Source organism: Hemiscyllium ocellatum, chromosome 13, assembly GCF_020745735.1.
Source record: "Hemiscyllium ocellatum isolate sHemOce1 chromosome 13, sHemOce1.pat.X.cur, whole genome shotgun sequence".
NCBI lineage: Eukaryota > Metazoa > Chordata > Chondrichthyes > Orectolobiformes > Hemiscylliidae > Hemiscyllium > Hemiscyllium ocellatum.
This window is the reverse complement of record NC_083413.1, coordinates 23287357-23533036: the sequence shown is the minus strand read 5'-3', so window position 1 is coordinate 23533036 and position 245680 is coordinate 23287357. Positions and strand designations below refer to the sequence as shown.

General features: G+C 43.3%; 2 protein-coding genes across 6 annotated transcripts; one reads left to right on the top strand and one right to left on the bottom strand.

The window, feature by feature from the left end:
- The first annotated feature begins 52879 nt into the window (after positions 1–52879).
- Positions 52880–79437, top strand: LOC132821706 (uncharacterized). Its single transcript, XM_060834413.1, has 8 exons — positions 52880–53004; positions 54052–54123; positions 60067–60148; positions 62919–63133; positions 71661–71811; positions 73993–74048; positions 78100–78396; positions 79275–79437. Exons 1-8 carry the CDS (start codon positions 52880–52882, stop codon positions 79435–79437), a joined length of 1161 nt encoding a protein of 386 aa, XP_060690396.1.
- A 6817-nt stretch (positions 79438–86254) lies between these two features.
- On the bottom strand, positions 86255–244291 carry LOC132821808 (phospholipase D1-like). Of its 5 annotated transcripts, none has more exons than XM_060834619.1 (27): positions 244131–244291; positions 165674–165865; positions 163872–164005; positions 161900–162045; positions 159320–159428; positions 157030–157095; positions 154932–154990; positions 151602–151694; positions 150313–150465; positions 147703–147852; positions 147242–147325; positions 146244–146325; positions 145574–145684; positions 144612–144818; positions 142868–143087; positions 139322–139432; positions 129911–130039; positions 126462–126580; positions 123452–123565; positions 115462–115572; positions 112794–112882; positions 100514–100627; positions 99036–99085; positions 97701–97835; positions 95646–95799; positions 94508–94625; positions 86255–91186 (listed from the first exon to the last, which is right to left on the bottom strand). In XM_060834619.1, the coding sequence occupies exons 2-27, from the start codon at positions 165828–165830 to the stop codon at positions 90962–90964; spliced, it is 3240 nt and encodes a 1079-aa protein (XP_060690602.1). In that variant the 5' UTR covers positions 165831–165865; positions 244131–244291; the 3' UTR covers positions 86255–90961. The 5 variants fall into 5 exon arrangements, with proteins under 5 accessions (XP_060690602.1, XP_060690603.1, XP_060690605.1 ...); XM_060834620.1 differs by lacking the exon at positions 244131–244291 and adding an exon at positions 212376–212549; XM_060834622.1 differs by lacking the exon at positions 244131–244291 and adding an exon at positions 209599–209620.
- Between the last annotated feature and the right edge of the window lie 1389 nt (positions 244292–245680).

The following is a 245680-nucleotide window of genomic DNA, read 5'->3' as shown; positions in this document are numbered from 1 at the left end:
ATTCACTGGCAGCATTAGAGTTGGAGAGAAGGGGCCCGGTGCTGATCCTGATTCCTATGTTCAGTCCCCGGACTTTGCATTTTGATACAAATGAGTGCCCATTTCAGAGGGCAATTATTGGTATTAGTCTGGAGTCACATGTAGGCCAGACCTGGTAAGGGTGGCAGATTTCCTTCTCTAAGGAACTCTAATGAGCCAGATGGGTTTTTTTATGACATTGACCACTGCCATGACATCATTACTGGGACGAGTGTTGTGTCCAGTTTTGTTAATTAAACTTAACTTTCACTCGCTACCATGAGATGTAAACCTGTGTCCTCAGTAGCTTGGCCTTTGCAAGTTGCATATGCTATCTGACTTGGAACAATATCCCTGTTCCCTGGGAGTCACAGGGTCAAGAACCCAGGACTTAGTTCCCAAATGCATTCTGGCAGTCATCACACCAAATGGACTGCAAGAAGGCAGCTCAATACCACCTTCCCAACTGAGTAACAAATGCTGGTGCAGCCAGCTGGCCTCACATTTCTTTTATATATAAAAGGCGGAACTAGATGAAATGTTTTAAGATGATAAAAAATTAGAATAAACCTAGAATTTGGCTTCCCACATCCTAATTCACACCAAGTACCTATTTTCAGAATTACATTGCTCAATTTATATTCAATTACAAATGTTTATTCTTGTGCTAAATCCATCCATTGCCTCAACCCACCATATCCTTATTTCTTCTTTACTTGCATGGTCTCTGCACTCCTCCAATCCTGGTCTCTCCTACAGCCCCAATCATTCTTGTTCTGCCATTGATAGCTGTCTTTTCAGTTGTCCAGGAGAGGGCAGGAAATGACCTAATAGCATTATTGCTGGACTGTTAATCCCGTGACTCAGGTAATGTTCTGGGGACCTGAGTTCAAATGTCACCATGGCAAATGGTGGAATTTGAATTCAATTTAAAAAATTCTGGAATTAAGAGTTGAAAGATGACCATGACTACATGTGACTCCAGACCACCAGGCAATATGATTGACTCTTAACTGCCCTCTTGGATGGGCAATAAATGCTATCCTAACCAGCCACACCCTCATCCCTTGAATGAATTATTAAAAGCTATAACTTCTGCAATTCTCTCCTAGACTTCTCTATCTCTTTCCCTCTCCTCCTTGGAGTAACTCCTTAAAATCTAACCTTTCGATCCTTAGAAATCCTTATGCAGCATTCTTGTGAAGCAACTTGGGCTATTCAACCAAATTAAAAATGCTATATAAATGCAAGCATTTTTGCACATTTTAATTAATGAACAGTCCGATGAAGTTGTTGGATCAGGTGCAATACGAGCCTGTGGTATGTCACATCAAAGGTCAATTGTACTCAATCCCTTTTTTTAACAATACCATTTGAAATTTATTTGCCTGCATTGATGTTGGAGATTGCCTCTGTAAATGGATCAGACGGCACTTTGACTCAGCTGTCAGTGTTGATACTGGTGTGTCTCCGCATCTGGCGTGGGGAAGTGAAAGTGTAATCATAAAATGAAGATTTGGCATAATTGGGACCATTATGATTGTGATTGTAAGAATTTGGAATGGAAATGTTGACATGAAGGGTGCACAGACAGAAGAGTTTTAATAAACAGAAATAAGAAAAAAGCTGCATTTCTAATATAGCTTTCATGACCTTAGGATGTCCCAAAGTGCCTAAAGAATCCTCGAAATTGAGTCACTGTTGTAATGTGAGAAAAGCACACGGCTAGATCCCACATTCAGCAAAGTTATATTAACATAATAATCTCCTTTCAATGGGGCCAACTGAAAGAGTAAAATTGCCCTGGCAGATTGGAGAGAAAGTCTCCACTCACTTTCAAAATAATAGGATTGAATTTTTTCATCCATCTGAAAGGTTAGGTGAAGCCTCAGTTTAACCTCTATAACTATATATCTACAAGTTTCCTTTTAATCTAAATACCTCGTGATTACAGAATCCAGTTCGTGAAAGACTGTTACAAATAAATCTCTAAAATTTAATCCTGTAAATGTTTCACCTGACAATATTTGAATAAAATTATTTTTCTCAGTACAGTATAGAGTCATAAAGTCATACTACACGGAGACAACACCCTTCGGTTTAACTATTCCATGTTGACCAGATACCCAGCACTTGGCCCATATCGTTCTAAACCCTTTCTATTCATGTAGCCATCCAGGTGCCTTTTAAATGTTGTAATCATACCGGTCTCCACCATTTTATCTGGCAGCCCATTCTATACAAGCATCACACTCTGTGTGAAAAAGTTGTCCTTAGGTCTCTTTCAATACTTCCCCTCTCACCTTAAACCTGTACCCTCTAGTTTTGGACGCCCCCTCCTTTGGGTATTCATTCTATACATGCCACCCATGATTTTATAAACCTTTATAAGGTCACCTCTCAGCCCCTGCTGCCCCAGGGAAAACAGTCTCAGCCTTTTCAGCCTCTCCCTGTAGCTCAAACCCTCCAACCCAGGCAACATTTTTGTAAATCTTTTCTGAACGCTTTCAAGTTCAACAACATCTTTCCTGTAGTGGGAAGACTAGAATTGAATGCAGTATTCCAAAAGTTGCCTAACCAATGTCCTGTGCAGGTGCAATATGACCTCCCAACTCCTATATTGAATGTCCTGATCAATTAAGGCAAGTGTATCCAATGACGTCATCACTATCCTATCTACCTGTGACTCCACTTTCAAAGAACTATAAACCTGCACCCTAAGGTCTCTTTTTTTCAGCAACATTCCACAAGCCCCTATTATTAAGTGTATAAGTCCTGCTCTGATTTGCCTTATCAAAATGCAACACCTCACATTTATCTAAATGCCGCTCCTCAGCCCATCAGCCCATCTGGTCAAAATCCTGTTGTCCCCTGAGATAACCTTCTTGTCTATTTATTACGCCATCAATTTTAGTGTCATCTGCAAACTTACTAACCATACCTCCTGTATTTATATCTGAATCATTTATATAAATGACAAAAAGCAGCGGAACCAGCACTGATCCTTGTGTCACACAGCTGGTCACAGACCTCCAGTCCTCCTCCCTCTGTCTCCTACCTTCAAACAATCTTGTATCCAAATGGTTAGCTCCCCTTGGATCCCAGATGATCTAACCTTACTAACCAGTCAACTATGCCAAAACCTGTCAAGCACATTTCTGAAGCCCATATAGACAACATCCATTGCTCTGCCTTCTTCAATCGTTTCTTCAAAAAACTCAATTAATGAGACACAATTTCCCACACACAAAGTCATGTTGACCAACTCTGATCAGTCCTTGCCTTTCCAAATAAGTGTAAATTCTGACTTTCAGAATTCCTTCCAACAACTTACCTACCATTGATGTCAGGCTTACCGGTCTATAGTTCCCTGGCATTTCCTTACTACTTTTCTTAAACAGTGGCACAATGTTAGCTGACCTCCAGTCTTCCGGCATCTCACCCACAGCTGATACAATGTTTTACAAGAGGCACAGAACTCACTTCCAACACTTCCCACAAGGTTCTTGAATAGCCATAATCAGATCCCAGAGATTTATCCAACTTTCTGTGCCTCCTCAACTGTAACATGGACACTTTTCAAAATATCACTATTTATTTCTCTGAATTCTCCAGCTTCCATATTCTTCTCCACAGTAAAACCTGATGTGAAATAGTCATCTATTATCTCACCCGTCTCCTGCAGTTCCATTCATAGATGGCCTCGTTAATCTTCAAGAGACCCTATTCTCTCCCTTGTTACTCTTTTTTCCATGATGTATTTTTAGAATGTCTTTGGATTTTCCTTAACCCTATCTGTCAGAACTAAGTCATGTCCCAATTTTAACCTCCTGATTTCCCTTTGAGTATACTCCTACTGCCTTTATATTCCTCTAGGGATTCACTTGATCTCAGCTGTCTGTACCTAGATATGCCTCCTGCTTTTTCTTGACCAGGGAAGGTCTCAAATTCACAAGTCATCCAACATTGCCTACACCTACCAGACCTGACCTTCACCCTAACAGGGACATGTTGACTCTGGACCTGCTTTGTCTCATTTTTGAAGGCCTCCCCAGTCTATTCAAGAAGAATAAGAAACTAAGTAAATGTGGAGATCAATCAAAGATAGCATTTGTATGACAGTTGGAGATGGCCTTCGTTCAGGAGATCAAAAAACAGAATCAATTTGGATAGACATGAGGATTTTGGGGGGGGTGGGGGGGGAGGTGAGGGGGAGAAGTAGTTAGCAAATATGATCTGTAGGCTCTGTAACATTCTCTACAATGTGAGACAGAGTATACATAAAGAAATATTGAGTGATCAAGGGATATAAGAACCATGGGTAATTTTAATCTAAACATAAAGTGGAAAAATCAGCTGTGTTGTCGAAGCCTAAATAAGGAGTTAAGAGAATGCTTCTGCGTTTCTCAGAGCAGCCTCTTTGAAACTGACTGGACAGCAGGTTATATTAGACTTGATACTGTATAATGGAACAGAACTAATTAATAATCTCACATAAAGGCACCCCAAGCTAGCAGTGACCAAAATGTGATTGAATTTTGCATCATGTTTGAAGGAAAGACAATAAGATCTAAGGTTAGTATTTTAAAATTAAATAAGGGCACCATGTGCACCTAAAAGCTGAGCTAGCTGCAGCGAACTCGCATTCTAGAGTCATAGAGTCATACAGCATGGAAACAGGCCTTTCGGTCCATCTTGCCCATTCAAACTAGTTTCCCAAAGTAAACGAGTCCCATTTGCCTGCCATTTGGCTCATAATCTCCTAAACCATTCCGATTCATGTACCAAATGTCTTTTAAATGTTACGACTGTGCCGAGAACTACCTCTGGCAGTTCATTCCACGAAGGAACCACCCTTTGAAAAAGTTGCCCCTCAGGACACTTTAAATGCTTTTGCTCTCATCTTAAAAATATGCCCTTTAGTTTTCAATTCCCCTATCCCTAAGGAAAAGACCTTACATATTCAACTAATATGTGCCCCTCATGATTTTATAAACCTCTATAAGCTCTCTTCTCGACCTCATTCAGCAGGTAACATTAGATCTACAACAGTATTAATATCGGAGTTTTTGCCCCACTCAGTGGACATTCACCATTGGACTGGGTTTGTGAGACTGGGACCATGGACTTTCATCATTGGATTGTGGGACCATGGATTCTGAGATAGAGCCAACCCCAGTGCCAGCCATTATCAGTCCCCAGATTGAAGACAAGGCAGTGAGACTCGTTAGTTTGCAAATACATAAAGTGGCTTAAGTAATAGATTCACTCATTCTCTTGTACATACACGAAGTAGATTAAGCTAATAAATTTGCTATGTTGAAGCGCAGTGTCTTCCTGTATTCACTTTGATCAGACCTTAAAGAACCCAGTAGGTACTTTTAGCCTACCAATATAGGACCCAGCTTTTGGCAATTTACATCAATGACTTAACTACTGCAAGCTGGCCCTCTTGTGGCACAGTGGTAATGTTTCTACCCCTGCATTGAGAGACCAAGGTTCAAATTGTGTCTGTTCTAGAAGTATGTAATAATGTTGCTGAATAAGTTGGGTAGGAAAAGTGGGTTAAATTTAACTTCTAAAAATTAAATGCAAGGGAGCTCAGGCATGGAAGCTAAATTCACAATTGACACCAAGAAGATATAAGGAAGTGCAGAAAAATGTCAAAAACTTGAGTAAGTGGGGAACTATCTGACAAATGTGGGAAATTGTGAAGCTGTTCACTTTGGAAGAAAGAATAAGAAGTGTATCTATAATGCTTAAACAGAGAATGACTGCAGAATTCTGAGGTGTGATGGTACATGAGCCATAAAAAGTTAGAATGCAGCTACTCCATGTAATTCAGAAAACAAATGGGATGATATCCTTAAATACAAGTGGAATTGAACATAGCAGTAACAATATTATGATTCCATTATATGGAGAATTAGCAAGGTAACATCTTGAATACCATGGCAGTTTTGGTCTTCATATTTCAGTAACAATGTACAGGTGTTGGAGGCAGTTCAGTGCAGTTTTACTCAATTGATTTCTGGAATGAGTGGGTTGTGTTTTGAGCATACTTTGGGCAGATTCTATTTGATTTCACTGGAGCTTAGAAAGGTGAGGGCCAAGTTGATTGAAATGCTTAACATTTTGAATGATCTTAACAGGATGGATGTGGAAAGAATAAATGACTCCTTGTGGGTCAGAGAGAACTAAGGTCACTTTTAAAATTAGGAACATTTTCTAGGACAGAGGAGAAGTTCTTATATGAGACTTTGGGATTCTTTGCTTCAGAAGGTAGTGGAGTTGGTATCATTGAATTTTTTTTAAAGATGGAAGTGGGTAGATTCTTGAAAGGCAGAAGAATTAAAGGTTTTTTGGAAGTAGATGTAGGACAGAAATAGCTATTCGGCCCATTTAGTCTGCCCTGCTATTTAATGAGGTCGTTGCTGATCTGATAATCATCAAGTCCACTTTCCAGCCTTTTCTCAATTAACTTTGCTTCCCTATCAGATCCCTGGCAACCCTCAAGGAATTTTTATTGATCCACTACACTTTGAAAGAAGGGGTCCCTCCTTACCTCTGTTACAACTGGATAAACCTCTAGCTCTGAGATTATACCCTCTTGTAATAAATTTTTGGAAAGTACAATATAAGAAAACAGCAACGAGTGCATCATATGGCTGGACAGCTAGTTTGAGTTGCAGAGTGACACCAAGAGTGCAGGTTCAATTCCTGTACCTACAATTCCTGTATCACCTGCCTTCTCACCTCTACCCTTTGCCTGAAGCATGGTGCCCCTTATGTTAAACCCACAATGAGTTGTCTTTTCTGATGAAAAAGCAGCTCTCTGAGACTCAGGTAAATTTACCTTAATGTTTGCGTGATTTCACAAGGAAATTGCCCCTTCACTGGCATGAGCATTTATTATATTAATGGTCAACTTGGAAATTTGAAGGCTGTTTAATACATTCTGGAAGAAGAAATTGGTGTCTGTAAACATAATCATGAAGCTATTGAGTTTTCAGGGCACTTTGCTATCTTTCAGGGAAAAAGTGCTGAGCACCAATCCAGTCTGGGTTTTTGTATGTCTTGAGATCTACACCAATTGGATTCATTCTTAACTGTCCTCTGATGTAGCGCTGCACTCAGTCATGTCACACCTCGGGCAATTAAGGTTGAGAGCCAATGACAGCCTTGTCAGTTTTGCCCATACCCTTGTAAGCCAGGTATTTTAAAAACAAACTATTCTAGGACAGAATGATGGCATTCATTCAACATACTTAATTTGTATTTCTTTTGGTAGTAGCTTTATGACTGTGTTAATGGTCATATGGTGTACACAGTAACCTTTTATGGATCTCTCTTATTTAAGCTAACAATAGGCTTTGGATTTGTCATGTTATGAAAAGATAAAAGCAAATTTCTTTTTGTTCTTTGCTTGTTGATGCTGGCTCCTTGCTGGAGAAAAAGCTTATGAAAGTTGGTAACAGACACCAGCAAAAACCTGTACGATGAGAGTGGCCATTTTCTTCATCTAGAAATAAGCCGGCTGTATTTGAGAATCCCTGGCTTTCAGGATATTAATTTCCACTGGTCTGATCAGGGTCCAAACCCCATACTGATTTTTTAATGATAAACTTATGGGACGTGGACGTCACTGGTTGGGCCAGCATTAATTAGTCTTTCTTACCTGCCCTGGAGAAGATGGTGGTGAGTTCATCATAGAATCCCTACAGTGTGGAAACAGGCTATTTGGCCTAACAAGTCTATACTGACCCTCTGAAGGGTAACCCACTCAGACCCATTTCCCTACCTTATTACTTTACATTTCCCCTGACTAATCCACCACACCTACACCTCCCTGAACACTATGGGCAATTTTTAGCATGGCCAATCCACCTGACCTGCGCATCTCTGGACTGTGGGATGAAACTGGAGAACCCGAAGGAAACCCATGAAGACACGAAGAGAATGTGCAAACTTCACACAGACAGATGCCTGAGCTTTGAATCGAACCCAGGTCCTTGGTGCTGTGAGGCAGCAGTGCTAATGACTGAACTAACAAGTTACCTTCTTCAACTGCTGCAGACTGTTTGCTGTAGGTAGACTCGCAATGCCATTAGGGAGGCAGTTCCAGGATTTTGACCCAACAACACTGAAGGAACGGTGATATATTTCCAAGTCAGGATGGTGGGTGGCTTGGAGAGGAACTTGCAGGTGGAGGCAGAGATATCCTGATGTTGCAGATGCCCTGTCCTTATAGATAGTAGTGATCTTCATTTGGAAGGAGCTGTCTGAGGAGCAGTGGTGATGTTTTGTGATGCATCTTGCACAAAGTGCACACTGCTGAGACACAACGTCAGTGGTGGAGGGAGTGTCTGTATATGGATTAAATGCCAATGAAGAGGATTGCTTTGACATGGGTGATGTCAAGCTTGTTGTGTATTCTTGGAGCTGCACCATCACTCTCCGGACTAGTGCCTTGTTGGTGGTGGACAAGCTCTGGGGAGCTGGAAGGTGAATTAATAGCTACAATATTCTTAGTCTCTGTGGCTTTGTAGCCACAATTTCTACATGGGTAGTCCAGTTCAATGTCTGGGCAATGGTTACCTCAAGAATGTTATTGGTGGGGCATCCAAAAATGGTAATGACTTTGAATAGAAGGTTAGACACTCTTTTTTGTCAGAGATTAATGAAGTATCTGTATGGTGCAAATATTATTTGCAACTTGTTGGTCCAAATACGAATATTGCCCAGGTTATGCTGCATTTGGAAATGCACTGCTTCAGTATCTGAGGAGTCACAAATGCTGCCCTTGAATCAGATGTCTCAGAATCATACTCCAATACAATCTGCAACATTGTTCAACCAGCGATGAACTTCTCTGCTTCTGACCTTATGGTGCAAAGAAAGTCATTGATGAAGCAGGCTGAAGATACTACCCTGAGGAACTAGGGCCTTGTGGAGCAGTGGTAATGTTTCTCTTTTGGTTCACTTGTTCTGGAAGGTGTGTAATAACATCTAAACAGATGAATTAGAAAATATGAACCTGCCTGTTAAAATGTTAGAGCCTTTATAATGCTGTGCTAGTGTCCCTGCCTCTGAGCCAGGAATATTGTAGCCATACTGGAATATTTGGTTAGGGCATTGCAAGTTCTGGAGCACGTCTTCAGGATTATATCTGGAATTTTGAAAGGGCCCATAGCCTTTGCAGTACAGGGCCTCCAATTGTTTCTTGATATAATTTTGAGTAAATTGATTTAGCTGAAGACTAACATCTATGAGGCCTGGAATCACAGGAGGAAGCTGAAATGGATCATCAGCACTTTGGGTTTCAGCCTGTCTTTCTCACTGATGTTCTGCACTCCCCTATTGTTAAGGAGTGTGGATCCTCCTTCTCCAGTAAGTTGCTGATTATTTACAACCAGTCGTGACTGGATGTGTGAGGACTGCAAAGCTTAGATCTGATCTATTAGTTGTGAAACTGCCCAGCTCTGTCTATCACTTGCTGTTTATGCTGTTGGCACATAAGTAGCCCTGTTTTGTAGCATCACCAGGTTGCCACCTCATTTTTAGAAATGCCTGGTGCTCCTTCTGGTATGCCTACTGACACTTTTCTTGACACTATGTTGATCCAATAGCTTGATGATACTAGTTGGGGAGGGTATGTGGTCATACCAGGAGACAGTGAGATCTGCAGTTGCTGGAGATCAGAGTTGAGACTGTGAGGCTGGAAAAATACCAGGCCATGAGGCTGCAGATTTTATTGGAGTATGATTCTGAGACATTTGATGTCCCACAGTACGTCATCAATCCCCAACTTTGAGTTGCCAGGTCTGTTTGAAGTCTATCCCATTTAGCACGTGATAGTGCCACACAACACGATGGAGGGTATTCTCAGTGTGAAGAGAGACTGTCTTTCCACAAACATTGTGTGGTGGTCACTGCTAATCATTCTGTCGTGGATAGATACATCTGCAGTAGGCGGCTTGGTGAGGATGAGGTCAACCACGTTTTTATCTAGTGTGGGTTCCCCCACTACTTGCCTCTGACCCAGTCTGGCGCTCGGACAATACTGATACTGCTCAGCCACTCTTGATGATGGACAAGAAAGTCCACACCCTCAGTAGTTTCTGTGTTCTTGCCACTGTCAGGGCTTTCTTCAAAAGGTGGTCAATATGAAGGAGCACTAATTCTTCAACCGAGGGGGAATGGTAATTTTCTGGACGGTCGTAATTTTAACAGAGTAATTAACCAGGTCATGGATCAATTGTGTTTTTTAATTTCAATTTCCACTTGTCCATTTTACATTATTTCTAGGTCCCTTTTCTCTATGGCAGAACATCCACATTCCCATTCATCCTTCGATCCTTTAGCCTTTCCCATCACCGAAATTAGGATTCTGGCTTTATTACCCATTTCATTCGCGTCGATAGAAGCAAAACACTGTGGATGCTGGAACTCTGAAAATAATCATGAGAAGTGAACCCACCTATAGAGAGAGAAGCAGAGTTCAATTTCGAGTTCAATGTGAAGTTTCTTTGGAATTGAGGAAGAGTCAAAGTGTAACTGAGCTTGGAAAGACAGAGGGTGAGAAACAAGGTGTGGAATAAAGTAGAGGGCAGAAAAGATTAAATGACAAAAATATCATGGAACAAAGGGAACAGGAGATTATAATGTTTGTAGGAGAGATAGATTGAATTTTAATGTCAGAATAATGAACAGCTCTGTCTGAAAGCAAAAAACATGAGAAACACAATTCATACTGCACAAAATAAACAAAACTGGGAGATAAAATTGTTAGACTGAAATTATTGAGCTGAATGTTGAGTCCAGAAGGTTACATGTCGAGGTTAGAAAATAAGGTGGTATTCCTTCAATTTGTGGCAGCATCTGTGGAGAGAAATCAGAGTTTACATTTTGGGTCAAGTGACCCTTCCTCAGAACCGATGGTAGCTCAGAAAATATCAGCTATAAGCAGAAGATCAGGGTGGGGGACTCAGGTAAGGAGTATACAATAGGTAGGGAAAGAGAGAGAAAATCAATTGGACGGACAAAGGAATGGATAACAATCTGTCTCGGAGGGTGAATAGCTATTAATGGCCCTCTGCCCGGTCCATTCCTGTTGAAGGGCTTATGCATGAAATGTCGACTCTCCTGCTCCTCGGTTGCTGCCTGACCTGCTGTGCTTTTCCTGCACTACATTTTTTGAATCAGAGCTGAAAATGTGTTGCTGGTTAAAGCTCAGCAGGTCAGGCAGCATCCAAGGAACAGGAAATTGGACGTTTCGGGCACAAGCCCTTATGAAGGAACGAAACGTCAAATTTCCTGTTCCTTGGATGCTGCCTGACCTGCTGCGCTTTAACCAGCAACACATTTTCAGCTCTGATCTCCAGCATCTGCAGACCCCACTTTTTACTCGAATTTTTTGAAACCGCCACGTTCAATCTATCTCCTGCACCTTGGCCCTGACTCTTCTCTTCACTCCCACAACAGCAATAGGGTCACCTACCATCCCACCAGCATCCACATCCAGAGGACCATTAGCCACCATCTCCATCATCTCCAGCAAAATGCCACCACCAGACACATAGAGTCATATAGCACAGGAACAGACCCTTTGGTCCAACCAGTCCACGCTGAACAAATCCTGATCTAAACTAGTCCCACCTGCCTACTCCTGGCTCATATTCCTCCAAACCTTTCCTATTCATGTATCCATCAAACTATCTTCTAAACATTGTAACTATACCTGCATCCACCACTTCCTCAGGAAGTTCATTTCACACATGAACCATATTCCCTTCCCCTCCCTTGTCAGCATTCCACAGGGATTGCTCCCTCTGGGACACCCTGGTCCACTCTTCCTTCACTCACAATACCACCACCACCACCACCACCACTCCCAACAATTTCACAGCAGCTTCTGTCGTAACTGCAGAAAGTGTAACATCTATCTATTTACTTCCTCCCTCCTCAGTCACCAAGGGACTATATCTACCTTCCAGGTGAAGCAACACTTAACCTGTACTCCACACAATCTAGTCTACTGCATTCGCTGCTCACATTGTGGTCTCCTCTACACTGGGGAAACAAAATGTAGACTGGGTGACAGCTTTGCAGAATACTTGCAGGTTGCTTGTAAAAAAGACCCTGAGCTTCCAGTTGCCTGCAACTTCAACACAGCACCCTGTTTCCTGACCAGCATCTATGGCTAAGTCTTGGTTCAGTACTCTTTCAAAGCTGAGTGCAAGCTGAAAGAACAGCCCCTTATTCTCCGCTTGGGAACCTTGCAGCCCTCTGGACTCAATGTCGAGTTCAATAACTTTATGACTTGAGCTCCACAATGTTCCAGCCCCCTACCCTATCCCAGGTCTTGTTATCACATAGTCTGCTATTACACTCAACCCACTGTTAGCCACTAACAGTCTCCATTAACAGCTATTCACCCTCCTAGCCAGATCATTATTCACCCCTTTATCTGTCCAGCTATTCTCTCTCTTTATTGATTACTCCTTTCTCCCTTCCCCCACCCTATCTTCTGCTGAAACATTGACATTTTCATACCTACATCAGTTCTGAGAAAGGGTCACTGGACCCGGAATGTTAACTCTGATTTCTCTCCACAGATGCTGTCAGACCCGTTGAGCTCTTCCAACAATTTCTACTTTGTTTCTGTTGACAGCATTCCCAGTTCTTTTGGTTTTTCCTTCCATTTGTGTTGGGGCTTCACTGTAACACTGTTGCTGGCCAAGAGAAGAAATGTAAACCAAAGGCCAAGGTGACGAACTAAAGCAACTGATGGAAATACTAAGGTCATGCCTGCAGATTGAGTGAAGGTGTTCCACAAAGCCATCACCCAGATTTTATCTCATGTTCTCACTATGGAGGAGTCTGCAGTGTGAGCAGTGAATACATTGGTCTAGATTGAAAGCAATACATGTAAATTGGTCTTACAGATCAGAGGGTTGACCTCGACTGGGTGTTGCAAATTGACATATTCCAAGGTCCATGACTACGTGCTGAGGGATGCACTAAAGCTTGGGGCTACTGCCACGAAGGCACAGTGGGGAGAGACCACTGAAGTTAAAATGGGGTCCATTCAGTTATTGGAGCCTCCTGGTGCCTTAAATGCATGTAAATACAGCCTGGATCAAGTAAGAGATACTTTGGTTTGTTTGGATAGAGGCAAACTCTAATGTTTCTGTCCTTGATATGCCACTGTACAGAACTGAACTGTGTTTGTGACTATAAAAATATAGATATTTTTATAAATAAAGTATATTTTGAAATTAAAAAACCTGGAAGGAGCTTGGAGCCTTGGTGAATAAATAAGGAAGAAAGAGGTTAAAGGGCAGATGTTATGTCTCCTGTGTGCATGAGGAAGGGTCGAAAAGCAGTGACTAAACTCTGAATTAGGATGTTGTGAAGGACATGGTCTCTCGGAATACTGACAGGGAAGGGCAGGATGTGTTTGATGGTGTGTCCTGTTGAATGTGGCAACAATGATGGAGGACAATTTTTGTAATACACGGATTAGCGGAATACAAAGTGAGGAATACGGAGAATTCTACTGCAGAGGGAAGAGAAGGAATGAGTGTGGAGGTCAGGGAAATGGGATAGCACAAAGAAAGGTTCTGTGGACAGGGGGAATCCTTGTTTGAAGAAAAGGAAGATGTTAAAGGCATTATCATCAGAACAAATGCAATTGAAAATGGGGAACTGGAAGGATAGAATGGAGTTCCTGTTGGGGACAAATGCAAGGAGTAGATTTGGGAATCAGTGGGTTTATAATAAATATCAGAGAAAGCCAATCCCCATAAATGGTGACATAGAAGTTGAGGAAAGGAGGGACCATGTGAATGAAAGAGTTGGACCATGTGAATGAAAGGCTAAAATCAGAAACAAAGCTGATGAATGTTTCTGTCTGAAGGTGCGAGCAGGAAGAGGCACCGATGCAGTTATCAATGAACCAGAAAAAGAGGTGGTAGTGAGGGAGGGCCTGAGTGGGACTGGAACAAGAACATTCATCTCCTTTTGAAGTCAGTGAGCCCAAGGATTAGATTTTCAATTTAATGTCTAAGTGTAAAATTGGTGTAGTGGTTCACAATCATCTCTTAGAAAGTGCATAATTGTAATTTTTATTGATTTCAGAGATTTTCCACTTGCTATACTTTTTGATCATTATTTTAATGGAGGGAAAATAGTGAGTCATACATGCCAGCTGCGGTTCAGTGGGTAGCACTCTCAACTCTGAGTCAGAAAACTGGAGATTGCAATCCCACTACACAGATTTGAATACACAATTTAGAAGGAGTGTTGCACTGTTAGAGATACGATCTTTCAGACAAGAACTAATGCCATTTGCTGTCTTTTGGGTGAATGATCAGAGGTGCTGTGTAACCTTAGTTCAGAGAAGCAGGACAGTTCTCTGCCTATTGTAGATGATTGCTATTTTTCGACTGACATCACTAGGAATGAGTATGTGGTCATTTATTGCATGGTTGCTTGTGGGATTTTACTGTGCACAAATAGTCCACTGCATTTTCTACATTAAAACCGTAATTGCACATCAAGAGCAAACAGTTCATTGTCTAAAGGAGTTTAGGTTGTTCTGAGGTCGTGAAAAGTGCAAAAGAAACTAAAATTGTTCATCTGTCAAATGTTAGAAGCTGAGTGTTAGAACACAGAACATAGAACATAGAACATAGAACAGTACAGCACAGAACAGGCCCTTCAGCCCACGATGTTGTGCCGACCATTGATCCTCATGTATGCACCCTCAAATTTCTGTGACCATATGCATGTCCAGCAGTCTCTTAAATGTCCCTAGTGACCTTGCTTCCACAACTGCTACTTGCAACGCATTCCATGCTCTCACAACTCTCTGTGTAAAGAACCTGCCTCTGACATCCCCTCTATACATTCCTCCAACCAGCTTAAAGCTATGACCTCTTGTGTTAGCCATTTCTGCCCTGGGAAATAGTTTCTGGCTATCGACTCTATCTATGTCTCTCATTATCTTGTATACCTCAATTAGGTCCCTCCTCCTCCTCCTTTTCTCCAATGAAAAAAGTCCGAGCTCGGTCAACCTCTCTTCATAAGATAAGCCTCCAGTCCAGGCAGCATCTTGGTAAACCTCCTCTGAACCCTCTCCAAAGCCTCTGCATCTTTCCTATAGTAGGGTGACCAGAACTGGATGCAGTATTCCAAGTGTGGTCTAACCAAAGTTTTATAGAGCTGCAACAAGATCTCACGGCTCTTAAACTCAATCACCCTGTTAATGAAAGCCAAAACATCATATACTTTCTTAACAACCCTGTCCACTTGGGTGCCCATTTTAAGGGATCTATGCATCTTCACACCAAGATCCCTCTGTTCCTCCACACTGCCAAGAATCCTATCCTTAATCCTGTAATCAGCTTTCAAATTTGACCTTCCAAAATGCATCACCTTGCATTTATCCAGGTTGAACTCTATCTGCCGCCTCTCAGCCCATCTCTGCATCCTATCAATGTCTCGCTGCAGCCTACAACAGCCCTCTATACTGTCAATGGCACCTCCAACCTTTGTGTCATCTGCAAACTTGCTGACCCATCCTTCAAACGTCTTATCCAAGTCATTAATAAAAATTACAAACAGTAGAGGCCCAAGGACAGAGCCCTGTGGAACACACTCACCACTGACGTCCAGGCAGAATATTTTCCTTCTACTCCACTCATTGTCTTCTGTTGGCCAGCCAATTCTGTATCCAGACAGCTAATTTCCCCTGCATCCCATTCCTCCTGACCTTCTGAATGAGCCTACCATGGGGAACCTTATCAAATGCCTTGCTGAAGTCCACATACACCACATCCACAGCTCGACCCTCATCAACTTTTCTAGTCACATCCTCAAAGAACTTGATAAGGTTTGTGAGGCATGACCTGCCCCTCACAAAGCCATGTTGACTGCATTTAATCAAGCCATGCTCTTCCAGATGGTCATAAATCCTATCCCTCAGAATCCTTTCTAACACCTTGCAGACGACAGACGTGAGACTTACTGGTCTGTAATTGCCGGGGATTTCCCTATTTCCTTTCTTGAAGAGAGGAATTACATTTGCCTCTCTCCAGTCCTCAGGTACAACTCCAGTGGAGAGTGAGGGTGCAAAGATCTTGGCAAGTGGCGAAGCAATTGCATTTCTCGTTTCCCAAAGCAGCCGAGGACAAATCTGGTCTGGGCCTGACGACTTATTAATCTTAATGATTGACAAAATTGTCAGCACATCAGCTTCCTCTATCTCTATCCATTCCAGCATGCACACCTGCTCTTCAAAGGTTTCATTCGCTACAAAGTTCATTTCTTTCGTAAAGACAGAAGCAAAAACTCATTTAGGGCTTCCCCATCTCCTCAGACTCTACACACAAGTTCCCTATGCTATCCCTGATCGGGTCAGGCAGCATCCAAGGAGCAGGAGAATCGACGTTTCAGGCATGAGCCCTTCTTCTGATCCCTGAAGAAGGGCTCATGCCTGAAACATCGATTCCCCTGCTCCTTGGATGCTGCCTGACTTGCTGCGCTTTTCCAGCAACACATTTTCAGCTCTGATCTCCAGCATCTGCAGTCCTCACTTTCTCCTGTCCCTGATCAGCCCTGCTCTTTCTTTGACTATTCTCTTACTCCTCACATAAGTGTAAAATGCCTTTGTGTTCTCCCTAATCCGTTCTGCCAAGCCTTTCTCGTGCCCCCTCCTGGCTCTCCTCAGACCATTTTTGAACTCCTTCCTTGCCTGCCTGCTGAGCTTGACCCTAGCTTCCTCCACCTTATGTAAGCTACTTTCTCCCTTTTGAAGAGAAGCTCCACCGCTCTCGTCATCCAAGGTTCCTTTATCTTACCATTTCTTGCCTGTCTCAGAGGGACATATTTATTCATCACTCGCAACAACTGTTCCTTAAACAGTCTCCACATGTCTATAGTGCCTTTACCATGGAAACATTGCTCCCAGTCCATGCTTCCTAACTCATGTCTAATCGCATCATAGTTTCCTCTTCCCCAATTAAATAACCTCCCATTTTGCCTAATCCTCTCCTTCTCCATAGCTATGTAGAATGTGAGGCAGTTGTGGTCACTATCACCAAAATGCTCTCCCACCACAAGATCTGATACCTGCCCCGGCTTGTTTCTGAGCACCAAGTCTGGAATGGCCTCTCCCCTCGTCGGCCTGTCAACGTACTGAGTTAGGAAACCCTCCTGAACACACCTTACAAAAACAGCTCCATTCAAATCTTCTGCTCGAAGGAGGTTTCAGTCAATATTAGGAAAGTTAAAGTCACCCATTACAACAACCCTACTACGTTCACATTTTTCCAAAATCTGCCGACCTATGCTTTCTTCCATCTCCCTGCTGCTATTGCAGGGCCTATAGTAAACCCCTAAAGAGGCGACTGCTCCCTTGCTGTTCCTAATTTCCACCCATACTGACTCAGTAGGCAGATCTTCCTTGACAATGGAAGCTTCTGTAGCTGTGATACCCTCTCTGATTAGTAGTGCTACACCCCCTCCTCTTTTTCCCCCTCCCTATTCTTTTTAAATGCTCTAAACCATGGAACATCCAGCAACCATTCCTGCCCCTGAGAAACCCATGTCTCTGTTATGGCCACAACATTATTCCCAAACTTCTATGTTCTGTGGCTCTGTGTACTGTAAGAATGTACTCTCATCGTGCTGACACTCCTCCAGCCCTACAATTGTGCCTCTAAACTAAAGGATGCATGTTCCTTTCATGTAGGCCTGTACATTCTCTCTCTCTCTAATCCAGGGCTGTATTTAAAACATTGCATACTTAGTATACGGAGCTTGACTACCAAAGCAACAGTTAAAAGAGAGGGTGTGAAGAGGAACAACCCGGAGATAGACTCTGGGGGCATTCACTGTCTGTATCTTGCAATATCTGTTCATTGAATTATCTGTACCTTGCATTGAATATATCTTGCACTGCGTATATATTGCACAATATACAGTACAGCACAGGGACAGGCCATTGCACTCAGTGATCTCTGTATGTATCTTGTAGTGTTTGTATGTTACATTATATATCTTGCACTATTTGTATCTTAAACTTTCTGTATCTTGCCGTGTCTGTAACTTGCTCTATTTATATATTGCACTATCCTGCACTCTGTAACCTACACTTTCCGTATCTCACACTCTCTGCACCTTGCACTAACCGTTGTGCAGTAATTGTATCTTGCACTCAGGATCACAATGCAAAGCAGGCAGCTATGTAGATGCTAATTAATTGGAACAAATTGTGTTGAGGAACAGCTAACCAAGGAAGCCGTCAAGGAGTTGCATGATGCAAAAGTGGAGTAGAGCGCTGACAGGTGACAGTTCAATAAAATAACTTATTTGAAAGAGAAAGGAACAGCCTTGGTGTCAGACATCATTCCTCCCATACGATTGGGCCACATAAGGCAATGACTCCATTTTATTCTGTCTGGAATGTTTTCTTAATCGTTCATCTTTAAAGTTAACATTTAACTAAGGCCCCATCATCCCCCTTAGGAGGACATGAACGATCCTTTGAGCACTATTTTCCTGCAAGCAACATGGTAACTAAAAGAATTTGAATAGAGGAGCAAATAATTTCTTGTTACAACTGCAAAGAACACAAGTGAGACTGCACCTGAGTTTGTATGTAGTTTCTGGTCTGCTTGCCTTACTTTCTATAGAGGGAATAGAGAGAAGGTTCATCAGACTGATTCCTGATGGTGGGACTATCTTATGACGTTATATATAGAAGACTTGGCCTGGATTCTCTAATGTTTAGAAGTGATGAGAGGTGATTTCATAAAAACACACAAATTTCCTACAGGAATAGATACTGCAAGGATGTTTTCCCTAGTTGGAGAGTCTAGGCCCAGAGGATACAATTTGAAGAATATGAGGTTGGTCATGTGGGACTGAGATGAGGAGGAATCTCTTCATTTAAAGGATGCTATTCGGAATCTGCTACTTCAGACAGTTGTGGAAGCTCAATCATTATGTTCCAAACTGATATTAATAAATTTCGAGCTATGAACAACATCAAGGGATAGTTCAGGAAAATGGCATAGAATATACAACAGTATAGCACAGTACAGGCCCTTCAGTCCATAATGTTGTGCCAAGCATTTATCTTAATCTAAGATCAAGCTAACCTACACACTCCTCAATTTACTGCCATCCATATGTTTGCCCAGCAGTTGCATATATGTCCCTAATGTCTCTAACTCTACTATCACTGCTGGCAGTGCATTCCACGCACCCACCACTCTCTGCGTAAGGAATCTACCTCTGACATCTCCCCTATACCTTCCTCCAATCACTTTGAAATTATGACCCCTTGTGGCAACAATTTCAGCCCTGGGGAAAAGTCTCTGGCTATCTCCTCTATCTTTGCCTCTCATTCCTTTGTACACCTCTATCAAGTCACCTTTTTGCCTTCTTCTCTCCAGTGTGAAAAGCCCTCGCTTACTCAACCTTTCTTCATAAGACATGCCCTCCAAACCAGGCAGCATCCTGGTAAATCTCCTCTGCACCCTCTCTAAAGCATCGGCATCCTTCCTATAATGAGGTGACCAGAACTGGACAAAATATTCCAAGTGTGGTCTAACCAGGGCTCTATAGAGCTGCAGCAAAACCTTGTGCTTCATAAACTCAACCTCCCTTGTTAATGAAAGCCAAAAAACCATACACCTTTTTAACAATCCTATCAGCTTGGGTGGCAACTTTGAGGGATCTATGTACAGGGACCCCAAGATCCCACTATTCCTCCAAACTGCCAAGAACCCTGTCTTTAACCCTGTAGTCAGCATTCAAAGTTGACCTTCCAAAATGAATTACTTCACATTTATCCAGGTTGAACTCCATCTGTCACTTCTCAGCCCAGCTCTGCATCCTGTCAATGTCTTGTTGTAGCCTGCAACAGCCCTCGACACTATCTACAACACCACTGACCTTTGTGTCATTAGCAAACTTAATAACCCACCCTTCCACTTCTTCATCCAAGTCATTTATAAAAACTACAAAAAGCAGAGGCCCAAGAACAGGTCGCTGTGGGACACAACTGGTCACCAACCAGCATAGAGTCATAGAGATGTACAGCATGGAAACAGACCCTTCGGTCCAACCCGTCCATGCCGACCAGATATCCCAACCCAAACTAGCCCCACCTGCCAACACCCGGCCCATATCCCTCCAAACCCTTCCTATTCATATACCCATCCAAATGCCTCTTAAATGTTGCAATTGTTCCAGCCTCCACCACTTCCTCTGGCAGCTCATTCCATAGATATACCACCCTCTGTGTGAAAAAGTTGCCCCGTAGAGTACACCCAATCAGGTACTAGGGATTTATCCACTTTTACACATTTCAAGACATCCAGCACTTCCTCCTCTGAAACACGGACATTTTGCAAGATGTCACCATTTATTTCCCTACAGTCTATATCTTCCATATCCTTTTCCATAGTAAATACTGATGCAAAGTATTCATTTAGTAGCTCCTCCATTTTCTGCGGCTCCACTCAAAGACCACCTTGCTGATCTTTGAGGGGCCCTATTCTCTCCCTAGTTATCCTTTTGTCCATATTTGTAAAAACTCTTTGGATTCTCCTTAATTCTATTTGCCAAAGCTTTCTCATGTCCCCTTTTTGCCCTCCTGATTTCCCTCTTAAGTATTCTCCTACTTCCTTTATACTCTTCTAAGGATTCACTTGATCTATCCTGTCTATACTGATATATGCTTCCTTCTTTTTCTTAACCAAACCCTCAATTTCTTTAGTCATCCAGCATTCCCTATACCTACCAAGCCTTCCCTTTCACCCTAACAGGAATATATTTTCTCTGGATTCTCGTTACCTCATTTCTGAAGGCTTCCCATTTTCCAGCCGCCCTTTTACCTGCGAATGTCTGCCTCCAATCAGCTTTTGAAAATTCTTGCCTAATACCATTAAAATTGGCCTTTCTCCAATTTAGAACTTCAACTTTTAGATCTGGTCTATCCTTTTCCATCACTATTTTAAATCTAATAGAATTGTGGTTGCTGGCCCCAAAGTGCTCCCCCACTGACGCCTCAGTCATCTGCCCTGCCTTATTTCCCATGATTAGGTCAAGTTTTGCACCTTCTCTACTAGAAGGTGCAAATACTGAATCAGAACATTGTTTTGTACACACTTAACAAATTCCTCTCCATCTAAACCTTTAACACTATGGCAGTCACAGTCTATGTTTGGAAAGTTAAAATCCCCTACCATAACCACCCTATTTTTCTTACAGGTAGCTGAGATCTCCCTACAAGTTTGTTTCTTAATTTCCCCCTGACTATTAGGGGGTCTATAATACAATCCCAATAAGGTGATCATCCCTTTCTTATTTCTCAGTTCCACCCAAATAACTTCCCTGGATGTATTTCCGGGAATATCCTCCCTCAGCACAGCTATAATGCTATCCCTTATCAAAAACTCTACTCCCCCTCCTCTCTTGCCTCCCTTTCTATCCTTACTGTAGCATTTGTAACCTGGAACATTAAGCTGCCAATCCTGCCCATCCCTGAGCCATGTTTCTGTAATTGCTATGATATCTCAGTCCCATGTTCCTAACTATGCCCTGAGTTCATCTGCCTTCCCTGTTAGGCCTCTTGCATTGAAATAAGTGCAGTTTAATTGATTAGTCCCTGCCCGTCCTGACTGTTTGACTCGCTTCTGTTCTCAACTGTATCAGTCTCAGATTGATCTTTTTCCTCACTATCTCCCTGGGTCCCACCTCCTGCCCCCACCTTACTAGTTTAAATCCTGCCAAGCAGCTCGAGCAAATTTCCCTCCAGGCGGAATACTTTCCATCCACTACCACTCGCTGTCTTCTTTCGGCCAGACAATTCTGTATGCAGACAGCCAAATTTCCCTGTATCCCATATCTCCTAATTTTCTGAATGAGGCTACCATGGGAAACCTTATGAAATGCCTTACTGAAATCCATATAGACCACATTCACTGCTCCACCTTCATCAACTTGTCTCATCACATGCTCAAAGAATTCAAGAAGGCTTGTGAGGCATGACCTGCCTGTCACAAAGCCACGCTGAATATCTTTAATCAAACTATGTTTTTCAAAATAGTCATAAGTCATATCTCTCAGAATTCTTTTCAGTACCTTGCTTATCAAGACTAACTGGTGTGTATTGTGGCAGATCTTTGCATGTGATCAAGAAGGTAGATTGAATGTTAAATCAAACTGTCAAATCTCAAAAGAAAGTGACTGTATATTGAAGTATACAGTGTTCTGAGCAATGTTCAATAATACAACAACAACAACAACAACTTTAATTTAGGTAGCTTCCAAGACATTGCACACAACTTATGTCAAATAAAACCTGACATCATGCCATGAAGAGAGATATTGGTACAAAAGTCAGAAGCTTAACAAACAGTTACATTATAAGGAGCATGTTAAAGGATGAGAGAGGGGTAGAGAAGCAGAGAGACCTGGGGAGGGTATTCCAGCTTTTAGGACCCAGACAACTGAAACACATAGCTGCGAGTGATGAAGTATGGAAATTAGTGATGCAAGGAGGTCCCTGTTAGAAGACTGCCAAGTAAAAAGGAAAAGAAATGAGCTCAACCATGTTACACATAGGACCACCTTGGGGAGAGCTTAATCCTTAATGAATGCAAAAAAGAGTTTTGATGGTTATCATTCAGTTTTGGCTCTGTGATTAAGAGACGATAAAAGCAGGAGAGGGTGTGGGCACTGTTAATGATGGCACCATCTTTCTGCAAAGAATGGAGGGATGAGGACTAAGGGAAGGCAGAAGGGATCAGTTTAATTTGGATTCATGTCCAACACACCATTGTGGGTCGAAGGGCCTGTTCCTATGCTGTACAGTTCTATGTTGTCTCTCATTCCCGGTAATCATGAGATATCTTGATTCGACTGAGCTGTTAACTTTAAAGCCAAACATTTCGGGTGTTGGTCTCAAGTCATGCACAGGTCTAGGTGAGGTCATGAGTAAAACAGCTGGATTTTTATGAGAATTTCGTCATCACTATTACTGAGACTGGACAGTTTTATTTCAATTCCCCAATTTCACTAAAGTTTGTGAGCAGCTGTGCTGAGATTTGAACCCACTGCAGACGAGTCCAGAGTTTGATCACACATCAGAGGGACGGTCGGTGCAGCTTTGCTTTAATGCACCACGTTATTTTTTTTTGAGCAGCACGTGCTACTAATGGAATAAACGAGAGGGACAGACAGTGGACAACTGGATCGCACCTGCCTGAAATTGAATCAGTGTTGCATGTAGCAAGCGAAGGCTAATTACACAGGGAGGGATAGGAATTTGCCAGCAGCTTGTGAAAGTGCCAACTATCACATTCCTGCAGCCAGCGTCCACAGTGAGATTGATTACCAGCTCCCAGACAAATAACAACCAGCGAAAATAAATAAAGTCTTAGCTCTGTGTTGCATTAGTTATCAAGGATCCCATGACATTTTTAAAATGTATTCATGGAATGTGGGCATTGCACGTCCATCCTTTCAGAAAGTGTTGTGGAGGCATCTTCTTGAACCACTTCAGTCAATCTGATGAAGGTACACCAACAGTACTGCTATGTCAGGAGCAGAGCCAGCCTTAAGAAAGCCTGGGGAAATTTGCATGCTGCCTAAACTTTTGATACTTTTAATACAAAGAAACCTCACTTACAAGTGTCTAATCCCTCTTGTAAATCAGTCATCTATCACTGGCTTTGTATTTGGCAGGCAAATCTCACCTACAATGAACAGTAATCAGAATGACTCATTTGCAATTTTTACATATTTAAATATTTTTAGAAAACCCTTCATCTTGAGCAAAGCTGTCAGCATTGACCACAGTAGTCATGATTTGGAGATATCAGTGTTGGACTGGGGTGTGCAAAGTTAAAAATCACACAACACCAGGTTATAGTCCAACAGGTTTAATTGGAAGCATGAGCTTTCAGAGCGCCCACTCTGAAAGCTAGTGCTTCCAATTAAACCTGTTGAAATATAATCTGCTGTTGTGTGATTTTTAGCTTTGACCACAGTCCTTCGTTTGTTGATTTTATGGATTTAATTGGTTTCTTCCAAAGCTGGGTTGACCCTACCTAAGGCCCATCACCAGCCTTGGTAACTGTGGGTCAAGCCCATTTTAGCGCCACACTCAGTGCTCCTCCATGCAGCCTTCCTCTTGGTGAGACAGCTAACGCAGTTAACACTGTACATGCATCGATCATATGCTACTCCTATCTCTCAATTCATACCGATTGAAGTTCTGAAGGAGAGTCACACTGGACTCAAAATGTTAACTCTCTTTCTCTCCCCACAGATGCTGCTAGACCTGCTGGATTGCTTCAGTATTTTCTGTGTCTGTGCCCAAAATAGTAGTCTGGATCTCTCAGTTACGAATTTGTTGACATGACTAGATTAGCATCTCTCAATACTTTTTGCTAAGTAACTCATTGCTTGAAATGCCATAAGGAGTCTACGCAAAACAAAATCGCAGAAGCGGTCTCTTCTTCACCATCATCACAAGGTTCCATATCATGTCATCTTTAACCAGTGAAACGTGGCACCCTGGTTAATTGCCCATGTTACTTACTTTAAGGTCATGCCTGGTGGAATTTTGAGCTGAAAATGTGTTTCTGGAAAAGCGCAGCAGGTCAGGCAGCATCCAAGGAGCAGGAGAATCGACGTTTCGGGCATGAGCCCTTCTTCAGGAGTGAGGAAAGTGTGCCAAGCAGGCTAAGATAAAAGGTAGGGAGGAGGGGCTTGGGGGACGGGCGTTGGAAATGCGATAGGTGGAAGGAGGTTAAGGTGAGGGTGATAAGGTGAGGGTGATAGGCCGGAGTAAGGGTGGGGGCGGAGAGGTCAGGAAGAAGATTACAGGTTAGGAAGGTGGTGCTGAGTTCGAGGGTTGGGACTGAGTCAAGGTGGGGGGAGGGGAAATGAGGAAACTGGAGAAATCTGAGTTCATTCCTTGTGGTTGGAGGGTTCCTAGGGGGAAGATGAGGCGCTCTTCCTCCAGCTGTTGTGTTGCAATTGTCTGGCGATGGAGGAGTCCAAGGACCTGCATGTCCTTGGTGGGGTGGGAGGGGGAGTTGAAGTGTTGAGCCATGGGGTGGTTGGGTTGGTTGGTCTGGGTGTCCCAGAGGTTTTCTCTGAAATGTTCCCTCCCCTCCCCTATCAGCGTTCCAAAAAGACCACTCTCTCCGTGACTCCCTTGTCAGGTCCACACTCCCCACCAACCCAACCTCCACTCCCGGCACCTTCCCCTGCAACCGCAAGAAGTGCAAAACTTGCGCCCACACCTCCTCCCTTACTTCTCTCCAAGGTCCCAAGGGATCCTTCCATATCCGCCACAAATTCACCTGCACCTCCACACACATCATTTACTGAATCCGCTGCACCCGAGGTGGCCTCCTCGATATTGGGGAGACAGGCCGCCTACTTGCGGAACATTTCAGAGAATACCTCTGGGACACCCGGACCAACCAACCCAACCACCCCATGGCTCAACACTTCAACTCCCCCTCCCACTCCACCAAGGACATGCAGGTCCTTGGACTCCTCCATCGCCAGACCATAGCAACACGACGGCTGGAGAAAGAGCGCCTTATCTTCCACCTAGGAACCCTCCAACCACAAGGAATGAACTCAGATTTCTCCAGTTTCCACATTTCCCCTCCCCCCACCTTGTCTCAGTCCCAAACCTCGAACTCAGCACCACCTTCCTAACCTGCAATCTTCTTCCTGACCTCTCTGCCCCCACCCATACTCTGGCCTATCACTCTCACCTTATCACCCTCACCTTAACCTCCTTCCACCTATCGCATTTCCAACGCCCCTCCCCCAAGTCCCTCCTCCCTACCTTTTATCTTAGCCTGCTTGGCACACTTTCCTCATTCCTGAAGAAGGCCTCATGCCCGAAGCATCGACTCTCCTGCTCCTTGGATGCTGCCTGACCTGCTGCGCTTTTCCAGCAACACGTTTTCAGCTCTGATCTCTAGCATCTGCAGTACTCACTTTCTCCTGGTGGGATACTGACTCAATGATACTGAAGGAAGAGTGATATATTTCCAAATCAGGAGTGTCTTGGAGGAGAACTTGTAGATGATGATGTTCCCATGTGCTATCTGCTACCTTTGTCCTTCCAGATGGGAACAGTAATTGGTTTGGAAGGTGCTGTCAATTGAACCTTGTTGAATGTTTGCAGTGCATTTTGTTAGTGATACTCGCTGTATGCTAGTTGTAGTGGACATGAGTGTTAAGGAGGTGAGTGGGGTGCCGATCAAGTTGAGTGCTTGCATCTCAATGGTGTCAAGCTTTTTGGGTGTTGTTGGAGCAGAAATTAAGGCAGGCAAATCAGGAGTATTCTCTCACCACTTCTGACTTGTGCCTTGTTAATGATAGATAGGCTTTGGGATTGAGGAGGTGGGTTAACTGTTGCAGGATTCCCACCGTCTTACCTAAAACCATAAGTCCATAAGATATAGGAGCAAAAATTAGGCCTTTCAACCCATCAAGTCTGCTCCACCATTCAATTATGGCTGATATGTTCCTCAACTCCATTCTCCCACTTTCTCCCCATAACCCTTGATCCCCTTGACAATCAAGAACCCGGCTACTTCAGTCTTAAATATACTCAATGACCTGGCCTCCAAAGCCTTCTGTGGCAATGAATTCCATAGGTTTAAGACTCTTTGGCAGAAGAAGTTACCTGTTCTTTATATGGTAGGAGTCATATTTATACGGCTCATACAGCTCAGTTTCTGGGCAATGGTAACTGCCATAATGATGTTGACGGTGGGAAATTCAACAATGTCAATGTTATTGAATATCAATGGGTGAAGGTTAGATTCTCTCTTTTTGAATAGGATCATTACTTTATACTTTGTGGTGCAAGTGTTAACTCAAATGAAATGTTGACCAGGTCTTACTGCATATGGAAAAGGATTACTTTAGCATCTGAGGTGTTGCAAATGAAGCTGAACATGAACTGAACTGCTGAATTAGAAAGCGCGTGGTGATTGGCATCAAGAGAGGTGGATTCCCAGCTCCTTAACCTCTATCTGATAATGCTGGCTGCAATTGAGGTCAGGATTAGATTCGATGGTGATATTATAGAATAACCTGCTCACATTCCAGGCAGGAGTCATAGCTAGCTGAAGGTCACAGTGGCATAATTGCTGGTGTTACTGCATTTCAATTCAAGGGGACTGGATTAAAATTCAGGAGTACAAATCCCACCATTGCCCAGGGGGAGTTAAACTTCAAATAATTAAATACATCCGAGAATTGCGATTAAAAAAATATTTGGTTCGCTGATGTCCTTTTGGGAAAGAAATCCGCGGTCCTTACCCAGTTTGAGTTTCCACGTGACTCCAGACCTTCAACAATAAGGTTGACACTGAACAACTCTCTGACGGTAACTCATCACCACCTTCTCAAGGGCAAGTAGGGATGGGTAATAAATGCCAGAGGTTGACAAACTTAGATGTGAATAAAATTTCAACTCACCCAAAATCAGTCATGTCAATGCAAAAGATTGAGGCATTTTAAGGGCAGAGCACATCCAGTGCACATCAAATGTGCAGAATTGTTTGCATTTTAAAATATATCAGACTAGATGCCAGTCCTGGACCTACCATCCTGGACATACAAATTAATCATCATGGCATCAAAGATACTCTTTAAATTTTTAGGCTCAGGAACACTAATTTGCCTTTTTCTAAAACTAGATTACCAACAAATGTGGTTCTGCATAGTGTTGAAACAGCATTTTCAGTGATTTAAACTGATTACTTACAGACTATGGATGAAATGCTCTGATTGCAAATGCTGTTTTTTTTTCATGATGGTCCCATTTTCTGATTTGTTTATACAATTTCACCAGATTACCAATCAAAATATGTCAAGGAATGTTTTTAAGTGTAATTGATTTTAAAATTGATGATGTTCTAAAATGCTGCCCTTTTGCTTGGCTTTATGATGGATGTTATGTTTGGTGACTCATAACGGGGTTTGAACAACACTTGAGTAAATAAAATATTCTGAAAACCAATGCAGTTATGGAAGCAATTTTGACTGATACATCCCAAGCAGGAATAGACCTTTTTGTTTCAACTGTGCTTCATTACCATGGAAGTCTAATCCACTGAGGAGAGGTTACAGAGTTGTAAAGTGTGAATATTGCTGAAAAAGACACATTCTGTCAAAGTTAAAAATCACACAACACCAGATTATAGCCCAACAGGTTTATTTGGAAGCAGCTGAAAATGTGTTGCTGGAAAAGCGCAGCAGGTCAGGCAGCATCCAAGGAACAGGAAATTCGACGTTACGGGCATAAGCCCTTCATCAGGAAATACACTATTTGGAAGCACACTAGCTTTCGGAGTGCTGCTCCTTCATCAGGTGGTTATCCGAAAGCTAGTGTGCTTCCAATTAAACCTATTGGACTATGACCTGGTGTTGTGTGATTTTTAACTTTGTATACCCCAGTCCAACACCAGCATCTCCAAATCACGACATTCTGTCAATGCACTCACCAGGACAATTCACAAGAAATGCCAACACAAACAGAGACAACATTTATACTGTACAGGAGGAGAGTGCTGATTGGTTGGCAAGTGGATTGGTGGAAAACTAAAAGTGGATGCTGGAAATCTGAAACAAAAACAAATTGCTGGAGAAACTCAGCAGGTCTGTGAAGAGAGAAACAGAGTTAATATTTTGGAGAAGGAAAAGGGTCATAGGGCTGAAAACAGTAACTCTGTTTCTCTCTCCATAGATTGTGCTAGACCTACTAGATTTCCTCAGCAATTTCAGGTTTAGTTTAATTGATTGACACATTGTCATGGAGATTGCATCAGTTAATGATGGCTGATAGCTAACTGCCAAGTTTGATTAGATTTTAATCCAAACTGGCAATGCCCTGGGAAATGAACCAGAGCATGACTGTCACCTATTTTCTTAACTTGAGATAAGTACAGTGCCTGTATATGTACCTTTCTGTCTGTAAAGAATAGGGTCCTGTGTATTAATATATGGAGCTTCAGTACATACAGGCACACCACACTGTGAGCATAATTCTCTGTCCAATCATAGATTCACATATAACGTTGGGCACTAAGGTGGGTCCTTTGCAAGTGTAGATATGTTCCAGTAGTCAAAGCACATAACTCTGTTCTTTGTTTTCTCCTTACATTATGCTGTTAAGTGTAAGTGAATTGTCCTGATAAAGTGCAAGTTGAAAAGTTTTGACAAAATTTGCATTTTCTCAGCAATACTCAAGTTCTGTAATAGTGAATGTCTAGTTGTACAGTTCTTTGATTTTGATGTCAATTCACTATGCAAGATAGTCTGTGCCATTAAATGCCAATATGATAATTTGACCAAAAAAAACTCTCTCTTATCAGTTTTTGTATTGTTGTACCTGTTCTGAACACAATTATTCATGCCAGGCTACATTTCCACAGCCCAGGCAATGTTAACCCTTCCAGTTGACTGCAGAAATTAAGCCTTATCTTCACTGATACTTCACTTTGGGGAGGGAGCAAGAACAGGAAGCCTGATTATCTCAATCAGACCAATTATAGAACTAGTATTGTTGTCTCTCTTGTCATTTATTTCTATTGGGCCCTTACATATCTTTAGGTAAAAACAAAGTTCATTAAAAAAAAAGCAGAATGCATTAAGACTGGGGGCTGCCTGTTTTGACAATCACCTGGTGATTGACTATGTGACGATGATATGGCTTTAAGAGGTGTGGTTTGTCCAGATTTTCCTTTAAATAGAGATTGCGGGATAGGTGTCAGGCAATATATGAGGGGTAAACAACTTATGAGACCTTGAGGTTTTTCTTAAGTTAGAACAATAGAAGCAGCCTGAGTAGGCATGGCTAAGCTCCCACAGCTCCAGGATTTTACTTCGTTTTCAGCAGTTGTTGCTGGGGTCTCAGCAGGGTTGGAGGGCAGTGGATCTCTCCCAGCAGCTACACACTTTCTCTGTCTTTTGATGTTCTTTCCACCTGGATTATAGAATCACATGTGAGGCTATCTGTTTTCCTAAATTTGCCTTTTTGCAAAGGATGTGTTTATGGGATGTTACTATAATGGAACAGGTAATCAATAATAGTTACTGTATCTATTATTCTGTTAAGTTTTCCAATAGAATTAAGTTATACCAAGTTCATCTTTCTTCTGTTGTATTTTACTTATAGTGTTTGAACAAATAATGTTTTGCTTAACATTGGGTAGTTTGATCAATCAAATTGCATCTGGAACACAGCACCTGACATTTACCTTTAAAATAAGGAAAGGTTAGGGTCCAGCTGACCTTCTTAACATATATTAAGGGAACTGGTCTAGTGTATAACAAATTCTTCATGGACAATAAATACTTTCATTCCTCATATCAGGCAATGCGGATAATTTAGTGTGATTTTCTGTGATGTTTCTATCGACATATGTCCTGATTGAGGATTGAGCTACAAAGGTTCAATACCCATCCAATCTGAATCAGACTTGAGAGAAGGATGAAATAATTGGTCTCAATGTCTGAAGCAAGTCTGAATGGATAATGGCTCTCAAAATAGACTTCTTAGATAGATATAAAAACAGAGAAGCAAAACAAATGGTAAAAAAACTGAGCAGATTGGATAGAACTTGATGAAAGTTTGTTGACCTGATAAGTTAACTCTGTTTGCCTGTCTACAGGCACTGCCTGACCTGCTGAGGATATCCAGAATTTTCCCTCTTTATTGTTGTTATAAATAGTAAGTTATGGATCAATTACAATTGCGCATTATGGATCGAGAAGGCCACATGGATTGCGAAAAATGTGGATCAATAGATTGGTGAACAGATGAATAAAGAGCATCGTATGAATTAATGAGTGGCCCATCAGAGCTAACAACAGAGATAAATAGATAGAGAGAAACAGATCTGGACTAAAGCCGAATTATATTGAAGGAAAAGCAGGAAAACAGGTAGCTTTTTATCACATAATGGCATTCATGTGTATTTATAAATTATGGTTAGTGTTGTCAGGGTTACAGGCAGCACAATCTGTGGTCCGCCTCACAAATGCAAAACTGGCTGGTGAAACACACTCCAGAAGCTCAGAGGCAAGGCTGCCGAGGAGTGACACATTGAACCTTTCACCAGCTGCTACAGACTTGGACAATCACCAACAATTCAATCCTTCAGCAGCTTTGTGTGACTGCCTGCCAGCAGCAAATGGACTTCAGAAAATAAATAAAGCTCTGGCTGCATGGTCACACCTGCTAGGATGAGAACGGACTGTGGGAATGATGGAAACACAGACACCATCTGCAGAGATGTTGCCTACTTGAGGCTGAATGGAAGTTCCCAAATGGTTAGCTTGGGCACCCCACCAACAGTAGAAATCAGAATGATCCCAAATTCAATTTGAGACACAAAGATAATATCTGTGATTGAATGTACACCGGTTGTGATTTGATGAGTCACCATCATTATAAAATAGTCATCAAGAATTGTTGTAACCCAGAAAGTGGTAACCCTTGTTCCCACAGGGAGTGGTTGAAGTAAGTAGTACAGGTGCATTTAAGGGGAAGCTAGACAAGTGCGTAAGGGAAGGTGAGAGGAGAAAGACTTGAAGGGGACTTGGGGGCAACCTTTTCACACTGAGGATGGTTCGCATGTCGAATGGACTGCCGGAAGAAGTGCAAGCACATTTGCAACATTTAAAAGACATTTGGATAGATACATGAAAAGGAAAGGGAGGAGAGATTTGAGCCAAATGCAGGCAAATGGTACCAGTTTAGTTTAGCTTGGGAAGCTTGATACAGCACAGTCAGAAGAGTCTGTTTCAGTGCTGTATGACTTCATGACTCTGTTAGGCCAGAAAGAACTTGAAGAGGTTTGAATGAAAATGAACACTGTTGTGAACTAGTTGGATCAAGTGACCTGCTATTCTGTTATATACTGTATGTTAGCGTTCACTAGAAATTGCTTCCTGTCATTTTTGGTGAGTTTCTTTGAAGGTTTCTTTCTGTGAGGCCGAGTAAATTCTCCCACACGATCTTGCCAAACTCAACATTTTAACCATCTACTGCATCCTTCAGATGTCCTACTCAAAGTATTCTCCCGCTCACCACATGGTGGGGGTGGGGGGGTGGGGGGGATACTTACAACAGCTGGAATATCCCAGGATCTTGGCATAAACATCATGTTTAAAGAACAGCTGTGACTAGTTCAAAGTCGACACTCCAAAGCTGCCCTTCACTGAACACATAATGGGACAGCAATCGCAATCTGACGCTACTCATGGCACAAGGGTGGTACAGCAGGCATTTCATTGCTGATGCAAGTACATTGTCTCACATTTATTACTTGTTAGGACCAAGCCATACAGCTTACTCTGCCCTCATCCCATCTAATAACTCTGTCCACGTCAGCTCTACTCTTACCTTAATACTCAGTATAACCCAGCATCGTCTCATTGTTCAATGGGGGACCATCACACATTGATGTAGCAACAGCGAAAGCAACAGTAAACAAGCTAGCTGAGACCCTATTTGTTTCTAGGAACAAACAGGGTTGCTTACCTTTTGCGCACTAACAAATGTAGTCAATGGATGATCATTCACATAACTCTCATCTAGTAGAACTGGGTGTCAATTAAGTCCTGTCTGGCATGTATTGCCTGCTGCTGCAGCACTCCATCATGCTGAAAGTGGTGTTCCTTTTGCTAAATTTCCTCATCTTCTTCCTCAGAAGTTTACTGCCACTCTCCCAGCTCTTCAGCATCTATCCTGACCCCACTTTGCCAGCTCCATCTGTGCAGAGCACAACTTGTTCGGATTTTTTGGCGCACTCTGTCTGGAGTGTACTGCAAGGCACCCTCAGATTGATCCAAGCATCACTCACAAAGGACAGTTTAGAATAGTCCTCCACACAGTGGGACTCAGCCAAGGAGGGTCATGGAATTCCTCTGCATGGACCTTTGACATAGGACATTTTTCTGGGATTGCAGCATGAATCATGTTGGTGGGAAATTCTGTATGTGTACCAACACCACCTCCTCCCAGTATCACATCGCCATGACTGCATATCAGTGCATACCGGTGAATACTTACAATTCATGGTGAAAGGGAATCAGTCCCGTGCCCCTGTGCAGCCTATGAGAGATTACAATATCATGGTGCTTTGTGGTCTGTAGGTGTTACTTTGAGGAATTCCTGTGATGACTTCTGTTTCTTAGGGACTACTGTCTTCATTCTGTAATTTTTGATAACACGAACATTTCTAAAGGAGGTTCACTGGACTCAAAACATTAACTCTGCATTTTCTCCACAGGCGGTCCCAGATCTGCTGAATTTTCCCAGCATTATCTGTTCTTTTTCCTGATTTCCAACATCTGCAGTTCTTAATTTTTCTTTAATGACATTGCCAATATTGTTTGTGACTAGCAGTTTGGACACAACTGGATACTGCAAGCTTACAAATGCACAATTTTTAAAAAAATTAATTGTTCTGACAAGTTACGACACACCTTCAGTGAAGGTGAAACTAGAACCTCGGCCTTTTAGTCTAGAGGTAGGGATTGGATCACTGTGTCACAAGAGGAACCTTCAAGTATGCAAAGCTATAATAATTTGAACTTGCACTAGTTAAAAGTTACAAGTCGCAAGAATATTGAAGTCAATGCCAATCACACTTGGCATCATGAGTCATAGGCTCATATCCACATTGTGCCACTCACTACTTGGAATATGTCTTCATTTCTTGTCATTACCCGCTGAGTCCTGACCCCACAGTTCAGTCCTGCCTACCATCATTCTGCTCAGTTCCCTGTTGAGGCTATGGTAGTGGTATCTCATGTCCGTCAATGCTGTATTGTCTCTGCACCTCTTTGCAGGTTGCATTTCCCTTTCACAATGCTTGTCCCTTCTGAACGTTTTATTTCTCTATTTTTTAATTTATTCCTACAATCTATAATGCTTGACTTTGCATTGTTTTTATTTTCTAATTTATTTTTTCTAAGAATATGTTCTGAAGAACTGTATCGAGTTACCTTTGTATCCAAGATGGCGCCATAATTGTCGGCTTGTAAACTTTTTACTGTATTTATCTGAGTACATGCGTGATAATACTATGGCTTGAAGGGGTTTGTTACATCGTAGTTTCTTTTTGAGAGAGATTGGGGCACAGGTGTTGAGCAGCCCAAGAGAAGCTAAACAATTTGTGAAACCTTGTTTTTTTTTATGATTTGGAACAATAGAAGCAGCCTAAGTGGGTGTGGTCAAGCTGCTACAGATCCATGATTTTAGTTAGCAGTTTAGATTAGATTACTTACTGTGTGGAAACAGGCCCTTCGGCCCAACAAGTCCACACTGACCCGCCGAAGCGCAACCCACCCATACTCCTTACCTAACACTAGGGGCAATTTAGCATGGCCAATTCACCTGACCCGCACTGCTTTGGACTGTGGGAGGAAACCGGAGCACCCGGAGGAAACCCACGCAGACACAGGGAGAACGTACAAACTCCACACAGTCAGTCGCCTGAGGCTGGAATTGAACCCGTGTCTCTGGCGCTGTGAGGCAATAGTGCTAACCACTGTGCCACCATGCTGCCCACTAATATTGATGGGATCTCAACCCATCTCAGCAGGGTTGGAAGGCGGTAATTTTCTCCAAGGCTGCTACACACTCTCTCTCTCTCTCAGAATCATCTTTTGATGTTCTTTCCTTCTGGATTGGAGAACTGCATGTGAGGCAACCTAGCTTTTGAATTCGCATTTTGCCAAGTGTGTGTTTATGGCATGTTACTGTATTGGAACACTTAATTAGCAATAGTTAATATCTATTATTATGCCACGTTTTCCAATAGATTTAGGTTATTCCAACTTCTTCCTTCTTTTGTTGCATTTTAACTACAATGTTTGAATAAACTGCGTTTTGCTTAACGTCGAGTAGTTTGATCAATCGAATTGCATCTGGAGCACAGCACCACATGTTTACCTTTAAAATAAGAAAAGGTTACAGGCCTAGGTTACCTTCTTGATATATTTTAAGGGGGTTTGATCCAGTCCATAACACGTGTAACAACGAAGCTAATTCAATTCAATTCAATATTAGCATGCTCCTCCAATTCCCGGCATGGATTTTCAAACTTTGCTAACACAGTAAGTTGTCTTCTTAATCTGCCTTGATATTCGTCAAGCAGATCTCCAAGACTGAGGCTGGCCCACCAACCTCCACCAACTTGGACAGACAGCCCTGACTGACAGGTGGTGTCGCATATATCTGTTGCCTATGGCCTTCTAGATGAAAGTTGTGCATTTGGAAGGTGCTGTCAAATCAGCCTAGTGATGTAGATCCATAGACAATGCCTGCCCAAGCAGACCATTGATCACGTCCAAGATCCTGAACTGAAATCGAATGATCATCTTCAATTATTACTCCATGGCTAATGGCAGACCTGTCCTTTTACTCCCGTTAGACTTTGCAACATGGCCACTTATTTGAAGCATAAACAATGTGATTCTCGCATTTGCCGATAGCACATGATGCAGATGTGAGATTGACAGAGCATGGTGTCCACAGTTGATGACTGATGAGTACTGACAACTATAACAAGTTGCCTGATTTTGTGTCTGCATTAAGCAGCAAGGCAACGCTTATCTGGTGTCCAAGACAGTGGCATACAGGGAGCTGGATTCACCAGATAACTGCACTGATGTTCATGTCAAGAATTCTCAGGGGCTAATTCCTACCCAATAGTTGGTAGAATGGGACTATATTTATTAATTAGGTTGATTAGATAATAGTGAGATGTAAATACATGCTACTAGGTGCAGTCCTACTCACTAGCAAGAATCTTATTTTGCCATTCAACAGGTGGTTAAAAAACGGTGCTTTTTGCTCTTGATGTTGAGAAGGTCCTCATTGACCATCTCACAATTCTCCCAACTTTCTCACTGATTTTTAAAAATATTCATTCACAGGATGAGGGCATCTCTGGCTAATCCAGCATTCACTGCCCAGAATGCAATCAAGAGTCAACTGCATTGCTGTGGGTCTGGAGTCACATGTAGGCCAGACCAAGGAAGGATGGCAGTTTCTTTCCTTTCAGGTCATAATGAACCAGATGGGTTTTTCCCGACAATAGATTCTTGGTCATCATTGACTCTTAATTCCAGGCATTTATTGAATTTAAATTCCACCACCTGCCATGGTGGGATTCGAATCTGGCCCCCAAAATGTTACCTGGGTTTCAGAATTAAGAGTCCAGTGATAATACCACTAAGTCATCGCCTCCCTTGTTGATGTTAACATCATTCAGGGGCTGGGAAGATTCTGCCAAGGAACAACAATTTCCAAAGGGAACAATGATTTTTTTGGCATGAGAAAACATTAGCAATGAGTTTGGTTAGTGATGGTGGTCAAGGTGTTGCAATGGTGAATGTTAAGGGGAACTGTTGTCATCCAGGTTTTTGCTTAGTTTGAAAAATGTCCAAAGTCTGGTCATGTTGCTTCTCCCCGCAGGACCCTTGCATATGAATACATGCTATTTCTAGGAAATATAAGTGAACTTAACTGATAATTTTAGATTGGTGAGTCGCGTAATTCTTAACATAATTGGGATCGTTCAGCAAATGTTGTCCAATTGCGAAATCACATTATAATGTCAGGCTTTTTGCAAGGATTAGCTGGCTGAGTGTGGCCTGTTGTGAACAGCCAAAGCAATGTGCTGCCTGATCTGCTTTGCCAGTCGTTGGGATGGACATCTGGCATTGGACAGCCACTGAAATTCATATATCACATTATTCATTTGTAAGGTAGACGTGTGGTTTGATGGCAGCATTCAGTAAGTGGGGAATACTGCTCATGTTGTTCCTGCATGATAACTGAATTAAATGGCTAGCTTCATTCATGTTGAGGTAATTTGAGGTAGCTTGGGCATCTTCTTAGTTCTGACAGGTTTCTCATGTAGTATAAAATTGTTGCTCCCTTTCAAATCTGGTATTATTGCATGCATTCTACTGAGGCTAAGACAAACACAACCCTTGGCAAAATATCTCTGAGTTCAGTTAGACGCTAATTCTATGTATTTGGTTGAAGTGTGCATGGAGCAAGGAACAATGCATAGCTTTAAATCTAATTTATACTTTGCATTTTTGTGTTGTGAATGTGGAAACATTTAGGTTGAACTGTTAGAGCTTTGTTTGAGCTTGATAACATGAGATCTGAAGGTCTGTACATATACATGTATTTTAAAAAAGGTTTTATATCCCTGGGAATATAGAGCTGGAATAACAGGAAAGGTTTTAGTAGTTTAATGCAGTGAAACAAAATGTAGGAAAAGGCTATGCCGTTGCCTAGTGACAGGGGTCCACAAACACAAAGAGACAGAAAAACCCCAGAAACTTGTTGAGAATGCCAGAAAGTGGAGACAGGAGTATTGACATTACTATAAGAAATCCTGCAAAACCACTAAAAAGTGAGCTTAGGAAGCTTATGGGTTGCTCTGTAGTTCAAGTAATAGTGAATCAGGCTTGTAGTTTGTTTTAAGGTGTCTCGGAGAGAGATAGCAGCTGAATAAAAGCATTGAGTGGATAAGCAGAAATTCACTGAAAATAAACTGATTGAGGTTAGACCCTGCCTGAGCGAGAATCCTTAGTGAGGCGATATTGATGAATCTTCTCTGGGGTTCTGTGGTATGGGGATATTGTTTGGACAAAAGGAATAATGTGAGCTTGAATCCTTTCTCGGTGTTTGTACTGAAATCTTCCTTAGCTTTTTTGTCCACTTCAATATTGCTTATATTTTTCTCTGTTAAAAACACCTCGTTCATTGTGTTGAAAGTACATCAGCTGCCTCTTGTAAATATGTTCATAAAATTGGCCTCCACAGTAAAAAACAAAACAGGACCAGGGTCTCAAGGCAGGTTTTACTCTGGGATCTGAATTGTCTGATATTAATAGCAGCTGTAATTATCACAACAGGCGTTGGAAAATGAGTGAATGTGGAGAGTGCAAATTGACTAGAGTATGCCTGGGGTGTGAGAGGGGCAGGAGTAAACATAAGAACGTAAGAACTAGGAGCAGGAGTAGGCCATCTGGCTCATTGAGCCTACTCCACCATTCAATAAGATCATGGCTGATCTTTTCGTGGTCTCAGCTCAACTTTCCCGCCCCTTCACTGTAACTCAAAATAAACCTATTTTAACGCTAAAAAACATTTACTGAATTAGCGTCAGCCACTTCACTGGGCAGGGAGTTCCATAAATGTCCACGTGGAGTTAAGAACACAATCACCATCACCCGTCATCCGAAAGAATGATAGAACTGGCTCGTCAGGCTGAGTGACTCATCCTGCTCCTTTTTCTTATGAACTTATAACCTTAGGATGTTATGAGGGTATGCTACATTAGCTCAGTTTGCAAAATATGGACGATTTTTCTAATGTTTTCATGAGATGTGGGCATTGCGTGCCAAACCAACATTTATTACCCACCCCTAATTATACTACAGAAGGCGGCATAAATGGTGAGTTGCCTTCTTAAAGTGCTGCTGTCCTTGGGGTGAACGGACATTCACAAAGCCATTAGGGAGGGAGTTCAAAGATTTTGACACAAGGAAACTGAAGGAATGGCGAACGGTTGGAGGATGGTGTTCCCACATACCCGCTGTCCTTGTCCTTGTCAGTGGTTGAGGTCCTTGATTTGGAAGGTTCTGTCGAAGGAGCCTGGGTGAGTTACGGCAGTGCGTCTTGCAGATGGTACTCACTGCTGCCATAGTACATCAGAGGTCAAAACAAAGAAGATTTAAGGCAGCGTGTGCCTTCGTCTTGTCCCGTTCCTGATTCTGCAAGATTCATTGGAGAAAAGGTCTGTACTTTTAAACAATTTTCTGGTTTTAATTTCAGATATAGGTTCCAGGTTCTCTGAGCACTGTTTAGGATTCACCTCCATCTACTGGAAGATAGTGAGAACTACACCTTCTCCTAATTCTTGCGGCATAATGTTTTCATTGAACTGAATCCTTTAGCATGACTCTGGGGGCACTCACTTACCGCTTTCAGAGATTTTTTGAAGTGGGGACCAAATGCCAGTCCCCAACTGACCGCTGACTCCTGGCCACAGATTTGCCAATATTTGCCAGCAGCAGCTAAGAAAGCAGCCTCCTTGCCAGAGTGCACAGTCCAAATAAGGATGGCAGGCAGAAGGACAGTGTGTTCCTGGTTGCACCAACGAGGTGGGGGCACGTCTTCCATGGAGTTATCCTGATGGCAGTCCCACTAAGAGTGGTGGGTGTTTACAAGACAGGCATGAGATAAATCTCAGGTCATCTCAATGCAGTAGCACACTTGGAAGGATTTATGATATGACTTAAGATTGTTTGTGGGCAGGCTCTCGGAGCAGAAAGGGACCTTGAAGACAGGATGGTCTGCAGCTATACTCAAACCCTATAGAGGCCTAGGCTGAGGGATAAATAATCTTCATTGTTCCTTCCAGGCCCGCCATCCTCAGTCCCTCAAGCCTGATGCTAAGAGGCTGCCTCCAGGCATCTTCTCCGTGATGACGTCAGTGTGCTGTTGGTAAGATCCTGGCAACTTTCCCAGTCTGCCCTCAGAAGATGCCAGGTAGTTACTGATAATAAACTACATGCTACTGCTGCTGCCCTGGTAGCTGCTGCCAATGCTCATTCATCTCCAGAAATCTTGCTTTGGTTCAACTCATGCATGCCAACCAGATATCCTAAACTGAATCCAACCCATTTCTCAGCACTTGGCCGTATCCCGTAAACCCTTTCTCTTCATGTACTCATCCAGATGGCTTTTAAATGTTGAAATTGTACCCAGCCTGCACCACTTCCTCTGGTAACTCATTCGAGACACACACTAGCCTCTGTGTGAAAAAGTTGCCCCTCAGGTCCCTTTCAAATCTTTCCCCTCTCACCTTAAACCTATGACCTCTCGTTTTGGACTCCCCTATCCTGGGAAAAAAAGCCTTGGCGACTCACCCTATCAATGACCCTCATGATTTGGGGTGCTGGTGTTGGACTGGGGTGAACAAAGTTAAAAGTCACACAACACCAGGTTATAGTCCTGTAGGTTTATTTGGAAGCACTAGCCTTTGGAGGACTGCTCCTTCATCAGGTGGTTGTGCACAATTAAACCTGTTGGAATATAACCTGGTGTTGTGTGATTTTTAACTTTGTACATGCCTCTCATAAATTCTTAAACCATTCTGGTCCCATCTCCAGTTTCACCTCAATGTCATTAAATAATGTGTTAAGTCTCACTGGAAAACCTGAAGCACAGAAACATCAGTGGCTTGGATTTTCCATTGGCCTGACAGTCATTATTCCAGAGTAGACAATGGTAGTGCGTGGGGATGGTGTGGAATCTGTAACGTAGCAGACTTCAGAAGAGTTGTCCAGGTCATTGAATTCTCTTTTGGTCAATTCCTCTACTCCTGGAATTCTATGAAAGCCTCTACTTAACTTGGAGACTTCAAATGATGCTGACGAAATTAAGAGATCAAAAAAAGTATTTGTTTTTGAGTATCTCTTAATCTCTTGAGTATCTATTATATACAACATCTAACTCCTGATTAACTATTAAACTGACCCCACACTTACATCACATGTACCCAACTACATCTTCCCTAGAACACTCACGCATCCCCAAACTGACCTGGGGACATGACCATCGATTGCAACCCCCACCTCCCAGCATCAGACCCAACAACCACTCAGGGGATTCAACTCTTCTTTCTTCGCTGTTGGATTTGATCGTCCCCTCTCCTGCCACTGGACCCAAACCCCCAGAACTGACAACCATCTTCCACCAGATATGATTTTTCCCATTCACCCTGACCTACCTAAACATTGTACCACTTAGAAGCACTCTGGCCCTTTCCCACTTGGCAAATTCCCAGCTGTCACTCTGTTTATCGGGCACCTTAGCCTCCCAGCATCCTAATGTCACTCACCTTATGGTCCTTAACCTTGGACAGCAATTGTCAATGTGGTTATGTTGACTTTTACATTTCAGAATATGGCAGTGGGCCTAATGGCCTCCTTCTGCATGTATATGCTGTCAGACTGTAGGATTTCATAAATTAAACCATATGCAATTCAAACCTTGTGCTGAATGATCATATAATTTGCTGCAACTAAGATACATCTTTAGACAACTACTGATAGCGATATCTTGGAAAGTCATGGTTGTGTGCCTGAACCACATTGGGTAGATTCACGGCCACCAATCCTTCTGATTAATCCCAGTCTAACTTGCTTATAAAAAGAGGGGAGAAGGATGCCCTTTACAAGGTCTTCAGCAGTAGATAGACTCAATCTTGATAAAGAGTAAAAGCTTTTTGCATAGGATTTCACAGCTAGTTACATTACATCAAGGGCACATGATTGCCTCCTGTGAGACATTGGCTTAATTTAAGACCATAAGACCAGAAGACATAGGAGCAGAAATGAGGCCATTCAGCCCATCAAGTCTGCTCCACCATTCAATCATGGCTGATACATTTCTCAACCCCATTCTCCACCTTTCTCTCCATAACCCTTAATCCCCTTGATACTCAAGAGCCTATCTATCTCAGTCTTAAATATACTCAAGTGACCTGGCCTCCACAGCCTTCTGTGGCAATGAATTCCATAGATTCCCCACTCTCTGGCTGAAGAAGCTTTTCCTCATCTTCGTTCTAAAAGGTCTTCCCTTTACTCTTAAGATATGCCCTCAGGTCCTAGTCTCTTCTACCAATGGAAACATCTTCTAAACATCCACTGTGTTCAGGCCATTCAGTATTCAGTATGTTTCAATTAGATCCCCACTCATCCTTCTAAACTCCATCGAGTATAAACCCAGAATCCTCAAACATTCCTCATATGCTAAGTTTTTCAGCTTTTAAGCTTTTAAGAGTGAGTACACATTTCTGTTAGCCATTGGCATGTTCTGGTACACACCTGACTATCTCATTTACTTCCTTTCAGGAACAGTGCTAACAATTCTAAAGTGCAGGGTTCACCCTGTGATTTTAGTTCATCCGAACTGCCACATATAAATAACACCTCACTGAAGTGTCCGGTTAATGATTCATTCAGCTGTCAGCTTCAGTAACTCCTCTCACCTATGAGGAGGTTACTCACGCTCAGCGTTTAAGCAATTATATCATCTAGCTTAAGTGATATACGAGCTCAATTGTCTCTGTGTCAAGTGGTCATAACTTCAAATCCCATCTGACAGACTTGAGCATTTTGTCCAGGCTGACAATCCCTGTTCGATACTACAGGAGTGTCACATTGTTGGACGAGCCATCTTTCAGATGAGATATGACACAGAAGCCCGGTCTACCAACTGACATATTCATTGCAGAATGATTATTGCTCTAGCACTCTCAGGAAATCTCCCAAACATGCTGCAATATTTTTAATTGTGTCAGCAGGTCCTCTGACAGTGCAGCATTCCCACAATCGACTAGCATTATACACTTAGATCTCTGGATTGGCATTCAAGTCCATGATTTTCAGTCTCAGAAGTGAGAACTGTACTGACTGAGCCCAGATCCCACTCTCCATCCTCCATTTTAGAGTAACATTTCTTCTTTCTGGTTGCTTCCTGTGACACATCACATTGTGCAAAAACTGCTGCCTGTACTTGCATACATATCAAAGGCTTCCCTGCACTACAAAGGGCTGTGGGATGTAGTTGAGAGATGGGAGGCAGCAGGCTGTAAATTGTGATGGCTTGATATGATCAAGGTTTCCAGTGGTGATATGCCTGAGTGGTGTCGTATTAATAATTAGCCAATGCCCGAAAAGGCACTCGCACAGATTGAGCCAGGCTCACACACACAGAGTGCCATCAGACAGGAACAGGAAGAAACAACCATATCAGGACAAGACTGTGAGGAGAGAGAGAGAAAGACAAACAGGTAGGGGAAGGAGACCGAAAGAAATGCCACGATCGACAGCATCGAAAGAAGCAAGGGTTGGCAATGCTAACAGGATGGTAAGTTTTACATGGTGCCTTTAATGCCCTCAAAAAATTTCCCAAGATGCTTAGCAAAAATGTTATCAAACAAAGATCTTACATGCACAGCATAAAGAGATATAAAGACAGGAGATTAAAGGTTTTGTTGAAGTGGTAAATTTAAAGGATTGACCTAAAAGAGGGAAGAGAGAGGCAAAGGGATTGAGAAGGAAATTCCAGAGGTTAAGGCCCAGGCAACTGAATGCTCAACCACCGACAGGAAAGCAATGGAAATTGGGGTGCATCAGAGGTGAGAATTAGAGAAGCGAAAGAGAGTTGAAATCTGGTGTAGGTAATAGCGGTACGGAGCAGTGAGGCCATGAGGAGGTGAGAGCATATTTCTTGTTTCAGAAAGCTGGAGATTAAGAATTAAATGAAAGCTAAACAGTGAGATGACCACGAGGAAATGAAGTCACGAGAAAGCACCAGGCAGTGAAAGGCAGAAAGAAGGTAAAAGTAGAGACAGTGAAAATCCTGTGTGAGGGAGAAATTGTTGGCTGATTCAGAATCCTTGGAATTTGTGTATTATGTGAATGAATCAACTGATGAATTAACTGTTTAATCAATGTGACAAATATAAAGTTACTGACTATGCGAGTATTACAATCTTTCATTATAGGCTGTTTTCAGTTTCTCTGCTGCTTGACACTCATTTACAACGAATGCTACAGCAAGTAGCGCTTCTAAATTTGTTCCATGGTCGTTTGAATCAGCAATGTCACTCGAATGTAAGTTAGAGGTTTTATTCATCACACTCGAAGCAGAGAATAATCATATCAGGTATACAGTGCAGAAACAGGCCAAGGTATCTATCCTGTCACTTATGGCTGTGTGGTTGAGGTAGATGATAAAATGAGACCCCATCTACCTGCTTAGCTAGATGCAGAGAGGTCCAGGTAGCTGCATGAAGAAGAGCAGAGCATGTGCACAAATTGCACTTAACCCTAAATCGTCATCAGGGCGATAAACAACAGGGCGGTTCATTTATCACTGTGTTCTTGGTTGGATTTTGCCTGCATAAACTGGCTGTTGAAACAGTAATTTTACATAGCGATTGAGATGACACTGTGGCTGAGTGGCTAGCACTGCTGCCTCACAGCAATAGGGACCCAAGTTCAACTGTTTGTGTGGAGTTTGCAAATTCTCCTTGTGTCTGTGTGGGTTTCCCCCAGGTGCTTCAGTTCCCTCTCACTGTCCAAAGATGTGCAGCTTAAGTGGATTGGCCATGCAGAATTGCCCATTGTATAATTGGCTTAGCCAGGTGAAATGCGGGGTGACAGGAACAGGGTAGATGGGTGGTTTTGAGTGGAATGCTCTTTGGAGGGTCAGGGTGGACTCGATAGGCTGAATGGCCTGCTTTCACACTCTAGGGATTGTAAGAAATGTCCTTTATTGATTGTGAAGGGTGTTGGGACATTTTGAGGATGCAAATAGTGCTATAGAAATGCTAGTTCTTTGGTAAACACCTCCTTCAAACTGGACCGACTCTGAATTCATGCTGAAAATTCTAAAAACAGATTTAGCATGGTCTAACCAGTACTTGGTGTACTTTGAGCAAGACTTCCCCATTTTTGTACTTCATTCCCTTTGAAACAAAAACCCCAATGTCCGATTTTCCTTCTCTATTACCTAAGTAAATTGAATGCTAGCTTTTTGTGATTCATGCAAATCACCCAGATCCCTTGGTGTTGGTGACTTTCTGCAGTCTTTCCACATTTATATGATGTTGGGCACTTCTATTCTTCCTTCTCAAGAACATAACCTGACATTTTCCCACATTATATTCCATCTTCCAAGTTTTTGTCCATTCACGTGACTTGTCTATTGTCCTTCGCAATCTCATTGTATGACCCTCCCAGTTGCCCTCCAGCTATTTTTGTATCATCCACAAACTTTACAATGGAACATTTACTTTCCTTATCCAAGTTATTAATATATCTTCTAAGTAATTGTAACCCTCCCACCACATTGTCCCAAAGGGCTCTGGATTATTAGTGATATTACCACTATTCACCATTTCCCTTTTAACTCAACTCACTGTCTTCTAACAGTTAGTCAATATCTATCCATGCTAACTGACTACCCATAACACCACAGGTTCTTAGCTTGTTAAGTAGCCTGATATATGATAATGTATCAAATACTATTTAGAAATCCAATTATATTATATCCATTGGTTCCCCTTTATCTATCCTGTTTATTCCCTCCTCAAATATTCTAATAAGTTTGTCAGGCATAATTTCCCCTTCATGAAGTCATGCCTACTCTGCTTAATTATATTCTGTGTTTCCAAATATTCTGCTATTATACTTTTTATAATAGTTTCGAACATTTTCCCAATGATGTTAAACTAACTGGCTTATTATGACCAAACTACCTTGCTTCCTTTTTGAATACGGATGTTATATTCCCATCTTCTGGGACTTTTCCATAATAAAACCAAGGGGCATAAATTTAAGGTAAGGTGGGGGGGGGGAATCTGGAGGGGCTATATGAAAGTACCTTTATACCAGAGGATAGTGGGTGTCTGGAACTTATTGACTGAAAGGTAGGAACAATTGCATCATTTGAGAAATATTTAGACAACCACTTCAAACTACAGGCTAAATGTTGGAAATGGAACTAGAAAGGATATGGCTGTGATCACTAATATGGACACAATATGCCAAAAGGTTTCTGTAGGTGCCTGACTCTGTGACTTTTTAACCTGATAAACTTCTGTTTTATTGTTAAAACTAAATCTGCAGCATTGCATACTTGTGTTTCAGTGAAAGACCACCACTTTAAAAACAAAGATTTGCCAAGCCAGATTTCAGTCTGGGATCTGACGTTTTCAACAGGAGCATCAGCTGGGATAATAACACAAACGAGATAGCTCAACTCCTGGCATTCCAGATACTCGGTTCTTGCAACACCGCAAATGAATTCCCGATCCGAATCTCCAGGTTTAGCAGGATTGCGGAAGGCTGTAGGGGATTTCCTTGATTCATTGGATGAAACGCTAATCACTGATTCCCAGCAGCTGTCCAACAAAGCTCCACAGCTCATTCAGAGGATGAACTATTTGGTGAGTACAAAAAGTCTAATGTATCTGGGAGAAGCAGACCAGGGAGATTACAGGTCAGTGCCTCAATGTGTAGAGTTGACCTCAGGCTGGGAAATGGTTGGTTGGGATGGCACATAGTAACAGGAAGAGACCATTCAAGCATCTAAAGTCTGTCCAACTGCTCAATGAGATCAGGAGTAATCTCAGAAAGGACAGTGACTGCCCTTGACATTTAGGCTGCATTTGATCAGTAAGTTATCAAGGAGCCATGGTAAAACTAGAGTCAACGGGAATTGAGGGAAAACCTTCCCCTAATTTGAGATATACCTGGCTTAAAGGAAGTTGGAATTGAATGATCTCAGTTCCAATCTGTCTCTGCAGGAACTCTTCAGGATTGTGTCCCAGGCCCAACCATCTTCAGCTGCTTCAGCAATGATCTTCCCTCCATCATAAGGTCAGAAGTCGGGATGTTCACTGATGATTGCACAATATTTGGCATCATTTGTGACACATAACAGCAATGTCAAGGGACAATGGATAGATTTTTCTTTGTTAGAGATAGTCATTGCCTGACACTGTGTGGTACTTGCCACTTGTCAGCCCAATCTGGATGTTGCCCAGGTCTTGCTGTGTCTGAATAGAGCTGCTTCAGGATCAGAGATATCATGACTAGCATTGGATGCTGTGCAACCATCAAACATAATAACTCAAGATTTGACCATCGTATATATACACAAACTAGAAACAGAGTTGACCAGTCAGCTTCTCAAGCCTACTCTGCCATCCAAAAAAATTAGATCTGATCTGTTTCAGTTTCAAATTTTACATTCTGATTTACTTCCTGTTTACTTTGATTCTCCTGTTAAACAAGAATCTGTCCGAAAAAAATTAAAGATCCCATCACAACTGACTTCTTAGCCAGAGCTTCAAAGTCGAACAACCCTGAAAGAGAAAAATTTCACCTCATCACCATCTTAAAAGAGTGACTCTAATTTTAATTTTTAATTTCTCTTACCTAGGATAGAAGTTGTAAAGCATTGTTGCTGGTAAAGACGTATGTGGGGCTTGATTCTTCACACCCTTCCAATTAGAATTGACACATTCTTTGTTTTGGCCAAGCAGCTAATCTTCTAACAAGCAGATATATTACCCCTTTATCATGAACTTTTATTGTCTGCAAAACATCTGATATGGCATCTTATCAAATGCCTTCTAGAAATCTACATATAATAGTCTACAGGCACCATTTTATTCACAGTATCTGTCACTTTTTCAAAGCACTCCAAGAAATTGGTTGAACATGAATTCACTTTAATGATACCTTGTTGACTCTTCCTGGTTAACTAAATATGCAGATATAATCTCTTTAATGATTGATTGAGTCATTTGGCAGTGGGAGGACCTGTGGAATGCCACATTGCCATGGCCATCATGATACCAGGCCTTGCCACAACCACAGAAGGTATAACAGTCGTAAAGGTGGTGTTGGTCGTGAGTGTGGTGCTGGAAAAGCACAGCAGATCAGGCAGCAACTGAGGAGCAGGAGAATTGATGTTTCGGGCATAAGCCCTTCATCAGAAATGTGGTGTTGACTGGCTTATGTCTCCAGAACCATTAATGCCCTTGGGTGATTAGCTTACGGACATTACAACAACACCTCAGGGTTGGAATCAATGGCTAAGAGACATACGACAAATATTCAGCCTCAGAGCTCACACAATGCAGGTTGGTGATGAAGAAGAGAGAGCTATCTCTGGTGTGGGGACGTGCCCAGTTTTATGCCCCACATTTCTCCAGCAGTCTCCACTGTCCTGTCCACCTCAGTCTCCAATGTACCTCCTCTCCATGGGGCCTGCTCCTCCATCATACCTCATTTAACTTCATATTAACTTAACAGCATCTTATGTGAGATAGTTTACAGTCCTAGCAGTGGCCCAGCAGCTACAAGTGGTGCTCTTGACACCAGGAAGCTGCTGGTTGTTTGGTGAGCCCCGCATATGTCAGAGGTACAATGCCCTCCTCAGATGGGAGTGGAAGGTTTGACTCCTGACAATTAACAGCTTGTTGGCTGTGAATTGTTATAGGGTCGCCCTACAGGTTGAGGGCAGGCTTGCTATTGATACATTGACAGATGAGTTGGGGCATGGCAGGGACACTCACCATGACAGAAGGTCCAACCCCTCGAAGGGGGTCTGGTTTGTGGTGATGAATATCACAGAGAAAAATGAGCCTGCTACTCCTAACTCCTTTACATGATGCTAGCAATCACAAGTTGGGTTTTGTTTAATAAGCACAGAAAAAGATGTGTGACAAATGTGATAATTAGAGTTAATGATCTCACTGACTAGTAAATCAGGTGTGAATGGTTGAAAGACCTCTTCCTGTTTCTATGTTCTGACAGCAAAGCAGAAAGATCTGTGATGGATAATTTGGCAAATGTTTCTGATCCATAGAGGTTGAGAACATGAAGGTCCTATGGCTGGAACCACTGTATCTTCTCTGCAGTGGGATTTAGGATATCGAAGACCAAAATGCTTCCTGTCCTGATGGAATAGCTAACTAGCATCAGGTAACAGTAAAGGCCCATATATATCATCTGTCCAACAATGCTCTCCTCCACCAACTTTCTGAGAAGATTCAATTATGGGAGACAGCAGAGGGTTGCAGGGGACGAGTATGCTATGATCTAGTCTGCCCATGCCAGAGGGTAAGTTGCAGTACTGCGATGATGTTTTGTGTGTTCTTACAGCACTTTCAGCCAATGCCAGGTAACTCATCACTTCTTGAGCAGTTGATCAAGAAACTGGAGGAATGTAAAAGGGAAGTCTGCAAACATCTTGAAGTAAGTTTATCAAAAATAAATCATCGATATAAGAAACATAGAAGTAAAAAAAAAATCTGGTGTCCTGGATAATAATTGAAGAGGTGTACCTGTCCTGGAAGCGGTTGATGGGGACAGATTAGATGAAGCTTAATTCTATGTCTAATCCCACACTGCAGCTGTCCTGGGATGTTTGATGAGGACAGTGTCAAGGAAACTTTATTCTGTATCTAACCCCATACTGTGCCTGTCCTGGGAGAGTTTGGTGGGGCCGTGTAGTTTCAGTATAAAAGAGTAGAGGGAACTTTACTCTGTATCTAACCCTGTGCTGTACCTGTCATGGACAGTTTGATGGGGACAGTGTAGAAGTAGCTATACTTCTGGTATGGAAGAATAGAGGGAACTTTACTTTGTATTTAACCATATGCTGTACCTATCCTGGTGGTTTTGATGAGGATAGTTTTATTCTGTTTCTAACACTGTGTGCTATAACTGTTCTCGGACTGTTTGATGGGCATAATGAAGAAGGAGCTTTACCCTATAGTGAACATGTACTGTGACCGTAAACAATCACACTATGACTGAGATGGTATGAATGCATTATCTATCTGGAAAGCCCCTACTCCATGGGTCACAACAAATTTTAATTGCTTTACCCAATTCCCAATATTGCAAGTCATATGCTTTCTCAATGTTAGATTTAGAATTAAAATATCAGTCAACCAGATTTCTTTATTACAAAGTAAATGATTGTTTTATTGTAAAATAAAATGTATCCACAAAGGTGCAAACCTTGCTAACACATAAAGTTTGTAATAGTTTAATAATAATGCAACCTTTAAATAATCCAAAGTGCATGCACACACATCAAAGTAGAAAATGACCGATTTCTTTCTGCAGTGATTGACTTGTGAACAAAGGCCTGTATTGGCTATACTTGAAGCAAAATATGCACATAGTGTGAAATGATAAGTGGCTGTTGATCTGGCATTCTGACAAACATAGAAAGTCAGTACTCATGTGTAGAAGGGGTCTCGATTAGATTCCTTGCAGTATCGAAACAGGCCCTTCAGCCCAGCAAGTCCACACCAACCCTCCGAAGAGTAACCCACCCATGTAGTTATCTATGGGGTTTTGGTCAACATTGCTTGTTCAGAAAACATATCATTGAGGAGACTTCCAGATACTTTTCAAGAGAACAATCAAGTTTCCTACTGGATTCACATCAAGTGTGTTTCAAATGAGCTCTGCAGCCTTTTCTTCAGCAGATATTTCCCCAACTGACACCCCAAACAATATCCAAACTATATCCTGGAACTGCATTGTCCAAGTTGAAACTAGCTGTCTCCTGGTCCCAGCCATTTGTTTCCCCAGAAGTTAATTCAATATGTTGATGAAACTATGGTGTATTCTAAGCTATTCCTAATATTACCAAAGTAACCATTCAGTGTCCCTTTTTAAAGAAACAAGTTCAGATATTTCCATGGAACTTTTAAAATGTAAGTCTCAAAAAAGTAATTATGAACCCTTCATGACAGTCACCAGTTTATTTAAATAGGGTATCTGTGAACTACAGCATAAAGAGCTATTGATTGAAACTACAGCACAGTGTCTCAGTAAAAGCAGGATGGTTTTTCCAAGAAAATCAAAAACAGTAATTGCTGGGAAAACTCTGGCATCTTCTGTGAAGAGAAAGCAGAGTTGACGTTTGGGTCCAGTGACCCTTCTTCAGAATTTGTGAGTGTCAGATGGTTATGCTTTACAAATTATGCGCAAATTATCAATCCCAGTCAGTCAACATGGGGACAAATCGGGCACGGTGGCTCAGGGGTTAGCACTGCTGCCTCACAGCGCCAGGGGCCTGGGTTTGACTCCAGCCTTGGGTGACTGCCTGTGTTCAGTTTGCATATTCTCTCTGTGCCTGCATGGGTTTGCTCTGGTTTCACTCATGATCTAAAGATTTGTAGGTTAGGTGAATTGGCCACGCTAAATCGCCCATTGTGCTCAGGGATAAATACAGGTGACCGAGTGGGAGAATGGGTCTTGGTGGGTTACTCGTCGGAGAGCCAGTGTGGACTTGTTGGGCCGAAAGGCCTGTTTCCACACTGTAGGGATTCTAATTCTAAAATCAGAAATTACTTGAAAAGCTCATGTGTGAAGAGAAATCAGAGTCACTGGACCCAAAACGTTAACTCTGATTTCTCTTCACAGATGCTGCCAAACTGCTGAGTTTTTCCAGCAATTTCTGTTTTTTGCTTTTGATTAACAGCATCTGCAGTTCTGTTGATTTTTATACAGCCATGATAGGAGAATGGTTTCCATTTTGGTGGATCTTTGCTATCACGGTGTGCAATTGTGGGATAAACAATGCTGATAACCCCATCTCTGAATCCTACAACATTGAACAATAGAGTAACAATACAGGCCAATGGTAATAAAAATTAACAACTAGTCTGTTCTCCCTCATTCAGGATACAAAGTTGAAGGGACCCAGCAGAACCTTGCACATGCCGAAAGTACTTGGTAAGTTTGAAAGTCCCATTTTCAATCAGAAAAGTAAAAATATTCGGGGGCAGAGGTCGCAAAATTTGGTTTTGGAGTGGTGGCAATTATGATACTATTGGACAGTTATTGGAGTAAGATTAGGATTGATTGAAACATATAAACTCCTGAGGGAACTCTTGTGGGTCTGTGGTAGAGTCCCTACCTCTGGGCTAGAAGATCCTGGCACAAGTCCCACTTCCCTAGAGATGTGTAGTGATACTCCCAAACAGGGTGGTTGAAAATAATTAAAATTCTGAAGGGCTTTGACGAACTGATGTTTCTCCTGATGGAAGAATCTAAAACTGGGGGTCACCATTTGAAAATTGGGAGCTGCCAATTTAAGACCGAGATCAGGAGAAATTGTCTCGGAAGGTCATGAATCTTTGGATCCTGCTTCTTCAATGTAGAAGCTTTGAAGATTTTTGAGGCAAACGTGGTTGACTCTTGAGAAGCAAAGGGGTAAAAGATGATTGAGATATGCAGGATCATGCAAAGGAGGGTAAAATCTGATCAGCGATAAGTGTATTTAATGGTGGAGCAGGCCTGAGAGGTCACATGACCTAATGCAGCTGGGCGAGACATCTTTTGTGCGTCTAATGCCAGACTCCTGAAGCAATTGTTCCACTTAGAACTCAATTGTGGGATGAGGCCTCCAAAAGGCAACAGAAACACTTCATTAAACATTTCATTATTGTACACCTTTGGTTGCAGGAGCTCAGAGAGTCAGTAAGGTCCAATGGAGTGACAATATGACTGATCTTGCCACTTCAAGGGCTCTGAGCACAGCACCAGTACACACGGGATGAAAGTTACAAAAGCCTTTGGAGTACAGCATCAGACTGACATTAAGCTGAGCAACTAAGAACTGAAATAAGAGAGGACAGAAGGCAGATCCAGGGGGATAAGGGGGAATGATCAGATAGGTGTCAGATACAGGTTATTGCAGATGTTTATGATGGAATGTATTTTGAGAGCAAACAAGGAGAAAAACACTTGTTTAATGGTGTTATGTTTCACAACATAGATCCACCAGTATGATACCAGAAAGGGGAAGTGATGGCAGTAAGATGTGAGTGAATAGCACTATCCCCACCAGAACCAGTATCATGAAATTAAGAAAAATATTGATGAATGTGAACATGGAGAGTGTATTTCCTGCAGATAGGGTTCACGATCCATTCAGACACATCAATGGAGGAAGGTGTTGAAAGGTGTCAGAGAATGATTTGCTGGGGTTCAGATCAATGAAAATTGGAACAAACTGATAGCTGTTTGGTATTTTACGTTTTCTCAAAGTTCTTTGCATCATCATAGATTCCTGAGTGAGTAGATGGGCTGTGGATCAAATAGTTCCATTTTTAAAGCTGAACTACTTTTTCCAGAGATGATCTGGGAGGAGAAGAGGTCCTTGATGAAGATGAAGGCTGAATGTAAAGACCTGTCTGTGATGCGAGCTGTCCTGGGGACAATGCAGCTTCAGATGAAAGAGAAAAATGAAGAGATTGCCCGGTGAGTCACAGACACAGACACTCACACACACCAGCACTCTGCCCCATACATTGGCTCCATACAATAAACCACGCCACAATTGTCCTCTTCTTGGGCAGTCCCTCAGAAGTGGTGATTTGCTCTGTCTCCCATTCAATGCAATCTGAGATGGCTGGCAATCCAGGACAGATCTGCAGACTATACACTAGCGTAAGGTATGTGGTGCTTAAAGAGTCATGTTGATGGGTTGTTTGGAGGTTTATCTACCCTCTCGGTGCTTCAACCTTACCTCAGTATGTTCTGGAAGAAGTCTCTAGCTGTGTTCATTGTCTTTCTAAATGAACATTTCTATATTTTGCCCAGTTACTGCAGGAGCTCTCATGATCCATGGCTATATTTGATCTCAATAACATTTAACACAAAGAAAGAGGCCAATTGACCCATCGTGTTTGTGCTGGCCACCTCAGATCTGATGACACTGAAAAACATTTTCCAGATTTTAACCCATAGCCCTGGAGGATACAGCGATGCAAGTGAATATCTGAACACTGCTTAACCATTATGAGTGTTTCTGACTCAACCATCCTTTCAGGCAGTGAGCTCCCAGCTCCCACCATCCTCTGGGGGAGAAAATATCTCTGGATATATCTGCCCTATCCATGCTCCTTATAATCTTATACACATCCTCAGAGTGTGACCATTGCTCTGCCATGAGTATCCTTCCCTGACTGAGTTCCAACTGCACAAGATGCTTTAGGAGTCTGGCATCAAGTACAGGAAAGACATTCCTTCTAGTGGGACTATTTTTGAGGGATTAATGGCTCAATATTGGTGAGTCAGGCCAGGAAAGGGTGGCACAGTTGGACCACCTTTCCCACACTAGATTTGGAATATCTTGCCAATTCTCCAGTGCTTTAAGCTGCCAACTCTATCTGTTTAAAGCTTAGAGCATTGCTGAGAAGTTATAGAACGATACTGACTGCATTGTCTGGACATTTTCCAGTTTTGATTTCTGAGTTCCTCAGTAATTTTCTCTCCTTTTGTTCTGAATACCCTTACTCATGACAGGCTGAGGAGACTAAGCGTTGTCCAGCTGTGGGAACGGGAGAAAAAAAAAGTCATGTCTGAAGCTTTGGAAAGGTAAGGGGCACAGCCACCAGTGTCAGCTCCCGTGCTTGTCTGCCCAAGTTCCCTTTAACCCACCCACTCTGTCTCCCCTAGCACTGCCAACTCCTTCTGATATCCTCAGCCATCTCCCATATTCCTTCACCTCCACTCCCCAAGAATCCACAATGCCAACCAGTGCCCTTCTGTTATTCATTTATTTCCCTCTTCCCCTAATGGCTTTGTGAGGGGCAGGTCATGCCTCACAAATCTTATTAAGTTCTTCGAGGAGGTGTCAAGACAAGTTGACGACAGGTTGAGCAGTGGATGTGGTGTATATGGGCTTCAGCAAGACATTTGATAGGGTTCCCCATGGTAGGCTCATTCATAAAGTCAGGAACTGTGGGATACAGGGAGATTCAGCTATCTGGATTCAGAATTGGCTGGCTGACAGAAGGCAGAGAGTGGTTGTAGATGGAAAGTATTCCACCTGGAGGTCAGTGTTGAGTGGGGTCCCACAGGGATCTGCTCTTGGGCCTGTGCTCTTTGTTGTTTTTATGACGAGGTTATGGGGTGACTTAGTAAATTTTCAGATGACACAAAGGTTGGAGGTGCCTTTGATAGCATTGAGGGCTTTTGCAGGCTGCAGCGTGACATGCAGAGGATGCAGAGCTGGGCTGAGAAATGGCAGATGGAGTTCAACTTGGATAAATACGAGGCGATGCATTTTGGAAAGTCGAACTCAAATGCTGAATATAGGATTAAAGATAGGATTCTTGGCAGCGTAGAGGAACAGAGGGACCTGGGTGTGCAAGTACATAGATCCCTCAAAGTTGCCACCCACGTGGATACGTTTGTTAAGAAAGCATATGGTGTTTTGGCTTTCATTAACAGGGGGTTCGAGTTTAAGAGCCACGAGGTTTTGCTGCAGCTCCACAAGTCCCTGCTGAGACCACACTTGGAATATTTTGTCCAGTTCTGGTCGCCCTACTATAGGAAAGATACAGAGACTTTGGAGAGGGTGCATAGAAGGTTTACCAGGATACTGCCTGGACTGGAGGGCTTGCCTTATGAAGAAAGGTTGAATAAGCACGGACTTTTCTCTCTGGAGAGAAGGAGGAAGAGAGGAGACCTGATCGAGGTGTACAAAATAATGAGAGGAATAGATAGAGTCAATAGCCAGAGACTTTTCCCCAGGGCAGGATTGACTGGCATGAGAAGTCATAGTTTGAAGATATTAGGAGGAAAGTATAAAGGAGACATCAGAGGTAGGTTCTTTATGCAGAGAGTTGTGAATGCATGGAATGCTTTGCCAGCTATGGTGGCGGAAGCAGAGTCATTGGGGATATTTAAGCAACTGCTGGCCATGCACGTGGGCCAAAGGGCCTGTTCTGTGCTGTACCTTTCTATGTTCTATGTAACATGGTGTCAAATGCTTCATGGAAAATCCATGTTTAGCCCATGGACCCCTTCACAGACAGCTCCCTCTAACCTACTGTGTACCACCACCAGCCAATAACCTCCCTTCCTCACCTCCAAACTGAACTCCGTGCTTTATGGTAATTGGAACTGCTTCCCCATCTGAGTTTCCTTCTGCATGGAGGGACTAGAGGGTAGGAGTTTGGAAATCATGTTAAAATCATAGGAAGCTCTGATTAGATGCATTTAAAGTCATTGCATTCAGTACTGGGCACCAAACCTTTGGGAAGGAAATACTCGCCTTGGGTGCAGAGAAGATTCACTAAAATAATACCTGGGGTGAAATTATGAGGAATGGTTTCCCACATTAGGCTAATATTTCTTTAATGGGGGGATGGTGGCTCAGTGGTGCCTCACAGCATCAAGGACCTGGGCACAATTCTCATCCTGAGTGATTATATGGAGTTTGCACACTCTCCCAGTGTCTGTGTGACTTTCCCCTGCATGTTCTGGTTTCCATCAACAGTCCAAAGTTGAGCATGTTAGGTGGATTGGCCATGCTAAACTGTCTAATAGTGTCCAGGGGTTTGTAGGTCAGGTTAGTCCTATTTGCCTGATAAGTTTGCTATACCAGGTCAGCATGGACGAGTTGGACCAAAGGATCTGCTACTGTGCCGTATGACTTGATCTATGACACTATAATGCCCTTTAAGGAAGAAATTCTGCATCCTTAGCTGTGCTGGCCTACCTGTGACACCAGACCTACAGCAATGTGGTTACCTCTTAACAGTTCCTATTAAAAAGTCTAGCAAGCCACTCAGTTCCAAGGCAATCAGAGATGGCCAATAAATGCTGGCTGTGTCTGTAATGTTCACATCTCCTTTTATAAAAAATGCACCATTAGTAGGTTCCACCATGGGCAGCACTGTTGCTGCACAGCGCCAGGGACCTGGGTTTGATTCCAGCCTCAGGTGACTGTGTGTGTGGAGTTTGCACATTCGCTCCGTATCTGCGTGGGTTTCCTCCCGGTGTTCCAGTTTCCTCCCACAATCCAAAGATTAGATTAGATTAAATTCCCTACAATATGGAAACAGCCCTTTCGGGGGATCAGAGCATTGAGCACAGGAATTGGGAGGTCATGTTATGGCTGTATAGGACATTGGTTAGGCCACTGTTGGAATATTGTGTGCAGTTCTGGTCTCCTTCCTATCGGAAAGATGTTGTGAAACTTGAAAAGATTCAGAAAAGATTAACAAGAATGTTGCCAGGGTTGGAGGATTTGAGCTATAGGAAGAGGTGGAATAAGCTGGGGCTGTTTTCCCTGGAGTGTTGGAGACTGAGGGGTGACCGTACAGAGGCTTATAAGATCATGAGGGGCATGAATAGAGTAAATAGATAAAGTCTTTCCCATGGGGTGGGGGAGTCCAGAACTAGAGAGCACAGGTTTACGATGAGAGGGGAAAGGATATAAAAGGGACCTAAGGTGCAACTGTTTCTCGCAAAAGGTTGTGCGTGTGTGAAATGAGCTGCCAGAGGAAGTGGTGGAAGCTAGTACAATTGCAACTTTTAAAAGGCATCTGGATTGCTATATGAATAGGAAGGCTTTAGAGGGAAATGGGCCAGGTGCTGGCAAATGGGATAGATTGGGTTGGGATATCTGGTTGGCGTGGACAAGTTGGACTGAAGGGTCTGTTTCCGTGCTGCTCATCTCTATGACTCAGTTCGCATCAACGCTCCGAAGAGCAACCCACCCAGACTCATTCCCCTACCTATATTTACCCCAGACTAATACACCTAACATTATAGGCAATTCACCTGACCTGCACATCATTTGGATTGTGGGAGGAAACCAGTGCAGCTGGAGTAAACCCATGCAGATATGGGGCAAATGTGCAACCTCCAGACAGACGGTCACCCAAAGCAGGAATCAAACCCAGGTCCCTGGTACTGTGAGACAGCAGTTCTAACCACTGAGCCAATATGCCACCCTTCAGATGTGTAGGTTAGGTGAATTTCCCAAGGTAAAATTGCCCACAGTGTTCAGGGTTTGCATAGATTAGATGTATTAGCCAGGGGTAAATGTAGGGTAGTAGGATAAGGGAATGGGTTTAGTGGGTTACCCTTCAGATGGTCAGTGTGGCCTTCCAGAGCTGAAGGGCCTGTTTCCATACTGTAGGGATGATATGAACTTTGGGTGTGGAGGATAGGTAATCAGGTATTAGCCAAGACTTGTATAATAAACTGCAATTGTGACCAAAAATTATAAGATCTACCCTCTGACAGTATGGTTCATTTGGAAAATGGAACTGACACTTAGTCTCTCAGCCTCATCTTCACCATGGACATCCAGTCCCTCTACACCTCCATCCGCCATGACCAGGGCCTCCAAGCCCTCCATTTCTTCCTCTCCCGATGTCCCCACCAGTCCCCTTCCACTGACACTCTCATTCGTTTGGCTGAACTGATCCTCACCCTCAATAACTTCCCCTTCGAATCCTCCCATTTCTTCCAGAGAAAACGGGTAGTCATGGGCACCTGCATGGGCCCCAGCAATGCCTGTTTCTTTGTTGTCTACGTGAAACAGTCTATCTTCTATAGTTACACTGACACCACTCCTCACCTTTTCCTCCGCTACATTGATGACTGCATCGGCGCCATCTCGTGCTCCCGCGAGGAGGTTGAACAGTTCATCAAATTTACCAACACATTCCACCCAGACCTTAAATTCATCCGAACCATCTCTGACACCTCTCTCTCCTTCCTGGACCTCTCCATCTCCATCAACAGTGACCGACTTAACACTGACATCTTCTACAAACACACCGACTCCCACAGCTACCTGGATTACACCTCCTCCTACCCTGCCTCCTGCAGAAGTACTATCCCTTATTCCCAATTCCTCCGCCTACTCCGTATCTGCTCCCAGAAGGACCAGTTCCACCACAGAACACACCAGATGGCCTCCTTCTTCAAAGACTGCAATTTCCCCTCCCACGTTGATGATGCCCTCCAACACATCTCATCCACTCCCCGCACCTCCTCTCTCAAACCCTACCCCCTCCAACCACAACAAGGACAGACCCCCTGTGGTCCTCACCTTCCACCCCACCAACCTCCGGTTACATCACATCATCCTCCGCCATTTCTGCCACCTACAATCAGATCCCACCACCAAGGATATATTTCCTTCCCCACCCCTATCCAATTTTCGTAAAGACTGTTCCCTCTGCGACTACCTCGTCAGGTCCATGCCCCCCCAATAACCCACCCTCCCCTCCCGGCACCTTCCCATGCCATCACAGGAATTGCAAAACCTGCACCCACATCTCCCCCCTCACCTCCATCCGAGGCTCCAAAGGAGCCTTCCTCATTCATCAGTTTTACCTGTACTTCCACATATGCCATTTACTATATGCGTTGCTCCCGATGTGGTCTTCTCTACACTGGGGAGACAGGATGCCTACTCGCAGAACGCTTCAGAAAACATCTCTAGGACACTTGCACCAACCAACCCCACCACCCCATGGCCAAATACTTTAACTGCCGAGGACATGCAGATCCTGGGCCTCCTCCATCGTTGTTTTCTTACCACCCGACGCCTGGAGGAAGAATGCCTCATCTTCCGCCTTGGAACACTTCAACCCCAGGGCATCAATGTGGACTTCACCAGTTTCCTCATTTCCCCTCCCTCCACCTTATCCCAGTTCCAACCTTCCAGCTTAGCACCGACCTCAGACCTGTCCCCCATTTGTTCCATCTTCCTTCCCACCTATCCATTCCACCCTCCTCCCTAACCTATCAGCTTAACTCCCACCTCATCTACCCAATGCACTCTCAGTTACCTTCTCCTCAGCCCCACCCCTCTCCCATTTATCTCTCCACCCCCGAGGGTCCCAGCGTCATTCTTGATGAAGGGCTTTTGCCCGAAACGTTGATCTTCCTACTCCTTGGATGCTGCCTGATCTGCTGTGCTTTTTCAGCATCATACTCTCGACTCTAATCTGCAGGACTCACTTTCACCTTGTTCTCCTTCCAGCAAAGCACCAAGTTTAGCAGAGTTGGTCAAAATGTCCTTGTTGGCTATGATTTGTCTGTACTGCTCACAAAACAAAACTTTTCACTGTACTTAGATACATGTGACAACAATAAATCAAATCAAAATCAAAATCAAAATCAAATCAGGAGATGGTTTTGATGTGGGAAAGTAAGGAGAAACCATTTCCACTGGCAAGAGTGTTGGTAAACAGATGACACAGATTTAAGGTTTGATTGACACAGGGATCAGATGGGAGGTGAGTTGAATGTTTTTCCAATTATATGCTGTTATGGTCTGGACTGCAGCAGATCCGATAATAACTTTCAAAAGGGTTTTAATTGAATAAATATTTGCAAGAGATAAAATGTGAAGAAGTTTAGTGAGAGAGGTTGGGGGATTGGGATAAGTTGTGTCAGTCTCTCAAAAAGGAACAATGGGCCGAATGGTCATTTCCTGTGCTGTTATATCTCTGATGCTATGGAAATGTCTCAGTAAATATTCCTGATTTATTCACTTTGTAACAGGGAGCGGGTGTTGAAAGAAGAGACTGCGGATCAAAAGGTTCAATGGATGGAACTTAAAGAGAAGCTGATCAAGAAGCTGAAGGTCAGTAGATTTTTGGAGTAACAGGTTGGGTTGGCATTGATGGTACCATCATGGCTCTGACCCATGCACTGCATGAGGATTCTGGCTTACTCACTTTGCCTGTGCGGACTGAGCTGATTTCACCTGTGGAGTGGAGAGGTGTGAACGTTTTAGCGCTCAACTGATTTATTCAGTCTATACTCATAAATCACCCATGATAACTGTATGACCCAAACTACAAGCTTCCCTCATTTTCTGATTAAAGCCAAGTCCCACACAAGCACTACTATTTTGTGACCTATAAATAACTCTAACCAATGCCTGCTGTCCCTTGCTGTCTCTTAGCTTGACTCAAACAGGTTCCACATGTTATTCTTTTGATCTGAGACCCTCCCTTCCTAATGTACCAATCCAATCCCTTCTTGTCAGTGTAACTTCACCTCCTTTTTCTTTTTGTCTGTTCTTCCTAAACGTCAAATATTCTTGAATATTTAGTTCCCTGTCCTGGTCACTGTGCAGCCATGTTTCTGTAATGGAAATTTGATCAAACTCATGTTTGTGCCTGTCGATCATCTACTTATTGTGAATGTTGTGTGCCTTAAGGTAGAGTGCCCTTAACTCTGTCTTTTCGACATTATTCCACTTTCGAAGCAAACTTGATGCTTGTCTTTGGTTCTTCTGTCTTCTAGTTTTCTTAGCAGCTTTTCAATTTTCTATTACCATTTTAATTCCTTCCAATTTGGGTTAGCCCCTCAGCTTCCCATTGCCCTGACAAGCTAGTTTGAATGTTCATCCGAATGTTATGTGCATTCAGATAAAAAGTCTTCAATTATGTAATTTATGCAAGCTATCATTTCATTGGAGCTGTTCAGAGAAGGTTCACTCAGATGATCTGTAGTATGGAGGGATTGTCTTATGTGCAAGGATTAAACTGGTTGGAAATCTACTCACTGGGTTTTAGAAGAATGAGAGGTGATCTCATTGAAACATATAGGATTCTTAAGGAGCTTGACAAGGTAAATACTGAGAGGATGTTGCCCCTCATGGGACAGTCTAGGACCATAGTATCAGAATAAAGGGGCATCCCTTGTCAGGTCCACACTCCCCACCAACCCAACCTCCACTCCCGGCACCTTCCCCTGCAACCGCAGGAAATGCAAAACTTGCGCCCACACCTCCTCCCTTACTTCTCTCCAAGGCCCCAAGGGATCCTTCCATATCCGCCACAAATTCACCTGCACCTCCACACACATCATCTATTGCATCCGCTGCACCCAACGTGGCCTCCTCTATATTGGGGAGACGGGCCGCCTACTTGCAGAACGCTTCAGGGAACAGCTCTGGGACGCCCGGACCAACCAACCCAACCACCCCATGGCTCAACACTTTAACTCTCCCTCCCACTCCACCGAAGACATGCAGGTCCTTGGACTCCTCCATCGCCAGAACATAACAACACAACGGTTGGAGGAAGAGCGCCTCATCTTCCGCCTGGGAGCCCTCCAACCACAAGGGATGAACTCAGATTTCTCCAGTTTCCTCATTTCCCCTCCCCCCACCTTGTCTCAGTCGATTCCCTTGAACTCAGCACCGCCCACCTAACCTGCAATCCTCTTCCTGACCTCTCCGTACCCATCCCACTCCAGTCTATCACCCTCACCTTGACCTCCTTCCACCTATCACATCTCCATCGCCCCTCCCCCAAGTCCCTCCTCCCTACCTTTTATCTTAGCCTGCCTGGCACCCTCTCCTCATTCTTGATGAAGGGCTCTGGCCCGAAACGTCAAATTTCCTATTCCTTGGATGCTGCCTGACCTGCTGCGCTTTAACCAGCAACACATTTTCAGCTCTGATCTCCAGCATCTGCAGACCTCACTTTTTACTAAAGGGGCATCAATTCAAGAATGAGATGAAGAGGATTTTTTTCTGTCAGAAGTTTGTGAGAGAGTTATGGGGGAAGAGTTCTGTGTATTTCAGGCTGAGAAGCGTAGACCCTTGATGAGTAGGGGAATCAAGGGTTATGGGAAAGGGCAGGAAAGTGGACGCGAGGAATGTTAGATCATCCATGGTGCTGTTGAATAGCAGAGCAGTATTGAGGGACCAAATGGCCAGTTTTCTAAAGGTGTTACAGCCTTATGTCTTTTTACTATTTGTTTTTAATCTGAGCCTGTTTGATGATGTGCTGTTACATTTGTATGCTTTGTCTTTTCCTTTCACACCTTGGTGAATCTTTCTCAAAATTAATTGAGTAAACTGTGTATTGACTTGTTCTTTCTGTTTAACTTTATAAAGTTCCCTTTGCTCAGACCCTCCCTCTCCATTTATATTTTCCTCGCAGGAGTATTTCTTTCCATCCCTACAGTGTTGGCCTGCATTTTTGCTTTTTTATTTGATACTTAAAAATAAATTTATTGAAAAGATGGCCCAGTCATTTCCCCTTTATTGCAGTATGCTACTGTTTTCAGACTGGGAAGACTCTTATTGGCCCTCAAGCTTTGAAAGCTACCTACCACTCTTCATTTGGCAAGGAATTTCCCCCATTATAATCAAGCAGGTGTCCCAGCCAAAACTCCAGGTCAGTGGCTGTATAACTCCCAGGATGCTTACATGATCTAAAAATAGGGAGAAGCTGAAATTTGGGCTTTACCTAAATCCCCATGATATCGAATCCTAAAAAAAGTCAACATCTGAGGGAGGAATGAAAGAAGAGAGTGGAAGAGGAAAAAGCAGGGGAACTAAATTACAGGAGTAGTCTTAACTTTGAGTCCAACAGAATTTGTTTTATCGACAGGTACAAGAGGAGGAGATTAAAAAGCTGCGTTTGAAAGAGAAGGTTTTTGCAAAGTCTCTTTCTCATCTGGAAACCCAGGACCTGAAGGAAGAGTTGAGGTCTCTAAAGCAACAATTACTCCAAACAGAGAAAGATTTACACAAGTCCCAGTGTGAAATTCTGAGGCAGCAACAACTCACCACAATGTTCCTCACAAGTTTGAAAACTGAATTACAGTAAGAAGCAAAGACTGAAAATATTCTGCATACATTGTTTCATATAGATGATGGCAGTACTAAGCCAAGAGACTGTTTTCCCTGCCTGGAGAGTTGAGGTGACAGGGCCACAGTCTCAGGATAGGGTGAAGGACTAAGATGAGAAGACATTTCTTTACTCAGACACAAACCAATTTCTTTTCAAGGGCATTTGCTAAGATTTTCTGAAGGGCTTTTGTTTTACTTTCTTAAGGTTTTGTTTCAGTCATTCTCAACAATTCACTTAATAGGTGATCCAGCCACATAGTGACCTGACCTTCTGATTTTGTGTTGACATATGTGGTATTTAGACACAGAAAGAATCAGAACCAGGTGAATTAATCAATATCTTCAATAGCTATCAACTCTACATTAAACCTAAAGCTGCAAGCACTCAAATAGAACTATTGTTTTCTTAGACACTGTAGTATTTAAATTGACAATACGATAGGCAATTGTTTTTTCAATGTAACTGACTCACTTCTACACACAAAAATCCAATACCGTCCCACAGAATGGTGTGGTTATGGAATAAGAGTCACAGGAACTGGAGTAGGCCATTCAGTCTGTTGAGTTCTCCTCATATTCTACATTTCTGAGAGAGGGAAGTGGAGCAAGAGGAAGTTATTGTTCAGGGATTGGATGGAGATGAATTTGTTAAGTGTGTACAAGAAAATTTTCTTATTCAGTAAGTGGATGTACCTACTGGAGAATAAGCAAAACCTGACCTACTCTGGGGAAATAAGTCAGAGCAGGTGACTGAGATGATAATGGGGAGCACTTTTGGGTAGGTGATCATTATTCTATTAGTTTTAAAATAGTTATGAAAAAGAATGTACCTGATCTAAAAATCAGAGTTCTAAATTGGAGGAAGACCAATTTTGACGGTATACAGCAAGAACTTTATAAATGTTTCTGGGGGTGGATATTTGCAGGTAAGGGGACAGCGGAAAAGTGGGAAGCCTTCAAAAATGATATAAGAGTCCTGAGACAATATGTACAGTGAGGATGAAGACTGGTAGGCATAGGAAATGCTAGATGATTAAGAAATTGAGGCTCTCATCAAGAAAAAAAGGAATCATATGTCAGGCATAGACGGCAAGGACCGAGTGAATCCCTAGAAGAGTATAAAAGGAGTATACTTAAGAGGGAAATCAGAAGGGCAAAAACAGGACCTGAGGTAGGTTTGGCAAATAGGGTTAACGAGAATCCAAATAGCTTCTACAAATACATTTTGGGCAAAAGAGTAACAAGGGAGAGAATAGGACCCCTTAAAGATCAGCAAGGCAGCCTGTGATGGGACTGCAGGAGATGGGTGAGATACTAAACAAGTATTTTGCATCAGTGTTTACTGTGGAGAAGGACATAAAAGTTAGAGAGCTTGGGAAAATATATAGTGTTACCTTAAAAAGGGGGGAGGTGCTGGATATCTTAAAATGCATAAAGCTGAATAAATTCCTAGGGTCAGATCAGGTGTACCCTAAAACATTGTGGGAAGCTAGGGAAGTGATTGCTGGGCTCCTTGCTGAGATATTGTGTCATCGGTAGCCATGGATGAGGTGTCAGAAGCTTGGATGTTGACTAACATGGTGCCACTATTTGAGAAAGGTGGTAAAGAAAAGCCAGGGAACTATAGACTGAAGAGTCTGACATCAGTAGTGGGCAAGCTGAAGGGAATCCTGAGGGACAGGATTTACATGTATTTGGAAAGGCAAGGCCTTATTAGGGAGAGTCAACATGGCTTTGTGCACTGGAAATCATGTCTCATTAACTTGATTGAGGTTTTTGAAGAAGTGACAAAGAATTTTGATGGAGGCAGAGCAGTGGACGTTGTCTAAATAGAGTTCAGTAAGACATTCAACAAGGTTCCACATGGTATACTGGCTAACAAGGTTAGAGCACATGGAATCCAGGGAGTGCTAGCCATTTTGATACAAAATTGGCGAGAAGGTAGAGACAGAAGGTGGGTGCGTTTTGGACTGAAGGCCTACGTTCTTATGTTGTCTGACCAATGCTGTGCTACAGGGTTTGATGCTGAGTCCACTGGCTTTTTGTCATCTATATGAATGTTTTGGATGTGAATATAGGAGGTATGGTTAGTAAATTTACAGATGACACCAAAACTGGAGGACAACTAAGAAGGGTACAGTACCTCAGGGTGCAACTGGACCTTGATCAGTTGGGTCAATGGGTCGAGGAATGGCAGATGGAATTTTATCTAGAGAAATGTGAGGTGCTTTCTTTTGGCAGGCAAATCAAGATACGATTAATACAGTTATTGGAAAGGTCCTGGGGAGTTTTGCCGAAAAAGAGGCCTTGGAGTGTGGGTTCATTGTTCCTTGAAAGTGGAGTCACAGGTAAATGGGGTCATGAAGAAGGTGCTTGCTACGCTTGCCAGTATTAGTCAGGAGTATAGGAGTTAGGAGGTCAGGTTGTGGCTGTACAGGACATTGGTTCGGTCACTTTTGGAAAACTGCACTAAATTCTGGGTTCCTTGCTAAAGGAAAGATGGAGTTAAACTTGAAAGAATTCAGAAAAGATTTACAAGGATGTTGCCAGGGTTAGAGGGTTTGAGCTATAGGGAGATGCCGAATAGGCTGGGGCCATTTTCTCTGGAAAATTGGAGGCTGAGGGGTGACTTTATAGAGGTTTATAAAATCATGAGGGGAATGGATATGATAAATAATCAAAGTCTTTTTCTGGGGGCTGGGGGAGTCCAAAACTAAAGGGGAAAAGTTTAGGGTGAGAGCGGCAAGATTTAAAAGGGATCTAAGGAGTACCTTTTTCACATGGAAGGTAATGTATGTGTGAAATGATTTACCAGAGGAAGTGGAAAATCACTACTTAAAAGACATCTGGATGGGTATGTGAATAGGAATGGTTTAGAGGGGAAAGGGCCAAATGCTGGTAAATGAGACTAGATTAGTTTAGGATACCTGGTTGGCATGGATGAGTTGGACTGAAGGGTCTGGTTCCATGCTGCACAGCTCTATGACTATAAATTGCAGAGCCAAAATTTTCCATGTCTCTCTGAACACAGGATTGTTTCTGGCAGAATGGAGAATTGCAAAAGTTGTTAGGATGTAAATGGGCTGCCTGGGAGAGTAGTGGAGGCAGATTCCATTTGAGGTTTCAAGTGAGAAGTGGTTATATGGTTCAAAGTGATGAATGCTGAGGGCTATGGAGATCGAGTTGGAAATGGAACTAGCTGGGTAGCTTTTTCAAGAGCCGGTGCAGACATGATGGGTTGAATGGCCTCCTTCTCTACACCAAAATTCTAAGATTATATCATGGTTAATCACCTCCTCAGCACCACTTTTCTGCATTTTTCCAGTATTGATTGGTGTCATTTGTCTCCAGACACTTAGTAATACTCAATTATTGATGAAAATCTTCAAAGATTCTCATCACCATCTGATTGAAGAAATGTCTTCTCATCTCAAACTTGAATGGCCGTCCCTTATCCTGAGGTTGTGTTCTCTGGTTCTAGAATCACCAATCAGAGAAACCATCTTATCTGTATCCACCTTGTCATGGCCTGTAGGACATTTGTAAGAATCAGTGAAATCACTTCTCATTCATTTAAACTTCCACAAAGATAGAGCCAATTTCCTCAATCTCACCTCATAAAATAATCCTGCCATCCCAGGGCTTAGATTGCTTAGCCTCGATTGCTAATGTGCTGGCTCTGGAGAGAGTTCAGATGATGTTCACAAAAATGATGCCAGGAATGTAAGGCTTTAGATATGAGGAGTACTTGAGGACTCTGAGTCTGCACTTGATGGAGTTGAGGTGGGGAGACATCATTGAAACTTACAGGATACTGAGATAGTCATTAGGAAGATAGTTCCAACAGTAAAAGAGACTAGGAGCCAAGTGCACAGCCTCAGACAGAAGGGATGACCCTTTAGGACTGAAATGAGGCGGAATTTCTCCAGCCGGAGGGTAGTAAATCTGTGGAACTCATTGCAACAGAGAGCTGTGGAGGCCAAGGTATTGAGTGGATTTAAGACAGATAGGTTATTGATGAGCAAGGGGATCAAGGATTATGGGAAAAAGAATAGGGCTGAAAAACATATCAGCCATGGTTGAGTAGTGGAGCACCCTCAATGAGCCAAATGGCCTAATTCTGTTCCCATATTTAAATGATCTTATGGTTTCCTTCTATGGCAAGTTTATCCCTCCTCAGATAAAGAAAACAAACTTACATTATCTTTCAGGTGAGTTTTCATAGTTCTGTACAACTGCAGTAAGCCATCCTTACTTCTGTACACTAATCGTCTTGAAGTGAATGCCAACACATCGGTTGTTTTTTCAATTGCTTGCTGCACCTACAGGCCAGCTTTTAGTGCGATTGAGGTAAAAACAATGACTGCAGATGCTGGAAACCAGATTCTGGATCAGTGGTGCTGGAAGAGCACAGCAGTTCAGGCAGCATCCAAAGTGCATTGAACTGCTGTGCTCTTCCAGCACCACTGATCTAGAATTTTAGTGTGATTGGTCATGGATAATGTGTTTATATTTTATACACAAAGCTGGAACCAGGTAGTTGTTATACTTTTTACTGCAATTCACATCTCAACCTCAAGCTTAAATTTAACAAATGACACAGTGTTCATTTTCCTCATATAGCATCTCCTAAACATGTGCAGCCTTCAGCAAGAAATTGCATATTCATTTGCAGGAATTCATTACCTCAATAATTTCATTTTATCCTGTCCCGAGTTAGCTGAGTGTTCCGACATTAATCAGTTTAAAAGTTTTGCATCTCGTTTTCATCATCCTCCCCCTTCCCACTTGTAGATTCCTTTCCAGCCCCTGTAACATACCACTTCCCTTACCACCTTACTCTCAGATACACCCCTCCCCTTAACAGCTCACTCTCAGATAACCCCTTCCTTGCCACTCACTCTCGGTTACAGCCTTCCCCCTACCACCTCACTCTCAAATACCCCCTTCTCTGTCACCTCACTCTCAGGTACCCCCTTCCCCGCCACCTCACTCTTGGTTACCCCCTTCCCCTGCCACCTCGCTCACAGATACTCCCTTCCCACACCACCTCACTCTCCAATACCCCTTTCCCTGCCATTCACTCTCAGTTACCCCCTTCCCCCTACCACCTCACTCTCAGATACCCCCTTTCCTCCACCACTTCACGCTCAGATACCCCCTCCCCCACCACCTTACTCTCAGAAACCCCCTTCCCCCATTACCTCACTCTCAGATACTCCCTCCCTCGCCACCTCACTTTCAGATACCCCCTTCCCTACCACTCACTCTTGGTTACCCCCTTTCCTACCACCTCACTCTCAGATACCCACTTATCCTACCACCTCTCTCTCAAATACCCCACACCACCTCACTCTCAGATACCCCCTCCTGCTCCACCTCACTCTCAGATATCTCCTTCCCCACCACCTCACTCTCAGTTACCCCTTCCCCACCATCTCACTCTCAGTTACCCTCTTCCCCCACCACCTCACTCTCAGATACCCCCTTCCCTTACCACTTCACTCAGATACACCCCTCTCCATACCACCTCATTCTCAATTACCCCCATACCCCGTCACCTCACTCAAATATCCCCCACCGCCTCACTCTCAGATATTCCTTTCCCCACCACCTCACTCTCGGTTATCCCCTTCCCCACCACCTCACTCTTGGTTATTCCCTTCCCCCTACCACTATACTCTCATATACCCTCTCTCCTGTCACCTTACTCTCAGATACCACCTTCCCTGCCACATCACTATCAGTTACCCCCTACCCCCAACCACCTCACTCTCAGATACCACTTTCCCCCACCACCTCACTCTCAGATAACCCCTTCCCCCTCCACCTCACTCTCAGATACCCCAGTCTCTGTTCACCCCAGCCATGGCTTTGCTCACAGCTCATTCATTTTTCTGCCCTTTTCTTCTTTCCTACCCTGCTCATTGCTCCCCCAATCACAGGCACGTTCTCTCCTGGACCAGCGTTTTGTGCCAGGACCAACTCCAGAATACTCCCCAGATGGTCAGAGTACTCCCCACTAAAGCCACACCTGTGGTACTGGGAAAAACCTGGGTCACTGAGTGGAAAGCCTCAAGCCTCAGTTTAGTTCAGATGTCAATTTCCAGACTGGGAGTTCAACTCAACTTTGTTTTTCAGAAGACAATTCCTCTCTCTCTCTCTCTCTCTCTCTCCTCCACACCAGTCATCTACTGCCCACCCTGGTTCCCTGGGTAACTAACAACCTGTCGCCTAGCATCTGCCCATGACACTCTGAGTCGGTTGCTAGGAAACATGTAACAGCTGGTTGAGAATGTTTCTCCTGATTGTTCCCACCCTCTCTCACCCCCAACTGTGAGGCTCGGCCTGTCTCCTCACTCAATAGTCTCCAATAGCACTGTCCCTGACATCTAGCCCACAGTTGGCAGTAGTACTGGGTTAGTAATCTGCAGAATGTGAGTTCAAAGAACACACAAGATGCCATCTGAATTTAGATTTTTTTTTCAAACAAATTGGAAAGAAGGAAATGTGATCAGTAAAAATGACAATCGAGCTGTCAGATTATGATGAAAGGCTAAGTTAGTTCACTAATATGCATGAACCCATGATGATCTACAACACCAGGTTGATCTTTTCTGTTAATGCACATCATCTTTACTCTGCTCACTGACCCACATTGGTTCTCAGTCTGACAAGGCTGCAAGCTTATCTTTCTCATCTTGGTGCTGAAATCTCTTCATTATGCCACCTTGATCCCTGTAATGTCTTCTAGCCCCACAACCCTCGATGATATCTGCACTCCTGTTATTCTGGCCTCTTGCTCAATCCTCAATTTCCATCATTACATTGGGAATGCAGACTCTGAAATATCCTCTCTCCATCTTTCTCTCTTTCTCCTATGGCAAGTCATTGGTGCCACTATTTAAGAAAGGTGATAAGGACAAGCTAGGGAACTATAGATCAGTGGGCCTGACATCGGTGGTAGGCAAGTTGTTGGAAGGAAATCTGAGGGACAGGATGTACATGTACTTGGAAAGGCAAGGATTGACGGGGATAGTCGACATAGCTTTGTACGTAGAAACTCATGTCTCACGAATTTGATTTGAATTTTTTGAAGAAGTAACAAAGGGCAGAGCGGTAGACTTGATCTATATGGACATCAGAAAGGCATTCGACTAGGTTCCTCATGGGAGGCTGGTCAGCAAGGTTAGATCTCATGGAATACAGGGAGAACTACCCATTTGGATACAGAACTGGCTTAAAGGTTGAAGACATAGGGTGGTGGTGGAGGGTTGCTTTTCAGACTGGAGGCCTGTGGCCAGTGGTATGCCCCAAGGATCGGTGCTGAGTCCACTACTTTTCATCATTTATACAAATGATTAGGATATGAACATTGTAGGTAAAGTTAGTAAGTTTACAGATGACACCAAAATTGGAGGTGTAGTGGACAACAAAAAAGGTTCGTTCAGAGTACAATGGGATCTTGATCAGTTGGACCAATGGGCTGTGAAGTGGTAGATGGAGTTTAATTTAGATAAATGTGAGGTGCTGCATTTTGGAAAGCAAATCTCAGCAGGACTTATACATTAATGGTAAGGTCCTAGGGAGTGTAGCTGAACAAAGAAACCTTGGTTCATAGTTCCTTGAAAGTAGATTCGCAGGTAGATAGGATAGTGAAGAAGGCATTGGTATTCTTTCCTTTTTTGGTCAGAGCATTGAGTACAGGAGTTGAGAGTTTATGTTGTGGCTGTACAGGACATTGGTTAGGCCACTTTTGGAATATTGTGTGCAATTCTGGTCTCCTTCCTATTGGAAGGATGTTGTGAAACTTGAAAGGGTTCAGAAAAGATTTACAAGGATGTTGCCAGAGTTGGAGGATTTGAGTTGTAGGGTGAGGCTGAATAGTCTGGGACGTTTTGGAGGCTGAGGAGTGACCTTACAGAGTTTGATAAAATCATGAGGAGCATAGATAAGTTAAAAAGATAAAGTCTTTTTCCTGGGGGTGGGGGAGTCGAGAACTGAAGGGCACAGGTTAAGGTCGAGACGGGAAAGATATAAAAGAGACCTAAGGGACCACCTTTTCATGCAGAGCTGCCAGAGAAGTGGTGGTAGTTGGGCAATTACAGCATTTAAAAGGCATCTGGATGGGTGTATGAATAGGAAGGATTTGGAGGGATATGGGCCAAGTGCTGGTAAATGTGACTAGATTAGTTCAGGAAATCTGGTCGGCATGGACGAGTTGGACCAAAAAGCCTGTTTCCATGCTGTACATCTCGATGACTCTATGACTCTGTAACCTAATTAGATGTCCAAGCTCTTAGTCATTCATATCACAGAGGCTCGGTGTCAGAAATACACCTGTGGCCCACCTTTTGATATATTATTATGTGATGACACTATATAAATACAAGTTGTGGATGACTCTTTTATGTCATTAAGCAAATGCACATCCCAGCTCCTTGTATAGTTCTTAAATTACCAAGAGATTTAATCCTTTTCCAAATCTCTTTTATTTCAGGAATGTAGCTATCCAGCAGAATGTTGGATATTATGTGCCATCTGCTGACTTTTACCACATCTGCAGTCAACTGGATATCATTGTCCAAGCTGCGCGTGACGGATCTCTGAGCACACTGCCTGCAGACTCAGCTATTCGCAGATTCCCTCAGGTAATATTCTATACCTGAACAGGATGTCAAAAATTTCCAGATATCCAAAACTGCGGATGAGGAAATACTCAGCTGTGTCACTTTCACCCAATTTATCATTGTGTCATGGCTTAAAGTTGAACAAAATAGTTGGAAATGGGAGCAATGCAGGTGGAGGTTGAATCTGGGAGAAAGTGAGGACTGCAGATGCTGGAGATCAGAGCTGAAAATGTGTTGCTGGAAAAGCGCGGCAGGTCAGGCAGCATCCAAGGAGCAGGAGAATCGATGTTTCGGGCAAGCTGCCTGTATATTGTCTGTGACATGAATGTTTCTTTATGTAGGAATTCTTTATGATACAGAAACCAGCCTTCTGTAAGAATATAGCATCCAGGACACACTCAGTTCCATGGGGTTGTTATTAGTTGGCTGTTCGAAAATATTAGTTACTTGCAATTCTACTGAGAAGTAGGGGTGGGCAGTTTGCAAGGTTTTCAATAGGTCATTCAAGGAAGTTGAAGATCACTGAAGAGGAATTCAAAGATGACATGGAATCATAGAATTTTAGAATCCCTACAGTGTGGAAGCAGGTCATTTAGTCCATGAAGTTCACACTGACTCTTCAAAAAGCATCCCACTCAGACCCACTCTGTCCTGTATCCTGTATTTCCCATAGCTAATTCACCCAGCCTGCACATCCCTTGACATGATGGACAATTTAGCATGGCCAATCAACCTAACCGACATAACCTTAGACTGTGGGAGGAAACTGGAGCACCCAGAGGACACCTATGAAGACACAGGGAGAATGTGCCACTCCACACAGTCACCTGAGGGTGGAGTCTAACCTGGGTTCCTAGTGCTGTGAGGTTGTGTTACAAAAATAAGTGAGTATGAGACAGAGAGAAGTAATCCAGGTGGCTCTTCATTGTTTCAGCTTAGCAGGTGGCTCAGTGCTTAGCACTGCTGTCTCACAGCTCCAGGGACCCAGGTTTGACTCCAGCCTTGGGTGACTGTCTGTGTGGAGTTTGCATATTCTCCATGTGTCTGCGTGGGTTTCCTCCCACAATCCCAAGATGTGTAAGCCAGGTGAATTGGCCATGCTAAATTGCCTGTAGTGTTAGGTGCATTAGTCAGAGGTATATATATAAGGAAGGGGAATGTGTCTGGGTGGGTTACTCCTCGGAGGGTCGAGTTGGGCCAAAGGGCCTGTTTCTATACTGTAGAGTATCTAATCGTGTAAGGCAGTGCTGCTTTAAACTGTACTGCTGGGTGGATCATTCAACAACACACATTTTGCAAAAAAGACTCAGTGAAAAGTCAAGATAAATTGGATAAATTTGTGGTGTCTAAACTTAGATAGAAATTATAGGAATTAAAAGCTATTCTAATGCTGACCACAAGACAATTGTAGTAAAAATACATCTGGTTCACTAATGTCCTTTATCATTAAAATCAACTGTTCTTACCAGCATGGCCTACATGAGACTCCTGAACCACACCAGTATGGCTGGTTTTTAATTGCTCTCTGAAATGGCCAAACAAGCCACTCAATTCAAAGGTAATTAGAAATAGGCAGCAAATACTAGCCTAGCCATCAGTGCTCACACCCCATTAAAAAAAAGGTACAGCAAGGAGTCAGATAAAGGACCATCTTTACAGCAATTATAGCACAAGGTTAGGTACAGAGAGAATCTCCAACACTATACCATCAAACACTCCCAGGATAGCTACATCACAGGATTATATACAGAGTAAAGCTCCTGCTGCACTGTCAGAAGAACAGCACTGCCCCTCCTTAGTTATTCTAACAACCAAGTGACTTGCTAGTTAAGCATTGATTATACTGGTGAGGGATTGGTCAAGTTACAAGTAAACCCAGCTGGGTTTTGATGCCACATTTCCTTATTAATGATGATTTTTACTGACAACGGTGGTTTTTAAATTGTGCCCAAATTCTCAAACACCCATTTTGGAAATAAATTCCTCCTTTGTTATGTTGTGTATCCCACCCTTTAGATTGACAATCCCTGCAGGAACCATCAGACATCTCACTGCAGACTCACATCATGAAGGGTTCTTACTGCGAGATTTTCAATTTTCACAGATTCTGGACTTGATAGCTAATTTCCTGACCTGGTTCCAAAATATTCCGTTCTGACGTTTGTGGAATCTGACTGCTTTAACTTCTCTGTGTTCCCACAGGATGTTCCTGTTTTGTTCACGGAATCTGCACCCTCTCCATGCCATGAACAAGTGCTGTGAGTCTATTATGTTGTAATAGTACAGTTGTATTTCAGTGAGAGACAGAGCCACAATTTGCTTCACTGTCAGCTTACCTCAGGTCCCATCTTGGTTAGCGTTCACTGATCAACCTCCAACCTTCTCCATTTACCAGACATGTCACAGGCTGGTTCTGTCAAATGTCATGACCTATCCACAGAGCAGAACACAGTCTCAGTCAACGACTCATCATGACCTGGATAGGTGACCTTTGACCCTTGGTATATGTGACCCCACTCTTAGTGGGTATAATATGAGAAAGCACATGGCCATGTGGTCTTTGCCATCAATTTCCAAGGTTAGCCATCTTCAGGCACACCCCTGCTCATAGTCACAGTCTGTCACTGTGTCTTATTATAGGCCATCGCCTCTCTAAACCTTTGACCTTGCTCTGTTTGCCCAACGAACTGGTATCCAGCAGATTCAGCACTAGCATTTGGCCAGTTCACTAGTGGGATTTAAGTGCTGCAGATTTTTATTGAAACAGTTTGGTGGTCAATGACAAGTCATTGGGATAGTAATTCACAGCCTTAGACTCTGGAGTTCAAATCCCATCAGGACAGATTGTCATATTTGAAATTTGGAAAAGGGTAATGACCCTGCAACCATTGTCAATTGTTGTAAAAATCACGTGAATCCCTCAGTCCTTTAGGAAAGGGAACTGCCATCCTTACCTGGTCTGGCTTACATGTGACTCCAGACCCACAATGATCTGTTTGATTCTTAAATGTCCTTACAAATGGGTTAGAGAGACTCTCAATTCAAAGGCACTTAGAGATGAGTAATAAATATCAACCTTGGTAGGTTCATCATATCCCATTTTTAAAACAAATGCTACTGATCCATCTCTGAACCCTGGATCTCACAAATCTATTCTGGGTCCTCGTTTTTTAGAATTGAACGCAGTCCCATTGGCAATTGCTGAGGAGATGAATGTATGCTTCAAGCCACGTCACTAAACTGTAGACAGTCACGTGGTCATGGGTTTGACCCCAAACCAGAGGATGGAATACATAATGTCGGCTAAATTCCCAATGTCAGTGCTGAGGGAAGGCATGCAGGTCCAGAGCTGCTTTCTTTCAAAGAAGATATTAAGCCAAAGTTTCATCGACCCTTTTGTGTAAACATAACATATCACATGTCGACAATTGGAACATTACAGAGTATTTGTCCCCGGTGCCTTGGGACCAGCATTGATTTTTTAACTAGCTTTGCTGAAAGATCATCGATGCAGTTATTATGTTGCCTTTTTGAGATGTTTAGAATGTCTTGCCCCTACTCTACCCTTTACAGTCAGGCGATTCCAGTCTATCTTTACAGTTGCTGAAACCCCTACTGTCAATATTCTAAGACTTACCATTGACTATGAACTGAATTGTACTTGTCATATAAGTAATGTGACTGCAGGAGTAGGTCAGAGGCTAGGAATCCTGCAGTGAGTAATTCACCACTTGATTCTCCACTGTCTAAAAGGCAGGCGTGTGACAATACTCCCCACTTGCCTGGATGAGTATAGCTCCAACAACACTGAAGAAACTTGACACCATCCATGACAAAGCAGCCCATTTGATTCACACCACATCCACAAACATCCATTCCCTCCACCATCAATGCTCAGCATCAGCAGTTTGTACCATCTGTAAGATGAACTGTAGAAAGACACAAAGGTTCCTTAGACAGCACGTTCCTAACTCAAGACCATGACCATCTAGAAGGACAACAGAAAAAGGTACATGGAAGCATCACCAACTGTAACTTTACTCCATTTAGCATCCTGATTTGGAAATATATTGCCATTACTTCAGGATCACTGGGTCAAAAGCCAGGAACTCCCTCCTTAACACCATTGTGGGTTTATCAACACCAAAAAAAATTGCAGCAGTTCAAGAAGGCAGCTCACCACCACCTTCTCAAGGGCAACAAGAGGTGAGCAATAAATGCTGGCTCAGCCAGCGATACCCACATCCCATGAATGAATGAAAATTAAATAAAATTAAAGGTCCCCATAATTTTAATTCTTGCACCTCTCTATATTTTCCTTGCAAATGTTTTTCTGTATCTTCCCCAGGAACTATAAGACCATAAGACAAAGGAGCAGAAATTAAGCCATTCAACCCATCGAGTCTGTTCCGCTATTCAATCATGGCTGATAAGTTTCTCAACCCCATTCTCCCGCTTTCTCCCCATAACCCATCTTAAACATCCTCAATGATGTGGTCTCCACAGCCTTCTGTTGCAGTGAATTCCATTGATTTACCACCCTCTGGCTGAAGAACTTTCTCTTTATCTCCCTAAAACGTCTTCCCTTTACTCTAAGGCTGTGCCCTTTGATCCTAGTATCTCCTACCAATGGAAACATCTTCCCAGCATCCACTCTGTCCAGGCCACTCAGTATTCTGAAGGTTTCAATTCGATCCCTGCCCCCCCTCCTCCTCCCCCCCATCCTTCTAAACTCCATCAAATATAGATTTAGAGTCCTCAAATGTTCCTCATATATTAAGCTGTTCATTTCTAGAAGCATTCTCATGAATCTCCTCTGAACACGCTCCAGGGCCAGTACATCCCTCCTGAGATATGGGGCCCAAACTGTGTACTATACTCTAAATGTGGGCTGACTAGAGCCTTATTGAGCCACAGAAGTACATCCCTGCCTATATATTCATGTCTCCTCGAAATAAATGCCATCATTGGATTTGCCTTCCTAACTACTGACTGAACCTGCAAGTTTACCTTGAGAGAACCCTAGACTAAAACTCCCAAGTTTCTTTGCACTTCAGATTTCTGAACTTCCTCCCCATTTAGAAAATAGTCCTAACATCTATACTTCCTACCAAGGTGCATGACTTCACACTTTCCCATGTTGCACTCCATCCGCCACTTCTTTGCTACTCTCCTAACCCGTCCAAATTCTTCTGCAGCTTCCCCACCTCCTCAAAGCTACCTGAAGATGGCCTGAAAATTACACCCAGTGGTTTTCTTGATTGTTCCTTATCTTTAATCAAATAGATTCTGTCCTTGACATCTTCAGGACATTTTCTCTTGAGCACTGTGATATTTTCCATCATTAATTATATCCTCCATTCTTTCCTTCCCTATTTTTCTTGAATACCTTGTGTCAAGGAATACATTCTTGCCCTTCCTTGAGCCAGTAGCCTATTAAAGCCACAATATCAGATTTCCATATGGCTATCCACACCTTCTGATGTGCCACATTACACACACACATACATGCACAGTAACCCTGCTTTACACCTGATCACATCTACTACTCTGACTCTACCTTATACCTCATCAGTACGATCGATCTCTTCTTATTTTGTGTTCCTTATTTTCCTTTCTAATCTTATCTCTGGTTCCCATCTCAGGTTGGATGAAACTTTCCCCGATTACAATTACAAAGCACACTGCATATCCATTGAGGATGATCGAGGAATGAACTGAGGTGCCACAGAGAGGGTAGTCCCTCTGGAATGATCACAGGGCAGGGAGGTGTGGGGAAGATGTGTTTGCAGGTGGCATCATGGTGAACATGATGGAAATTGGGGAAGATGTTTGAATAAACAGGCTGGTGGAAACATGGGCTACAAAGGGAACTGTGTGATGACTTTGAATGGAGGAAGGAAGGGGTGAGGAAGAGGCATGAAATAGAATGGAACAGAAGTAGACTGTTCAGGCTGCTCAAGCCTCCTCTACCATTCAGTAGGACTATGGCTGGTCCAATGATCCTCACAACTTTCCTGTATTTTCCCCATAGCCCTTGGTTCCCCTACTGATCAAGCATTCCTCTATCCCTGCCTTAAAAAATATACAAGAAGACAGTTAACTAGGGGAGGAGGAAATCCTGTTTTGAGAATAAGAGGAATACATAATTGACACTTATATCATCTGAACAGACAGGACAGCAACAGAGAAGCTGGGAGATCAGGGGTCACTGTTAGTGCCAGATCTGCTGAGGATTTTCAGCTTTCTCTTTTTTTATTCCTGATTTCTTGCATCATAGCCTTTTGTTTCTTTATTTTCACTCCATAGAAATGACCAAGAGGAAACAGAAAAACTCAAAGGAATGCCCAATGTCTCTGTAAACCAAACAGCTTCAGCTACTGGGAAGAAGGCCAAGAAAGGAAGGAGAAGGTTAAAGGCCAGATTAATCCATAAGTCTGTTAACCAAACAGATTTAATAGAACTTCGTACCAAATCTATGACCCCACCACATGATGGTCTACCATTTTCCTCATCCTCATCAGACCAGGGAAAACTGACCACTGGGGACGAAAACCAATCAACCTCTAAAGGAAAGGGTCAACTGAGTCCTCCTCATGATGTAAGGCATGTGGTTTGAAATGTAAGCCTAAATCTAAGTATCAGCTGATATTCCTTTACATAATAACTATTGACGTACAGTAACTGTGCCTAGTTCTGTCCTCCATTCCCAACATTTCCGTGCCACATTTATGATCCCACCTCTCTACTTCTCACCCTATCAATCTATCTTTCCAGCCTGTACTCCCTCCAGATTCTTCTTAATGTGCTTTGTGTTATTAACTTCAACCACTCTCTGAGGCAATGAAGTCCACTTTCTCACCATCCTTTGAAAGGAGCCACTTCTCCTGAATCTCCAACTGCTCTGTATATTATGCTGCAGCTCTGTAGAACCCTGGTTGGACCACACTTGGAATATTGCGTTCAGTTCTGGTTGTCTCATTATAGGAAAGATGTGGAAGGAAGCTTTAGAGAGGTTGCAGAGGAGATTTAGTACGATGCAGCCTGGACTGGAGGGCATCTCTTATGAAGAAAAGTTGAGGGACCTCAGGCTTTTCTCATTGGAGTGAGGAAGGATGACATGTGACTTGAGAGAGGTATACAAGATGTTGAGAGGCATAGATAGGGTGGATTTTCCCCATGGCAGAAATGTCTGTCACAAGGGGGCATAATTTTAAGGTGATTGGAGGAAGGTTTAGGAGAAATGTCAGAGGTCAGTTCCTTACGCTGAGAGTGATAAGTGCGAGGAATGCACTGCCAGCACTGATAGTAGAGTCAAATACATTAGGGACATTTAAGCAACATTTGGATAGGCACATGGAAGTTAGTACAATGATGGGTATGTAGTTTAGTCTGATCTTAGAGTAGGATAAAAGGCTGGCACAACGGCCGAGGGGCCTGTACTGTGCTGTATTGTTCCTTGTTCTATGTTCTTTGCTCAACAGGTTTATATACCTGGGCCCTGGTTCTGACCTTGCCTACAGATATAAACCTCTTCTTCATGTCCACTCGAGCAAACTTTCTGGGATTGCCAAGTCTTTACAATGTGACGTCTCGGGACTCAAAAGTCAAAATGACAAAGAGAACTTGGGTGTCTCTGCTGTTTAGAAATGTCAAGTGACTTTGTGGAGAATGCAAACAAAAGATTTTAAGAGAGATTAAAAGAATGGATTTTATTATCTGGGTTGAGGTGATATGTGTTTTTTTTTAACACATACCTAGATGTGACTGACCTGGAGAGGTTTGCAAAGGAAGAATTCTCTCTCTCTCTCTCTCTCTCTCTCTCTCGATTAAGTATTTGTGAATACTGAAGATTTCAATAGTCAGGATTGCCAACTGGTTCGCATCTGAATCTGGAATCTGGTCTGAAAATCTTCTATCACTCTGCAATCAAGTGAAATCAGATCTCATCAACAGGAAGTCAAAGAAACTATGATAGATCAAACCATACTGGAACTTTTGACCTGCAAGGCACCTTTCTTTCTCTTGAACATTTTTCCACCCATCATACACCTGCAGAGCTGTGTGATCTCGCCTGGTCTGTGCCCGAGTGTGTGTTTGAGATAAAGTGGAATGTAGTTTAATCCCAAGTTTAGTTGATGACGAGTTTTGCTACTTGGTCTGAGAATACGATTTGTCTTTACTAATCATGTTAATTTTGAGTTAATTGAAAAAAAACTGGGTGAAAGATTCTCTTGTCTCGGTTTACAGTACTAAAGAGAATTTTTGTGATTAAACAAGACATTTACACTTTTTCACCAGCTTTCGAGTAGTGGGGCTTGATTTCTAGCACAATCCCCCTGTCGGACTCGTAATTAGTGTGAGAGGAAAACCACTAATATTTTCGTGAGAAGAGACCCTCATCTTAAACGTGGTTTAGTTTATTGTATGATTACATTCTGGTGCCAGTGCGTTAAAAGGTTGGATGGGGCCCTCTAGTGGTGCAGTGGTATTGACGCTACTCCCATCCTCTCGACCAGGTGGCCCAGGTACAAGTCCTACCTGTTCCAGAGATGTGTAATAACATCTCTGAACAGTTGATTAATAAAAAAAAAAGTTAGACATCCCTACTAAGGCTACTGGAAAACACATGGAATTATGTCTTCACCCAACAAGACCTGAAAATATTCTCAATTTCCCCACTTGAGCCCTTAAGACATTGGGGGGTCTTAAGATGATCTCGAACATTAACCCTTTCAGAACCATTTGTTTTTATTCATTCACAGGAGGAGGGCATCTCTGTCCAGGCAGCATTTATTGCATATCCCTAATTGCCAAGGGGGCAGTTAAAAGTCATCGCTATGGGCCTGGAGTCACATGTAGGCCAGATCAAGTGAAGATGGCAGTTTCCTTCCCTAAAAGACATTAGTGAAACAGATGGGTTTTCCAACAATAGACAATGGGTTCAAAGCAAGGACTGCAGATACTGGAGATCAGAGTCAAGATTAGAGTGGTGCTGGAAAAAACACAGCAGGTCAGGCAGCATCCGAGGAGCAGGAAAATTGACATTTCGGACAAAAGCCCTTCAGCAGGAATGATTCCTGGTGAAGGGCTTTTGCCCGAAATGTCGATTTTCCTGCTCCTCGGATGCTGCCTGACCTGTTGTGCTTTTCCAGCACCATTCTGATCTTGACTCATGGCCATCTTTAGACACTTAATTCGGGATATTTATTGAATGCATTTTCCACTATCAGCCCTGGCAGGGTTCAACCATTAACTCATTAACTGCCACAAAGCTCACTTTGAATTTTTCAAATGTGTTATGTTCAGTTCAGCAGGAATCCCACCTCAGGGCCTTAACAAGCAGAATCTCAGAGATGATGAGGTAAGGCATGTTTCAGCTCTCAACCTTGTCTAGGTTCATGAGCGAGTGAAGGAAAGCATAAGGTCAAAAGAGAGCAGCATGCCATTAGGTTGGGGAGATCCTAAATTTGTTCAGGCGCGATACTAATATCTCAGAATATTTATTTATTTATTGTCCTCATTGAAATAAGAGCTGCTAGACTTGAAAGCTGAATTTGATGAACCTTAAGGACTCAGTGTCTTCACTAGGGGACAGCATGGGGTTAGGCACAGCGTGAAGTTCCCTTTACACCATCTGCAACAAATACTTCCAGGTCAGGTACAACAAAGCATTAGATATAGAGTAAAGCCGCCTCTATACAGTCTCCATCAAAGCTCCCAGGATAGGTACAGCACAGCATTAGATACAGAGTAAAGCCTCCTTTACATTGTCTCCATTAAACTTTTCCTGGACAGGTATAATACAGAGTTAGATACTGAGTAAAGTGTCCTTCAAATGGTCCCCATCAAAAACTCCCAAAACAGGCAGGCTTTGGGGGGAAGCTGCCTCTGCTCTTTCTCCATCAAAAACTCCCAGAACAGGTGCAACACAGGGCGAGATACAGTGTCAAGCTCTCTCTACACTGTCCTCATCAAACACTCCCAGCTTAGGGTTAGACAAGCTGTACAGCTCCATCTACACTTTACTTTCACCTAATTGCTCCCAACACATAACTGGCAGTGTTCATGTTTAGCTATTGCAGTTTAGACTCTGCATGGGGAGATGAGGAGTACTTGGTGGAGAGAGGGATGATAGTTTGCTGAGGCAGATAGTGGAGGTGGGGCAGCTAGGAAGATATACAAAAGGATGAGCTAAAAGCTGCTTAAGGGACAACTGAGTGACGGAGAGGAGGAGGTGGGGAAAGAAGATCGAGTAGTTTTGTGGCGAACCCCAAATAAGTTAGGAAAAGAGGAGGAGGGGGAGAGGGGGCAAAGCAATTATTGTTGCTGTGAGACATTCAGAAAAAGCACGCTGCTCTTCTTCAAACTAATGTCAGTGTAATCATTCACGTTCACATAACGTGGTAGCCAAAGCCTCAGTTTAATCTCTGAGGTATGGTGCACCATCAGCACTGCAGCATCTCCTCAGTATAGCACAGAGAGAGCCAGGAGCCTGGACTGTCCCTTTACATCTCAGGAATAGGACTTGAACCCAATGCTCAGACTGAGAGGCAGAAACATAACCCAGAGAGCCTCTTCTAATCCATACTTTCTAATAACAGCTAACCTTTTCAACGTTAGAATCAGAGTGAAAATTCTACTTTAACTGACTTGCATTTATTGGTTTGGTCACAGAGACATGATTTCTGGCCTTGAATGTCACAAAACACTTGTTAGTCCCCCTTGATAATGATTATGCTTGAACTTGTGAAAAGATTGTTAATAATTCATGTTTTCTTAATGAATTCATTTCAGGTGAATCAGCACCACAAGATGCTCAGTGAAATCTGTGAGGATTAGTTGAACTCCTGAGGAATTTGAAGACATTGAAAACATTTTGAAATTCAGAAGAAGCTTTTTACACTGGAATCAATGTGAAATTTTACCTTTAAGAACTGGAACATCATCTGAAAGGGAAAATGGATCAAGGTTTGAGAAGAGTGTAAAAACTGCAGGAGAGCAGAGGTTGGAATTTGAGAACACAGCCTTCTTTGCAGATCTCAAAGTACAGTCTACAGCTACAGAAACTTTCATGATTGTTGCACACAAAACCACTTCAAGCCAATAAAATGCTTTTTGAAATGCAATCATTGCTGGATACATGGCTGCTAAATTGTGCACAATTGGGTTGGGCTGAATGGCCTTCTCTGTGACATCTGGACTCTGTGGTAATGATTAGACTGTTTTTCTGATATCTGTTGAAGGGTCATTGCAGGGCCAATGCATCAGGAAGAATGCTCCCTCTCCTCTTCCATTCAGTTCTGCAAAACCATTTACATTCAGGTCAGGGTCTCAGTTTAAGATATCACCAAAAAAAGACAGTACTTCTGACGTGGCAGCACTTCTTCAATGATGCCACGTCTGTGCTGCACTACAAGTGTCAAGAGGCAGGACTTAAAGATGACTTTGTATTTCAGAGGTGAAACACAGAGTCATAGGTAACACCCAACTCCAATCAAGGACCCACTGACAGATATATCAATGCTTGTAAAATTAAATATGTCACATTTGTTTTTATTCTGTTATTTGCAAGCTCTCATTCTGATTGGCTTCATTTAATGATCGTATTTGTTTAATTAAAGTTGCCATTTTCCCTTACAATCAATACTGACTCCTCAAAATAGTGCTTTTGGACACATACCTGCAGTTGCAATGACATGACCTCTTACCTTTGACCCCAGCCTACATGTCTACATTGGTCACCTGATATGTCTATCTCATAATCCTCCGCCTTCCCTTTTGATGATTCCCTTCTAATTGGATGATTCTTGTCTGTGTTTATCCCCTTCCCATGTCAGGCCTGTTTCTAACGAATACACTAAAATGTTTAGATATAATGAGCAAAAAAGGTACTTTTTTAAAAATGCTGATCATTTTTCTCCTGGGATTTGCTCTGAGTGCCCTGGAGAGTTAGTCATAGAGTCATACAGCATAGAAACAAGACCTAAACCACACTAATCCCATTTACTTGCATTTGGTTGAGAGTCCACACTGGAAAAACACAGCAGATCAGGCAGCATCCGAGGAGCAGGAGAATCAATGTTTCGTGATGAAGCTGCCTGACCTGCTGTTCTTTTCCAGTGCCACACATTTTGACTCTGATCTCCAGCATCTGCAGTCCTCATTTTCTCCTGATAGCCTTACAGTACCCTGTCATTATAAATGCTCATCCAGAACATTCTTAAATGCTACGAAAGTATTTGCCTTCACCACACTCTCTATTCCATATTTCACCCCTATTTTCTTAGACCTCCACTAAACCACTTAATCTTCATCTTAAACTCATGCCATCCGGTATTAGACACATCCGCTATGGGGAATAGATTCTCATCCTGTCATAATTTTGTCTACCTCCATCAGATCCCATCTCAACCTCCTCCACTCCAGAGAAAACAAACTCAGCCTATCCAATCTCTCCTCATAACTGATACTCCTCATCCTGGTGAATTTCCTCTGTACTCTCTTTTGTGTAATCACGTCCTTCTGATAGTGTAGTGACCAGAACTGCACACTTTATTCTACTTGTGGCCTAAACAATGTTGTATAATGTTGTAACAAGACTTCTTTACCCCTATAATCTATGCCCCACCGAATGAAGGCAAGAATCCCATATGCCCTCTTCACCACCCTGATTACCTGTCCTGACACTTCAGGGATCTATGGACTTACACACTAAAGTCCCTTTGTTCCTCAGTACTCCCTAGGAACCTACCATTCATCATGGATATCCTTCCCTCCCAAAATGATTTGGAGATGCCGGTGTTGAACTGGGGTGTACAAAGTTAAAAATCACTCAACATCAGGTTATAGTCCAACAGGTTTAATTGGAAGCACACTAGCTTTCGGAGCGACGCTCCTTCATCAGGTGATTGTCTGATGAAGGAGGGTCGCTCCGAAAGCTAGTGTGCTTCCAATTAAACCTGTTGGACTATAACCTGGTGTTGTATGATTTTTAACTTTGTCCTCCCAAAATGCATCAACTCATATTTATTGGGTTAAATTGCTCTGACTACTTTACCAGCTGACCAACATCAGACTGTATCCTGACAGCATCCACCTCACTATTAACAATACCATGAATTTTCATGCTGTACACTTACTAACCATACCTTCTACATTCACATCCAAGTTGTACAGACAAACAATAAGAGTCCCAGCATCCCTTTGGTGCACTGCTGGCCAAAGGCATCCAATCACAAAAATAACCCTCCATCATTACTGTTTGCCTCCTATTTGTGTGCCAATTTTGGATCCAGTTTGTCAACTTGCCTTGGATCGTATGTGCTCTTATCTTTTGGACCAGCCTTCCACATGGGATCTTGTCAAACTCCTTACTGAAACCAGGTAAACCACATTAACTGCATTACTTTCATTAATATATTTAGTCAGCTGTTCAAAAACTCAATTAAATTAGTCAGGGATGAATCTCCCTCCAACAAATCTGTGCGGATTGTCCGTGATCAATCTTTGCCTTTCCAAGTACTGATTAATCCTGTCCCTGAGACCTTTTTTCCAATAATTTCCCTGACATCAGACTAACTGGTCTGTAATCTCTGCTGTCCTTCTTCAACAACTTCCAAGTTGGAAACTTCCAATTTAATCTTCCACTGCTTCCAAGGAAACAAATTCAACTTCCTTAACTTGGAAATTCCTGAGATCTGGAGTGACTTTTTCCAACTCTTCCTCCGGCATTGGTAGTAAGCAATGAGCTCACAGATGAGTTATCTAAGAATGTGAATGACTCATTTTTGTTGTAATTTTTATTTGTTATTAGAATCTGGGTGTCACTGGCTTAGCTAAAATGTATTGTCCATCCATAATTGCTCTGGACCTTCTTGAACTGCTGCAGTCCTTAGGCTGTAGTGACACCCACAAAGTGGGTGGGAGTTCCAGGATTTGACCCAGTGTCACTTAAGAATCAGTAATACATTTCCAGGTCAGGGTGATGAGTGGCTTGTAGGGGTACTTGCAAGTGGTGATGTTCCCATGCATCTGCTGTCCTTGTACTTCTCGATGACAGAAGCCATGGTTTAGAAGCTTCAGATGGAAGACCCTTAGTGAGTTGCTGCATTGCACCTTCTAGATGGAACACAGCACTGCCATTGTGCGTCAGTGGTAAAGAGAGTGAACGTTCAAGGTGGACTGCTGACAGTCCAAAGGGCTGCTTTGTCCTGGACAGTGTCAGGATTCTTGAAAGAAGTTAGAGGTGAACTAATCCAAACAAGTAGAGAGTGTTCTGTCACACTCCTGATAATGCATTTTAGATAGTAGACAGGCTTTGGGGAATGAGGAATTGAGCAAAAAAAGTGGAGAAAGGAATTGAGATACATATCAGCGATGATGTACCAGAAAAGCAGAGCAGACTTGAGGGGCTGAATGATCTCATCCTGTTCCAATAATAAGAAGAAAGTGACTCGACAGATAATAATGATAGATCATTTATTTTAGAAAACAAATTATGAATAACCAGTTTGTTTTAATGGATTAATGATAGTTACATGACTCTTGTTTCTGGGGTGTATATCTCTGATGGTTGGGTATCAGGAAACAGCCTTCACTGTGGTACAGAATCTCAGTGTAGTATTTACAAGGTTAAAGTTTACAGCCTGTATGGGACACCGACTTATGCAGGGTGCACATCTGACCTAAGCGTCTGGCCGTTAGAGTCCTTTATTGACTGGAAAACAAGACCTTTGCCATAGTCACAGTGGGTTCACTTTTTCAGTTACACTATCCATACCCACACACGGGCACCAGTACTGGCAAGAAATAGCCACCGATATCATCCAATGTCTTAAGTATTATCTCACTACGATCGTCTCATTACAAAAATTACACAAAGCAGCTAATGGTTTGGTTTACATTGTCAAAATGGAAAAGCACTTAATAAAACATCAATGATTTTGGAAGCACATTTGTGCATACATATATATAAGGGACCATTTGACTTCTCAAGTCTTTTCTGCCATTTAAATAAGATAATAGCTGATCTAATTGTGACCTCTACTTTACATTCCCACATACCTCTGATAACTTTTCACCCCTCTTGCTTATCGAGAATGTATCTGTCTTTGCTTTAAAATAGCCAAAGGTTCTGTTTCCCCCCACCTTGACAGGAAGAACATTTCAAAGAGTCACAACACTCTCCATGTCTCTGTCTGAAACAGGAGGTCCCCTATTTTTAAACAGAACCTCTAGTTCTGGAGTGTGAGGGCTGACCAAGCAAAGGACCAACCTTGAAATCTTTCTAGTCTGAGAGTTTTACTTTGTTTCGCTGGCGTTTATATCCCAGCTCAGTTCAGAAAGCCACTGGCAGATCCAGTAATATTGAAAGTTTGTGCACAGGATGAATTAACAAGCTGCTCACCAACAGTGAGATCAACCGTGCTCAGCAAATTATTTTGTAATGTGTGGAAGGTAGGGGCGGGACTGAGCAAAGTCAATTCTAGCCTCTTATACGTCCCCAGTTACTGATGGGCGTGTCTTCAGTTGCTGAGACCGCAGGGTTTAGTGATTTCCTTCCTAAGCCTCTCCACGCCTGCATCTTTCTTTAGAATTCTCCTGAACACCCATCTGAGCTTTGCCACTATTTCCTCATGTAGCTCAGTGCCTCATTTTCTTTGGTAGCACAGCTGTTTCAAACATTTTGCTACATGTAAAATGTTAAACATATGCAGTTATTGTTGGTAAAACCACAGCACTGGATGACAGTACTCCATCCAATCCTTCCGAAGAGACTTAGCTTCTGCATTGCTTCAACCAACCTTGGTGTGGTTTTGACCCTGAAATCCAATTCCCCTGCATCAGCAGAACTGCCATTACCACACTTGCCTTGACTGAAACCCTCATCCTTGTCACTTTGTCGCTTCAGGACTGGAATATCCCCAGTGCTCCCTCACCACTCTCCCACCTTTAAGCAGACATAAACACAGCTGAAACCTGTAACTCGCAGTGAGTCCTGTCGATATCATCAGCAAACCCCTGTGCACAGGGGTTGACCCACACTGGGTTCCCAACTGGTAACACCTCATTTTAAATGCCCTTCCTGATTTTCAAGTCCCTCCATGGCCTGGCCCTCTACATCTCAGTTGTCTCCCCCCAGCCCTCTGAGATCTCAGCACTCCTCCAATTCCAGCCTCTTGAGATTCTCATTCTGAACTGCTCCTTCACAGGTTCCTGTGCCTTCAGCTCCCTGATCCTGCTGCTCTAGAATTCCCTCACTATTACTCTCTGGCTGCCCTCCTTTCAGAGTCTCTCATGGATCATGTTTCTGGTCCCCTGTTGTAATGTCTCATGTGGTTGAATAAAATAGAATAGAATCTCTACATTGTGGAAACAGGCCATTTGGCCTAACAAATCCACACTGACCTTCCAAAGAGTAACCCACCCAGATCCATTCCCCTGCATTTAACCCTTGGCTAATGTAGCTAATCTACAAATCCCTGGACACTATGGATAATTTAGCATGGCCAACTCACTTAACCTGCCCATCTTTGGATTGTGGGAGGAAACTGGACTATCTGGGGGGAAACCCACGCACACACAGGGAGAATATGTAAACTCCACACAGTCACTTGAGATTGAAATCAAACCCGAGCCCTGGTGCAGTGAGGCAGCAGTGCTAACCATTGAGCCACCGTGCCACCCTTCATGAGTGTTAACATTCACTAATGATCAATCCTGAGAGGCTGCTTGTGATGTTTTACCAGATTAAGGGCACCTAAAAGGGAAATAACTTCAGACTAATTGGCACGTGGGTTCAAACATGATCCAGGCAGTTGATGATGAAAGTCTGTCTCTGGGTCAGTTATAAGTTCAGAGAGGTATAAATCTACTACACCACAACAGTATCATTTTTCTTCATCTAACATGGAATGAAGGTGTGGTAGCTCAGTGGTTAGCACTGCTACCTCACAACAGTGGGGACATAGGTTCAATTCCACCCTTGGGAGACTGTCTGGGTGGAGTTTGCATATTTCCCGCATTTGTCTGTGTGGGTTTCCCTCAGGTGCTCTGGTTTCCTCCCACAGTCCAATGCTGTGCTGGTTTGGTGGATATACCATGCTAACTTATCCTGTAGTGCACAGGGATGCATTAGTCATGACAAATACAGGGATTGGGTGGGATGCTCTTTAAGGTTCAGGGTTGATTTGATGGGCTAAATGGCCTATTTCTGCCCTGTAGGGATTCTATGAAGGAACACAAGGGTGAAAAATGCTTTGGAATGTTGTGCGATTTGCTCTGCATCCTACTCTATACTTGACCCAGGAACAATAAGGCACTGCCAACAGCAGTGAGCTAAACAGCACACTCTTGTGTTTTCAATGAGTCTTCCGTTTATTGCCATGGAACCTCTAAAGGCTCATCTGATAGGCCTTGAATTTAATGTCTCATCTGAAAGCCAGCACCACTGACCATACAGCACTCCCTAAGTAATGGCCAACCTGGATTGTACCATTCACTCTGTGGCTAACCCATGCTGTACCTGACTGGGGTGGGTAAAGATGGGTGCTTTACTCTGCTTCGAACATGGAGCTAGGAACATTTTTACATTGGCATTTATTTCCACTGCAAGCCACTAGACTGAGAAACATCACCGTGTGACAGGCAGCATTTTAAGAATAATAAGAGAAAGAAAAACCAGAGAGGACTGTATTGTCACCTGCTGGGTAAGAGCAGACACGCAACCCAGAGATGAATCCTTTTTCTGACCAAATTAATTATTTCCCACAAAATTAAAATATTATTGATAAAAGACAAATTCTGTTGAAGTTCTCACCTTGCACTCAACAAGGCAATTCATAAGAAATATTAAAGAAAATGGGAAGAACACATTCCTACTGTATGAGACAACAAAGTTGGCAAATGGACTCTGATTGATAGAGGCGCTGGCATGGAGAATTCATAGTTGCATGATGACCAACAGTTAACTATCAATGAAAGCAAAACATTATCTATTATATTATACATTAATAAAATAAGATCTGCACATAGTGGATGCTGGAGATTTGAAATTTAAACATTAAGTCTTGGAGAAACTCAGCCTCTGTGGAGGGAAGATTGGATTTACATTTGAACTCAAATAGGTCTCTTCGGAACTGGAAATTATTTTTCTGTTGGTCAAACATGACAATAACAGAAAACAGTATGATATCGCTCCCTGGTGAGAGAGGTGGCCATTTTGTTTTGGAAACAGCTGAGAATGTAGAGTTCATTACCAGAGGGAGGTGAAGAGTACAAATTGATTTAAGGGGAAACAGGATAAACAATTGAGGGAGAAAGGGATAGAGGGATATGGTGAAGAAATGTGAGAGCAGGTGCGTGTGGTGCTCCAGCAGGGAGCAGATAAAGCTGAGTCTTGTGTGTAAATACTGTGTGACAAAACTGCCCTAACTTGGACCTGATTGTGTAGAGTTCAGTAGGTCGGGGCTCGGATGATGCGGAAGTGAGAAAGTGAACTATTTCCCCTGATAGGAAGGGTTTCTGACCTTACACTGACCCGCTGGAGATATTCCCAAGGCCCCCAAGGCGACCAAAAAGAAAAAGGCCGTAGGTGGGATCAGTTGGGAAAATGGAGACCTGGCAGGGAGGTCCAGACTGTGGAGCAATTCTGAGGCAGAGTTACTGGAGCTCTAAGCTAAGACTGACCATTCTTTAGTTGAACTAGGCAAGTGTCAGAGAGTGTTGGAGACATCATTAAGTTCCACTCCCCAGCATTGACCCACATGTGCACCACGAGGAAATAACAATTCACATCAAGAGAAAGGTTAAAACAATCTTCAATCAAGTCCGATAGAGACAGATGTTCAAAAGTTTGAATTCCTCCATATTTAGTGTCTGCTTTGTGTGATAACAAGGATTTAAAAAATTCATAAGTTCTACTTCATTGTCCCTGGGTTGAACTTTGAATGGATGGATCCTATTTGTCTTTTAGCACCACTGCCAAGGTTAAATTATCCTGAGTGATGAAACCATTGATCTAACTCCTCAATTCTTCACCATAATATTGGTCTCCAATAGATACCTTCACCACTATTGGACATAATAGGAAGACAACCAGGTTGCTGCGTCCCTTCTCTTTGTGGACAAGGAACCTCCCGCACTCTCTCTGTCATTGTCTCTTGTTCCCTCATGTCCACACCTCCATTGGGACCATCCGCTCTTTCGTACTCAATGCTGGAAGGAGGTTCTCCTCAGACAAGAAGCAGAATGGGAATTGCACCAAGAATCCCCGGATTTTCTTCAGTTCTTCCACCGCTTTTTCTGGATCTTCTTCGTGCAGGCCCGCTTTGGCACTGAACTCTGCCAGCTCAATGTTGTTCCTCACGAGATCTGATGGGAGACACCGGAAGACCTGAATTGGGAGAAGAAAGTGTTCTTTAGGTTCATTAAACAATCCAAAAGATTTCTCCATTCACTTATAGCTTTCTCTGCTCCCCCACACACTAACCATGTGAATGTGTAGAGCAGCTTTCAACCAGCAGGCATGTTTGAAGTCGCAAATCGGTCACAGATTTATATCAGGTCACATAACAAGGTGTTGGAGCAAGCGACTAAGATTTTGTAGAGCAGCTTCAAGGGGTTTGAAAGAGCCAGAGTGACTTATGGAGGGAGCCCATGGGTTGAGGAAGCCAAAGGTGTAACTGCCAATGATTGTGTGATTAATATCAAGGACAGTCAAGAGACTGGTATTGGAGGAGTTCTGGGATTCGAGAAGAGGAATTTATAGAAATAGAGCAATGAAGTTACATAGAGTTTTGAAAACAATAATAATAGAGATATTGCAGGACTGTGACTCAATTGTGAGTTGGGGAGCTCAAGATTGGGTCCTGATGAAAGTTTCCTTTTGCCTTTTTTATCATGGGAGGTGGGTGTCACTGACAAGGTCATCACTTATTGCTCACCCTTAGTAGTATTGAGCAGGCTTCTCAGTCATTTCAGAGTTCATTAAGAACCATGCACATTGCTGTGGGTCTGCAGTCATATGTAAGCCAGACTGGGTAAGGCTGGCAAATTTCATTTCCTGAAGGACATCAGTGAATCAGGTTGATATCATTTGACGTGATTCATAGTCAGGAATACTGGGCCTACCTTGAGCATACAGATCTGATTAATAGAGTGTAAATGCCACCAGTCTGGCCCTTTGGATTACTAGCCCAGTGACATTATCATTATGCCACCACCAGTGAGCAGAGTTGTAGCTGAGCTGAAGGGTGCAGATGATGGAAGATTGAGGTCCAAGGGGAGACCTTGGAATCATTAAGTCTGGAAATGACAAAGGCTGACTCGAGGCAAATCAAAAGTTTTATTAAAACATGGACACTTATTCATCAGGAAATGTCGAACAGATTGGGATTTCTTTCTAAGGAACAGAGAAATTTGAAGAGTGGAGGTCTTTAAAAAATACGAGGATGAGTATCAGGAAAATATTTTCACTTGAGAAGCAGACTAATATGGTCTGTATAAATATGCTGCTACAAGTCCAAGTAACACCAAAACATTGTAAGTGCAAATAGTGTTTAGAGGAATTTGAGCATCTGGGATGTTTTGCAGAAGTAAGCCTATCCTGAAATCCGGGTATGCTTCCCAGCGTGGATTAATCACCAAAGCAAGGTCCAAAATATTAAACTGGAATCCTTTGGAGCAAGAACTCCATTATAGTTAGATTTTAAATAACTAAATACTGAATCCCAATTTAAGACAAAAAATGGTGCAAGATTATTTTCCATTATTTAATATTATTATGTAATGTTTAATTTGAGGACATAAGTTGACATTATATATCATAGTAAACCTATTGTCAGATGCTTTCATTAAACTCCACCCAAGTTGCCACTCTCAAACATGTTGTCCCACGCAGTTCAGGAATGTTATATTGTGAACTTACATCGATGAAAGCTATTCAGATTGTTAATCGTTAAATCATAAATCATTAAATTTCTGGCTGTTGCAGTACAGAGAGTATAGTGTCCCCAGTAAATACCTAATTAAGTGTGAACTTTGGTGATGGTATCTCACAGTCATCTGTGGAATCCCTACATTGATTGTTTAAAGATGCGCCAACACCTCAAGACTACCAAGTTTTCAGACTGCCCAGTCTAAAGGAAAGATCAAAACTCAACAGCAATTTTCAACTTCCCATTATATCTTGTAAACTTCCCTTATTCAGACTAGATTGTGTGAATCCAGCACACATCTGATTGAAACCAGTTTCAGGAACTGGACCTTTATCACCCCAAGACCCAGTAGATCTATTAGAATCCATCAGTCTGACTCTGGCATCAGGAGCGAATATTAAACAGCCAAAGTATTTAAGATGCTCCAGTTCCAATGATCATCTGATAGCCAATCTCCCAGACATTTGACTAGACAAAACCTCACAATCTGAATCATATGCTTCAGAAAGATCCTTACTCCTGATTTTAAATCACCAGATCCCCTTAAGGAACTATAGATCTGCCACATGGGAGACTGGAGATTATAAATCAGAGAATAAATTAACTGCAATTTATAAAAGTGAACCATCTTTATATCTAATTTGTGTGTGTGTGTATGTTTGTACATGAATATGCATGAGACCAAGGTGTGGCCATGCAATCGGTCAGGATAGATTTGTGAAAATAAATAAGCTTTATTTAAAACTCATGGAACCTTCTATTGAATTACTTAATTGAAGTACATGCTCCAAATGTAAAAAAGACACACCTCTTTCCATACAATACTCACAGTAACCACCGACATTCTGTGACAATATCAATGTTTGATAAAGTAAAATATATCTATGTCAAATTTTACACTCTGAAAAGTTGCTTTAACATTCTAAGGGGTTCATGGCAGATTTTACACTTTGATAATTCGAAACAGACTGATTCTGGTTGCAATATACAATAAACTGCAGTTAGGCCCAAATGGAAATTCCACCTTAAGTTAGCCACTCATATCTGGAACAGAGAATTGAGGAAATACTTTTTTTTAACCCAGACCATGGGGAGAATTCAGTAGAACTTTCTGTCACAGAGAGTGTTTGAGGTGAATATGATTGTTTCATTTAGGGGGAAGTTGAATAAATACATGACAGAGACAAGAAAGAAGGATTACTCTTACCGGCCTACTCCTGCTACTGATTCACATACTCTGCTTCTCCACTACAATTACAATATGACTCCATGGGCCTTGCAGAGGGTGCAGAGGGAGAGTGAATGAAATCTTTTCAAGGATGAGGGACTTCAGTAATGTGGAGACTGGAGATGCTGAGACTGTTCTCCAGAGAGCAGAGAAGGTTGGGGGGAGATTTCATGAAACTGTTCACAATCTTTCAGAGTATATTATGGGAGAAAGAGTTTCCATTGGCTTGAAGGTCAATAAGCAGAGCACAGAGATTAACACCAAATAGCCTACTTTTCTTTTGAACAGTCCCATGATCCTTTGTGTTGTTGTGACATGCTACATGGAATGTTAGTTGGAGCAGATTCAATAATAAGGGAGTTGGGTCAATACTTAGAAAGGGAAGATTTGCAGGGCAATGAGAAAGAGCAGAAGTGAGAAAAATTGTTCTTGTAAACAGGACAGACATAGTGGACTGAATTGCCTTGTTACATATTGAATGATTCCATGAAGTTGCTGTGCCTGACATACAGTCAGCTTAGCATAAGGAGGGTGAAGGAAATGATTGTACCTTTTCATATATTGTAGCATTCCGTGCACTGGTTGGAATCCAGACTTCTTTGAAGAACTTCTCACTGATGGGGTCTTGCACTTCGATGGTTGGATCATTTAGACCCCCCAGAATAAGCCTGTGGGAATCAATACGCAAAGATCACAGCCTGGGAATGGCCTCCCACAGCACAGGGGAACATGGTACACTTTAGACACTCCGCAGGATTGTCCTGTGGGAAAATCTTTGCTTGGTTTTCAGAGAACAGAGCCCTCTTTTTAAAAATTATTCTGACATGTTTGCATTGATTGCTGGATCAGGATTTGCTCTCCATGCCTAGCTGTCCTTGTGCAGGTTTGGTGAGCTGTCTTCATGAACCACTGCAATCCACGTGGTGCAGGGCACCCACAGTGCTGTTGGGGAGAGAGCTCCTGCAATATCAACCCAGTGACAGTGAAGGAACAGCAATGTATTTCCAAGTCAGAATGATAAGTGGCTTGGAGGGGAACCTGGTGTTCCCATGTAACTGCTGTCTTCATCCTTTAGAGGTCAAAGGTTTGATAGGTACAGTCAAGGGAGCCTTGGTGAGTTACTGCAGCGTATCGTGCAGATGGTACACGCTGCAGCCACTATCACATGCTGCTCCCACTGATCCAGCATCGTAGCTCCCTTTTCTGTTTTGTCGTGTTTGGCTGGGAGTGGCACCAATCCACAATTTTGGGATCTTCATCATTTCCTACCAGGAGCTGCTTTAATTATCTCAGTCCCTCAATCCTCACAGTAAAGTCATAAACCAGAAGAGTTTTCACGCAGAGGGTGATACGTGTATGGAATGAGCTGCCAGAGGATGTGGTGAAGGCTGGTACAATTGCAACATTTCAGAGGCATCTGGATGGGTATACGAATAGGAAAGGTTTGGAGGGATATGGGCCGAGTGCTGGCAGATGGGACTAAATTGGGTTGGGATATCTGGTCGCATGGATGGGTTGGACCGAAGGGTCTGTTTCCATGCTGTACATCTCTAACAAAAAAAGTTACTTAACTGGACCAGTAACCTGGAGGCTATGGAATATGATCGTTATAGTGAAGTGGTCACTGAAAGAGTGCAAACCCCAAGATCTCTTTCTGTATCTGTCTCTGGACCTACGTGGGGACTCACTTGAAGCAGTGTAGTCGGAGGTGCAGAGCATATTTCCCAGCCTGGTACTCTGCCCCGTCCATCACCGACGGCACAAACTCTGTATCCTCCACAATCACCGCGACCTCACTGTCTCTCTTTCCCAGCATACTTCGATCATTGATGTTTGCTGAACCTGAGTTCACAGGAAGACACAAACACAAAAGTCATTACAACCTCACCTGTGTTCAAATATGACCCCCTGCAAGCACCCCGCCATAAATGGATTGACCCTGTCAGCCCATCTCCTCAAAGTGCGGGTGGTCTGTACTGCAGTCGAAGCTGAAATGGTTCCCCAACAAGTCTCCATGCACTTACATTTGATCACATCCTTCACGATCTCAGGGTATCCAAAAAGCTGGTCTTTTTTTTATGCGTAGTTACTGTCGTGATGTCAGACTGGACACAGCAAGCTCCTGTAGTCACCATTCTATTAATGATCAATTAATCTCTTTGATGTTGGTGGAGGGATAACCATTTGCCAAGACACTGGAAATAATTCCCCTATTCCTCTTTGAAATAATGAGTATTTATGGTATTTATGGTTATATGAGTGACAAGACATAAAAACAGTGCTATTGTGGTAATGTGGTTAGTAATCCAGAGACCCAAATTAATGCTTTGGGAACATGGGTTCAAATCCCACCAGGACTTCCCACTCAATAAAAACTGGACTAATTGAAATTACTGTTAATTATTACAAACGTCAATTTGGTTTGCTAAAGTATTTTAGAGAAGGAAATCTGCTGTTTTTATCCAGTCTAATGTGACTCCAGACTGATGGCAATGTGGTTGATTCTTAACTGCTCTCTGATATGGCCCAAGACAGTCAATCATTTCCATGTCAGTTAGGAATGGCTGTCCTATCAATCACTCCCAAAGCAGGCATAGCACGGGGTTAGATATAGAGTAAAGCCCTCTCTACTATTTTAAACTGAAAGTAAAACTCCATTTACCCTGTCTCCATTGAACACTTCCAGAACAGATACAGTCTAGCAGTCCAGGCTTAGATATAAAGTAAAGTTCCCTCTGTACCACTCCTTCTACTCTTTAAATTGGACGTTATGCTTTCTGACACTTTTAAAGTAAAGGTAAAGTTTCCTCAACACTGTCTCCAACAAAACACTCTCAGGTCAGCGGCAGCACGCTCCCTTAACATAGCACCCATTAAACACTCCCAGGAGAAATGGACCATGTGATTAGATGCAAAGCAAAGCTCCCGCTACTCTTTGAAAATAAACTTCCCATGATACCGTCACCATTAAACACTCCCAAGACAGGGACAGCATGGAGTTAGACACAGGGTAAAGCCTTCTCTGCTGAACAAATCAAACACTCTCTGGGCAAATATAGCCCAAAGTTACATACAGAGGAAAGCTCCTTCTCCTCTTTTAAACACAATGTGAATTGAAAGTAAATGTATCTTTTTTTTGAACTGAAGGCAAAGTTTCCTCTACTCTTTTAAACCATAAATGAAGATCCCTCTACACTGTCCCCATAAAACACTCCCTGGAGAGAGACAGCATTGGGCTAGATACAGAATAAAGCACTCTACACAATGTACTCACCAACACCCAGAGACAGTGATTAGCTACAGTGTAAAGCCCCTTAATTATTGTCCTCTTTGGGTTCAAATACCTAACAATGTGCTTACATGATTGAACTCGTCATACTGAGAACAGGAGCTCGAATCTCACAACTGGCCATGTTTAGGATCCAGGTTTAAAATTCTATCAGTTGGAAATAAAAGTAGGAAAAGCTTTGGAATGGCAGGTTTTTGCAATGTGTAACACAATGCCTGAAAGGGCAATGGAAGCAGATTTAATTGGAAACTTTAGAAGGAAATTGAATAACTGGTTGAGATGTCGAGATTGCAAAAGTAAAGTATGTTAACAAAGAAGAGTTGGATTGGATAACTCTTTCAGTTGGCTCACACACACACACAACTGGCTGAGTGGTCTCTGTTGGTCCTGTAAGCCTCAGCTCTGTCGGATGCCATCCCACCATTCCTTCATCTCATCCTTGAAGATCACTCACCGATAATGACTGTGTTGTCATCTGCAATCAGCATTTTGCTGTGGACATAGATGAGTTCAGTGACCAACCGTCCGTTCAATTCCACGTGGGTCCGGAGACCACATACGGAGAAATAATTGATCCACAGATCATCCACTGGGAGGACAGAGAGAGGAGGGAGTGGAGGGTGAGTTAATGAACCACTAATCTGCAGGAAGACATTAGCACATTATTGAAAACAAACCCCATGCAGAGAAGCAAGGAAATTCTCACTCCCTTGATCAGTGACAGCAGTGTGTACTATCCACAAGATACCCTGCAGCAACTCACCAAGGCTCCTGAGAAAAGCACCTTTCAAACCCGTAAACACTACCATCTAGAAGGACAAGGGCAACAGATACATGGGAACACTATCACCTGTAGATTCCCCTCAAGCCACTCACTATCCTGACTTGGAAATATATCACTGTTCCTTCAGTGCCACTGGGTCAAAGTCCTGGAATGCCCTCCTTGACGGCATTGTGAGTCTACCTATAGCACATGGTCTGCAGTGGTTCAAGGAGGTAGTTTACCAACACCTTCTCAAGAGTAACTAGGGATGGGCAATAAATGCTCACATCCCAATGAATAAAAAATACTCTGATGATTATTGTTTGACTGAAATCAAAATGAATCCAATTAATTTATGAGCCTTTTGATTCATTTTTCAATTGGTCTACTGGGATGTGTGGTACTGTGAGGATCAATTAATAGTGGGAACTCAGAGGAATACTATCAATGAAATGTTAAACAGCTGGATGGCACGGTCGCTCGGTGATTGACACAGGAGCCTCACAACACCAGGGACCCAGGCTTGATTCAAACCTCTGTCTGCATGGGTTTCCTCCAGGTGCTTCAGTTTCCTCCCACACAATAAAGATATACAAGTTAGATGGATTGGCTGTGCTGTGTTTTCCATAGTGTCGTGGTGGATTAGCTATGGAAAATTCAGGGTTATGGGGGGGTGGGGGGTGGTGGGGGGGGGGGGAGGGGGGGAGGTGGGGGTGGTGGTGGTGGTGGTGGTGGTGTGGGTGGGATGCTCTTTGGAGCGTCAGTGTGACTCAATGGGCTGAATGGCCTGCTTCCACACTGTTGGGATTCTATGAACTGTTGCCAGGAGATAAGGGAAGAAACTGGAGAGTGAGGGAGGGGCAAGTCAAACCAACGTGCAGTAGCAAATAGGTTATTCCCAGGAAATATCAATCTCTCCCTCCATCTCCCCTTCAGTGATATGATCAAGAGTGGAGATCTTGGCCTGATGCTAACCCAACCCTTAGTCCTGATTCAGATCAATTGCCCACTGTAGATAAGCCTTACTTTCTTTCTTCAGTTGTTCAATAATTGAGTTTTCTCCTCTGCTGATGGTCCTGTAATGGAGGAAGGTGAAATTAGATTTCTGAACCATACACATCACACAGACTGACACAGTCCCAGGCTCAGCAGACACAGGATCAGTGGAAATATAAGGTCTTTGAGCTTCAATATATCTGGGACTGGTTGGAGAGAAGACTGAGTTCAATATTACAGTCCAATCTCCAACCTGGAAAAGAGAGGAGGAGGTGAAATTTAGTACCTGGGGAAATGGAGAGTGGATGACTGGGGCAGTGGTGAGTGAGAGAATTATATTTAAATAACTTGTTTTATCATTTTGGCATTTTCCAAGGTGTTTACAGCCAAATAAATGTTATTTAAACCACAGTCACCATTACTTTATGGAAAATGCAGCATGAAATCAGCATACAGCAAGTTCCCACAAGCAGCAATCTGATCATTGTGGGATCGTCTGGTTTAGTGATACGTTAGATGTTAATGTTGTTCAGAAAGCAGAAGACAGCTCCTCTGCTCATCATCAAAATTGGGATCCTTTACACCTGCTTCAAAGAAATCTAATCTGAATGATGAAGACATAAACAACGAGGAACACCATCAGTACAACCTCCCAGGTCAATATTTCTGTAAGCTGGGTGGCTGTGAGTGTGCACAGCCACTCTAAGATTCATGGACACTGGCAGGGCACATTGATCACCTCATCCAACACCCTCGGAGACCCGCAGAGACAGAAAGAAAGGTAAAAGGTAAGCAGCCCGCTATTTGGTGTAGTATTTCCTGAGTACTGACCCTCTGACAGTGCAGTGTTCCCTCAGTTCTGACCCTCTGACAGTGCAGCACTCCCTCAGTACTAACCCTCTGATAGTGCAGCACTGACCCTCTGACAGTGCAGTGTTCCCTCAGTTCTGACCCTCTGACAGTGCAGCACTCCCTCAGTACTAACCCTCTGATAGTGCAGCACTGACCCTCTGACAGTGCAGTGTTCCCTCAGTTCTGACCCTCTGACAGTGCAGCACTCCCTCAGTACTAACCCTCTGATAGTGCAGCACTCCTCAGTACTGACCCTCTGACAGTGCAGCACTCCCTCAGTACTAACCCTCTGATAGTGCAGCACTCCCTCAGTACTGACCCTCTGACAGTGCGGCATTCCCTCAGTACTGACCCTCTGACAGTGCAGCACTCCCTCAGTACTGACCATCTGACAGTGCAGCACCCCTTCAGTATTGAACCTCTGAGAGTGCGGTGTTCCCTCAGTACTAGCGCGCGAGTGTCAGCCTCGATTATCACCTGAAGCATTTAGAATGGAGATGGATGTAGCCAATGGAGAATGATTAAAATCAGAAATGAGCATAAGATCCAGATTGGAAGAACTCGGGGATCTGGGTGGGCTGGAGGAGATTTTAGGGATAATTTGGGTGGCCATGACACGTGTAAAAGAAGGTAATGTCTCTGGATTGAGGGTCTACCTGTAGTTGAAGTGCATGACAGCCTGGATTGCAGTCCCTCCCCCTGTCGAGATGTCTCCTTCGAAACCTGGCATCAGGGGCGTCACTACATAGACACGAAACCTCTGCTTCGCCCTGCACAAATAAACAAAATCACAGTGAAACCAAGCTGACCACACTACAAGTGGGTCAAGCAGAAAGATTGGAGTCTGTATGTCCATAAATAGTTGTAGAAGGCACAACGAGTTGAGATGGTTGAAGTCCGGGTCATACCTGGATCAATATGTGGAGGCCTACATTGACTAAATTGATCAAAACTCACAACTCACTGGATAGCCCCCAACTGGAGGACTGTGTCCAAGTCTTGGAACCAAATTCAGGAAGAGTGGCAAGGTCTTGAGGAGATAAGGGGGCAAGAGACAATTTACAAGATGACTCCAGAGACAATGAGTTGGGTTACGTGTACAGAGACCTGGATCAATCTCCTGAGAACTGAGAAGTAGTTGTCAGGAATTTTAACTTGATGCTCCAAACAATGCAAGGTTTTGATGCAATAGATCATTTCCAATGGCAGGAGGAATAGGAAATGCAGGGATGCAGATTTAGGTTAATTCCTGAAACATTTCATGAGGATGGTAGGATTTTTTTTCAGGTCATGAGTTAGTCTGATCTGGAATGCTTCACCTAACAGGGTGGAGGAACCAGATCAAATCGTCACTTTCTAAAGGAAGTGAATAAATATTGCAAAAGGAGAATTTTCAGGATTAGGGCAATTGCAGGCTTGGTGGATTAATAGCTTTTTCAAAGGGTCAGCAGATAATATGATGGGCTGAATGGACTCTACGTACATTGACTCATTCCAAGTTTTTCAACACATTTCCTCAACAAATTATTCGATGCTGTAGCATCACCTCCCCATGGTGAAGCAAAACTACAGTTGACTACAATGCAGACAATATTTAGACAAGCATTTCATCTTTAACCTCTCTCCTACACCCAACTCGAAGTTGCTCTGCTCTCCATCCACCAGCAGATGTCAACACTGAGCCTTTCAGGAGAAAGCAGTGACACCTCCTGGGTCCAAATGCATACCGGCTGATTATTGGTAAGTTGTATGGACTCAGCTTGTCTCAAACCAGACACTGAACTTGAAGGGAAGCAATGATACTGTGGTAGGGTTCAGGTTAGATGCTGTTGATCCTTTTGCATACATCTTCTTTCCATTAGCCAAATGGTCATTCACTTATTCTCTTAACATCTGTCCCTTAGCCAATTCTTTACTGTTATTTTGATAACACCATGTGCTATTTTCCAACTGTGTTAAGTCAGTCTTTATTACATGTCTTGTGCAATCCGTATAAATAACATATATTGCGAATGTATGTTTGCTCACTGGTTCGTTTGTATTGAAACGTTGGAAGAGACGAACCTTACAACTCAGCAAGCTATCCTACATCCAGAACCTCAACCTGATCTACTAATCTTGCTAACATATATTGCACCACCATCATCAAACCTCTGTTTTGGATTCAAAAAATTTAATCAGCTTAATTAGGCACACTTTTTAAATTCATTTTTGAGCTGTAAGCAACTGGAAATGACACTTCTCAAATTTTTTTAAAATTATCCAACCCTGAATACCCTTGAATAGGTTGTGGTAAAGTACTACATTTGAGTTGGCTACTTCAGCTATTTCAGAGCGCATTAAGAGTCAACCACATTAACTGTATCTGGAATCACATGTAGGCCATACATAGTAAAGATAGCAAATTTCCTTTCCAACAATCTGATGGATCAGTAATAAGTTTAGCTTTTTATTCTCGATTTATGAACTAGTTGAAGGTGAATACAAGGATTTAGAGGCACTCTAGAGCGAACAATTTGAATGTTACCAGAACTGGGAGTTTATATCTATCAGGAAACATTGAACAGGTCAGAGCTCTTCTGTTTAGAAAACGAAGAGAGATTGGAGAAGCTGGAATGTTGCTCTCAGAGAATTTTTTTTCTTTTATTCTTGTCTAATTGCATAACTCTTTCACAGGGCAGGATCGCCTCGTCTGTGTTGAATCACAATGATTTGAAACTAATTCCCTTTTACAGAAAACCACAAGTTTCCAAATAAAAATATTTGATGCTGCCATCTCCTCGACATGATGAAGCCAGTCTAGACTGAGTGAGTGACTGATTGAGGTCTTTAAAATTAAGGAAGTGCTTGATCGGATATTCAAAGTTTATGAGAAGATTTATAGCTTGGATGCTCGTTGTTGTGGTTCTGTTCGCTGAGCTGGGAATTTGTGTTGCAGACGTTTCGTCCCCTGTCTAGGCGACATCCTCAGTGCTTGGGAGCCTCCTGTGAAGCGCTTCTGTGATCTTTCCTCCGGCATTTATAGTGGTTTGAATCTGCCGCTTCCGGTTGTCAGTTCCAGCTGTCCGTTACAGTGGTCGGTATATTGGGTCCAGGTCGATGTGCTTATTGATTGAATCTGTGGATGAGTGCCATGCCTCCAGGAATTCCCTGGCTGTTCTCTGTTTGGATTGTCCTATAATAGTAGTGTTGTCCCAGTCGAATTCATGTTGCTTGTCATCTGCGTGTGTGGCTACTAAGGATAGCTGGTCGTGTCGTTTCGTGGCTAGTTGGTGTTCATGGATGCGGATCGTTAGCTGTCTTCCTGTTTGTCCTATGTAGTGTTTTGTAGCCACACACGCAGATGACAAGCAACATGAATTCGACTGGGACAACACTACTATTATAGGACAAGCCAAACAGAGAACAGCCAGGAAATTCCTAGAGGCATGGCACTCATCCACAGATTCAATCAATAAGCACATCGACCTGGACCCAATATACCAACCGACTGCAACGGACAGCTAGAACTGACAACCGGAAGTGACAGATTCAAACCACTACAAATGCTGGAGGAAAGATCACAGAAGCGCTTCACAGGAGGCTCCCAAGCACTGAGGATGTCACCTTGATAGGGTATATGCAGAGAAGATTTATCACGATTTGTAAGCCAGAACTGGGAGTCATCAATCTAAGATAGTGATTAATCAATCCAATCAGGAATTCAGGAGATGTATCCAGAGAGGTAACTCACTCCCATAGGGAGTAATCAGGATAGATAGCCTTGATGTGACACATTGGATGAAAGCTTACATTGAAGAATCATTAGTCTGTCTCGCAGGATAACCAGTTAGGTGACAGCACCACCAGGCTGCTGTTGCCTGTTTTGTCTGGCAGAGTCTCTGGCTCAAATTACTTCTCAACCAATGAAACACTTTCTCCACAGCTTGGTGACTGCATTAATGTGGCATCCATAGCAAGCAAACAGTGTACAGTGATATCCAATTAAGAGGAATGGAAGAAAGTAGCAGCTAACATGATTTAGTGGTGCTTGCTTGAACTCAGTCAGTAATGACACTATGGAGGTCTGGGGGCTTCAAATCTCAAGCCAGACATTTGGTCACGTGATCTTGGTTAAAATGTCTAGCGCTTCACTATCTAGCTTCATCACATGAAACAATAAAATGAAGACCTTGCACTTTTATACTGTCTTTCACCACCTCACAATGGCTCAAAGAGCTAAGCAACCAACAACTTATTTTTTTAAAGTGTAGTCACTGTTATAATGGAGGTCATTATGGCAGCTGATTTTGACACAGCAAGCTCCAACAAACAACAATGTGATTAACCTCCAGAAAATTTGTTTCAGTGTTTGCCATTGGCATTTCTGGTGTCGAGATGGATGTGGATGGTTTATCCAGTTTTATTTCTTTGTTAAGACTTTACAGCAGTTTGAAAAAGTGACTGGTTTACTCAGCCATTTCATTGTTGTGGATCTGCAATCAGACAAGGAGGGCAAATTCCCTTTCTGAAAGGACATTAGTGAATCAGATGGATTATTATGAGAAGAGTAGATTAGATTCCCTATAGTGTGGAAACAGGCCCTTGGATCCTCTGAAAAGTAACTCACCCAGACCCAATTCCCTCTAACTAATGTACTTAACACTGTGGGCAATTTAGCACAGCCAACTCACCTGACCTGCACGTCTTTGGACCGGGAGGAAATCCACACAGACACAGGGTGAATGTGCACACTCCACACAGACAGTCACCTGAGGCAGGAATTGAACCTGGGACCCTAGTGCTGTAAGGCAACAGTGCTCACCACTGAGCCAACATGCCACCCCAAGTAGTATTATCACCATTACATTAGTTTTTAATTCCTGATTTTGTTGTGTTTTATGGGAGAATGGTGAGATTTTTAAGAGGATGCAGTGATATATTGATAATGTCACTGGTTGAGCAATCCAGAATCCCAAGCTAATGTTCCAGGGACATGGGTTCAAATCCAGTGTTCAAAGATGGTGAAATTTATATTCATTAAAATCTGGAATAAAGAGCTAGCCCAATGGTAACAGCATCAACTGGTCTCCATGTGAATCCAGGTCCACTGAAATGTGGTTGACTCTGAACTGCCTTCTGGACAATCAAGGATAGGCTGTAAAGGCTGGACTAGGAAGTGACACCCATGTCCCATGAATTAATGACAAAAACTGCATCCGTCTTGCCCAAAACATGAGCCTGTGGTTCAAGGTTACTCACCCAGTGAAATTACCACAACATCACTGTAGCTGGTTAAAAAAAACTAAATTACGTCCACAATACTGGGGAGAATTCCCATGCTCATTTTTAAAATACCAGCCACAGAATCTGTATTGTCTCCCTTGGAGAACAGATAACTCCTTTGAAAGGTAGCACCTGCAATATTGCAGTAACCTCTGCACCGGGAGAACCAGTCTCAGTTTTATGGTCATGATTCTGAAGTGGGACTTGAACCTATAACTTTGTGACCCTCCTCCTAGGTGAAAATGGCATCTTGTGGAGTCACAGCAGAAGCCAAGTGAGAAAAAAAAGCACTTATAGGATGAGTAAAATAGACCGCGTAAGCAAGTCAAACACTGGCCAATAGGATTCAGATCAGAAAAAATAAAATGCAGTACTTCAGAAGTAAAACATGTTGAATGGAAATACTCTCCACATACAACACTGTATTCACTTTCAAAATATCTTTCCTGATTGCATATTAATGATCTAGACCTAGGGGTACAGGACAGAGTTTCAAAATCCGCACATGATACTAAATTTGGAAGCATTGTAAAATGTGAAAAAAACTGTGCCAAACAGTGGGCAGACCACTGGCAGATGAGGTTCAAAGTAGGAAAGTATAATGTGATAATGTTTTGGTTACAAGAACATGGGACAGACAAAAAGTAAATAAATAATATTACTCTGGTGGTAGTGAAGCAGAGGAACGTTGGTGTATATGTACATAAGCCATTAAGATGGCATGACAGCCTGAGGAACTGATTAATAAAGAGTACAGCATCCTAGGGTTTATCAATGAAAGCACAGAGTACAGGGGCAAGGAGGTTATGCTGTATGTATGTAAGAGACTAGTTAGACTTTAGCTGGAGTGCTATGTACGATTTTGGACACTGCATTTTAGGAAGGATGTGAAAGCGTACGAGACAATGGTGAAGAGGTTTATGAGAGTGGTTGCAATGATGAGAAACTTTAGTTGTGATAAGAGGCTCTAGAAGTTAGAATTGTTTTCTTGGACTTGAGAAGGCTGAGAGGAGAATTGAGAGTTTTTCAAAATCACAGAAACGTGGATAGATGAGGGACAGGAAAGGTTGTTGGAGGTTCCTGGTTACAGATGTTTCAGTAAGATTAGGGAGGGTGGTAAAAAAGGAGGGGGGGGTGGCATTGCTAATTAGAAATGGTATAACGGCTGCAGAAAGGAAGTTTGAGGGGGATCTGCCTTTGGAGATAGTATGGGCTGAAGTCAGAAATAGGAGAGGTGCAGTCACCTTGTTGGGTGTTTACTATAGGCCCCTCAATAGCAGCAGAGATATGGAGAAACAGATTGGGAAACAGATTTTGGAAAGGTGCAGAAGCCACAGGGTCGTAGCCATGGGCGACTTCAACTTCCCAAATATTGACTGGAAGCTCTTTAGATCAAGTAGATTGGATGGGGTGGTGTTTGTGCAGTGTGTCCAGGAAGCTTTTCTAACTCAGTATGTAGATTGTCCAACCAGAGGGGAGGCCATATTGGATTTGGTACTCGGTAATGAACCGGGACAAGTGATGGGCTTGTTAGTGGGTGAACATTTTGGTGATGGTGACCATAATTCTGTGACTTTCACCTTAGTTATGGAGAGAGATAGGTGCGCACAACAGGGTAGATTTTACAATTGGGGGAAGGGAAATTACGATGCTGTAAGACAGGATTTGAGGAGCATAAGTTGGGAGCATAGGCTGTCAGGGAAGGATGTGGTGGAAATGTGGAACTTTTTCAAGGAGCAGATACGACGTGTCCTTGATATGTATGTACCTATCAGGCAGGAAAGAAATGGTCATGTGAGGGAACCTTGGTTGACGAGGGAGGTTGAATGTCTAGTAAAGAGGAAGAAGGAGGCTTACATAAGGTTGAGGAAACAGGGTTCAGACAGAGCAATGGAGGGATACAGGATAGCCAGAAGGGACCTGAAGAAAGGGATTTGGAGAGCTAAGAGAGGGCTTGAAAAATTCTTGGCGGATAGGATCAAGGATAACCCCAAGGCATTTTATGCGTATGTGAGAAACATGAGAATGATGAGAAAGAGGGTAGGTCCGATCAAGGACAGTAGTAGGAGACTGTGTATTGAGTCGGAAGAGATAGGAGAGGTCTTGAATGAGTACTTTTCTTCAGTATTTACGAACGAGAGGGACCGTATTATTGAAGAGGAGAGTGTGAAACGGACTGGTAAGCTAGAAGAGATACTTGTTAGGAAGGAAGATGTGTTGGACATTTTGAACAACTTGAGGATAGACAAGTATCCCGGGCCTGACGGGATATATCCTAAGATTATGTGGGAAGCAAGAGAGGAAATTGCAGTAACGTTGGCAATGATCTTTTCGTCTTCACTGTCAATGGGGGTGGTACCAGGGGACTGGAGAGTAGCGAATGTTGTGCCCCTGTTCAAAAAAGGGAATAGGGATAACCCCGGGAATTACAGGCCAGTTAGTCTTACTTCTGTGGTAGGCAAAGTAATGGAAAGGGTACTGAGGGATAGGATTTATGAGTATCTGGAAAGACACTGCTTGATTAGGGACAGCCAGCACGGATTTGTGAAGGGTAGGTCTTGCCTTACAAGTCTTATTGAATTCTTTGAGGAGGTGACCAAGCATGTGGATGAGGGTAGAGCAGTGGATGTAGTGTACGTGGATTTTAGTAAGGCATTTGATAAGGTTCCCCATGGTAGGCTTATGCGGAAAGTCAGGAGGCATGTGATAGTGGTAAATTTGGCCAGTTGGATAGAGAACTGGCTAACCGGTCGAAGTCAGAGAGTGGTGGTAGATGGTAAATATTCAGCCTGGAACCCAGTTACAAGTGGAGTTCTGCAGGGATCAGTTCTGGGTCCTCTGCTGTTTGTAATTTTTATTAATGACTTGGATGAGGGAGTCGAAGGGTGGGTCAGTAAATTTGCAGATGATACGAAGATTGGTGGAGTTGTGGACAGTGAGGAGGGCTGTTGTTGGCTGCAAAGGGACTTAGATATGATGCAGAGCTGGGCTGAGGATTGGCAGATGGAGTTCAACCCTGCCAAATGTGAGGTTGTCCATTTTGGAAGAACAAATAAGAATGCGGAATACAGGGTTAACGGTAGGATTCTTAGTCAGGTGGAGGAGCAGAGGGATCTTAGGGTCTATGTACATAGATCTTTGAAATTTGCCACTCAGGTGGATAGAGCTTGTAAGAAGGCCTATGGTGTATTAGCGTTCATTAGCAGAGGGATTGAATTCAAGAGTCGTGAAGTGATGTTGCAGCTGTACAGGACTTTGGTTAGGCCACATTTGGAGTACTGTGTGCAGTTCTGGTCGCCTCACTTTAGGAAAGATGTGGAAGCTTTGAAGAGGGTGCAGACGAGATTTACCAGGATGTTGCCTGGAATGGAGAATAGGTCGTACGAGGATAGGTTGAGAGTTCTCGGCCTTTTCTCGTTGGAACGGCGAAGGATGAGGGGTGACTTGATAGAGGTTTATAAGATGATCAGAAGAATAGATAGAATAGACAGTCAGAAACTTTTTCCCCGGGTACAACAGAGTGTTACAAGGGGACATAAATTTAAGGTGAAGGGTGGAAGGTATAGGGGAGATGTCAGGGGTGGGTTCTTTACCCAGAGAGTGGTGGGGGCATGGAATGCGCTGCCTGTGGGAGTGGTAGAGTCAGAATCATTGGCGACCTTTAAGCGGCAATTGGATAGGTACATGGATGGATGCTTAATCTAGGATAGATGTTTGGCACAATATTGTGGGCCGAAGGGCCTGTTCTGTGCTGTATTGTTCTATGTTCTATGAACAGTATAGACAGGTTAAAAAGGGAGAATTTTTTTCCATTTGTAAAAAAACTTTGAGAATGAAAGGACACCAATTTAAAGAACTAGTATGAGGCAAAATTGATGTGAAGAAACATTTGTTGTGCAGCAGCTGGTTAGTGTCTGGAATGCACTCCCTGAGTGTGCGCGGGAGGTGAGGTTAGATTAGATTACTTACAGTGTGGAAACAGGCCCTTCGGCCCAACAGGTCCACACCGACCTGCCGAAGCGCAACCCACCCATGCCCCTACATTTACCCTTCACCTAACACTACGGGTAATTTAGCATGGCCAATTCACCTAACCTGCACAACTTTGGATTGTGGGGGAAACCGGAGCACCCGGAGGAAACCCACGTAGACACGGGGAGAATGTGCAAACTCCACACAGACAGTTGCTCGCGGCAGAAATCAAACCCGGGTCCCTGGCGCTGTGAGGCAGCAGTGCTAACCACTGTACCACCGTGCCGCCCACTTTTATCAAGTCCATACCGACCCTCCGAACAGTAATCCACCCTGACCCATTTCCCTCTGACTAATGCATCTAACACTGTGGGCACTATGTAAGTTTAATTCAGCCTTTCAAAAGTGAAATAGACGGTTGCTTAAAAAGAACAATATGCATGTTTATGGGGAGAAAGCAGGAGAATGGCACTCAATGAGATGCTCATTTGGAAAGCCAGCACTGATGGGCTGAATGGCCACCATTGAAGTGTAGCCATTCGGTGATGCAACATTGTTTTTAAAATATTTTGGGAAGTGAATGCTGCTATTTAAATACAAGTGAGGAATTTTAATCCAAGTAAACTGATATACTTGGGTTGGGAAGAGAGTTTAATCTTTTAAGGATCTGAATCTTGATCCAAACCTGTAGCCAACCCACTCACCGGCCTCCTTAACCAATGGAACAAAGGTAACCAGCTGTCCAACCCAATCTACGCAGTGAGCCTCATAGTTAGGCAGCATTTTAACTTTGAGCTGTTGTTATGACATTAAGGCAGAGGTTTGGTAGACCCAGGAAGCAAGTGCCTTTACACAAGTTCCCTGTCAAAGTAAGGCCACTTATCAAAACCTGCATCACCATTCTTAGTGATTAAAGACTTAATAGCCATCTTGGTTTGTCAAATACATCACATCAGTTATATGACACTTTGATTCTTTTACTTATAAATTCTGTGTCCTTATGTATGTTGGAGGAGAAAGTGAGGACTGCAGATGCTGGAGATCAGAGCTGAAAATGTGTTGCTGGAAAAGCACAGCAGGTCAGGCAGCATCCAAGGAGCAGGAGAATCGACGTTTCGGGCCTGAAGAAGGGCTTATGCCCGAAACGTCGATTCTCCTGCTCCTTGGATGCTGCCTGACCTGCTGCGCTTTTCCAGTAACACGTTTTCAGCTCCTATGTATCTTGCCCCACTAGCGACCTGATGAAGAAACACCGCTCCAAAAGCTTGTAATTTTGAATAAACCTGCTGGACTGTAACCTAGCGTCATGTGATTTTTGTTTAACTACAAAGTTTGGGAGAAGATTTGTAGCTCGGGTGCTCATTGTTGTTGTGGTTCTATTCGCCGAGCTGGGAATTTGTGTTGCAGACATTTCGTGCCCTGTCTAGGTGACATCCTCAGTGCTTGGGAGCCTCCTGTGAAGCACTTCTGTGCTGTTTCCTCCGGCATTTATCGTGGTTTGTATCTGCCGCTTCCGGTTGTCAGTTGCTGTCCGCTGCAGTGGTCGGTATATTGGGTCCAGGTCGATGTGCTTATTGATTGGCTTCACAGGAGGCTCCTAAGCACTGAGTATGTCACCTAGACAGGAGACTAAACGTCTGCAACACAAATTCCCAGCTTAACTACAAAAGACGGTAAAAGTTCTTTCCTCAACCAGTGCAAAGCTAACTACCAACCCAACTTGGAAGGGTGGTTTCTGCTTACTTTGGAGGGGTCTGTTTACTCTGTGCAATTGTTTGAGCATAACAAAGGGAGATTTGTGAGCTTGTCTTTGTGAAAAGCAAGCTTTTGGCCCTGTTGGAATGGTTTTAACCTCCCTGAAGCAGTTTTTACTCTCATTGGGCAGGTTAAATACACAACACAAAGTTCCAATATAAACATTAAACCCAACAATCCTATTAATTGGCAGACACCTCAGGCAATTGACAACATGAGCTTCTGATGCAGGGGTTTATGTAACAGTAGTAAAATAGCATTATTTCCAAAACTTCAGGCTGGAGAGAGTGGGACAGAGCAGGGTAATGAGGAAGTGAACAAAGCCAACTGGCCTCTCACCTTTCACCTTTGCAACATCGCTGGCCTCAGCTCCTCCATTAAGGAAACAATGGCAATGGCTAGAACCCACAGGCCTTGGTGCTGCTCCTAGCTCCTGGTCCTGCCTCTGACCAGAGCACAATGGCCCACTGACCCATTAGTGAGCCCAGTTGGGACCCAGGGGCCTTCGGTCCCGGTTATTGAGCTCTGACATATACCCTGGCTCTGAGTAAAACTCTAGCTCATCCATGCCTTGTTACACTGTGCTCAATCCAAGCCCCTCCAGACCAAATTCCTGAAAATCCCAAACTGTGCTTCCCAGGTGCTATGTGAAGTCCCATTCACCTATCATCCCAGTGATCTTCAATATTCTTACATGGGAGGTGGGCAATGCTGGCCAGTATTTATTGCCCACCCCTAATTGCTTTTGAACTGTGTATTTTGCTGGGCCATTTCGGAGGACAGGTAAGAGTCAAACTCAATATTGCGGGTCTGGAGTCATATGTAGGCCAGACCAAGTAAGGATGGCAGATTTCCTTCCCTGAAGGATACTTGTGAACCAGATTTGATTTTACAATGATCGACAGTGGTTGATTATTAAACATCTCAGTAAATCAGAGAGAGTTATCACGAATTCATGAAGAGAAAGTCATACCGAACAAAGAGCTTTTTGAAGCGGTGCCAAAAGTGGTAGACAGATGTAAGTCAATGAATGTTGTTTATATTGATTTCTAGTAGGCATATAATAAAGTCCCACACTAGAAACTGTTGGCTAAGGTGAAAGTCCAGAATTGATGGTAAATTATTGATATGGATAGGAAATTGGTAGACTGGCAGGAAACAGAGAGTTGGAATTAATTACTCAAATTGGCAGGATGTGACTCATGGTGTTTTGCAGGGATCAGTGTTGGACCCTCAATTATTCACAATATTCATTAGTGACTGGATAGTGGCATAAAAAGTCAAATGTCCAAATTTGCTGTTGACATAGGATTGGGCAGTATTGTATACAGCATTGAAAAAAGCTTAACATTACAACAGGATATGGATAGATTAGATGAATAGGCTTTGGCAAATGGAGTTTGTTAAAAGCAAATGTGAGATTATCCATTTCAGACCAAGAAAGGATAGATTGGGCTATTTTTTTAGTAAGCACAACATTAAAGACAGTGAATATCATTGCCCAGAGAGCAGTGAAGAGTTAATCACATTGCTCTGGGTCTGGAGTCACATGTAGGCCAGACTTGGTATGGATGGCAATTTCGTTCCCTAAAGAACATTTATGAGCAAAATGGGTTTTCCTGATGATGGATTAATAGTCATCATGAGACTCCTAATTCCAGATTTTATTCATTGTTATTGAATACAAATTCCACCATCTGCCATGGCAGTATTTGAACCCACATCCCCAGATCTCTGGATTAACAGTCCAGCAATAATACCAGTAGACTAGCACCTCTCAGAGAGCTAAATGGCCTCCTTCTGTTCCAAAGTTCTAGTTTTAAACAGGGAGAAAGGCAGTATAAGGGTTTCTTGCAGAAGCAGTTCAGCTGAATGGAGGTTCTGATGGAGACATCTGTCTCTGCACTGTATCTGCCTCAGTTCTGAATGATCATATTGTATTACCTGTAAGCCCTCAGGATTCGTTGTACAATGGCATCACCAATTTTATTGAAGATGTACTTGTTGTCAGCACAACTGATGAAGAACTGGTTCTGATTAAACACAGAGAAAGAGGAGACAGGATGAGCAGGATGTTTAATGTATGATTATCTTTTAGTCCGTCAGATGGTTTCCATCTTCAACTCATTTTACAGCTTCTAGGTATGAGATCTCCTGCTTTTATTTTCCTTTCTAAAGTTCACATCTGCTTTGGAGACCTTCAACCCACCCAGACTCGACTATTTAAGTCATTCCTGGCCAGCCTCTCATCCTGTTCCCTCGATTAAACTGCAGCCTGTCCAAAACATTGCTTCCTGCTTCCAAGTCCCATTTGTCCATTACCCTGGGTGTTTATTGATCCACATTAGTTTTCTTTCCAGCAGCAACTCAACTTTAAAAAACTCACATTTTTATTTTCAAATCCTTTCATGGTTTCACCCTCCTGACAATGTAATTTCCCCAGCCCTGGACCCTCCAGGGTTGCCATTGGGCCTCTTGTGATTCCTCTCCTTCCATAGCCCCAACGTTACATATATAGCACATTATAAAAACATAAGAACTAGGAGCAGGAGTAGGCCATCTGGCCCGTCGAGCCTGCTCCACCATTCAATAAGATCATGTCTGATCTTTTTGTCCACTCAGCTCCACTCACCCACCAGCTCACCATAACCCTTAATTCCTTTACTGTTCAGAGAATTGTCTATCTTAGCTTTAAAAACATTCACTGAGGAAGCTTCAACAACTTCACTGGACAGGGGATTTCATTGATTCACAACCTTCTGGGTGAAGAAGTTCCTTCTCAATTCGGTCCTAAATCTGGTCCCCCTAATTTTGAGGCTGTGCCTTTTTGTCCTAGTTTCACCCACCATTAGAAACATCCTCTCTACTTCTTTAGTATCTATTCCCTTCATAACTTTGTGTTTCTATAAGACTCCCTCCACCCCCCATTCTTCTGAATTCCAATGAATATAATCCCAGTCTATTCAGTCTCTCCTCATAAGCCAACCCCCTCAATTCTGGAATCAACCTAGTGAACCTCCTCTGCACCCACTCCAGTGCTAGGACTTCCTTTGCCAGTTTCCTCATTCCTGAAGCTCCTCCCTACCTTTTATCCTAGCCTAGTTGGCACACTTTCCACATTCCTAAAGCTCCTCCCTATCTTTTATCTTAGCCTGCTTGGCACACTTTCCTCATTCCTGAAGCCAGGACAGAACCCCACGGGTCCTCACCTACCACCCCACCAACCTCCATATACATCGTATCATCCGTCATCATTTCCACCACCTCCAAATGGACCCCAACACCAGGGATATATTTCCCTCCCCTCCCCTATCAGCGTTACGAAAAGACCACTCCCTCCATGACTCCCTCGTCAGGTCCACACCCCCCCACCAACCCAACCTTCACTCGCGGCACCTTCCCCTGCAACCACCAGAAATGCAAAATTTGTGCCCACACCTCCCTCCTTACTTCCCTCCAAGGCCCCAAGGTATCCTTCCATATCCGCCACAAATTCACCTGCACCTCCACACACATCATTTACTGCATCCGCCGCACCCGATGTGGCCTCCTTGATATTGGGGAGACAGGCTGCCTATTTGCGGAACATTTCAGAGAACACCTCTGGGACACCTGGACCAACCAACCCAACCACCCCGTGGCTCAACACTTCAACTCCCCCTCCCACTCCGCCAAGGACATGCAGGTTCTTGGACTCTTCCATTGCCAGACCATAGCAACACGACGGCTGGAGGAAGAGCGCCTCATCTTCTGCCTAGGAACCCTCCAACCACAAGGGATGAACTCAGATTTCTCCAGTTTCCTTATTTCCCCTCCCCCCACCTTGTCTCAGTCCCAACCCTCGAACTCAGTACCACCTTCCTAACCTGCAATCTTCTTCCTGATCTCTCCGCCCCCCTCCCAACCTGCACTCCGGCCTATCACCCTCACCTTAACCTCCTTCCACCTATCGCATTTCCAACGCCCCTCCCCCAAGTCCCTCCTCCCTACTTTTTATCTTAGCCTGCTTGGCACACTTTCCTCATTCCTGAAGAAGTGCTCATGCCCGAAACGTCGATTCTCCTGCTCCTTGGATGCTGCCTGACCTGCTGTGCTTTTCCAGCAACACATTTTCAGCCCAGTACATCCTTTCTCAAGTAAGGAGACCAAAAGTGCACACAACACTCCAGGCGTGGTCTCACCAGCACCCTGTACAGCTGCAACGTAACCTCCCTACTTTTAAACTCAATCCTTTTAACAATGAAGGATAAAATTCCATTTGCCCTCTTAATTACTTGTTGTACCTGTAGACCAACCTTCTGTTATTCAAGCACAAGGGCACCCAGGTCCCTTTGCACAGCAGCAGGCTACAATTTTTTTTACCATTCAAGTAATATCCCTTTTTACTGTTTTTCCTCCCCAAGTGGATGCACTGTATACTGTAAACCGTAGTGCATGGGGCATATGCAACACACAGTATGTGTTGTGTGTGGATGGCCACACTCCAGAACATTGCATGAATTAGAAATGCTGCAAAAGTTTTCCAGAGTTACATGTGGATGACTGACTTAGGCAGAAGCAAATCTACACAGTATTGAGGTAACTGCGCTCTCAGTGATGGGCAGGTACTCACCTCAATGTAGATGTAGTGTTTACTGTTTTCAATAACATGTATGTATGCGTTGTGAATCGATTCTTCATGATACTTGATCCCACACGACCAATCAGCAGCTGATCGCAGCACCTGGAAAACCAGGAAGGTTTTAAAAAGCTTTGTGATCAATATAAAGTGTTAGTATATATTTTGGAACTATCTAGATGTACACTTGTGATGCTTGAAAATGGGATAAAAATAAATAGGTGGTTGTTTTTGACTGAAGCAGATCAATGGGCCAAAAGGCTTTTTTCGATGCTTTAGATCTCTACACCTCTATGGTTAAGATTCACTACGGATCCAAGCTGTTATCCATAGAACCAGTTACATAGCAAGGAACATACTGCACTGATCACATCCATAGGACAGCACAAGAAAAACTCTGAAGTATAATTACTGTCATAGTGTAGCAGCCAATTTGTGGACTCCCTCAAACAGCAAAATGATTATAAAGAGTTTATCTATAATTAGTGAGTATGAGTGAGGGGTGAATGGTGGCCCATGGAGACTGGCAAGACCTCCTCTGCCTTTCTTCAACACTGTGGCAGTGGGACTTTTTATATGCACCCGAAAGGACAGACAGGTCCTCAGCTTAACTTCCCAAATAAAGGGCAACAGCTCTAATGGTACAGTATTTTCCCAGTGTTGCGCAGGACCATCAATGATACAGATTTAGGCTCACATTGCTACAGTGGAACATGAATCTTCAACCTGCCGCATCTATGGTGCATCAGGTAATGGTTCTGAAAGACTCCATTAAGTTGCACCCAACCTGATGATGTTATAAAGACTTGGAGGAGGAAAGTCAAAATATCACAGAATCTTGTCAGGTAAAGACCTATATGCCCAGGTCCCCCAATAGAATGTGTAACAATCAAATAAAAGCAAAACACTCTGGGTGCTGAAAATCTGAAATAAAACAGGAAATGCTGGAAACATTCAACAGATCTGGCAGCTCCTGCAGAGATAGAACCTGATTTATTGTTTCAAGTCTAGTATCAGTTGACTTTGAATCAAAAGTGTCTGAAGAAGAGTCATATTGGACTCCAGATGTTAACTCTATTTCTCTCACTGCACAGGCCAGGCTTGCTGAGCTTCTCCAGCATTCTCTATTTCCATGACTGTGTTTAAATTATGAAGATATTTTGTACATGATTACCTCATGCAATAAACTACATGGTGTACATAGTAAACCACAAGGCACGTGTCCCTTAAGTAAAAACAAGGACTGCAGATGCTGGAAACCAGAGTCTAGATTAGAGTGGTGCTGGAAAAGCACAGCAGTTCAGGCAGCATCCGAGGAGCAGGAAAATCGATGTTTCGGGCAAAAGTCCTTCATCAGGCATAGAGGCAGGGTGACTGCAGAGTGCAGAGATAAATGAGAGGGGGATGGGGGTGGGGAGAACGTAGCATAGAGTACAATAGGTGAATGGGGGGTTGGAGGGGTGAGGTCAGAGAGGAGGGTGGGGGAAGGTAGCAAAGAGTACAATGGGTGAATGGAGGTGGGGATGAAGGTCAGAAAGGAGGGTGGAGTGGATAGGTGGAAAGGAAGATAGGCAGGTAGGACAGGTCATGGGGATGGTGCTGAGCTGGAAGGTTGGAGCTGGGGCAAGATGGGGGAAGGGAAAATAAGGAGACTGGTGAAATCCATATTGATGCCATGGGGTTGAAGTGTTCTGAGGCAGAAGATGAGGCGTTCTTCCTCCAGGTGTTGGGTGGTGAGGGAGCAGTGGTGAAGGAGGCCCAGAACTTGCATGTCCTCGGCAGAGTGGGAAGGAGAATTGAACTGTTGGGCCATAGGGCGGTGTGGTTGATTGATGCGGGTGTCCCGGAGATGTTCCCTAAAGCGCTCTGCTAGGAGGCGTCCAGTCTCTCCAATATAGAGGAGACCACATCGGGAAGTGGTCAGGGGTTGAAAGATGCTGTCCAAAGATCTTTGGTGAGTTTCTGCAGTCCATCTCATAGCTAGTACACACTGTTGCTGCTGAGTGTCAGTAGTGGAGGAAAGGAGCAGCAGTCACTGAGTAACAACAAAAAGCATAAGGAAAGTGATGGTAATGGTTTAGTGTACAAATATACCAGTACAGCCCCGAAACATATACACAAGGCCATATTTCCTTGCCTATGTCCTCATGTCTTGCTATCTCAGATGAAAGTGATAGCCTTGAGCTGAGCGTCTTGAGGTTAGGGCAGAAAAGGGGAAGGGCATATCAACTTACAGCTGTTATTCAGTAACCTTTGAAGAATTCAGTCAGTGGATGTGGGCATCACTGGCTGGGCTGGCATTTATTGTCGATCCCTAGTTATCCTTGAAAGGACGATGGTGAGCTGCCTTCTTGAGTCATTGCAGTGTAGTTAGACCCACTATGCTGTTGCTGAGGGAATTCCAGCATTTTGATCCAGCCAAATTGAAGAAACGGTGATATATTTCCAAGTCAGGATGGGGAGTACCTTGGAGGGGAACTTGTGGGTGGTTGTATGCCCACATATCTGTCACCTTTGTCCTTCTGGATGATAGAGGAATGGTTTGGAAGGTGCTGGCTAAGGTGTCTAGAAAGCAACTGTGAGTATTTGAGAGACATAATTAATGTCAGTCATGATTCCTTCTACTGTTGACCTGTCTGTTGACAAACAATCCTGTGAGGTAGGGAATGACCAATGTCAGCAAATAACAGGAAACAGAATTTGTTCAAGCAGAGACAAATCAGACAGAATATAGAAAGGGACTAAGTGATCAGGTGATAAACAGTCAAATTAGGATGGAGAGGCAGAGATAAGGACAGATGGAAACACAGTTAAATATACCCGCAAGATATACCATGCACAAGTATTTCAGCTTGCATGAAAGTCCTTGGGTTGGTGGGGGGGAGCTGTTCCAAAAAAGTTGAATGTTTCACTGCTGTCTGTAGGGTGAAATGTGACAGCTCTGATGGACTGTCAGATTGTTTTGATTCTATTTAGCAGACAATCACCAGCCTAGACATATCTGTCAGTCACTAATTAATTTAATCCCTCTTTGACAGCAGTACAATCATCTCATTAATTAAAATCTCTCAGCTAATACCATCTCTATGCCCTGTTCAAAAAAGGGAATAGGGATTACCCTATTATTAATTAGGAATTACAGGCCAGTTAGTCTTACTTCGGTGGTAGGCAAAGTAATGGAAAGGGTACTGAGGGATAGGATTTATGAGTATCTGGAAAGACACTGCTTGATTAGGGACAGCCAGCACGGATTTGTGAAGGGTAGATCTTGCCTTACAAGTCTTATTGAATTCTTGGAGGAGGTGACCAAGCATGTGGATGAGGATAGAATAGTGGATGTAGTGTGCATGGATTTTAGTAAAGTATTTGATAAGGTTCCCCATGGTAGGCTTATGCGGAAAGTCAGGAGGCATGTGATAGTGGTAAATTTGGCCAGTTGGATAGAGAACTGGCTAACCAGTGAAAGTCAGAGAGTGGTGGTAGATGGCAAATATTCAGCCTGGAGCCCAGTTACATGTGGAGTTCCGCAGGGATCAGTTCTGGGTCCTCTGCTGCTTGTAATCTTTATTAATGACTTGGAAGAAGGAGTCGAAGGGTGGGTCAGTAAATTTGCAGACGATACGAAGATTGGTGGAGTTGTGGATAGTGAGGAGGCTGTTGTCGGTTGTAAAGGGACTTAGATATGATGCAGAGCTGGGCTGAGGAGTGGCAGATGGAGCTCAACCCTGCCAAGTGTGAGGTTGTCCATTTTGGAAGGACAAATAAGAATGCAGAATACAGGGTTAACGGTAGGGTTCTTAGTCAGGTGGAGGAGCAGAGGGATCTTGGGGTCTATGTTCATAGCTCTTTGAAAGTTGCCACTCAGGTGGATAGAGTTTGTAAGAAGGCTATGGTGTATTAGCGTTCATTAGCAGAGGGATTGAATTCAAGAGTCGTGAAGTGATGTTGCAGCTGTACAGGACCTTGGGAAGGCTACATTTGGAGTACTGTGTGCAGCTCTGGTTGCCTCACTTTAGGAAAGATGTGGAAGCTTTGGAGAGGGTGCAGAGGAGATTTACCAGGATATTGCCTGGAATGGAGAATATGTCGTACGAGGATAGGTTGAGAGTTCTCGGCCTTTTCTCATTGGAACGGCGAAGGATGAGGGGTGACTTGATAGAGGTTTATAAGATGATCAAGGGAATAAATAGAGTAGATAGTCAGAGACTTTTTCCCTGGGTACAACAGAGTGTTACATGGGGACATAAATTTAAGGTGAAGGGTGGAAGGTATGGGGGGGATGTCAGGGATAGGTTTTTTACCCAGAGAGTGGTGGGGGCATGGAATGCGCTGCCTGTGGGAGTGGCAGAGTCAGAATCATTGGTGACCTTTAAGCAGCAATTGGATATGTACATGGATAGGTGCTTAAGCTAGGACAAATGTTCGGCACAATATTGTGGGCCGAAGGGCCTGTTCTGTGCTGTATTGTTCTATGTTCTCTATGTTCTATGGAATTTCACATTGGCCCCAAGGTTCCGTACATCCCCCAGGAACCTGTGCCACACAACCTGAGCCTTCTCCTGAATTTTAGTTTTATATTTTAAGGACGTAAAAAGGCGGGCCCTGTATCGACTGCTGCTGCACATCGTCCACTTCTTCTCTCTCATCCACCGCCCAGACAAGCTTTGGCATGCCCATTTGCCACTGGATGGTGGAGATCCCCAGTGGAGGGCTCTCTATGCGGGATCTCCCTTTCTCTTGGGGATCTGCGGTGGAGGGTGCTGCACGCAGCGGTCCCCAGCAATCACAGATTGCGGTGGTTCACGGACTCCCAGCCCAGATGTTTGTTCTGTGGCGCTGTGGAGTCGTGGACCACGTGTATATTGGGTGTGGGCGTTTGCACTCCCTTTTTGATTTTCTCAGAAACCTCCTCCTCTGCTTTTGGTTGCACTTCAGTCCCACGTTCCTGATCCGCGGGCACCCGATATGGAGGAGGGAGGGCAGGTCTGAAGACCTCCTCGTGGGTCTGCTCCTGGGCCTGGCCTGACTAAATCTATCTTGATTTAGTCCTTGCCCTCCTCTTCACTGTTTGAAGCATTACCCTTTGATGTGAAGGGCACCGCTTGTCACTGGCCACTCGGGTGTTTCCTTTCCTCCTGGTGGTGGAAATTTGAATAAAGATTCGTGCACCTTGTGTCTTTCACTGTGTCCCACACCTGCACACACACAACATGGGTGCTGGGGAAAAGAAATAAACACTACCGCAGTTAGGCGGTAGTGTGGGGGTAAATAAGAAAAAGGAGTAAGAAAAAAATAAACAGGAGGGTCAGAGGTTCTCGTCACTAAAAAAAAATAAATAAACAGGAGGGTCAAACGTTCACTAAAGAAAAGAAAAAGGAAAAAACAAGACAATGAAAACAAAATACCATCTCTAACCTCCCTAACCTCATAAAGCTCTCTACTCCTCCAACCTTCAGAGACCTCTGCTCTCTTCCAACTCTTGCTCTAGCACATTCCAAATTGTCAATGTTCCACGACTGGGCCCCAAGCTCTAGAATCCCCTCCTTAACCCTTTCAGTCCCTCTGTCCCTCTCTCCTTATTTAAGAGGCTCCTTAATACCTGTACCTTTGACATGGCTGTTTCACACCTGGTCTGAACAGCTTCTAAGTGTCAAAGTTTGTTTGATAACTGCAAATGTGGAACACTGAAAGATATTTGTCTTTGTTATATAAATACAAACTACTATTGCTCTATTGATACCTTGCAGTTGTTGGATCCACTCCTATTCATATAGGCCTGAGGAGAGGGAAAGGATGGGTGACATCAACCACATTCCAGGCATCCATTTCCAGAGGAGTTACCATCCTGGTTCATGGATCCCAGTATGTTCAGAACATCCCTTAGCACTCCAGGAAGAAAAAATAGCAGAGATCTTGTGATGTTTCAGGCCAATAATCTTCCTTCAATGAGGTAATCCAACACTCCACTGACTGCCTTCTTGTGGGATTGCACTGTGTGACATTTGCCTCCAAAAATGTATGCACTTCGGATTGAAGGCAGCGGAGTGATGGGAGTGGGACATCATATTTTAAGCACCTTTGCACAATGAGAAACCTGGCTTCAATGCATCCCAGTCCTGTGAGTTTACCAAAAGGGTTGGTTATGTTTATATTCTCTGGCAATCTGGCACATCATAAGGTGCGACAGAAGTGTTGAGCCAAATGGGATAGTTTGAGGTCTACTTTGAGCATAATCTGAAGCATAGAATGGAATCATAGAATCCCTCCAGAGCAGAAAGAGGCCACTCAGCCCATTGAGTCTGCACCGACACTCAGAAGAGTACTCTACTCTTTCCCCACACTTCCCATGGCTAATCCACCTAGCCTACACATCCCTGAACACTATGGTCAATTCATTAAACCTGAACACCTCCAAACTGTGGCAGGAAACCGAAGCACCTGATTGAAACCTGAACAGTCGCTATGAGAACGTGTGACCTCCACACAGGCAGCTGCACAAAGCTGGAATTGGACCCATGTCTCTGGTGCTGAGGCAACAATGCTAACCACCTTGCCACTGTGCCTCCCTCCTTGAGTCTGCACACCTACGTCAATCCTCAGTGTTTTTTCAATGCTGTGAGTGATTTATTTTCAGCATTGAGGATTGGACTGATACATAGAAAGGCACTTTCACACTTGACAATGACAGTCTCCAACAAGACAGACATTAATCACCTCTCCTTGACATTCAATGACATTACCGTCATTGAGTCCCTCACTCTCCTCTAGACTGGACAGCGTGAATGCAGGGAAGATATTTCTCTTGCTCAGGGAATACCAAACAAAAAGTCACGGTTTCAAGAAAGAGGTAGACCATTTAGACTGAAATGAAGAAAAAGGGTGGTAAGCCTGTGAAATTCCCTACCACAGAAGGCTGTGGAGGACAGATCACTGAATATTTTTAAGGAAGAGGTGGATAGATATTCAGAGGTTTAAGGTCTTAAAGGGTATAGGGAGAGAGAGAAAGCATGGTGTTAAAATAGAGGATCAGCCACGGTTGTATTGAATGGTGAAGTAAGTTTGATAGAGTGAAAGGCCGACTCCTGCTCCTGTTTTATGTCCTTCCATGAAACAATAATCAATTTTCCATATGCAGTTAGAGCTGAATAACATTCAAGTTTGGGCTTATGAGCAACATAAGACATTCACACCACACAAGTGTCAGACAATGACCATTCCCAACAAGAGAAAAACTAGCCATCGCCCCTTGACATTCATTAGCATTACCTTAACTGACCTCCCCAGTGTCAAGATCCTGGGTGCCATTGATCAGAAGTTGAATTGGACTTGTCATATAAATACTGCAGCTACAAGACCAGGTCAGATGTTAGGAATCCTGTAGTGAGTAACTCACTTCCTGACTCCCCACACCCTGTCCACCATCTACAAGGCACAAATCAGGAGCGTGATAGAATAATCTCACTAGCCAGGATGAGTACAATTCCAACAACACTCAGAAGTTGAGACACATTCCAATACAAAACAACTTACTTGGGCAACACAGCTAAAAACATTTACTCCCTCGACCAGCAACACTCAGTAGCAGTAGCATCTACTATCTACAAGATGCACTGCAGAAATTTATGAAGGATCCTTACACAGCATCTTCCAAACCCAGGACTGCTACTATCTTGAAAAAGAAGGATAATAGTTACACGTGACCACCGCAACCTGCAAATTCCCCTCCAAGCCACTCACCATCCTGACTTGGAAATACATCACCACTCCTTCAGTGTTGCTGGGTCAAAATTCTGGAATACCTTCCCTATCAGCAATGTGCATCACCTGTACCTCCAAAGACTGCAAAGGTTCTAGAAGGTGGCTTACAATCATCTTCTCGAGGACAAGTAGGAATGAGAAATAAATGTCAATAATGTTTACACGGTAAGAATGTATTTAAAAAGGATGTTTCAGTAAAGTAGTAAATTCAACAACACACACAGACCTGCACTCGAGCATGGACTGATCCAGGCACTTGGTACCTCAACTCATTTGCTGTTGACATTGATTTTGGCACAAGATATGGGTAGGACAGAGGCCGATACTTTGCTTTAACAATCTGGAAAAGAAGACAAAAAAAAACACAATATGTTTCTTGCGTCAAACTAAATCAAGAAAAGTTCCAAACACGTTCAGTATTATAGACATGTGAGCAGAGATGAAGGCAGAGTAAGAGAGGGAGTTGAAGTGTTCAGCCATGGGGCGGTGAGGTTGTTGGTGTCGGTGTCCCAAAGAGGTTCACTGAAATGATCTGCAAGGAGGCATTCTGTCTCCCCAATGTAGGGAAGATCTCATCGGGTGCAACGGATACAACAGATGACATTAGTGGAGGTACAAGTAAATTTCTGTCAGATGTGGAAGGATCCTTTGGGGCCTTGGACGGAGGTAAGGGGAGTGGTGTGGGTACAGGTCTTGCCCCTCCTGCAGTGGCAGGGGAAGTGGAGTGTGGGCTAGTGGGGGGCGTGTGGACCTGACAGAGGTGTGAACAGTCATTTAATAGGTACGCGATGTCACCTCTGTCTGAGGATTGGGACCTCAACCAAGTGACTTGAGTTCATTATCTGGACAAACATTCCTGTAGCAGCACTGAGGGAACATTGCACTATTAGTGAGTGAGTACTGAGGCAGTGCTGCACTGTCAGAGGGTCAGCACTAAGGGAATTTTGCACTGCGGAGGGTCAGTACTGAGGGAATGCTGCACTGCCGGAGGGTCAGTACTGAGGGAATGCTGCACTGTCGGAGGGTCAGTCCTGAGGGAATGCTGCACTGTCGGAGGATCAGTACTGAGGCAGTGCTGCACTGACAGAGGGTCAGCACTGAGGGAAGTTTGCACTGTCAGAGGGTCAGCACTAAGGGAATTTTGCGCTGCAGAGAGTCAGTACAGAGGGAATGCTGCACTGCCGGAGGGTCAGTACTGAGGGAATGCTGCACTGTAGGAGGGTCAGTACTGAGGGAATTTTGCACTGTTGGAGGGTCAGCACTGAGGGAATGCTGCATTGTTACTGGGTCAGCACTGAGGGAATTTTGCACTGTCAGAGGGTCAGCACTGAGGGAATTTTGCGCTGATGGAGGGTCAGTACTGAGAGAATGCTGCACTGTCGGAGGGTCAGCACTGAGGGAATGCTGCACTGTCGGAGGGTCAATACTGAGGGAATGCTGCACTGTTGGACGATCAGTACTGAGGCAGTGCTGCACTGTCAGAGGGTCAGCATTGAAGGAATTTTGCACTGCCGGAGGGTCAGCACTGAGGGAATGCTGCACTATCGAAGGGTCAGTACTGAGGGAATGCTGCACAGTTAGTGGGTCAGCACTGAGAGAATTTTGCACTGTCAGAGGGTCAATACTGAGGGATTGCTGCACTGTCGGAGGATCAGTACCGAGACAGTGCTACACTGTCAGAGGGTCAGCACTGAGGGAACTTTGCACTGTTGGAGGGTCAGCACTGAGGGAATGCTGCACTGTCAGAGGGTCAGTACTGAGGGAACACCACACTGTCGGTGGGTCAGAACTAAGGGAAAGCTGCACTGTCAGAAGATCAGTACTGAGGGGAAGCTGCACTGTTGGAGGGTCAGTACTAAGGGAATTCTGCATTGTTGGAGGGTCAGTATTGAGGGAATGCTGCATTGTCAGAGGGTCAGTACTGAGGGAGTTCTGCACTGTTGGTGGGTGAGTGCTGAGGAAGTGCTACACTGAATATTGTTAAGATCTTTCTTTGTTTGCTCGAGATTGCAGCGGACAATGATGGGCCTAGCTGACACATTGACTCTCATTGCTCTATGACATAGTCACTGCTCCATGTCAGTTCCTAAGCCAAAGTTAAGCACTGAGTCAAAAGGAAAATACTTCAAATGCTGGAAATCTGAAATCAAAACAGAAAGTGCTGGAAATGATCAGTGGTACAACAGCAAGTTGAATTCTGATGAAACCTCATGTCTTTAAATGTTAACTCTGTTTGTCCTCCTCAAATGCTGCCAGACCAACTGAATACTTCCAGCACTTTTGTCAGACATTGCCATTTGGTCTCCACATTGCAAGGTGAAGCTTGGTAAAGAGGCATTTGGACTCATAGAGTCATAGTGAGGTACAGCACCGAGACAGACCTTTCGGTCCAACTCGTCCATGCCAACCAGATATCCCAACCTAATCTAGTCCCAGTTACCAGCACTTGGTCCATATCCTTCTAAACCCTTCCCATTCAGATACCCATCCAGATGCCTTTGAAATGGTGCAATTGTACCAGCCTCCACCACTTCCTCGTTTATTCTGTAGACGCACCACCATCTGCGTGAAAAAGTTGCCCCTTGAGTCCCTTTTATATCTTTTATCTCTCACCCTAAATCTATGCTCTCTCGTTCTGGACTCCCCCACCCCAGGGAAAAGACCTTGTCTATTTATCTTATCCATGCCCCTCATGATTTTATAAATCTCTATGAGGTCACCTCTCAGCCTTTGATGGTCCAGGGAAAACAGCCCCAGCCTATTCAGCCTCTACTTGTATCTCAAGTCCTCCAACCTTGGCAGCATCTTTGTAAATCTTTTCTGAACTCTTTCAAGTTTCAGAACCTTTCTGATAGGGAGGAGACCAAAACTGCATGCAATATTCCAAAAATGGCCTATGTAACGTCCAGTACAGCCGCAGCATGACCTCCCAACTCCTGTACTCTATACTCTGACTAATAAAGGAAAGCATACCAAACACCGTCTTCACTATCCTATCTACCTGCAACTCCTTTTTCAGGGAGCAATGACCTTGCACTCCAAGGTCTCTTTGTGCAGCAACACTCCCTAGGACCTCACCAATAAGTGTATGTCTTGCTAAGATTTGGTTTCCCAAAATGCAGCACCTTGCATTTCTCTAAATTAAACTCCATCTACTACTCCTCAGCTTACTGCTCTGGATAACCATCCACTATTGGATGAGCCAGTCTGACGGATCAATTCGGAGAGAGAGTCACCTTTGTGAAGTTCCAACGTTGGATGAAATGCCGTGCCACACTGCGAGCGGCCTTCCCATGCACCACTGAAGCAATGTCATGCCAAGGCATTCTGGGAGTGTTGTAACGGTCAATGAAATCTGAGGGACAGACAGAGATTTTAGCCAAGGGCTGTGAGATCAGAACCAAACAGAGCAATATTCCTGGATCAGTGGACAAACACACCACATAGACAAGAACACAGGGAAATGGAAATCATAAATCAGTCCTGGTTTATTCAGTCTGGTGATAATTTGTGTAATTTGTATCTGTATATTTAGATGAGTTGTATACCTTGTGGTGGCAAAATCATTGACTGTTTGGAGAATTTGGCTTTCCTTCAGCAACATCTCTCCTATCCAACCCAAAACACCAATTATTCATTCCTGAAGTCTTGGAAAGTGGAGGCCTTTCTGCTCCTTAAATCTGTTGCCCTACTCAATAAGATCCTCACGAATCAGCAAATTAATACAGTGTTCCTATCTCAGCCCCATCACTCTTAATATCGTGGCTCACAAAGTATCATGTACAAGATGCACAGCAACATCTCACAAGGTTCCTTTGGCTTGCCGTTAAAACCCAGGATATCTACCAATGAGAGCAGCATTCCATTCAGAGTCATTGAGATGTACAGCACAAAAACAGATCCTTCAGTCCAACCCATCAAGACCAGATATCCCAAGCCAATCTAGTCCCACCTGCCAGCATCCGGCCCATATCCCTCCAAACCCTTCCTATTCATATACTCATCCAGATGCCTTCTAAATGCTGCAATTGTACCAGCCTCCACCACTTCCTCTGGCAGCTCATTCCATATACGTATCACCCTCTGAGTGAAAAAGTTGCCCCTTAGGTTTCTTTTATATCTTTCCCCTCTCACCCTAAATCTATGGACTCTAGTTCTGGACTCCCCCACACCAGGGAAGAGACTTTGTCTAAGTATCCTATCCATGCCCCTTATGATTTTATAAATCTCTATAAGGTTACCCCCAAGCCTCCAGGGAAAACAGCCCCAGCCTATTCAACTTCTCCCTATAGCTCAAATCTTCCAATCCTAGCAACATCCTTATAAATATTTTCTGAACCCTTTCAAGTTTCACGATATCCTTCTGATAGGGTGGAGACCAGAATTGCACGCAATATTCCAAAAGTGGCTTACATGACCTCCCAACTCCTGTACTCAATGCTCTGACTAATAAAGGAAAGCATACCAAATGCCTTCTTCACTATTCTATCTACCTGTGATTCCACTTTCAAGGAACTATGAACCTGCACTCCAACATTGCTTTGTTCAGCAAAACTTCCTAGGACCTTACCATTAAGTGTATAAGTCCTGCTAAGATTTGCTTTCCCAAAATGCAGCACCTTGCATTTATCTAAATTAAACTCCATCTGCCATTTCTCAGCCCATTGGTCCATCTGCTAAAGATTCTGTTGTAATCTGAGGCAACCTTCTTCACTGTCCACTACACCTCCAATTTCAGTGTTATCTGCAAACTTACTAACTATACCTCTTATGCTCACATCCAAATCATTTATATACATGATGAAAAGTAATGGACTCAGCACTGATCCTAGTGGCAATCCATTGGTCGCATGCCTCCAGTCTGAAAAACAACCCTCCACCAGTACCCTCTGTCTTCCACCTTGAACAAGTTCTGTATCCAAATGGCTAATTTTCCTGTATTCCATGAGGCCTAACCTTGCTAATCAGTCTCCCATGGAGTCTTGTTGAACGCCTTACTAAGGTCCATATAGATCACATCTACTGCTCTGCCCTCATCAATCTTCTTTGTTACTTCTTCAAAAATCTCAATCAAGTTTGTGAGACATTATTTTCCACGCACAAAGCCATGTTCACTACCCCTAATCAATCCTTGCCTTTCCAAATACATGTACATCCTGTTCCTCAGGATTTCCTCCAAAAACTTGCCCACCACCGACGACAGGCTCACTGGTCTATAGTTCCCTGGCCTGTCCTTACCACCTTTCTTAAACAGTAACACCATGTTAGCCAACCTCCAGTCTTCTGGCACCTCACCTGTGACTATTGATGATACAACTACCTCAGCAAGGGGCCCAGTAATCACTTAGGAGGAGAAAGTGAGGTCTGCAGATGCTGGAGATCAGAGCTGAAAATATGTTGCTGGAAAAGCGCAGCAGGTCAGGCAGCATCCAAGGAACAAGAAATTCAACATTTCTGGCATCGTTCCTGATGAAGGGCTTATGCCTGAAACGTTGAATTTCCTGTTCCTTGGATGCTGCCTGACCTGCTGCGCTTTTCCAGCAACACATTTTCAGCCCAGTAATCACTTCCCTACCTTCCCACAGAATGTGAGGGTACACCTGATCAGGACCTGAAGAATTATCCACTTTTATATGTTTCAAGATATCCAGCACTTCCTACTGTGTAATATAGACATTTTAAAAATGTCACCATCTATTTCCCTGCCCTCTATATCTTCCATGTCCTTTTCCGCAGTAAATTCTGATGCAAAGTATTTGTTTAGTATCTCTCCTATCTCCTGCATCTCTACACAAACACCGCCTTGCTGATCTTTGAGAGGCCCTTTTCTCTCCATAGTTATTTTTTTGTCCTTAATGTATTTGTAAAAATTCTTTGGATTCTCCTTAACTCTTTTTGCCAAAGCTACCTCATCTCCCCTTTTTGCCCTCCTGATTTCCCTCTTAAGTATACTCGTGCTGCCTTTATACTCTTCTAAGGAATCATTCGATCTATCTTGTCTATACCTGACATATGATTCTTCTTTTTCTAAACCAAACCCTCAATTTCTTTAGTCATCCAGCATTCCCTAAACCTACTAGCCTTGGATTTTATCTTAGCAGGAACATCCTGCCTCTGGACTCTCGTTATCTCATTTCTGAAGGCTTCCCATTTTCCAGCCGTCCCATCTTCTCAATTACTTGCTGCATTCTAACATTTAGTCATTCGTGTAGGAGAACACCCAGATTCCCTCTGTACCTCAGAATTCTGCAGTCTCTCTCCATTTAAACATTTCAGAACACATATCCACCATGGTGGAATGTTATAAAAATGGATGATGCACATGAGACAGTAGATACCTGGGGAGAGGCTAGAGAGGTGGATGTAAGAGAAGGAGAGAGAGAGGGGTGGGGGGGGGGGTGGAAGAGACAAGGTCATGAAGGGCTTTGCAAAGATGAGAATTCTAAAATCAAGTTGCATCAGACTAGGAGCTAATGCAGGTCAGGGAGCTCACAGGGCAACAGATGAAAGGGACACGGAATAAAGGGATGACCATGATCATATTAAATGGTGAAGCAGACTGAAAGGCCCGAATGGCCTACTCCTTTTGTATTTCCTTTGTGTCTGTGACTTGATGCATGTTAGTACCTGGGGCCAGCATGCCATGATTAAGGACATCAAGAATATCTGTTGTGGCTTAACTCACCGTCAAATGGTTTGTCCAGCTGGACCCAGTCTTTGTAGACAAAGTTGCAATAGTCCTTCCCATGCCAGAACCTCGTCTGTCCGACCAATTCATCGATATTTGCGTGTGGACCACTTTCTGAATTCCTGTCTGCCTCAGAATTTACAATCAAGACACAAATAAAATATTCAATGTGTATACAAATGGATTTCCCAGAACCACTGCACTTCTTTTAAGTTTAGGCGGAACAGCAAATGTTTATCATCTGACAGTGACCCACCCAATTTCCTCTATGTTTCTGTCAATGCTTTTGACTACCAGTTCTGGAACTATCAGAAATGGTCAAGAAGTAGCTGTTGGACTGCCTAGAACAAACCAAATCATGGAGCAAGAATCTGTGAGACCATGACGGGTTGAGTAAGTGATACGGCAGGAATATGGTGGGGACATGGAGAGTGGGGGGGAGAGGGTGGGCGGGGCAAGGAAGGTCGGAGGATCCCAACTTGCATCAACATAACCAGAGTGAAGTCGCTGATGCAGATTGGGCCTGGACAGTAACTTATTGAATCAAAAGCTTCTTAAATTGCAGGATGTCCTGCACTTATCTGTCCAGGCTGGTACTTGGTCGTGCAGGTTTAAAGCCAACACTGACTGAATCAGATGAGGTTTGTGCGAACTCAGACATGAGCTGAGGCCTGCACTAACTCAGACATGAGCTGAGGCCTGCGCTTACTCAGACATGAGCTGAAGCCTGCACTAACTCAGACATGAACTGAGGCCTGAGCTAACTCATGCATGGGCTGAGGCCTACGCTAACTCAGTCATGAACTGAGGCCTACACTAACTCAGACATGAGCTGAGGCCTGCACTAATTCAGATATGAGCTGAGGCCTGCACTGATGCAGAAATGAACTGAGGCCTGTGCTAACTTAGGCATGAGCTAAGACCTGTGCTAACTCAGACATGAGCTGAGGCCTGCACTGATCCACACATGAGCTGAGGCCTGCACTGACCCATACATGAGCTGGGGCCTGCACTGACCCACACATGAGCTGGGGCCTGCACTGCACTCAAGCACGAGTTGAGTCAGCTACCCTGCAGTTACAGAGTGAGGCCTGTCTCAGGCAGCAGGTGAGGCCTGTCTTTGCACAGCCAAATATTAAATCTAACTCAGATGGATATGAGATCCATTTTTAAATAAGCAGAAACATTGCTGATATGTTTTAACCAGAAACTCTGTGTATAAATGAGATTGGAGTGCAGGCTCCAATGGATTATGTCAGCATAAGTATGAAAGAAAGCAACAGAATAAAGAAACCCACAAGCAACCTTGTCTCAGCAGATACAAGAACCATCCAACAGGAGGCTGAAACAGCAGCAAGAATACATCCTGTCAATTGGTTCAACTCCATTACAAACCTGTGTGGGTTAATTCAATCTTTGGCAAGTGCTGCAGTCATTTGGGTTCAACTTAAATGCATTAGTATTTAAATTCCATTTGTGCTGAGCAGAAATGCAAAAAGCAGCAGGATAAAGCATGACATGTCAGAGAGGGAAGGGAGAGAGGCATGCAGGAACTGAAAGCATGGAGCTGGTGGTCTAGCTGGGAAATACAAAGGTGAGTGAGAGAGTGCAGCCAGACTTGTCAGCATTTTAACGCTGTTAAAACTTAACCAATACATTTTGAATTCTGACTTCTTCAGTTTGTGAACTAACATGAAGATTGCAAAGGTTCTTCCCTGCGATAAAAGAATAATACATCAGTACAAAGTTGGAATAATCACACAACGTAACTCCTTTTGTGTTGACCATCTATAAGCCCAAAAGAAGAAAAGTGAACAAGGAGGAATAAAGCAGACACTAATCAAAATTGGATCCTAGTACTAGAGACAATTTTAAAATCTCTACGTGCCGCCTATCTCCTCTGGACCCAAATCAAAATCAATCCACCAGAGGTGACACTGCCTTGAGTTATGGACGTCTCAATGCCTATGACATCCTCCCTAACATTCTCTTCTATTAAAAGCCATCCACTTTGCCTACTCTTCTCCTAATGTCTTTTCATGTGATATATCTCAAACCTTGTTAAGAGAATCACTACTGTAAAACACTTTTACTGTTAAATATGTTACATAAAGGACTCAAAAATTCCCAGGATAGCGACAGCACAGGGTTAGGTACACAGTAAAGATTCCTCTACTCTGTCCCCATCAAACATTTCCAGACAGGTTCAGCATGGGACTAGATACAGAGCGAAACTCCCTCTATACAGTCCCCATCAAACTTTCCCAGGACAGTCAGAGACCAGGTTGAAACAAGGTAAAGTCTTAACTTCATGTTCTGACATCATTATGAGATTTAAAAGTTCAATTTGTGGCAACTTACTGTGCTATTGTTTGAATGGTTACAGCCTGATTTTCAGGCCCCTCTTTGTGGTGTGAAAGAATCAGCTGTGTCTTCCAGAATCTGTCATAAAGCAATGTCAGAGTCCCATGCTCAAACTGAAGGGCCTGTATATCTGCCCTCTTCTCCCATTGACTGGTATTATGTGTTTCATTCTAAAAGCTGACATTTCAGCTGGGACTGAGTTGCGTTGTGACAAGGTTGCTTTGTGCTGAAACACAGAGCCTGCTGTGTGTCGGGAGCCAAAAATCCGGCCTAGATAGAGCTTTTCTTCCAAGAACAACTTAATTAATTGATCCACAACCTCACAAAGCTGTTTCTGTTCAGGGTAACGCTGATCTCACTATTGAAAGACCCTCCATTCCACTAATTAACTTCATGCAACGTTTTAAGCAAAGTTTGCTGATCAGGCACCAGGTTTATTTCAGGTTAAACCTAACTGATAACATCCAGAGCAAGTTGAATTTATATAGCACCCTTAGCATAACAAAATATCCCAAGGTGCTTCACTGCAACAACTGCCAAGTTTAATTTGATATCAACCTGCTTAAAGGAGGTATCTTAAATGAAAACAAAGAAACTCAGCTGATCTGGTAGGTTCTGTGAAGGGAGAAACAGAGTTCATGTTTCAGGTCCAATGACTTTTGGACAACATAATTTTTCTTAAGGAGAGTCATAATGGACTTGAAACATTAACTGTGTTACTCTCTCCACAGATGCTGCCAGACCTGTTGAGTTTTTCTGATGTTATCCATGTTTATTTCCTTTGTCTGCAGCATTTTACATTTGTTTTAAGATGCTTTGGGACATGCAGAGGTCAGTGAAAGACAAAGATTTTAAGAAGTTTCTAAGTCCCATTGCAGACAGCTAATGGCACAGCCTGAGGTGGGACAAGCAGATGGAACAATGGCTCTGAGCAGGAAAACAATTAATCTGATGAGAACTGTCAGACAATGTCCAGAGATAAATCGCCAAATGGTGGTTTACAGGGGATGCAATGGCCCAGTGGTACTATCACCAGACTTTTAATCCAGAAACTCCAGGGTTTGGGTTCTATCATGGCAGATGGTGGAATTAGAATTCAAAAAAATCTGATATTAAGATTTCAATGATGACTCTGAATCCACTGCCAATTGTCAGGAAAAACCCATCTTGTTCACTAATGCCCTTCAGAGAAGGAAATCTGCTATTCTTACGTGGTCTGCTCATCATGTGGGCGGCATGGTGGTTAGCACTGCTGCCTCACAGCGCCTGAGACCCGGGTTCAATTCCCGACTGTGTGGAGTTTGCACGTTCTCCCCGTGTCTGCGTGGGTTTCCTCCGGGTGCTCCGGTTTCCTCCCACAGTCCAAAGATGTGCGGGTCAGGTGAATTGGCCATGCTAAATTGTCCGTAGTGTTAGGTAAGGGGTAAATGTAGGGGTATGGGTGGGTTGCGCTTCGGCGGGTCGGTGTGGACTTGTTGGGCCGAAGGGCCTGTTTCCACACTGTAAGTAATCTAATTTAAACCACGTGACTCCAGATTCATAGCAATGTGATTGACTCTCAATTGCCCTCTGGGCAATAAATACCGGCCTGGTCTGGTGTGATGTCCACATCCCAAGAATGAATTTCAAAAAAAAGGTATGAATCACATTACTAAACTCTAAACTGAGGCAGATCTGATTTGTCAGGAAGCTGCTAAGTTGTGAAAAGATAAAAACCCTGGGCAAGTTCATAAAGGAGTCGGTTGTGCATTGTGAAATGCCCTAAGCTGGACAGGTTGGGTTTTCATGAGAATTCAAGCAAGTCTGGCCTCTGGCAGATGCATGAGAAGACAGACCGAGAAAGTTTGGCCTGCAATAAGAATGCAAATAAACTCGCCATGATGATCCAAAATAAACACGAATGCTGTCATTACAAACAGTTTGGGGAAAGAAATACGGTAATATAAACAGATGTTGAGATAAGATTTGCATGACATTGACATCTCTTTTGCTTTCTCTTACTAAATCATTTCTCGGCCCTGAAGTATTAATTCTCACTTAGACCTGTTACCGTGGTGACTAGAGGTTGTGGGATACCTCAACCACGTCACAGGGCCTGAGACCTTTGGTTACTCCATCCATTGGAATTGCCCAACTTTTAAGAGTTTCCAGATTATTCCATTTTCACCTTGAACCGAGAGTTGTTTCAGCATCAGGAATAATGAGCGAACAAGGGGATTAATCCTCTGAGGAGAGGATGAACAGGCCTCTATCCTGTATCTGTCAGGGTACAGACTGTGACAGTTGATCTGATGCACAAACAATCCTGAAGGGATTGAGCAGAGAGGACACCAGGAGGATGGCTCATGTTGTGGGAAAGACTAAACTGGGGACACAGTTTAAAAAGAAGGGGTCTTCCTTTTAAGACAGAGATGAGGAGAAATCTTTTCTCTTGGAAGGTCATGTGGAATTCTCATCTCCAGAATGTAATGGGGGTTGGGCCATTGGATTTATTTAAAATCATGTTAAATAGATTTTTATAGACAAGGGGGTCAGTGGTTAGGGTGGGGGGCAGACAAGAAAATGGAGATGAATCAAACCCAGATCAGTCATGATTGAATAGGCCTGAAGGACCAAATGGTCTACTCCTGCTCCTCTGTCATATGTTCCTATGACGCTCCAACCAGGGGCTCGATCCCAAACAATTCCTCACTGGGTGACCATATCAGGTACTCACCAATGAGGTGCACTTTCTCAAGTCCCTCAGATCTAGTTTTCGAACCCTCCCATGTCATGGCTGTAAGTTGCCTCTTGGCAAATTATTCAAAAACATAAGGTAGGTTATCAAATATACTTGGGGGACCTCCAGCTCCATTTCAGAGGCTAGTGAATCCTTGAGCTATAGAGGCTCACTCTTTGAGTATGTTTAAAGAAGAGAATGATAAATATCTAATTACCAATAGCACACACGGTTATAGGATAGAGTGTGTAAAAGGCGTTGAAACATTTGATCAGTCATAATTATACTGAGTGATGGGGGCATCTTGATGGGTAGATTGGCTTTCTCTTGCTCCTATGTTCCCCACTAATGCCTCCCTCAGCTCTTCCACTGCCTCTGATTTTTTACATTGTTTTTGTCTAGAATCAGTGGTGAATGAGCAAACTTTGCCTCCAATTAATCACTGGAAAGTCAAAAGCGAGTGCTGCAATACAGCAGTTGTTTCCCAGCAAAGGGCCCGAAGTTCCAATCACATTGTCAACCTCGAACCTGCCACACACTCATGTTGATGGAACTGTTGCCACTTACTGGACATGGCACAACCCCGACAGGACCCAACACCCCGAGGCATAATCTCACCTCTTGATCATATTCCTCTAATCTTGCAGCTACCTAGAGCCTGAACTCTTAAATTTACTCCTCAAACATAGAGTCATAGAGATATAAAGCACAGAAACATACCCTTTGGTTCAAATCATCCATGCCGACCAGATATCCTATATAAATCTAGTCCTATTTGCCAGCACTTGTCCCATATCCCTCTAAATCCGACATTTTCAAACCCATCCAGATTTCTTTTAAACATTATAATTGTATCAGCCTCCACCACTTCCTCTGGCACCTCATTCCATACATACACCACCCTCTGCATGGAAATGCTGCTCCTTAGGTCCCTTTTATATCTTCCCCCTCACCTTAAACCTATGACCTCTAGTTTTGGACTCCTCTACCCAGGGAAATGACCTTGCATAATGACCCTATCCATGTCCCTCATGATTTATAAACTTCAGCTTCCAATGCTCCAGGGAAAATAGCCCCAGCCTATTCAGTCTCTCCCAATAGTTCAAACCCTCCAACTTTGGCAACATTCTCGTAAATCTTTCTAGTTTCCCAACACCTTCTATAGGATGGAAATCAGAAATGCACACAATACTCCAAAAGTGGCCGAACCAATGTTCTGTACAGCTGCAATATCACTTCCCAACTCTGATACTCAATGCACTGACCAATAAAGGTAAACATACCAAAACACCTTCTTCACTACCCTTCATTCCTGATAAAGGGCATTTGCCCGAAACATCGATTTTCCTGCTCCTTGAGTGCTGCCTGACCTGCTGTGCTTTTCCAGCACCACATTAATCTAGACTCTGATTTCCAGCATCTGCAGTCCTCACTTTTGCCTTCTTCACTACCCTGTCTACCTACATCTTCTCCCTCAGCTCCAATCTTGAAGAGCTTGCTTCTAACCTTCCACTGTGATGGAAATGTTGCACACCAATTTGTTCGGCATGATCCTCCTGGAAAAGCCATACTGACGATCCCTGATCAAACCTTATCTCTCCAACTGCTCCAAATTCTCTCCTTCTGAATTTCTCCAGTCGTTCCCCATCATTGATGGGAGACTCACTGAGCTATAATCTGATCCATAAATGCCCCTGGTTTATCCCTATCATACTTCTTGAAAAGTGGAACCATATTCACTGGTCTCCAATCGTCTGGCACCTCTCCTGTCATCAGAGAGAAATTAAAGATTTGGGTCAGAGCCCCCGTAATATCTTCGCTGTCTCCTACAGTAACCTGGGGTACAACTTATCTGGACTTTTTAAAATTCATTCATGGGCCGAGGGCATCCCTTAGTGAGCATTCATTGCCCGTCCCTAATTGTTTAGAGTCAATCACAGTAGTGTGGGTCTGGAATCACATGGAGGTATTGATAGAAGGCTGTTTGTGTGGCTGAAGGCTTGCCCCCAGTCCCTGAAGGTGGCAGGTCAGGTTAATCAGATAATTAAAGGCAAGTGTCCCGTATGCCTTCTTATCAGTTAAGGCATAGATTATAAGAACAAGGAGATTACATTGGAGCTGCAAAGGACTTTGGTTAGCTTACAGCTGGAGTACTGCATGCACCTTTAGTCTCCACATGATATAGAAAGGATGTGATTGCACTGGAGGGAGCACAGAGGAGATTCAGCAGGATGTGGCCTGGGGTGGTACCTTTCAGTGATGAAGAGAGGCTGGGTAAGTTTGAGTTGTTGTTTTTTGGAGCGGAGAAGGTTGAAAGGGGGTCTGATTAAGGTGTCTCAGATTATGACGGGCATGGACAGGGTGAAGAGAAATTAGCTGTTCCCTTTCATCAAAGGGCCAATAAGAAGGGGAATGGTGAAAAGCAGGAGGTTTTGGGGAGTTGAGGATAATGTTTTTCATCCAGAGGTGGATAGGTGGCTGGGGTGTAATGCTTGGGATTTGGTTGAGGTGGATAACCTTTAAAAAGTACTTGGATGGGCACTTGAAACGTCCCAGGTTATGGGCCTAGTGCTGAAAAGTGTACATTTTTAAGAGTAGTTTTAGTGCTACAGACCTGATAGGTCAAAGGTCCTCTTCTGGACTGTGTGTTTCTATGATTCTCAATTCAAATCCTTTCTTTCACATACTCACTTCAAGAAAGGGAAGGAGAAGGGTGTGTGAGCGGAGGACCTCGTTCAAGACAGAAGGCCAGTGTTGAGTCAATGAAACTTTGGGGACAGGTGACAATTCTGGAAATCTTTCTAGACTTCCTTTGGATTTGTACATTATTGCTACAGACTATTTCCTTTCACTCAGTGGCTGTGATCCAGAATGGTGTCATCTTCATAGAGGCTGAAAGTTGGTGACTGGAGTGAGGACAGTCACTGTGTGAGCTTAATTAATCAATCAATCAATAATCACCTTGAAACTGACCTGTGTTTCCCGATTATCTGTAGATAGACTTAGGGATTTTTAAATGTTATTTTCAGTCCCATCACCATGCATGTAATTAGACATCTTAATTTAGTGCCCACTTAAAACATTCACTGATAAATGCAAAGTACTCAGATCGTATATCAGCTGCAAAGTCTGGAACTGATTTGCAAGCGATAGTTTGCAGATGCTGATGTCATCTCCTATCTCTGAGTCTGTATCTGTCTGTGCTGATAGCAGCCAGCTTCCCAGAACCCAACCACATTGGATAATGTTTACTGAAAACCCATTACATTTCTGAAGAAGTAACCTGACAAACCTATACATTCAATTTAAGGTTGAGGATTTCTGTGGGTAAATCAGGCTGACTCGCCAGTACACTGGAGTACTGTACTGCTGCACTTTCAGTAGGTGGTATCGTTTGGATAAGGGCTTTTTGCTTTCCAGCACTGGAGAGTTTCCAGGACAATGCTGCTCAGTTGGCAACTCGAGTCCACTTTCATTGCTTAGTCAACATCAAAACCAAATTGAAAATTGCTGGAAAAACTCAGCAGGTCTGGCAGTATCTGTGGAGAGAAATCAGAGATAACGTTAACTGAAGTTCTGAAGAAGGGTCACTGTACCTGAACCACTAACTCTGATTTATCTCCACAGACGCTGCCAGACCTGCTGAGCTTTTCCAGCAATTTCTGTTTTTGTTTCTGTTCTGCAGCTTTCCCAGTTCTTTTGGTTTTTACCAAAGCAATTTCTCTAGGCGTCAACTTGTTCACTGCTTCAGAGTCATTCTACACTGGACTCTTACACAGACAGCAATATGATCACAATCAGATCATCTACTTTCTGTCGTGCTTGACGTAAGGTACGTATTAGCGATGGGACACTGGGGAAAACACTCCGCTCTATTTTCAATTGGCTCATGGACAATTTGGTTGTGAATGGACAGGCAGCCTCACCTGAAAGGCAAGCACCTCCAACAGTGCTAGGCTCCCTCAGGACGGCACTGGCAGGGTCAGCCCTGATTCTGTGGGCAGGGTCCCTGTCGCGGGACTTGACTCTGTGACTTTCCGCCTCACAGATAAGGATGCTACCCAGAGAACCATGGCTTTAAGGATCAGGGTTGGACAAGCCTGTGATTTATCACATCACACGTTCAGGTCAAGTGTGTTCATTGCCTCCCACTCTGACAACAGCAACAGACAGAGGCAGAAGCTCCCTACTGCACACCAAAGCTGAAGCACCCAAGCACCGCTCCCGCAGGGGATAAGAGTTACAGTCTCTCCAACGGGAGCAGGAAAGCTCTGCTGGAAGACCAAGAGAAGAAAGGAAAAGTATTGTTGGCAATTTCAACTCACCGTTCTCTGGTCGAGAGGGGCTGGGACTGCTGGCATGGTGATACAATCTCTTCAAGTTGGGCAACCTATCCCTGATTAAGTTCCACTGGCTGTTGGAAGAGTTAAACCAACCTGCAGAGAGTCATAGGGCAGCTGGTCTGCGGCAGCGTTCACAGAATTCACTACCTCACCCCATCCTGATGGCCCCCACCCCACATTAAAGGCAGTTCTCAAACCCCATCCCACTCAAACCCAGCTGCTGTGAAGGATCAAATTCAACGCCACCCTTTTTATCTCATGAGGAGAGCTTTGGTATGAGTTGAAAGCAGCTGCTGTCCTTAACCAGGCCTTAGCCTTTGATATTGTTTAAAAAGCAATTTCTTTATGATGGAATTAAATACAGGAGTGTTTCCAATGATGTTATGTCTCACAGCTAGTATGTAATATAACTGTATTAGACACGCTCATGAAATCATCACCATATTGTGGCATGTGACCTGATGTTATAAAATCTCAGTCTCCATCTTACTGAGTTCAGTTGCAGCATGACACACTGAGGGGAATGTGGAACAATGTATAACTAAATTGCTTAGTACTAGACCACATATGGTAACAGCTGTGATTGTAATATATGTAGATAGCAGAATTGCTAATAAAATTCAATGATTCTTTCATTTCCACATTATCCACACCTAATTCTTACATTACATAAAGCATCAGGTTCACATTCCCTGCAGATGGTTAAAAAAAACTCTCACTGTATTTACAACAAATCGTGAGGGGAGAGCAGATAGGTAGGTTATCCACAAGACATTCTGCTTCAAAGATTTAAAAATCACAGCACTTTCTTGTGATGGTCAGCCAGGGATCAATATCTGAGACAGAGGGTGTGGATTTGAGCACCACTCTGGAGATGTGAGCTCAGAACCTAAGCTGACACTCCCAGTGCGGTGCTGAGGGAGTGCTGCACTGTCCAAGGTGCTGTTAATCAGATGAGACGAAACCTTAGTCTTCATCTGTCATCTCATGTTCGAGAATTAATGGACACTATTTCAAAGAAAGTTAGAGGAGTTCTCTGAGCATTGGAACCCAAAATGAAAATGAGGTATATAAAACCGAATGTCCATTTGCTGTGATCTATTTTCCTTTAATGACCAAATCAGTTGGTTGACACAGCACACCAATGGTGTTTTGAAAGCTGGCACTGAGTACAGGTGGATGAATAATCACTCTGCCATCCTTGACCATCAGCAACAGTGATCACATCTGTAGAGAATTCCTGGTGTAAGAAAATGAAATATAAATGGCAAACATTCCATTCTGTAAACTCCTGAATCTCTGATCCAAAAGCAAGCATCTCCTATTGAAAGTTGTTTAACATAATCAATATTTTTCAGACTCAGCAGAATTCCACTGCTTGAATTTTCACAAATACCTTTGGAATTTTCACTAGGTACATGGTGACGGAATCAAACCAGAGAACATGTGTTGGGGCTTCAAACATCTTTGTGTTCTATTGGATTGTGAATTGAGGTCTATGTAATACTTTCCTAGCCCTCACTCTGTTCCTACGTTTTCATCTGACTCACAGAGAGCCAGACTATCGACCTGTAATGTTAACCCCTGCTTCTCTCTCCAGGTACTACCTGAAGTGACAAATATTTTCAGCCTTCTCTGTCTTCATTTCAGATTCCCTGCATCCACAGAAGTTTGCTTATCCACAAAGAAATGGGATGAATTGGACAGTAATTTCAAATACTGGTAGAGATGGTGAATGGAATATGCTGCAGGACTCTACACATCTTGCCCTGTACAACCCACTTCACAAGTAGATCCATGGGAGATCAGTGTGCTAAAGACCTTGCATAGGTCCAGTCCTTGTAGCTGCTGCTTTTGAACTAACTTGCTGATTCATTTGTGTTTCCCCTTTGCAAAAGTTTTGATTGTTCCATATCCATCAAAGTGGTCAGTTTCACAGCAAGGAGCCTGAATCTGACTGGGACTGTCCAATTTCCCACAACTCCATTGTGTGGGATTCACATTAGTGTTTTCTTGCCCACCTGACAATCTGATTGCTTACACTCGGCATCAGTATATTGAAGGTCATGTCACACCAAACCAAGAGATAGATTTCAGTCTTGTTGAGGACCCATTTTCCTGAATCTATTGCCTAGTGTTCCGCTGTCAAAGGATTCAGACCCAATTTCAGCTCATTTTGGTCTATTCCCTCCCAGGAGGTATTAACTGTCCTAAGCATAAGGGGGTTTGACTTAGAATAAGCAAGGTGCTACTGAAATGGAGTGATAACAGGATGTAATTTAATCCACTGCAGAATAAGAGGATGTAGTTGTGACATGAATACTGAAAGGTGGAGCAGGCTCGAGGTCCTGATTTGTTTGCTTGTCTGCAATTAGAAAGGCATTTAAATCAACTCCAGAAGCACATAAAACCTGAGGATCTGCTGCTACCTCTTTTGTAGACAATATATTGATTGTTGGTGAGTTAATTTATATTTTCAGACATCATTGCTCTTGTGTGGGTAATCTGTGTTGTTATAAGCTCGCCTGATTTGAGCCACCCAAAGTCAAGGTTGCACGTGCAGGGAAATCAGATGGGGGGTAAAACGGTAATTATTTAGTCAATTGTTTATCATAGCTTGGAATTAAGACTTGGCTTCCCCTATCGCTGAATGGTGATCCACAGTCTGATTTGACAAAGATTACAGCCAGTCAGAAGATACTTGAGCCAAAGGTCATTGAGTCATGACCTTGACCCTCAGCCTTGGCAAGCAAAAGGCCCTGCATTACCTTCAATGCCCTGTATCCCCAAAACTCATGTCACAGCTACTGGCAAGATTCACTCCATTGTTCCCTGTCTTGATTTCTGCAGTTCTACCAGAATAAGTCATTGCTGTTCACAAAACACTTGTATTTCTCACCTTGATATCTTTTCATCATGATTCTTTTTGCATTGACAAGTGTTTCAGAATAGTCTGTGGCATTTGCCCCTATGCCACCAATTGGACCAAATCCTGTTTGCCCCTCACATCAAACGATGCCTAGTCATTTTCAAATATGGCTCAGCCCAGGGTTAATACTTGTTAACTAGCAGCTAGTGAATGGGTTAGTTAGCAACAACCATTCCATTTCATTAAGCCTGGGTAGCAGGTGGTGAAGTCAATGTCATGCAGCCTGATACAGTGCATTCCACCAGGTATACATGATGCTCATATGATCTGGTTGGACCCTCCTGCAGCCATTGTCTTCACAGCACTGAGAAGAAGGGCCAGCAGGATTACATGAAGATCAGAATCACCAAGATCCCTTCACGCCTTGTCCGTTCTTTCAATGCTGCTGTGTCCAAGTCATGGCATTTGTGAGCGGGCAGTACCATGGGTGTGCCATCACTATAGCTGGGCTGCAGTGGATCATGAAGGCATCTGCCCATCACCTTCTCAAGACCATTTGGAGATTCGAAACAAATGTCCTCTGTATTGGTGATGCTCCCATGCCAAAGTAAGACATAAGTGAAGCCCAACAGCCCCTACCCAGCTATTAAAGCACTTACCATGCTCTGTGCTATCGATGCTACTCACACTGTCGCAGTGCTCCAAGTTCTGTCGTTGCAGTTGTCTGACCAGGTTCAGCATGGGGAAGGGTTTTCTAGACTTGCCGATACCCTTCATCCTGGATGAGTCCACCTCATCCTCTCCCTCTGTACTCTTTTCAAGTGTCACCTTCGCTTTGGGTGTCTGGTCTTCCTCGGTCCCAGTGACAGTACTGAGTGCCTGTGAAGGCAACAAGAGTTTCCCTGAGTTCGCCGTCATAGTTTTGAAGACCAATATCTTTGAGATCAGGAAGGACAGCAGGCATTATGGGGCAGATTCATTCCATAGACATTTTAGGAAGCACAGAATTGGGTGAGTTCCAGTCCTCCCTCTCCCTCTCTGCCTCCGGGGATAATGGCAGCCATATCTCAAGTAGCTTCCTCCAATCTGTGTTCTTCAAATACGTGAACTTACAAACCAATTTCAATGCCATCTTCATCCACACACATGTACACTTTCACAGAGTGCACACACAAACACATAACACATGTGCATTTGCTCATATGTTTTATACACACACACTTACATACATGCTTGTATACATATGCATGTGCATGTACACATATTGTACGCACACTCACTCATATAGACACAACCACTTACAGAAGTGGTAAAATAGATTATAATTGTTCAACTCCCATTATCCTCATCATCATTTTGTGGACTAAACTGGTTTGGAAAAAGTAAACAACTCTGACTTAACTTGGCAGCAGAGGTTACCTGACCAGTTTCAGCCCAGCTCATAAAAATCAAATCTGAGCTAAAATTAACATTGTTTTGAAAAGATATTGAAACTTCATGTTTGATTCCCAACTTTTGGGAAGTTTCAGATATTGTGATGAACGTCACTTGCGGATGATCCAGCATGTGAAAACAATGCATCCAGTCTGGGAACACACAAGTGAACAGTATTTCAAACAGCAGCTTTTGGACATAGCAAGGTAGAGTAGATCAGTAGCAGTCACACTGAAAGTCTCTCTCCACCCTCTCACTGTTTCTCTTGGCCTCTCAAACACAATGCCCAGTGATAAAATATCTGAAGAGATGTCCATTCACCAAGAACTCAAAAATATTTGAAAATGTTGTCACTGCTGAGGATACAAGTTATCAACTGAATGATCAGGGACTCAGGTTAAATCTAAGACTTCATGGACATTTTTAAACTGCTAATTCTTGATTTTCCTTTTTGTATCAGACATTCTCCCTATCACAACCTTTATACCAGTATGCTTGCATGTGTTTGATGCTGTGTTTCATTCATTTGAATGGTTTTCGCAAGTAATTTAATTCACTCAAGAAAACGTTATAAATGTCTCATTTTGAACTGGCAAGCTATATTTTAATCAAAACGTAATACCGCTGCAAGCAAAATGTATTTAAAATCTTTGCTGTGTCCTATTATGAAAATTAAAAAGAGAGGAGTTGATTTACCCATCCTCACCCAGTCGTAAAAACCCACACACACACGCATATACAGACGGACAGACAGACACACACACACAGGAACACACGCTCAGGCGCATACACATACATGCAAGCACATGTGCATATACATCCACACACACACAGGCACACACATAATCACAAATGAACACTGACATAAACGAACAGTCTCAGGCATTGGTTCACATGTGCGAACACACACAAACACACCACATGGTGCCGCGTCTGCAAAAATGAAAGAAAACATGTCCCTGTTCTTACCGTTTGGTTGTTGGATGCAATGGATTGAGAGCAGACATTCCGTGAGACACTGCCCACATCGGTCAGCCGATGCTTATCATCGTCCCACCTCCCGTATGCCAAGTCAATGCCACCAACGAACGCAACCGACTGGTCAATGACAACGATCTTCTCATGGTGTGCCCACAGGTACACAGTGGAGGAGACATGGTCTGGGTGTCTCATCACCTGACAAAGGAAGAGCCCATAGCACAGAGCAGCAGTCAGTCAGTCATTATCTCAATTGGCAAAATGGTCAACATTTACCAAGTCTGGGAAATAATTGGAATGTTTGGAAGCTTCACATGCAGAAGCACATTGCCAGGACTTCGCCAAAGCACATTCGGAACGTCATTAATGTGCAGTGCTTCCAGAGGTTGTGGGTTTGGAATGGATTGGAAAGTTACAGAGGCACTGTGTAACAGTCAGATGGTGAGACCTGGACTGACAGGTTATAACCAGCAGGAAAGATTGAACAGGTTAGAGTTCTTTTTACTAGAGAGATGAAGACTGAGGGGTCACATTATAGAAGATCAGGATAGATCAGATAAACATAGGGAAAATGTTTCATGACGGAAGTAGAGCAGTGCAAGGAGCCATGGACATAAGACAGTCACTGATGATTCCAACTGGAAATTCAGGAGAAATGTCTTTATCCAGAGTGGTGGCAATGTGGAATACTGGAACAGGAAACAGTTGAGGCTAAGATACATTTAAGTGTGAATCTAGGTAAATGCACAAGGAAAAACAAATTGAAGGATTTACAGGTTGGGTGAGAGAACTTGGGTGAGAAGAGTCTTGTATGGAGAAGGTACAACAATAGGGACCAAACAGACTGAATGGTCTGCTTCATACTAGAAATCATCTGAAATATATTGTGATTTCATTTCAGACACCAACATTTATAAGATCTTGTTTCTCATTACAAGTTAAAGGGAACACACCTTAATGTTGGGATGAAGGCGCATTAGTGTCCGCTTGCTATATTCACTGTTGATGCCTAGTGCAAGCTCCACCTCTTTGTAGAGAATCACAAAAATCTTCACTCCTTGTTGCTGCCGTGACAGGGAGGGAGAACAATCAATTCAAACCAGCCTCACTTCAACTATTGACAATAATCACAAAGTGCACGTGGAATCATACATCACGTTTAGGTAAATAATGCCCAGAAGACAGAGGAGAATATCACTGCTCTTCCTTGAAATAGTGGCCACGGGATCTTTCACATCCACCTGAGAAGGCAGAGGGAACTTTGGTTTAATGTCACATCTGAAAAATGGCTCCTGTGACATTGCAGCACACTCTCAGTGCTGGTGTCAAGAGTGTGATCCTGGATTGGAGACTCAAGTCTCTGGTGTTGGGTTTGGGTATGTGACCTCTTGACTAAATGGTTATGACTGACACTCAGGAGAGAAGGTTGTGGCTACAGAACCTATATGCCATTATGGGCATTATCCTGACACTGGACAGTTGGGGAAGGGAGAGGGTAACAGAGAGTAAGCAAGCCACCCTTTCTGAGCCATTAGCATGACAAAGGCAATCTAAACCTCAAGCAATGCATGTGGACTTGCTGTATAAGAGCCACAGGTACAGACACATTGGAGAAGAACTCACAGCTTTGCGTTTGAGTACGTAGTCCAGCCTCCAATAATTCCCTTCCACCACCGGCCTCTTGAGAAAGATTTCTGGACTCAGCCTGGGATCCCACATGTCAAAGAGCAGAAGAGTGTTTAAAAATTTTTTTTCAGAACCAGAATTCCATTTCAGGTCTGAAACGATCACTCCTATAGGACCAACCCACTGGATGTTGGCAGGGCTTTGGGACATCACTATCACTGGGCAATGTTGACAGCGAAGGACATTTGTTGTCAGACTCAATCCTGCCCTCTGCCAACATCCAGAAGAACAACAAATACACTTAGAGTGCTCTTAACAAATATGGACAAAGGCATTTCACTTGGAATGCTTACCACCCAAAATTAGACACCAAGTCACATATGAAGGTAATTAAGAAACTGTTCCACATTTAGCAGAATCAATGTTGAAAAGCTGTTTCACCCACGATCGAGAGTCGAGACTAGGGATCAGGGGTCATGTTCAGGGGTCAGCATGTTGGAATTGGAGGAGGTGTTTCTTTTCTCAGTGGGTTGTGCAGCTTTGGAATTCTCTATCCCAGAGCTGTGGATACTCAGTAGTTACATACCTTCAAGACAGATGTTAGTCAATGTTTCAGAATGAACCAAATCAAAGGATTGAGCACTTGAGGCCACAATCAGACAAACCATGATCTTATTGAGTGGCAGACCATGCTTGAGGGTCTAAATGGCCCATTAATGCTCCGAATTCTTATGTGGTCTGGCGAACAAGTTTGGTCTATGAAGGTTTAAAGTTGTCCTCATTAGCGCATGAGGTACAAAGGAAGACTTCCTGCTCCTGAACCTGCCATGTTTGCAACCATGTCTAAGTTTTATTTCTCTGTTGCTTTCTAACAATGTGCACCAATACAAACTGAACCAGTCTTCGGTGCATTGTCAAAACCCAAAGTTAAAAGGGGAAAGATAATTTAATCATCAACATCACGTCTTGATGGATCAATGCAATGCTCTACGTACCACCAATCTGTGATGAATATTTCCTCCTTTGCATCTTCCAAAGCATCTGCCAAATCTTCAAAGTATCCCTTAGCATTTACATACCTATGAATAAAGTGAACACAAGTTAAAAAGTATTCATCTGGGAAGCATCTCTTCATCTCTCAGACTTTAAACACAGTAAGATGGGCTGGTGGGACAGTCAGTAGCCTGGGGAGAGGTAAAGGTTAGGGAGCTTGCAGGGCAGGGAGAGAAGCAGAGCCAAGGGTGGAGAGGTCTGAGGCTGAGACTGCAAGAGGGAGGGGTGCTGGATGGAGGAGTGTAAAGGTGAAGGTTAGGCAGAAAGGAATATTGGTTGATCAGCCTATCGTGATCTCCCTCTTTATGTCTAATGGACTCTTGCTGTGCTGATACATTCCATCACAACCAATTTTAGGAATCTAAATATATATCTTCCTGTCCGATGCTGTCTGACTGGTTACCATTTGCACAGCGTATTTTCATGCACAGGTCCGAAAGATTTGAAACGCTGGTCCTCAAGGAAAATTTTGGCATGTTTATGTATTAATTCCTCAAGCTCTTGACCCCACCAGCGAGCGTGACGGTAATTGTTGCATTTGATGATCAAAGTCCTGAATTGGAACAAAAGGAACATCATTCAATCAATGTTTCATTGTCTGACAATACTGACATTCCAATAGTGTGGCTCTCTCTCAGCACTGACCCTCCAACAGTGCAACACTCCCTCAGTACTGACCCTCCAACAGTGCAGCATTCCCTGAGTACTGACCATCCGACAGTGTGACACTCCCTCTGTACTGACCCTCTGAAGTGCAGCACTCTCTCTGTACTGACCCTCTGACAGTGCAGCACTCTGTCTGTACTGATCCTTCAACAGTGTGGCACTACCTCAGTACTGACTTTCCAACAGTGCGCACTCCTTCGATGTTGATTCTCTGACAGTGCAACAGTCCATCAGAACTGACCCTCCAACTGTGCAGCAATCACTCAGTCCTGACTCGCTAACAGTGCAGCACTCCCTCAGTATTTACCCTCCATTTATGCAGACCTCCCTCAGTACTAGCCCTCTGACAGTCTGGAACTCCCTCAGCACTGACCCTCCAACCACGCAGACTACTCTTGGTTCTGTTTTGAGTATGTCAGCTTTAATCTTTTACTGTAATCCTTGATCCTTCAGTTTTTCCCACAGTGCTGAAATTCTTAACCACTGGGCTAAAGGAAACCAGAGAGGCCAATTATTGTTTACCTCCAATTATCTCAAGTACAGCCCATTCTTTCGAATTGGGCATTAAAATTCTCTGAATAAAATTCTGCTGAATTGGGTTAATGAGGCAGTCTCAATGATATGAATTGCTCTCTGTACATAATGGTTTCTCAGTTACAGCAAAATTTATGGTTAATTCTTCCTGGATTCAATAAAAAGCAACGAACAACCTCTTAGAAACATTTCCTGGTCTTGTTTCTATCCGTACAACCCTTTCCAGGTAACCAAATGTCGATTAATTGTTGATTACATTTTTGATTTTTGGAATTAATCTGCCACATTCGACCTTGATGCAATTGTAAATTTATACAGTTCTGTGTTACGATTGACTTTGCTCCTGTCAATATTTGTATGGCGCATCTGTAACTGGACATTACCTTGGGAACCAAACCATAATACCAAACAGCACAAGTCAGGCTGACACTGGTAGATATCAGCTTTCAGCCAGTTATCTCTCTGGAATGCTCAATAGAAATTCCTTGTAGATTAATGAGGGAAGATTTGGAGGATTGCTCATGTTAATCACTTTTGTGTCATTATTACTTTAGGGCGTGCTGGCTACATATTCTGCTGAGATTCCATGTGGCTGATAGCGAGTCCTTGGGTGAATCTCTGGAAGTGATTTCCAAAGGTTGATTTCAACACAATAACCTTTAGTTCTTCAGAGATTTAAATGCAGTGCCCCAAGCACATCACAGTATTCCACCTGGGCTTCGTCCGGCGTTTCATGAAAGCCGACCACAACAACAACTTGCTGCATTCATACAGCACCATTTAATATAGTAAAGCATCCCAAGCAATTCACGGGAACATTACCAAACACAGTTTGCCAGCACGCCATGCAAGGAGATACTGGCTGGGGGTGGATTGTGGTTAAGTTTCAGCTGCATGTTGTAGCTTGAAGCTATGGACAGAGATAGCAGAATCTCCAGTTTCTTCCATTACACAGATGACTGGGAATTTCTCCCAGTCTTACTGGCTGCCATTGGATCTACTGGAAGGATTTGCAGTTTGATACTCAACCTGTTGACTAGAATGAATGAACCGACCTTGGCCTGCACCGAACCAGGCTGGCGAACCTTTGCTGCACTCCCACAATACTACCTTTCTGGAGAGCAGAGTCGAGAGTGTGGTGCTGCAAAAGCACAGGGAGGAGGAAAATTGATGTTTCAGGCATAATCTTTTCATCAGGAATAAGGCTTGTGGACCAAGGGGCTGAGAGTTAAATGGGAGGTCGGGGGAGGGGTGGGGGTGGGAGAGGTGTAGCTGAGAATGCAATAGGTAGATGAAGTTAGGAAGAAGGTGATAGGTCGGAGAGGAGCTTGGAGCAGATAGATGGGAAAGACGACGGACAGGTCAGCAGGGTGGTGCCAAATTGAAATGTCGATTCTCCTGCTCCTTGGATGCTGCCTGGTCTGCTGTGCTTTTCCAGTGTCACACTCTCAATGCTGCCTTTTATGTAATAAGGCAATCAAGGCTTATACACAGGTCCTCACCAAGAGCAGTGTGATAATAACAGGATGTAGTGATGTTGGCCCAGGACACAGGGAGAGCTTCCCCTGCTATTTTTGGGTTTGTGATCACAGACAATCCACTATCAGCAGAGAAGATAACGGGACTCAGTTTATCAACCCATCCACAAGACGGCCCTTCCAACTGGACAGCACACCACAGTATGTAGCTTACTGCAGATGCTCAAATTGAGTGGGATTTCAGCCCACTACCTTTCCAACTCCAAACCAAGGCTACTCCCCTCTGAGCCATGACCATCTTTGATGTAATGAAATGAAGATAGCTTGTGCCATACCTGGATAGATTGTCGATTCTGATACCATACTTAGTCTCAGTGTCCTTGGCTCCCAATTTGATGCTGAACTCTTTGTCCACGAGCAGAACAAAGGCAATTGCTCCTGAGTCTGGCTTCATGTACAAGAGGAAGGAATCTTTCACTACCAGCCACCTGAGGAGGCAAAGTATAGAAATAGTGTTTAGATCGGACACCACTAACTCCTGCATGTCCTGGGGAGCATGCAGCTTCAATAGCTTTGAAATGAAATGATTGAGACAGACCTCATAGGAGAATGCAACAACATCTTGCATAGAGAGTAAGGAGCTCACTATGATACCTGTGACGCACACTCTCCTGCCTCAGACCAGCTGCTCATGAAACCTACATCTACCTCTTTGCTACCTCTACCTTCATCTATTTCAGTGTGCTCCTGGCCAACTCCCCCCAACCTTCCAGATTTGTTTGACTTCACTGTCACCCATCTCTTAACTTGCATCAAATCCCATTCACCTAACACTCCCTGTGGTCTTTGACCTAAAGGCCTCCAGCAATAGTGGGCAGCATGGTGGCACAATGGTTAGCACTGCTGCCTCACAGCGCCAGAGATCTGGGTTCAATTCCAGCATCAGGCGACTGACTGTGTGGAGTTTGCACGTTCTCCCTGTGTCTGTGTGGGTTTCCTCCGGTTTCCTCCCATAGTCACAAAGATGTGCAGGCCAGGTGAATTGGACATGCTAAATTGCCTGTAGTGTTAGGTGGGGGGTAAATGTAGGGGCATGGGTAGGTTACGCTTCAGCGGGTCGGTGTGGACTTGTTGGGCCAAAGGGCCTGTTTCCACACTGTAAGTAGTCTAATCTAATCTAAACACTTCAACATTAGAATTTTCATGCATGGTTACAAACTGCGGTGCAGCCTCTTCCAGTCTTAAACTTCGCTGAGTTCTCTGTTCTCTTCCTTTTCTGACTTCATACACATCCCTGATTTGAAATGCTGTACCACTGCCTTCAGATTCCTGAGGCCAAAACTCTGGAATTCCTTGCATCTTCACCTCCTCGTGCCTCTTCCACCTTCAGACCTAACACTGCAACTGAGGGTGTAGTGGCTTATCGTAGTCTGGTTTTGTTTGATAATCACTTCTATGAAGGGCTTTGGGACATTTTTACTGTAAATGCAAGATGTGTTGTTGGTTGAACTACTGAGTGTTGGCTCCAGATCATTGTTTAAAATTGCTGTCATGATCAGTGCCTTTCTCTCCATGGATGACACACTGATTAACAGAAAGCCTAACAAATGCTCATGTTACTTACCTCTTGGACCAACGATAACAGATTTGACTTCTCCCACAACAATTAAGGCCTGGAATCCTGTGGCCCCCTGAACGTTTCATTACAAAACCTTCCCTGTAAACAAGAAGGAACTCTAATTAATCTCTAACGATGACCACAAATGTGGGAACATCTCTAACACAACAAGAGAGGGTCAATTTCTATTTTTAGAATATGAGTGATGTGATGAATTTTGAATGAAGATTAGGGTAGGTCATTCAGCCCGTCGAGCGTGCTCCAACATTCAATCAGACCATTTATTCTCATCTACAAGTGATAACCTCTCATCCCTTTGGTTAATAAGGATCTATTCATCAAACATTTGATTGGCTTTTCCAATTACTCGCTGTGAGCTAGTGACAGGAGATTGTTTCCCTTCTGGTCACTTAAGATTGCTCAGGAGTCGCAAGCTATTGGAAATGAATCTCCATGTCACAGTTGAAAATAAAGACGAGGGACAATCCCAGGCTAATGCTCTGGGAAATTCGGTTCAAATCCCACCATGACAGATGGTGAAGTTTTAAATTCAATCCAAATGTGGAATTAAAAGCTAGTCAATTGTTAAAATAAACATGTAACCACAGTCAATTGTCATAAAAACCAATTTGGTTCAGTAATGCTGTTTAGGGAAAGAAATCTGCCATCTTTGTCCAGACTGGCTCCACATGTGAGTCCAGACAAAGAATCATAGACATAGTAAAAAGGGGCAGAAATAGGCCATTCATTAGGATTAACTCAATAGCCTGTTTCGTCTTGTTCCCATATCCTTTGATCTCTTTAGCCCCAAGTGCTATGTTTAACTCCTTCTTGAAATGATACAATGTAATGGCCACATTCCTGATGAAGGGCTTATGACTAAACGTCGACTCTCCTGCTCCTTGGATGCTGCCTGACTGGCTGTGCTTTTCTAGCGCCACACTTTTTGACTCAACTACTTTATGTGGTAGAGAATTCCACAGATTCATCATACTCTGGGTGAAGAAATTTCTCCTTGTCTCAATCCCAAATGGTTTATCTGGTACCTTTAGAGTGCGAACCCTGTTTCTGGATTCCCCAGACATCAGGAACATCCTTGCCGTATCTCCTCTGTCTAGTCCGGTTAGACCTTATAGGTCAGCTACTCAGCAAGATATTCAGTTCAAGAGCAATTAGGAATGGACAATAAAATACAGGCAGAGCCAGTACCACTCACTTCCCCGAGTCAATAACATAAAGGGAAATAACTGGGACATTGAAAGGAAATTGTCTCTCGCAAATCTTCTTTGAATGCTTTTATTATTAATTGTAAAATTACTGATGATTGGTAAAAACAAACTATTCGACTGAAAATTCAGGAGCCGGTCAGGTCTGACTGGCTGCAAGGAGGTAGATTGGTGTCAGATGAACATGTCAGTCAGCCAATGGCAGGAGTGTGGACGGGGCACTTGGAGAGCAGACAGCATGTGATCCAGTATCTCCATCAGAGTTGGCAACTTAAGTTATGTATCTGATTCTATTTCCTAAGCCAAATCATCCCTGTTCCTCTGTGCAGTCTCAGTCCCTCACTGCAATTGGACAACCCACAGGAAGTCACTGACTGTCACTGAGTTTCACATCAGCTGTCACACACTTTCAATCTTTCTCACACATACAAATTCACTCTCTCTCCAACACAAATTCACTCTTTCTCTCTCACATACACACACTCACTATCTCCCACGCACACATTAACTCAGTCTCTCGCTATCTCCTGCACACACACTCAAGCAAACATATAATGTCTCTCATACACATACTCGCTGTCTTACATTTGCTCTCACACTGTCTCACACGCACACATTCTCTCCCCAAATACTTTCTCTCTCACACACAGAAATACAGACATACTCTCACCCTCTCAAACACACACTCTCTCACACACATACATTCTCTCACATACACACACTTCCTCTCTCACTCTCTCTCCCCCACACACATTCTGCCACTCAGACACAACCTGTCACACACACACTCTCAAATCTGTCTGTATTCTTGCGGTCATCCATTGGGAGACTCTATTTGAAGATGTGTAATGTTTGGAAAATAATAGTTAACACGGATATATGGCAGGGCTGATGTTGAGGATCCGATGAACTCCCTTGCAATTTTTTCTGTCTGAAACCTGACAATCCTGGTCATGTTATTACCCACATTCTCTTTTGAAAGGTATTATCACTTCAATTTCTTTCGACAATCCATCCAAGAACATCTTGATCCACTTTGTAAAGAAGAAATTCATGTTACTTGGTTTATTTTGTCAATGATGTCAAATCTTTGTCAGTCTGATTACTGATCCTTCTTAGCTACATGATCAAAATCACCCATGATTTGAAACACCTCCCCTTACAGTTCCTTGCTGAGGTAACTGAGTGACCACTGGAAAAGAGAGTCAGTTGTGTTTATGTGGGTCAGGAGTCACCTGTAGGCCCAGATAGGCCAAGGATGGCACACTTACTGTCCAAAAGGAGATTGAAGGAAGTTGTTGGGTTTTTATGACAATTTGACAGTTCCTTGGTCACACTTACTGAGGTTAAGGGTTAGATTTTCACTCGTTATGGACTCTGATGGGGAGGGAACTTGAAAACACAGTCAGGGAAATGGGCTCATTTTACTCTTTCAGGGCATTTTATATTTTTCCAAGGACGGGCGATGTAATTCACAGGGAAAACACAAGATGTCAATTAATGATCCATTGTGTTCCTTAAGGGTTAAGGGATCTGCCTTATTTTGGGGAAATATGGGCCTGGTATATGTTAAGAGACAGTTGTCAAAGCCAATTCCAGTTGATATGTCTTCGCTATTTTTAACCTGCTTTTTCCTGGGACTTACCCAAGGTGCATGCCCTGGGTCATCAATTGTCCTGCATAGTGGTTTCTGGCTCCTACATAGCTGGCCTTTCAAGGAGCTGTCCCCTCTCAAAAGCAAGACTATGGCAGTCCTCAACATGGCTGCCATCTGCCTTTACCACTGATGTTGAATAAACAGTTCCTGCCTCCAACTGTGCAGCTAGATTTTTGTGATCGTTGTAGTAGTCTTAGTGACATCCTGGCTAGGATTTTTATGGGATGCCAGAGTAAAAAATGTGTTATCATTCTCATAGGAGAAGTTGTACAAGGGAGGTAGCAAGGAGAGTGGGAATTTCAAGTTGCCATCACACACGCAACAAGCCAAATGGCCATAATCTCAATCTCCATAATGATTCATGACATGTAACAGAGCTTGAATTGAATTGAATTAGCTTTATTTCCAGAGAGCTGAAAGAGCTAATTGAAAGACAGGCTGATTCACACTTACAGGCCCTTAGGTCCCAGATGATGAATGAATGAGAGCTGACTGACACCAATAAATTCCATCTGTAGAAACAAAAGTGGTAAATTGCATTTATATAGCATTTCTCAAAACCTCATAATATCCTGAAACATGTTACAGCTGGTGAAATGTAGCCCCCCTTGCATGAAGACAACTCAGCAGCTCATCTGCGCACAGCAAGCTCTCACAAGCTTTTGGGGGTGCAGTAGGTTCCATCCCTATTCTGGGTCAGAGCTCTGGGTTTCAATCCTGCTGCAGGACTTGATGATCACACATTCACAATACAACTAAATGTAGAGTATCAATCTGTATAATCTTCTCAGTGATGGGCTGTAAGAGCAGCAGGAATTTCTGGCAATCACTCTAACCCTTATCACTGGGCAGCTGGTTGAGTAAACAGTCTGAGAGCCTGATGTTTGAACATCGTTCCCTCTTCATCTCTTCAGAATGTGGCTACCTTGTGGATCATCTCTCACCCAACCGTATACTCAGCAGCATTGGTCATACAGATGGGCGGTCAGAATAGTTTGCTGGATGCTACATCACACTGACTCCTTTATCTATGTGTGTCACCACAGACTGCAACAACAGTTTTACCCTAGTAACCAGAGTAAAGCTATCTCCCTTTCACACATGGTCACATTGAGTCAACTTTCCAGAACAGGGACTGAGCAAGCACTTGGACAGAAAACATTTCAATGGATGAGGGTAAATGAACCACATCTTATAATCAAGGCCAGAAGTGAGATTAGGAAACACATTTTCAGACAAGTATGGAACTATTCTACATGAGTACTGTAGTTTCCTCTGGCGCTCAAGTTAAATTTCAAATAAAAACGTAAAGCATCTTTGGAGAGAGAAACAGAGTTAACATTTCAAGTCCTAATGACCCTTCTTCAGAACTTCTGCAGTTCTTTGTTTTAGAACTAAAGAAGGGAAGGGTCACTGGACTCAAAACATTAACTTGGTTTCTCTCTCCATGGATGCTGCCAGACCTACTGAGTTTCTCTAGCATTTGCTGCTCTTATTTCTGATATCCAGCATCTGCGGTATTTTGCTTTGTACTTTAAATCTCAGATGGACAGATTGTTACGTGGCATGGCAATATTCCCATTAGGGACATGGTGCCAAAATGCATGGAGGGAGCTACAGACCATAAATCCATTGAATGGTGCAATAGGTTTGACGGTCCGAATGGCCTGGACCTGTTCCTCTGAGCCATTAGATTTCTATTTCACAGTGAGGAAACCTACAGTAAGATAAGGAGTCAGTCATGCATGAGACTGTACCTTCATTCTATAAGATCACTGATCTGTTCCCTCAACTCCTCTTTACATTCAATTTCACCCCGCCCTCATATCTTTAGATGATGTAATTTCCTTAATTCAGTAAATAATAATGAAAGTACTACTGTGTCCATTCATTGATGAGTCATTTTTACTGACTTATACAAGATGGCATTCAACTGACTTCCAACACCTTGCCTTTCTCTTTAAGAGATTGTGATTACATATATTTTCTGACCAACCTGCTCCAAATTTTTATTACACACAGCCCCAGGGGCAGGTGAGACTTGAACCTGGAGCTACTTAGCTCAGAACTAGGGACAGTACCACTACACCACAAGACCCTCAAAGCTATGACTGCATTCATAATTCCCAAATCCTTTCCTACTGTGACATTCTCTTGATCTGATCATCCTCATATTTCACAAAAATGGAAGGGGATCAAAGTCATTCTGAAACTGTGCGTTGTGACTTTTTTCTTAAATGATCAAGGTTAACTTGAACACCACTTAATCTTTCACACAAAAGGCCTCAGATTCTTCATTTTTAATTTATTTGGAAATGTAATATATTATTTTAATCCTCAATGCGTTCAGTGGATGGCTGCTGGAAGGATCCTGAATCACGATGGGCCAAAACGGGGGAAGGCCCTCTTCAGTGTGACTGATGATTGTCAGTCAGGGAATGGGGAGAAAGGCCTTCACTGACAAGAGAGCTGAGGGATCCTTCACCTCGCTGGGCCTCAGTGTAACACCTCAATCAACAGGCAGCACATAGACAGCAAGTAGAGGGCTTACCGTCGCATGGTAATTCCTGTACATAGGCATCTTCAGCAGCTTGGTCAAGTAATCTTCCAGTTGCTTCTGCAAATGGAAGTTAAGGATTTCAGAGAATACAAATTAAGAAGCTGATCATCTGTCCGCATTCACACACTGACCAAGGAGCACGTCATGTATGGCAGAATACAAGCAAGATACTTACATCATAGGTTTAATTATCAGAATAATGTGAGTTCAAATCCCAACACAGAAATTAAAAAAAACATTCAAATTGGTTTAATTACAGCAAAAGATCAGTCAGTAAAAAAATCCTAACAGTAAGTAGGAAGTGTCTGGGCTGCTGTGAAAACTCAAGGGTTCACTAATACCATTTAAGGCAGTGATTTGGTCATCCTAACCTGACCCACACTCTCTCCAACTGGTAACTGTTAAACATCAACATTGACATGCTCCTCCGATCCTGGCTCCTTGAGAAAACCAGATTTCAACACATCTTTTCTTGTTGTGTTTTCTGCTGTCAAGGAGTTAATCTCTGGAATTTCCTCCCCTAAATGCTCTAAGTCTTTTCTTCCTTGAGTCTCCTCTTAAAACCATCTCCTTGACTAAAGTTGTGGACACCTCTCCTGATAGACCAACACACAGGTCAGTGACAAATTGTGTCTGATTCCAGGCCCTGACATCAGGTGGGGACATTTTATTACATTACCTAAAAGTAAGTTAATGGTAGCCTGTGGCATTGTGATAATGTCACTGGACTAATAATCCAGAACCCCAGGGTAAAGTTCTTGGAACCTGGAGTTCAAATCCCGCCATCATGGTCATTGATGAATATTGAATTCAATAAGGATGTAAAATAGGAAGCTAACTAAATGGTGACCATGAAACCAAGTGTCATTAAAAAAAACTATCTAGCTCACTAATGTGCCTGAGGGAAGGATATCTGCTTTCCTTACCCAGTCTGGATTGCACGTGACTCCAGACCTACAGCAATGTGGTTGACTCTGGGATGGACAATAAATCCAGTAACAATAACATCCCATGAACAAGTGTAAAAGAAATGTTCTTGTATGTTCTAGGCGTGGAATTTCAACCAGGAACTGAGGGTGACGACAGCAAGCCAGAAACTCGAATAAGGAAGGGATGCCTGTTACGTGCCAATCAGGCACCCCCAAGTAGCCAGCAGTGGGCCTTCCCTGGGACAGTGGCGGACGCCCAAGATTAGCAAGGGCTCCAGGCCACATTGGAGTGACAGCAGCGAGGCGTTGCTGGCTTGGTAGTTTGGAATAAATGGTGGAGATGTTTCTCTTAGCAGTTCATCCTTCTGCTCCTAGTTACGTGCCATATTCCTTCATCAGGTACTTTTTACACCTGAAAATGAGGTTCCCTCTTCACCCCCAGGGGCTCACAATAAAACACAGCAGGGTTTGAATTTTGGGCTCTCAGCATTGGTGATTGCCTCACTTGCTGCTGGTTCATAAGTAGCACCTCAAGAAGGAGGTACTTAGGAGGGCACTAATTGCCAACTTTAAGCTGTCCATTAGTACTGGGGCAAGAAGGCCATTCATGACCCCTTTAGCCACACCAGAGGCAGGAAGGAGGTGGGATTGTCACTCACCCATCGCCCGCCAAGTTAAACATTCTACCACATCCCCCATCTCCAAATTTATGTTGAATCCTGCCCGCTGTGGGAAACATCCCATGAGGTTAAGACCAGGATTACACAGAGTCACACTGGCCAAGCTTAACCCAGAGTTTGTGGTCAACAAGCCTCAATCAGGTTACACATACAAAGCTTGTACAGGTTGATGAGAGATGATTAAGGGCTGATTTGTTTCAGGTATATAAGGACGATGGAGGGATTTTACTCCTTTAGAGGATAGTTAATGCAGTAAAGTATCTTCACAGTAACTTTGGTCATTGAATATAGTCCAGACAGAGTCAGGCAGATTTTCGATGAGAAAGAGAATTCAATGGGAACTGACAGGAAAGCAATGTGAAGGCTAAGGTCAGATCAGCCATGATCTTATCGAATGCCATAGATGGGCTAAATGGTTTACTCCTGCTCCTAGTTCTTATGGTCTTGTAGTGATAAACTAAGATGGAAGAGGTTTCAAAGATCGGAAGCAGAGATGGTGTTGAAGCAGTTGGTAAAACAGATGGGAGAAATTTCAAATTGAAGCCATGCCAGGCTGGAATCCGATCTACAAATACCTGGTCCTTGCAGCTGCATGTGTAGCTGGCACCTCTACACATGGAACTGGCCCCCGAGCAGTATCACAATATACCCACAATGCCATATGGAGCTTACCCGGCGGCTCGAGATCTGTTCCTCTCTAACGATGAGGTCTGAACTGCGAGGCAGAGTAGGCATATTCCGGGGCTCCCCTCTCTTCACTGTCTGTCTCCTCACTGTGTAACTGGAAGTTAACATAAAGTGCATCAGAAGAAAAGACATTTCAGCCCAATGAAAGTCCCACAAGGTATTTCCACACTCTCCATCCAATTAGTCTCCTACAGGGAAAATGTATCACATTCCATAATCGCAGAAAAGCCCAGAACTCATCAAAACACAAAAGTCCATCATCATACCTTAACTTATCACCCCCGGTACATCGACACAACATGTACCTGTTTAAGAGGACATTAAGAATTTAACAGGTTTCTGGGAAGGACAGAAATAATCATGGACTATATTCTTTCCACAACTAACACCAGTAAAAACCTAGACAATCAGGACTGGAGAAAAGGAAGTATGGCATCTTCCTGTGCACAGTTGGCTAAATTGAGACTACAGTTAGTTGCCTGGGAAATGCTTTGCTGTGTGACTCAGTGACCTTGTAAAGCACTTTTGTGTATATAACTCTTTCCTTACAATTTTGGTTGTGGGTTAAGTGGGGGGGGTTCCCCTTTCCTTGCAAGAACTTGAAGCAGCACGATTCACAGCTCCTTGTTCAAAAGGGAAGTTAGGAAACAGGTCTTTATACAAAGATTGGAGAAGTACAGAACTCACTCTGACAAACAGCTGCTGAGGTCATTAGGTTTTGCTGGACACGAGCACATTGAGGAGTTTGGGGTCGATGTGGGTCAAATGTAGATCAGCCAGAATCTCATTGAGTGGTGCAACAGAATGAAGGGGGTGAATGGTTTTCTCCTATTCCTGTCATTTTCATCCCCATACCAGGGGCTATTAGATCTCATGGGTTCAACAAATGCTACAACAGCCTGCATTTACCTAACTGTTTAAAATTGTAGTATTTCCCACATCAGTATTAACCAGCAGAAACCTGACACTGAGCACATAAAGAAATATTAGGATTAATGAAAAAAATCTCCATTTGAAGAGGTCAATGTTAAGAAGTATTTTAAAGGAGAAGGTGGAAAGTGGTGGACAGGCTTTGGGAAGAAATTCCAGAGCTTAGGGCCCAGGGATACGAAGAGAGACAAGGGTAATGGGGAAAAGGCAGGAAGGTAGAGTGGGGATTATCAGATCAGCTGCGATCTCATTGAATGGGCACAGCAGATTATGTGGACTGAATGGCCCATTTCTGCTCCATACATCTTATGGTCTGATGGTCTTATGGAGCTGAGGTCATGGCAGGGAGTGAGCTTCAATGGGGAAGAGGAAAGTGACGCTTGATGGGAACAAGAGGAGTTATTGAAGAAATTCAGAACACTGGTATTTTTAAAGGTGATTCAAGAGATTTGGGAAGTAGGCTCTGAAAATTCTCTGAGTAAAAAGTGAGGTCTGCAGATGCTGGAGATCAGAGCTGAAAATGTGTTGCTGGTTAAAGCACAGCAGGTCAGGCAGCATCCAAGGAACAGGAAATTCGACGTTTCGGGCCAGAGCCCTTCATCAGGAAACTGCCTGACCTGCTGTGCTTTAACCAGCAACACATTGATTCCTGATGAAGGGCTCTGGCCCGAAACGTCGAATTTCCTGTTCCTTGGATGCTGCCTGACCTGCTGTGCTTTAACCAGCAACACATTTTCAGCTCTGAAAATTCTCTCCCTGAATTAACTCAAATTAATTCAAATGTTGTTGTTAAAAGGAGTACAGATCTGAGGAGTTGAATGGCTTCTTCTGCTTTTCATGGTTAAGTGAAAATACTCATCATTAAATGCACTAAACATTTATATTGAGAGTACCAGGAATGAATGACCAGTTTTGCACTTGGTGTTTGAGTTGAAAACCTTTCTTCTGGATTCCCTTGCTCAATTCCTCATGCTCCCTACCCCCGGGCTCTCCAAAACGTTATCCTTCAGGATTCAGGGGCAGCATCCTCACTGCTGGAGTTTGCAATAGCGTGGGGGTGCAACTGAGTTGCCTTGCCTCCCTGCTCTCCTACCCAGAAGTCTGGGTGAAAGGTGGCCTGGCCCAGGCTAGCAGAGACGGTAATGAATTGGAGGGAAAGAGGAAGTGACATTATTGAGTCAACCTTCATTCCTATTCAGCCTTTCTTGAGGAAAACAACAAGGAGGAAAGAGAAGGACAGGCAATGGGTGGTATGGTGGCTCGGTGGTCAACACTGCTGCCTCTCGGTGCCAGGGACCTGGGTTTGATTCCAACCTCAGGTGACTGTTTGTGTGGAGTTTGCACATTCTCCCCGCGTCTGCAAGGGTTTCTTCCCATGGTTCAAAGATGTGCAGGTTGGATGAATTGGCCATGCTAATTTACTCATAGCGTTCAGGGATGTTTAGGTTAGCTGCATTAGTTAGGGACAAATATAGGGTAGGGGAATTGATCTGGGTGAGTTACTCTTCAGAGGGTCGCTGTGCAGTTGTTAGATTGATGGGTCTGTTTCCACACTGTAGGGATTCTATGATTCTACCCTGTACTCTGTAAACAATCTGTGATGACTCCCGGTTTATGGTTCAGGTCGAAGATTACCTGCGTGTCGGGATTGGCAGGCGGAGGAAGGCTTTGTATCGGAGAAGCTCTCTGTGAAGATCTTGAAAATGCTTGAATTTCCTCTTGACCTTCCAGGTGAACTCTCCATGTTTCAATTGAACGGTGTAAATGTTAGGACTTGGAACCTGGTGATGCAAACAGACAAGAAATTAAAATCAAACTGTGCGCAGTAGTGAGAACTATGAAAAATGCAGGGAACAGGAATGACAAAGCAATGTGGCTGATCAATGCTTCACACTCCTGTCAAGTGCAGAATAAGACAGTAGACTGGGGTCTGGGACTAATGTTTCATCAAAAGCCAGCACCTGTAACAGTGCAGCACTGGCATTGTTAGCCTGGATAGCATGCTCACAGCAGGACAATCTCCCTGATGGGATGCATCCTGGATAACAGAGGGAAATAAGACTGGAAAATGCAGTGGATCTTCGCTATGATCCTCCAATTTTCATCAGGGTGTTAACAAATGACTGGAGTTTTGTAAATATTATGTTCAAACAAATCTGGACTAAACGTAGCAACCAGCTGACAGTGGGCCAGTCAGACAAAAGTTGATAGTGCGGAATCTTTTACAGACATTAGCTATTGCCAGTTGGAAAGGTACAGGTCAACAAATGAAAGCACAATTTATAAAATTAAAGTGAATTAACAGGTTAGAGGTCTTCAGTGCGGCAATGGAGAGGGTTGATAAAGTTAATGTGATTGAAGTTGACTATAGGGACTTTCAAAAGGTCTTTAATAAAGCATGTGTAATAGACTTATTTAGAAAATTGAAAATTGCATCCCACAGGATTAAATCAGAATGGTTGCATAGATATGAGCTTGGCTAACAGATGGAAAGCAGACGATTGTCTGTCGACTGAAGAGATATACCCACCAGTGTCGAGATTCAGTACCGGAATCACTGCTCTTTCCAATATACATTAATGATCTGAACTTAGAATCCTTACAATGTAGAAACAGGTCATTTAACTCATCGGGCCCACATTGACACCCCCCCAAACCACCACATCCCACCAACCCTGCATTTCTTATGGCGATTCCATCTAGCCTGCACATCCCTGGACATCATGGGAAATTTAGCACAGCCAATTCACCCAACCTGCATCTCTTTGGACAGTGGGGGAATCCAGACTGTGGGGGGGGGGTTACTCGCATGGACACAGGGAGAATGTACAAACTCGATACAGACAGTTGCCCAAGGCCAGGATCAAACCCAGGTCCCTGGTGCTGTCAGGCAACATACTAATCAGTAAACCACCATGCCAATTGCGAAATGAAAGATATCCTTTCAAATGTGTAGTAAACAATAAAGAGAACAGAAACAGATTGGCAAGTGGGCAGACTTGTGGTAATACACTTTAACACAGAATTGTGAAGTGATACATTTCAGTAGGCAGGACATGAGAGGAAATATGACCTACACGGTACAAAGTGAACAGGGCTGCAGGAACGGAGATGGCTGGTGTTCAAAGTTTGGGAGAAGATTTGGTGTACACGTAGAGAATTCTTTGGAGGTAACGGGTCAAGTTGAGACACCTGAAAAGGCAGACTGGATTCTTGGCTTTATTGACACAGGCATGGTTCAAAAGAGCTACAGGGTCATGCTAAATCTTTATAAATTGCAGGTTAGGCCTCAGTTCTGTGTTCAGTGTTCATTTCTGGACATAAAACTTCAGGAAAGATGTCAAGGCCTTACAGAGTGTGTGGTGAGGATGTGCTGAAATGGTACAAGGGATGGGAGACTTCAGTTGGAAATCTCAACCTGGACTACAGCGGTTCACCACCACCTTCTCAACAACAACTAGGGACGGGCAGTAAGCTAACCCAGCCAGTGATGCCCACATCCCAAGAACAAATGAAAAATAAAATTTGTGCTGAGAAGTTAATAGTAGTAGAGGTAGTGGTGACAGAAGTCAAACCATGTTTCAGTTCCCCACGCAGAGCCCTTCACCTTTGATGTAGATGTGAATCGTTCCACCTCCAAAACATGAACTTTGATTGGTTCTCCAGTCAGGTACACCTGAATCTCAGGCTCCTTGAAGGATTTGGTCTTGTAAATGGCTGAGAATGGAATCTGAGAGCCAACTGAAACATAAAAACATAGAAGATACTACTCAGAAGGAAGCCATTTGGCCCATAGTGTATGTCCCAGCAAAATATACTCAAGTTCAACATTTTTCAATGGAAGATAAACTGCTTCCTGTGGTCCTGTGATTACAGTCAGCAGCAGTCTTGCTTCAGATACTTCAGCCTGTATTAGGAATAGGAAGATAGCAACAGGAGGAGGCCATTCAGCCTATCATGTATCTTCTGTCATTCAGTGAGATCACAGCTGATCCATACTTAAACTCCATCCACCACCTTTGCCTCCACTTCTCTTCGTACCACGACTTAGCAAAAATCTAAACTTAATATTAATTATCAATCCAGCCACAACAATAATTGGTGTTTGTGAAATGCAATTCTCCACATCCGTAAATCTGTAAGCAAAGAAGTACCTCCTAACTTCTCTGGCTTCTAATTTAAGGTTACGGCCCCTTGTCTATTTCTCTCTACTTGCTTCTTAACTCCTTTCAACACCTTAAGGATGCTCAATCATATCATCAGATGACACTCCTGGCATAGTACATGTGAGAGGGTGGAACTATGTTGTGGGTGAGATGTTAACTTTAATTTGCTTCTAGTCTCTCAAGTGGATACGAAAGATCCCATTATCATTGTTTCAAAGAACATCTGATGAACTTCATTCAATTGACTATTTCTACCATTTAAGACAAACTAGTCATCATTGAAAGGTCGCTGTGAGCACAGATATCGACAGAATCTAAAGCACCGAACAATCCCATTCAGCTTAACATCACAGTGCTGCTGTTTCTGCTTAGTAAGATCCTCCAGCCACTCCTTTTCATCTCACCTTATCTCTCTTTGCCTCTCTGCTGCACTTATCCAGCTTCCCCTTAAACGTACTCTCTGTCTCAATCATTCCACATCCTCACAGGTAAACAGGTTTCTCCTGAATTCCCATCTGGATTAATTAATGACCATCTTATATTCGTGAGCCCTAATTCTGGTGAAGCACATAAAACTGTCAAGCCTCTTCAAGGAAGGTTTGAGCTTATCTAGTAGATCACTCCATTAGCCTCCCTTTCCTACAACGCAGCAGCCAACCACAACGCACTGGTGTTTCAATAAAACATCACAATGATTGAGAGTTTCTGGCACAAATACACTGAAGTAATTTGAAACCTTCATAACTTCCAGGGTTCGGCCTCAGCTGGAATATTCCAACCCTGCACTTTAGTCCTTGGAGAAGGTGAGGGAGGGTTTTACAGGAATGGGATCAAAGGTGAGGGATTTCAGATGGGTGCATTGACTGGAAAAACTCAGATTATGATCCTTGCAGCAGAGGTGGTTAAGGGGACATTTAATGAAAGGATTTGATTTGAGTAGAAAGGAACAAGTTGTTACCAGCGGTAGGAGGGTCAGTAACCAGGGGACACAGGTTTAAAATAACAGACAGGAAACCAGTAACGATGAAGTTTTTTTGCATAGTGATTATGATTTGGAAAAAGGTTCGCAGGACTTTGTGGGCAAAGTGGGACTCATTCGATAGATCTTGCAAAGAACTAGTACAGCCTCAATGGGCCAAATGGTATCCATTGGTGATTTGATTATAATTGAATATGTAATAAGGGAGAACAGCGCTTTCAAGTGTTGGTCAATTCTTGTACTTGAAGTGAAAATCATACTCACTTGGTTCTCTCGAATCATTGCCAGGATCAAAGTCCACATCATCTCCTTCCAGACGTAGCTCATTGGTATCAAGATTCTCCATCAGTTGGCTAATGTCTGTGGCCACACCTTTTAGCGCAGATGATCGTTGTAAGGGACTCTGAAATCGGTCTGACATTGTGAGCACTAACACCTAGGCACAAGGCAACTGCCCTGAAAATAAAACGAAAAGAAAATCAGCAACTTGCATTTATATAGCACCTTTAACATAGTGAAACATTTCAAGATATTTCCCCGGAATCTTATAAAGGACAATTTGACATTGAGCCACAGAAATGTAGATATTATATACAAATGCCCTAAAGAAGGCAAGTGAGGTTGAGAGGCTTAAGGAAGGATTTCCAAAGCATAGAGCTGGAATTGTATGGCTGCCAATTGTGCAGCAATTAACATTAGGAATTATATCAGGACTAAAAGAATAGAGCTATAATCAGACTATTGTGATTTGTCAAAGATAGCATCACAGAATCCCGACAGTGAGGAAAGAGGTCATTTGGCCCATTGAGTCCGAACTAACCCTGTAAAGAGCATCCGACCCAGACTCCACCCTATCCCCACATTTCCCATGGTTAATCCACCTAACTTACACATCCCTGAACACCCTGGGCAATTTAGCATAGTCGATCCATTTAACTTGCACATCTTTGGATAGTGGGAGGAAACTGGAGCACCTAAAGGAAACGCAAACATAGGGAGAACATGCAGACTCCACACAAGCAGTCATCCCAGGGTGGAATTGACTCCTACAGAGCATTGGAATTGTCAAGTCTCGAGATCACCAAAGGTGTAAATGATGGTTTCAACAGCAAATGAGGTGAGACAGGAGAGGAGATGGATGAAGTTGGAAATAGGTGATCTGAGGAGTTCAGAAGCTATCAGAGTCCATATGACAGCAAAGAGAAAAATTACCAAAGCTTTAAAAACGGTGTATTTTTCCATTTTATTCAATCATTTTAGTTCATTACCTGTAAAGGTACAGAAAGAGAAACAAGAGGCTGTTCAACTGATAGTCAAACATCATCCCGTGTTTGTGGGGGTTTCCTCCAGGTCTTCCGGTTTCCTCCCACAGTTCAAAGATGTTTGGCTGCACGTTGCTTCAGTGGTTAGCACTGCTGCCTCAGAGCACCAGGGACCCAGGTTCGATTCCCACCTCGGGTGACTGTCAGTGTAGAGTTTGTATATTGTCTGAGTGGAATTTCCTCCCACAATCCAAAGATGTGCAGATCAGGTGAATTGGCCATGCTAAATTGCCCATAGTGTTAGGTGCAATAGTCAAGGGTAAATAGAAGGTAGGGGAATGGGACTGGGTGAGTCGCTCTTCAGAGGGTCGGTTTGGACTTGTTGGGCTGAAGGGCTTGTTTCCACACTGTAGGGAATCTAATCTAATCATGTGCAGGTTAGGTGGATTATCATGGAGAATCATAAGAATCCCTACAGTGTGGAAACAGGCCATTTGGCCCAACAGGTCTACACCGATTAGCCATGGAAAACGCAGGGTTACAGGGAGAGGGTAGGAGGGGTGAGTCTGGGCGGGATTCTTAGTGGAGGGTCAGTGTAGACCCAATGGGTCAAATGGCGTATTACCACACTATAGTGCTTCTATGATACTATGATTTGTTCGTCTGTCAGAAAGTAGAATAATGCCAGCAGTGCTGCGTCAGGTACTATGTTGGAAGTGTCCGGATGGGCCATTCGGAAGGAGGGGGTTGACCAGGAAAACCTTCTGGAAAATGGCCAAGTTGGCAAGCTTAGAGGAAATGCAGGAAGGAATGGGACGAATTTGAAAATGAGCTGTTGAACAATTATTTCATTTCACTCTTTTTTCCGTTGAACTTGCAAATGAGTCAATATCTAGACTGTAGCAAGTCAGTTGAAATGCTGACAAACTATTGAGTCAGACCAAAACACATAACTCCAAGGAAATGATAGTCTGAGACAATGCAGCATACCAGTCAAATGCACTTGACAACACAGAGACCAGTCCCAGTGACACATCCCCGAACACAAAGTCACACACTGGAGAGAAACTGAAAAAGAGGACTTTCATTTCCATAGTTTTCTTCATGTTCCAAATGATTTACAGCCAATGAAATACTGGGAGATTTGGAAGCAGAGTGTGTTTTGTTCATAAATATTCTCTGTGGGTTGGAAGGTACAGGAATGGATTTTGCCCACTGATCAGTCTTCTTTTGCAGTCCATCTACAATTGCCCTTACCACAGGGACAATGCCGCCGTTTAAGAAAATTTATGTAAAACCTCTCATAGAATCCATCTACTCCAGAAAGAGACCATTCGGCCCATTGAGTCTGGACTGGCCCTCAAAGAGCATTCTACCAAGACCTAGCCACTGACCTTATATTCATAACCTCACATTTCCCAAAGTCAATTCACCTAACCTGCACATCACTCACCTGTGGAAGGAAACTGGAGCATCCGGAGGGAATCCATACAGATATGGGGACACTGTGCAAACACCACACAGACAGTTGCCCGAGGCTGGAATCAAACCTATGAGGAAGCAGTGCTAACCACTGAGCCACCATGACACTCTTTTGCTTTCCCCCTACAGTGCAGATAGAGGCCATTCGGCCCATCAAGTCTGCACCAACCATCTGAGCAGCATACCACCGAGACCACCCCTCCTCCATCTCACCCCTGTAAACCCATGTCCATCTGGTTAACCCACCTAACCTGCACATCTTTGGACACTATGAGCAATTTAGCATGGCCATTCCACCTAATTGTTGGATTATGGGAGGAAACTGGAACACCCGGATGAAATCTACAAAGACACAGGGAGACTGTGCAAACTCCGCACAGACAGTCTCCCGATGTTAGGGTCACTGGCACTGTGAGACAGTGGTGCTAATCACTATGGTCACCATCACAATGATCCAACTAACCCTGCAAGCAAAGATCAATTCACCAGGATTTGGTGCAGAAATTAAGTTAGGAATTACTCTAATTTTTGCCGGCCACTAACATTAGCCATGTCATTTTTTCATGATAGTAAAAGCTGGTTGAATGTTCAGTAGCCACAGCCAGAATGGAAGTGTTAGGTCAATTGTCCCCAGCCTGGAAACAGCATGTTTACGTTTAGTATTTCACTGTCCTCCACTTGTCACACCTCACTAGCCTGCTTTTATCAGATATTGCTGTAGTTTGTCCATGATTACTGAGTAAATAGATACTGCTTGTTACACCCTGATATCTCAGTGGCTGACACAGCGCTGGCCATAGAAATTTGTGGTAAAGTGGTTAACAGCTTGCTTTTTGTGACAATTTTACTTGCCTTCTCAGAATTAGAACAGAACTTCTCTGTGCTAAATATGTCCTTTGTCTAAGAGTCATAGAGTCATAGAGATGTACAGCATGGAAACAGTCCCTTCTGTCCAACCCGTCCATGCCGACCAGATATCCCAACCCAATCTAGTCCCACCTGCCAGCATCTGGACCATATCCCTTCAAACCCTTCCTATTCATTTACTCATCCAAATGCCTCTTAAATGTTGCAATTGTACCAGCCTCCACCACATCCTCTAGCAGCTTATTCTATACACGTACCATCCTCTGCGTGAAATAATTGCCCCTTAGCTGTCTTTTATATCTTTCTCCTCTCACCCTAAACCTATCCCCTCTAGTTCTGGACTCCCCAAACCCAGGGAAAAGACTTTGTCTATTTATTCTATCCATGCCCCTCATAATTTTGTAAACCTCTATAAGGTCACCCCTCAGCCTCCGACGCTCCCGGGAAAACTGCCTCAGCCTGTTCAACCTCTCCCTATAGCTCCAACCCTGGCAATAGCCTTGTAAATCTTTTCTGAACCCTTTCAAGTTTCACAACAAAAATCTCACCTCCACAGAGCCACTCCAGGTTTGGTTACTGAGGCCGTGGCTTTTAGAAGGGCTAAGTCTGAATGTCCAGGGCCTAGCTTGTTGGCAGATCCACAGTGAACCAAGCAAAGTTATTGAGATTTAGTTTCAGCCAGGCAAATAGGAAAAGACAGTAAGACATCTTCTCCCTGGCTGTTGCCAGGGTCCCATTTGCTCCCTTGTAAGCATGTGCATGTGGTTGGAGGGGAATGGGATCCTGATCGTGAGGCTCCTCCCAGCTGAGAAGTCCCTTCAAGCAATGACTATCTAAGGTATTAATCCTGACCACTAGCAGTGAACCACTTCTGCTCTGTGTGGAACTGCACCCAACAATAGTCAGGGCTTCAGGTAAAAAGGGGATAAATGAATGTAGTTTTGGTATCACTGGACTCGAAACACACCTCTACTTTCACCCCATGGATAGGATTTCCCTCTAACTGAAAATGATATAACCTTAGGATAAAGGGCAGGCTATTTAAGACCGAGAGGAAGGGGGAGTTTCTTTACTCAGAGGATGGCGAATCTTTGGAATTCTCTGTCCCAGATTCAATATATCAATCGATAGATTTCAGGAGATTAATGACATCAAAGGACATGGAGGTAGTGCAGGATCATGACATAGAGACAGACAGTCAAACAGCGGCACAGGTTTGATGGGATGAATGGCCTCCTCCCTGCTCCACATTCCTAAATTGGCGTGCTGTTATAAACTAATAATAAATAACTTATGCACTGCAATTTCTACAAGTGCAATGCAACAGTGACAAAACGATGTCTTCATTCGGTTTGATTGATTGAAGGGCTAAATATTGTTCAGGACACTAAGGAGGTATGTTTTTCTTTGAGACAGTAACCATTACATGTACCTGAGAGAGCACACAAGCCCTTTCTCAGCTACACCTCTGACACTCTAACCCTCCTTTGGTACTGCTCCAGTTGCATTTTTTTGGAAGAGTGAGTTTCAGCCAGAATATATTCTTTGGAAGTGCAGTGGCACATTTTATTGTGTGAAAGGTACTATAGAAATGTAAGTTGCTTGTGCAGAATCTTTCAATGCTCACTTTCAATGAGCAAGTTCACGACAGTGTCAAGCATTGAACTAGGGACAAAGACTGACAGTTCACAGCTTGGAATGTAAAAGGTATTACAAATCCAGTGGTCAGCGTGATCAACACCGTCCTGAATAGCAGCATGATTGGAGTGGCTTCAGTCTCCCGTCACTGATGATTTAGCAGCTGATGAGCAGATCAGAAGAATCTAACCTAATTAAATGACAAGTATAGAGGTTACACTGAAAGCAGAACCAGGAAGTAGAGGCTGGTTGATGTATCCTGTGGTGTTTAAGCACTGCCAAAACCACAGCGCGTTTTGAAAACACACATAATGCAACTAAAAGTAACCAATTTGGGCAAAAAATACATTTTTCCACAAATGTTTGTGATGATTCACGTGACATATAGTAGAAGAGTGTTATAAAATATTTCAAAGAAGAACAAAGAAAATTTACAGCCCAGGAACAGGCCCTTCGATCCTCCAAGCCTGAGCCGATCAAAATGTACTGTCTAAACCTGTCGGTCAATTCCTAAGCATCTGTATCCCTCTACTCCCCACCTACTCATGTATTTATCCAGACGCATCTTAGATGAATCTACTGTGCCTGCCTCTACCACCTCTGCTGGCAACACGTTCAAACGCCCACCACCCTCTGTGTGAAGTACTTGCCGCGTGTATCCTCCTTAAACTTTCCACCTCTCACCTTGAAAGCGTGACCTCTCGTTATTGAATTCTTTACCCTGGGAAAAAGCTGGTCTCTATCCACCCTGTCTTTACCCTTCATGATTTTGTAAACCTGGTATATCAGTTTTTTTTTAATTCACAGAATGAAGGCGTTGCTGGGTGGGCCAGCACTCATTATTGATCCCAGAGCTCAGTTAAGAGTCAACCACATTGTTGTAGGGCTGGAGTCACATCTCAACGAAGGCCTTATGCCTGAAACGTTGATTCTCCTGCTCCTTGGATGCTGCCTGGCTGGCTGTGCTTTCCCAGCACCACACTTTTGACTCTGGAATCATACGTAGGCCAGATCAGCTAAGGATGCAGATTTCCTTTCTGAAAGGACATGAGTGAACGAGGTGATTTTCTCCCAACAGCAGATTCGTGATCATCATTAGAGTACTCATTTCAGACTTTTCATGAATTCAAATTCCACCGTCTGCTACGGTAGGATTTGAACCCAGGTCCCAGAACATCAGCTGGATCTCTAGATGAACAGTCCAGAGATAATACTGCTGCCTTTGTTATGTTATAGTATAAGTTCACTCATTTTACCAAAAGTACAGTCAATTTTTTTTTAAATCCTCATTTTTCTTGTTAAAATGGGAACTGTCCTCACTAATTCAGTCCAGCTACAATAGGATGTCAGTTTTTTGGATTCTAACATCCATGTCACTATGAATCTCCACTGTAGAGTTGTAAAATGCAATTTCTTATTCATTAAATTTTACAGGGCACAGGGAGTTCAGCAAAATCCACCAGTAAAATATTTCGACTTACACTGGAATAGAAACTTTAAAATGCTGGAAATACTTTGCAAGCTGGCCAACACCAGTGAAGAGAAGGAGAGTTAACGTTGCATTCCAGTATTGTCAGGAAGAAGGTTCGAGGTGCAACAGGTTGTAAATACATTCAGAAATGACAACAGGTAAGACAACGGGAGGTGGTAATGGAACCAGTGAAGAAACAAAATATGTGTCCAGAGTTTTAACATAGCATCTTTGCCTCACCCATGATGAAGGATAAATGTTCAAGCCAGAATCTTGCATTGTCATTTGGCGGCATGGTGGATCAGTGGTTAGCACTGATGCCTCACAGTGCCAGGGACACAGGTTTGATTCCAGCTCTGGGTGACTATCTGTGTGGAGTTTACACATCCTCCCTGTGTCTGTGTGGGTTTCCTCCAGGTGTTCTCATTTCCTCCCACAATCTAAAGATGTGCAGGCTAAGTAAATTGGCCATACTAGAGTCATAGAGTCAGAGATGTACAGCATGGAAACAGACCCTTCAGTCCAACCCGTCCATTCCAACCAGATATCCCAACCCAATCTACTCCCACCTGCCGGCCCATATCCCTCCAAACCCTTCCTATTCATATACCCATCTAAATGCCTCTTAAATGTTGCAATTGCACCAGCCTCCATCAGATCCTCTGGCAGCTCATTCCATAGGAGAAAGTGAGGACTGCAGATGCTGGAGATCAGAGCTGATAACGTGTTGCTGGAAAATTGCAGCAGGTCAGGCAGCATCCAAGGAGCAAGGGAATCGACGTTTTGGGCATGAGCCCTACTTCAGGAAACCTCATTCCTGAAGAAGGGCTCATGCCGGAAACGTCGATTCTCCTGCTCCTTGGATGCTGCCTGACCTGCTGCAATTTTCCACCAATACATTTTCAGCTCATTCCATACACATACCACCCTCTGTGTGAAAATGTTGCCCCTTAGGTCTCTTTTATATCTTTTCCTTCTCACCCTAAACCTATGCCCTCTAGTTCTGGACTCCCAGACCCCAGGGAAAAGACTTTGTCTATTTACCCTATCCAGGCCCCTCATAATTTTGTAAACCTCTATAAGGTCACTCCTCAGCCTCTGGCGCTCCAGGGAAAACAGCCCCAGCCTGTTCAGCCTCTCCCTGTATCTCAGATCCTCCAACCCTGGCAACATCCTTGTAAATCTTTCTGAACCCTTTCAAATTTCAGAACATCTTTCCGATAGGAAGGAGACCAGAATTGCATGCAATATTCCAACAGTGGCCTAACCAATGTCCTGTACAGCTGTAACATGACCTCCCAACCCCTGTACTCAATACTCTGACCAATAAAGGAAAGCATATCTAAGGCCTTCTTCACTATTCTATCTACCTGCGACTCCACTTTCAAGAAGCTATGAACCTGCACTCCAAGGTCTCTTTATTCAGCAACACTCCCTAGGACCTTACCATTAAGGGTATAAGTCCTGCTAAGATTTGCTTTCCCAAAATGCAGCACCTCGCATTTATCTGAATTAAACTCCATCTGCCACTTCTCAGCCCATTGGCCCATCTGGTCCAGATCCTGTTGCAATCTGAGGTAACGTTCTTCGCTGTCCACTACACCTCCAATTTTGGTGTCATCTGCAAACTGACTAACTTTACCTCTTATGATCGCATCCAAATCATTTATATAAATGACAAAAAGTAGAGGGCCCAGCACCGATCCTTGTGGCAATCCACTGGTCACAGGCCTCTAGTCTGAAAAACAACCCTCCACCACCACCCTTCTACCTTTCAGCCAGTTCTGTATCCAAATGGCTAGTTCTCCCTGTATTCCATGAGATCTAACCTTGCTAATCAGTCTCCCATGGGGAACCTTGTCGAACGCCTTACTAAAGTCCATATAGATCACAACTACTGCTCTGCCCTCATCAATCTTCTTTATTACTTCATCAAAAAAACTCAATCAAGTTTGTGAGACATGATTTCCCACGCACAAAGCCATGTTGACTATCCTGAATCAGTCCTTGCCTTTCCAAATACATGTACATCCTGTCCCTCAGGATTCCCTCCAACAACTTGCCTACCACTGAGGTCAGGCTCACCGGTCTATAGTTCCCTGGCTTGGCTCTACCACCCTAGACAGATCTATTTGCCAACCTCCAGTCTTCCAGCACCTCACCTGTGACTATCGATGATTCAAATATCTCAGCAAGAGGTCCAGCAATCACTTCTCTAGCTTCCCACAGAGTTCTTGGGTACACCTGATCAGGTCCTGAGGATTTATCCATCTTTAAACGTTTCAAGACATCCAGCACTTTCTCCTCTGTAATCTGGACATTTTGCAAGATGTCACCATCTATTTCTCTACAGTCTATATTTTCTATATCCTTTTCCACAGTAAATACTGATGCAAAATATTCATTTAGTATCTCCCCCATTTTCTGTGGCTCCACACAAAGGCCGCCTTACTGATCTTTGACGGGCCCTATTCTCTCCCTAGTTACCCTTTTGTCCTTTATATATTTGTAAAAACCCTTGGGATTCTCCTTAATTCTAATTGCCAAAGCTATCTCATGTCCCTGGTTTGCCCTCCTGATTTCCCTCTTAAGTGTACTCCTACTTTCTTTATACTCTTCTTAGGATTCACTCGATCTATCCTGTCCATATCTGACATATGCTTCCTTCTTTTTCTTAACCAAACCTTCAATTTCTTTAATCATCCAGCATTCCCTATACCTACCAGCCTTCCCTTTCACCCTGACAGGAATATACTTTCTCTGGATTCTTGTTATCTCATTTCTGAAGGCTTCCCATATTCTAGCCGTCCCTTTTCCTGCGAACATCTGCCTCCAATCAGCTTTTGAAAGTTCTTGCATAATACCATCAAAATTGGCCTTCCTCCAATTTAGAACTTCAACTTTTAGATCTGTCTATCCTTTTAGGTCTATCCTTTTCCATCACGATTTTAAAACAAATAGAATTATGGTCACTGGCCCCAAAGTGCTCCCCCACTGACACCTCAGTCATCTGCCCTACCTTATTTTCCAAGAGTAAGTCAAGTTTTGCACCTTCTCTAGTAGGTACATCCACATACTGAATCAGAAAATTGTCTTGTACACACTTAAGAAATTCCTCTCCATCTAAACCTTTAACACTATGGCAGTCTCAGTCGATGTTTGGAAAGTTAAAATCCCCTACCATAACTACCCTACTATTCTTACAGATAGCTGAGATCTCCTTACAAATTTGTTTCTCAATTTGCCTCTGACTATTGGGGAGTCTATAATACAATCCCAATAAAGTGATCATCACCTTCTTATTTCTCAGTTCCACCCAAATAACTTCCCTGGATGTATTTCTGGGAATATCCTCCCTCAGCACAGCTGTAATGCTATCCCTTATCAAAAATGCCACTCCCCCTCCTCTCTTGCCTCCCTTTCTATCCTTCCTGTAGAATTTGTATCCTGGAACATTAGGCTGCCAGTCCAGCACATCCCTGAGCCATGTTTCTATAATTGCTATGATATCCCAGTCCCATGTTCCTGACCATGCCCTGAGTTCATCTGCCTTCCCTGTTACGCCCCTTGCATTGAAATAAATGCAGTTTAATTTATTAGTCCTACCTTGTACCTGCCTGCCCTGACTGTTTGACTCATTTCTGTTCTCAGCTGTACCCATCTCAGACCAATCTCTTTCCTCATTATCTCCCTGGATCCCACACCCCCATCTTACTAGTTTAAATCCTCCCAAGCAGTTCTAGCAAATTTCCCTGCCAGTATATTATTCCCCTTCTAATGTAGGTGCAATCCGTCCTTCTTGTACAGGTCACTTCTACCACAAAAGAGATTCCAATGATTCAAAAGTGTGAATCTTTCTCTCATACGCCAGCTCCTCAGCCATGCATTCATCTGCTCTATCCTCCTATTCCTACCCTCACTATCTCGTAGCACTGGGAGTATTACTACCCTTGAGGACCTCCTTTTTAAATTTCTGCCTAACTTTCTGATCTCCCTTCAGAATCTCAACCTTTTCCCTTCCAATGTTGTTGGTTCCAGTGTGGACAATGACCTCCTGCTGGCCCCTCTCCCCTGTGAGAACATTCTGCATCCTCTCTGAGACTCCTTGATCCTGGCACCAGAGAAACAACACACCATTCTGCTTTTTCTCTGTTGGCCACAGAAACGTCCGTCTGTATCTCGGACTACAGAATCTCCTACACAGTTGATCTCTTGGAAGCCGACGTTTCCCTCATTGCATGAGAGCCAGTCTCAATACCAGAAACTTGGCTGCTCGTGCTACGTTCCCCTGAGAATCCATCAGCCCCTACATTTTTCAAAACAGCATACCTGTTTGAAATAGGTATATCCACAAAAGACTCCTGCGCTAGCTGCCTATCTCTCTTACCCTTCCTGGAGTTAACCCATCTATACAACTGCCATCCATCACATACTGTAGCTGTTGCAAATTCCTCATTGCTTCTATCTGTCTCTCCAACCGATCCACTCGATCTGATAAGATTCGCATCCAACAGCATTTATGGCAGATAGAATCCGCAGTAACCCTTAAACTCTCTTTAAACTCCCACATCTGACAAGAAGAACATATCACTGCAAAGGCCATTTTTGCTCCTTCACAATCTACAGACTCAGAAAATAACACTAATTGCCCATAGTGTAGGATATTAGTCAGGGGTAAATATGGGGAATGGCTCTGGGTGGGTTATTCTTCGGAGGAATAGTGTGGACTTGAGGGGCCGAAAGGCCTGTTTCCACACTGTTATTCTCATACTCCTATCCAAGCCTTCTATAAAGTTGAGATCATTCAAAATTCTGTGCCCTATATCCTAATTTACACTAATTCCTGTTCACCCATAACCAAACATGGCTTATTGATCGACGCTTGCACCTGGTCTGTCAACATCTCAATTTTTTTATATTCTCTCTTTGTGTGCAGTGTCATCATGGTCTCTCTCCTCCCCATCTCTTTAATCATCGCTAATACTCATATGGAGGAACATCCTTAGGGATTGCTAGATGTTTGATGCATACAGAAGACCAGTGTAATTATACTGAGAGCCTGTAACTAAATAGAGAAGGATGATTGAATCAGGCTTTGTCTTAGTGCCATTTTCCATCAGGTCCCAATCTCATGTGAAGTACAGGATCAGAGAAGTATTAGGATGCTGAAGAGGATCTTTTAGCCCATTGGACTCTTCAAATAAGCATCATTAGCTAGTGCCAATCTTTTGCTTTCTCCTTGTACCCTTAAACTTTATTTTCCACCCAATAACCATCCAATGCCATCTTGAATGGTTCAATTGAACTTGCCTCCAACACACTTTCAGGCCTTCTTGTGGTGCAGTGATAGTATCCCTACTCTGTTTGGTCTTTTTGAGAACATAATAAAATTATCCAAAGTTCTGTCTCATATTTGTACTGTGCTGAGCTTCCCCTTTCCAAGAATCACTGCTGCAGCAGTAATGTAAGTCTAAAAATAAAGATTCTATCTTTTTACCCATTATTTCAGTCTCACTTCATTGGGAAGCTGTTTACCACCTCCTAGCTTTCCTTCCTGATGCCAACCAGGCTGATATCGAATCAGTTCACACAAACCTTTTCCATTAGAGTCAACAACCGCTGATTCACCGTGCTCCTTCGTTCCCCTCCCAACTGACAAAAGCCCCTGTATTCAATGCACATGTCTTTTAGATGCAGTTAAACTGAAGCCACGACTGCCCACTTTGGTGAACAAGCAAGATCCCACGAGATTGTTTTGAAGAAGAGCAAAGAAACTCTGACCTGCACCCTGGTCAGTATGAATCCCTCAAATAATGTCACAGAAATCAAATGATGTTGCTTGGACTCAATAGGCTGAGTTGTAGGGAGATTAGATTAGATTAGACTTACAGTGTGGAAACAGGCCCTTCGGCCCAACAAGTCCACACCGACCCGCCAAAGCGCAACCCACCCTTACCCCTACATTTACCCCTTACCTAACACTACGGGCAATTTAGCTTGGCCAATTCACTTGACCCGCACATCTTTGGACTGTGGGAGGAAACCGGAGCACCCGGAGGAAACCCACGCAGACACGGGGAGAACGTGCAAACTCCACACAGTCAGTCGCCTGAGTCGGGAATTGAACCCGGGTCTACAGGCGCTGTGAGGCAGCAGTGCTAACCACTGTGCCACCGTGCCGCCCACAGATATTGGACAAGCTAGGACCTTTTTCTTTAGAGCGTAGGAGACTGAGGAGGGATGTTACAGAAGTGTAAAAAAATTATGAGAGGCAAAGATAGGGTCAATGCACTCAGTCTTTTCCCCAGGGTTGGGGAATCAAGGAATAAAGGGCATCAGTTTAAGGTTAGAGGGGAAAGAATAAAAGGGAACCTGAGGGACAACTCTTTTTACACAGAGGGTGGTACACATTTGGTATGTGCTGCCAGTGGGTGTGTGGTTAGGCAGGTACATTAACAACATTTGAAAGGCATTTGAACAAATACATGGAAAGGAAAGGATTAGAAGGATATGGGCCAAGAGCATGGAAATGGGGTTAGTGTGGACATACATTTTGGTCGGCATGGACCAGTTTGGGCCAAAGGGTCTGTCTCCATGCTGTAGGACTCTATGACTCCAACTAGTCATTATCACATTGTTATTCATTGGATCTTGCTGTGCACAGAGTGACTGATGCATGACGCACTACAACAGTGACGACACTTCCAAAACGTTAGCTAATCCAGGACTACTCTGAGGTGGTCTAAGATGCTATATAAATGCAGGAGTCTGCAGCTTTCAAACGATGGGGCACATTATTTTGTGTTTGCATGCACAGTAACAGTACAGTATTGCACTCCCTCTGTTTGTTTTACAGGCTGTATCTCACTGCAGGCTGAACGCTGAAAGAAAGGAAAATTACGATGGATGCTGTAGAACAGAAATTCAAGCACAAGTGCAGGAGAAACTCAGCAGGTCTGGCCATGACTGGACGGGGAGAGAGAGAGAGAGAGAGAGAGAGAGAGTCGCTATTCCAGTCATAAGAACCTACAAACATCTGAAATAGGTGCAGAAGTAGACCATTCGGCTCCACATAGTTAACCTGTTTGAGTTTAAAATTCCAGACACCTTTCTATATCTGGATAAACTTTGATTCCCTTGTCTAACAAGACTCTATCATCTCTGCTCTTAAAAATGCAATGACTCCCACCTCCACCCCCTTCTAAGGGAAAGAATTCCAAAATCACACAAGCTTCCAACAGAGAAAAGAAAATCTCCTTATCTCAGCCCAGAAAGAATGAACCCTAAATTTTAAACAGTGGCCCTCCAAATTCTGGACTCATAAACAAGAGGAAACAGTCTTTCCATGTCCACATTGTCAAGACCATTCAGGAACGTATACACTTCAGTCAGATTACCCCTCAGTCTTCTCACCTCCAGTGGAAACAAGTCCAATCTGTCCCACCAATCCTCAAAAGACAACTCACTCATTGCAGGTATTGATCCAGTAAACCTCCTCTGACTCTACTTCTTCTCCTTCAAAGTATCTTAGTGACTGGAAACATTAACTCTGTTTCTCTCCCTCTACAGATACCAGGAAAAAGTGAGGGCTGCAGCTGCTGGAGATCAGAGTCATGAGTGTGGTGCTGGAAAAGCACACCAACCTCATTGCCCAGTGGCTGAAAATTTACCTCCCCCTCCCACTTCACCATGGGCATGCAGGTTCTGGGCCTCCTCCAATGCCAAACCCTAACCACCCAACACCTGGAAGAAGAACACCTCTTCTTCTACTTTGGGACCCTGCAACCACAGGGGATCAATGTGGATTTCACCAGTTTCCTCATTTCCCCTCCACCCACCTTATCCTACTCCCAAGCCTCCAAATTGGTACTGCTCTCTTAACCTGACCATCTTCCTTCCCACCTATCCACTCTACCCTCCTCTCCAACCTATCACCTTTCCCCACCACCTTCATCTACCTATCACATTCCTAGATACCACACCCCTCTCCCATTTATCTCTCAGTGCCCCCCTCCAGCCCACAAGCCTCATTTCTGATGAACGGCTTATGTCCGAAATGTCAATTCTCCTGTTCCTTGGATGCTGTCTGACCTGCAGTACTTTTCCAGCAGCTCACTCTCGATTCTTTACAGATGCTGCCAAACTTGCTGAGTTTCTTCAGCACTCTCCTTTTCTATATTAGATAATCAAAGTTTGTGAGAAGATTTGTAGCTCGGGTGCTTGTTGTTGTGGTTCTGTTCGCCGAGCTGGGAATTTGTGTTGCAGACGTTTCGTCCCCTGTCTGGGTGACATCCTCAGTGCTTGGGAGCCTCCTGTGAAGCGCTTCTGTGATTTTTCCTCCGGCATTTATAGTGGTTTGAATCTGCCGCTTCCGGTTGTCAGTTCCAGCTGTCTGTTGCAGTGGTCGGTATATTGGGTCCAGGTCGATGTGCTTATTGATTGAATCTATGGATGAATGCCATGCCTCTAGGAATTCCCTGGCTGTTCTCTGTTTGGCTTGTCCTATAATAGTAGTGTTGTCCCAGTCGAATTCATGTTGCTTGTCATCTGCATGTGTGGCTACAAAACACTACATAGGACAAACAGGAAGACAGCTAACGATCCGCATCCATGAACACCAACTAGCCACGAAACAACATGACCAGCTATCCTTAGTAGGCACACACGCAGATGACAAGCAACATGAATTCGACTGGGACAACACTACTATTATAGGACAAGCCAAACAGAGAACAGCCAGGGAATTCCTAGAGGCATGGCACTCATCCACGGATTCAATCAACAAACACATCGACCTGGACCCAATATACCGACCACTGCAGTGGACAGCTGGAACTGACAACCGGAAGCTGCAGATTCAAACCACTACAAATGCCGGAGGAAAGATCACAGAAGCACTTCACAGGAGGCTCCCAAGCACTGAGGATGTCACCAAGACAAGGAACGAAACATCTGCAACACAAATTCCCAGCTCAGCGAACAGACCCACAACATATTAGATAATGCATTCACTGGATCACATCTGCTAATTGCATGCTCAGAGTGTAAGCCAGGTGAAGACATTGAACTCAGTCAGTTTGAGGCATGTTCAAACAATGTTCTAATAGCTTCTTTAAATGCCTGATAGTCTAGAATCATGCACAAGAGATAAGGGGTTCTGAAGATGTTTGCAAACAAGAACGCCAGACTTAATGCATCAAAAACGGGGAGGGGGAAGTGGTTGCTAAGCAGGTAGGATACAAGTTATGTATCCCACTACAACACCTCTTCTCCTGACATAAGTAACTATCAGAACCCACCATCTCTTATTCAAGTTTTAATTAAAGTGGAAATGATTTGAGCTCTGATCAGTGGGTCATTCATTTGCATTATCTCAATCTGTCAGCACCAAATGTGCAGACTTTTTAATAATACTTTCCAACCAACCTGGCATGGAAACTGTACCATTCAAGATCAGAGACATGGTGAACTCAGCCCAGACAATCACAAAGGCCAACCTCCCAAGTATAGAATCTATCTACCAGGCCCGCTGTCAAGGAAAGGCCACCAGTGTTCACTGCAAATATTTTTCTCCAACCTCTACCATCGGGGAGAAGGTACAGAAGCCTGAACACACACAATGGCCGGTTTCTCAACAGTTTCTACCCTACTGTTGTTAGAATACTGAATGGACTCACAAGCACTTGACATTTGCCTGTACTTGTGTTTTGGTTTTTGCCGCTGTTTACCTATTATTTACCATCTATGTTGCTTAACTTTGTGATCTGCCTGTATTGCTCACAAGACAAAGTTTTTCACTGTGCCTCAGTACAAGTGACAATAAATTCAATTCATTCAATTCAATTCAATTCAATTCAATTCAATTCATTCATTCAGAGATGTTCTTACCCACCTCAAGGATCTCTTGGCTCAGAGCTAGAGATACTACATCTTTTAAAAACTTATGGAATGAGTGTCATTGGCTGGTGTAGCATATATTGCCAACACTTAATCGCCCTTGAGAAGATGGTGATGAGCCACCTACTGGAATTGTTAAAGTCCATTTAATGTAGATATAGCCACAGTGTTCATAAAAGTGGAGTTTCAGGATTTTGACCTTGTGATAGGGAAGAAACAGCAAAATATTTCCAAGTCAGGGTGGGGAGTTTGCAGGAACTTTCAGGTGGTGGTTTTTCCATGTTTTTCCGTCCTTGACTTTCTAGATGGTAATGATTGTGCGTTTGAAAGATGCTGAGGTGAGATTCAATGTTGAATAATGTGCTGCACAATTGTACTCATCTAAACACGTGAACCACATATTTCTATGCCCATGGCCTGAATCTGAGGTTTAGTTTGTTATTCATCTTTCAACTCCAACCTCATTAAACCACAATGACCCCAAACTAAGCATAGATCACCACAGAAAATGTCACAAGTTCACAATCTATTTTCAAAATTAACCTCTCAATAGCTACAGCTCTGAAAGGTCATTTATTTGCATGAGGTGGAACTATATTGATGCCAGTTGGAATGACAAGTACAGTGGCACAGAGGGCGACACTCTAACCTCTCAAGTCTGAAGGTCTCACATGAGCACATCATCCAGTCTCCCAAGCTCCCAGGGTCAGTACTGAGGGAGTGCTGCACTGTCAGAGGTGCACACAATTCAGCTGAGATGTTAAATCAAGGCGTTGTCTGCATTCTGGTGTGGAGGTAAACACACTGTTGGTAGAGGAAGAGGGGGTTGTCCTTTTGCCAATAGTTATCCCTCAATTCACACCATTAAAATAGATGATTAATTCATTTTAACTTTATTACTTAGATGGGGGGAGCTTGCAGTGTGCAAATTAGTGCTGTGTTTTTTACACTTCACACGTGACAACCTTGTGCTTTGGAATATCCCAAGGTTGTATTTATAAGGCATTTGGATGGGTATATGAATAGGAAGGGTTTGGAGGGATATGGGCCGGGTGCTGGCAGGTGGGACTAGATTGGGTTGGGATATTTGGTCAGCATGGACGGGTTGGACCGAAGGGTCTGTTTCCATGCTGCGCATCTCTATGACTATATGACTCTAAAAGCACGAGATGAATGCAAGTCTCTATTATTAAAGCTTTCTCATGAATCTGTGAGTCAGCACCCAGACATGTGTGTATGTCTGTGCCTGTGTGTATCTGTGTGTGTGTCTGTGTCTGTTTCTGTGTGTGCTGCTGCAACTCCCCCAGTGTAATAACATTCTGCTGTTGGGGGTATAGCCTGCAGCTTGATGAAATCCTTTGTATAATGTGTGAACGTGCAAGGACTTGGTGCCCAACAGTTATGATAGTGTGATATTATCTCTGGAAAACAAAGTCAGCACACAACCTTTTCAGTGTGTGTAGCTAGTCTGCTATTTTTCATTACTGTCTGTTTCAGTGGAATTACTGTCTCAAAGTGGAAAGTCTGCTGTCATGTCTAATCATGTCTGCTCCATGTGCTTTGAACAGCGAGGTTTATTGAGGACCTGTCAGTGTCATTTGTTGTCAATCTCAGCCGTGACTGACTGAATATTGGCCTGTCTGGGGTGTTGCTGAAGACAAAAATTGAGGTGACACTCCTGCATTTGCATGGCATCCACAGGCCATTCTGTCATCCATTGTATGGTAGTGTTTATCTTCCCCTCGTGTCGAACTTTACTCCAGCCCTATCATCTCACATCTCTCTTCATGATGGCGTCACAGTGCCCATCACTGCATCAGCCTGCGACCCCATTGGTGGAATTCCTGCCTAAGTTCACAGGTTGAAGACCAAGTCTGGACAGCAAAACTCCAGGCTGAGACTCTAATGCAGGGGAAGTCCAACATTTAATGTTTATTGAATATAAAATCATAGCCCCAGCTGTCCTCTCAGCTGGATATTAAAGATCCCATGGCACTATCTTGAAGAACAGCAGGGGTGTTTACCGTGGTGTCTTCGCTGATATTTATCCCTCCAACAACTTGGCAAAAACAGACCAACTGGTCACAGCCAAACAGTGGGAGCTTACTGTGCTTCATTTCCCACATTACAACAGTGACTACATTCCAAAGTGACTGCATTGGCTGCAAAGCACTCTGGGACATCATCAAGTTGAGACAGGCTCTATATAAATCAGACTGAAAATTAACACATTCTATTTGAACCATATTGAATCACAGCGAGTTCCATAATCTCATTATTCCCTGTGCAAAGAGATTCCTCCTATTCGAGTGCCCATTTCCTGGTTATGCTCATTTATCCTAGGCTTAACCACTTGTGGGAATCAAGTCCCTTCCCTCAAAGGTGCTGTGGGGTTGGAAAGATTTCTGACAGTACAACAACATCCTCATTTGGAAAACACTTTAACATAATTAAACATCTCATGGTGCCTCACAGGACAGCCAACCTAACAACATTTACGACCAAGCCTGAAGGATACATAATAGGACTGGTATCTGAGATCCCATGGATTTAATGGAATTAGGTTAAGACAATAGTTTATCTCCATTGTAAACATGGCGAAGTTATCCCTTCAACTGCCTGAGATGGAGAACTTTTATCTAATGCACTGTGTGAATTGGAAAAATGGTCAAAATTGAGACAATCAAAAGGAGATTAGATTGACGCTTGAGGGAACTAGATCCACTGAGTTACAGGAGCACAACAGAGGAATGGTTGGACCATTCTACAGAGAGATGGCATTATTGTGATGGGTTGAGTGGCCTCATTCTATGAATAATAACTTTGCTTCTATGACCAGAAGCCTTTAAGGAGGAGCTAAAAGCGAGGAAAGAGAGACAGAGAGAGAGGTAAAGAAATGGACAGAATTTTAGGGAGAAAGTTCCAGAGCTTTGGGTCCAGGCAGCTGAAGGTAACTGCTGTCACTGGGGGAGTGAATGTAAGGGTAGTTGGACGGAAATAGAATTGGAAGAACACAAGGTTTTCCTGGGCTGCAGGATTGATGAAGGTTACAGAGCGTGGAGAGGGCTGGAGATAGACAGATGTGAAAACAAGAACGAGGAACCAGTGAAATTTCTAGAAGGGCAAGGGCACCAGGTACACAGGAGCACCACCAGCTGCATGACCCCCTCCAAGCCACTCACTATCCTGACTTGGAAATATATCACCATTCCTTCACTACCGCTGGATTGTAATCCTGGATTCTCCCCTCCAGACAGCACTGTGAGTTGTAGGAGAAAGTGAGGACTGTAGATGCTGGAGAGTCAGAGTCAGAAAGGGTGGTGCTGGAAAAGCACTTATACCTGAAACATCGACTCTCCTGCTCCCTGGATGCTGCCTGACCTGCTGTGCTTTTCCAGCACCACCCTTTCCAACCTGACTGTCCAGCATCTGCAGTCCTCACTTTCTCCTACAACTCATAGTGCTGTCTGGAGGACTGCAGCAGTTCAAAAAGGCAGCTCACCGTCACATTGTGAAGGGCGATTGGGAATGGGCAATAAATGCTGGGCTAGGCAGTGACACCCACATCTGATGAATGCATTAAAAGAATTAAATTAAAGTGTTGTTTGCCTGGGAACCAATTCAGAACTGTGAGTAGAGGCAGTGAGGGGTGGAAAGGATGTGCTGGAATTAGCATGCAGGTAGGCGAGCTTTGGATAAGCTAAAGTTTATAGAAGGTGGGAGGTCATACAGCATAGCAATGGAATAGTCAGAGTCTGAAAATACTGTCATTACAGAATCAGACTCCGCATTTTGTTAAATTAGAGCACTGTTGCCTCTTTTGCTAATTACAATGCATAGCTTACAAGTCCGTACACGTTGTTTCTCAGCATGATACAGCTGTCAGTGCACTCACTTTGAGCTCAATTCACACTCCCTCACTTTGAGAGCACACAGTCTGAGAAAAAAGGAATCAAAATAATGCTGCTGATTTCAAATGTTACCACAACTTTACAGTTTATCCTATCCCTATTCAATGGAAAACAGTCTGGGTGCAAGAAGCATACAATAATGTGAAGAAGGATCAGCAGACGACCATTCACAACCTTGTGTTTCCTCTGCCTTTCGGAAAGCTCAAGGCTGATCTGGTTGTGTTATAAATTCCACATTCTCATCTACCAATGATACATTCATGTCAGGGGCAAGGGACTCAAGGCTATCTGAATGACCCTGTCTCCACCACTTTCTGAGGCAGAGAAGTTCCAGTCACACAGCATTTTACAAAGTAAGAAATTCTTCTCAACTTTGTCCTGGAGGGGTGAGACTTAATTTTAAAACGGTGCCCATCAGTTATGGACAGGCCCAGAAGATGAATCTTCCTTTCCACATCCACCTTGTCAATATCCATTCAGGATTTTACACACTTCAATTATATCACTCCTCACTCTTCTAACCTCTTGTGGAAACAAGCCCAACTCATCCAACTGATCATCATCAGATTGCTCACTCATTGCAGGTATCAATTCAATAAGCCTCTAAATAACTCCTTCCTTAACTAAGGAGATCTAAATTGCACACAGCAGAAATCTCCCCAATGCTTTGGATACCTGAAGCAGCAGTCTGTGAATAATTATGCCTGAGACTGGAATGAAATGTTGTCACAACTCCAAGAGGAGCCATGATCCTTTGCAATCTTGGCTCATTGGGAGCCACCATTATTTCTGGGAGAGAGGATTTCAGGTTAAGTTACACTCCACAGATTAAACTCGAAATCAGGATTTCTACGCTCCCGCATTCAAATCCTCTTGCAACACAGGCCACCATGAATCAGTTCAGGCTGATGATAGGTCTCTCTGCTGAAACAATTCAATGAGTTTTTCACACTATTGGGATCACAATATCAGCATCACCCGGGGAGCTTCAAACCTGCTCATAACCTGCACATCTCCCGGGCCAACCTAGTGGCCTCCTAATTGGTTGTCTCCGCATTCAAAGCTGAGTTAAAGACGGATCAAAGAAGTGGGAGTGCCAGTAAGAGAATCCACAGGAATATCTAGATGGCTCCACACAGGGAGTACAGAAGGACAAAGAGGCTGCCTCAAAATGGAGACACCCCTAAAGGTCTCCTTCGATCATCAATGTTGAAGGAAATGACAATTTATTGTGAGTGGACTCAGGATGGAGGGTTGACCCTTCCTGAAGAAATAACCATGGCCATTCCTGGGATGCTGAGACAATTAAGGTCCTCTCCCACCCTTAAAGCTACAAATTAATTCAACTGTTTACTGCCCATTAACCTTCCAAAGTGGGGCCAACTTCAACACAGTTGGGAGAGGTGCACGTTACGATAGAAAGGGGCAGTGCTAAGGGAGGGAGGAATGGTACTTGATTGGGGCTATAATTGGCTTCATTGCTCGCCTGCATCTGCCATGTCCCTTAAGCAACCTGTCCTTGGGAAGCCCACCTGGAGGTGAGACAGCTTGGGGGAGCTGTGCCATCGGGTTTCCTAATGCAACCCCCAAACCCATCAACACATGGCTGAGAAATGCTAAGCTCCTCAATAACGGTGATGCTCACTGCACTGACGCTGCCTGACCTGCTGACTACAGTTTTATTTGGAATTTCCAACACCTGCAGTTTTTACATTTCAGAACTATTTGAGTGGTTGGAGGGGCACTTTGTGAAAAGGTACAATTTGCAGTCAATAAGTCAATGATTTCAGGAGCACTTTGCCTAAACTCGCAAGTTGTTACAGTGAACAGGGTTGACACAGTACATGATTGGAGTGGTGCTGGAAAATCACGTTTCGGCAGCATTCCTGATGAAGAGCTTTTGCCCTGAAACATCGATTTTCCTGCTCCTCAGATGCTGCCTGACCTGCTGTGCTTTTCCAGCACCACTCTAACCTTGACTCTGATCTCCAGCATCTGCAGTCCTCACTTTCGCACAGTACATTTCTATTAATGTTATAACTGATATTTCACAGCTATTCAAACAAATTAACAGGAATCCAAACTTCATTGCAGTAGATAGCTCATGTATCAATTCATGAGGAAATGTAGTTAATTATCAGAGAATTATTAACAGCTGTGAGTTTATAAGTGATTGATTTAGCAAGCAGAGGAGGCCAACTGTACAGGCCTCCAGCTTGCTGTAGCATTTGATAAGACGACGGCTAATCTCTATCCTGCATGCTCCAGATAATCTTTAGTCCCTTGTTAGTCAAAAGTCTATCTAGCGCTGCCTTAAAAACATTCTATCACCCCACCTCCACTGTTCTCTGAGGAACAGTGTTCAGAAAATATATGACACTCAGAGAAATAAAATTTCTCCTCAACAAATAGGAATTTGCCTACTTCTAACAAAAACAGAAATTTCTGGCAGCATCGACAGACAGGAAGCAGGGTTAATACGTCAGGGTCCAGTGATGCCTCTTCAGTGTTCTGAAGCAACTATTTTTAAAACGCATCCCCTTGTCCTAATTTCCCCTCCTTATGGAGAAGTCCTTTAAATGTCCACTGTCAGGTCCCCTCAGAATTGTACATGTTTCAATAAAATTACATCTCATTCTTTCATATTCCAATGGATTTAGGTCCAGCCTGTCCTTCTTTCCTCTTAAATAAAGGAAAACAAAAATATACGTTGTCCTGATGTGGCCTTACTAAAACATTCCTAAACTTTATAATAGCAAAATACTGTAGATGCTCAAAATCTGAAATTAAAAATAGAGAATGCTGAAGAAATTCAGCAGGTCTGGCCGCATCTATGGACGCAACCACAGTATTAACATTCTTGTTCATTCAGTCATGGGATGTGGGTGTTGCTGGCTGGCTGGTATTTATTGCCCATCCCTAGTTGCCTCCAAGAGATGGTGGTGGTTGACCCACAATGCCCTTAGGGAGTGAATTAAAGCATTTTGACCCAACAACATTAAAGGAGCAGCGATGTATTTCCAAGTCAGTATGGTGAGTGGCTTGGAGGGGAATTTGCAGCTATTGGTATTTCTATACATCCTGCTGTCCTTGTCTTTCCGGATGGGAGTGATTATGGGTTTGAAAGGTGCTGTCCGAGGATCTTTGGTGAATTTCTGCAGTGCAGTTTGTATATAGTACACACATTTCAAGTCTGATGAAACTCTTCTCGTAATTCTGACGAAATGTCATACCAATAGTTCTGAAGAGTCATTCTAGTAGTTCTGAAGAAGCATATCAGAGTTGAAATGTTAACACTGTTTCTCTCTCCACAGGTGCTGTGGACCTGCTGAATTTCTTCAGCATTCTCTGTTTTTATCCCTAGTTTTATATTCCATTCCCTTTGAAATAAATTACTGCATCTCACTTGCCTTTCTAATTACCTGTACGGATGAATCATGTGCCAGAACACTCAGATCCCTCTGTATTTCAGAGTTCTGTAATCTCTCACCACGTCAACTGAAAGTGTTGTTTTTCTGTTCTTAAAGTGCTATGTACTTGATCTATGAGGAGCAACTCATCAAAGCTCAGTAATTCTGAGTACAGGAGCTATGGTCTCAACCACAAGTCATGCACTCGGCCTCTTTCACTCAGCTGGTGGTATTCAACACCAAGTCAGAAAACTGTGACTTCAAAACATCACTCCAGAGCTTTGTCTTCAGAAATCTATCTACAGACACTGTTGGAAATGGCTTCTTATGGGTGGCCAGTGTAAAATACCCTTACACTGTGGCCAGTGTGTCATCTGTGGTAGATGTAGAAATAAACTCCCATGGTTAATATCTTAAACTGCAGGAGGGTTCACCATGGCATCCAGGGGCAATTACCCATTCCCCAATCAGTATCAATGAAGAGAGATATCGAGTTTGCATTACTATTTGTGGATCTTGCGAAACACTAATTAATTGTTGTCTTTTCTAACATTATAAAAATGAACACATGCTAAAAATTCTTGGGCTGGCTCAGAAATGCTGAGGGATATCATGTGGTCATGACAGTTACCTTACAAATGCAAATCTCCCTGAATAAACAATCATGTATCAATGGGAAGATGGTTTCTCATTTGATAGGGAACAGTTAAAGTCTGATCATTTGGCCTAAAGCCAACTTAATTACAAATTAACAGCAATCAACAGTACCTGCCTGTACCAGGCTAACCCGAGATGGTGTAGATAGCACAGGCATCAAACAGTTTCAAAATGACCGAAAATGAATGAACGTGCTAAGCCACTTTCTTCCTTTATTACAAAAATTGCACATTTCATTGATTTCATTTTTCTCTTTACTATCTGTGTCCTCCTTTCATAATTGTTTTTATTAAATTGAGGAACTGAGTCTAACACTCAAATGTTTCACAAGTTTTTTCAAAGCTCTCCCTTTCTTAGGCTGAAGGTCTCAACTTCTACTGAATTCTGATTACTTAGACCCTGCAGACCACTCAACTATAACAACAACTGATGCTTGTCTAGCACCATATTTAAATGCCCCCATGGTGATTTACGCTGGGCTGCAAAAGAAATAGGAGTAGGAGCAAACTGTGATGCTCCTCGAGCCTCTTCCATTATTCAATAAATCATGAATAAACCCAAACATCATTCCTCTTAGCTCTTGTCTCTTAGCTCCCTCTCCCCCATGCATCCCTTACTGTCAAAACAATCCATTGGCTTTTATCCTTTAACCTTTCATTGGATATTGACCAAGCTGGCAAGGATTTGTTACTTTTCATAAGTTGCCCTCCAATTGATTGCTGTTCTAAGCTATTTCAGAAGACAGTTAAGAGTCAATAATGTCAGAACAGTTAAAACTACAAAAGAATAAAAAACACAAAATTGGAGGCATTCGTGTATCTCAAAGAATTGTGCAGTCGAAAGAAGAGTGAGGCCTTGTAGGGATTTGAAAACAAGGATAAGGATTTTTATGTGACATCCTTGTACAAGATGTTTAAAAGGGTGGCGCTAGAAAAACACAGCTAGTGAGGCAGCATCCAAGGAGCAGGAGGACTTGATGGTGAAAGGCTTCCTGATGAAGGGCTTACGCTCGAAACGTCAACTCTCCTGCTCCTCGGATGCTGTCTGAGCAGCTGTGCTTTTCCAGCACTACACTTTTAAACTCTGATCTCCAACATCTGCAGTCGTCATTCTCTCCCGCCCTTATTACAGGGTGTTGAGTCAATGAAAGTCCGTGAGCACAGGCTGGGGGACAGGTGTTAATGGGAGAATGGAACATGATGTGAGGTGGGATGCAGGCAGCACAGTTCTGAATGAACTTGAGTACAGATTAGGTGTCAGAGCACAAGAGTTTGTCATAAGGGTTTGTGGCATGACATAAAGACAATGACGATAATCTAGTCAATACTTAACAGCATAGTGTTCACTGGTGAATTCCTAACTATACTGATGCCTATAAATGGAAGTTGGTGTCATAGTGGTCATGTACTGGTCTAGTACTCCAGAATGTCATGCTAATGCTCTAAGTTCATTGGTTCAAACCCAAAATTGGCAGGTTGGGAAGGTGGAATTCACTAAGTAATTTGGAGTGAAAAGCTTGCCCAATAATGACCACATAAACACTGTTGTAAAAAAAATTGTTCACAAATGTCCTTGAAGGAAGGAAAGATGCCATCATCCCCAGCCTAGCCTACATGTGACTTCAATCATACAATCTCTACAGTGTGGAAACAGGCCATTTGGCCCAACAAGTTCACACCGACCCTCCAAAGAGTATCCCACCTAGATCCATCCCTTACCCTATTACTCAACGTTACACCTGAGTAAATATCCCTGAATAATATGGGCAATGGCATACGATGGAATAGTATGGCTAGTCACATAACCTGCACATCTTTGGATTGTGGGAGGAAACACACGTAGACATGGGGAAAATGTGCAAACTCCACATAGACAGTCACACAAGGCTGGAATCGAGCCTGGGTCCCTGGTGCTGTAAGGCAGCAGTGTTAATTACTGAGCCACTGTGCCACCCTCAATGTTGCTCATATTAAGTGTCTTGTACTCTATCAAGCAAGTCAGTTCCAGAGCAATGAAGTTCAGGCAATAAAAGCAGGTTTTTCTGCAACACCCACATTCCATAAGCAAATAAGAAAAATACTGACCAGAATCTAATTCCATTTCGAAACCAATTAAAGATTTGTGTTCCACCAACATCCAATAATCTGTTTTCACAATGCTCTTAACTAACAAAAAGTTTCTCCTCATTTTTTATTTAGAGTAATTTGTAAATCTAACACTTGATTTGGGGACACTGTCAGCTAGATCTCACTAAGTAAAATGTGCAATATCTCAGTCAGAGGCTAATGTTTTAGGTACGCCTCTGAAGATTTGGGAATGAAATCCAAACTCTCAGGCCTCAGTGCAGCGCTGAGGGAATACTGCTCTGACAGAAGTATGCCATTTTGAAGAAGACTTTAGCCCGAGGCCCTGCCTACCGTATCAGGTAGCAATAAAGGATCAGATGAAACAATGTGGTGGCAGGGGAGTGGGGGTGGTGGGATGGGTGTTGTCTGATCACTTGATCAGTATCTATTGACATTAATGTCCTTTTCTACATCTACACTTCCCAAACTCTCACCATTTAGGAAATACTCTTCACATCAGTTCTAGCACTGTGGGTAACCTCACATTTTTCCACTTAATATTTCATCTGCCTTATTCTTGCCCATCCACTAAACTTGTCCAAATCCTCCTGAAGTCACTTTAAATCTTTTGCACAACACACATTGTCACTTTGATTTTGATTTGATTTGATTTTCTTATTGTTACATGTACTGAGATACAGTAAAGAGTATTGTGTGCTATCCAAGCAAATCATATCTTACATTAGTACATCAGGGTAATAGAACAAGAGATAGTGTTATAGCTAAAGAGAAGGTGCAGAGAAAGATCAACTCTAAGAAATAAGATGTCGTTCATAAGTCTGTTAACAGCAAGGAAGAAGCTGTTCTTGAATTATTGATACATGCTTTCAAATTTTTGTATCTTCTGCCCGATGGAAGAGGGTGGAGGAGAGTGCAACTTGAGTGGGAGGGGTCGATGATTATGTTGGCTGCTTTCCCAAGGCAGCAGAAAGTGTAGATGGACTCATTGGATGGAAGGCTGGTTTGCATGATGGGTAGGACTGCATTCACAGCTCTCTGTAATTTCCTGCAGTTTTGGAGAGAGCAGCTGCCATACCAAGCTGTGATACAACAAATAGGATGCTTTCTCTGGTATATCAAAACAAAAGTGGTAAGAGTCACTGTGGACATGCCAAATTTCCTTCACCTTCTGAGGAAGGAGAGGTGTTGATGTGCTTTCTTGACTGTAGCGTCAAGATTTTTACCATCTCTGGATTTGGAAATACTAATGTGGATGCAGGCCGCCAATTCCAAATCATTGATATGCATTGTGAATAACTGGGAGCCAAGTACTGGCCTTGCGGTACCCCACTAATCACAGGACGTCAATGCAAGAATGACCCATTTGTCGCTACTTTCTGTTTTCTGCTTGTTAGCCAATCTTCAATCCTCATGACTGCACATTACTTATAATCCCATGCACTTTAATTTTGCTAATGAAGGTCCTGTGGGGAACTTTATTCGAACCTTCTAAAACTCCATGCATTTTACTTCCATTGAAGTCTGTTTTATCAATTTGGTTGGTAATATCCTCACGAAACTCCCATAGGTTCAACAAACATATGTTCCCATTCATGAATGGTGACATTTTGCAAAATATCCAGATTACAGAGGAGGAAGTGCTGGATGTCTTGAAATGGTTAAAAGTGGACCTGATCAGGACCTGATCAGGTGTACCCGAGAACTCTGTGGGAAGCTGGAGAAGTGATTGCTGGGCCTCTTGCTGAGATACGTGTATCATCAATAATCATAGGTGAGGTGCCGGATGACTAGAGGTTGGCAAACGTGGTGCCACTGTTTAAGAAGGGCTGTAAAGACAAGCCAGGGAACTATAGACCGGTGAGCCTGACCTCAGTGGTGGGCAAGTTGTTGGAGGGAATCCTGAGGGACAGGATGTACATGTATTTGGAAAGGCAAGGACTGATTCAGGATAGTCAACATGGCTTTGTGCGTGGGAAATCATGTCTCACAAACTTGATTGAGTTTTTTGATGAAGTAATAAAGAAGATTGATGAGGGCAGATCAGTAGATGTGATCTATATGCACTTCAGTAAGGCGTTCGACAAGGTTCCCCATGGGAGACTTATTAGCAAGGTTGGATCTCATGGAATACAGGGAGAACTAGCCATTTGGATACAGAACTAGCTCAAAGGTAGAAGACAGAGGGTGGTGGTGGAGGGTTGTTTTCAGACTGGAGACCTGTGACCAGTGCAGTGCCACAAGGATCGGTGCTGGGCCCTCTACTTTTTGTCATTTACAAAAATGATTTGGATGCAAGCATACGAAGTACAGTTAGTAAGTTTGCAGATGACACCAAAATTGGAGGTGTAGTGGACAGCAAAGAGGGTTACCTCAGATTACAGCAGGATCTGGACCAGATGGGCCAATGGGCTGAGAAGTGGCAGATGGAGTTTAATTCAGATAAATGCGAAGTGCTGCATTTTGGGAAAGCAAATCTTAGCAGAACTTATACACTTAATGGTAAGGTCCTAGGGAATGTTGCTGAACAAAGAAACCTTGGAGTGCAGGTTCATAGCTTCTTGAAAGTGGAGTTTCAGGTAGATATGATAGTGAAGAAGGTGTTTGGTATGCTTTCCTTTATTGGTCAGAGTATTGAGTACAGGAGTTGGGAGGTCATGTTGCGGCTGTACAGGACATTGGTCAGGCCACTGTTGGAATATTGCATGCAATTCTGGTCTCTTTCCTATTGGAAAGATGTTGTGAAACTTGAAAGGGTTCAGAAAAGATTTACAAGGATGTTGCCAGGGTTGGAGGATTTCAGCTATAGGGAGAGGCTGAACAGGCTGGGGCTGTTTTCCCTGGAGCATCAGAGGCTTAGAGGTTATAGAGGTTTACAAAATTATGAGGGGCATGGATACGATAAATAAACTTTTCCCTAGGGTCAGGGAATCCAGAACTAGAGGGCATAGGTTTAGGGTGAGAGGGGAAAGATATAAAAGAGACCTAAGGGGCAACCTTTTCATGCAGAGGGTGGTATGTGTATAGAATGAGCTGCCAGAGGATGTGGTGGAGGCTGGTACAATTGCAACATTTAAGAGGCATTTGGATGGGTATATGAATAGGAAGGGTTTGGAAGGATATAGGCTGGGTGCTGGCAGGTGGGACTAGATTGGGTTGGGATATCTGCTCAGCATGGACGGGTTGAACCGAACAGTCTGTTTCCATGCTGTACATCTCTATGACTCTATGACAAATTCATGCTAACAATACCCAGTCAGATCATTACTATTCAAGTGTCTATTTATCATATCTTTTATTCTCGCATTTTGCTACAGTTAATGTAAGGCAGTCAGGTCTTAAGCTCCCTGCTTCCTCTCACAATCCCTTCTTAAATCGTGGGGTGATGTTTGCTGGTTTCTAATCTGTAGGCACCATTCCAAAGTCTATAAAATTTGGAAGACAATCATCAATGCATCCCTGTAGCTACTCCTTCAACACTCTGGGGCCTAGACCATCCGATCCTAGGGATTTGTCAATTTTCAATCCCATTAATTTCTCCAGAAAAACTTCCTTTCTAATAAGAATTTCAATCGACTTCTCAATCACCATAGCCTCTTGGATCTCTATGCTGAGAGATTTCCTGTACAGTCGGTTCTGATATAAATCGATAGTATGGTTCTCGTGCAGTTTCGCATTAGAAGAAAATCGCACAATAACCCACCATTTAAACTAATGGGGCCAGAATCGTGTTACAGCCAATACAGGTAAGGAAAGTTTGCATTCTGCCAGCAGTGGTCTAAATTCTTCAATAGTGTTAAAGCCAATATGCATTGAAGAAATATGTTATAGCAGAACCAACCGTATCTTCACTGCGGAAATCAGACACAAAGTAATCATTCAACTTTTCTGCTACTTCCCTACAACCCGTTATAAATTCTCCTGACTCTGTCTGTAATGGATATACATTCATCTCAGCCAAACCTCTTTTTCTTAACATACCATCAGGAGCTTTTCCTGTCTTTTTTGCTTGTTTGCATTCGTGTTCTATTCTTTTTCTTTATCAGTTTCTTGGTCCTCCTTTGCTGCATTCTAAAAGTCAATTCTTATATTTCCTACAATGTCTGGCTACTTTACAAGTCTTTATTTTAGGTCATAGTTAATCCTTAATGTTCTGTGTCAGTCTTAGTGCCTGGCACTTTTGGAGGTTTTGCATCATGAAGGAATCGACAGTTACAGAAAGCTATGTCCTTTGAAATCTGTCCATTGCCTAATTACACATCATGCCTTTTCATGTAATTTCACAATCCCACTCAGCCAATTTGTTCCTCATGCTTTCATAATTTCCCTGATTCAAATGTAATGCTCTTGCTTCCGATTGTGTGAACTACCACACGTTCAAGCAAAATATAGAATTCTACCACTTTGTGGGCGTTCATCCATAAATGCTCATTCACATTGCATAATACTCGGTTTGAAAATAGCCTGGCCCTTGGCGAGCTCTTCAACACGCTCTCTGGAAAATCACCTCTAACACATTCCAGAAACTCATCCTCCACTACTATAGTGCCCAGTTAATTTACTAAGTCTATAGATAAAGTGAAGTCGCCCAGGATAACTGTGTTATCTATGTTACAGGTATCTCTCATTTACTGATTAAAGCCATGCACCACACAGCCACTGCTATTTAGTGACCTATAAGTAACTCCAACCAAAGTCTGCTGTCCCTTGCTTTCTCTTAGTTTCACCCAAACAAATTCCACTCATTGATATTCCAAACTGAAATCCTGTCTTGCTAATATACATTTCCTTTGCTTTATTGTCAATGCAGTTCCACTTCCTATCGCTACTTGTCTGTGCTTCCTAAACATGGAGTATCCTTGAATGTTGTGTTTTTAATCCTGGTCCACATGCAGCCATGTTTCTCTCAGAACAATGAGATGATATCCACTTATTTCTATTTATGCCTTTAGATTATCTACCTGGTTCTGAATGTTGTATGTATTGGGATAAAGTGCCCTTATCATTGTTTTTTTGACATAATTCTATATACAAGTAACATTCCATATTCAGCGTTGTTACTCTAGTCTTGGCTTCTCATCTTTCTAGCAGCGTTTCTACTCCCTGTTACGAGCTTTACTCCCTTCCCGTTGGGTTCCAATCAGATTCCCTACAACAGTGACTGCATCTCATTGGGGGGCCCTCATCCCAGGCCCCAGACAAAGCACAGTGTCCCCATCCTGACACGAGAACAACGGTCCTCTCAGGACAAGAAGTCAGAGATATACAATAGCTTCAACACTGAGATGAGGAGAAACTGCTTTTGTCAGAAGGTTGTGAATCTGTGGAACTCACTGCCCCAGAATGCAGTGGAGGCAGAATCAATCAACAGAATCAAGGATAAAATAGATATGTTTCAAAGGGGGGTAAAGGACTACGTGGAGCAGGCAGGAAAGTGGAGTTGAGGCCAGGATAGGATCAATCATGATCATACTAAGTGGACTTGAAGGGCTGAATTGCCTATTGTCTATTGTCCCACTCTTAATTCCTACATTCCTCATCTCTGGCACCAGTTTTGTTGGTACTGATACAGCCCCCCATCCCAGATGCAGCACTTCAGAAAGCACATCATTGGGTGACAAGCAAATTGGGAGGGCCTGAGATAGTGAAGGCTCCTCGCCTCCTAGATGTCAGAAACTGATTGGATCCAGTGTGTCCAAACTATTCGATATTATAAAGACCATTGTCATAGTCCCTGCTCAGTCAACTGCTTCCATCAAAGAAAAGACTTGGATCACACCCTCTCCTCACTCATGCATACCATTCCCTTCGTCTCCAGGATCAATGATAGCTGGGTTCTTAGGAAGGAACAAAATGGTCTTTAAGTGACATGAGCTTGCTCCACCATTCAGTTAAATATTCAGTGATATATCTTTCAGTTGCATTTACCTGGTTTTGATTAATGAGCTGCACTCTCAGTAAGACTAAATGTGGCACTTTTCAAAGGAAAGCAGGGGAGATCTTCCCAGTACCCTTGGCCAACATTCATCCCTAACCAGCATCACTAAAACAGGTCATCCGGCCATTAATGTTTGTGGGATCTTGCTGTGTTGCCATCAGTGACTGCAATTCAGGATGACTTTATTGGCTGGAAATTGCTTTGGGGGATCCTGAGAATGTGAAAGATACTGGAGAAATCTGTTTTGTTCATTAACTTGTGGGAGTCACTGGCTGGCCAGCATTTGTTACCTAATTGCCTTTGAACGGATTGCTAGGCCATGTCAGAGGCCAGTTGAGAGTCAGTTGTGGGTCTGGGGTCACATGGGCCAGACCAGGTGAGGAAGGCAGTTTCCTTCTCAGAAGGACATTCGTGAGCCAGATGTGTTTTTCCTGACAACTGGCAATGGTTTTATGGTCATCAGTGGATTCTTAGATTCCAAATTTTTCTTATTATATACAAATGCCACCATCTGCCGTGGCAGGATTTGAACCCTGGTCCCAGATAATTAGCTCAGTTTTTGGATTAATCATCTAGCGATAACGAAGCCATCACCTTCCCTCCCCCTACCCCCAAGCTATTTCTTTATGCATGTTATTTCCCCATTTCTTACTATTTTCCAAGGGGAATTGTGAAATTCAAAATTGTCCTGACATGGAACAACAGCAACTACAACCAAGTGCTGTAGAATATACACAGAGGGGGATCGGCTTGGGTCAACATGTGAACAACTTGAAATACAATCTGGCTGGTGGCCTGCATTTCATTAGTCTGATATTTATAGCCCCTAAGGGACACTAACAGGCCTCAGCTGAGATCTCCTTTAGAGCTCCGTTCACACTGCCTCCAGTTATTTCATTGCAAACACCACGGGTAAAAATTTGCAAATCAAGAAAAGCAATTGCCTCCAGCAACTCCCACTCCCTCCTTTGCCAAACGACCCTTAATTAAATCACCCATTGTTCAAATCTGACCAAAACCAATCCTCATTCATGGGAAAGAATCACATTACACACCTTTTACCATGTCAGGAAACACTCGATGAAATTCAAGTGTTGTTGTCGTATTTTCGAGAAAAAAGAAATCAGTTCAGGCAAAGCAAACTCCCACGTACAGAATGTAAAAAATGATCATGAAACCTAAGATAGGCATTGCCTGAAGGAGACATTTTGGTTGGAATAGGTCATTCACGTTTTTGAGTATTGTCATTGGATCATTTACACTGTCTTGAAGGGAGAGATACAGGGACCGACATATCCTCACTGGGGCTGTACCCCATTAATAGAATCATACAGTCGTGGAGGTCTACAGCACAGAAAAGGGCCTTCAGCTCAGAGTCTGCTCTGGTCAAAACAAAACCTAACTATTCTAATCCCACTTTACAGCACTTGGCCAAAAGCCTTGTATACCTTGGCATTATAATTATACATCTAAATACCTCTGAAATGTTGAAAGTTTCTGCCTTTACCATGCTTACAGACAGTGAGTTCCAGATTCCTACCACCCCCTGAGAGTAAACATTTTTTTCTCACATTCTCTCTGAACCTCCTGCCCTTACCTTAAATATATGCCCCTGCTCACTGACCCCACCAAAGGGAAAACTTTCTTCCTGCCTATGCCCCTCATAATTTTACACATCTCAATCATGTCCCCTCAGTCTTCTCTGCTCCAATGAAAGCAACCCCAGTTTATCCAATCTCTCTTCAACTTTCCAGCCCAGGCAAGACCATGGTAAATCTCCTCCACACCTCTGCTGTGCTATTACATCCCTCCTGTAATGTGGATTCTAGAACAGCACACAGTATTCTGAGTGGCCGAACCAATGTTGTATATGGTTCCAACTTAGCCTCCCTGTTTTTAAACCCTATGCCTCACCTAATAAAGGCAACTACCAGTCAAAAGGTCATAGAGAATCAAAGAGATGTACAGCATGGAAACAGACCTTTCAGTCCAACTTGTCCATGCTGACCTGATATCTTAAATTAATCTAGTCCCATTTGCCAGCACTTGGCCCATTATCCCTCCAAACCTTTCCTATTCCTATACCATCCAGATGCCTTTTAAATGCTATAATTGCACCAGTCACCATCACTTCTTCTGACAGCTCATTTTATAAACACACCACAATCTGAGTGGAAAAGTTGCTCCTTAGGTCCCCTTTAAATCTTTCCCCTCTCACCCTGAACCTATGCCCTCTAGTTCTGAAATTCCCCCAACCTGGGGAAAAGACCTTGTTTATTTATCCTATCCATGCCCCTCATTATGTTATAAACCTCTATAAGGTCACCCCTTAGCCTCTGACACTCCAGTGAAAACAGCCCCAGATTATTTCCTTATGTCTTCAATTTATCTACCTGTTCCACGACCTTCATTGTGGACTCCAAGATTCTTCTGATTCTAGGTTTTTCCCAGGGTCCTCCTCTTCACTATGTATTCCCTTGTTACGTTTGAGCTGCCCATGTTCATCGCCTCTTATTATTCGGGATTGAATTCCATTTGCCGCTGATCAGCCCATCTGACGAGCGCACCTGTATCCTTTGACAGTAAGGCTGTCTTCATTACTTTTCATACCATCTGCAAACTTGCTGATCAACTTTTGTTCAAGTCTAAGCCATTTACTTATATCCCATCAACAGCAAGGGCACCAACACTGATCCCTGTGGAACAGGCACAGTCCCCAGTAATACTATATTCCACTGTTATACAAAGACAGACATTTTACAGCTTGAATTTTTTTTTAGATTAGATTACTTAGATTAGATTACTTACAGTGTGGAAACAGGCCCTTCGGCCCAACAAGTCCACACCGACCCGCCGAAGCGCAACCCACTCATACCCCTACATTTACCCCTTACCTAACACTACGGGCAATTTAGCATGGCCAATTCACCTGACCCGCACATCTTTGGACTGTGGGAGGAAACCGGAGCACCCGGAGGAAACCTACGCAGACACGGGGAGAACGTGCAAACTCCACACAGTCAGTCGCCAGAGTCGGGAATTGAACCCGGGTTTCAGGCGCTGTGAGGCAGCAGTGCTAACCACTGTGCCACCGTGCCGCCCACAAGGTGAAAGATTTAGCTCAGTTTGGAGATTGATAAGGGTTTGGTTAACTGCTGATGGTTGCTTCATAATTAGGAAGTAATTGTTGCTTGATAATTCAAAATTCCTAAATTCCCATGATATACATTCCAGGAATGCCGGTCAAAAGGGAGATGAGACTTGTTCAGGATTCTCCCATCTACTGCTCTCCCAATGTTGCTTCACTGCAGTGTTGCAGACTCCTTCTAATTGGCTGCTGGCTTTTGAGAATACTTTGAGGGCTCCCACTGGAACCATTAGAGGTTCAGTAATTCTAAATTCCTGGAATTTGAAAAATGCCATTGTGTGCCATACAGTCATAGAGACTGGAACATGGAACACTCCCTTTAGTCCTGCTCATCCATGCCAAACAAAAATCCTAAACTAATCTAGTTCCATTTGCCAGCACTTGACCTATATCCCTCTAAAGCCTTCCTATTTATATGCCCATCCAGATGCCTATTAAATGTTGTAATTGTACCAGTCTTCACCATTTCCTCTGGTAGCTCATGTCATACATGGACCATTCTCTGCGTAAAAAAGTTGCCCCTTAGGTCCTTTTTAAATCTTTCTCCTCTCACTCTAAACCTATGCTCTCTAGTTCTGGGCTCCCCCACCCCAGGGAAAATACTTGTCTATTTATCTTTTCCTGCCCCTCATGATTTTGCAAACCTCTGTAAGGTCATCCCTCAGCCTCCGACGCTCCAGGGAAAACAGCCCCAGCCTATTCAGCATCTTCTAATAGTTCAAACCCTTCAACATTGGCATCATCCTTGAAAGTCTTTTCTGAACCCTTTCACGTTTCACAAAATCTTTCCTTTAGGAGGGAGACCAGAATTGCACACATCTTTTTCCACCAGATTTCTCTCCCAGAGAGCTGAGTGCTTGAACCAGGAAACAATAGATGGTGCTTATTGGAGTGGAATTGCCCCCAGTCTTTTTATCCTTTGACCAACACCTAAGCCAGATTACATGGTCATTGTCACCTGCTACTTGTGGGATCTTGCTGGAAGGTGACTGAATTGTGTCCTAAATTAAAACAGTGACTGCACAAAAAAAGTACTTCTTTGGTTGTGATGTACTTTGGAATGTTTTGCTGTTGTTAAAAGAGTCAAAGATATACAAGTACTTTTTAATAGGCTGTTTGTTCGGCACATACACAGTCCCTCAGGCTGTTTACTCCTTATCTGTAATCAAGGCTCTTAAAGACTCCTTATGAATAACAACAATCCATTATTTACAGCTCAACTGGGAAGGTTCGCAAATATAGCTCCATATAGCAGTGTCTAAGACCTTTTTTTTACTTTTCATTTTAGAATGATGATTTCTCTCTGCCTGATGTCAGAGTCAGGTCATCGGTTATTTTATCAGGATTTAAATAAATCTCATTACACCACAAACAAAAACAGTGACTGCTGGAAAAACTCAGCAACTCTCAGCATCTGCAGAGAGAGAGAAACAAAATTAATGTTTCATGTCCAGTGACCCTTCTTCAGGAATTAGGTCCAGCTGTAGAAACCCAGCCCCCACTCCCCCTTTTCCCTTGCAATAAGTGACAACATTCTTTTTGACTTCCGAAGCACCTGTTGCAACTATATATTAACTTTACAATTCAGGAATTTGGACACACTGATCCCTCTATACTGAGGTTTATCTCCATTTAAATAGGGTTTGAATTTCAGATTCAAACCACTAAATCACCCTCAATCCCGTGCTTCCATATTTTGTGCAATTTATGGCTGAGATAGTTAATCAAAGAATAAAGGGTTATAATGGTTGTTATGGTGCAGTGATAGCAAGCTTATCTCAGGAACAGGTGATACTTGAACATAGAATCAAAATGAAAATGTTCACATCCACCCACATTGTATTCCATCTGCTGATAAATATCCTATTCCCTTTTGTCTGTCTGTACCCCTTTTCAGACTCCTTACTTTCCCTTGATCACAAACTTTCCTGCCTCTCCTGTTATCATCCTCTTTTTTTAATGCTTACTTGGACAGGGTATGTTGGAGGAATAATTAGGTAAAAACAATGACTGCAGATGCTGGAAACCAGATTCTAGATTAGTGGTGCTGGAAGAGCACAGCAGTTCAGGCAGCATCCAAGGAGGAATAATTAAACAGTTCTAAGATGAGAAGTTATATTCACTGGGATAATATATGAAAGATGAAGCCATAATCCTTTTTCATTCATCAGTCTCATACCAGTACAGTAATCATTGTGTATAATTTAATATGCTGATAATAATTGGTCATTAAGTTAATTTCGTGTGAATTCTGATTGTTCTCTTCAACCTCATCACTTGTGAAAAATCTTTGCAGCAATTAACAATCACTGACTCAATTCCAGAACCACTTGCCTTTTTAGATTCATTCTCTGACTGTTGGCAATTTTGGCATTTATTGTCCATCCATAACAGCCCTCAAAAAGGTAGTGGTGATGAACTACTTTCCTAAACTACTGCAGTTTGTACACCATTTCATTTCTTGTATTCTTGCTGTAGTTTGACAGAATGGAGTGGTTTGCTAGACCAGTTATGTCGTTGTTAAGATTCAACCACATTGGGGTTTGACAAGGAGTCACATTTAGGCCCAGGACAGATAAGGAAACCAGGTGTCCTTGCCAAAAAGGGACATGATGCACCAGCCAGGTTTTCATGACAATTAACCTCCTTTTGTGCTGCATTATTCTATGATTCTATGGAGAGAACATGAGGGAGAAACAAAGGAACAGTGGACTTAGGAACAGGAGGAGACTATTCAGCTCTTTGGGGGTTTTTTTTGGTATTCATTCACAGGATAAGGGCATCATTGGCTAGGACAGCACTTAGTGCCCATCCCTAATTGTTCAGAAGGCAATTAAGAGTAAATCACATTGCTGTGGGTCTGGAGTTACGTGTAGGCCAGACCAGGTATGCTTGGCAGTTTCCTTCCTTAACAAACATTAGTGAACCAGAAGGGTTTTTTCTCAACAAATGGCAATGGATTCATGGTCAGTATTAGACTCTTAATTCCAGATGTTCAGTGAATTCAAATTCCACCATCTGCTGAGGTGGGATTCATAACCAGAATCCACAGGAGTTAACCTGGGTCTCTGGGTTCACAGCCCAGTGATAATGCCACTAAGCTATCGCCTCTCCATTGTCTGCTGCGCTATTCATTAAGATCTAGTTGTGTCCTCTGTTCCATTTTCCTGTTTGCACCTCCACAATCCTCAACTCCCTCAAAAATCTATCTAACTCAGTCTTGAAGGTATAGAAAAACCCAGCTTTTATGAAATAGAAATGGAAAGAGATTGTGAGGAAAAGAAAAGCAAAAAGTTCTATATATGATTAAATAGAGTATATATCAGGACTTCAACATCGAGAAAGTGCAATCAACAGACAGAATTATCAGAGCATGTGCGGAGCCAGAGGAAGTGAGTGAGGTCCTTAATGAATACTTTGCATCAGTATTCACCAAGAAGGAAGACGTGGATGATGGTAAGATTAGTGAGGGGTATGATGATATTCTAGGGCACATCAATTGCAAGAAGCAGGTGGTGTTGGGTTTCTTCAAAAGCATTTAGTCTCCAAGGGCTGATGAGACCTGTCCCAGGAAATCCCAACCAAGGGAGGAGATTGCTGGAGCCATGACATATATCTTTGCATCCTCTTTATCCACAGATGAAGTCAAAGAAGACTTGGAGATGTGTCAATGTTGTTCCTTTATTTAAGAAGGGCAGTAGGGATAATCCAGGAAATCATAGCCGTGAATCTTACATCAATGGTAGGGAAAATTATTGGAGAAGATTCTTAAGGAATGGGATTTACCTGCATTTGAGAAAAGAACGGACTTATTCGGACAGTCTGTATTGCTTTGTGTCAAGGAAGTTTTGTCTCATAAATTTGATTGAGTTTTTTGAGGAAGTGATGAAGGTGACTGATGAGGGTAGGGCATGGAGTTTACACAAAGATCCTTCATGGTAGGCTGGTCCAGAAGATAAAATCACATGGGATCCACCCCAAGTTGGCAATTTGCATACAAAATTGATCGTCAGAGAAGACAGAGGGTAGCAGTGGTTTTCTGACTGAAGGTCTGTGACCAGTGGTGTTCTGCAAAGGTCACTGCTGGGGCTTCCATTATTTGTAAATGATTTGGATGAACATGTTGGTGGTTTGATCAGTAAGTTTGTAGATGATGGAGCAGTGGGTAGTGAGGAAAGTTGTCAAAGGATACAGCAGGAGATAGGTCAGTTGGGCAGAGAAATAGCAAATCGCATTTAGTCTAGACAAGTGTGACGAGACGCATTTTGGTAGGTCGAACACAACAGGGAGAGTATTCACTAAATTGGAGGACCCTTATGAGCATTCTTATTCAGAGGAATCTTGGGGTGCAAGTCCTTAACTCCCTGAAAGTGACATAAAAATGGATAAAGTGATAAAGCAGGCATATGGCATGTTTGTCTTCATCGCTCAGGGCATTGAATCTAAAAGTTGATAAGTCATGTTCCAGCTTCATAAAATTTTAGATAGGCCACATTTGGAGTTTGCATTGTGTGCAGTTCTGATCTTCACACTACAGGAAGGATGTGGAGGCTTTGGGAAGGTTTAGAACATAGAAAGGTACAGCACAGAACAGGCCCTTTGCCCCACGATGTTGTGCCGAGACTTAATCCTAATGTAAAATATAGTAACTTAACCTACTCACCCCTCAACTCACTGCTATCCATGTGTATGTCCAGCAGTCGCTTAAATGTCCCCAATGACTCTGCTTCCACCACCTCAGCTGCCAACGCATTCCATGCATTCACAACTCTCTGAGTAAAGAACTTACCTCTGACCTCTCGTACCAATCAATCCTGCCCTGGGGAAACATCTCTGGCTATTGACTCTATCTATTCCTCTCATTATTTTGTACACCTCAATCAGGTCTCCTCTCTTCTTCCTTCTCTCCAGAGAGAAAAGTCTGAGCTTATTCAACCTTTTGTCATAAGTCAAGCCCTCCAATCCAGACAGCATCCCGGTAAACCTTTCTTGCACCCTCTCCGAAGCCTCTGCATCTTTCCTATAGTAGGGTGACCAGAACTGGACACAATATTCCAAGTGTGGTCTCACCAGGAACTTGTAGAGCTGCAGGAAAACCTCGTGGCTCTTAAACTTGATACCCCTGTTAATGAAAGCCAAAACACCATATGCTTTCTTAACAACCCTGTCCACTTGAGTGGCAACTTTGAGGGATCTATGTACTTGCACACCCAGATCCCTCTGTTCCTCCACACCGCCAAGAATTCTGTCTTTAATCCTATATTCAGCATTCGAGTAGAGCCTTCCAAAATGCATCACTTCGCATTTATTGAACTCCATCTGCCATTTCTCAGCCCAGCCCTGCATCCTGTCTATGTCGCGCTGCAGCCTGCAGTAGCCCTCTATACTATCGACGACACCTCCAACTTTTGTGTCATCTGCAAATTTACTAACCCATCCCTCAACCTCCTCATCCAAGTCCTGCGGGACCCCTCTCAACACTGTCTTCCAGACAGAATACTTTCCATCTATAACCATTCTCTCTCTTCTGTCAGCCAGCCAATTCTGGATCCAGATAGTCAAATCTCCCTGTATCCCATACCTCCTGACTTTATGAATGAGCCGACCATGGGGAACCCTAACAAATGCCTTGCTGAAGTCCATATACACCACATCCACTTCTCGACCATCGCCGACCTGTCTTGACACCTCCTCAAAGAACTCAATAAGATTTGTGAGGCTGTTGGCTGGATTGAAGTGTATTAGTTATAAAGAGAGGTTAAACAAACCTGGATGCTATTTGCTAGAACATGGGAGGCTGAGGGTGACCTGATAGAAATATGTAAAATTATGAGAGACATGGATAAGGTGGACAGTCAGAGTTGTTTTCCCCAGAGTGGAAACATCAAATCCTAGGGGGCATAGATTTAAAATGAGGGGAGAAAGTTTAAAAGAGATGTTAGATTAGATTAGATTACTTACAGTGTGGAAACAGGCCCTTCGGCCCAACAAGTCTATACCAACCCGCCGAAGCACAACCCATCCATAACCCTACATTTACCCCTTCACCTAACACTACGGGCAATTTAGCATGGCCAATTCACCTAACCTGCATATCTTTGGACTGTGGGAGGAAATCGGAGCACCCAGAGGAAACCCACGCAGACACGGGGAGAATGTGCAAACTCGTGTGAGACAAGGTTTTTTTAAGACGGGGGTATTAGGTGCCTGGAACACACTGCCAGGGGAGATTGTAAAGCAGACACAATAGCAACGTTTAACAGGCAATTAGACAGACATGGGGAATCAAGAGATATGTACAGTGTGCGGCAGATGGGAGTAGTTCAGATTGGCAACATGGTTGGCACAGACACGGTGGGCCGAAGGGCCTGCTCCTATGCCGTACTGTTCTATATTCTACTAGAGTCTTGGTTAAAGTTACAGTTTGGCTGTGAACTCAAAATGTTTATTTAGTTTGTCAAGGATCCGAATGAGAAATCCTAGCCTATGAGGTTGTCACAAAACCTGCCTCGTTAAACTGCACAGTCATCAGTCAACTGTGGTTAAGGTAACAGCTATTGCAGCACATATTCAGGAGGATTGTACCCTCCCGCTGCTAGAGCCCCCATTCCCTCCCCAGACCCAGTAAATATTGGCCAAATGTTGGCAGTTGTTCCATTTGTGGGGTCGGTAAAAGGCCGGCCAATTTTCCACTTTCTCAAGCAAGTGAGCAGAGAACTGTGAATACGTGCTGTTGTGAATCTCCAGCCTTACTTACATTGTCAGCCTTGTTTTCGAGATCATGCCTTGTTTTTAAGAATTGCTTATTCTTAGAACGTGGGTGTCATTGGCAAGGCCAGCAGTTCACTTTATCATTGGAGCTTGAGTAGTTCCAAAGTCTGGGACAGTCATATAGTTCAGAGCACAGACAGCAGAGGTTGCTGCATTTTAATGATGCATAGGTTGTTTATGTATTTGCTTTGAACAAGTGCTTTGATTAGCAGGCCATTTTATTGATTCACGGTGCACAGTAACATTAATGTACCAGAGGCATGGTGCATTACAGCAGGAATTAGTAGGAGGCCATTCAGCCCCTCAAATTTGTTTTGCTATTCAATCAGGTCATGGCTGATGCTGGTTGTGACTTCAATTTCACTTCCCTGTCTGTCACCATTGTAATCTTCCATTCCCTTGCCATTCAGAAATCTAAATAAATCATCTACGGTCCTCTGACAGCACCATTCAAAAACTGATTTCTCCCAGAAGAACAGGAATAGTCAATGTAAAGGAAGACCATCATAGAATCATAGAATCCCGACAGTGTGAAAACAGGCCCTTTGGCCCAACAAGTCCACACTGATCGTCCGATGTGTAACCCACAGTCCCATTCCCCTATATTTACCCCAGACTAATGCACCTAATCTACAAATCCCTGAACTCTATGAATAATTTAGCGTGGCCAATTCACCTAACCTACTCGCCTTTGGAATGCAGGGGGAAACTGCAGCACCCAGAGGAAACCCACAGAGAATGTGCAAACTCCACACAGACAGCTGCCCGACCATCACCTTCAAGTTCCTCTCTAATCCACACCTTTCTGACTTGGAATTAAATCGCCATCCACCCTAACAACATTTGGCTGTCCCTGGACACAAAAGACTGCAATGATTCAAGAATCCAGCTCACCACCTTCCTATCAGAGGCAATTAGGGGTGGGTGGCATGGTGGCTCAGTGGTTGGCACTGCTGTCTCACAATGCCAGGGACCTGGGTTTGATTCCTATCTCAGGCAACTGTCTGTGTGGAGTTTGCATTTTCACCCCATGTCTGCATGGGTTTCTTCCCATAATCCAAAAGATGTGCAGGTTAGGTGGATTGGCCATGCTAAATCACCCATAGTATTAGTGGTGAATAGAGGATACGGGAATGGGTTTGGGTGTTGTGCTCTTCAGAGGGTTGGTGTGGACTTGTTGAGCTGAAGGCCTGTTTCCAAACTGTAGGGAATCTAATCTAATAAATGCTGGCCCAGTATATGACGCTAACAATGTGAGAATGACTTTCTTTGACCACTTCAACTTTTTTCCTCTTTATGATACTTACTTTTTAATTAACCTCTTTGACCCAACCTTTGGCCACCTGTCCTCATATGGCCTTCTGTGGCTTGGTGTCAAATTTTGTCTTGATTATGCTCCTGTGAGTGAGAAGTGCGTTGTTGTGTTAAAAGGTGACATATAAATGAAACATGCTGCTGTTGGCAAGCAAGGTCAAAATTGCAGTCAATGTTTCTCTTTGAACCTTACTGTGAAATTCCTGTCATGAAAAGAGTACAACTTTCAATGTAGTGCTATGGCAAATGTCAAAGCAGCCACCAGCCCTGTCCCACATTCACTGCTGTCAATGACAAAGAGTTAACACACCATTCCATCAGAAAAGGCTTTTCCCATACTTCGGTCGATCGGTGCTGTCAGCCAGATATTTGGCAACAGGGGAATCTTATAAATGTCTCTTGCAGAGTGTGACACAGATTCATGCTGAAGTCCACTACCTGTTGGATAGGATGATGCAGCTCTCAGTTTTAGTGGTGTGAAGTGTTATAAAAGCACACAAGCTAAGATTACAACATAAAAGTAGGCCATTCGGCCCAGTTCGTCACTATGAGACTTTATCCTCCAGATGAGCGAATAGCTGCAATGACATGTAACCTCCATGTTCCCATATCCTGCCAACCCCAATGCTTGATTCACCAATAGAGTCCAACTATACAGACTGCTCCACACACAATGATAAAATGCAAGAGCAGAAATAGATCATTCATCCCATCAAGCCTGCTTCATCATTCAATGTGATCATGGCTGATCTGACAATCCTTGACTCTACTTCCCTTCCTTTATCCCCATGCCCTTTGACTTCCGTACTGATTAAAAACCTATCTTAGCCTTCAACACACTTGATATCCCAGCCCTGACAGCCCGGGAAAAAAAATCTACTGAAATAAAAACAGAAATTGCTGGAAAAGCTCAGCAAGTCTGGCAGCATCTGTGGAGAGAAATCAGAGATATCGTTTCAGGTCTAGTGACACTTCCTGAGGTTTTTATAAAGAATTCACTATCCTCAGATCTTCCACAACTCTCTCTTAAATGTGCAACCCCTTATTCTGAGATTGTGCTTTTGGTCCTGTACTCTGCCATAAGTATCAGCCTTTCTGCATCTACCCTGCCCAGACTCCAGGAAGCCTATGTGTTATATGAGCCCCCTCCCACCTATCTAATCACCATATCCCTTCAGTGCCAACTCCCTCCTGTGGTTATCCAACACCCACTTAAATATCTCTCTGCTTTTCAGCTCAATTACTCCCTGTGGCTTCAAGTTCCACATTATAACGCTTCCCAGAGTTGAGGCGTTTCTCCCCATTTGTTACATTCATAGCTATAAATTAGGGAAGGATAATAAATGCTAGCCTAACCAGGGACACCCAAGCCATGTGGACAAATAGAAATCACATTTAAGATTGGTGACACTGTGGTTTCACACTCACCCACAAGTGGAAACATCATCTCTACTTCAGCCTTTGAAATTTTGTGGCAAATTTACCAACGAGCACAATGACCACTATGAAGCAAACTGATTCCGCAGGGCAATGGGGAAAGTGAAAAGCAAGTGGAATTATTTAGACAGCTCTTCGAAAGAGCCAGCACAGACCGATGAGCCAAATGGCCTACTCCTTTGCCATAGCATTGCGTGAGTGATTATAAATCTGCCAGGTATTCTGCATCAACAAGTCACCCTGGGAATGATTTCCACAGTCTTGCAACACTGTGAAGATATTTCTTCTGCCTTCTGCTTTGAGTTTCTCACGTTTACATTTGGATCTGTGGCTGTGGGTTTCAGAACTTACAAATTCTGGAGACTGGAAATAAGATAATTTTATTTCATTTCCAGCGATGCTGATGGAGGGCTAAATATTGGCATAGAAGACCCAGGAAAATGCATCCCTGCTCTATGAGTTAGTGACCATCAATCGTTGCACCATTTATTATTATTATCACAACTCAAAGAGGGCTCTTCCAACAATGCAGCTCTGTCTTAGAACTACTCTGAGAATGATGTGGGTGGCATGGTGGTTCAGTGGTTAGCACTGCTGCCCTATAGTACCAGGGGCTGAGGTTCAATTCCACCCTTGGGTGACTGTCTGAGTGGTTTTTACACATTCCCAGCCTGTCTGTATGGGTTTCCTCCACTGTCCAAAGACGTACAGGTGGTGTGGATTGGTTGTGCTAAATTGTCCCATAGTGACTAGGGATGTGCAGGCTAAACCCATGTTAAATATAGGGTTATGGGGGTAGGGTAGGGGGCTGAGTCTGGGTGGGATGCTCGTCAGAGGGCCAGTGCAGACCCAATGGGCCAAATGGCCTCTTTCCACATTGTAGAGATTCTATGAATAACATTCTGGGTTACATGTCTATGGGTAAGGAAGCTTTACCCTGTATCTGAGCCCATGCTGTACATGCAGGGTACGTTTGATGGGGACAGTGTAGAAGAAGTTTGATTTTCAGTTGCAAAGAGTTTAGGGAGCTTTAATCTTCATCCGACACTGTGGTGAGCCTATTCTGTGAGAGAGTGATGGGGACAGTATAGAGGGAAACTTATTCTGTACCTGATCCCATACTGCACTTGTCCTGGAAGTGGTTAACGAGGACAGTGTAGGCTAAGTTTACTTTCAGTTTTAAAAAGAAGAGTAGAGGGACCTTTACCTGTATCAGACTGCATGCTATACTGTTGTAGGAGTGTTTCCTGGGGACAGCGCAGTGGGAAATTCATTCTGTATCTGACCCCCATGCTGTACTTGTCCTGAGAGAGTTTGATGTTGTCCCTAGATGCACATGATAAATGTGATCCATAATCCAACACTGCCTGTTTATTCAGCAAAAGTTTCAAAAGAATCAAAACAACTCACCAGGAGTCAAAAATGGGCACACTCCAGGAATGGACAAAGTATTTGGATAAGGGAATGGAATAATAGCAAATAGAATTGGGATCATATACAGAATAGAGGCTGATTAGGGAAGAAGTGTCCAGCTGCAGCTCTGCTCGGGGACAGTGCATAAGCCATCCAATAATTGCAGAGACTCCCAGGCTGAACTGCAGCCTCTGAATACACAGTGCAACAAATAAACAGTTCTGACAGTGAATGTGAGAAAGAGAGAGAGACAGGCTGACACTAACCTTTGAACACAACTGAACAGTTGACTCCATGGTGCACATTCAATTTCCAGAGGGGCAAAAGAGCAGACAAGAAAAGTTGAGATCCTGTTTCAATCTCCACGATGTTCACAGAGACATCAGGCGAGCTGTGAGCTCCTAACTTGATGAGGATCTGCAGTGCAGCAACTAGCTAAACTTGTAGCCTCACCCACACTGGCCAAGACTGACTTGCAGAGAGGCATGGCTTCCTCATAGACCCTCCCACCTCAAACCCAACCCTTTTGGCACAGGAATAGCTCTTTCAGGAATAGCAATGACAAGAATTAAAATCCAGTTTAAGCACCACGGCTATAACTCTGCCGAGACTGAGTTTTATTTGTAATTTTATGAATGATTCACACGCTGCAGAAAAAGCAACAAAGACCACTCCTGTGAGGCCTTTACTGGGAATTGAAAAATACCACCAAGAGAAAACCCATCCTGCAAATGTTAACAGTTGGGACATAATGAATCACATGAAGTTTCTTAGCAACTGCTCCTAAGACAGGATGATATTTCACATTTAAATGAGATTTTCACAGGTCACAGAACAGTTACGGGAAGGAGGAAGTTTAACTGCTGTGACAAAAGCTCTTAGTTGGCAAAGTCAGCCAATTTTGTGCAGGAAGAATTTGGAACTACTGCCCTCCGATGGAGGGAGGAAGTCTAGGCCACTGAGGAAGATGGACAAGGATTGAAGCAACAGCATGTGCAAACTTCACCTGCACCCTGACTATCATGACTTGCTGAAAGAAATACACACCATTTTTGGCATTCAAACATTTCCAACCCGGCCCCGTGGGGAAGGGTTGGATCGAATTGCAGTGACGCCATGGTTACCAATTTGGATTCCAATCCTATTCAACCACGATAAGCTCACTGACCTCTCCTGGATCTCAATCCAGCTGCTCCACAGATTTGAACCTGCTTATCATTATGCTCACAAGATGGGCCAGGTGGTTTTCTACTGGACTAGTAAACCCAAGGCCCAGCCTAATGATCTGGAGACATGTGTTCAAATCCCACCATGGCAAATAGCGGATTCAACAAAATTGGGAATGAAACCTAGCCTAATGGCAACCATGTAATCACTGAGTGTTATCACAAAATCTGCTTTAATAACTCCTTCATGGAAGGAAATCTGTTGCCCTTGCCTGGCCGTAGAGTTAAAGTCATAGAGAGCGACAGCACAGAAAAAAATAATTGGCTCATTTCATCCAAGCCAATGAGAAGAAAGCACCTCACTATTCTAATCCCATAGCCTTGGTTGGTTTGGCATCGCAAGTGTACATTTGAACAATTTTAATACGTTAAAGGTTTTCTGCTTCTACTGCCCTTACAGGCAAGAAGTTCCAAATTCCCACCATCCTCTGGGTGAAAATATTTTACCTCACATCCCCTCTAAACTTCCCACTCCATACCTTAAATCTATGTCCTCTGGTCATCGCTCTCCCCATCAAGGGGAAAACATTTCTTCCCGTCTACCCAATCTATGCTCCTCATAATTTTACATATCTTACAAGATATGTAATTTAGAGTACCATAGAGATATTCTCATTCTCCAGCCCTATCTGAGTAGCTTTTTCAGGTACTGATATGAACATGATGGGCCGAATATCCTCCTTCTGTACTTTAAGATTCTATGATTCTATCTCAATCGTGCACCCTCTAAGTCTCCACTGCTGTAAGGTCTACATGTGAGTCCAGACCCACAGCAAAGTCGTTGACTCTTATCTGATTTCTGAGTAATTAAGGATTGCTAGTAAATAAATGCCACCTGGATCGATGATGCTCATGTCCCATAAATGAAGTATAATAAGCCACACTATTCATCCTGCTCCACATCACGTTTTTAAATTCCTCTAGTTTCACAGCTAGTTATTGTCTCTGTACTCTTTCAATTGTAACATTTTTTGCCGTTTCCGGATTTTAATTGCTCCATATGATAGCTTCAGCTGTCTTGGTCCCTAAACTCTTGCCAAACGTAACAAGACCTGGACAAAATCCAGGTTTCGGCTGACAAGTGGCAAATATCATTCCTCTATCTACAAGGCACAAGTCCAAAGTGTAATAGAATACCCCCCATTTGCCTGGACGAGTGCAGCTCCAATAACTCAAGAAGCTTGGCACCATTCAGGACAAAGCAGCCTGCTCGATGGGCACAACATCCACAAGCATCCATTACCTCCATCACTGATACTCAGTAGCAGCACTGTGTACCATCAACGGGACGCACTTCAGTAATTCACCAGAATTCCTTCAACAGGACCTTCCACACCAACGACAATCTCAAAAGACCAGGGTAGCAGATGCACAGGATGAGACCAGCTCAAAGTTGCCCTCCAAGCCAGTCACTATCCTGACTTAGAGGTTTATCGCCGTTCCTTCAGTATTGCTGAGTCAAAATCCTGGAATATTGTCACTCACAGCATTGTGGGTCTACCTACAGCACATGGATTGTGGTGTTCAAGAAGGCAGCTTACACGGAATACAAAGCAATAAGCATCACCCACAATGATTCTGTTTTAAGGATTTGGTGGGAGAGTAAAGAACAATCTTGGAAGACCGAGCCAAGAGTAATGTCTTCCCAATAGTCTTTGTAGTAATGCAGGGCCCATTCCTATAACCTGTAAATAGTTGCAGAGATGCAATAAACAACATCTTGTTCACTCTACAAGACTCTTCTTATTAATTCAGAAGTTGGCTACACACATTTGAAGAAAATGAGGACTGCAGATGCTGGAGATCAGAGCAGAGAGTGTAGCACTGGAAAGACACAGCAGGGCAGTCAGCATCAGAGGAGCTGGAGAATCAATGTTTCAGGCATAAGCCCTTCATCAAGAATGCAGCTCGTGGGCCGGGGGTTGAGAGATAAATGGGAGAGGGATGGAGTTAGGGGAAAGGTAGCTGAGAATGCGAAAGGTCGATGAATGTTGGGGAGAAGGTGATAGGTTGGTGAGGAAGGTGTAGTAGATAGATGGGAAAAGCGATGGACAGGTCAAGAGGGCAGTGCTGAGTTCGTGGTTTGGGACGTGGGAAATTTGGGTGGGGAGGGGAAATGAGGAAATTGGTGAAATCCACATAGATCGTGTGGTTGCAGAGCCCCAAGGCAGAAGATGAGGCGCTCTTCCTCCAGGTGTCAGGTGGTAAGGCTTTGGCGATGGAGGCGGCCCAGGACCTGCATGCCCTTGGCAGAGTGGGAGGGAAGTTGAAGTGTTCAGCCACCACGTGGTGGGATTGGTTGGTACAGGTGTTCCAGAGATGTTTTCTTAAACACACATTGGATCATGCAAGCTCCTAAAGAACCCACAGACAATGAGGATGGTATCACACACAGCATGGTTAGCACTACTGCCTCACAGCTCCAATGACCTAGGTTCAATTCCTCGGGTAACTGTCTGCGTGGAGTTTGCACATTCTCCCCGTGTCTGCATGGGTTTCCTCCGGGTGCTCCGGTTTCCTCCCACATTCCGAAGACATGCAGGTTAGGTGAATTGGCCATGCTAAATTGCCCATAGTGTTAGGTGAAGGGGTAAAATGTAGGGGAATGGGTCTGAGTGGGTTGCTCTTCAGCGGGTCGGTGTGGACTTGTTGTGCCGAAGGGCCTGTTTCCACACTGTAGGGAATCTAATCTAATCTAAAACAGGAGACCTCTTATTTTTAAATAATGTCCCTTAGTTTTAGCCAAGTCCACAACAGAAATCATTACCCTGGTACCACGCAATCCAGTCCCTTCAAGACCAGTTCAGTGTTTAGTCAATGGTAACTCCAAGATTCTGATGGTGGGAGATTCAATCATGCTAATGCTATTGAGTGTCAAAAGGAAATGGGCAGATTCTCTTTTGTTGGAGATAGTCATTAGCTGGCAATTGTGTGGCATGACAGTTACTCAGTGCACATCAGCCCAAGCTCGAAGGTTGTCCAGGTCTTGTTGTATGTAGGTAACAACTGCTTCAGTATCTGAGAAAGTTGAATGGTGCTGAATATTGTATGATCTTCACTGAACATTCTCACTTCAGGGTTTGAATCTTGCTATAGCAGATGGTGACATTTGAATTCATTAAAAATCTAGAATTAACAGTCTAATGGTGACCGTGAAACCATAGTCGATTGTTGGAAGAAAATGATTGCCTTCACTAATATCCTTTAGGGAAGGAAAGTGCATCTTTACCTGGTCTGACCTACATATGACTCCAGACACAGGAATATGGTTGGCTCTTAACTAACCTATGGGTAATTTGGGAAGGGCGGTAAATGTTGGCCTAGCCAATTACTCCCTCATCCTGTGAATTTTTTTTTAACTTAAAACTTATGACCTTACAACGGAGGGAAAGTCATTGGTGAAGCAGCTGAAAGTGGTTGGGCTGAGGGCACTACCCTGAGGAATGCCTGCAGAGATATCCTGGAGTGGGGATGATTGACCTCGAATAACTGCAACCACCTTCCTGTGTACTGGGTATGATTCTAAATGCTGTTGGAGGACTTTAGCCAGTGTGTTCCAATGCATCTACATCCTTTTGCTGACTCTTTACGTCCTCTCAATAACTTACTTGCCTATCCATCTTAGTTTAACTGGCAAATGTAGCAACTATACATTCAGTGACTTCATCCAAATAATTATTATAGGTTGTAAAATTGAAACATCAATCCATATGATACTGCATTAGTTACAGCTTGCTAATACAAAAAGATCCACTTATTTCTACATTTTGCTTCCTGTTAGCTAACCAATCCATTATCCATACTAATATATTAATCTCTATTCCACGTGTCCTTATCTTGTACAGCAACCTTTGAAGTGGCATTTTCCCAAATGCCTTTTGGAAATCAAAATTCATCGCATCTATTAATTCCCCTCTACCACTATGAATGTTACTTCGTCAAAAAGACTCTAGTCTATTAGTTTCAATATGATTTATCTTTCACAAACCCATGACACCATCTGATCTCATTGTGATTTTTTGTTTCACTTCTTGATTTCTGTTTGGGTAATTTTCTAAGAAAGAATAAACATTTTTACTTTCTGGCTTTACAGTACTAGGTAGCTTTCTCTCATACTCTGCTTTATGTCTACTTCATTTAATCAATCTTCGCTAGTGTTAAAGTTCTTTCCAATCTCCCATTTATTAATAACCTTTCCAAATTTAAATAGTGCTTCTTTCAATTTGACATAGCCCTCAAGTTTATTTAGTGACAGGAGGTGCATCATTCTCACAAGTCTTTGCTAAATCTCCTTCAAAGTCTACAACATGAGTGATCTGCCTTTTTTTGTAAATAGTTTTATTGAGAAAAAAGATTTTAATTTTTTTACAAAATTAAAAATCACTACAAAATAGTATAACAATCTTATAATATAACAACAATAACAGAAAACAAACTACTGCTCTACTCCACAAACCACTGAGGAGAGAAAGTAAAACAACCCACAAAAACTACAATTCAATAAATAACCAAGAAAAAAAAACCACGGTAAATTAAGTTATATTCAGCTAAGTTACTTCACAATCCCACCAAAGCTCCCCACCACTGGCAGAATGAGTAGGCAAACCCGTATTTGTTCAGGATTCTTCCCCTCAGGGGCCCCCGGACCGCCAGACATAACCCTCATAACTACTCAAAGGCCCTAACCAATATAGCCGACAAGTCTGCATCTATATAATTCAGAAAGGGCAGCCACGTTCTATAAAACAGTTCCGTTTTCTGGTGCACCATACTCGTAAGTAAGACCAAGAGGATGTGCTCCATAATTAATCTATGCCAGCCCGAAAGTCCCAGGGGATTCTCCTACACTCAGCTCATTAGAATGCTCTTCCTAGCATAGAATGAAAGAATATTAAAGAGTTTCTTTCCATGTTCGTACAAAGAGGGGGAGATTTGGCAAATCCTACAGGTGGGACACTGGATCCACCTTAATCTCAGTTCCCAAGAGCTCTTCCAAAACACTCACTATGGCACCCCACTACCCTATGAGGCTTGTGGCATAACCAAAGGCAGTGGGTAAGAGTGCCAACATCTGTTTTACATTTGGGGCACTCTGGGGACACTCCTGTCTTAAATTTTGCAAGCTGCTCCGGAGCCAAATGAACCCTGTGGAGTACCTGCACAGCCTGCGTCCTGTTACAGGTCAAAATCTTCCTTACGTTCTCCCAAATATCTTCCTACATCTCTGATTCCCGAGTCCAGATTCCGCATAGTCCCTCAATGCCCTTTGAAACATTACTTCCTAACAAATGATAGAGGGTGCTGACTGAGAGAGCGCCTGTAAACTGGAGCACTCTCCTTTCCATATCCGAGTTGTAGGGACTCACCATCAATGTAGTCTTTTCCTGTATAAAGTGCCTAAACTGAAAGTAATAAAAGAGATCGCTCCTGGATAGCTCATATTTCTGACTCAGCTGCTTGAAAGGCACCATGAGCTTGCCATCAAATAAATCTCTCAAACAGGAGACTCCTCTAGACTCCCTGAGCTTAAATCCAGAGTCCAGCGACTCCAGCCGGAATCCTTACATTCCCACAATGGGAGTGAAAGGGGGAGTCTTTTTGTAAGTTGCCCTCACCTTGCCGCATTATTCTCCATGCTTTAACCATGTTAAGGACAATCGGGTTTCTGCAATGGTCCATAACAATCCTCATCTTGTCCATAAACAACAAACTGATGAGGGGGCATTTTGCCTGGGAGGCCTTGATGTCCAACCAGAGTGATCGCGGGTCCTGGCAGACCCAGTCAGCCACAGAAGACAGTAAGGAACTCAACTGATATTTCTTAAAGTCCGGGAAATCCAAACCTCCCATCCCCTGCGGAAGCTGCAATTTACCCAGCTTACTAAGAGGCTGCCAATGGTGCCAGGTGAAAGATCCAAGCCAACTGTAAAGTCTCCGTAATGCTTGCCTAGGCAGCATCAAAGGGAGCATTCACATGGGATATAATAAACAAAGAAGAACATTAATTTTAACCAGAGCTATTTTATCAACTAGGATATCGAAAGATCCTCTCAGCACCGAAGGTCCTGCCTAATCTTCTCTAGCAACTGCACAAAATTAGCCTTATATAATTGATCAAAGGTCAGGGTGATAAAGATGCCTAAATACAGGAAACCTCCTTGTGGCCATCTATGACCACATGAAAGGGAAACGGGTTCCACCCCACAAGATCGGATATTCTGGTAAGGCCTCCCACAGGCATGGCCTCGGACTTCATAAAATTAATTTTAAACCCTGAGAACCAAACAAATGGATTAATCACTTGTATTAAACAGGACACAGATTCATCGGATTGGTTAAAAAGAGAAGAACGTCATCCACATAGAGGGTGATGTTATGCCTGCCTGATCTTACCTCCAGGGCAATTATATTAGGATCCTTCCTGATGGCCTCTGCCAATGGCTCAATCACCAATGTAAACAATAATGGCAAGAGACGGCACCCTTGTTGGCTGCCTCTGCCGATACTAAAATTGTCTGACCTTATACCATTAGTGAGAACTGCTGCTTTCGGGTCACTATATAACACTGCCACCCACTTGGCAAAAACATTTGAAATGGGAGATTCTCGCGGGTGCGTATAGCAGCTTCTCCACGTTTCGAGTTAAAGGATGAGAAAAACACCCATCCGTGTTGCATCTCTGCTGCATCTCTCTGCTGCATCTTCAAGTGCTCCTTATCAGTTAAATATGTTTCTCGCAGCAAGGCTACATTGACCCTCTCTTTCCTAAGGCTTGAAAGTATCCTTTTTTCTCTTAATTGGTGAATGACTCCCCTGAACATTCCAGGTGCACCATTTAAACGAATGGCTAGCCACAGCCATCCGAAACAGTCCGTGACTCTGTGAGAGGAAGAACCCTACTCATAGCATGCCAAGTGAAAACGACAAACAACTTCCAAAACTACTAAATCAAAACTTCTAACAGCTACTTCTACAACATACCATCATATAACACAAATGAAAGGAGACTTTGCCCCTTGCCCACCGGAAGCGCTCATGCTACCCACTAACCCCTCCATGGCTCCTTCTAGCTGACGCTATGCCCCTGTCCCAGACAACACAAAGTGAGAAAAAATACACACATCTTATAACAAGAAAGTTAAAAGTGGGTACTCAACCCATCCCCTCCATACTATAATCCTAGGCACTCCTTGTAGAACAGAGATAAATAACGTCCCCTGCCTCCCCCAACCACCACCACCCCCCCACGCCCCCACCCCCATCCCATACCAGAAGAGAAAAACAAAAGGAAATGTTAAGAAAAAACGAACAAAGGACAACGGAAGGGGAGAGAGAAGGGAGAAGAGAGAGAAAAAGGAAAAGATAACAATTATGACCCCCACATATATTTTAAAGAACTCCCCTGACAACCAGGTAAACCAGGCAAATTGCAGGGAAAAACAGAATAAACATTATTGTCCATATTATTCAAGCCAGCTAGTCTATTTTAAAGCATCCAGGAAGCCCTTTGTCTTTTCCGGTGAGTCAAAATTGAACACGGACCCTCTGTGGCTGAAATGTAATATTGCCGGATACCTTAGGGAATACTGGATGTCTGTATTCAAGTCTCTCAGCCATCTTTTACCTCATCAAAGGCCTTCCTCTTATGAATCATGACTGCAGAAAAGTCTTGGAAAAGCATAATTCGTGATCCTTTGTATATCAGAGTCTGTGGATCCTTCCCCAGTGCTCTAGAAGCTTCCAGCATCATTTGCTTATCTCTGTAGTGCTGGAGTCGCACTAGGACTGGGCAGAGGTGCTGGTCCGATCCAGGCCTGCGCAGTGTGACCCAGTAGGCCTGCTCGACCCGCACCTGGTCTGCCTTGATGTCCAGCTTCAAAAACTGCAGGAGCCATTGCTCCAAGAAGCTGATGAGCTGGCCTTCCTCCCCCCATTCCAGAAGCACCACCAGACGGATGTTCTTCCAACAGCCTCACTTTTCGAGGTCGTCAACCGTCTCTTCCACGGCCCGTACCTAGTGTTCCAGAACCTGGAGCTGACCTACCGAGGATTCCATCACGGTTTCAGAGGTCATGGCCCATTGTTCCATCTACCCAACACACTGCCCGAGACGCTCGATCTACTGGTCATGCTTCTGCAGCATGACCGAGATCGGTTCAAGCCTGGCCCGGGTATCCTCCATCACTGAATTGAACTTTTCTCAGAGTTTCACAGACTCCAAGACCAGGCTCTGCTCCATAGGTAAGTTCCCTGGGGCGATCGCAGAGGTTGACGCTGTGGCCAGGGCATGTCCATTGTTGCAGGGGGAGGTTCCTGCTTGCTGCAATCCTTACAGTCTCTTCCCCTTGGTCATTTTCCTAACTGTTTTAGAACATAGGACATAGAAAAATACAGCGTAGTACAGGCCCTTCAGCCCTCGATGTTGCGCCAACCGAAGCCTACCTAACCTACACTAGCCCAATAACCTCCATATGCTTATCCAATGCACGCTTGAATAACCATAAAGAGGGAGAGTCCACCACTGATACTGGCAGGGCATTCCATGAACTCACAACCCGCTGAGTAAAGAAACTACCCCTAACATCTGTCCTATACCAACCCCGCCCCCCCCTTAATTTAAAGCTGTATCCCCTAGTAACAGCTGACTCCATACGCGGAAAAAGGTTCTCACTGTCAACCCTATCAAAACCCCTAATCATCTTGTACACCTCTATCAAATCTCCCCTAAACCTTCTTTTCTCCAATGAGAACAGCCCCAAGTGCCTCAGCCTTTCCTCATACGATCTTCCTATCATGCCAGGCAACATCCTGGTAAACCTCCTCTGCACCCGTTCCGGTGCCTCCACATCCTTCCTATAGTATGGCAACCAAAACTGCACACAATACTCCAGGTAAGGCTGCACCAGAGTCTTATGCAACTGCAACATGACCTCAAGACTCCGGAACTCAATTCCTCTACCAATAAAGCCCAGTACGCCATATGCCTTCTTCACAGCACTATTTACCTGGGTGGCAACTTTCAGAGATCTGTGTACATGGACACCAAGATCCCTCTGCTCATCCACACTACCAAGTAGCCTACGATTAGCCCAGTAATCCATCAGTAAACTAACACTGAACAATTCTAGGGCTCAAAAAATAATTATTTCTACCACGTTGGGTAATATAGGTAGGATGAGTGCACCACTTCATCTGGGTTCTGGTGCAGAGCTTGGCAGGGCAGACCTACTGGGTCGCCGCCATCTTGAATCCCATCCCTGATCAACCTTTAAACCTCGTTTTCCAATTCACCTTATCCAGCGTTACCTTCATTCTCTTACTTTTGCCCTCAGTTAGATTTAAACTAGTCATGGATCCCTACTTCTTCCTTTCAAGCTGAATGTAAAATTCTGTTATGTTGTGATAACCAGAGACTCCTTTCTCATCATTGATTAATCCTGTCTCACTGCACAGTACCACTTCTAGAATAGGCTGTTCCTTGGTAGGCTCTGAAACATACTACTCTGAGACATTGTCCTGTAAACACTACAAAACATTTTCTCCAATACTGTGCCATTCTAATTCTCCAAATCAGCATGGTCACTCATGATTACTGTGGCACATTTCTTACTTGCCCAACTAATTTTTCCTAGATATTCTGTAGTGCTGTGTAACAACTTAGGGGGCCTATAAACCAGGGCAACAATGGATCTCTTATCTTTATTATTTCTTATCTCTACCGTTACTGATTTGACATCTTGACCTTCCAAGTTAAGGTACTAACTTGGAAGGTGAACTAATCATCCATAATTAACAGAGCTGCCTCCCTACCTTTTCCTAGTTTTGTTAATCCAATAACTCGCATGCCCTTCCACATCCAGATCCTTGTCTTGGTTATCTGTGTCTCTCTAATGCCTATCAGGCTTTTTACATTGATTTCCATTGGTGCCAGCATTTCCCTTTTGCTAAAAATGTTGTGCACTTTCACATACAGGGCCTTAAACTCCATTTCACTTTTGCTCATTTTATAATCCCTGCTGTTTTATGCCAGGACCATCTACTGTTTGTATTTTCTGACCTGTTGTCTCTGATAAATTCCTAATGTGTATTTATTAACAACCACCTTATACTTTTGGCCAATAGATTTTGTCTTCCACATCAATTATGCATGCATCATATCAAATCCTATCATACAGCTCTGCCAGGATAATCAGAGTATCAGGAATAAGAGTTATTATTCATAAAGACTCTTATACCTGCTATACAAATCAATAAATCACAACTGAGCTTCCACATAGATCCACTTTCTGGTCGATCGATATAGCTCAGTTCCCATAAACTCTTAGTAAAAAGTGAGGTCTGCAGATGCTGGAGATCAGAGCTGAAAATGTGTTGCTGGTTAAAGCACAGCAGGTCAGGCAGCATCCAAGGAACAGGAAATTCAACGTTTCGGGCCAGAGCCTGATGAAGGGCTCTGGCCCGAAACGTCGAATTTCCTGTTCCTTGGATGCTGCCTGACCTGCTGTGCTTTAACCAGCAACACATTTTCAGCTCCCATAAACTCCTGTTGATCCCAGGCTAGGAACATGGAGTATTGGTACACGAGGAGGCCATTTAGTCCTTTCAGCCTCCTTTCCCATTTAATAAAATTAAGACTGATCGCCTCAATGTCTTTCATCCCACACTATCCCTGTATCCTTTGATGCCATTGATCAATTTCTAAACATCAATCTCTATTTTAAACATACTCACTGACTGGGCTCCTACAGAGAATTCCAAAGATTCACAATTCTGAGTAAAAAGAAATTCTCTTCATCTTAATTCTAATTGGCATCCACTTTAATTTCAAATGGTGTCGCCTGATTCCAGAATCTATTCAACATTCAACGTATAGGAAGGCTTTCGAGGGATACGGACCAAATGCTGAATAATGAGTCCAGATCAGTTGAGGATATCTGGTTGGCATGGATGAGCTGCATATGTCTATTGACTCCATCTGAACATCATATCTTTGTGAGTCCAGAATTCAAAAACTTCACAATGCTAGATAATGGACTAAAATCATGACAAAATGAGCTACAATCATGATCGTCATGGTTTGGAAATGCTGGTGTTGGACTGGGGTGTACTAAATTAAAAATCACACAGCACCAGGTTATAGCCCAACAGGTTTATTTGGAAGCACTAGCTTTCAGAGCGCTGTGATCAACTAACTGATGAAGGAGCAATGTTCTGAAAGCTAGTGCTTCCAAATAAACCTGTTGGACTATAACCTGGTGTTGTGTGATCATTAACCTGATATATTTTCTACATGGCAAATACTGTCAAACTTTGTTTGGTAATGATGTAATGTGCGATGTAAATACAATTTTCTACCTGTGTTTCTGGGTCCATTGCTATGCATCCTACGTGCATGTGTGCACACTACACACACTGACATTTCTGTGTGACCCTCCATAGATCGGTCCCAGCTCAATGGAAAGCTGATCATGATTTAGTGCAGCATTCTGTCTTAGTTCTGTGGGAACACAATCTTGTGGTCTGTGTTGGCTTGCTGCCAGCCTGGCCGATAGCCCAGGCATTCCTGCATTGACCAGCAAACAACAGCCAGCTGAAAAACAAGCTCAGCTCCTTGCTTTGGCACCTTCTCCATTCTCAGAAGTCCACTCTCACTCGGGACTGCAAGCCAGCAGCACCCATTTACAGATTTAGAAATTCCTTAGGACACATGGTTCCCATTATCTGTGCAGTTCGAACATGCAGTTTGAAGGGTTGAAACATGTGACAGTGTGACCCACCCTTTTCCAGCAGGAATACAAAATCTAGTTCAGCTCACCAGTCTGCTTCCGTCTCTTCCCCCTCCCCTTCCTCACTAAAGCAACCTCTTCCCTCTGTCACGCAGGGTTCACTCCTGGCTTTCCCAAAGTAACACACTTGTTTACAGTGTCAGTGCTGGGGGAATGCTGCATTGTTGATGGTGCTGTTCTCTTGAATAAAATATTAAACTCCCCAAAGTCCTGGACCAGTATTTCACCCCCAAAGTGAACCTTTGTTAGATTATTATTTGAGAGATGTTGCTGTGTATATATTGTTTGATACATTTCATGCATAATAAAAAGTGACCATAGTTTAGAAAGCAAGTCAATGTCATTGAAAGCAAGACATGCTAAAACTGTGGAAGATACTGTATAAAAGCAATTCCTCGTGCTCTCGCTCATTGTCTCTGAATGGCGTAATTAGACAACCTAATCCCAATGAACAGAGAATGTACCTTTCACTGATTGGTCTGTGTGGCTTCGAGACTTAATACACAAAACAATGGTTTGCACTTATGTAGCACCACCAATATAGTAAAACATCCTGAAATATAAGGCCCCTGTATCATTTCATTGACAGCTGTGAAGTAGACCTTGCTGGTTAACTTCCCAAGTCTGTAGCTGCTCAAACAGAAACCCTACAATTCACCTCAATAAACCATGTCAGGAATTAAGATGTTCAGAAATTCAATCCACTTGACACATTTTCAACTCCCAGCGTAATTTCTATCATTCTGAGAGTCACAATTAGTCTCACCCCTCTCAAATTAAAAAAAAGAGTTAAATATCCCAGGTTCCTCCCACTGGTTGAGTCAACTGGGATTGTGCTGGAGGTTTCGACATGGGATCTTGTCAAGTTGGCAGGTTGGGAACAGAAATTAGATCAGGAGAAATGTTGATTTATCTGGTCTCAGGGACCAACTTGTAAGCCTTAAAGCTGTTAATATAGGTTTCTCAGAGTAATCCAATGTCCTTTCACCCCACGTCAAAAATGTTCAGGGGGCAGTTAAACTTATCCTGAAAAAAATCAGATGCAATCTGAAAGGATGGATGTTGTTAAACTTGAAAGGGTTCAGAAAACATTTACATGATGTTGCCAGGGTTGGAAGGTTTAAGTTATAGAGAGAGGTTGAATAGGCTGGGACTGTTTCTCTGGAGTGATAGAGGCTGAGGCGTGACCTTATAGAGGTTTATAAAATCCTGAAGGGCATGGGTAGGATAAACAGACAAGGTCTTTTCCCTGGGATGCAGGAGCCAAAATCAAGAGGGCATAGATTTAAGATGAAAGGGGAAAGATTTAAAAGGGATGTAAGGGGCAACTTTTTCACACAGAAAGTAGTGCTAATGTAGAATAAGCTGCCAGAGGAAGTGGTGGAAGCTGGTATAATTGCAACATTTAAAAGACATGTGGATGGATATATGAATAGGCAGTGTTCAGAGGGATGTGGGCCAAGTGCTGGCAAATGGGACTAGATTAATTGAGGATATCTGGTCGGCATGGACAATTTGGACCAAAGGGTTTGTTTCTGTGCTGTATATCTCTATGACTCAATAACTCTAAATAGACAGACTTGTTTCCACTGTAACTTTTAAGTTAAACTTTCCTTTGAACTTGTAAACAGCAGGTGCTGAGGTATTTATATTATGGACCAGCCCAAATCCCCTTCAAGTACATCAAGGAGGTAGCTTAGGTCCTAACTTTTACCTAATTTAAAGGCAAGTGTAGGTGCTGTGTTCTAGATGTAATTTGATTGGCTACACTATTAGGATTTAAGCAAAACAAACTTTAATCTTACACTTGTTAAAACACAAAAAGAAGAAAACTTAACAGAATAATAGATCAGTTAACTACTTAAGCAACTGTTCAAATACAGTAACATCCTATAAACATACCCTTGGCAAAGGCAAATTCAGTAAAACAGATTGTCTCACATGCCATGTTTCTCCAGTCCAGGAGGAAAAAAAATTACCAAGAGAAAATTCCAACAGAGAACGATATCCGGGGGCTTCCACAGCTAACTTCAAAACCACAACAACTGGAAGCTAAACTAAAACCCCGGTTCCTTGAGAATCTGACTCCACCCATTCATGCTGCTTCTAAACTCAAACTTTACCAATGGAAAATTGAAGAGGGAAAACAGGTACATACATTAAGATTCGGTACTGGCCCAAAGCCCATCCCACAAGAACCCAATCCTGTGGAGAAGCAACAGTCAAGATATTGATGAGGGGTGTTGGGGAATGTGGGGAGTTTAGGGATGGGATGGGTGGTGGAGTACAGGTTGGGTGAAGAGGGGAGGTAAAGAGATGTGGCTGGTGGGAGGAAGAGAATGGAGGAGAAGGGAGGAGGGAGGAGGAGGAGATCCAGCATCTAAAACATTGATATGATTCAACCTCCCAATGATTTTAAAAGAATAACCCTATTATCTCTTAACACCAACCTTTGTGCTTAAATTTGGAGTCACCACTTGATTTAATATTCCAGGTTCTGACAGACAAAAAAGGAATATGGATTACAGTGTGTAAAGATGAAAGATAACTGATATCAGAAAGGTTTGAATACGTATCCAACAATGTATAACTCCTGCACCTAACAGCAGTCAAGATTTCAACACCATTGGTGCAGACACATAATGACTGCATGTAATGTGCCCATCTTCACCCAGGAACTAGAGATCAAAAGATTTGTTAGTTTTCATCCCCACACTCTAACCCACCATATCTATCCCCTATCACTCACACCAGCCCTGCTATGCATCATGTTCAAACCACCCTCAAATCATCTTCTCTCCTACACCTCCCACCCACCTTCTCCAAGTGCAACATCGGACTCAAATCCTTAATTTGGTTTGTCTCTCCTCAGATGCTTTGGAATCAGCTGCTTTTCTCCAGCACTTTGTTTCCAGCTACTGCAGTATAATGTGTTTGTTTGAAATGTTTAACATCGATGTGTTACTACGACAGGGACATTAGTTTTCACAATGGAAGATGGAAAGCCACTTTGTGAAGGAAGATACCAAAATAGCTAATGAGAAAAGCTAATGTCTGTTGGAGTTACAGCAGTGCAACTGTGTGGCTGAATGTTCCACGAACAGCATGTTTGTCAACATGATTGTTCCGCATCTTAAGGAGGAGCAGTCAGAAGACATAGGGACAGGGAATAGGTCATTCGGCCTGTCACGTCTGCCCTGCCATTCAATAAGATCATGGCTGATTGAATACTTCAATGTCTTTTATTCAACCCAATCCCCATAACCCTATCCACCACTGGTCATCAGAAATCCAGAAATCAGGTGAGGAGGAGGAACACAGTAAGAGCAATAGTAGCAGCAGATTCAACAGAGAGGGGTACGGGTAGGATTTTCCACAGCCACAGATTGGACTTCAGAATGGCGTATTGCCTGTGTGGGGTCAAGTTCCCAAGATGCTACCAAATTCAGGGCATTCTAAACAGGATGGGCACATAGTCTGAGATCGTGGCTCAAATTGAGACCAACAGTATAAGTAGAATCAGGGATGAGATGTTGTAGACAGCGAAGAAGGTTACCTCAGAGTGCAATGAGATCTTGATCAGATGGGCCACTGGGCTGAGAAGTGGCAGATGGAGTTTAATTTAGATAAATGCAAGGTGCTGTATTTTGAAAAAGCAAATTAGAACAGGACTTATACACCAAGGACTTATACAGGTCCTAGGGAGTGTTGCTGAACAAAGAGACCTTGGGGTGCAGATTCATAGTTCCTTGAAAATAGAGTCGCAGGTTAGATAGGATTGTGGAGAAGGAGTTTGGTATGTTTTCCTTTATTGGTCAGAGTATTGAGTACAGGTGCTGGGAGGTCATGTTGTGGCTGTACAGGACATTGGTTAGGCCACTGTTGGAATATTGCGTGCAATTCTGATCTCCTTCCTATCAGAAGGATGTTGTGAAACTTGAAAAGATTCAGAAAAGATTTACAAGGGTGTTGCCAGGGTTGCAGGGTTTGAGCTATAGGGAGAGGCTGAATGGGCTGGAGCTGTTTTCCCAAGAGCATCAGAGGCTGAGGGGTGTCCTTATAGATGTAACCATCTTTGCAGTCCACTACATCTCCAATTTTGGTGTCATCTGTAAACTTACTAACTATAGCTCCTATGTTCACATCCAAATCATTTTTATAAATGACAAAAAGCCATGCACCTGGCACTGATTCTTGTGGAACCCCACTGGTCACAGGCCTCCAGTCTGAAAAACAACCCTCTACCACCACCCTCTGTCTTCTACCTTCAAGCCTGTATCCAAATGGCTAGTTATCCCCATATTTGATGAGATCTAACTTTGCTAACCAGTCTTCTTTGATGAACCTTGGCGAACACCTTATTTCTGGTGTCACATGCCAGTAAGCATAGTCTCAGAGAGACAGAACTCTCAAGAGTCAGTGCAGCAGGGAGGGCTTTAGCTTCCTGGATCACGGGGTGCAATTCTAGGGAAAGTGGGACCTGTGAAAGTCCAACAGGTTGCACCAGAACTGAAACATGACCAGCTCTATTGCAGAGGAATATGAAGCCCAATAATGAGGCTATTCAGCCTACTGTGTCTGCAACAATTGTCAAAATATTCATTCATGGCTTAGTGTCATTGTCAATTCCATCCGGAATACCTCAATTGAACCTGGCTCCACCACACCACTACATTCCAGACCCTGACTACGTGGCATATGACAATATTTTTTCTCAAAAAGGCTGTTTGCTAGTGCTGTTTGTGAGGGCTGAAACTAATTCGGCAGAGGGTCATGAAATGGAGGTAAAATAGATGCTGAGGCACAGACGGACACAGAAGTAAAACTAGGTCACTCTGGTAGGGAGAGAATATACAGTCAAGTTGAGGCCAAAGAGATCACAGCAAGGTTGGATGGCAGCTATTAGAGTCATAGAGATGTACAGCATGGAAACAGACCCTTCAGTCCAACTCGTCCATGCCGACCAGGTATCCCAACCCAATCTAGTCCCACCTGCCAGCACCCGGCCCATATCCCTCCAAACCCTTCCTATTCATATACCCATCCAAATGCCTTCTAAATGCTGCAATTGTACCAGCCTCCACCACTGCCTCTGGCAGCTCATTCCATACAAGTACCATCCTCTGCATGAAAAAGATGCCCTGTAGGTCTCTTTTATGTCTTTCCCCTCTCACTCTAAATCTAGTTCTGGACTCCCTGACTCCAGGGAAAAAACTTTGCCTATTTACCCGATCCATGTCCCTCATAATTTTGTAAACCTCTATAAGGTCACCCCTCAGCTCCAACGCTCCAGGGAAAACAACCCCAGCCTGTTCAGCCTCTCTCTATAGCTCAAATCCTCCAACTCTGGCAACATCCTTGTAAATCTTTTCTGAACCCTTTCAAGTTTCACACCATCTTTCCAATAGGAAGGAGACAAGAAGTATTATGAGAAAGGCAGATGAGTTTAGGGTCTTAACACGTAGGGTTATAATGTCCTTGTTACCATGGAGGGAGGAGCAGGACTGGTGGCTCAATATTTTGTGATATAGAGTCTTCAGGTGAGACACAGAATGAGGGGCAGGGGTATATGTATCAGTTGTTGTAATAATGAACAACTGATCAATTATTACAGGAAGGAAGGATGATATCTGAGGAAGTTCCTCAACTGAAGATACAAGGGTTAAAAACAGAAAGGGGGACAATAACTTTGCTGGGTGTGTACTATAGATTTCCAAACTGTCAGGGAGAGATAGACATGTACGTAAATCTCAGGCAAGTGTAAAGTAATAGAATGATAATCGTAGGAGATTTTAACTTCCATAATATTAATTGGGATCGACAGTATGTGACAGGCTTAGAGGGGGCGGAACTCTTAAACTTGAATACGTGAGGGGTTTTTAAGCCAGCATGTAGAACGTCCTACAAAAGAGCAAAAATGCAGGACCTCATTAGAGGGAACACATCAGGACAGGGGCATGTAGATCTCGATGAGATCCAGATGGAGGGAGGCAAGGGATGAGATTGCAGACTCTTTAGCATTAATTTTCAAATCTTCTCTGGACATAGGATGGACGATAGGGAAATGAGGATAGCTAATGTGTGTATCATTGTTCAACAAAGGTGGTGGAGATAAGCCCATTTCATAAACCAAACCTATAGTTCAGAGTTCAGGACCACATATTCCTGAGAAGATGAAAGTCAGGCTGGCAAAATTCAGGAACTGTATGTAAGGAAGCGTATGTAAGGTTTGGAAGCTGAAATCAGACAAGGGGCTTGAGGAATATAAAGGAAACAGAAAAAAAACTTAAACAACAAATTATGAGGGCTGGAAGGGGCCTTCAAATACCAAATGAAGGAGAATTCCAAAGCATTTTACACGTAAGCAGCAAGAGGGTAGCTAGGGAAAGGCTAGTTCAACTCAAGGACAAAGGAGCGAATTTATGCAGAGCCAGAGGAAATGGTCCTTAATGAGTACTTCACATTATTATTCACAAAGGAGAAGGACTTCATGATGGTAAGATTAGGGAAGGGTATGTTGATATTCTGGGGCATATTGATGTTAAAAAGGAAGTTGCGTTGGATGTCTTGAAACACATTAAGGTAGATAAATCCCCAGGGTCTGATGAGATCTATCCCAGGATAATGAAAGAGGCAAGAGGGGAGATTGCTAGGGCCTGGGCCTTGACAGAGATCTTTGTATGCTCTTTAGCCACAGGCAAGGTTCCAGAAGACTGCAGAATAGCCAATGTTGTTCCTTGTTTAAGGAAGACGACAGAGATAATCAAAAAAATTATGCGCCAGTGAGCCATACATCAGTAGCATGGGAATTCTAGGAAAAGATTCTTAGAGACAGCGTTTGAAGAAGAATGGGCATATTAGGCGTAGTCAGCATGGCTTTATACAGAGGAGGTCTTGTCTCACAAATTTATTTGAGTGTTTTGAGGAAGTGACAAAGATGATTGATGAGGGTAGGGGAGTGGATGTTGTCTGCATTGATTTAACTAAAGCATTTAACAAGGTTCCTCATGGTAGGCTGGTCCTACAGATAAAGTCACATATAACCATGACAATTTAGTAAGGTGGATCCAATTTTGACTTGAACATTAAAGACAGAGGATAATTTTGGAGGGATGTTTTTCTGACTGGAACTCTGTGGCCAGTAGTGCTCTGTCAGGATCAGTGCTGGGACCTCTTATTTGTAATATATATAAATGATTTGTATGTAAATGTAGGTGGTCTGATTAGTAAGTTTCAGAAGACATGGAAATTGATGGAGTTGTAGTTAGTGAGGAATGTTATTGAGGGATACAGTAGGATATAAGTGACACTTGGAAGTTGGGTGGAGAAAGGGCTGGTGAAGTTCAATCCAGACAAGTGTGAGGTGATGTATGTTTGGAGGACAAATGTAAGAGGAAAGTATATGGTAAGTGTCCAGACCCTCAGGGGCATTGATATACAAAGGGATCTTAGGGTGTTTGATTAGACTAGATTCCCTACAGTATGGAAAGAGGCCCTTCGATACAACAAGTCTACATCGACCCTCCGAAGAATAACCCACCTAGACTCATTCCACTACATTTACTCCTGACTAATACACTTAACACTATGGACAATGTAACATGGCCATTCACCTGACCTACACATCTTTGGATTGTGGGAGGAAACCAGAGCACACCCATGCAGACACGAGGGGGAATGTGCAAACTCCACACAGACAGTTGCCCGAGGCAGGAATCAAACCCGGGTCCCTGACGCTGTGAGGCAGCAGTGCTAACCACTAAGCCACTGAGCCACCGTGCCGCCCTGTAAGTTGATAACTCCTTGAAAGTGGCAATGCAAGTGGATAAGGTGGTAAAGAAGGCATACAGCATGCTTGCTTTCATCAGTCAAGGCATTGAGTATAAATGTTGGCAAGTCATGTTGCAGCTATATAAAGCATTAGTTTGATCATATTTGGAGCATTGTGTGCACCACTGCCCATCACACTTGAGGAAGGCTATGGAGGCTTTGGAGAAGATGCAAAACAGTTTTACCAGAATGTTACCTGATTGGAGTGTATTAGCCATAAGAAGAGGTAGTACAAACTTAGATTGCTTTTGCTAGAGCTTCGGAGGCTGAGGGGCAACCCGAAAGAAGTAAATAAAATTGCGAGAAGGGTGGATAGTTGGAGGGTTTCTTTCCCCCAAGGTAGTAATGTCAAATACAAGGGGCATAAGTTTAAAGGTGAGAGATAAAAAGGTGGTAGGTCCTTGGAAGCGGTGGCGACAGAAGCAGATATGATAGCATTCTGACAGAGGTATTTAGATAGACATGCACAGGCAGGGAATCGAGGGATATGGACCATATGTGGGCAGATGGGATTAATTTAGAATGTAATCATGGTCAGCTCAAACATGGTAGACAAAGGGCCTGTTCCTTTGCTGGACTGTTCTATGTTTATGTTGACAGTGAACCTAATGCTCATGGACAGAAAAGTTTTCGAAAGAATTGTTAGGGACAGAATTATTCTCCACTTGGCGAGACAAGAATTATTTAAGGATAGTCACCATAGTTTTATCGGGGATGTCATGTCTGACAAGTTTGACTGAGCTCTAGGGGTTGAATATCTTTGCATCTCTCAGTGGCTAAACGAAAGTGTTCCAGCAAGAGGGGCTCAGTGATGACTGTCAAACTATCCAGACAGCCTGCTCTGATCGGTCAACACTGCAAATGAATGGACATTGGATGAGACCGGTTTTTGACCAACGGTGATGCCTCCTGCAGTTGCTGAGCTGACAGATCCCTGGACATCTTCCCAAGTGGCCACCAATGGACCTGCATAACAGAAGTCAACTCCTTTCACAAACTGCAGCAGTGGTGAGAGAGAGTACAAAAGTAAATATTTGGAACAGCATTTTATTATTCAAATGTATTTGAAGAGAACAGCAGTATTTATTGTCCATGACAGTCCTTTTGGGATTTTGCAACTACTTCATTTTACCACAGAGAAAAGAACTCGAGTTTTAAGTTGCAGCAACTTGATCCTGCAGTTGGCATGACAACCTTTCACAACACACAGGGTTTGTAAAAACTCTGGTGCCTCTTACAATTGAATAATTCAGCAACAGGAAGAAGTTTGGAGGCATAATTTTAAATGACTGGAAACTGAAAGCTGTAAAAGCACTGAATAATATGGAACACAACTTCAGCTTGGGGAGGTGAGAGGCCGCTGGAAATGTGTTGCTGGAAAAGCACAGCAGGTCAGGCAGCATCCAAGGAGCAGGAGAATCGACGTTTCGGGCATGAGCTTCTCCTGCTCCTTGGATGCTGCCTGACCTGCTGCGCTTTTCCAGCAACATGTTTTCAGCTCTGATCTCCAGCATCTGCAGACCTCACTTTCTCCTCGAGGTGAGAGGCCCCCAAAGAACCAGAATAGTTTGGTCACCTTGAGAGAGATTTTGGACAGATGGGAGGTGATTTGGCACTTTTTGGCCTTGAAAGACTGGGGCTTTCATATTTTCTCTTGATGTTTAATGGGATGTACATGTTGCAGACAAGGCTGGCATTTATTGGCCATTCCTAATTGCTCTCAAGGTGCTGATCATGAGCTGCCTTGGTAGATATCTAAGAACCATAGAATCCCTGGAGTGTGGAAGCAGACCATTCAGCCCACCAAAGACCATCCTACTCAGACCCAACCACCCCTTCATCCTATCCTTGTAACTCTGTTTTCCCCATAGCTAATCCACCCAACCTAAACATCCCTGGACACTATGGGGCAATTTAGCCTGGCCATTCCACTTAACATGCACATCTTTGAACTGTGGGATGAAACAGGAGCACCTGGAGGAAACTCACACAGACATGGAGAGAATGTGCAAACTCCATACAGTTGCCCGAGGGTGGAATTGAACCCGGTTTCATCCTGGCGCTGTGAGACAGCACTTAGATAAAGAGATGACAGGTGAAAGTAAACAGATAGCTTGTATAGGTCTTCACTACAGATGATATAAGTAACATTCCAGACGTAGCTGTATATCAGAACGTGAAAGGGAGTGAATAACACAAGAAAATTACAATTACCAGGAAGATAGTACTGAGTAAATTGTTGGACTCTGAGTTGACATGTCACTGGATCCTAACGGAGTTCATTCTAGAATCTTAAAAGAAGTAGTAGTGAGATAGCTGATGGATGAGCTTTAATTTTCCAAAGCACATTAGTTTCAAGAAAACTTCATGTGGATTGGAAAATAGCTAATGTAACTCCTTTATTCTATAAAAGGAAGGGAAATAGAGAGTAGGGAACTATAGACCAGTTAGCTGAACATCAACCATAGCAGAAATATTAGGAACTGTTATTAAAGCCATTGTAACAGGACCCTTGGATAAGCTCACAGTAATCAGGCACAGTTAACATAGAATGAGCAGATTGGGGAAAGACTTGACAGATGTAGGTCTGTTTCATCTGAAGTTAGCAAGAGTCAGACGTGAATCATTTGAAATATACAAGATCCTGAGGGGACTTGAGAAAGCAAGTCTACAACTAGGTGTCATAGTTTAAAAATAACGATCATCCATTTACAGAGTTGGAGCATCTTTGGAATTCCCATATTGAAAATGCAATGGACGCAGAATCATTAATTTTTAAGGCAAAAGGAGATTTGTTGCAGTTGTTAATGATTCTGACAAGACATTATTGCTGCTCCATACTATGTGATTCACACTTTAATCTCCCAATCAATGGGTCCTGTTTCTTGACATTAAGCATCTGCAGGCTATGATTGCCTATAGTTCCTGCTAGACACGCATGTCTTTTGTGTGGTAAGTATACACACATATAGTATACAGTTCTATATATTGATGTGTACACACACACACAGAAGCATAGAATCCCTAAAATGCAGAAGAAGGACATTCAGCCTATTAAGACAGCACTGACCCTCTAAAAAGCATCCCACCCAGATCCAGCCACTCACCCTATCACATTTCCCATGGCTAATCCAACTAGTCTAAATGCCTGTACACTATATGCAATTTAGAATGGCCAATCCACTTAATCTGCACATCTTTGCACTTATCTATGTACATTAGGCTGAGGAGTGGCAGATGGAATTTAATTTAAATAAATGTGAGAACTGCATTTTGGAAAGACAAATCAGGGCAGGACTTATATGTTAATGGTAAGGTTTTGGTGAGTGTTGCTGAATAAAGAGACCTTGGAGTGGAGTTTCACAGTGCCTGAAAAGTGGACTTGCAGATAGATAGGATAGTGAGGAAGGCATTTGGTATGCTTTCCACTATTGGTCAGTGCATTGCGTATAGGAGTTGAGAGGTCATGTTGCAGCTGTACAGGACATTGGTTAGGCCACTCTTGGAATACTGTTTGCAATTCTGGTCTCCCTCCTATAGGAAGGATGTTGTGAAACTTGTAAATCTTTTCTGAACCCTTTCAAGGATGTTGTCAGGTTTGGAGGGTTTGAGCTATAGGGAGAGATGAATACTCTGGGGCTGCTTTCCATGGAGTGTTGGCGGCTGAGGCGTGACATGATGGAGTTTTATAAAATTATAAGGGGCATAAATAAACAGGATCCTTTCCCTGGGGAGTCCAGAACTAGAGTGCATAGGTTTAAGATGAGAGGGGAAAGACTTACAAAGGCAACTTTTTCATGCAGAGGGTGGTGTGGGTATGGAATGAGGAAATGATGGAACAGAGGAAATGATGAAAGCGAGTACAATTGCAGCATTTAAAAGGCATCTGGGTGAATATATGAATAGTAAGAATTTAGAGGGATATGGGCCAAGTGCTGGCACATGGGGCTAGATTAGTTTAAGATATCTGGTCAGCATAGGCAAGTTGGACCGAAGGGTCTGTTTGCGTGCTATACATCTCTATGACTCTGTGACTCTATTTACACATTCTATACATAGCATAGACTCTCACCATGCACTCATACGTGCATTCTCTTATGTAAACCTGTAGTCTCATACTTGCTGCAATGAAATGTGTATAATCTATATGTACACTTAAATTTTGGATTTTAAAATGGAGACAGTATAGAAACAAATTTAAAAAGCAAACAAGAGGAATTCAGGACAGTTTCGGGAATACTCACTCCTGGCGAATGGTTTAGTCAATTACAATTTCCATACCAGAAGAAGTCTGCACATTATTCGAACTGAGAAAGTGTTGGTTCTCAGACTTGAGAGAAATTCATGTTGGCAGACAAGAAATGACTGTATAAAATGCCTCCATAGGAAAAAACCTTCAACGAGTCAAATCAGCTGAATCTAAAGATTTGAGATAAGGATGTCATTTTATTTAACTATACCCGCTCTGTAACAGACAGTTTGGAAACAGGTTGAACTCGTTATACTGCACATTAAGACTATTGTAATCAGTCTCATCTAATTTAGATAAGTTTATTAACAACAGGGAGTTTTTTGATTAAGAAGATCTGCAGCGTCTTGTAAATATCTAATGACTGTCATGTTAACTAACTAAAATCAAAACAAAACTGAATGTATGATCCATCAAACCAGGCTTCATTTCGGGACCTGACTTGTGTGGCAGTAACATCAGCAAGCAGGCACACACACGCGCGCACACAGACACAAACACACACACAGACACACAGACACAGACACACACACAGACACACACACAGACACACAGACACAGACACACACACACACACACACACAGACACACGCGCACGCACACACACGCGCACAGAGACAGACACACACACAAAGGCACAGAGACACACACACATACAAAGACACACACACATAGAGACACACACACATACACACACACACTGTTTTATGACAACGTATTGCTTAGAAATAGGAAATCTGCTTAATTCCCAATTCTCCATCCAGCCCCATACTGCTGGACCCCAGCTAAATGGCTATAAAGGAAGCTTTCTGAGTGTTTAAGTTATAATACAATGAGTGCTGCCTCCAAATACAGAGTTCTTTGATTTCAAAAAAACATTTGAATGGAATCAAACTCCACCTCCTCACAGTCTCATTGACAGAATTTGAGAGTTTTTCTCAAAAATCAGGAAATGTTCAGCAACAGAAGATTCTCTGCTCAGTACATTAAATTTTCCAGCACCACTCTAATCTAGACTCCGATTTCCAGCATCTGCAGTCCTCACTTTTGCCAACTGATCATCTTAAGTCTATAGTGTCAGAAGCACCCTTTGAACCTGGAACATTGACATATCGTTGTTTTCTCAGTGATGACTCACAGACAATTGATGCAATAGCATATTGTGGGCAGTTAGCGAAGTGATAGGCAGAGTATGGAGTGGGGTTAACAGTGGTGAAATGGGCATGTCACTGGATGAGCATTCTAGAGGACCACCTTATTGCACTGGTGGTGGAGGAGGGGGGATCTTTGGTGCTAATCCCATCATGTGGCTGAGGGAATTTGGATTGAATTATTGAATCTTGATTGAAATCATGTCTTAATGATGGTGCCATGAACCTACCACCATTTATTCTCAAAGCCCATCTGATTCAGTCATATTTTTAGAGAAAAAAATCTCAAGTCATTACCTGGTCATGACCTACAGGTGAGTCCAGAGCTATAACAATGTGACTGACTCTTAACAGTACTCTGGAATAAGCCATGAAGCCATTCAGTTCAATTTTTTATTCGTTCAGTGGATGTTTCTGGCTGGGCCAGCATTTATTGAACATCCTTAGTTCCCCCCCAAGGGTGTCAACCCCCTTGCTGTGGGTCTGGAGTCACATGTAGGCCAGATAAGGACCAGCCCATCTAGCTTACTGATACCCTTGAGAGAAGGAAATCAGCCAATCCTACCTGGTCTGGTCTACACATGACTCCAGACCCACAGCGATGTAGTTAACGCTTAATCAAATAGGACTGAGCAATAAATCTCAAATTAGCCAGAGATGCTCATGTTTTATGACTGAATTTTAAATGAGATAAAAGGAGGTGCCAGAAAATCAGAAAGTGGCAAATGTGATGTCTTTATTCAAGAAAGAGTGTCACAGCATTCCCCACAATTACAGACAGGTTAACCTTGCATCAGTGATGGGTAATGTTCTCAGAAAGAATAAACTGGTGGAAAAATATTCAAAATAGACTGCAAGTGATTTCAGCTCATTAAGGAGAGGCACACAAATTGGTAAAAGGCCAATTTTTTCGATTAGATTCCCTACAGTGTGGAAACAGGCCCTTCAGCCCAACAAGTCCACACCAATTCTTTGAAGAGTAACCCACCCCCTCTGACTAATACACCAATTCACCTGACTTGCACATCTTTGGACTGTGGGAGGAAACCCACACAGACACGGGGAGAATATGCAAACTCCACACAGACAGTCGCCCAAGGCTGGAATCAAACCCAGGTCTCCTGATACTGTGACACAGCAGAGCTAACCACTGAGCCACCAGGCTTGCATGCTGGTAGTCGAAATGTTTTAATGAAAGTAGCAGAGAATGTGAATGAAGGAATGCACCAAATGTTGTGTCTTTGGATCTTAGGAAAGAGTTTGACAAGCACTGTCCAAACAGATGGTTTACAAAATGGAGGCTAATGGAGTAGGAGGGTTACTGTCAGCTTGGATAAAACTGTGGCCTATGGAGAGAAAAAAGGGTGTCATGGTAATTTTTTAAAAAAACGTATAGGATTGTAGACAATGTCGCTATTAAACCCACTTATAGGACGTGGACCTTGCTGCTGGGGCCAGTACATATTGCCCATCTCTAATTACCCATAAGAAAGTTGCAGTGAGCTGTCTCCTTGAACCATTGCACTCCATTTTGTATAAGGAAAAAACCGTATAATTAATGAGGCAGTTCCAAGAGTTTGACTCAATGACATTAAATGCACAAGAGATATATTTCCGTGTCAGGACAAGTAGAGTGTCTTGCTGCTGGTAGTATTCCTGTGCATCTGTTGCCCATGTCCTTGTAAATGGTAACAGTTCTGGGAGCCTTGGTGAATTTCTGCAGTATCCTTATTGATAGTACAGACTGTTGCTGCTGTGCATCAGTGGTGGAGGGAGTGAGTGTTTATACACGTGATGCCAGTTAAGCAGGCTGCTTCGTTCTGGCTCATCCTTGAGTCTTGTTGGAACTGCACTCTCCATACAAGTGTGAGCATTCCATCACATTCCTGACTCATGCTTCGTAGGTGATGGACAGGCTCCAAAAGTCAGGTGGTGAATTGCCCACTTCAGGATTCCTAGCCTCCGGCCTGCTCTTGGTGCTACAGTATGTGGTTAGTGCAGTTCAGTGTCTGGTTAATGATAACCACCAGGATGTTGATAGTGGAGGGGAACCAATGATGGTAATGCCATTGAATGTCAAGGGGTAATTGTTAGGAATTCTCTTGTGAGTGACAGTCATTGCCTGGAATTTGAGTTATGAATTCATTGCTTGTCACTTGTCAGCTGATGCCTGGATATTGTCCAGATCTTGTTGCATTTAGACATGGACTGCTTCAGTAATTGAGGAGTTGTGAATAGTGCTGAATATTGTTCACTAATGAATGAGGAATTACCACTTCTGAACTCATAAGGGAAACAATGTTTCCTGTAAGCTGGAGTGAGAGGCCATATAGCCATCGCTGCGTTGGCGTCACTCACTGCTATGTATTGACCTTGGAGGTCCATGAAGAAAATTTTAAGAAAGAAATGAGTGGGAACTCTGGATGGAGGGAAGGTCTTTGCTGAAGCAGCTGAAGATGGTTGGGTCGAAGATGCTATCCTAAGATTGTCCTGTAGAGATGTTCAGGTACTGCATTGACTGACCTCTGATAACCACAATCATCTTCCTGTATGCCGGCTATGAATCCAACCAGCAGACAGTTTGCGTCCAAACTGAGGACATTTGATTTTAGGGTACAAGATTAAAGTGAGGGAACGTGATGGTACAAGGACTAGGGGGCACAGATATAATGTTCTGGGTAGGGGAGAGGAAAAAATGAGGTTTTTACACAGAGAATGAAAATGAGCTGGAACTCACTGCTCATGATAGGGTTGGAAGAGGTGAAGATAATTAATTTCAAACATGGAAATCATGCAAAGGGTGGTGCATATATGGTATGAGCTGCCAGAGGAAGAGATGGAGTCTGGTACAATTCCACCATTTAATAGCATCTGGGTGGGTAGGAAAGGTTTAGAGCGATGTGGGCCAGGTGCTGGAATATGATTAGATTAGATTCCCTACATTAGGGAAACAGGCCCTGCAGCCCAACAAATCCACATCGACCCTCTGAAAAGTAACACACCCAGACCTATTCCCCTGTACTATATTTATCCTGACTAATGCACCTAATATTATGGGCAATTCAACTGATTTGCACATCTTTGGATTGTGGGAGGAAAACCACACAGACAAGGGGAGAATATGCAAACTCCACACAGACAGTCGCCCGTGGGAATCAAACCGGGGTCCCTGGCTCTGTGAAGCAGCAGTGCTAACCACTGAGCCACCATGCCACTCAAGGAATTTAACTTAGGCAATCTAGTCGGCGTGGACAATTTGGACCGAAGGGTCTGTTTCTGTGCTGTACATCTCTGTGACTCTATGACACTGAAGTTCCAAATTGGAGAAAGGCTAATTTTGACTGTATTAGACAAGAACTTTCAAAAGCTGACTTTGAAAGGCTTATGCTCGAAACGTCGAATTCCCTATTCCTGAGATGCTGCCTAACCTGCTGTGCTTTAACCAGCAACACATTTTCAGCTTGGATCAGATACTCGCAGTTAAAGGGGTGGCTGGAAAATGGGATGCCTTCAAAAGTGAAATAACGAGAGTCCAGAGAAAATATATTCCTGTTTGGGTGAAAGGAAAGGCTGGTAGGTGGAGGGAATGCTGGATGATGGGGGAAATTGAGGTTTTGGATAAGAAAAAGGAAGCATAAGACCATAAGACCATAAGACATAGGAGTGGAAGTAAGGCCATTCGGCCCATCGAGTCCACTCCGCCATTCAATCATGGCTGATGGGCATTTCAACTCCACTTACCCACATTCTCCCCATAGCCCTTAATTCCTCGTGACATCAAGAATCTATCAATCTCTGCCTTGAAGACATTTAGCGTCCCGGCCTGCACTGCACTCTGCGGCAATGAATTCCACAGGCCCACCATATGTCAGATATAGACAGGATCGATTGAGTGAATCCTTGGAGTACAAAGGCAGTAAGAGTATACTCAAGAGGGAAATCAGGAGGGCAAAAAGTGGACATGAGATAGCTTTGGCAAATAGGGTTATAAATACATGAAGGACAAAAGGGTAACTAGGGAGAGAATAAGGCCCCTCAAAGATCAGCAAGGCAGCCTTTGTGTGAAGCCGCAGGAAATGGGGGATATATTAAATGAGTATTTTGCATCAGTGTTTTCTGTGGAGAAAGACATGAAAGATATAGAATGTGGGGACATAGATGGTGACAGCTTGAAAAATTCCCATACTTCAGAGGAGGTAGTGCTAGATGTCTTGAAATGGATAAAAGTGGATAAATCCCCAGGATCACGGTGGCACAGTGGTTAGCACTGCTGTCTCACAGCGCCTGAGACCCAGGTTCAATTCCCGACTCAGGCGACTGACTGTGTGGAGTTTGCACGTTCTCCCCGTGTCTGCGTGGGTTTCCTCCGGGTGCTCCGGTTTCCTCCCACAGTCCAAAGATGTGCGGGTCAGGTGAATTGGCCATGCTAAATTGTCCGTAGTGTTAGGTAGGGGTAAACGTAGGGGCATGGGTGGGTTGCACTTCGGCGGGTCGGTGTGGACTTGTTGGGTCGAAGGGCCTGTTTCCACACTGTAAGTAATCTAATCTAATTGTACCCTAGAACTCTGTGGGAAGCTAGGAAGTGATTGCTGGGTCTCTTGGTGAGATATTTGTATCATCGATAGTCACAGGTGAGGTGCCAGAAGACTGGAGGTTGGCTAACTCGGTGCCACTGTTTAAGAAAGGTGATAAGGAAAATCCAGGGAACTATAGACCAGTGAGCCTGACCTCGGTGGTGGGCAAGTTGTTGGAGGGAATTCTGAAGGACAGGAGTTATCTGTATTTGGAAAGGCAAGGAATGATTAGGGATAGTCAGCATGGCTTTGTGTGTGGGAAATCATGATTTTGATTGAGTTTTTTTAAAGAAGTAACAAAAGGGGATTAATGAGGGCAGAGCAGTAGACGTGATCTATATGGACTTCAGTAAGATGTTCAACAAGGTTCCTCGTGGGAGTCTGGTTAGCAAGATCTCATGGAATACAAGAAGACCTCACACTTGGATACAAAACTGGCCCGAAGGTAGAAGACAGAGGGTGGTGTTGGTGGAGGGTTGCTTTTCAGACTGGAGGCCTGTGACCAGTGGAGTGCCACAAGGATCAGTGTTGGGTCCACTACTTTTCATCATTTACATAAATGATTTGGATGTGAATATAGGAGGCACAGTTAGATAGTTTACAGACGACACCAAAATTGAAGGTGGAGTGGAGAGCAAAGAGGGTTTCCTCTGTGTGCTTCGGTTTCCTCCCACAGTCCATCTCAGGTGAATGGCCATTCTAAATTGCCCACAGTGTTAGGTGCATTAGTCAAGGGTGAATGTAGGGGAAGTGGTCTGGGTGGGTTGCTTTTCGGAGGGTCAGTGTGGACTTGTTGGATTGAAGGGCCTGTTTCTACACTGTACGGAATCTAATCTAATTAGTCATTTTCCCTTTCGAGACACTCTTCATCCTAACTCAGAACTGTATTGCCGTTGCTTCAGTGTCACTGTGTCAAAATCCTGGGAGTCCCTCCCCAACAGCCTTGCAGGTGTAATGGCACTACAGTGACTACAACAGCTCAATGAGGCAGCTCATCACCACCTTCTCAAAGGCAGCTAGGATAGACAAATTGTAGCCCAGCCGAAAATACCCACAGCCTAGCCAATAATGACAACTTACATGAAACACAAGTTATCCAAGAGGTATGTAAAGTGCTAGAGGTTCTCTGGATCATCCAGCTGCACGACACAAACGAAAGTAATTTTGCTCTTAGGGCTTGGGGAAAAGTAGTGTTGCACAGTTACCTTCTCCTTTACAAGTCTGGCAGATCACTTCCTGAACAGTCCTGTATTTTCCAATTACACCAGTTTTTGCTGCTTTGTTGTCCTTCCCTTCTCTCTGATAGTTCATGGGTTGCGTATCTCCAGCGTTCAAGAGGTGACTTGTAAAATGGATCTCACGGGCACTGAGTGCACACTGGACCCAGCAAATGGAAACAAAGCCTGACACACACCCACAGGTCATAAATTATACTCCTGTCAGTGACTTCATTTGAATTTCCAGCCAAACAGGTTTACACTTTCTTCTAAAAGGGGGTTTAACTAATAACAGAAAGTTCAGGTTGAGAAACTTCTACATTTTAAGCTGCCAGGGTAAATCTGCCCCCACTCCTGAAGTTCCCAGTGACCCAGGAAAGCAGCAGTCCGAGTTCAGTTAACCCATTGCACTCTGATCACCATCTACAATTCTGTGTTTTTTTAACAAGAGAAAACAATGAGACTGAGCGTGAGGGCTGGGACGCATTCCAACTCAGTGAGTCATGGCTTTCTCAAGTATTCAGTAAAGCGTCAAACAATGAGGGCGAGATAAGCTAATTAAGAAAGTATGGTACACTTGCCCTTTTAAAAATACCTTTAACCTATGATTCGAAACAGACTGTTCAAGGATGGTATTACACACCTCTGGACCAAGTGGGATCTAAACCCAGGCCTCCCAGCTCAGACTGGGACACTACCACTGCACCATAAGCTTTCCTCTAATGTTGAATAGCAGTATCTCTATGCTAAATAGGATCTATTCAGAACTGATCTGGAGGTGCTGGACCACCAGCAGCATGAGAATTGCATTTGAACACAATCTGTAAGCAAGTAGTGTCATTGAGATCCTTCAGGAAAAGGAGAGGGTGGATCCTGTCAAGCGGTTCCCTGGGCAGACTATCAAAGTCATTTGGCGAAATGCCTCATCGCCAGAACTTTCAAACAAGCACCAAGACATGGCTTGGCTGGTGGTGAGAAGGGCTCTTCCTGTGAGATCGTTCATGCAGGCCTGGACTGTCTGCCCCACCGCACGCTGCCCTCAAAGCAGCTGTGGTGGGGACCAGACTGTCACACATCTCCTTCTGAAATGTGCTTCTGCAGAGAAAGTCAAGAGCGGAATGCAGTGGTGTTTGTCGAGGTTCGTCCTGAGCAGCTCTGTGATGTGGGAAGGCATGCTCTATGGTCTGTTCCCCAAGACGAACATCAGCTGTGCCTAGAGGATCATCAGTTCAGTAAAAGACGCTCTTTGGTCTGCCCAAAACCTGCTGGTCTTCCAGTCGAAGGAGTTGACCCTGGCTGAGTGTTGCAGACTGGCACATTCCAAGGTCCAATGCTAGAAGGATGTGTTGAAGCTTGGGGCACCTGCCACCGAGGCGTGGTTGGGGACAAACCACCGTGTAAGGCCCCTCTGCCAAAGAATTAGGGAGGGCCCATTCAGTAGTTGGGCCTCAGCTAAATGTTGGTGGTTAACATAAAGAATTGTAAATATCAATGACCCAATATGTTCTCTGAATGGAAAGACTGTATACATCTGAATG

Excerpts from the sequence above, each read along its gene's own strand:
- LOC132821706 (XM_060834413.1), top strand. The coding sequence starts at position 52,880 with ATGATCTGGGAGGAGAAGAGGTCCTTGATGAAGATGAAGGCTGAATGT. Across the intron at positions 54,124-60,066 it reads ATGTCTGAAGCTTTGGAAAG|GGAGCGGGTGTTGAAAGAAG; the intron begins GTAAGGGGCACA and ends ACTTTGTAACAG. Across the intron at positions 78,397-79,274 it reads AGTCCTCCTCATGATGTAAG|GTTTATATACCTGGGCCCTG; the intron begins GCATGTGGTTTG and ends TTTGCTCAACAG.
- LOC132821808 (XM_060834619.1), bottom strand. The coding sequence starts at position 165,830 with ATGTCAGACCGATTTCAGAGTCCCTTACAACGATCATCTGCGCTAAAA. Across the intron at positions 157,096-159,319 it reads AACAGATCTCGAGCCGCCGG|AAGCAACTGGAAGATTACTT; the intron begins GTAAGCTCCATA and ends TTCCATTTGCAG. Across the intron at positions 91,187-94,507 it reads ATGCTACAATATATGAAAAG|GTCTTCCGGTGTCTCCCATC; the intron begins GTACAATCATTT and ends CTCCCAATTCAG.